General features: G+C 41.6%; 15 protein-coding genes across 26 annotated transcripts in view; 8 read left to right on the top strand and 7 right to left on the bottom strand.

Annotated features, from left to right (window-relative positions):
* LOC310962346 (nucleoredoxin-like protein 1) overlaps positions 1-1,367 on the bottom strand; it is a gene marked incomplete at its 3' end in the record, with an annotated part of 2,755 nt that extends 1,388 nt beyond the window's left edge. Inside the window, exon 1 of the mRNA XM_083934778.1 lies at positions 1,233-1,367. The remainder of the gene's footprint in view (positions 1-1,232) is intronic.
* Positions 1,368-3,615: 2,248 nt separating this feature from the next.
* Positions 3,616-18,331, bottom strand: LOC310957507 (procollagen galactosyltransferase 1-like). Its single transcript, XM_083928092.1, has 12 exons — positions 18,032-18,331; positions 14,298-14,408; positions 14,089-14,206; positions 12,025-12,159; positions 9,946-10,150; positions 9,733-9,852; positions 8,181-8,257; positions 7,990-8,096; positions 7,466-7,598; positions 6,519-6,646; positions 5,267-5,473; positions 3,616-5,142 (listed from the first exon to the last, which is right to left on the bottom strand). The coding sequence occupies exons 1-12, from the start codon at positions 18,247-18,249 to the stop codon at positions 4,872-4,874; spliced, it is 1,830 nt and encodes a 609-aa protein (XP_083784218.1). The 5' UTR covers positions 18,250-18,331; the 3' UTR covers positions 3,616-4,871.
* Positions 18,332-26,553: 8,222 nt separating this feature from the next.
* Positions 26,554-34,496, top strand: LOC310957269 (E3 ubiquitin-protein ligase TRIM35-like). Of its 2 annotated transcripts, none has more exons than XM_083927760.1 (7): positions 26,554-26,789; positions 30,382-30,477; positions 30,604-30,840; positions 30,923-30,945; positions 31,034-31,152; positions 31,238-31,452; positions 33,475-34,496. In XM_083927760.1, exons 1-7 carry the CDS (start codon positions 26,565-26,567, stop codon positions 34,177-34,179), a joined length of 1,620 nt encoding a protein of 539 aa, XP_083783886.1. In that variant the 5' UTR covers positions 26,554-26,564; the 3' UTR covers positions 34,180-34,496. The 2 variants fall into 2 exon arrangements, with proteins under 2 accessions (XP_083783886.1, XP_083783887.1); XM_083927761.1 differs by lacking the exon at positions 26,554-26,789 and adding an exon at positions 28,472-28,972.
* Positions 34,497-34,709: 213 nt separating this feature from the next.
* LOC310964400 (long-chain fatty acid transport protein 1-like) lies at positions 34,710-41,423 on the bottom strand. The gene is made up of 14 exons (XM_083937518.1): positions 41,289-41,423; positions 40,649-40,812; positions 40,383-40,521; positions 40,024-40,279; positions 39,736-39,903; positions 39,021-39,090; positions 38,534-38,625; positions 37,514-37,623; positions 37,175-37,384; positions 36,746-36,872; positions 36,456-36,593; positions 35,707-35,871; positions 35,223-35,369; positions 34,710-35,133 (listed from the first exon to the last, which is right to left on the bottom strand). The coding sequence occupies exons 2-14, from the start codon at positions 40,810-40,812 to the stop codon at positions 34,976-34,978; spliced, it is 1,944 nt and encodes a 647-aa protein (XP_083793644.1). The 5' UTR covers positions 41,289-41,423; the 3' UTR covers positions 34,710-34,975.
* Positions 41,424-45,142: 3,719 nt separating this feature from the next.
* On the bottom strand, positions 45,143-59,886 carry LOC310953014 (adhesion G protein-coupled receptor E5-like). The gene is made up of 17 exons (XM_083921906.1): positions 59,587-59,886; positions 56,095-56,169; positions 55,449-55,595; positions 55,122-55,253; positions 53,719-53,862; positions 53,385-53,428; positions 52,593-52,703; positions 52,341-52,494; positions 52,065-52,184; positions 51,779-51,978; positions 51,481-51,648; positions 51,128-51,322; positions 49,650-49,867; positions 49,338-49,496; positions 47,605-47,773; positions 47,151-47,252; positions 45,143-46,614 (listed from the first exon to the last, which is right to left on the bottom strand). The coding sequence occupies exons 1-17, from the start codon at positions 59,615-59,617 to the stop codon at positions 46,573-46,575; spliced, it is 2,211 nt and encodes a 736-aa protein (XP_083778032.1). The 5' UTR covers positions 59,618-59,886; the 3' UTR covers positions 45,143-46,572.
* A 17,517-nt stretch (positions 59,887-77,403) lies between these two features.
* Positions 77,404-91,797, bottom strand: LOC310957515 (pre-B-cell leukemia transcription factor 1-like). 5 transcript variants are annotated; one of them, XM_083928107.1, is made up of 10 exons: positions 91,697-91,797; positions 91,008-91,092; positions 90,806-90,919; positions 89,097-89,170; positions 81,148-81,392; positions 80,011-80,201; positions 79,782-79,917; positions 79,506-79,662; positions 79,258-79,327; positions 77,404-78,010 (listed from the first exon to the last, which is right to left on the bottom strand). In XM_083928107.1, the coding sequence occupies exons 3-9, from the start codon at positions 90,844-90,846 to the stop codon at positions 79,284-79,286; spliced, it is 888 nt and encodes a 295-aa protein (XP_083784233.1). In that variant the 5' UTR covers positions 90,847-90,919; positions 91,008-91,092; positions 91,697-91,797; the 3' UTR covers positions 77,404-78,010; positions 79,258-79,283. The 5 variants fall into 5 exon arrangements, with proteins under 5 accessions (XP_083784233.1, XP_083784230.1, XP_083784232.1 ...); XM_083928104.1 differs by having other exon boundaries at positions 90,806-91,092; XM_083928106.1 differs by having other exon boundaries at positions 91,008-91,786.
* Positions 91,798-95,380: 3,583 nt separating this feature from the next.
* Positions 95,381-101,669, top strand: mvb12a (multivesicular body subunit 12A). 2 transcript variants are annotated; one of them, XM_083928162.1, is made up of 10 exons: positions 95,381-95,482; positions 97,201-97,290; positions 98,643-98,726; positions 98,938-99,037; positions 99,233-99,362; positions 99,509-99,649; positions 100,009-100,118; positions 100,210-100,268; positions 100,366-100,431; positions 100,539-101,669. In XM_083928162.1, the coding sequence occupies exons 2-10, from the start codon at positions 97,201-97,203 to the stop codon at positions 100,623-100,625; spliced, it is 867 nt and encodes a 288-aa protein (XP_083784288.1). In that variant the 5' UTR covers positions 95,381-95,482; the 3' UTR covers positions 100,626-101,669. The 2 variants fall into 2 exon arrangements, with proteins under 2 accessions (XP_083784288.1, XP_083784289.1); XM_083928163.1 differs by having other exon boundaries at positions 95,414-95,486.
* A 2,010-nt stretch (positions 101,670-103,679) lies between these two features.
* LOC310957544 (transcription factor AP-4-like) lies at positions 103,680-111,049 on the top strand. The gene is made up of 7 exons (XM_083928156.1): positions 103,680-103,968; positions 106,186-106,351; positions 106,536-106,634; positions 107,702-107,872; positions 109,402-109,548; positions 110,447-110,617; positions 110,747-111,049. Exons 1-7 carry the CDS (start codon positions 103,880-103,882, stop codon positions 110,900-110,902), a joined length of 999 nt encoding a protein of 332 aa, XP_083784282.1. The 5' UTR covers positions 103,680-103,879; the 3' UTR covers positions 110,903-111,049.
* A 3,222-nt stretch (positions 111,050-114,271) lies between these two features.
* LOC310957492 (uncharacterized protein) lies at positions 114,272-135,935 on the top strand. Of its 2 annotated transcripts, XM_083928072.1 has the most exons (9): positions 114,272-114,392; positions 125,200-125,531; positions 125,571-126,669; positions 129,211-129,312; positions 130,131-130,226; positions 131,593-131,709; positions 133,223-133,456; positions 133,767-134,116; positions 134,389-135,935. In XM_083928072.1, exons 1-9 carry the CDS (start codon positions 114,308-114,310, stop codon positions 134,887-134,889), a joined length of 2,916 nt encoding a protein of 971 aa, XP_083784198.1. In that variant the 5' UTR covers positions 114,272-114,307; the 3' UTR covers positions 134,890-135,935. The 2 variants fall into 2 exon arrangements, with proteins under 2 accessions (XP_083784198.1, XP_083784197.1); XM_083928071.1 differs by having other exon boundaries at positions 125,200-126,669.
* A 5,489-nt stretch (positions 135,936-141,424) lies between these two features.
* On the top strand, positions 141,425-183,921 carry LOC310957476 (adenylate cyclase 9). Of its 2 annotated transcripts, none has more exons than XM_083928053.1 (11): positions 141,425-145,429; positions 166,724-166,911; positions 167,282-167,389; positions 167,593-167,867; positions 168,614-168,716; positions 169,666-169,883; positions 171,051-171,210; positions 173,953-174,092; positions 174,864-174,896; positions 176,977-177,262; positions 177,376-183,921. In XM_083928053.1, exons 1-11 carry the CDS (start codon positions 143,527-143,529, stop codon positions 178,417-178,419), a joined length of 4,458 nt encoding a protein of 1,485 aa, XP_083784179.1. In that variant the 5' UTR covers positions 141,425-143,526; the 3' UTR covers positions 178,420-183,921. The 2 variants fall into 2 exon arrangements, with proteins under 2 accessions (XP_083784179.1, XP_083784178.1); XM_083928052.1 differs by having other exon boundaries at positions 173,953-174,098.
* A 371-nt stretch (positions 183,922-184,292) lies between these two features.
* On the top strand, positions 184,293-234,569 carry crebbpa (CREB binding lysine acetyltransferase a). Of its 4 annotated transcripts, none has more exons than XM_083928013.1 (31): positions 184,293-185,177; positions 197,634-198,337; positions 207,888-208,067; positions 211,816-212,071; positions 215,438-215,551; positions 216,836-217,099; positions 217,643-217,739; positions 217,945-218,082; positions 218,222-218,339; positions 218,478-218,649; positions 219,266-219,328; positions 219,682-219,803; positions 220,578-220,790; positions 221,147-221,431; positions 221,741-221,920; positions 222,717-222,888; positions 223,565-223,683; positions 223,872-224,111; positions 224,348-224,436; positions 225,219-225,299; positions 226,068-226,124; positions 226,904-226,981; positions 227,073-227,140; positions 227,587-227,737; positions 228,757-228,903; positions 229,006-229,119; positions 229,238-229,403; positions 229,742-229,909; positions 230,289-230,450; positions 230,542-230,823; positions 231,052-234,569. In XM_083928013.1, the coding sequence occupies exons 1-31, from the start codon at positions 185,090-185,092 to the stop codon at positions 233,302-233,304; spliced, it is 7,341 nt and encodes a 2,446-aa protein (XP_083784139.1). In that variant the 5' UTR covers positions 184,293-185,089; the 3' UTR covers positions 233,305-234,569. The 4 variants fall into 4 exon arrangements, with proteins under 4 accessions (XP_083784139.1, XP_083784138.1, XP_083784140.1 ...); XM_083928012.1 differs by having other exon boundaries at positions 221,144-221,431; XM_083928014.1 differs by lacking the exon at positions 207,888-208,067 and having other exon boundaries at positions 221,144-221,431.
* Positions 234,570-238,601: 4,032 nt separating this feature from the next.
* Positions 238,602-253,525, top strand: slx4 (SLX4 structure-specific endonuclease subunit homolog). The gene is made up of 14 exons (XM_083926464.1): positions 238,602-238,651; positions 240,661-241,102; positions 241,759-241,966; positions 242,054-242,275; positions 242,489-242,727; positions 243,976-244,271; positions 245,219-245,465; positions 245,669-245,862; positions 247,299-247,445; positions 247,834-248,003; positions 248,220-250,489; positions 251,857-251,956; positions 252,114-252,437; positions 252,956-253,525. Exons 2-14 carry the CDS (start codon positions 240,724-240,726, stop codon positions 253,317-253,319), a joined length of 5,160 nt encoding a protein of 1,719 aa, XP_083782590.1. The 5' UTR covers positions 238,602-238,651; positions 240,661-240,723; the 3' UTR covers positions 253,320-253,525.
* A 276-nt stretch (positions 253,526-253,801) lies between these two features.
* On the bottom strand, positions 253,802-260,594 carry mcrip2 (MAPK regulated corepressor interacting protein 2). Its single transcript, XM_083924604.1, has 5 exons — positions 260,026-260,594; positions 259,798-259,867; positions 257,916-258,049; positions 256,025-256,132; positions 253,802-254,226 (listed from the first exon to the last, which is right to left on the bottom strand). The coding sequence occupies exons 1-5, from the start codon at positions 260,078-260,080 to the stop codon at positions 254,156-254,158; spliced, it is 438 nt and encodes a 145-aa protein (XP_083780730.1). The 5' UTR covers positions 260,081-260,594; the 3' UTR covers positions 253,802-254,155.
* A 3,780-nt stretch (positions 260,595-264,374) lies between these two features.
* Positions 264,375-270,675, bottom strand: gde1 (glycerophosphodiester phosphodiesterase 1). Its single transcript, XM_083925159.1, has 6 exons — positions 270,180-270,675; positions 268,646-268,821; positions 267,067-267,172; positions 266,504-266,596; positions 265,265-265,476; positions 264,375-265,166 (listed from the first exon to the last, which is right to left on the bottom strand). The coding sequence occupies exons 1-6, from the start codon at positions 270,447-270,449 to the stop codon at positions 265,019-265,021; spliced, it is 1,005 nt and encodes a 334-aa protein (XP_083781285.1). The 5' UTR covers positions 270,450-270,675; the 3' UTR covers positions 264,375-265,018.
* Positions 270,676-271,252: 577 nt separating this feature from the next.
* On the top strand, positions 271,253-272,724 carry tmem186 (transmembrane protein 186). The gene is made up of 2 exons (XM_083934751.1): positions 271,253-271,356; positions 271,963-272,724. The coding sequence occupies exons 1-2, from the start codon at positions 271,342-271,344 to the stop codon at positions 272,587-272,589; spliced, it is 642 nt and encodes a 213-aa protein (XP_083790877.1). The 5' UTR covers positions 271,253-271,341; the 3' UTR covers positions 272,590-272,724.
* Positions 272,725-288,358: the final 15,634 nt, after the last annotated feature.

The raw sequence follows: 288,358 nt of genomic DNA, 5'->3' as shown, positions 1-288,358 counted from the left end.
TATCACTTAAAGTTTGTAAGCACATAGCAATCAGAGTCGACCCCTCCTCTCCTCCCTGGCTTGCACTCAAAGCCCTTTCTGCTCTGATTGGTCAGCGTTTTAGGTTCTTCTGCATCTGCACTCACTGTGTGCATCATCATTGCAGCCGGGTAATGTCTGTAACGGCACTGAAGCATCACTTTCTACCTAGATATAGTATAGTTGTTACATCACAACTGTAAAGACGTCCTGCAGCTCATTTATAAAGACAGTTTCTGAATACATGCTTTGCTCAGTTCTTTGTGAATTGAGAGTTTTGCTACTTTCACAGTACTTATATAGCACCTCGACTTGCTTTATAACAACATAATACTGATGGTACTGATACTGAGTTGATAACCCAGGTGAAATAAATTAAATTGTTTGATAAGTTGAGTTATCTGTAGGAATAGAAAAAACACTGAAGCAAGTGGGGCAAATTTCTCTCTCTATCTTAATCAACAATAACATTACAGGTAAATGTTCCCTTAAAGTGACGCTGCTCATTTGAATGACTGATGTTACTTTTTCTGTTGCGACCTACAGAAGAACATCTATCAGAGACTATAGACTATGATCGCTCTATAAGCTACAATCGTTTTTGTAGAAAAAAAATGATCTAAACGCAACAACCGCGGCCAGGATCAGCTGACCAGAATGAATCAGCCATTTATGGGCTGTTGTTTTCTAAAAGCAGACATATAGCTCAGAACAAAAACAAACAAATAAGAAATAAATTTGCTATACAGAAATAAAGTTCAGGCCCAACATATCAGAAATGTGCTTTATCTGTCTCGGCCAGCCTGTATTTCAGTGCCGCAGCAGTCGCCGCAGGCTGTGAATTGACAGCGATAACCTCACAAATTAGATTTGGCTCTCTGGCTCTGAGCTGTGCCAGATCTATTTGAGACTACGACTCTGGACTGAAACTTTCAAGGCTGATGTAGGAGAAATATGTTTGAAAGTGAGCAGCATTGCACCTTACTGGCACAAAAAGGAGGATTTACGAGAAGACTCCGGAGCTCAGAGCTTAAATCCTACATTTAGAAAAGTTATTTCACAATAACCCGGTTCACCTTTTTTTTCAAGCTGATCGATCACACTTGATATATATACCAACAACACTGCCTTGATTTGTTGGCTGCAAATGTAATAGGACATCAATCTTTGTGCGTGCTGAAGCGACTGCATATACCACAAGTAATTTACCTCACCTTGAAACTCGACTCCTACAAGGAAAGAAATATATCCAGTTCTTCCATTGTATTCTCTCTTTGATTTGTTGTCTTTCTCCCGCTAAATCCTGCAAAGTTTGTTATATTAGTGACACCTATCACTGCCTCTTCACCCCACTCTCTGTAATTTCTTTACCCTGCACTCTGTGGTCTACAGAGGGAGATTACAGATAGCTTGTAGGTGTGGCAGCACTGTAATTCAGGGGCAGAGGTTGCTCCTGTGTGTGTGTGTGTGTGTGTGTGTGTGTGTGTGTGTGTGTGTGTGTGTGTGTGTGTGTGTGTGTGTGTGTGTGTGTGTGTGTGCTCTGTGGCCCTAAAACTCCAGCTCAACAGTAGCAATCTTATTACTTAAAGAGGAGAAGGGAGGGCGGAAAGGAAGGATGAAGTAACCGCACAAATTGGATTGCAAAGAGAGGACTGACATGGTGGAAAGAAAGACAGACAGGAGACAAAGATAACAAGACAGACATGTTTTGTTAGTATCATATGAAGCCTCCTAAACTGCTCGGACCTTTCCTTCGCAGCCAAACGATGCTGCGGCCTTACTTACTACTGTCACTCATTTACCCCTCCAGGCATTGTAATGATTCTTCTTGTTATCAAGGCGATTTGACAGCCGGGACACGGAGCTTCAAGGAAATGAACTGAGAACGTTGACAGCTCGAGTCAAGCCTGGTTCTAATAAACACAAGCAGGTCCTACTGTAGAAGAGTGGCTGCTGATCTGCAGAGGCACTTGCACAAACTTTCCTACCTGGGTTAATCTCAGAGAGGGGTGAGGTAAATATGGAGGTGGAGGGAGAAAGAAATCTAATAGGATTAGTCTGAGTCCCAGACATGTGCCAAAGACACACCATAAACCTACAGAGTGGACATGTGAGCGAACGCACATGCTAAAGCTCGTTAGCCATGACATTAAGCAGCATTGCTTTGTATGAGCGGCAATGCTGGTCCAGCTCTTCTGACAAGACCGGTATGTCACAACAGCTATTGGATGGATGGCTGTTCAGTTTGTTGAAGACCAGTGTAAAAGACAATAACTTTGGCAATTCTCTTCACAGGAGCGAATCTATGTTCCCGGGGTATGTTCCCCGCTTTGCACGTGACCGGGGATCATAGGACCTGCATTTAGGACCCGCCTTTCCCAAAAAAGGTCCTGTTCCCCAGTCTATTATTTTTTCCACAATCAGTGTCGAATTCCACGTCAAATAGGCCTATGTAGACCCTTACACTATCCCCTGACCCTGGCCGTAACCTCTAACCCTAACAAAATGCTGTTGTTTCCGAATAATGATGTGTGTCAAAAATGAGGTCCTCCATTGGGAATGAGCTTGACACTTTATTAACTTTAAATCTTGAAAAAAAAACACCTACAGAAAGCTGAGTGCCAACTGACTTAAACTGATCCCTTACAAAACCACTAATGGCTACTGTGATACAAAAACCCATTCAGCCATCAAACGCACACAGACACGGTTGAAAAACTCTGTGGCTTCCCTGATCACTTCTGAGCTGTGTCTCCCTCTTCTAACCTTGTGTGATTAAACACCCAGGTCTGCAGGTAACCCATAGCAACCATAGTGCCTCACCACTGACACCCACATTCATTCATACTCTCACACACACACACACACACACACACAAACACACAATGTACCTTCTCCTAACATCAGTATTTGACATTTTTAGATTTCTTGGACTTGTTCTATAGTTCTATATTTTTTTTCATTATCAACTTGTTTTTATAACTAGTATAATCATATTGTTCTCTCTTTAGGATTTTATTATTGTATTGTTTTTCACTTTTTGTTTTTAATGTACTATCGATTTGTTTTGGGTCTTTTTGTTAATACTTTAAGCTGCATTTCACATTAAGAAAGGTGCTTTATAAATAGAGTTTATCATTATTATCATTAAAGTATAATTTATCTAGCTCGTGCAATACTGTTTCTAATTGGTTGCAAATAACATGAAACTGCATAACTGTACAGCAGGGCCGTGTTTCACAGGTTAACAGTAAATAAGGGATTGTGTGTGTAAACAACAGTGAAGCAGGAAGAGTAATGGCAGTCTGCTGCAGTCCAAACTGACCATTATGCACTGGCAGGGCAGGCACACACCAGCAGGCACTACTTGAAAGGAATATCTCAACTCGGTTGTAGGATGTTCATGTCTGTGCTGAAATGCTGCTGTGCGCAAAAATAAAAAGAAGCAGTGCAGTTTTGATGTTTTAGCCAATTTAGCACTGGCTAAAAATCACCCACAATTTGTGCAGTGTCAGTACTTTGAACTGAGCTTTGAGGGACGGATGCTTGAGTATATCCCTTTATAGTTCAGATCAATTCAGTACAGAACACAACCAATCATTACAAAAGTTTTTATTCATTCTTTGGTTTAAAAAAAAAGACACACTTTGTAACCACAGGGGAAAGATAAAACAAAAAGTTCCTAAAAAATAATATTAAATGGATCTGTATTCATTTGTCTTTTTGATCTTCAACAAACAAAATGCAACAAAAGATGCGCATTAAAACGTGCGTAAAAACAGACACAACTGTGGGGGAAACACTGAACCATGCAAATAGCTTTGACAGCAAATAAGAGAAAAAACACTGATGCATTCAAAATATGTAAGATTATAAAGGTAACAACCTTATAAAACGTACTTAAATAACACACTGGCTAAACTAAAGAGCAAGTTGTTAGGCATCAGAAGAAGACAAACAAGAACGTGAAGACACAGCAGTGGTTCACAGTTCTTTGGCAGAAGTCATCACAGCCAAAAGACATTTATAGACCTTTTCAAAGAATTCCATTGCTAGGCAACAGTCTGGGTCCTTGTTAACTTCCTGCCAGCTGATGTCTTCCACATACACAGGAAATAAACTGGGACATCTTTAAAATGTCCTAATGTCTATAATAACGGGTGATCAGGGATTACAAGTTCCACATTGCTTCTTTTTAAGGGGTCAAAAGCCAAACAGGTTGGGAACCACTGAGAGTATAATACTGCATAGAAAAGGCAACATTTTAGTGATTGTGGTTTCTGCCTTGAGAGTTTAGAATTAAAAGAGATGTGACAAAATCGTTTAATATTTTAAGAGACTCTAACAAGCATACCCTCGCTTTCACATGTCATTAGGTGATGTGATGTGATGTGTTGTTGGGTGTGAAATGTGAGGGCTTAATAAAACATCTTCTTCCAAGTCGTTTCTTTTTCCTCTGGAAGACTTAATATATAATGTGTTATGAGATAAGTCTGGGTGAAATGTTACTTAAAACATGGAACTATTTTGCCAGGCTGTGGTCAAAGGATGTCTGTTGGATGCAATAAATAAAACAAAAGCTGCTAGCTGACTCTTCAAGAGTTAACTACACCTAACCTCATCTCTCAATAGAAAAATTAAAGATTGGAGAAAGAAATGATCAAGGAAAAGCCTTGTCCCTCACAAACCCTATGTCCATCTACTCTGTTTTCCCTCCCTCTTCTCCTGCTTTGTTATATTGTCTCCGTCTCATCCAATCCCCCCACTATCACAGCTTTGTTTTATCACCCTTGTCCTTATCTCTGTTAACCAGAGTTTTCTCTGTTTTTCCTCGTCACGTCCTCTCTTCTTCATCACAGCTCGTCCCGTGTGCTCCAGTTCTCCAGTTCAGACTGCAGTACGTCAGAATTCTGGGCCTCGAAGCTCAGCTCCCCCTGCTCCTGGGTTTTCCTCGACTTGGCTCGGTCCCAGTCGGTTTTGACGGTCTCGTTGTCCCAAACCACGGATGTTTCTGTATCACTGATGTAGCCCTCATCTCCTGTGTAATGGGTCGGATACACCAGAAGCGGCTCAGCAGAAAACGCATGCAGGTCCCGACTCTCAAAGTGTTCCATATACTCGGAACTGGTGAGTGAGAGGAGCGGGGGACGTGGTTAGATTAACAAGAGTGCTCACAGGACAGAATCAAAAAGAAGAGACAGATAAGAGGAACAGAGAGAAGATAAAGGGATTGATGGGTAACACTCACACTGGATGTTTGTCATACATGACAGGGAGGAACTCGTCGACAGGAAGCAGCTTGGTCAGAGGTTCAGCCCTGAGGAGCTTCTGGGCTCCTTGTAACGACAGCAGGTAGCCGAGTGTCCAGTAGGAGTAGTCTGCTTCCACCAGATTGTGGATGTTTGGTACAGACTTCTCTTGGTGGTCCACCTGCATCCGCTTCCGCCCGATATAACTGTATTCAGTATTTAAGGTAAGAGGGACAATCAATATCAAAAGCACTTAATTTGGAGCCCAGTTACGCCACCATTTATGACACACTGTAATCAATGCATTTAAACAGAATGAATGCATTCAGCACTATGGTTGCTGAATTCATCCAAGATTTACTTAAAATCCCAAACTGAAATGATTTAAACTGCTGAACATATTATAACAAATATTCATGTCGAGAATTCTAAGAAATTCTAAGGAATCTTGTGATTGGAGGTTTCTTATCAGGTTTTAGGTCAACAAAACTGACATTTTTTGAAGTTGCAGATTCAACTTCATCGTCATCTCCTCAATTCAAGCATGCCCCAAACAAAACAACAACGGCTGTGAAGATATATATTTCGAGAGGAGATAAGGTTAGGGTAAAGATATCAGGGTAAGCCAATCAGAGGCAGAGTATGGTGGCTCATGCCTTTGCCATCCTGGAAAAATGACTACCGTTAAGCGGAACGCCATGTTGCAACTCCACCTAGTCGTCAGCCCGAGTCACATTACAACAACATACAATCGCACCTTGGACATGATATGAAATAAATTGGTATTAAATATGTATAAATAAACAATCGGCTACTATTGTTTAACTTTTGTTTTATTTGTGAATTGGTCTACTGCCAAAGGAAAATAAGCTCATTATGCATGCTTAATATACATATATATATATATATATATATATATATATTTTTTTTTTTTTAATATATTCAATAAATATCCATATCTGTGTACAAAGGGTCTTAGACTTTGTATGAAAAATAAACAATGGATATTTTCTACTGGTACTTTTACTTTCGCAAAGCACTCCTCCTCATTTGCTATTCCATGACAGTCTCTGTGAATGTGAAAATGCTGTAGCAGCTCGGTCGTGTGATGAGAAGAGGCCCAATTCCCACAAGCGTTTTCAGCATGTGATCAGTGGTGTCTGAGATATCATGTGTGACAGATGGACAGATTTCACTGAAGGAGGACGATAATCCTCCATCATTTACTACATCTTGTTCTACATCACTCACATGAGATCCCAGTCCAGCTTGTGTGTCGTGACCTCCTGCAGCAGCAACTGGAGACGTCGCTTGAAGAACACCTCAAATCGAAGGTCGTCCTCGATGACAAGGGAGGTCTGCAGACCACGATCTACTATCTACACACAGATACACATGCACAGAAACACATACACGTCAATTGCAGTCAGTGCATTACAGCGCTGCTGAGATGATAGTGAGCTGGTTTAAACATTTGTATGATGGAAAAATAAATCCTTCATTGGTATCCAAACACATACTCTTACATTAAAATTAATATATACAATACAGTATGTATTATTATTTGACACCATTACTCACTGACTTTGGAAACATCTTGCATTCACTGAACTTGAAACCAAAAAGCTTGAGCATGAAATAAAACAAACAAAGAAAACTTGTCTTTTTAACAATTCAAATATAATTCTACTGAAAAACTAAAAAAGAGATAAATACATACACACACACATATATGTATATATATATCCCTGTACATAACAATAAAATATTTTTAAGAACAAATACAAAAAGGGTTAAAGTATAATATATTTTTTTAAAATAAAAATACATTTGATCAAAATAAATAAGATCAACTATGTTGTAGAGCACTGCCACCACCTACTTAAAAACTACCAAAAGTTTTCATAATTGTTGGAAGCCAAAATCTTAATTGAAAATATAATGTGTCTGATAAGCTGTTAAACTACACTGGACATGAAGAGTAACCAAGCTTCTTTTGGAAAAACCGTAAGTTGCTGGAAAACCTCCACAAAAAGCAGGACATTTATTGAACTAAAATAAAAACAAGCTCATTACTGTCACCAAGCTGCCTCTCCTCACACTGAGGAGCACACTGAGTTACTGTGTTTTTCAGTAGTAAACGTTATCTCCCATGCACAGGTAGACCCAGAGGCCAGAGGCCTGTCCAAGCCGCTCACCTCCTTCCAGATGTTGTAATGAGAGAGGAAACAACCCAGTTCGCCCTTGGTGAGAGGCCGACCATGATAAGGGTCTTTGTAACCCGGCAGCATCTTAATCCTCATAGACTCTATATCAGTCTTGTTCAGAGCTCTGAGGCAAAGAGAAGGGAGAAACAAAGAGCTTAGAGATGGAAACAATAAATGGGATGTGATTTGTGTGTGAAAATGGAAAGTGAGGGGTTAAAAACCCAATACAAATATAACACAAGTCATTCATGGTTTTCAATTTCTCATTTTTAGTTATGATGAAGGTGCAATTAAATGTGTAAAACATCCTACTGACTGGATAGCTTACATGGATATTCGATTATATTTTACTAAACTATGTGGTTGGATTAGTTTAATTGGCAGCATGCACCTGCTATTTTTCAACTGGTTGTTTGTCTCAGCTAAACCTCCTCACATCAATCTACACCGCATGTTGCAGAGGCACAAATCAGGGAGATGCAGGCAGTGGGGGAGGAAGAAGATGAGAAACGTACTTGCCATCCACAGCAGCAACAACCTTACAGCTGAGCTCCTGCTCATACAGACTTCTTAGCATTCGCTCACGACGGTCAGATCTCCGCACCAGATTTATCATAAACACCTGAGTGCACACAAATGCAAAACCTCACACGTATGCACGCTATTGTGTGTGTTTCTATGTGTGTATGCAATCGAGTGTGTGTACCTCATCAAAGCCCATCTTGTTAGGCTGCTTGGGCTGAAGAGACAGGATGCTGGAGGGCTCCAATGGAGGATTTTTCACTTTCAAAGAAAAAAAAGGGGGGGGACGTTGACAAAGAGAATGCCTAATGTGGTGGAACAGGGGTTCCCAAATTATGGTTCAAGGATGCTCAGGGGTCCTCAGGAGATTTCCAAAATTGATTTTACACATTGGATAATTGGTATTCATTATGTAGGTGTCACAGCCCAACCTACTGATGTTTTCTCAACTATGATGCACACAGTAATGCTGCACAATGGACTATGATGATGTGACAAAACAAAAGACAGCTTCAGTAGGACCCTTTCTTGACTCTGATTAAATGGAATATATTTATGGAGTTCTTGGTATGTACATTTTGGGAATCTATGAAATATAGATCTTCAGTCCCACGTAATCCATCATCATCGTATATACATCGTATATACTTTTAGTCCACAATCTGTGTCCTCTCCTGTTCTCTCCCAGATTGGATCCAGCACCTACTTTGTCACTTTCAAAAGCTGTAAATCAATTTTGTATAATATTCAATGTTATCTGCCCCGTCATTATTTTATTTTCCATTGAAGTTACTTTTAAATCGCTTGTTTGCCTATTTTGAATGCATTCATTCTTAAAGAAAGAGAGACAGACATCGATCACTCAGGTCACACAGTGGCACCTGAAGCCTGTGAGTTTTGTGCACTTGAGTTAACAATACTACGGATTGAATTAGGATAGCCTCAGCAACAAGTGGTAAAATGACAATCAGAAATGGTGAATTGAGTATGTAAGTCCCAACTTCTGCATGATATGTGTATGAATTATTTTCGGCACATTAGTACTGTAAGCCCCGTAACTAGTGGCCGTTTGTGCTGTGTGGTAAAATGATGATGGTCAATTATAATTCCTATCATGATCAGATGCGGCAATATTTTTCGGTGCGCTGCACATTGCATTGTTTTTTATGTCATTCTCATTTAGTTTCGGCAAAGCAGAAGGTGTTGTCTGTGTGTCAGGATCTGTGGTTTTGATGCATTCTGGGACTTTTTCTCTGTGTTCATGCACTTCCTCCTGTTGTTAATGTGAAGCACCGCTGTCAGTGTCTTAAACGGAAAAAAATGACTGTTAACATTTAGCAAGAGTAATTTTGTTGAGTAGCACAAGAAAAAGTTGTCTAATTGAGTATGTAGTTTTTAGGCAGGGGTACACAGTATATTGCATTGCTTTGGTAGAAGTTCATAATTCTATAACTCAATATAACTTTAGAACTTCAAGCTACTTAACGAAAACCTGCCTTGCTTTTTCATAATGTAAAGCAAAAAGCATTCAGCTCAGCTAAATGTAATTACAGAAAATCAAATAAATGCCAAAGCTGAAGAGCAGCACAACATGACATCAAGTTAAAGACATTGGAGTAGTCAAGTGTAATCACAGCCTAGTGTCTGTGTAAGTGCTACATCATCTTTTACAAAAAGTGTAGAATACAAAGGGATGATTGTGGTATTTGCCAGTGATCTTTGACCTCTTGACTCACCCATAATCTCAAGCTTAGTATGAACGAAGCTCTCCACCTCATCCTGCAGGGTACCATGGGAACGCGTCGGAACTGGGAAATACCCATAAGTCTCTTTGTTGCACACATACATTTGCACATCTGAGAAGAAAAACATTGTTACAAACACATACAAGGCATGCATACAACGACATTAAGCAGCTCAGATATCAAGTCTACCTCTGCTTGTCTTACCTGCCATGCGAGCTGAGTAGGCAAAGACGATGACATCATCCAGGGCCCAGCTGTACTCAGGGTGTGGTGGATAAAAAGCCAGCTGACGGGAGGCCTCTTTCTGTAGGTCGACTAGATAAGTGGAGTGGACCATCGGTACGGCAAAACAGCCACGACGCTCCTGCTTACGGATAGGCATGTAGGCTGGTGTACGCTTGTAGTAACCCTGTCGTGAGTGCACACAAACACTGTAATTTTACACACTACTTTCTTGTGTCCAACTTGTTTTCTAATTAGTTTTTCTAAATTACTTTGTCTCATTTTTCCAAAGAGTCTTAGCATTTCAATAGTATATTTAGCAGGAAAAATCAACACTGTACAATACTGTAATACACAGAAAAATGATATGTACATTTGTGTATTAATGTGTTATATGTACTGAAAGGAGATGTTGATAACTAAATGGATCATTTTGCATGTGATGACTTACAAGATGAATTAATGTTTAGAAGTTGTGTGTTTGACAGTTTCACTAAGAATGAAATCATCAGTTTTGATAAGCAAAAATGGTAATTGTGCAAATTGCAGACAGTTGTACTTTCTCTGTTGCATGCGTGAGCCAAAACGTGCAATTTGCATGATTGGGTGAGAAATTCAAATCTGTTGTGAACACCAAACTAATTGTTCAGAAATTTGAACTGTGAATACAAATCTGTGGGGCTACAAGGCTACATCTATGTCAGTTACAGGAAAAACCCATTTTGGACAAATGTACATGGATGGATGAGTATTACAAAACCTATTGTTCCCATATTTAGCCTAACAGATATCTCATCCGATATGGAAAATATTAACAATCACATATCTTCTGTAGTTAATACAGTAATTCTAATGGGAAAGCATCATATCCATATATGTCAGTGGAAAAACAGAAAGTCTCATTATATTGTGTTTATGAATGATGCTAAATGCTAAATATTATTTTCATACTTTTTAAAATTTTATTTTACATAGTTTAGATTAGTTACATTTGATTAGATATGTTATATGTGATGAAAGCGTTCTTGATTTGTAATATGAATGTTCTTGATTTAAATTCATTAAAACAATAACAAAATAAACAATTACAGGAAGAAGATCTACCTAAAACTCCATATATACATATATATATATTTGAGAAAGTCTTATCAGCAGCAAAAGCAGCAGTGGTATCTGGTAGACTGCAGTAAGGTGGAGCAAATTAAATATAATGTGCTGTGAGGCTGTCTGGGCGGCAGCCAAATAATATACTGATTTCACAAACCTTCTGCTTAATATTATGTTGTCTGAGCAGTAACGTTATGGTTCACCTTTGAGACAAATAATTTAATTTAATTCACAAAGTAGATTTACCAGGGCATTTGAAACCTGCCCAGTAATCTGACACAACACTTGAATACAATAAGAATATAAAAAACTAATCTCTACTAAGCCTTCAAATAGACTCATTCAGTGTTTCTAAAGTGACTTATTTGCACAAATGTGATTCCTTCATGCATAAGAAAAAATCATCAAGTGTAAAATTCCCTCTAGATCATATTGATGTGTTATGAAGGTGGCAGCTGATGCAATCTATTATTCAGCAGGACTGCATTGAAAGTGGCATTTTATTCACCATCAGTAACCCACAGAGTTAATACCAGGCTTTGTTGGATTTACATTATTTCTCCTAGATGTGAAAAATATGTTTTATAGAAACATTATGAGGGCTACACCTGATGAAAAACCTCTGTTGGCGCAGTTTATGTGTTAGACTAAAAGACAATGTGTTGTAATGTAACAATGTACATCAAAACGCTGTACTACAGTAATATGAAGCTCATAATTCCTAGTCCATCTGAATAATAGACTTTTAGGGACATGGACAGCATCTGATTGGATGTGGTGATTTTAAAGAGATCTTAACTATTTAGTGTTTTATCTGATTTCTCACAATTGTATTTCAAAATATTCTTATCCTAGAAGAATATTTATACCACACCCATATCAGACAGACAGACAGAGTTCAGCAGTTTAGAGCATTCAACTTGGTGGTTAACAGCATAAAAACCTGCGCAGTACCTGTGAAGTCATGCCGCACCAGAAGTTAGAGTACGCAGCTCTGGACTCCAGCATTGGCGCTACGATAGTCTTGTTCTCACTCATCAGTTTCCACAGCGTTTCCGTATTGGTGAGCAGGTTGTCACAGTCAGCCACCTGCAGACGTAAGAGAAGGGAACCATATTGAAAAGAATCCCGTACAAACATTCATGTGCGAGTGCAGACAATATGTCACCAATTCAATTTAGTCTTTAAATCTTATCTCTCTGAGATTTTCTCTGTGACTTGCATTTGTGCAGATTTAAAAACAAAATATTGCATAATGAGGTGTGTTGCTGTACTAAAGTAATGGAAGAGATTTGAAAGAGGGGTGGCGTTCAAATATAAGTTTAGTTGTATTTATATTAGTTATTAGTGAGTTTAACCAATTTAATTATTCTTTAGCAGTAAGAGTTAACTGAAGAATGAAGCCTTGTTACTATGGTTACTTGCATTTTCAACGACCAAGCCCCGACCACAGCGACTTCCTGGTTTATCCAATACTGAAGTGCCAAAAACTGCAGTTCTCAGAGTGTCCACTAGGAGTAGTTTGCGCAATAGAGCAGTTTCTCATTGACCCCCATGTTAAACAGGCCGTTTTCACACCATAATTAAACCTTTTTAGGGCCCGGTACAAAAAACCTTCTAGTCTGTATGTTTAGGTCATATCTCCATGGCAACACTGAGTGGGGTGGATTTTTTTGTACCAGGCTAGTTTTTATTTTATTGGAGGTTGACTTGAGTGACAGCTAGCCCTTGGCCCTCCCTTCTCCTCTGAGGCTAGTTGTCAGGATTAGCATGCTGACACCGTCATCTCGACCTGGACTGTGGTCATTCGTGTGGTGGTGTTCGATCAACTGTACCAACAGATGGTTTAAGAACACAACGTGTTAGCTCTGTTATGCTAATTAGATAGCCGCACCATGACTTGAACGCAGCCTACTATCAAGAATGGACCCCGACGGAGAGGCTAAGTCCATTTTTATACAGCCTATGATTTCTACAGAACATGCACTGATTAAGACATTGTTAAAATAGGAAGTACTGTATATTTTTTATTTTGTTACACCATTTGTCAAGGTCAATAATGAACTGTGAAGCATAAAATGTTTGTTTTTAAAAGTGTTGGGGTTGATTTTTATCACCACCTGTCAACCAGTCAGAAATTAGTTTTTCTATAGCCAAGAAAAAAAATATATGATCATATAGCGATGATTTTAGTTCTTTTTTTACAAAACTTTGTAAGGATTCCTTAAACTTGGTTATATAAGAACTGTGACCAAGATGTGTACTCAGCAGGATATTTTACAGCTGCAAGCAGCATGCACTGTTTTTAAAACGACCAACATGGCCAACATGGCCAACATGCAGGTCAGTACTGATGTATCTGGGAAAAGCTAATACAAACAAATATTGGTGGTTCAGGGGGTTGAGCGGGTGTTCGATCCCAGCTCCTCCAGTCCTCATGTAGAAGTGTCCTCCTTGCTCCCGAAATTGCTTTTGAAGGTTGTGTCTCGTATGTGAATGTGCTTCTGAATGATGAGATTAGACGCTGATGAGCAGATAACACCTTGAGTGGCAGCGTCTACCATCACTGTGTAATGTGTGCCACATTTACATAAACATTATACAGTGTGTGTGTTACAGTGTCAAAAACGCCTGGAGTGGTCTGAAGACTAAAAAATGACTCTATTAGTAGTTCATCATGTGTTTTGTAACCATTACATCAGGCCAGCCAGTTACAGTCAAAGTCTTGTACAAAAAGTAAAGTTTCAAATGTCAGTTTAAGAATGACCTCAGCAGTGACAGTATGTGGACAAATGCTATGGCTGAACAAAATGCACATTGACTGGATGCAGTCACACACAAGGGTTAAATGTTTAGGCATTGAAAAGTGTTCCCCTCCGAACATTGAACAGCAGTAGTTTGAAACACACCAGAGAACTGAACATCGTTCTGCAACCACAACTGCAGTTTGTCGACAATGCTTGTTTCAAATTCTGAGCTGTGAAAGTACATAATAAGAAGAAGCTTATTATAACGTACCAGCAGGTAATCAGCCCAGATCTCACGGGCGGTCTCCAGCGCTGCCTGACGGAGCTTCATTACATGTTCGTAACGTTGATTATTCCAGTGCTTAGGCCCCACCTCGTCTTCAAAGGCACTGAGACATGAACAGACAGACCCATTAGCTAATGTGCATCTCACACACACACAGACACACACACACAGACACACACACGCACACACAGTACCTGGGTTCATCTTGAGGTCTCCACTCCACATAGTGATAGTCATTCTGCACCTTCACCAGCCAGTCTCTCAGGACGGCTGTGGTGTTATCTATGTTGTGATCTGTCGCCACCCTATGGGAGAAGGAAAGAGAGCGACCGTGAGTGAATAGCACCCTGATCAGGAACACCAGCCGTCTAAGATATTCCTTTCAATGATTTGGCGTTAGGGCCGTTTCTGGGGATGAAATCTTGTGTCACTGTCTCAAATGTCCTATTCCAACAACGATATATAGTTTATTTTGTTTATATAAGCCATTATCAAAAATCAGCCTCCATGAGCTTATATAAGGGATGCACCGATGCAGCCATAAAATATTCCTTCCACTTAGTAGTAAGAAGTAATGTGAAGCTGCAACAATTAGGCAATTAGTTGTCTACAACTAAAATAATCGCAACCTAATTTGATAATTCATTTATTCGTTTTCAGTTTCATTTTTTTTTTAAGAAGAAATGTCCAAATTTTTTCTCACATTTTCCCGTCATTTTATAGGCCAAAACAACTAATCGATAAATCGAGAAAATAACCAACAGATTCATTGGTAATGGAAATATTGTTAGTTGCAGCCCTAGTCATACACTCATGTTACATTACACATAAAAGAAAGATCCCTAATCAGTTGCGTACATTGAGGGATACAGATTTTTAATTAGGGGGGGGGAAACACTAGTCAGTACTCAGCTCTTAGCAATAAAACCCACTCTGATCCTGATTCTGATTCTGATTAAGGTATTGCAATATGTGTTCTGATGAGTACTTCAGAAGAAGTCTGATCCAGTAATATGTATCCTGATATAGTGCATTATCTGGGATATTTAATTGGCAGGTTTACATATTAAATAACATAAAATGATAAACAGTTAGCAGTGGGTGATAGAAAATAATATGTTTTTCAAGGCCACATGTGATACGGACGGACCAGCTATCAAAATATACAACAGAGCAACTGGGATACAACACACACGGAGGGAAAGTGACTTCATTCTCTGCTCAGGATGCAATTACTCCAATAAATCTTTACATTGTATATCTGCTGCTGAATGAATGTTCTGAATGTTGAATACTGTCCCTTTAACATTGCATTAATTGCCGTCTCACTCCACAATTCATCATATCACCGGGAAAATAAGGGAGCATCCTAACGTTACACAACCATGTTTTCCAGTATAGCTGCAGAAGTAAAGTACATTATCTTCATCTGCTTCCTTTACAAATAAAATAAATCACCATGATGACAAATGGTTAAATTCATGGTAAAACTACAGAAAAAAAGCCAGATTTAGGAAAACTAACCGCTCAACCTACTATCGCCTTTGATCTACAGTGGACAGCAAGGAAGACTTGCTTCTCCTACGTAATATGGTGCGTTTGACGTGTGATGTTGAAAAATAGAGGTTTTTATAAGCGCTGCACAAAAGGGCCACTTCCGATTTCTGCCCATATGTTTTGTAAAACATAAAAAAAAACCTGCATTAACATTTCAAATGATCATTTTAGAGTAAGGTTAAATGTAAATGTAATAAAAAAAATGAACCTGCAAGTTGCACTTGTAATAATTAATGAAAAACATAATCAAGAGATTAATCAATAATGAAAATAATTGTTTATTGCAGCCCTATTTATAAAACAATTAGTTGATACATATGTGAAAATGTGGATTTTTGCAGCTTTAGGGCACCTTGAAAAAGAAATTTAAGATATAACTCGATATAACCAAATCCCAAAGGAAATTGCGTTTTTCTAATACTGACATTATCCGTCTCTACTATCGTCCTCTGAGGGTCTTGTTGTCATTAGAGCAGAGTTGCACAACACTAATGTCAGCCGTGGACAAAGAAGATCGCAGACAATAGAGGCTGACAAGGGGAGAGCCGGCATTCGTCTGCTGTCTGTGTTATCACAACAAATCTCAGTGTGTGTAAGGGAGGGGTAGACGAAACGAGGGAGAGAGAAGGAAAGAATGTGTAAATATGAGAGAAATGGATTCACTCCAAGCCCTGTCATGTACTGAGTGACAGTCGGCGTGCTGCAGGTGTTAGTTTCCCATCTGTCTGTGGCGTTTTAACACAGCCGTGCTGTCCCAGCAACTACATGTGACTCAGCAGTCCATCTTCTTCTTCTTCCTCCTCCTCTCCCTCTACCTTTCCCTCTCTGACTGCTGTGAAGTTTTCAATGAGCACAGATAAAGAATATAAAAAAAAAGCTTTCTGGAGAGGATTTATTTTGGATTGCTTGTTTGCAAGCAATAGAGCCGTGCCTAAAGGATAAGAGAGAGCTGGGAAAGCTGCAGAGAGGGATAAAAATGGAAGATTTATGGATTGATAATATCCATCCTGCGTGTCTCTGCAGAATACACACACTTCATTAGGCACTCTGAAAGCACATGTGTCTATATGTCGCTGCTTGCCAAGTGCTCCATCTTAACCTGTCGGGCTGATAACTGCAGGTATCGACAGGTGGCCAGCTAGCAGCTCAGTTTATGTCTCTCATGCTGCATTTCAAAACATTTTCTATCTGTTCTTCCACTGAGGGAAGAGATGTGCTGTAGATCAAAGCAACGGTGTGGAAAACTGAGCTCTGCTGCCACATGGGCATAGTTAGACGCAGGCACAGAGGCTGAGTTTGCTGGCTGGGATATGAAGGGAAAAACTAAACATCCAAGCGGGTCTGTTTAAACAGACACAGGGACACTTGTTTCCCTCATTCTAGCTCCCACTGAAAGAGTTTCCAACATTTACTCTTAGACCAGACACCACACAATCTATTCACACGGGCGAATGGTGTTTAATTATAATCTAAAATCAGTGGCAGAGTGGCATTAAACTCTGCTTGAGGCTGTTTCAAAGACATGTAATCTAACCAAGCAAGTCTGAATGCTGATGAAAAGATTAACTTAATCTTCAAAAACTGATCTACTGACAAGGGCTCCAAATGACAAGAGGAAGTAAGCATTGCTGGAGAAAAGAATCATCTGGAAGGGGGGCTGGGTGACGGAACAACAGGCTGCGAGGTTACAGAAGGTAAATCCCGAGGAGGCGTTCAATAAACAGCTTCACATACAGTTTGTATAACGTGCTTTTTCACGATTTTGACAGCAGAGGTGCCAATTTTAAAACATCTCTTCACAACAATACTGCTTTTGTTCCATGTCTGCAAAGACGAGATGTGGAAGGGGGAAGAGGAAGAGGGAGGGGGAAGAAAATGCGAGGGTGGGGTTGAGGAGAAGACGGAGGGGCGATGAGAGAGACGATCTGTGGCTGAATGGAACTTTTTCCACGGGCATGAGTGTGCTCGAGCAACCCGCCCTCCGTGCACCGCTGCCCGGGGCAAAGTCCCGACCGTACCCCGGCACGTGTACAGCCCATTTGTCATGTCACCGCTAATTATAATGTGTAATGCGCTCGTGCGTTACCCTACATTTTAATAACACAGCGGCCCCACCTGGTCAAAACTCCCAACCGCACGCGCAAACGCACGCACGCAGAGTTCCCCCTCTATGTGTTGTGTTCACGGGCTTGACGTGTCCCTGGCGCTACCGTCATTAATGGGCTCACGCCGACGATACATCCCTCTGTACTGCACTTTACCGCCAGTTCCATATTCTTAAAAAGTACTTTTGAAAGTTTTGACACGTTATATCCTAACACCCCGTGTATAACGGAAGCCTTTTTTAGGGTTTCACAGCGATGCCACTCACCACAGCGCAATTCGGTCCTTGGGGTAGTTGAGGCGCTCGATGGCTCCGAGAAACAGCGGTAGAGAGTGCGCCGAGTTGCGGCAGACCACCGTGACGACGACCCGGGGGGCGAGGAGCGGAGACTCGGGGCTCCAGCGCTCCTCGGGGAAATACCCCCGGCTCGGGCCCGGCAGGAGAACGAACAGCAGGGCAGACAGCAGTGAGGTGACCCGGGGCATGGCAGGGGGAGAGAAACACGCTGGTGACGCGGCGGACAGAGAAGGGCACGGAGCGGTGTGGAGGCTGAGGGTCCCGCTGTTGTGTTACGCCGACGGAGGAACTATGGCGGAGGAGCTGGCTGAATTAAAGGGCAGGTCTGAACTGGTTTGAGGGGAACTCGGTGTTCTCAAAAGTCAGTCGCAGGCCCTCATCTCTGTGCCTCGTGTAGATTGTTAAAATGAATCATATCAGGGAGTTTCTGTCCGGTGTGTGTTTGGGATTGTATTTTATATAAATAACGTAATTTATCCTATAAGACCAATAAGTCTTCCCAAGCTTGCCTCTGCGATATGAAGTCCTCCCCTTTAAGGACAGATCCAGCTGTCGGACTCAGATACAAGGCAACATGGGCGTGTCCGTGTGTGCAAAATACTGCGGGCCACAGGCTACTGTACATCAGGCTGGAGGATACGTTAACCCAGAAAGTGATGATACTTTACAGCAGTGAATCACAATCTTTTGTATGCAGGTTTTTTTTAGAAAAAAAATATCTGCAGGTTGGGAACCATTGCATTTATCGTCTTTGAGGGGAGATGGACGATTCACTCACATGGGTTGCATGCATGGGTGCAGATCCTGGGGCATATCCCCCCAATTCTCCCCAGTGAAATTACCCTAAATTATACAAAATTGAACAAATGTGTCTTCTGACTTCCTGTTCTCCACATCTAAAAGGAAATTATTAAAATGGTGGAACAAATAACGTTCAACAAATATATTTCTGACTCCATCTCTGCTCTCCTCCACTACAATGCAAAGGAATGAGTAGTTTCTTACACCAACCTGATGATCAGCAGGCTTAAAAAAAGGCTTCATATTTTGATATTCATCCATATCAATGAATCATGCAAAAAGTAGTCGCACACACTGGGACAAAAGGAAGATGATGAGAAGAACTGAGGTTAAGCAGAATTTGAAAATAACCCTTTAAGCCCTTAAAATTATGATTTACTAATAAAAACATTTAAGTAAGCAGTGATATACGCTGTTGGCTGTTTAGGACAAATACACAAGGAAGGTAAGCACAGTAAATGATTCAGTGTGCAGTGCTTTTTGAATGAAATGGTGAGTCTTTACAAAGTTTGATTCATGGGGGCATGGTATGAGTTGCAAACGGGCAAAAAAAAACTAACTTTTTTTCAGATTCAGTTAAAAGCAGAGCCAGGGCATGTTAATAAACATTTAAATATGCAAGATTATAGCCTGTAGCTAATTTCCCTCTTTAGTCCCTTTGACAGGTTGATGTTCATACACAAGGTAAACATATCACAACACAATCATCAATAAGAAAAAAAAAAAAGAAAAGTAAACACAAAAAATGCCGCGTATGATAGACCAGAATTTTTTTTTGGTGAGTGGCCATCAGCATATCCCAAATGTCACCCCATCAAATAAACCCACACAAACATATTTAAGCTATATATACACATATTTTGTGTGTGTATGTATGTATGTATGTATATATATATATATATATAGTGGAGATCAAAATAAGCCCTATTCTGTACCTGACTGGATGTAAATCGTCAGGTTGTCTCTCAGAATGGAGTGGAAGACAGTGTAAGGGCGGATAAGGAGGGCTTGCTCTGAGTTCACCATGGCATCTTAACAAGACAGATCCTAAAATCAGTGGGAATTATGATTACAATGAATACCAAAATAAAAGATGTTACACATAAACAGACGCAGCGGCCAGTGGCTGAGTGGTTAGAGCAGTCGCCAAAGAGGCTGAAGGTCCTCGAGGCAGCGGCCGCGGACTGGGTTTGAGCCTTACCTGCGGCCCTTTGCTCCATGTCTCCCCCCTCTCTCTCATCCCATTTCCTGTCTGGAAAACTGCCAAAAAAAATTTTTTATAAAAAAAACGTACACAGACGCAGAAATAAAGACACGTACCTGCTCACCCACACCGTGTGGAAATGCTGGCAGTTTTATCTGCAGGATCACCACCAGAATTAGTTGAGATCAAAGAGCACACAGTTTTGTATCCAGGTGCTGTGCTTGTTTATGGAGACAGAGACAGGGGCAGACAGAATAATGTGTGAGAGTGTGTGTGTGTGTGTGTGTGTGTGTGTGTGTGTGTGTGTGTGTGTGTGTGTGTGTGTGTGTGTGTGTGTGTGTGTGTGTGTGTGTGTGTGTGTGTGTGTGTTTTTGTGTGTGTGTGTGTGTGTGTGTGTGTGTGTGGTTTGAGTGATGTGCATTTGACCCTTTTCAAAGATGGAAACATAAACATTCCCAAACAGTCCTAGTTTATTTCTTGTTGCAGTGAATGTGAATGACATCAGCTGACAGTTACCAAGGACTAAGGCTGTTGCCTAGCAATGGAATTCCATTGAAAGGGTCTATAAAAAGTGTGTATTTTCCTCTCAAGCACCCTGCTACACACCTTGACCACTCTCTCTTTGATCCTACACTGCACCTGCTGTAAGCAAAGTAAGCTAAGTCAAAAAAGAAACATGAATACAGAGAGAGCAACCTGCAGGACATCATAGCACACGTATCAAGCACTTGGGAGATAAAGAAGAGTGGAGAGAAGTGAAAGACAACATGTTTTTTTATTCTCAACCTTAATTTACTAGATACACAGACATGTCCCTCCGAGCTCCACTCCAGCCGGTCCAGGCTCTGCCACAGCCTGGCATTGTCTGCTCCACAGCCACTCAGAGGCATGAGCCAAAAACATACAGCACCGCCAGAAAGAAATGGACCATGCTTGAATTTTTCAGCATAATGTATTGTTAATGCGTTGCTAAACAGTTCATATAATCCACACGGGTTTAATAGAAGACGGTTATCCACGTGTACTTTCACTAATTGATAATATGTTGAAGAAACATAACATGAGCTCCCATTAAAACATTTCATGCCTCAGGCCTCGGAAAACACTTCACATTCCATCACATGATTGCAAGATTGCATAGCTGCCAGTCATATGAAGAAGTAATCTAAAGAAACTATAAAAACACCTCTCCTGTCGCCTGAGGGACATTCTAATCAAAGATCCTCCTTCTGCTGTTGTGCAAGAAAACAAAATCGTCAGTCCAGATCAGTGATTCATACAAAATGAGACACCTAATCACAGATCATGGCCATAATGCTTTAGTGTGAACATGAGTTGTAGGAAACAAAGATTGACTTTTTTCCTTTTAATATTATCTGAAGGATTTAGGAAGCTTTAAGAGCTGTCAGGTACTTCAAAGTAACATGAACATGGATCCTGACGTCCATCAAAATTAGAGTCTTTAAGGTCCCATATTGTAAAAAAGTGAGAATTCCATGTCTTTTTTTATTATAAGGCAGGTCCAGGTGCTACATAAATACAAATACAAATACTTACTATATTTCTAAAACGCAACATACATCTGAATTGGTTAACCTATTCATATGTATGTGTATGCTTAAGCCAACATATTATATAGATATATTTGTCATTTTCACTCACTGATCCAGGCTGTCCTCCTCTGGCTGTGATGCACAATAATTCTGGGAAATACCTGGTCCTTGAGGTATGAAATCACTTCTTCCATCACCATGTTTACCATAAGGGCAAAAAAGAGACAGAAGAAGAAATAGAAAAATGAAAGACCATAACACAAAATAATGTGAGAATCATGTTCACATTGTAAAAGAAAATCCATCTTGACAGGCTCCAAGTAATCTTTTTCACACTAGAAGTCATCTGGCCAATCGGCATCCAGCATCCTGCTGCTGGCAGTTGATGGGGGAGCGAAAGGTTGACAATGACATGAGAGGTGACTGCTTGTTCAAAACTATAACGGTGGCTCCTGAGGTTAACTTAGATGCTACTAGCATCAGTTTTATCAGAACCGGAGAGTTTTTCATCATTGAAGGAAGAGAATGGTACTTAAGGCTTTTTTCGATGGAAAGTTTTCTCTCTGTCTCTGATTAACATGAGGTAAGAGTTTGATAGACAGACGGTTCATCCAATCACCTGCCAGGTATGTTTTGAAAGTGACTGCCCTTTTGCCAGTCAGTTTCTCAGATGGTTCTGTGCAACAAACCCATGGACGTGTCAGGTTTATTTCTAAAGCCTGAAAACAGAGCCAAGAGGAGGTGCAGAAGTCTAGTTTTCTCTCAGAACACTTGAATTATAATATAATGAAAGGTTATTTGGAGGTTTGGCCCAACATTGCCAAAAATAAACTGCCTACCCCTTAGAGATGATTGCTCGCCTCTTCCCTACCGCCCACCACATGTACCTCCGTTTGACAGTTTCCCCAGAGCTTCTTCGAGGATGACACAGCCTCTATGAAGGCCCTGGATTCTGGTGAATCGTCTCACCAGAGTGCTAAGGAAACGGATGGGAAAAGAATAACTTGAAAAGAAGACATTGAAGAAAAATATACCAGAGCTCTGATGTCGTGTTGCAGCTTGTTTTATGTTGGCCCACTGTGTCTGTTCCTGTAGGGATCCAGTGGCCAGACACACTGGGGCACTGTGAGGGTGCTGCATGAAGACAGGAAATGCTGTGGGGCAATCCCAACACACCAGTTGGCCACCTGATTTACCTGACGCGTGCAGATGTTAAGACATGTGTGTTTTTTGAAGAAAAAAAGAACGATTGCAATCATGTACGTATCCGCACTACAGACAGTAAACAGCAACTGTAGTCTAAAAGCATACCTTTGATGTGTTGGCGCATGTCATCCACTAAATGAAATGCTTTTGTATGGAGGTGCAGATATGACAGCCAGAAATCCCCAGCTCTGTCTTACACCCCCAACCACCTTCAAATACCTGGGGCATTCAAAGTCACATCCAAACACATGCACACACAAACACACAGATTGTGCAGTTCAGGCTACGCTGAGAGAAGCAGATGTAGATCAGGGAGCAGATGGCTCCTGGATTTCTGTCTGTTCCTGCTTGGAATCACGACTCTTGACTGTAAAACTGTTGGTGACCCGTACGTGGCAATGTGTCCAGATCCCATTCATGTATTGAGGCAAGGTACCCTCGCACACAAACCCGCTTACCTAGTTTACAGAGCTCAAAAAAATGATTGTATTGTATTTATCAGCTGTGTCATTTGGTATGGTTGTGGAATGTTTTGAAAATTAAGTTTGTGTTGATTGTGTTTTCAAAACCTTGCTGCGAGTTAATGCCAATAACTAAACACAGACTAAATAGAGACAATGCAGACAAAAACTCTTAAATAAGTATTCATTTAAGTTCAGTAGTTTTGTGTCTCATTTGTTATTATTGTTGTGTTTTATCTGATGTGAAAAACAAACAAACATGATATCGGCATTGCATATTGCCTCTCGTCCACCCTGCGTGTGTGTGTGTGTGTGTGTGTGTCATCGCAACATGTGTCAGTAACTGGCTTATGTGAGATTAGATTACATTTGGATATTCGAATAGTCATGACAAAAATATGTTTCTACAGGCTTACCTGAGATATACCTGTGTTCTTTGGAGCTTAGGTGACAGGTGAGCCATTCTCTTTGCTGTTGTCTTCGCCTGTGCTGTTATTCTTATCAGTTGCAATTGTTTGTCCTCACCCTTTTGCTCACTCTTTCTCCGCCTCTTTCCTTACATCACACATCGTTTCATTGTGGTTAGCTCAATAAAGCAGATATATGTTGAAAGTCAAAACTACAGTAATCTTACTGATTCTCTCATTTTCTGGTTTATGCGCAGCAATGTTAAACATTAGTATCAGGGCGATGAACTGTTGTCCAGTGAAGATTCAGAAATGAAATGAAATGATGATTTTTTTTCCATCACATGACAGACTGGATGTGAATTTACACTGTCTTGAGAAAAATGGAGGGACGGTAAAAGACGGGACAGGGGGATTCTAGTACATCACCATCTCAATACTTTGGACAGAACATGATGTGACCCATGTTAAGTGGCACAACTCACAATTGGGTGCTGTAATGGAGCAAACTGATGACAGGGCTGTGAAGGCGAGAGGGAGAAGAACCAGCTTTAAGAGCAATTACGGTGAAGCTTTTAACTCCACCAAACATCCCCATTGTCATCAACTTCACCATCTGTAAAACTCTTCATGTCATGGGAGAGACAAGTAAAACTCAGCTGTCAGGAGGATCGGAGCTGAGGAGGACAGCAGAGAAAGAGAGGAGACAGCAGACAGAGAGAAACATGGAGCAGAGAGATCAACACAACCATTAAGGAAAAATACATGCACACAAGTGCAGAGATAAGATAATCCTTTATTAGTCCCACATTGGAGAAACTTACAGTGTTACAGCAGCAAAAGAGGATAGGACAAATAACAAAAGCATCAATAACAGATGCAAAATACAAGATGTAATAATATGTACACAGTAAAAAAACAACTACTATTGTACTGTGTTTCATCTCTTCTGACGAGGTTTGCACATGCACGCATGCAAACCATGCATGTATAGTAGCACCCGTACAAACAGTGTTGACATGAATATGTTTAGATACAGTGTGATAACAGTTCAACCTGCATGAGACAGTGAAAACGTAGGTTTTGCCTGGTATCTTTTTGGCTGTGGCTGTGGCTCCAGGGTCAGAGCAGGTTGTCCATAAATTTGATATCGGCAGTTCGATCCCTGGTACCTCCAATCAGTATGTCAAAGTGTCCCTGGGTAAGACTCTGAGCCACTGTGATGGAAATTTATAATTATGACTTTGTGTAACTCAGAACACAGGACAAGTCACCCTTGTGCTCTGATATCCTGCTGTAAACGTCATGCCAGCTGGGCTGTTTGTGCTGTCTGTATTTAAACTCTACCGAAACTGACCTTGGGGGCATTTTTCCAGACGGGAGCCGTTTGTGCAGAGGTCTCGAAGATGGCCTTCCTTGCAATGACATGGAGAAAGCTGGTCTTATTGTCTCTTCATCTTTCTTCGTTGATCCTTATTGACTGATCTCCCATGACAGTCCAATGGGCCTTATGTGTATGAATGGTTCGATTAGATCTTGACAAGCAGATTGGCAACTTGCTTTGAAGCCTCTGACATCAGTGTGTGGGAATGTGGCAAGTAGTGTAGAGCGCTTTGAGTGTTTGGAAAACTGCAAAGGCGTCATATAAATGCATTTAACCCTTTAATTTTGCATCCCATAAAAAGAAACAATGTACTTGTGTGTTTGTGGGGGGGTTTTTTGCATTTCTGTAAAGTATCTACCAAGCGGTAGAGATGTCTTCACAGTAGAAGCTCCCGGAGCTTTGACTTCTTTAGACATCTTTCCCTTCTCACTTTACCTTGAAGGCGGGTCAAGCTTTGCCCCAAACCCCCACTTTATGTTGAAGTGCACTTTACAACAGAACTGGTTTTACAATTATTACAAAGTCATTAGACTATTGTAGGTTTTTAATTGCAATAATTCTGTTCAGTCAGACCTCTAAAATGCAACTGGAAGAGAAAGGTCTGGCTCTGGAAACCGCAGGGGAATTCTTTACTCTATAGAGTGCTAGCTATCCTTCAATAAAATATCACAGCTCAGAATGAAGCCATTAAAAGGGTTGCGTGGACATACTGTATATTATGGTCTTGCCTGTCTTACCATGTGCCACCTGAGCCCTTGCAAATTGAGAATAAATAGATGTCATTCATTTGACTTTAGAGAATATGATTCAATGAAATGCGATTCACCTGTCAAATCTTATCTGGACTACATGTTCCGTGGATCTGAGCAGCTCAAATTATTAAAGGCCAGTGAAACTGGATCTATTTAACATAGCTCAGGTCTGACATGCAGTACATGCAGTACTACTGTATGTCTCCAAAAATATACAATAACTTGATACTGCATGTGAAAGTAATAAAAAATACAAAACAGAAATTGTGTACACCACACAAGTCAATTAATTAATCAATCATTTTTGTGCTTTCAAAATATGCCATTAAATGAAAGAAGTGCTATTCCTCTGTGGGTAGAGGAATGGGTAAAGTAGTTCAAATAACAAGAAAAGGCACAGGAATGAATTTGGCCTTGGAATGTCAGTATGTACCATAAATTACAGGGCCATGAAAGTAAAACTGACACACTACAGAGTGATGCATGGCTACATGTGGTGTAGGCACGCTGGCGTAGCTTCAAGTTTGAGACGGAGCGTGTAAGCAGATCTACTGTAAGTAACTTCAGTGCCTCTCCATGAATCAAGACTGGTGTTTGGTAACCGCACATAAAACACTGATGCCAATACACATAAACACTGCTCCTCCTCTTTCTTATGCCCTCCCATGTTTCCCACTTTTCATCTGTTCCACGCAAACCCACTGCTTCAGTCTGACCACCACCACCGACCTCTCCATGAGCTGCCAACCGTTCCTCCCCGTTTCCCTTCACCGAGCAGAGGCAGAAGGCCTCGCCTCGACACCCTGGTCCGTTGACTCTCCAGAGTGGTGTGAGGAACACGAAGAGAGCCTGTCTCTGTTCTGTTTGGATGACTTGAAGCCTTTATGTGAACAATGTGCAGCTGTGAGCCACGCAGGACACAGGGTTTACCCTCTGACTGAGGCCGCAACTGACTGCAAGGTAGGAATCAGGTATCAGGCTCTGGGACTACAACATTTTTACTGCACTGAAAGCATCGATTCAACTGATTAGTTATTTGAGCCATTGAGGGAAGTATGACTTTACAGCAGAAAAGTAAAATAAGAGAATAATAAATTAATGTGAATGCATAACTGTTTATTTCCATCTTTAAATCTATTTTTTTATCTTTAAATATTTTTTTACTTTAACACTTATCCCTAAACTTTTTTCCTTGTGTCTCCATAAAACCAAGCAACTTCTTCAAGTGACCCACCGTCATAAGTTTATTGGTTCATGAGTCATTAGCAGTTCAAATGATATTCTCACCTCAAATTGACTAATTTGAAGGTCCTGTATTGTAAAGAGTGAGATTTCCACGTCTTTATTTATTATAAAGCATGTCGAGGTGCTATATAAGTACCGTGAAATAATCAAAACACTCAATCTACAGAGAAATGCACACAGCCTGTATTCAGAAACTGTGCTCTTTATCGAGCCTTCGGCACTATGGTTGTGATGTCACAACTATACTTTATATAGGTAAAGTGCAGCTACAGTGCTGTTACAGTTATTCCCCAGCTGCAATGACGGTGCAGGGACACTGCAGTTACAGAAACACTGACCAATCAGAGCAGGCTGGGCATTTTCAGGAGGGGGGCTTACAGAAACAAACGCTAAAATGGAAGATTTGAAGTTAGAGGGAATACAGCAGTGGTGATTGCTCTAAGACTGCAAGAGAAGCTCAGCTTCCCCTAAAATGTCACCAAAACAAAAAAAGAACTGGTGAAATATGTACTGCTGTGTGTACATTTCATTGACTAAATACGTGCTAGAAAGTCTTTATCTTTTGTTCAGAATCAGCTACTTATCACAGGTAACCGGGGCCACTTCCTTCTCATTCATCCCCACAGCGCCACGACGCTCGGCTTCTGCATGATGATTGGAGGAGCTGTCTGAGGCGGAATCCTTTTTTGATTGACAGCTAAATAAGCGACTCAGCGATCTTGAAGAATAAACATCCAGCAGAGCATTTTCCAAGTTTTTCATTTCGTTGTTCTGAAATGATCCGGAGAATTTACCAATCCCCAGCGACTTTGTCTTTGTTAAAAACGACTAGTGTTGTATTTGGCGACTTTGTTCTGTAACTCTGCGGTTTCTTTCCCCAAAAAGCAGCGGCAGCTGCGGAGCTTCTCCCCCCGTCACGATCACTCACACTCACAGGCGGTCACACATCACAGTAGCCTGGCGCAGCAGCTCCAGCTGGGCCAAGGCCGTTTAAGCAGCCTAGCTCTGTCGCCATTGAGAGGACACTGGTCAAGTCCCTGGAAAAGACACCTAGTTGGTACGACAAGGTCAAAGATCATGTTCTTGAACAGGACCAAAGGGTAGAATTTACATATAAATAAACAAACAATAAACAATAAACAACAATTTGTTTTTTAAGCACCAAAGCATGTCAACATGTTCTAGGAACAACCCAAAATATAAGGATGAACGTAGAAAGTTTCATATGTCCCCTTTTAATATGTTTAGAGGCCTCAATGTCTGTCATTTTCAAAGAAAGCTACATTATTGGAGAGGAGTCAGGGCAAATAAGAATATTTTTGTGTAGAGGAATATGTTTCTGATTCTCTCCTGTCACATGAATCATCTTCTGAACCCTGGGATTTATCTGCAGCCACTTTGATGGAGCCACTGAAGTGAAAAGCCTGAAAATGGCCTCCTTATTTCGCCGCTGAAAGCAAAACAGCCTCATGCTGAAGGATTGAATACAGAGCAGCTGGCAGGAATTCATTGTTTTCCTCAAGGACACTTCAGCAGGGCAGATGATTGCCAACAAGAGTGCTTGAATGCTGGTTTTCCAGTTACAGCTGCCCTGCTGCCACAAAGCCAAACAAAACAGTTGCACAAATAACAGCCAAGCGCTTAACGGCACAGATTTGAAACAGATTTTTTGCTGAGACTAAGGATGCCCCCTCATGACTGTTTTCATTACCGTATCTTCCTGTGGCCCCAGCAAGTGGATATTTCAACAAGGAGGCAGTCAGGCATTTTTTTTTTTTTATCTCCAGTAAATATTTATTTTCCTGTCCAAACAGATGCCGCCTGTGAATCCAAGATTAGTTTACACAGGCAGAATTTAGAGTGAGTTTTTAAGAGGCACAGCGCTGAAAACTAAGCTGGTAATTATTGTTGCTATCAGTGTGTCACAAATGCCTTTTTAGGTCTCATCAGACATGCAATTTTGACCTATGCACACACACACACACACACACACACACACACACACACACACACACACACACACACACACACACACACACACACACACACACACACACACACACACACACCACACACACATACACATACATATATTTATATATACACACCAAAATGCTAATAATAACCAGAGGAATTGCTGGGTTATGTTAAATTCCTGTTTAGTCAGTGTTAACAGGAATATACGTATATATATATATATATATATATAAATATATATATATATATATATATATATATATATATATATATATATATATATATTAGTGATAACTGATAATAAGCAGCATTTTAATGTTTTGGAGTAGATAAAGTCTTATCTACTTATTACACTGTTTGGTAGTTCGATCACTGAAATTTGAATGTGATCATATATTTGAATAATCATCATCAATTTTTTTTAGATCGCCCACAACAGTGTTGTCACTTATATTGCTTGATTTTTACCCCCCGGATGATATAGGCTACCCTGTTATCTGTTTAGTGGAGTTTGGTGACATCACATCATTTCTGAGGTGTTCAAGTTCAATTTAAGCCTTTTCAATACCACAGACAATAACATTTAATACATTTTGCATGGTCATACCGATATAAATATGATGGAAAACCAGCAGGGAACCAAAGCCTACAATTATTTATTAAGTACATGAATTTATTAACATTAATTTCTAATTTTTGTCAGTAAAAGTACTCATTGTACAGAATGGCAACGCATCAATATTCTGTGACCTGTTCATAATCATATGTTAGCAACATTTTAAAGGTCATTTTCATGTTCATATTTGTACTTGATTTGTTTTGGGTTTCTACTAGAACATGTTAACATGCTATAATGTTCAAGAAACACATAAGTTGTCTCATCCTGTCTGTCTGAAAATATACCTGTATTCACTCTCTGTCTGTAACGCTCTGATTGGTCAGTATTTCATTGCAGCTGGGGACTGACTAACTGCACTCTTTACAAATGTAGTTGTGTCATCAAAGCGGTACAGAAGTCTTGACATCTCGTTTAAAGGCACAGTTTCCGACGTTTCTCACTTTTTAAAATATGGGATCTTTAATGTTTTATTTTTGAAAGATGGAGTTAATTATATATACTGTTTAATCTATAAATGTCTTCTTTTATAAACTCATCATACATTTTGTGCATAAAACCTTAATCTGCAAAGTAACTAATAACTGTAGCCAAATAAGTGTACTTTACTCAAGTAATTGTACTCAAGTAAATGTACTTACTATCACCTCTGGCTTACCTGTGATAGTTGCAACAGATACTAATGGAGCATTGACTCTCCTTTTTGTCCACAAGGAGGAGCTCCGAACATCACAAAATGGACTGAAGAAGAAAATGATTAACTTTCAAAGAGTCACACAGATCTGTGAACATGTATCCAGACATAACCAGGTAGAACTGCGACTAAATAAAATAATAAGAAAGGTTGGGATGCATTGCTATATTTATGATTGGATCACTGTTTTAGGACCTCCACTTCTTTCGTCTCATGTTCCTTGCTTTTTCTATCCTTCCGAGGCTGAGGCCAAACTCGCAGAGGAGCACCTGAAAAAGGAATTTGAGGGTCTTCACCAGTTTTTGAGAGAGGAGGAAGCTTCCAGGCTACACATGCTCAATGTGGAACAGAAGGAGAACAAGAGAGAGGCAGAAGAACAGATAGTCACAATAAATCAGGTGATAAAATCTCTGGAAGACAAGATCCAACTGGTTGAAGAGGAGCTAGCTGCGGGTGGAGATGGGGTTGCATTTTTAGAGGTAACATCAATCAAATTTTACATAATTAGTCAATAAATGGGAACAGGTATAAACAGTAACCATACAAACTCATTTTTTACAGCACTACCAAGACACAATGAATAGGTATGTGGCATTTCTGGGTATTTTCATACACAAGTAAATGCAAATTAAACTGTATAACTGTCTGCATGTTTATGTTTATTTACTGCAGTACCAGGACCTGGCGCAGCGAGTCCCCAAAGGTTTGCAGGCCTCTTATAGATGTAGCCAAACACCTGGGTAACCTCCAATATGCCGTGTGGGAGAAGATGAAACACAACGCTCCATACAGTCCGTCTCTATGCGTGCACATACTTCCTGTCCCCTCCCTCCCTGCTCCCTCCTTCATTACTCTCTGACCCTTTGTATCTTTCAGCTCCAGTGACCCTGGACCCCAGAACAGCTGGCCAGTGTTTAAGAGTGTCTCCTGGGTTGAACAGCGTCCATATAATTCGTGGACCCTCACAGGGGCTGGAACAGAGTCTGGAAGATGCTGCCTCAGTCCCAGCAAACCCTGAACGTTTCCACCCTTATTCCTGCATACTGGCGAGAGAGGGCTTTGACTCAGGAGCGCACTGTTGGGATATAGAGGTATTTACTTTCAGAGCCTGAGCAGTATAACAATGAGCTATAATTATTGAATAATATAAGCTTAGCAAAATGATTTTGATGTATTGGTCACTTTCTTTGATTCAAGTTTGAAGGTCCCATATTATGCTCACTTGCACTCTTTACGTCATTGCAGCCAGGGAATGACAGTGATGCACTTTCTACTAGGGGTTTCATGACTACTGATTGTTACTAGTTTACCAGTTTTTCATAATAGTAGTCAACTAGTCACTATGTAACAAAGACGCAGAGATAGAGTAAAGTTCAAGCATTCTACTCTGACATGTCCCAATATGTAGGATTATAGCTTATAACTATGAAAAGAAAAGAAATAGTAATTTGGTTATTCCATTTAGAGAGCATTTTTTTCACAGAATCCTAACCTGCATAGACAGCTGTTTAAATCACACAAACATCTGTGTTTTGAACTTATTAACTCTATCTAGCCAACAGTGATTGATCAGCTTCCAGCCTGCTTGTGAGTGTGTCTGTGTCACAGCAGGCAGATTTCCCTCACTCGCTAGGATGGACTAGGAAAATCAGTGCATAACAACACTATTGATTTCTTGCCATGGAGCCGACATGAAACTATTTTGATTCAGTGCATTTCTGCTGTGAGTCACCCTATTGAAGTCAGGTAGCCAGCTGTTCACTCAGATCTCCAGGAGCTGGTGCTGACAGACGACTGAGACATAAATGTCTGTGTGGAGGTGTGGATTGGATGACACAACTCACGTCTCACTTCAAATTGGGATTATCAGTAAACAATAGAAGATGTTGGTGCTTCGGTTAATGTGTTAGGACTCTTATCATGCTACTGCAGAGGTTTGCTGTTATTTGAAACATAATTAGTGGTTAAAAAAGACGTTTTAATGCATCCAACTCGCCACCCCAAGCTTATCCGTGTTAGCCAAGTGTTAGCCAAGTGTTAGCGATCTACATTAATAGTTCATACACAAAAAGATTGTCTCGATGGCTTTCTTGATGACCCTGGGATGATTTTACACCAGAATTTCACTTAAAAGGAAGTTTCTGAATACGGGCTGTGTGCATTTCTCTGTTGATTGAGTGTTTTGATACTTTCACAGTATTTATAAATTTGTAGTATGTTTTTAGTTTGGAATAATGTATTCATTACACACTGTCAGCGATGAAAAGTAGAATTAAATGTCGAGTCTTATTTGTCACAGTTCAATAAAAACAGTTTAGTTAGGACGCACTCACACTGTCCATCCGTACCGTACCCAAGCACGTTTCACGGCTAAAGTCTAGTTCGTTTGACCAGTGTGAGTGCAACCGTACTGCGCCTAGGCACAACTCTCGCCACTTGGGAGAGGTGGCCTTTTGTAAAGCACGTTTGCAAATATACGAGCACGAGCGTGCACACGTGTACGAGCATGAGCACAAGCACGAGGCCTACGGCGGTTTTGACGCCATTTTATGTGCGCCTGGACATAGACAGAAAAAAGAAGGATGGACCATGCCCGGACATTTAAAACAATGGCGCCGAAAGGTTCACGTTGGTGTGATGCGGAGGTGGAGTGTTTACTGCAGATTTGGTCAGAAAAACCACAAAGCCAAAACCATGTTTTCTGCGCTGTTTTTCATTATGTGGCCAAAAGACAGCGCGCCTTTGTAAACAAAGCGACGCATTGCGATGACGTCAATCAATGCGTGTGACGTGTGACATGTTACGGCGTGATGACGTATAGGCAGGCAAGAAGCAGTCGCGCGAGGCCCAGGTAGTGGGAGTACAAACGGGCCTGGGCCGCGGATGGAGAGGGAGGGGGGGACAAGTAACCTAAAGCACGGGGCACGGTACGGATGGACAGTGTAAGTGCGCCCTTAGGCTATGTGTTTATCTGAACACAAATATCCTATATTCTGATTTCGTTTACACTCAAATATTGGGTGTCAGCCTCAAGAATCCAGTATACACAGACGTTGAGATGCAGTTTTCATCCACCCTGTTTGTCTAATATTTTTCATTATTGATTTCAACAGGTTGGCAGCACCAACAATTGGACAGTTGGTGTGGCTGCTCAGTCAGTGTCCAGAAAAGCAGAGTTTGAGGCCTGTCCGGAGGGAGGATTATGGTGTATCAGCCTGCGAGAAGGCGAGTACCAAGCTTTGACCACTCCCTCTCAGACCCTAAACTCACACCACCTCAGCAGGGTCCATGTGAGGCTGGACTGGGATGAAGGGACGTTGGATTTCATGGACGCTGATACTGAAACGCATCTTTTCACATTTAGACATCGCTTTACTGAAAAGGTGTACCCATACTTTGAGAGTGTATCTTTGTGTGGGCACTTGGCTGTGTTGGCACAGAGAGTAAAGATCAGTGTGGAGTCAGATTGTGTCCCTGGGGAGGACTCAACTATCACTGAGGAGAATCAGGTGATGAAAAGTGACATGAATGCTGCATTGACCAACAGTAACATAAAGATGCACAGACGTCTGACTGAAGATAAAAATGTGACAATTTGTTGTGAGAGAGAGGACAAGAAAACCAAACCTCAGAGATACACCTCAAACGACCATTTCATTGAAATAAAACCTGCTGGAAAAGAAACGACAAAAGACAACAAATCTGCTGCCAAAAAACAGCGCAGCAAGCCCAGGTTCAGTGTAACCTACCATGTTTCACTGAACAGAGCCCTAAACATCATCAGCAATGAATCTACAGTCACAAATATATCCAGATGAATCATGTTGAGCATATCATTCGCATGTTAAATAAAAACAGCCCACAGCCATAGTGAATTATAAATGTCATGGCCCTTAACACTCACACAAGTGTAATGCTTCGTTTTTAACAGCCTAGTGCTAGAAGCATGGCTCTATGGCAATATCAGTCAATTTGTACTGAAATAATTATGAGCTGGATTGCCATGAATTGCTTATGGACATTCATGGTCCCTAGAGGATAAATCCTGATCCTTTCTTTTTTAGCATGTTAGCATGATAGCGTTAGCATTTAGCGCAAAGCCCCACTGGGCCTAAATGCAGCTACTAGCATAGATGTAGACTCTTAGTTTGGTTTTAAATACTTAACATTAAGAATTAATGATGATTAAAGATTAAGATTGGATCTTATTTCTGAGGAATTTAATTCATATATATATATATATATATATAGGGCTATATATATATATATATATATATATATATATATATATATATATATATAATGAATGAGTTTTACTCTAAATTGAGGTGTTAGCTCCATTTGTCCATTTTTGCTGTTGTTTTTAGATGATTGATGTAAAACACCACATATTGACTTCTGTTCAAATGCAATGTAAGAAAAATTGTATTAAATTTTCTTTTTTTTTAAAAAAAGCATTAATTTAATTGCAAACAATAAAAACACAATCATAAAAAACAATCATATCTACTCATGTATCTGTCCCTAAAAATACATCCCTGTGTTTTCATTCTCTATTTCCCCTTTGAAGTAAACATACTTCATCAGTCTATACCTTCTCAACCTCCTCCTTTCTCATAGACGTACACTCCCCTCCATGATGGCATTATATAGTTCTTCAGTGACAGGCTCGTAACGCACAGCACAGCTGTTTAGAAAGTAAATCTTTTCTCTCGAGTCTTGTGGCTTGTATCCTTCCCTCTGCAGCCGTGTCTTCTGGATTTTGAATGTACCTGAGGACAAAAGAGGGTGACTTTTTGAATGTATGCGTGTGCGTGTGTGTGTGTGCGTGGGTTTGCATGCCCTTGCATCAATGTCTCACCTGTAGTGTCAACAGATGGCATGAGTCGCAGGAAGACGGGGCATGCGTAGGAAGGCAGGGCTTTCTTTACAGCGATCAAGAACGCATCAAGGTCAAACAGGCCTCCTGTGTGAGCTATTGCTGCCATACCAGCCTTCCCCTCCACACCTGCACACAGACAGACAAGTGAAGTGATGAACAGAAGACTACAGGATGTAACACCTACATTAAGCACTTAATCTTTTATCTTTCATTAATGTAACTGTGTGTGTGTGTGTGTGTGTGTGTGTGTGTGTGTGTGTGTGTGTGTGTGTGTGCATATCTATCTACAGTATGCACCTAAAAAGCTCTAATTCTTCTAACTATCTGATCTGGATACAATTTATTCCATTTTTTTATTTGATATGTCTTTGAGTGAAATTTTTCCATGGATGTGGGGGCTGAGACTTCAGGCCCCTGGACCTGTGCCCATTAGGCTCCTTTCAGTAATCACCCAAGTCCCTACCTGGTACATATACTCCATAGACAGCTACAACAGTGTGTCCAAGCAGGCGGCTGAGGACTCCCTCCACCTCTGTGGTGGAAACGTTCTCCCCTCGCCAACGAAAGGTGTCGCCGCTACGGTCTCTGAAATATATGTAGCCATATTCATCCATCACCAGCATGTCCCCTGAGAGACAGACAGACAAACAGAGGAAGACAGACAAATAATTACATCATTGTCATCATCAACATCCCTGGAGGGGATCGTACAGACAAAGGTAAAGTGATGGTGATGTTGACTCACCAGAAATATTTTTAAACTGATTTGATATGATGATGAGCCACTGTGATGTTTGTAAATGTGGCAGTGTCTGTGTGGACTGTAATGGCTTTAGTTTCCTATGACCATACTGTGTAAGACCCTCAGTGTGCCCTTTTATTGAACTTGCTATTTCTGCTTTGTGTTTGTGGGGTAGCCAGTTCATTTCAAGGGTTAATCAAAGTGCTGCATCTCTATTAATCATCATTTGTTGTTGTTTTTTTCGCTCATAGTGAGCTGGAACATATCCCAGCATGTACTGAGGGGAAGGTGGGAAGCACAACGGACAGGTTTCCAGGCGGTCATTACAGAAAGTGAATCACTCAGAATCACATTTCTATTTAAAGTATCCAATCCAGCTGTCTTATGTGTTTTCAGACTGTGGTGTATGAAAGCAGACAGTCCATCATCATTACTCTGACTGTATTCCAAAGAGGCACAATGAAACACACCTGAGACATACGCAGTGTCCCCCATCTTGAAGACATTGTGAGCTATTTTGTGATTGGTGGAATCTTTATCAGCGTAGCCGTCAAATCTCCTGAGTGGATCAGTGTGGTTGATGTGTCCCACTAACATGCCCAGCTCACCTGCAGAGACCGAGAGAGATGGAAGAAGAGAACTTTTTGATACAGTTGTAACATTCATACAGTTGTTGCTGTGTGTGTGTGTGTGTGTGTGTGTGTGTGTGTGTGTGTGTGTGTGTGTGTGTGTGTGTGTGTGTGTGTGTGTGTGTTCTCACCAGGCAGACATGGTACACAGAGTCCTTGTGAGTCCCTAAGCAACTCTCCGTTCTCTTCCTGCACTCTGACCAGCCTGATGGGGTAAAAGCTGGGCAGGATGCGACTGTTGAAACCACACGCTCCTACCTGGACATGTTAAGACATGAACATGAGACTTGGATGCAGTCTGGAAAATTGGTCACTCTGACCTGAGGTCATTTAAAGGTCCTCAAAATATAAGTTCATACTTTTTTTCATAGTATTTTGAGTTTCTACTACAACATGTTTACCTGCTTTAATATTCAAAAAACACATTATTTTTCTCATATTGTCTGCCTGAATATAACTGTATTCACCCTCTGTCTGAAACGCTCCATTTTAGCTCCTGTCTTTGTGACAGTCAGTGTTTATTTAGCATCGCATTATTGGACCTTGAAAACAACGCATACCTTTCCGTCAATGTTGAGCAGGCTACAGTTGCACTCTGTGGCGCCATAAAATTCCCCAACTCGTCGGATTCTGAATCTTTGGACAAACTCTTCCCACACGGAAGGACGGAGGCCGTTACCGATGGCAACACGCACCAGATGATGTGACTCAGATGGACGGACTGGCTGGGCCAACAGGTAACGACAAATCTCACCTATATATTGGATTACCTAGACAAAAAAAAGAGGTCAGTTAGTTTTAGATATATATAATTTATTGATCCCAAGATGGGAATTTACAGGGTAGGGAATCAGTTGGACAACTGGCCTGCAGCTGGACACTCCTCGTTGTCTACTCACAGTGCACTTGTGTTTGACACAGTCATCCCAGAAGCGACTGGCTGAGAATTTCCTTCTGACTACAACAGTCAGACCAAAGAGCAAACACTGGCCAACACCCATGATGGTACCTGTAAACATTCATATTTTCACATGCATGGACACATACAGACCATACACACAAAGAAAGACTTTTGTCTTCAAAGTGGCTCACAGGGTCCAAGCAGATCAGTTTTTCTAAGCAGGAACAACAAAGTTCTCAATTTACAAAATCCACCATATAAATAGCAATGCGCCCGCTGCAGGCATACGGTACGTGGCAATTAACAGGAATATGATTGGTTTAATTCATGTTACGCCCAAAACACACCTATTAAGAGACTACATACAACCCTGTTGCCCCTTGTATCATACTTTACCACCAGAATAAGGTAAAGGATATAAGAATATAACACCATACATTCACTTGTGCCACGCACTTTCGACCTATGTGCTATATATAGTTTAAATAGAGCCCTTAATATCACAAGTCAACTGTCTGTGTACTAGCCAGATGTAACATTAATCTCAGTCAATAGAAGCAAAATACATCACATAAGACATGGTTATTTCAAATCAATAATATCATAAACCAAACGACATAAATAAACAGTACAACAGCTTGAAAACTACAGTTCCTGGTATGATTCATTCAGAAATGAATAGTTAGAATTTGCTGGAGAATCAGACGGATACAAAAGTGTTAATGGTGATGTGTGTGATGATGTTTTCATTAACGGCAGCATTAGTACAGCATCTTCTGAACTGTAAAGTCATTATGAATATGATCATTAAAGCATTGTGGTATAATTAGAAGGTGTAATATTGTGATAATATAATACAATGAAACCTTTCCTGTGGGATGATGACACTTTCTTCTAGTATGATCTTCCTCCATGACAACATTCTTTAAATTTAGCATTTTAAAAAGACACAACAATATAATATAATTGTATTAAAAACATATTATGGCAGGGAGAGGGTAAATTGAGTGAGGCCTACCTGCAGAATGATAAAGGGGTAGGCAGCTGTAGACAATGTCGTCATGACACAATCCAAAGGAGTGAAAACCAAAGGCAGCAATGCGATAATACCTGATAAGAAAGATGGGATAAAGTGACTTGCATGCATCATCTCCAGACTTCAGCTCATCAGAAGACACTGAGCAGAAATACTTATGGTCCTTATTTCAATTGAAACATTGCAGACTGTTGATTCGGATGTCAAAATGTGATCCCATCTTCTTGTGATGGGATTTTAATGATCCTTCATAGGTTGCAACATTTTCCTGACCTCAGGGTGTATATGAGTTATGTTACGAATGAGATACGTTGTTGTAACAATTAGTCAAATGTCTGTGGGAACAGTTGTCCCGCAGCATTTCCTACAACTTGCTGGTGCAAGTGCCGTCTAAAAATTTTCTTTCAATTTTAGTTCCTTTTAAAAATGTAACATTATCAGTTCAGATGTTTATCACAGATAAACTAACCGACTGTGCACCACCACAGCTGCTTTCGGCATTCCTGTTGTACCAGAAGTGTAGATGTAGAAAAGTCTGCCTGTGTGGAGAGAGAGAGAGAGAGGGGGGGGGGGGGGGGGGGAGGGGGGGAGATGACACGAAAAGAGTAATGAGATGTTTTTTTCTCTTTGGGGGGGGAATGTTCAATACAAACTTTGTCTTTTATTTATGTGCCAGTTTTTCACGTGTGTGGTATGCACCCGGACTCCCCCCATCATTCCTTAACATGTTTGTGTCTCTCCTTCCATATCCTCTCCGTGTCTGACAGGCTGTACACGCAAAGACTTGAAGAGTATTAACTTAGGAATGTAATGTGATAACAAAGTTAAAAACAATACCCATAAGGAAATGCATGAGAGAAAAGTGAATGCACAAATACGTCACCTAATCACTCAAAAGTGAGAGAAATTCAAAAGTACTACACCAGTAAAAAACCAAACCATCCTTTAAAATGCACTCAAATGTTGTACGACCTTCAGTATTTCTGGAGTTGATGACTTTTTTGACAGTCGTGTGTATTTAAGTGAATTAAAGAAGAGCAGAGCGAGTAAAATCTGGCAGCGAGCAGTTCACTCTAGCAGGCAAAGACTTGCTAAGGAAAACAAGGTGTTGCAATCAACACTTTGTAATTTGTAACATAAGTTCAACCACAGTCATACAAGCACCCCCATGCACAAACACTCACTGTTGAAGTCCTTCCTGAGTGTGTAGCGTGGTGGGTGTTTAGGCGAGCGGTCCAGCAGGGCGTCCAGCCTCTGGACCTGGAGGCTACCGAGCTTCTCTTCATCGTCCTGCTCACCACTGCTGAAGAAAACCATGTGGGGCTGCAGAGAGCCGCTCACCTCTGACAGCGCTGGGACACCAAGAGATCAAAAGTCACTTGTTACAAATGTGGCTGTAAATCTTTGTCTGCTGTGTCTGCGAGCCAATACCTCTAGCGTCTCAGCTGTATCAACATACCCCATATTCTTACCTTTTCTCATCTCTGTCCCAAACACCATTGCCCGAGCACCAGACACGCCGACACAGTGCAGTAGCGAGTGCTGTCGAAGGTTGTGGTTGATGAGTGCAGCCTCCACACCAATCATAGCCAGACCCAACCACAGAGCCACCACTAAAGGCTGGCTTTCCATGTACAAGGCCACCACATCTCCCTCAGTCCATCCCTGTGCCAGTGCCCAGTGAGCCACAGCATGGCACCGCTCTTGCAGCTCCCTGAAGCTCCAAACCTGGAATAAAATGAATATGGAAATGCAGAACGTTTTGACAACAACATGAGTGACAGTATTCTGTTTGATATGAGAGGCACTGACACTGGTGAAGCTGCCTCACCTCTCCTGTAGCCTCGTAGATCAAAGCAGGTTTGTCTGGGTGCCGTGTCACCGTCTGGGAAAACAGCTCAGGGATGGTGCTTCTATTTCGCAGATTACGGTACATGGAAAACCTCACTCGCAGGATAACGGCCAGACACCTTTTTATATAGTAGGGAGCAGAAAAAAGGAGAGATGAGAGAAAGTAAGAGTAGACAGCATGAAAGATAACGTGTCAAATAATAAGAGAAACACATAAAACATGCACATTCCCACAAACTCACTTACATTAAGTCTCTTTTGATGGTGCGTAGAGCTACATGTATGAACTTCCAGGAGCCCCTCCAGACCATGCAGAGCCCTAGCCCTGCCAACAGGCTGCAGAGCCAGGGGAGGGAGAGCAGTCTGACAGTCCCAAACAAACCAAAGCACCATGTGGCACCACTCATCATCTGTCAGTAGTGAAAGCAGAACCAGATATTTTACTTAAGTCATTATTATTAGATATAAAAATACACTTAAAGTACCAAAAATAGAAGAAATAATTTTTTACAGAATGGGCCAATTCAGAACCATATATATTACATTATTGGATAATAATTAGTGTTGGTGTCACTAATGAATCATATTAATACTACATCATAATCTATTGTTTGTTTATATTTTGGATTAATAATCTGAATCTGAGAATCTAGAAACTAAAGCTATAAAAAAAAAATGCAGTGAAGTAAAAAGTACAATAGTTGCTCCCAAAATATAGTGGAGTAGTGTAGTATAAAGTATAAAGTATAAAGTAGCATAACATGTAAATAAGCCAACCTAAATAAAGTACAAGTATATGAGAATTATACTTGAATACTAGGGTAAATATACTTAGTTACATTCTACCACAATACATAACATTATGGTTTGGTGAGAGGAGGCTTACCTGTCTGAGAAATTCAGTCCTGCTCTGCAAAGAAATAATGACAGAAAGCAGCAGGGAAAAATGCTCCTACTCAGACGCAGGTCCAAAGTTGTACCAGTGGAGTGAACTTTTTTAGTCGAGCCGCAGCAGCTCAGATGAACTGTCACAAGTCAGAAGTCGCTACGTGATGCGCGGAAGCACGTACAGGACTGAAGCTGGAGCAGCGCAGGGTACGACTCATAAAGTGCTGCGTCACCGCGGCTCTGCTCCCTGCGCCGTGATTCAACAGCCCGGGGAGCAACAAGTCATGTCTGCGTGACTTCATTGTAAATGTCTGCTTATATGTGGAAAAAATCAATTGTTCGTCTCATGAGTAACATTCAGAATTCCACGTATCGTAGACTAAATGGCGGTGAATTCACAAGTAAAGCTGTGTAGGCTAGAATTGAGGAATACAAGTAAAACAACTGCATTCAAAACGACTTTTGACAGCACAGTGTATCAAAAATATGACAAAATGGCACCAGTTATGATATTGGATAATAACATACGAGCACACTTTTACAGCAGTTCGTTTGTAAATTGTTAGCATCATCACATTAAAACTAGCCTAGAGTATGTAGCCTACGTGATTTGTATGTAACATTTGAATATGTAAAGTTGTCTAATAATAGCATAGGCATAAACACAAGATTTCCCCATTGAACTAGAAGCAGAGGTGATTTTAGAGTCTGTTGGGGCCCTGGGCAAGAATTCACACGGGGCCCCTCATCAACATTATGTTATAAATAATCTGATACCAACAAAGACAATTGCAAGAAAAAAATGTATTTCAGAAGTGCAGATTTTAGTTTTTATTAAGTATGTATATGAGTTTTATCCACAACATCAACTTATGTGCAGGTAACATGAAAGAAAACACTCCACCGGAAAGATTTGAGGCGCTTTGAAAGTGTTTGTTGACACACAGGCTGTCGCCCAGCTGCAGTACGGTGTTGTGTGTGTGTGTGTGTGTGTGTGTGTGTGTGTGTGTGTGTGTGTGTGTGTGCAGCGCCGTCGTATAGGGGGGAAAGGTGATGACAATTCTGAGGGCCCACAGCCAGCCAGGGCCCACACACTGCTCCAGTAGCCTCTATGACAAAATGATTATGCACTGAACTAATATATATTCATACGAATGAATCCGAATTAAAACAAAGCCACAAGTTGTACAATACTCTATATATATGTTTATTCTATTCAATAACCCCCCTGGCCCCTTCTTAGAAAATGGTTTGGTCCACACCGCGGCTCTTTCTTCCCGGGGTTCTTCCTCATCGGAATTAAGTGCTAGCCGGTAGAGAAGCTAACTGCAGCAGAGTCAGTATGCCCCCCAAAAAACACAAGTCTGGACACCAGAAAAGAGTTGAGAAAGAGGTCAGGTGTAGGAACAGCAGAGCAGGGGCCCAAGACATCAAAACCTTTTTTTTTAAGAATGGTGAGAGTAAACTACCGAGGGCGGCTTAAACAATTAGCCTGCTTGTTCATTCATTTAATGTCTTTAATATTACCTTTGACGGGGCGCAGGCTGGAGCCTACGCTAGCTGTCATCGGGCCCCCCTCTGGACAGGTCGCCAGTTCATTAAAAAAAAATCGCCAGGTCATTGTAGAGCGACGGTTCCTAGAGTAGCTATAACTGAACGTTACTAATTTAGGGGCTACCACCGTGACTGTGTGTTTCGCACATAACACTGTCGGACAGTGCTCCAGTAAGCGCCCATTCAGAGGCTGCATTCAATTGTATTATGACCCATTCAATTTCTACTCAGTAATTATGAGCATCTGACGAAGGTCAGTTACGTTTTCATGATGTGTTCAATGTGGTCTTGTAAAATGTGTCATTAGTGGGACATTTGAATAGTCTAAATACAAAAAAAGTTAATTGTTCAAAGATTTGTCGTTGTTGTTCTGTTTTTTTGACAACAACAAAGTAAAAAAAAGACTATTTAGAATTTTGGACAGTTTACACTGACTTTTGAATGGTTTAAAATATTTTATCCATATCAGGACTTGAACCAATCACCTTCTGGTTCCCAAGCCAAGTCCCAACGGACTGAGCTAATGACGCCCACCATTGTTGTATACAATATATATAATTTAACAATAAACCTTTATCCTCTGCTGCTCCAGAATCAGCAGTGCCTGCTTCATCTGAGTTTGACCCCACAGCAGAAAACTGAAAAACAATACAATTGAAGGTGGCAAGGAATAGGGTAGAGGGGCCCACACCGATATTCTTTCAGGGGGCCCAGAATTCCTAGCAACTGCCCTGCGTGTGTGTGTGTGTGTGTGTGTGTGTGTGTGTGTGTGTGTGTGTGTGTGTGTGTGTGTGTGTGTGTGTGTGTGTGTGTGTGTGTGTGTGTGTGTGTGTGTGTGTGTGTGTGTGTGTGTGTGTGTGTAAATGGGAGAGAGAGAGAGAGAGAGAGAGAGAGGTATGGAGCATGCAGTAAAAGACCACAGGTTGGAAATTCAATCCATAATCCGTGCACAGATCCTTTTCTGCGCTGCGTTCTACTACACCGGTCGAAAAAAGTGTCTACTTCACCGTGTTGTGGTGGCGTCTGTTGTGCCACACATCACATCCCGCTGAGAGCTACATCCAATCAGCAACTGGGTTTATCTCAGGGGACAAAAGAGGCCCTGCTCCGACAAACAGTCACACGGCCTCCTGGGAAACTCATATGCAAATTAGGGGCGTTTTTGGCGTGATAGACCCGCCTCATTCGGGGTAGTCGACCACAGTGGAAACGCACCTAATGCAAACTTTGCACATTGTCACTGCTGTAGTTTAAAGGTTCTCCCCCCACTGCCTGCCTTGCCTCCTGGCCTGCCACCATGCTTCTGTAGAGTAGCCTAGCATAAAATGTCAACACTAAAAGTACAAGTAGCCTACCTCAAATGAGCACATCCAGTCCCTTACAAATGAAAAATGATTCAATAAAACACGCATGTCCAATTCAGTAGACGACATTAGAGGTTTTGCTGCTAGAGCCTGAGCTGCTATGTCCACTAGCTACTGTAATGTTAGAAAACGTGAAACTTTCCACCACAGAAATATTGAAGGGATTGTCATGAATCATCCTGGCAGTGATGTCTTGGTCATTCATCATCACTTCTGGTGCACTGTATAGGCCCATCTTGATGCAATCAGGCAAGTCCTTGCAACTTCTAAGCAATTTCACAATTGATGAACCTATTGACACATTTTAGACTTTTACTCTGGAGGTAGACTCAGTGTCACTCGTGGTGACCTCCGTCCGTTCAGGAAATGCTAATAAACCACACACTTTAGAGATTTTCAGATGAAGTAGAAGCTTTAATAAAACTTGTGGTGAATAATTTTTAATGGAAACAGTACCAAAACAACATACAAGAAAACAAAGTAGAAAAATAAGATTGTATACCTTCAAACTAGAACAACTATAGTATTTTCTAACAATAAGATCTTTACATTCAAATAATCTGCATAATGCACGTAGCTTCTTCACATAAAAATACATTTTTGCAATGCATGAATAAAAGGTGGTCACAAAAAAGTGCAGCCCACACAAGAACCCAAAAACAGTTTAGATGTTAAAATTAACATGGTCTTAATCAGGCTTATAGATGATAAGAGAGATGCAATTTAAATTCAAAAAACAAACAGTACACGACCCAACCAATAATATACCAAGATTGATTTGGACTCCCAAAGGTCTCTCTGTCTCTCTCTCTCTCTCTCTCTCTCTCTCTCTCTCTCTCTCTCTCTCTCTCTCTCTCTCTCTCTCTCTCTCTCTCTCTCTCTCTCTCTCTCTCTCTCTCTCTCTCCCCCCCCCTCTCTCTCTCTCTCTCTGGCCTCTCTCTTTATCTGCAGATCAATGTATTTGATCCAGTTCTATGAAACAGAAAATATAATAAATATATATATATTTGATAGCTTTATTACAACAAGTAAACTGTTCAGGTTCTGTAAGCGAGGCTGGTTCTCAAGTCTTCTTGATTATCACATGCACCATGTGAGTGAACATGTGCTGGATTATCATTTTTACAACAGAAAAGTGCAATAACGTAAAAAAAAAAAAAAAAAACCTCTCTCCCATTAAAACGGATGAAGTTCTCATTTCAGGGATGCGATACCTTACAGTCACTTACAATGTGTGGAGACATAGGCTAACAGCTACAAAGGAAAACAGGGCAACAAAATGGAATTTTATTCCATAAACACAGTTGGATTGCAGGAAGCTGCAGGCTTATCAGAAGGGTGGGTCTGTAATTGTGAGTGTCCCAAACAACTATCACGAACTGGATTTGTTCCCGAGATTGCTCATTTAAAAAAAAAAAGTACATCTTACATAGACCGGTGACAAAAGGCACAGCTCAATTGCACATTTCTGCAATTATTAAAACATAGCCACAAGTGATTAAAAACAAATCACTTATTTTGTTTAGCAGACAGAAAAGTTCTTGCAGGAGCCCACAGGGGATTTGCAGGAACATGAGGCACTTCATGGGTCATTTGCACCATCAGTCAGTTGTTTCTTTGCCATTACTGCATACTGTTAAATACAGTGCATGGAAACTTTTCTGTGAATATCCCATGAACAAAAAACACACCCACCCCTTATTTTTGCATAAAACATTATTATAAAATACAGCACAAACGGATTGCTCGTGTTTAGAAACATGAAGAGCATCATTCATATTTTCTTGTAGCCTACATAATGTAGACGTTATAGTCTGCATTTGAAAATAAATAGTGTATTTCAGTCTACAGTATGTATCACCTTTATTCCCTCAAAATGTAATTCAGCTTATATTATGATTGCGATATGTGTTTGAATGAAGCTGTGCTGAAATATCTTCACTTTCACTTAAAGAGTTCCTGAATAAACACAAGTTTGTTACTTCTTGCCTGCTATGACGTTTATGACACATTTATAGTATTACTTTCTGACCCATAATGCAATTGATCAGCAGATGATGCCACTCATATTAGCAGATTTGGGTTTATGGGTTTTGAGTTGTAAAAACTTTAGTACCTTTAACTTAATGTGGGTCTGAAAGGCCTGAAGACTTATCTTGTGACCTCTTGGAGGAACTCTGATTAGTAGTAATAGAAAACAACTGGTGTTGTGGTACAACAAAATAGAGCTTAAATTGTCATCAAGGTGAGTAAATATAGACTGCGTTTTTGTTTTAAGTGATCCAAACCTTTAAACTCAAGATGAACCTAGCCCAGATAAGGTGGGATAGTTTGTTTTTAGGGGACAATAATAGGTAGAACACCTCATATATGGGATTCTCCTGTGTTCTGCCCACTCCGAGAACCCTAAATGAACACAAAAAGCATAGTCAGAAACAAAATCGAGCTGATGTATTGTATCGTTATTGTTATTGTTATTGTTAGTTATTGTTATTGTTGTTGATGTAATTCATTATAATGTGTTGCCTTCCCTGTATGTAATGTAATGTGTATGCAGCAATGGAAGATGAAGGCCATATGATTTTATTCAGGTAGAAGTAGTATTCTTATATTATATTACTGAAATAAAATCCTGTTGTTGCATTATCGTTTTAATAGCATTTTCATGCCGTACTTGGTCAAGGTGGAGCTAAGCAGTGTATTTTAAATGATGAGCATATGTTTTGTATGTACAAGTTGAATCTGCACAGTAACAAGTTACTAAAATGTTAGAAAAATGTAATGAAACTAAAAGTAAACAAGTAAGAAATGTAATGTTTCCGCCTGAACTATTGTGGGGTTGAGGTAGGCTATGAATATAAAAAGGAATACTCAAAGTACAATAGTACATGGGTTTGTGACTTAGAGGGAGTGATAGTGCTTTATAGTGAGTTGATGCTTACTTGTGACTGACTACTGGAGGGATTGGTACTGCTGAAGTCTGAGTATCTCTTCTTCTGTGGTGTGCAGATACAAGAGAGGAAATGGGCGTACTCCTCTCTCACCTGCAGAGGGCAGCAGAACATCAGTGTAAAACTCCACTGCTCAAAACCTTAATATCTTTGCTGTTACACTTCCTCTTGTAGTTTAATTTTTAGAATTTAATTTTATTGTGTTGTGCTCATGGATACAGACCCAGTTACACACACACACACACACACACACACACACACACACACACACACACAAATTGTGCTCTCATTGACTTACCAAGAATAAGTAGCTCCTTCCCAGACCCCATGTTAGAGGTAAACCATTATCCAAACACATTTGATGACTTTATCAGAGCTATCATTTAAAAAATACTACACACACACACACACACACACACACACACACAGAGCTCCTGTATCTTACCTGTTTAGAGAGCAAGCAGTGCATGATGAAGACGAGCGCTCCCTGCAAGCTGTTGAGGATAGTAAAGATGTATGCAACCACTGTGGGACCCTCTTCAAACAGGAAGGCCCCAAACACCCACATCAGACCCAGTATGCACATCTGGGCGATAGCTGTCACTGTGAAAGCTCTGCAGAGGAAAACGGGAGGATGGGGGGAGGGGGATCAGAGAAAAGGCAACAGATGAATGACAATGAAAGGACAGATTAGCATGAGCCTGAACAAATGTATGACTCAATAACCATTGCAGTGTCTGGAAAACCCCTGAAGAGTGTAAAGGAAGACAAAAAGAGAATGGAGAGCCAGTGGAAGAAGAGAAGCCAAAGGCAACTGATGGATGTTAAAGATCAGCTCAACGGGAAAAACTCTTTGCAGAGAAATGCTATTTTTAAAAAACAGTTCCCAGCAATGTTTCCGCATGGGCCTCACAACATCATTCACACAGAGATACAGTGGACATTAATTGCATATAGAAGCAAGATTTCATTTCAGTCCCACTGAATCTGAGGAAGTACATCTGATCTGATACATTTTCCACTGCCAGAAACCATAGAAACCTTTTGATTAGAATCTAATGCTTTCTGAATTTTCATAAAAGGTCCCACATGATGCCCCTTTTCCGGTTCTTAGTTGTATTTTAGGTTTCTACTAGAACATGTTTACATGGTTTAATGTTGAGAAAATATGTATTTTTGTCCTACTGTCTGTCTTAATACACCTGTGTTTACTCTCTGTCTGGAACACTCGGTTTTAGCGCCTGTCTCTGTTAGCTGCACCTGCACTCTTGGCATCCCGAGAAACGACTGTAAAGGCACTGTAGCGACACTTTCTACCTATAGACCTTTTCAAAGATGTAAACATAAACATTCTAAATGTGTCCTAGTTTATTTCCTGTTGCAGTGTGTGTGAATGCCATCAACTGACAGGAAGTTTACAAGGACCAAGGCTGTTGCCTAGCGATGGAATTCTTTTGAAAAGGTCTATAAATAGAATAGATGTGACTTCACATTCGTACAGAGGTCCTGATGGCTCTGTTAAAGGCACAGTTTCTGAATACCCATTTCTCTGTGGATTGAGTGCTATGATACTTTCACAGTATTAGAATAGTATACTGTATATAGTGTATAGCACCTGAACCTGCTTTTAATATATCTTTTAAACATGGAAACATGGAAATCTACCTTGATTTTAGCACAAAAAGTTCCCATTTCCCTGGACTAATTTAAACTGATGAACCAGTTTATCCAAGGATGTTTTTTTTTTTATCAAAGCAGAGATATGTTGTGCGGATGTGCATGTTTACACAGGGTTGTCTACTAATGCACTAAGTAGAGTAAAAAAAAAAAACTGGGCATGCATAGTTATTGTTGGAGGGGGAGCCCCTCAGTAGCACGTCATTAGACAGCAGAGTTGGTAAAAAAATATTCACTACATTTTCCTCCCACAAAACCCCCACATTCTTTCCATCCATTTCATTATTTTCAGTTCTCAAAGCTGCTCCATTTAGCCAACATATGTGCTGACATGGACAGTGGACTAGGCAATACTTCACAAACACACACACACACACACACACACACACACACACACACACACACACACACACACACACACACACAAAGCCACACACAAAGCCACACACAAAGCCACACACAAAGCCACACTCTTAAGAGCAAACAACCACACGGACTGACTTAATTTTGTGCAGTTTGGAGAAGTCCGGGTTGAGGCTGGTGAACTTCTGGGCGAGCCTCCAGACGGTGACGATAAAAAAGAAGATGTTGAGGATGATGATGAAGCACACAGGACCAAAGAAACTCCAGATGAGGCCGTCTTCCAGAGACAGCCAGCAGCTAGTCAGAAAAAAGGAAAGGGTTTTCCTAACGTCACCATAATAAAAAAAAATTAAAAAAAAAAAAATAAAACAGCAGGGTATGTGTAATGCGTTGATGTATTTGCTATCACACATCAAGTATGCAAACAGACAAACATGCTGGGACACTTACTGCTGGTCAGTGCCGTATCCCTTTGGTCTAATGATGGCAGATATAATCACGATAACAAGGGGTGTCCCATAACCAGTGACGTATAAGTAGACGGGCCGAATGGTGGCATTAAACACCAGGACCACCATCCGGTACAGCTGCACCCCTTCTAACAGCATCCAAGAAAACACTCCCAAGAAGAAAAGATGGAGCATCGCTGCAACAAACCTGCAGCCGCCCTGTAAGGATGTAACAGGACAACATGGAGAAATATGAACTCAGAGAGGAAGGAGCAGAGGACTGAAATGACTCACAGTCGTAATCTGATCAAGACTTTGAATAAGAAATGTCCAAACCATTTCTGATGATCATGACCTCATGACCTACATTAGAGGCAACAGCTAAAAATGTTTTAGCCATCTAAAAAAAATAACTTCAGTTTAAGCGTACGCTATATTTGGAATACTTTGCTGTGAAGCAGCCCTGTTTAAGTTTACATGGGGGAGCTGACAAAAACAGTCATTTTACCTTGCAGAACATGGGAGTTGCTGGTCTACCACTGCCTTCATCAGCACGTTTGTTCGTGTTATTTTGTGAATTTGGTGTTTTAAAGGGTTACCCTCCAATAAAAACTAACTAACCGATTGAGGCAGCGGTAGACCAGCAGCTCCTTTGTTCTGTGAGGTAAAATTACTGTTTTTGTCAGAGTCTGGTGGCTTTGATGAGAGCATAGATAACAGCCTCAGTTCCCCCCTTATAAACTTAAACAGCACTGTCTGTTTAATCAGAACTATCCTTTAAAAAGGAAAATCTCTCTGTATAGTGTCACAAGTATAAAGGTATTGGTAAAATCTACATGTTTGATAGTTTACTCTAAACAGTTGTAGCATAAATTAGTCATGTTTTGTACGTAAAATCTGCTGAGTAATTGCTGAAATTAAACTATAGATGTCAAATACTCCATGTGCCTCTGAAATGTTTATTGAGTGCAATATAAAGTTTTAGAAAATGGGAAGTACACGTTTCCCAAAACTGTATTTACTTAGAGTTGCTTTCCACACCTGACTAAAACACAGGTTTTACAATGTTGAGTCATTTGGAAGTGCTCTCTACTAGTACAGCAAATACGAACAAACTTCCTGTTTGGTCGTTTTGTGATTTTCCGCTGCGCTGTCAGCTTTCTCAAGAGTACCGTCTGAGAAAAGTCTTACAGCACAGTTCCCCCCCCTTTTTTTGCCCCAAGATAACCACAGAGGTATTCAACTGGAAGGACTACGAGCTTGAGGTTTAATTTTGCAGGAATTCTCTGAGGTTAATGTGAAGAGTGCCTCTTCAGTTATTAACTGGGCTCTATGCTTTGTTGCATGTAAACAGGACGATGAGTGGAATAGTTCAATCCACTGTAAACATATTAATCAAATTACTTTCTTATTAAAGACAAGTGGTTAGTTATGAGACTAATAAGTGACTTAAGTCACTATTTGCTTGCATAAACATACCACAGGTTTAGTTTGTGAAATGCCAGCCAGAAAGATGAGGTCAGCCATGAAGAGGCAGATACAGAGGTGCAGATGGATGGTGGTGCGGGTCCCTTGAATGGAGCGGCAGAACTTGAACGTCAGGATGCACAGTATGAGGCACAGCAGGGAGATGGTCAGCCCTATCTTGGTCACCATTTGGAGTCCAAAAGTGTGCTAGTAAAGAAGACACGTTAGGTTCAGAAGTTGTCATTTATGTGTGTGTGTGTGTGTGTGTGTGTGTGTGTGTGTGTGTGTGTGTGCGTGTGTGTGTGTGTGTGTGTGTGTGTGTGTGTGTGTGTGTGTGTGTGTGTGTGGTTGAGCATGCTTCTTACCTCCATGTTGTAGCGTGCCATGAGTACAGCAAAGCTGCTCAGATGCCCACATGTACACACAGTATGTGTAGCATTGGAGTACTGTTGATAACACCCATGTGTGGACCAGGCCCCCGTCTCATTCCAGTACGCACAGATGTAGCTCACCTCAGCCGACTGCTCTTCGTCCTATATGCGTAAATCAATACCACCATGTCAAAAGTGGGCTTTATTTTCATATGACTGTAGTCCCGTTTGTGTTGACTATAATGAAAGTCGTAGGATCACACTGAGAAGACTGAGGTGACAGCGGAACTACCTGCAGATGCCTAAGTGTGATGTTGACGTGGCGGCTCAGGTTCTGAGTGGATGGGTTAGAGACCACAACCGACACAACTCTTGAGGAGATCTGAAAGGAGGGATTCACACCATCTTTGTCAAGTCCTGTCAGCTTGTCAAAGGACCGGTTGAGAGATAGCTCAAGCTTCTTGTAGCTCAACAACGCAGCCAGAGCAAAACCTGTAAAATACAATAAGAGATATGGTAGTATGCATTGATAAATGTTAAAATTGTGACTCTTTTGGCAGAAGAAGGGAGAACTTTACCAGGATATGATCCCGTCCCAGCAGCTGTTGTCCAGTCAGTGTCGAGTGTAGCATTCTCATTGGTCAGATGGATAGGTCCAGTGGGTCGAGTTTTCCCCCTCTGCACTGCAATCTCTGCATCTATTTGAGCAGATAACTCATTTCAAATGACACAGTTCACATTAGCTTTCCCACCTTCATTTCTTAAACTCTGCATACACCCTTGTCCATAGAAAAAACTTGTGAGCACATCATTTACAGTATGCAAAACACGGCTCAGCTTATGGATTCTGTTACCTGTCTCATTGGTCACCCTCTTGACGTGGTTGCCTTTGAGCTGTGGACCAATGAGCTTAATAGCATTCTCCACCGTAGCAAGAAATCCGCTTACATCTTCACTGCTGTCCAGTTGACCGGGGGACAGAATGACCTCGGTTGCTGTGAAAAGTTTCTGTCCAAGTTGCAGTAAACAAGAGAGGAAAATGAGAATACTGTTTGTGTTTGTGTGTAAGAAAGCATGTGTTTGAGATTTTTATCTGCTTCTCTGACCTCCAGTAGCGCCTCTCCATCAGTCTTCCCTTCGCCAGTGGTGCTTGGGTTAGACAGAGCCAAACAGCTGTTTCTCATCATGAGCAAAATGTCTGCTAGGCCTCCGAGTGACTGAGAGACGGAGAGAGAATAATAAGACCATTCAGTTTGCCCTAAGATAAAGTTAATGTACTAAACCCTACAGGGTAGCAGGGTGGTCTAGTAAATACAGGAAATCAGTTGAAATGCACTTTAGCAAGACAGCTGCAGGGACAAGTAGGAAAATAAACCCTCTATTAGACCTTAAAGGTCCCATATTGTAAAAAAAGTGAGATTTACATGTCTTTTTTGCTTATAAAGCTGGTCAAGGTGCTAAATAAACACTGTGAAGTATAAAAATGCTCAATCCACAGAGAAATGCACAGAGCCCGTATTCAACTGTGTCTTTAAATGAGTCATCAGGACTTTTGTATGAACCTACAACTATACAAATATTATGTATAGGTAGATAGCTGCTACAGTGCCATTACAGTGATTCTCAGCTGCAATGGTACAGAGACACCAAGAGCGCAGGTGGGGTAGACCTGAGAACACTGACTAAACAGAGTAGAAAAGAGACAGGCACTGAAACAGAGTGTTTCAGACAGAGGGTGAATACAGGTATTTTCAAACAGACAGTATGAGAATAAGAATGTGTTTGTTGGACATTAAAGCATATAAACATGTTCTAGTAGAAACTCAAAATACAACTATGCACCTGAAAATGATCAAATTAAGGATCCTTTTAATGCATTGTTACAGTATGCTTCTTACCGGTGCAGGCCTGCCGTCTTCATTGAAGCTTTCACAGCTGAGCTCTAGACGGCACAGAGCAAAGCACCAGATTATCACCTCATTGAGTTTGATATTTCACTACAGTATGCACTGAAACCAGGGGAGTATGATAAAATCTACACAGAAAGCAGCCGCACTGAACAGAAACTCATCCCCATTATCCTTTGAGACGTAAACCACAGGTTGTCTAGACTCAGATAAGTCAACACAGGAAATACACAAAGTTACGACAATGACATCTGTGTTGGGAAGCTTACACCAAGGAAATGAAAAGTAATGGTGATGAAGAGGGATCGTATATAAATACACTCACCTGAGCAAGGGGTCCTTTCGTTGCCATAATTGGTGTATCCTTCTGGACACCTGCACCAGTAACTTCCCATGCTGTTTTTACAACTCCCGTTTGCTCCACAGAGGCGTTCTCCTTTTTTCTCAGCATCGTTACATTCATTTATGTCTGTATAAGGAGAAGGGACGGGGCATAATTACTAACATTCCTCGATAGCATTTCAGTGAGACCAGTCTGAAACTAAAAGTATTGCAAAACGTCTTTGCAATGCAACCAGGGGCACGGTCGTGTGAGTCTTTTATTTTTGTTAAAAGGATCTCTGATCTTGTTAAAAAGTTCTGAACTTTCCCAGCAAGTAGTGTCGTCAGATGACAATTTAGCAGGGGGCAGGACAATACAATAGTTTAATGTAGATGAAACAAAACCATGTATGACCTTTTCGAGATCAGCTTAGGGCAGGCAGTGTTTAATAGTCAGAGTTTTATTTGAATGGGAAAAATGTGCCCATATCCCTATAAAATCACCAGGGGTTTCGTTCCTGTTCTTCACTGAGAAGCTCCAGCATTTAGCATAAAATAGTATTATCACTGCACTCTCTTTGCTCATGATGAAGTGACTTTTGAAAAAGAGCATAACATTTCCTCCACTCACAAATGAAAAGTTATATTTCAGTAAACCAACCTTACATGTACTTGTGCATCATTGTGTTTTAAACTCAACAACTAATTGGCCTGTTTTAAATACATGTCATTGGTATGTTTTAATTTACATAGCCATTCTTTGTCAATTTCTTACCTACTTTTCTCTTTTAAATGTGTATTTTGGAAATGATTACTTTAGTTCGCAGGACTTTTTGATTTTTTTTGTTCCCAAATCTGATGTTACAAGCAAAAAAAACAGTTTTCCCTCTCAATTCCAGACTGAACCTGATTTAAAAATCTTCACTCTGATAAGAGTTTTCCAATAGATCCATTCTCGGTGACTCATAATGCAGTTTGAGTGTGGACGAAAGGCCATAGAAAAATCAATGTTTTGAAAAATGACATTTAATCTCTAGCAGTTGTTAAACAAAGGGCAGCAAAGTAAAATAGCTGAGACACTTTGGTTAACTTTAATTTCACAATTTCACAGCTTTCAAGTATTGGCAGAGCAATTTTAATTTGGACCCTGTTTGTTTACAGTGCTGTCAAAATATGTGATATTTTGTGTAGGCTGCTTGTCACACAAGCCACTGATTCAAGTCTGCAAAACCAGCAGTGAGGCGGGTTTTGGTTTTAGAGTGCGATGGCTACACTTGAAGGCAGGGCGAAAAGGCCTGGTTACTTACTTTCACACCTCCACTCATCTGGCTCTTTTAAAAAGTTGTATTAAAAGTACAAATCAACTTTAGGCAAGTTTGGACACTGATTAGTAGACACATTACTCACCTATGCAGTTCCCAGGGCTTCTGGTGGCGTTGGCGTAACCAAAATGACAGGTGCACTTGTAGCTCCCAATCAGGTTAGTACAGTTGGCAGAGGGACCGCAGATATTGTCAAAATCGGTGCACTCGTTGATATCTGACAGAAGAACAAGTGCAGGTGGGTATGACTGAGAGAGAGAGAGTCAGAGAGAGGGAGAGAGAGAGAGAGAGAGAGAGAGAGAGAGAGAGAGAGAGAGAGAGAGAGACAGAGAGGGAGAGAGAGAGAGAGAGAGAGAGAGACACTTATCCCCCCCCCCCCCACACACACACACACACACTCACACACACTCACCTTTGCACTGTCCATCTAGCGTGAAGTTAACCTGTCCTCTGATGTTTCTGAAGCCTGGCAGGCACTGACAGTAGAAGCTGCCATTGGTGTTGAAGCACTTTGTGTCTTTCCCACATGGTTCTGGGTATTCATTGCACTCATCTACATCTGGATTTGGATAAAAGTGCATAAAGCAAAGAGAATACAATTATATTGAGTCCCACAGACCACTATACTGTATATTAAAACATCTTTTTACTGGGGCAGTGTGTTAGTTACTCATGTCAGTATTTTAAACAATCTTTCTTATTCTTATTAGTTCTTTTTCTTCAAGCTCCTCTGTCCACCAGTGTGAGGTTGCAGCACTCCTGTCAGGACACTTGAATTTATTTTTGCTAGTGGCTTGAAACTGTGGTCATCTAAGAATTTAAACTAATCTTCTGAAGTTGTTTTTATTGTAATCCACTCTGGATATGAGCGGTGCTTAAATGCCTAAAATGGAAAAACAAAGTGGAATGTCACCAAAAAAAGGCTAATTTTCCAGTCAACTCCAGTAAGAGGTATTACATACTGGAAATAAAACTTCTTTCTGAGAGTATTGAATAGAAGCCAGAATAAAAGCATCGGTGGACAGATGCAAAAATCAGAGGTTGAGGCAGATTATTACCAACACAGTCAAGGCCTTTTGCATTGAAGCCCTGGTCACATTCAGACAAACATCTCCTCAGCATACACAAAAAGCCTGTAGGGAAAGAAAGAGAGGACATTTTAGTTTAAATTCACAGTTCAGGCAAAAACACTTTTTTTTCATAACAAGGAAAACACAATAAAGCAAAGCAACCACAACATCCCATCTTTTCAAGCATAGTTCTTCCCAAAGATACCTGAACAGCCTATGTAACCCTCAAGATGGCTCCAAAAGCCACTTCACTGTTAATGATGCAACATTAGAGAAAAAATTGTAACCCTGTGCGTGGTGCCCCATTTGTATTTTTGGAGTGTCTGTGGCACTGATCAAACGTTCCTGGTCCCCACAGGATGAATCTTAACTATTTTTACAAGCCTCTGACTATTTATCTTGCACCACCAACAGGTCAAAGTTTTTTTTTTACTTATCCTGTGAAATATCTCAAACCCCTGATTTTTTGAGTGAACTGTCTTAACACGGATGGACGGATTGCAATGAAGATGGTATATTTTACACCTGCTGAACATCTGTTAATGTTGTCATTGTGACCATGTTAGCTTGATGTTAGAAGTTAGAGTTTAGCTAAAAACGCTGATCAAACTTTGTACAGTACCAGGAGCCACAGGAGCATACGTATGTTCTCTGGGTCCTATGTTCCCCACTTTGTATGGGACCGGGGAACATAGGACCCTTTGTTTAACAAACATAGGATCTGACTCTAACCCTAAACCATTAAGGAATTGCGGAGAACATAGGACCCGGGGAACAAAGGGATGACCCCGAGCGACTAGCAGTGCTGTAGGCTCTTGGTCTTGGTCTATACCATAGACTGTATAAAACATGGACATGGTCTCTGTGACCCCACCCAGAGGTTTCTGATTAGCTAAAATGAAGCTCAAAGTTGATGGCTCCCAGTGCCGTCCTGGCAATGGCTGACGCTGCCTGCTCCCAGCTAATCCAAAAACAGGCAGAGACGTGGAGGGTTGATGGAGATGAAGCGGGCCGGATTAAGTCTACAGTCTTTACTCGCTACCTGTGAGGGGAGGCCGTAATTATACACAACTTTAAGCCTTAATACAATTCAAACAGTTGAGTTACTGTATATATAGTAATCGTGAATGGGGAAATTGCCCTCAGAGAGCCAAACTGTTTTTAGTGCCAGGGTGTTTATTTCTGCTGTAGAGTTGGACATTTATGGGGATTGACTCACTTTTGGAGAAAGCCTCAAGTTGCCATTCGAGGGGCTGCGTTTTTTTTAGCCCCCAAGATTGACACTTGGATGATGCATGTGTCACCAATGGAAACCATTGTAGCCGCTGTGACTTAAAGCTGCTTACAAGTGCAAGTGCCATCCTTCAGTTTGTTTTCATTAATTGTTGTTTTTAAGTGAGCCTGTGTGTTTGCTGTACAGTATGCCACCTTTTGAAATATATATGTGTATGGTCCTCCACCCATGACTCCACTCCCTGCATGTCAGATTATCTATATACGACAGACAATTGCTGACTCGTGATTCACTGGTAAAGCTGAAATACAGTGCCCCCTTCACAAGATGTATATAAAAAAAATACACTCCTGTGTTTCCCTGGGTCGATCACAATGAGGCCTCTGATGAAGCTGGAGCTCCCACAGTAACACCACTTTAGGGAAACCGACAGTTGACGGTGACAGTGAGTGTGTGAAACTGTGGGACTGAGTTTAACTTTATGACTTAATACGAGAACAGAAACAAATCCAGAAAATATACAAAGAGTGACTTTGTGCTCAGCTCGCAGCTGACTTTCATTCACCAATAAGCGCAGTGGTGAATGAGAAGTCTGTAACATAAACTGTCCTCTCTGTGTGTCTCTCCATACCCCATATGTTGCATTTTCTGTCTGTCTCTCTTCCTGTTTCATGAACTTTAGGCCTGATAGAAAGTGGAAAGTTATAAACACAGTCGAAGCACCACCTCTGATTCTGAAAATCAGGCTGACTAATAAGCTGACTGTTTAATCACATTTTCAACACAGATTTCAAAATGAAGGAAATGTTTGCTATTTCGGACCTTTGAAAAGACAGTCCTAAAAAACTTTAGTTCTGTGTATCATTGTTCAAGTAAGGGCTCAACGATTTTTTGCGACCTCCTATAAGCCATTGGCGATTTTAGACTTGTTAAATCCAAAATATATTGTTTTATTATGTAATACATAATATAAGCCTGCATTTTTTTTTAGTGCAGAGCAAGAAATTGTAAACATTGAACTAGTATCTGCTTATAAAGATGTTATAGCTAACAAGTATTGTTTCAGGCAACTTGAAAAACTGCAAAATTCACTTTACTTATGGCTCTACTTTTTGGCTCTCTTTGGTCTCCACCAACTTCTGAGGCAAATATTTGCTGCAGGAAACAAGGTTTGAGTGGTGAAAACAAAAACCATAAACTTTTGGAACAGAAAACCAAAACACAGATTGGTAAGAAGATGAGATGTTCTTGGCCAGGGCAGCTTTAAGAACTAATGTTGTGATATAAAGTGCTTCTGCTTTTTTTTTGGCAAACATGAATTTACAGTGTGACAAGGAAACGTTTAGGGGGACCAAAGTGTGATAATACATAGTATGCATATGTATGTTAATAATAAGGTGAATAACATATAGTATAATGTATGGCATCTGTAAAAAGATGGAATTTGAAATCTCATTTCTTATTTCACAGGTGTAACTAATCTGTTCTAAATATGCTCTGACAAATATCGCCATATCATTTACCGTAGGTTTGTGGTTTACTCAAGGCTTATACTGTTGCAAGTCATTGTGCGTCATCAGACCTCTGTACACTGCCACAACTCGTTCAGGCTGCGGGTTTAGCTCTTAGGAGCTGCTGATAACTGACCTGGTCAGTCCTGCAGCGTCAGTCTAGTCACTACACAGCAGTCACTTAGGCCTCTGTTCATACATCACAGCAGCAAACACAGCTGCAGGGGCTGCACAGTGCTGTCACACTGTCTGACAGGGCTAACATTACCGATGTTGCCCATGTGACCTAGCATTAGGTTTCTAAAAATGTCACTAATTTTACTATCAAATTCACATGTTGTAACCACTGGTTGCCATATGGTTGAGCTTATTAAATAGCGAAAAAATCTGATATAGAGGCTAAAATCTATTAGATACAAAGTACATGTTTCTATAGCTACCGCTGACTGAAACAAAAGTAGAAGTATATCAACTGAACAGTGTTACAACATTTCTAAACTTCCTTGCATTTGTTTCTTCTTTTCTTTTCTTTTTTCAATCTTCACACATCCACCCAGTGTCCCACACACAAAGCCACACACACACACACACACACACACACACACACACACACACACACACACACACACACACACACACACACACACACACACACACACACACACACACACACACACACACACACACACACACACACACACACACACACACACAATTGTGCTCTCATTGACTTACCAAGAATAAGTAGCTCCTTCCCAGACCCCATGTTAGAGGTAAACCAATATCCAAACACAGTTGGTGACTTTATCAGAGCTACAAATAAAAAAATACTGATAAAATAAAATTTGTAGGTCTGGTTGTCCTGTAATAAAAGTTGAGATCCTGTCACAATGTTAAAGAAAGATTTGAGTCTTTTTCAGACTTCTCTGTAGTCTGAGATCCAAAGAAATCCAGTATGAAAATCAAAAAAACGAAAAGATAAATCCTTTCTGTAGAGGATAATTGTATGGCACAGAAAATAACAGTGAACCTTCACCAGCTCTCTTCCTCTCTGATTCAGAGTCTCGCTGTGAGCATGCCTTGCTCTCCCGATTCCACACCCTCCCTCCCTCTCTCTCTTTCTCTCTCTCTCTCTCTCTCTCTCTCTCTCTCTCTCACACACACACACACACACACACACACACTCTCTCTCTCCCTTTCACTTATCTGTGTGGCCTTGTCTCTTTCAGTGTTTCTTGCTCTTTTCTTTTACCCCATATCTTTCCATGTGAACACATTTCTCACACTGGCACTGTATCACATTGCTTGCACAAACCCCTCTCTGTCTACTTCGTCTTTCACATTTCCCTTTACGCTTCAGCGGGCTCTATTTCAGGAGCTATTCACAACACTCTCATGAGAGACGGAGAAATAGAGGAGTGGGGAACAGAGACTGGAGAGGGGGCGATGACTAACACTCAATATAAACAGCTGCTGCCGTACTTGAGTTTTGCCAGTAAGTAATCGTATATCTGTTCCCATTCTCCCCAACTCCTACTCTCAATCTCCTCCCACTTTTTTTCCTTTCCCCCTAAATGTTTAGCCCTTCACCCAATTCCAGTGACAAACCTTGTGCGTGGTTTCAACCCCCAGACAGCAAGAAAATATACTGGAGACGGATGCAAGATGACCTCTATCACAGTGAAATCCTCCACAAGACCATAATGATGTGGTTCAGAGAAAAACAGGGTGGTATAACTCTATCATCAAATGACAATCTACACACATTAAAGTATATTTTATCACTAAATCAAGATAATGCTTCATAATGGCTCAAATAGTACAAACCATTCAAGGACAAATATGTAAAGACACTTTGACTCTTTGGTTACTTTGTGATGGCTGGGTGAGTCTTAACTACATGGAAACAAAATGTCATTACAGCAGCTTCAACTTTAACCATTACGCCCCAACCCCTCAGTTATTGTTGCTGCATCTGACACCAATAGACCCTTTGACGATTTCTAAACAGCGGAGTGCAAGCTGGTCAAGATATGCAAATATATTAACCCCCACAGATCACAAATCCTACCAAAACAAAATGACTTTGAAAAATGGTGGCCGACTTCAAGACTTCTGTTTGCTATAAGTGGGTAGAAGATATTGATATAGATGTATAGTGCGTACACCAGCAAGAAAGTACATAAAATTCACTAGATGCTTATGACATAGACACAGAGTTTTGTGTTTATTGAATTTTAAAATGGACGCTAACACAACCATTTCTTGAATCAGTGTAGTGGTAGTCAATAGCTCGCAGCCTGATGCCACCTTTTTCTTTTAAATAGTCGTTATCCTGTCGCACTTCTGCAGAACTCGAGTCTGCAGTTGGAAAATGTATTCTACCAACCAAACACAGAACAAACAGGCCTTTTGTTGCTGGTTGCTAATTCAGTGTTTAAAGCTTGCTAACTAGATAGCTAGGACGATTAGCATTTCTGTTGTCAGTGAACGTGCGCATATTTTCAGTGACGTTAGCTGTAAAAGGGTCTATTTACTGTTGCTTGTTTACCACATGAAATTCTTAATAATTACATAAACAATAAGAAAAAAAACAGGCTTAATTTCTAGGAAGCAATTTCTTTGGCTTAATCTGTAACTGGCAGATTCTATTAGCTGTAACTAACTAGCTAGCTGATTTAGCCAGAATAAGTTGAAACATTTGTATCTAGCTAACTTGTTTTAAAACCCAAATCTTGAAGAATGATGACATTATGAGCACATACAACACTGAGGCAAAGTCCAAGACAAAAGTCAAGTCTATGTTGTTTTATTTTACTCACCTGCCTGGCTACAGTGACTGTGTAGTGGGGTTCTGAGCGCTGCCAAAACAGCAGGAGAGGCAGGCAACTGCTTCATATTAATGTTGGAATTACAAGGTTTTTAATGCTTATATTTTATGTTCATATTTTGAAAATAATTAACTTTGAAAATAACTAAAATGTGCATTTTTTTAAAGGCTCACACTATCCCTCCTGTGTAGACACGGTGTTATTTTATCCAATAAAGAGCAGGACAGAGCCAATGTTGTCACTGAGCATCCAGGACCGCCTTCTCCATAAGGTCGAGAAATATCAAATATCTTTGATGTTTGACAAGGCTTTGTTACGTCCTTGAAAGACTAAAAATTAGACACTGATGTCCAAACTCTTTAACTTTGGAATATTGCTTTAACTACAGCCCTATGCACAATGCTTCTGTTTAGAGAAATTAAGCTTCACAGGCCAACATGCAGCATTTTGGGTTACTAAGCTATGATTGGACATTGCTGTTTGGCAGAGGGGTTTAGCAAAAAGTCAGTTAAATTTTGCACTACTTCTGATGAAAACACAAAAAGCAAAGATGTGAAACAGCAGCTGTGAAGGAGAGGACATAAATCCAGGTGGGGGGGTTGAGAAAAAGTATTTGAGCATATTAGGTAACTAAGAGTGAGTGGGGAATGGATTAAGAACTAAATGTACTATACTGAATGCGTACGTGTAGGAGATTAATAGTTTTTTAAGAAATGTGAGATGATAGTCATGGTTACCATGCAGCATACAACCACAACACCTTCCACATATATTCAATTTATGTTAAGTATATGCTCTTAAGCGTATGCACTCGACAGGAAGCCAGTGGTCAACAACTCTCTTCTGTCAGTGAGCAAAACATATGCAATTGTTGCACAACACACTGTAATGTCAGCAATTTCTACAACAAGCCGGTTGTGAATCCTCAGCCTGTTCACAGGCATGAAGCTAGTTGATATGACCTCTTTTCCTCCCTTCAGTCTCTCATTGTCGATCTCTGTCTCGGTTTTCTTAAGCATCCTCTTGACTCTCTGTCGTCGCTTTTCAGCAGTTTCATACAGACAGAAGACCAGACATACAGAGACAAATGAGCAGACGCATGGAGACAGACAAATCACCCACACATGTAGGCAGGAAGAGGATGAGAGAGAGCAAGTTCATGTTCCCTCAGCATCTCTAGTAAACAAAAGGGTGAATAAAAGCAGATGCATCTTGCGAACATTATGTGCGTGTGTTGTTTGTGTAGGTGGAGAGCATAATCAACATTCAAGATTCCTTTATTGTAACATCTCAATTATTCTTGTATAACAGAGTAAAATTCTTTGGTTCTTGGGGCCTCGACAATGCAGCAATAACTGTAATAAAAACTAATATCTGTTCTTGTCTGTTTATCTGCATCTCAGAAAGTGTCAGGCTGTGAAAATGAACGGCAACTTTATCTGTGACTGAACGATGTACGCTTAAGTGTTTCCATATGGAAAGATCCAGTCAGAGAGCGAGAGAGAGAGTGTGTGTGTGTGTGTGTGTGTGTGTGTGTGTGTGTGTGTGTGTGTGTGTGTGTGTGTGTGTGTGTGTGTGTGTGTGTGCTCATGTTGGCGGAGAGTGATCATTAATCCCACAAGCAGAAAATGCATCTGGCCATTGTGACTATCAGTCATCCAAAAGGAGAACCAGTATGGGAAAAATGTGATCTGTCAGAGGGAGAATGTTATTTATAAGACTACCAAGTAAGAATAATCATAAGACAGTGATAATAATGTGCGGTTTAGCCCTCGGTTAGTTATCAACTGCATGTGTGCATGAATGTGTGACATGGCATATTTTCACATGATTAAAATAGCTGAACCGAAACCCTTTTGTGACCACCTTTTCACACTTAAACTGTGCTATCTATGTAAGAACACAAAATGGCGTATGGTGTACTAATTCAAACATGTCCATCTGTAGGCTGCAACACCACAAATATGTAACACGTGTTGTGCAGGTTTGTCTTTAAGAAACATTATGTAACTGAAGGTCTTTTCCCCTCTTCCTGTGACATGACCTAAACTGTAAAAGCACCTGTATGTTGAGTGTGAGCCCATAAGTCCAGTCAATATGTGCAGGCTTTATGATTACGCTTTAGGAACCCTAAGTAATTGCTATGAATATAATATATTAAACAAACTAAACTTGAATTGTCACGTCTGTTCTTACATTCATTATCACTCAGATCAAAATGGGTTACACTGTAGTGTTTATAAGTGTTGTATCACAAGATATGGGTGAAGTTACATTGACGAGACAGCGCTGGAATCACTCAATAATACTTTAAAAGAGGAACAAAAACAGCCCAGGGCTTCTTGATAAGGGAAAGTCCATGTCACGAATTGGAATGCAGGACACAAACACAGATGCATATGAGGAGGCAGCAGGTTGAGTTCACTGATTTAATGACCAAACACAAAGCAGTCAGAGTCCAAATGCAGGTTAACAAAGACTTGAAGTAACGATAACGAAAGAACTAAAGAGCTTGGCTGGTATAAGTGAGTGACTAATGGGGAAGTGGGAACAGGTGAGCAGGAGGTCTGGTGACTGCAGGGCTAACGAGGGACAGGTGGAACTAATCAGGGCGTGGCAGGCCATCAGAGCTGGTGGGGGAAAACACAAAGGCAGGAAGTGATGTGAAATGAGCAGAAAGGTGAGTAACAAAATAAATCAGGACACACTAAACAGGAATAAATCAAAATGAAATAAAGGACAAACACAACTTAGGAGCTGGGCAGAATATGACTCCACCGATTTTAAACAGGATTCAACTAAAAATATATACCTCACGTAGCTCTGGAGAGTTTGGGCTTGACACTTAAAAATCTTAGCAGAAAGTCTGCGTTACGAAGTGGAGGTGTGGGGTTAAAAAGAAGTGAGTAGGTACGTATACCTGTAGGAAGTAGGGGGTCTTAACATTATGGGGATTGTGCATAGACTATATTAAAAATGGACGTAGCATACCCTTCGGGGTCCGTTCACTCAACATGATCCATCGTACTCGCCTACTGGAGTCGCCACCTTGTCAGACTTTGACGCCGCTCCCCTAATTTTTCATAAACTATTACCTTCAATAAATCAAAAACTAGGGATTGTGCTTGACCCAAACTAGGAACTAAAAGTCAGTGAAGTATGGCTAAATTAACTAAACTAAAAACCCGGATGCTGCATTGAAAACGTTCAAGAGTTGAGTTTGGAAGACTGGACAAAACTCACCCCCCAACAGTCACCATCTTTGCTTCGTAGGAACAGGACTAACAACATATTTTCATTTTGATCATCATTCTTGATCGCAGCGATTGTGATTGTAATGGCGCACAGCAAACTATACAAATGTAAGTTATTCATTTGTTTTTTATTCACAAAGTAAAGGTCTCATAGTGAAAAAACAAGCCAGTTTCAATTCATCATTAAGAAGAAGAAGAAGAAGAAGAAGTAAAATGCTGTGATCGACATTTCTATTAAGTGCATAACGGCCATGTGACTTGAGGCAACACTACCCTCCACACTTAGGTTAGAAGCCTATTTGTACACAGTGTACAGTACTACATGTATGTGTACTAACAGTAGTAGAGATGCATGGTCTTCATTGTGTCAACTAAGCTAGCATGTCAACAGATCTATTGTCATGACAACTCGACCATCCACTGATGTAGAAGGTGTGCATTAAGCTATTGAGTGAGTTGGGATTGTCTTGTCAAAACATTATTTCAAATGCTTTCATGCTTACCAATAATATCCCCTTGATAAAGAGGAGAGCAGTCATGATGATCACAGTGATGGGTTTGATACAGTACCTCAAAGTCTAATTTATTTTTAACAACGATGAGTGTGAGGGCAAGGGCACAATTTGGGCCTTTTTGTTTTATTTACTCACACCGCATCTCCTTCTGGAACTATAAGTAGATGTAGCAACATGTGGATTTCCAGGATCATCATATTTAACCACACATGTTCACAAAATAGCCCTCTAGGTGAAACAACCACGTTTACAAATTCAACACATACAGCGTATTTAAAGACGAGCCCCCCCCCCCCTCCCCCCCTGGTTTCCCTCGACTCCTCGATAGCTCTAGATATTTTGCCCGCTATACCTGTAATGCATCTGCGAGGCACCAGCGAGCATCTTTAAACACTTAACACGCTTGAGTGCCAATTTGCAAGCAGGGAGTCAACGCTAGTTGATCTGCCTCTGATCCCGGGGGTTTATAAAGAGAAGGAATAAACTAAATCAGCACCAGAGAAGCAGAGAAGGTCCTGCAGAATATAATTCAAAATCATAAGCAAATATGTTACGAAATTAATGTCATAATTGTATTCATTTGGTGCTTAAATTCCAATGAAACCTGACAGATAAGAAAGAGAAGTGTGAAAGATACATAAACATGTATAATTGATCACCAAAGAGAACAGTATTTCAAATCATTGTTTCAAGAGTCATTGCAACCCAGCTATGGGTCATGGGAACATCTGAATGGATCCCCAAAGGGGCTGTCAATAAATTAAATAAATCTTCCACTAAGATATCATTCTTGCAATACACCAGATGCTCACAAATCTAATTTGACTTTGAAGTCATTGCCAGCCATGGAATTTAGTTTATTATACAACTGTATTTAAAAGTTGCTTCATGTTGCATTTCTGTGTAATATAGTAATAAATATGGAATAAAACTTTATAATACTGACATATTACTAAATGTCAGCGTCCTGAGCTGCTGGTACACACACACACACACACACACACACACACACACACACACACACACACGCAAACAGGATATTTCCATATGGAAACAGAGGAGGGTAAACGGATCATAATCACACAGTTGCAGTTGTTGTGTACATCCTGAGACTCAGAAAGACGGACAAACACAAGCTTTGGAAAAGAGCTTTTCACATTGCACCAACATCACATTATGTTATTTCCAAGAGTCCAGGAGGACATTTGAAGCTGCAGATGACTAAAGACATTAACTTTCTCTGTTGCCCTTCACTTAGTTGCCACATCCTCTTCCCTCCCCCTCTGACATCCTTTTTTGAATCCTTCTTTTCTTTGTTCACTTTGTTCTTGAGTGTCATCACTCCTCCTTGTTGATCTCATGTTCAACTCTATATTATATTCATCAACTCCTAGCTTACAATACTAAAACATCAGGAAACAAACTACAACTTTGTGAAAACAAGTGTAACCAAAAATAGTAGATTACAGGTTAGGGGGTAGCAGATTGCGCGGGGCAGTGAAAAGTACAGAGTTGACTCAGCATCAGTCATTTTTCTTTTTCTACTTTAATTACTGTTAATGGTCTGTTACGGTATGACCACTTGTGTTTTCATATGTCATTATTATTAATGGTTGGTCACTGTAAAAACAGTTTATATCCCAATAACAGCAAGGGCAATAATTGCAAAGAAAATAAGCAATTTTTTTCAGTTCTCATTTACGTTTTTGTCTACTGTTGTTTTACCAACACAATTACAGAATTAATGAACTTTGTAAAACTTAACCTTTATGCTGTTGGGTTTAACAAATAGAAGTATTAAAACGTGATGTGCTGTACATGTTGTACCAAACTGTGTCTGTGACGCCTAACTCGTTCTGCTTTTATACCACATATTTTAACCAAAAGTGCTGCTCGTACTTTTTCCGAACCTCAAGTGGTTTCGTTCTGACGCCACCAACACTCATGGCCTACTGTCAAGAGGCAAGGTATAGACACACACACACACACACACACACACACACACACACACACACACACACACACACACACACACACACACACACACACACACACACACACACACACACACACACACACACACACACACACACACACACACACACACACACACGCACACACCCACCGAACACACACACACACACTCAGATTCTAAAAAAAATCAATTGTGGCCTCAAAAGACGCAGAAGAAGAGCGGGGTAGTGAAAGCGTTTGTGCACCAAGTGTTATCTGGTCGGCCTATTATGTGGTTTGAGTTTCAAGCTAAGAGGAAGAAGCCGTGATCACAGGACGTACCAACACTGGTTTGTATTTATGGTGCTCGGCAACAAGCGGCAGTGTCTTTAGAGCCAGGCGGAGCTGGCTGTGTTTTTAATGTCAACCTCTGCTGGATGTTACTGACAGCAGGGCTGTTATTATGTGCTATCCCCACCTACAGCCACCCTACCATTAAATCTGCTAAACAAATATCATCAGGAAGAAAAAAAGAAAATCACACTTTATTTACAGAACACATCAAACTAACATGAACATCTGTTTTTTTTATCGTGTCTGCTGAAGTCAATCTGCGGTGTGGCCCTACTCTTCGGTCTAAACCTCAAATGACTTTATTCTGAAAGATTTTCACAGAATTTGTTCCAGGATAGTGCAAGGCCATACAGCTTACTGTATACAGGATTATTTGTAGATGACTGAATTATAGAGAATCGGAAATATTCTCCAGTTTGTTCTGAATATCCTGGAACCACGTCACGGCCCTTGGATTCCACAAACCCCCAGCTGAATACTTTAACAAGGTCTTTTTGCCATTTGCTTCACTGTTAAAATGATTCCAACACGACTCAGATGCAGAGGCCAGTAGCTCTGGCTGGTGCTGTGTCAAGCAATGTTGCATCTCTGAGATGAAAAAGGTGTGAAAATGTGCACTTTTACAGCCGAGAACAGAAACAGCAGAAGTAGCACAGATGCTTTAAGTTCACACTCAAGCTCTGATGCAAACTACAGTTAAAACCAAAGTCTCACAACACGTGCTGCTATCAGCCTTCATCTGGATGTCTATATATCTGTTTAGCTTTATACAACAATTACAGTTTCCCCCTGGGATTATTAAAGTATTTGTGTTTCTTCTGTCCATAACGCTTCCTCTGGAGAAGATCACTTATTGTCACTCTTTGAAAACATTTGGAGTCCTTTTATACAATATCTAGAGTATTTGGAGCTAAGTGATGTGATGAATGTGGCAGAATAAGTAAGTGGTCCTCTGCAGTTGCCTATTCATGCTCATTTTAATACGTATTCTGTTCCATGTGAACTACATCTTTGAGCTTGACACTGCAAATAATGAATATTATAATATAATATATATTATAAGTATGACATGAATATAACAACACAGGAACCCTTTTTTTAAAGCAGACAACGTATATTACATTTCTTTTCTATTTGTTGATGTGCAACTAATTTCATTCTGTCTGTGTTGTTGGCAAAACAATACTATTTGAAAATTATTAATAAATATAGTGATGTTAAAAAAAGAGTTATCTCTTATAGCGGTGGTTTCCAACTCCCTAAAGGACGGTTTTCCTGTTTTTTTTTTCATTTAATTTTCAGCGAAACAAGCTTTAAAGACATCATTGACATATAATCATCTTATAGAACGGATACGGCACAAAGCATTTGAAAGCAGTTTCTTATACACACATCTAGCGCCTGGACCTGAATAGCATTCATTTGCTGTGTTTCTTAGTCACGGACTCCTGAGCTTTTCTTTAGCTCCTAAAAGCTCCACTTTATGTTCACAAGCTAGTCATTATCTTTGTTTGTCCCTTATTTGGTGTTTTTTTCCCCTGAAAACATCTGCCTGCCACAGTGAGAGTAAACCAAAACAAAAAACACAAACCAGTTGGGAGGAAATTCATTTGAGTGGGAATCATTGGTGGGCAACTCCTTTCACTCATAGTCAGTCTTTCCCTTGTTAATATAAAAATATTGATTCATGCAACTTAAAGTGTAATTCTGGCGCAAAATCATCCCAGGGTCTTTTTCGGCACTTACATACATCAAATAAGCCATCAAGACAGTTTTTTTCATGTATGAACTATTATCAGAGAAATCCGAGGGACTTGCTAACAGCCAGACGTGGCTAACACTGATTAGCTTGGAGCAGTACGGTGAAGGCATTAGCAGTAGAAGTAGGCATCTGCAGTAGCATGATAAGTGTCCCTACACATAAAACAAAGCACCAATGGGCTCCTTCCTTTTGAATTGCACTTGGTAATTGACTTGAATGGACTTTACTATGAGAGGAACTGGTACAGGGGCCAGTAGGTAAGTCTTTCAAAACACTCTTTTAATAAACTCAAGGCTGTTAGCGTCTCTCCCGGATTTCTCGTTAAATAGTTGTTTCACGAAAAAAAACTGTCTCAATGGCTTATGATGTATGAAAGTGCCGAAAAAGACCATGGGAGGATTTTGATTTTTACAGTAATTTTCAGATATTAAGAGGGGAAAGAAAAAAACAAAAAAGAGAATAGCCAGAAAAACGTGAATTTCCTAAGATCATTTTTCTTTCTTTCTAACCCTAACCCTAACCCTAAATGATCTTGGGACCGCCTGAGGGGGTCTCAACGCCCTGTTTGAGGACCACTATCTTAGGCATTAGCATTAACACTGACTGCCTGATTGCTGTGGGGATGACATATGTCAAGGCTGGGCTTTCAAGCGTCTTCATTTATTACTCATTTGGATCATAATTCTCCCGCAGTGACCCGTGGGGCATGGCCCTTCCAGTCAGAGGTTAAACTCTATTTCCACAAAGAGATTACTGAACCTTCCTCTTTCTGTGCATGACAACATCTCAGCTGATTGATATGAAATGAGTTGTTAAGCTTGGTGTCATGAGCGATTTGTTGTGGTTTCCTGTTGCGCTGGTTTGAAACAGGAACATTTCACAGACACAGTGTGAGATCAGATTAAAGGTGTGTGTGTGTAGTCAACTTGGCTCTGCAGCCGACACAGTACAGGAACTCCGCTCCGTATCACCCCCATCGGCTTCCTACGTCCTGAAGAAACTGTTGTTTCTATAAACCGCTGCCCTGCCACATCTTATCCGAGGTCACCAGGTGGAAACCATAGCAACAGACTTGACAGGCGCCCTCCCTTCCACCTATCACTTCCTGAGGAAGCTCTCCCCTCATTGGTTCCTTCCTGAATGACCTGGTTTTCCCCATGTTATTACTGCAGGGGCATCACGGTGGTCTTTATCCAAAAACAGCGTTTAATTATTATTGGAATATATGGCGTAGAGGAAAATTAATATTTCACTCTCCTCGTGCGCCGATACATGCACAAGACTGATTGCCTGTTATTTTCTTTTCTCCTCGCCTCTCAAGGCTAACGTAAGCAATGTGCGGACTAGAGTAAATGTAACACTGCTGTTTACTCCTTCTGTAATATAAACTAATGCAATGCTTCTGAAGCTGTGGCGAACTGTCTGTGCGAGTGTGTGCGCTCATCTTTTTTTTCTGGGATGTCGTCTGAACCTCGCTGTTTATATCCGACTCCATTAGAGGCCATATGTCCATGTCTAGTTATATGTATACAAAGGCATTCAAGCAGAGAGAGGGGGATCAGGTTTAATGAATTAGTTTCCCCTTTGACTCTGATACATTTTCCCCTCTGTTCTAGCTCAATAGCTCTTTATCATTCTTAATTAAAACTGTATGTAGATTTCCCTCTAATATCCTCTGTAGAGTGTTCATGTTGTCTCCTTCATCTTCCCTCCCTCCCTCAGTCTGTCAGTGAATCAAGGGGGTGGAGAGAGGTGACAGAGGGCAGATGTTTCCTCCCCAGCTTTGATGATGCTTGTAAAAGATGCAGGGGAGGAAAAGTGGAAAAGGGTAAAGCCCTGTTTCTCCGTTGAGGTTGGGCGTTTCACAAGGGAGGCCGCGATCACAAAACTGCAGATACACAGGCTCTCCGTCCTGGCAGCAACTCTGGAAATGGTAGCTCTCTCTGGCAACCTTTGGCCGCAGCCACGAAACCCTAAATGTCTAACGAGCGCCTCATTTAGTCAGAAGCTGCTTTAAATTTTCTCTGTCAACACGGCCGCCAGTGTGTCATTTTTGCAACACGTTTGTCTGATCAAACTGAACTTTGCCTGTTCAAGAGGAGTTTACAGTCCATATTTACACAGAAAGCTGCAATGGTCGGCCACGTGGTTTTGCTTCTTTCTTTTTTTTTAAACTTAGGGATGACATGTAGTTATTTGGGAAACAATAGCCTGACTGTGCACTGCATATGTCCCTCCAGTTGTTCAAGGCTCAAATTGCTCTTGGCTTGAAGGCAAACGGGTGTGTGCTGTAAAGCTACATATTGCCACCATGTGGTTAAAGTAATTAATTTGTGAAGCAATGCTCAAATTAGACACCAGTAATGTAGTCTTTCATATATAAAGGCATTTAAGTGGCAAAATGACAACACATTTTAAACATGAAAGGACTGTATGGAGATGATTGGAGTGGGGAGGCGGACTGAACCCTTTCTGTCTCTAATGGCTAAGAATAATAAATAATGTCGATACAACGCACTTTAACCCTTAATACTTTAAAGAAAAAGGTTAGTAGGGGAACTCCACATCAGAGTCTGTGTACAGGTCTCGGGGAGAAGTGCTGCATATGTGACGACACTTGTATAAATCTTTTTTCGGCCCCGCAGGGAACTGTGTGAAGTCAGCCTCAGACAGGTCTGAAGAGAGAAGTCTGAAAATGAAAAGAATCTGGGGGTGTGTAGTTGGAAAGAGGGCAGCTTGCCAGATCCCTTGAGGACCCACTTCATCTCTGCTTGAGGCTAGTTTGAGGCTACATCAGTCACCACCAGCATAATACACCCGAATCTCCTACCAAACATTTAGCGGTTGTGTTGCATTGTGGGTGATGCAGACGCCAGGTTTTCACATTTAAAAAAGGGGAAGAGTTGAATGTAAAAGGCAGTATCTTTTATATATATATATATATACTATATTCTTTAAATGATGTTGATAAGGCTTACCTTCATGAACCGTAGCACACAAGACAGCTGTATAACAATTACTTTCATTTAACTATTTCTAAAGCTAATTTTGGATACACATCAGAAAACAATTTTTTAAAAACATTTTCCATCGAAATGAATGAAACTTTTTCTATTTGGTCTTTATTGTTTTGATGTTTAATAGTATAATAAGAGTTTACTATTGAATCAAGTTTTTCTTTCTTTGGAATTTTGCAGCCTTGCAGAAGAAGAGCAGCAGACAGGGTGCAGAGGCATTCCAGCGGAGGAAACTCCCACGCACAGTCAGTCCACAGTGTTCCAGAGAAAAGATTTCCAAAGGGAGATACGAGACAGGAGCAACAATGGCAACTGTATCAGTTTTCTATAAAAGTACAAACTTAACCCCACGTGCACAAAAAAGTTCAAAGATCCCATACTTATACTTACTGATATCTTTCACTTTCATGCTTCAAAATATATGAATCTATTACATATCATTTTCTCTGTTTAGCCAGTATCAGCCGGTTGACCATCTTGATGGCAACAATCTGGGTTTGCTGAAGTTGTAGGGGCTGCATATATGGTGTGTCAATCAGACACATCGTGACCACACTGGATTACGCTGTGAAAATAAGAAGAGACGGAAAAGGAACAAGATTAGAAAATAAAAGATCAGAAAGTCAGATTGGTTATTTTGATGGACTTTGAATTGCCTCAACCCAAACACCAGCTCACCTTTCACGATGACTCTGGCCTGTGCCTCACTGGATCCGATGTGGTTGGTGGCCACACATTTGTACGTTCCACTGTCGCTCAGTTTAACATGAGCTATGAGCAGCTTTCCATCCTTTGTGCTCTCTGCTCCCGGAGGCAGGCTCGCCCGGCCCCCCCGGCTCCACTCAAACTGAATGGGATGAGAGCCGTGGGCAAGGCACTGCACAAGCAGGGCATCTCCGGGCTGGAGCCTCACCTGGTCGGGCAGGGAGGTGGCGTGCGGAGGACCTGCATGAAGGAGAAGACAAATCCTGTTATCATGAGCAGTGACTATCAGGATGTACGGAAACTGTGTTTATCGCCCACGCTGTCGACTCACTCTCCACCTCCATCTGCGTGTACGCCTCACTGTAGCCATGTATGTTGGTCGCATTACAGATGTATTGTCCAGAATCTTGGCGCCCCACACTGGTCAATGTCAAGACTCCACCAGCCACTGTGTGTTTCCACGGCAACGGTGCTCGCAGCTTGGACCAGTTGAGGACAGGGGGAGGGGAACCTAGAAGGAGGAAGAGAAAGGGAGGACAAAGTGAAAAAGGAGAAGTGAGAGAAGCACTGAGAGATACTGACACAAGCGCAAGGAAATCTTACCACTGGCCTGACATGACATTGTGATCGTATGTCCCTCTACCACTGTCATTTCTGTAGCGCTCACTGAAGCCACCGGCGCTCCCAGCCGCCCCTCAACAATGAGCTCAACTTTGACCTCTGACACCCCCTCATTGTTTTCAGCCTGGCAAATATAAACTCCTGAGTCCTCCGGGTGCACTGCGGGCCACTGAGAAAAGAGATGATAGTTTTTATTTGTTATCTTCAATTGTGTGTGTGTGTGTGTGTGTGTGTGTGTGTGTGTGTGTGTGTGTGTGTGTGTGTGTGTGTGTGTGTGTGTGTGTGTGTGTGTGTGTGTGTGTGTGTGTGTGTGTGTGTGTGTGTGTGTGTGTGTGTGTGTGTGTGTGTGTGTGCATTATGTTCATAGTTCACCTGTATGGTGTTGACATCATTTATCTCCTTGGTAGCCAGCTGCAGGGTGGAGCCTTGGCGTTTCCAGGTCAGCTTCGGGCGCGGTCTGCCTGTGGCACGACACTCCACTGACACAGGGTTACCTATATTGACTCGCAGGGGCCCGGTGGGTGTCAGGTGCACCTTAGGAGCATCTGAAAGAGAGGACAATGACACTTTAAACCTGCAATGACAAATTTTGTGTTTTTTGTGAACACAATACTGAAATAGCATCACCTTTAAAGTGGTATCACAAACTTTTTAAGCAATTTTATTATCTTATTTGCAGTCATGTTTCTTTCCAAACGGTTGATTTTGGTGCCCAAAAAACTCCTGAAGTTCCACTACATTCACCAGCTATAGTCTCTAACTGTGTCTGTGTGCTGTTTGGTGCTGAGCAGTTAGTGTGCGAAGCGTTTTTCTCTGAAGTCAATGGAGTCAGGATTGTGCCAGTGTGAACTGTAATGCCTTAACCAAATAGTGAACACAAGCTCACGTTTGACGTTCAGCACAGCCATGGCAGTGTTACGGCCTGCAGAGTTGGTCGCCACGCAGCGGTACTGGCCCTGGTTTTCAGGTCGGGCATTAGGAACTGTCAGCACAGAGCCATCGGGACCAGTCTTTGCATTGTCTAAGAAGGAAAATGTTGAATTAACTGACACTTCACATATTATAGTTATATGTATGAACAATGCTCACATGTTATTTCTTACTGCTGACCTGGTAATGCTTGGTTGTTGCCTCTCTTCCACTCTAGTCGGATTGGCTGTGCACCGCTCCCCACCTGGCATCTGAAGCTGGCAGACGCCCCTTGGCGCACAGTAGCAGCACGGGGCTCTACTGAGATGACAGGAGCCTGACCAGCCACTGCACAGAAAGAGATAACTGATGGTACCACACACACACAGACAGACAGACACACACACACACACACACACACACACACACACACACATGCAAAACACACAAGCATACACTCTGTTAACCTTTAGACGAGTTTTGGTAAAATACAGTGTAAACACATACCGCCCCAAGGCAAACATGCTGAGCAAATACACAGATTGAACAGACTGATGTCAAAGCAAAAATTGAAAAGCAGTTAGTTGGCAGTTAAATTAAAGACAGTGTCAAATATTTGTCAGATATTTTACTAAAAACTTTTATGATACTATATGGAAGGGTTGGATTATTACAAAAACGGTAACCACACAAGTTGTTTTGGTTTGTTTTTCCCAGATGTTGTTCATTTCTATCTTGTTTGTGGTGCTCACAGCATTGAAAAATTACATTTAAAAAAAATCAACAGCAGTGTGTCTTTCCAGGAATGTCCCCTTTAATCTGGAAAATCAACATAACATGCTTTCAACAGTTTCCATAGGGACTATTTCTCGAGTAGAACGTAACTCCAATGAAAACCGTTGACACTGATGTTTGTGGATTATCCAGAGTAATCCGCTTCGAAAACGACACTGCTGTTTACTTTTATACATGTGGTATATGTTTTTTATGCTGTGTGAGCAACGTAATTTGCATAATGGAAATGCAAGACATTTTAAAACAAATTTAAATGAATAAATTTGGCGGGAAAAAATAGGAGGGGAAAATGCAAAATACACAGTCATTTAAAAATTAATACATAGAAAAAAGTAAATTAAATTAAATGGGAAATTAAATAAATAGGGGAATTAATACAAAGGCAAATAAATGAAATTAATTAAAAAAGTTGAATTTATGTCACATTGTATGGATTAATTAATTAATGCCTACATATATTTTAAATATTATTTTTCATACATTTAATGGCATATTTATTTATTCATCTAGCTAATTATTAATGTTTTAGTTATGGCAACTTCAGCCTCCATATCCAACACTCTGTGGGACCTTTTTAAAAGGAATATATAAATGTGAATGAATATGCAAATCAGAGTCCTTACCTGAACACAACAGAGAACACAGGATCAAAACCCCAGGTGAGAAATCCATGATGAACAGAGAACAGTCCCACTTTCTCTCCTGTGAACAATCTCTCTTTCACTGCGTCTCTCTCTTTTTCATGAAATCCATTTCAACCTTTAACCCCCACCTTACCATTTACCCCTTCTCCTATTCAAACACTGTCCACAAGAGCTAGTCACGTACGAAACGTTTCACTGTCCTATTGTTATTTCACAGTCTTCATTTTAATTTAATTCCAAAATTGTCTGGTGTGCCTGAATATCAGGTGACATTTTAATTGGCATGCTGGTAAGTGCTGACAAGCAGCTCATGTCACTGATATTACACGGACAGAAGTTTATAGGACACAGACTGGGGAAAAAGTACAAAAGCTGGACTTTGCAATAATCTTTAAGTGTATCAAACTACAGTACATGGAGACACTGATCTCATCACTTTAATCAGAGTATTATTCTGCTTTCCAAGAGAATGATTTCTCTTCCGTCAAACTCCATGTGCCTGTGTTGTATCGACCAGTGAGCAAACTGCAATAAATGGCTGATGAAACAGATTTCAAAGACCTTTTAACTAGTTTTAATTCAGTGATAGGCCGCCAAGATTCAGGATAATAAGTAACTATTGTCATTACATCATCACTCTATATGTTCATTGCGTCCTCTCAATTCATAACCCCAATTTATTCTAATCACATTTGCAATAATTATTCATCATCCTATAAATTCTTACATTGTGTAGCACTCACTACACTGTGTAACTGTTCATCTCAGCAGCTCCTCCAGCACATAAATGACCAATACACTTAGATATAAAGCCTTTCTCTGTGTATCGGGTCTCAAGGTTTGTTGACATTCACCATTAAAGATTAACTAGAGAAAGAAAGAGAGTAAGAGTAAAAGAAGTAAAACAGGGGAAAACAAGTCTGGTCTGGCAGGAAAACCAGTTGTTCAAATATCCAGGAGGCAATAAGATGCAGTGGCACTGCTCAACACTAGAGGGCACAGATGAATGAAAACTATACTGATGCAGTATGATCTGAAACTGAAAACTATACCTGATCTCTTGCATTAAAGCCTATTTGGTCAGTTTCAAAAGCCTTTAAGAAACAAAGAAATATTGTACTGACATTCCTATAAATAGAAACAAACTCAAACCAGTTCTTGTCTGAAGCAAAGAAAATTTTAATAAGTGACAATGTTTTATTCATTTTTGGTAATTTCTTAAACTTAAAAAGAAAAAAGACATAATAAAATCGTAGTTCAACATCTAAAAATGACTAACATGCTTTATTTTTGTCATTTTCTTATTTTGATACTTTGAAATAAAATGATAAATCTGGTTTAAGGCCACATACAGGCCATAAACCTTCATACAGTGTACGATTCACTGTAGGTGAAGCAGTACATTAAAAAAAGTTATTTTCATTATTTATTTGTTTTCTTTTTTAAAAATGGTGTGAGTAATAGTCAAAAGAAACAGGAAAAAATAGAGGTTGTCAACACATTCCTAAAGTGGCGGGCTTAAAAAAAACCATGTGTTGGAGAGATGTTAGAAAGAAAGCAAAACCGAGACAAAACAAAACAGGAAAAAAAAAATGCTGCAGAGTTTTGGTAATGCTCTGTTTGTGGCTTGTCTGGAGGTCGGCCTACAGTCTGGGTTGTATTAGTCTGAGGAGCAGGATGGAGAATGGGGAGGGAGAGATGGAGCATCAGCTGGAGGTGACGTAGAGTTTGCTCTCTGGTGCTTTGGGTGTAGGGAGATGAGAGGAGGAATCACTACTGTCCTGCCAGCCGCCATCACCCTACAGAAACACACGTGGGAAAGGACAGATATAACTTCAGATCCACCAACCAGATTAATACTTCAATTTGTGCAATTTATGTTTGCTAAGATATTCTTATTATTCACAACACTACAGTATCCCAATTTCTGAATCATCATGTATTTCAGAAAAATCCTTCATGTCTTATAACAGGGAAAAAAACACCTTTCAGTAATGTATACATTTTTAAACTATGATCTACCAGCATGTTTAAGTCCACTATTCATCGTCTTTTTAAAATCTCTGTTCGTACGTCTGTCTGTCCTTCGATTTTCTCGACAACCGTTTATCCGATCGACTTAACACTTGGTTGGTGTGTTGCTGAGGACCCGAGGAAGTGCAGCATTTAGTGTTAGCTCTCACGATCTACGGGACATATTTATTACCAGTGCGTTATGTACACACTGTGAAGGGGACACCTACTAACTGTTACAATGCCGAATGGCATGCTGGATACAGCTCGCTTTCCGTCACTCGCTACAGGACATTCAAGACGGGCTTAACAAGGAGAGGCTGGAGACTGTGAATTGAAGCAAACTCAAACATTTCAAGCATCAGTGATGTAACTGAATGAGTGCTTTTGTTCCCAGATAGCCTGGTCCCAAATAGCTAGCTGATAACACACGACACGTATACTCTAGCACTGCTAGGAGACGTAACTGTGTCGTGGAAGGTGAATTGCTCAGGACCAGGAAGCGCAGTGCAGAGTGTGAAGTTGTTTGGATTAATGTTGCTTGAAAAAGCTGCAAACAGCATTACTGGAGGCCAAGCAATCGGCCCTTTTCAAAAAGTTAGTTTTCAACGGGCACCGCACAAGCTTTGGCAATTAAGTCTTTTAATGAACACTTTGGTTCTTGTCCCTTTCTTACAGTTCTAGATGTATAACACATGCTATTAAACACCTCAGCCGCTGTCCATGAAATGTGTTTTTAACAGTTTCGATGATTTTCTCATTTTGGCCACTTCTGCTCAACAATAAGTAAGGAAGGCGCACAGTCAATACCTTTCTTCCTTATGGCAGAATAAAATGTTGGTTAAAATTTCATCTAATGCTCAACAACACTTCAAGTGTCCAGTAGTGCTGCATATGTAAAGGAACTTCGTCAAATGGCTCTACAAAAGGTGTCACGCCATACCACATGCTAACACAGGGAAAGGCTGTTACCATGACTACTCATTTGGAGAGTGTGTAACTATAGCAACAGTGTGTAACCATAGTTACTCACATGGACACAGAGAGGCAGCCGGGTCCTCATAACCTCCCGTCAGGAGTGTAACACGGGGCTGGGTATCCTCCTATTGGCATACACATATTTTAATACTTTGACCAACACACTGTTCTTCCAGACAAGACTGACTGCTTTTAGGGATATCATGAGCTAGTTGGTCAACTAGGGCACGGCCAGCTCAAGTGGCACCAAAGTCACATGACTGAAAATCTGGGGGAAAAAACAGAGGTTTACTTGTGGTTTACCTGAGTTTGGTGTGGCTGGGGAGTTGGCTTGGCTTGCCTGTGAAGAAACACTGGCAGCGTCCACAGCTGTCTTCACAGCGTACCGGTTTGCTTCCTCCTGCAACTTTGCAACATTCCTCTTATACCGAATCCTCTTGTTTCCAAACCAGTTGGCCACCTGAGAGTCAGAGAGGTAAAAACAAGTCAAGCCAAGAAATGCAGCTAGCTTCATTACACTACACCGTGTCCGAGTACAGCATGTGTGCTTCATCAATTTCTTAACGTTGACATCCTGACCTGAGAAACGGTGATGGAACACTTCCTGGCCAGGTCCTCCTTGGCCTCCTCACTTGGGTAGGGGTTTGCCAGATGGGAGTAAAAATATGTGTTCAAAATCTCTGCCGCCTGCTTGCTGAAGTTTCTTCGTTTCCGCCTGACAGAAAAGAGCGATGTCGTAAGTACACTGTCATACACTGGAAGACGCGAGTTAAGAGGAGGCAGGAAAATAAACAAGTCCAAAACCCACCTGGCATCCAAGAACCTGGAGCGTAGGATCATGACAGCTTCACATGTGCTCTGCTTTAACTGCATCTGGATAGTGCTGAACTTGCGGTGAATGATTCCCACCATTCGCTCAATCTCTTTGGGTGAGATGGGCCGCGTACGTGACTGCTCCCTTAGCAGGTTCATCACGTGGTCGGTGAATTCATTGCATGCCTGTATGGGAGGAGGGGGTGAGTAGGTCAGGTATCAAGGTATTAAGGGAACAGAGGGATAAAGAAACTAACGCAAACATCAATCATGTTTTTTAAATGCAGAAAAAACTTGGTAAATTAGGCAATGGGCTCCTTTTCCATTGCCAGTAGATAAGTACGCCTTTTTTGTTTCAGTTTTTTTTTTTGGTTTCCTGTTCGATGTCACAAATGCGCCAGAAACAGTAGAAAGCAGCATGGAGGCCAGTGAAAATGTTCATTTTATATCTGTTATTTATGCAGTCTCTCTTTAAAACTCTATGACTGATTTAGAACTATGTCCGAGCACTGCTTGAGCAGAGATGGACAGAATTTCTGGCTGAGATGACAGAGAGACTAAAGTGTAGCAGAAGTTACAGACGGAGGCGATGTGTGCGATAGCAAATTAAGGGAACACTGGCAAAAATAAGCTTTATTTGGATAATGACTGTAACCTTTCGCACCGAAGACGACAGCCAGAGGTTAGTGGGTGTTAGTGGCTCTTTTTGTCCAGTGAGAAAGCAAGATGTTCTTCATCAAAACCACTTAAGCCTAAATATAACCCACTGGTTTTACAAGCCAATCACTGCACTTGTGCCCAAAACCCTGATGGTATCCATAACTTTGCTTCTCTGGTATCCCAAAACCAAATTATTACATTCAGAAAATACTTCTGGTACTCCGTTCTGAGTGGCTCAGTGACAGTGAGTAAAAAAACGTTATAAAATAATAAATCTATGAGATGACAGCGGATTACTTAATCAATTACTAAATTGATAAATTAATTTCTAATTTCAGTATGTCATTATTTTGCAATTATTACAATAAAAAACATATGTATTATGTATTATGATGTGTCACAGTAGAGCCGTGGAGAATTGTCCAGCTTCTCCAGTTGTAAAATCACTGAAAAACCTGTTAAAATATCACACCTGTTGGTATTTCTCCAGTTCAGCGTGGTACATCCGTCGTATCTGAGCGAGCTTCTCCTTGTACTCGCTGTGTTCTACATTCGCTTCTTCAGGTGACCCTCCGGCTGCCGCGGCAACCACCGCCGCCGCTGCAGAGGCGCCGCCCCTCTCCGGACCTGCAACCCCCTCTGCTAACAGCATGTTGTCCAGTCGCATGAACTGAGGGTCTGGACTGTCATCTTCTTGGACGCCTCGGATGCTCAGAGCTGTGGAAATGGATAGAAACAGTCACGAACACATCAGATGTGATCTTTTTTATTTATGGCTGTTCTTAATTCATGTTGGGGTGGGGTTTTTTTTTTCTTGGAGTAAAATTACTTCTATTTAAATGAATTCAGCGTTCAATGCTTTATATGTTCAAAATGTGGAGCATCTTTTAATCAGTGGCTTTGAGATTAGAATGAACTGAAACATTAAGGGGAAGCTGAATAATAACTTCCCTTATATTCTGCTTATGCAACACTGAAATGTTCATTCACAATTTCTCCCTCAGCTCTGTAGAACTAGAAAAACAGGATGCATCACATAAGCAAGAACGACTACACGACATGAGTAGACATTAGGCAACCGGCTGTTATTTAGTCAATCCTTTAAGCTGCTTCCAAACATTGTAAATGCTTCTGATCAGTTGTCTGTTTTAGTATGTCAAATTTAAATTTTTAAATAAATATTTTACATAATTAGCAGCTTCTTTGCAGATTTCATCTTATTCAAAGTATCTAATTTCTTTAAATATAAAGTTGAACAGAGTTGAACCACTCAACCACCGGGCGTCCCAGATTTCATTTTTCACGCAGTATACAACTAAATTAGTAACATCCAATTGTGTACAACTTGATGGAGTTGTGTGAGTTTTTGAGCACAACTAGTGTTCCTTTCACAGCCAGCAGAGAGCACTCTCTCACAATACAGAGCCACAACAAACGATTTCCTCTATCAGATTCCTTCATTCTGCTCCTTCTGATTTGTCCTATCAGAATGCCCTCAAAAACAAAGTTGAAAAACTATCTGGTAGGCACTCGGGAAACAAGTCCCAGTTTTTAATCTCACATGTCCAAGATACTTTAGCTTGTCTCTTCCTAGACAACAGCCGGCTAATGGCCTATGGTATCATAAATACCACATCAAATGAAATAAACAGTCCAAACAGCACAGCTAATCTTGATCAAACATGAGAGAAACCACTATTTAATAGACAGGGAACAGCTAGCAATATAAAAACTGAGTGACAGAAAAAACATAGCAGTTTGTTGGAGGCAGGGGGATCAAGTCTTAAGTGGTATCTTCATACTGGGGCAACTGCAGTCGATATATATCGATTCTATATTTTTCTATACCTTTTCTATCGCAATGTTGGCGAACCAGCTGCTGATCAGCGTCACAGCAATATTGATATAATTTTGTCCCTTTCTGATCCTTTCACATTATGTTCCAATGAGTTCTTAAAAATTTTAAAAAATGCTTTACATTTGTCATTTAATTCACACAGGAGTATATAGAAATATGCTTTATGTGGCTATTTAGACAATTTATTTATTGAATTACCAGAAAACTTGTTATATCATACACCTCATTATATTATGAAATGACCTACTGACATATATTGGGATAGAAGATTTTGGCCATATCGCCAAGCCCTTCCAGGAGGGATGTTTACATAAGGAAAAACTGTAGCTGTTGCTATAGTAATGATGCCAGCTTTCCTTGGCATCCCCATGCCCAAACAAAAAACAGCCACATATACACAAGCATCCTTGCACACACACACAGCTGTTAATTAACGCCAGCTCTTAAGGAGAGACTAAAGACCCAGTGAAAAATTAAGGCTCATTTGAGAGGTCGTTAATTTGCACAGCTATGCAAATTAGGTGGCAATTACAAGGTAGTTCCAGAGATCACATTCATAATCCCACAACGAGGGCAATGACAGCCTCTGCATCTGGCTAACAGCATCCATGCAGACACACACAAACACACACACGCATATAAACACATATCAGAAGCACTAGTGATTTCGTTAACCACATTACAGTACGGTAATATGGTTAATATGTGAAATATGGATGTAATCTTACATCCAAATATGAGTATACTGCACCTGATGTACCATATTAACCGCATTATAATATATTCCAACAACTCTCAAAGTAATACATGCTTATGTAGCCTGACTGGCAGGGGCACCTGTGTGAGCCTGCCATGCCTACAGATCACAGACTGTAAAGAAGATCCACCAGTTTCTCAGAGGTTTGGACAAAGAGGAATAATAAGCAGTTCACCGGAAAGGGCTTCTCCACATTTGCATCCCCTTTTCCATTCTTCCTTCATTTAGATGCATTTTCCTGTCTCATTATTCCTTAACTTCAATTTCTCTTTCATTCCTTTCAAAGGCACCTGGTTTCGTCCTAATATTTTCTTTTTTTTTTAAGACAGATTATTTTTTGGGCAGTTTTCAAGCCTTTTATTAGATAGGACACACAGGAAATGGGGTGAGAGGGAGAGGGGGAGACATGCAGCAAAGGGCTGCAGGTCGGAGTCGAATCTGCGAGGCCCATCAGCCTCTTTACATGGGGCGGCTGCTCTAACCACTCAGCCACCAAATGCCCCTCGTTTTTATTTTCTGAGACAAGTGGAAAATCAGAGAGAAAAACATTTACTGTAACCATAAAATATACATTTGGTTTATTATATGTAGGGAGTGGAGTTTCTTTTGTCCTGTCCATTTATACCAAGGTAAAGGGAATATTGGAAGCATCCCTCAGTTAAATACAATAAAATTCAAGAGCACCAAACTACAGTCAACAAAATGGCAATTTAGTTGAATCAACACCTCTCATAAACGGTTTCAACAAAAAAAAATTATTATTATACTTTCATGAAAGTAGGATTTCTTGCAGTATTGTTATATTAGATTGCAATAGTTTTGGCTAGGTGTACCTAATAAACTGGCAACTGAGTGTCTAAGAAAAGTGTAAAAGCGGCAGAGTGGATAAGAGAAAAGCAAAGACAAGTATATTCAAAGGTGGCATGGCTCCATTACTGTTAATTACTTAATAATTAGTCCAGAGTTCGGGCCAGCCTTCCAGATTGTGCATTCAACAGACTCACTGGGCAAACACTCACACCCACTCACACACAGGAGTGCACCGGATAAAGAGATGATCTGTGGTCCATGACGCTTCGTGGAACAGAGCGAGTAAATCCAGCTTTGTGAACCCAGTTGGGGGCCGTGGGTGGCAAACCGCCCCCTACTGAGAATCTGTTTGTAGTTAAGGCTGACAGTACGCCGGGGTCTGGAGATTATCAGCTGTCTGCCAATCCATGAAACACAACCATTACTGCCTCCCTCCAACTCATCCATCAATCTGTCCCTCCCTCGTTCTTGTCATTTCTTCTGTTTTCTTACTTTGCCTTTGTCCTATTTTGTAGGCCGTAGCACTCTCAAAAATTCCCAGAAAAGGGATGATAAAAATAGAGAGCTGTATCGGGAATAGCAAGATGAAGGAGTCAGGAAGGAGGGAGAAGAGCAGTTTTTTGGACTTTCGCTGTCATGTGAGTTATTTTAATGGTTCTAACTTGGGAAAGAGAGGAAGAGAACGAGACACAGAGAGCAGAGAAAGAGAGGCAGCACAAGCTTGGTCAAGACAAAGAGGAGTAATGTCTTCTTCCGTATCTAGATAACTTCTACAGTAATCTAGATAAGGAAACTGACTGGAAGCCTAGAAAACCACAGAGTGATAAAATGTGTTTAGAGCAATGTTTCTGGAAGCAGAAACTTTTCTGCTTTTGATGGAATTGGTCAGAGTAGTGGGAAGGAGCAACAGCACACTAGGGCTGCATAATAAAGTTACAACTTGAGCGATAAACACATTGTGAAAGACAACGACACATCGCAAAAGAGGAATTTTTCAGTTAGTTGAATGAGAGTATCAGTAGAAAACTGCAATTTAAAATGTAATTCATTCCTTTTTTCAACGGTGCCCTTTCAGTTCAATGTTCAATTGATGAAATAAAATTATCCTTTCAGTTTTTAAATTCAAAAACCAGTTTGTATTATTTTGCAGTATACTGGAAATAGCAGAAAGGCGAAGTACATTTTAATATCCATTTATTTATAGCAAAGTAATACCGTACAATACAACATTCAACAACGTAATCGCACATTTTCCTCATATCGCCAGCCCTACAACACACCAATGGAAAAAAGGATGAAACAACAAATGGCTTTTCAAATACAAATGCTATGTGTGAATTAGGATACAGACCATGGGTTCAAAACACATTTGGCCATTATATCCTGGGTTCCTGACCAATAAAAGGACTAATTTCACTACCAGAATAGGATCCATTCAGTCCGATAACATTTTGAAAGTCTAGAAGATAGAAGATAGAAGATTTAATCCCTGTTTAATTTAGCCGAGGGTTAAACCGGAAGTAGGTGGAAGTCGCGACTGTGTCTGCTCTATGGGCCCAAAAGTGCGGAAGCATTGCCGATCATCCAGTAATTTACCAATGGCCGTGGAACTTTTTGGGCTTCATGCGCCACAGAGCAACTCTCATAGGAATGACCGACGACACTCCTCCAACAATGTTTCCAGTTCACTTTATACATCCATCGGTAGTCAACAAGCAAAAACAACTGAAGCAGAGGTTAATGGATGGTTTGGTGAACTTTTCATGGCTGTCCCCCTTTCTAAGCATGATGTGGGGAGGGTTTTTTAAGCGTTTAAATACCAAGAAAGCAGCAGGACCAGACGCTATCAGTGGCCGAGTCCTCAAACTATGTGCTGACCAACTAGCGCCAGGGTTCACAATGATATTCAACCTGTCCCAACCTGTCAGTCTGCCATACCCACTTGCTTCATCAAGTACACCATCATTCCTGTGGCCAAGAAACCAAGACCAATCTGCCTGAATGGCTAGCGCCCAGTGGCACTTACCTCTGTGGCGATGAAATGCTTTGAACGGCTGGTCAAGGATTACATCTGCTCCCCACTACCCAGCACAGTGGACCCACTACATTTTGCCTACCATCCCAACGGATGTGCACATCCTCCACACCATCTTATCTCACCTGGAAAAGAAAGGAAGCTATGTGAGATTGCTGTGCATTGACTACAGTTCAGCGTTTAACACCATAGTTCCCTCCAGGCTTGACCCAAAGCTCAAGGACCAGGGATTAAACACCTCACTGTGCATGTGGATCCTTGACTTCCTGACAACCAGACCTCAGGCGGTGAGGGTGCAGAAACACTCCTCATCCACCCTCATCCTTAACACCGGAGCACCCCAGGGCTGTGTTTAGAGCCCACTGCTGTACTTTCTGTACGCACACGACTGTGTAGCCACTTTCAACTCCAACACCATCAAGTTTGCTGGTGACACAGCTGTGGTGGGCCTGATCACAAATAACAATGAAAAGGCGTACCTGAAAGAAGTAGAGGGCAAAACGAAAACCTACTCAGGAACATCAGCCATTCTAAGGAGATGATAGTGCTCTTTCGGAAGAAGCAGGGAAGGAACTACGCCCCCTTAATATCAACAGGTCCTCAGTGGAGAAGTTGGACAGCTTCAAGAACCTTTGGTATCCTCATCTCCGGGGGCCTGATCTGGGCACTGCATTCTGACTCAGTGGTGAGAAAGGAAAGGTATAGACTGTTTCACCTCAGACCGCTGCAAGAATAAAGGTTAGGAGAATCATCAAAGATCCCAACCACCCAGACAACAGCCCTTTCTTCCTGCTGAGGTCAGGAAGAAGGTATTGGATACACCAGGCCAGCACTGAAAGGCTCAGGAAGAGCTTCTACCCTTAGGCTATGAGGATCCTAAATGAGGATCTCCCCTCAAAATGTATATTAATCCGCCACTGAAAATAGTGCCCAATAAATGCACTATTTACTTCTGTTTGAATAACTTGGGGCAAAAACTAAAGTGCCAAACTGTTTAGAGCCCCACTTCAGACACGTGTCAAACTATGCCGATGTGATTGATAATTAGTTTAACATGGATTTCCCACATAAAAGTACTGGAAGCATATCCACCGTTTCTCCCTCCCTGAGGAATTCTGCATTTGGACTCTTCCTGCCCTTTGTTGCTCGTGCCCACGTGAACTCTCGATAGACTCTTGGGTAATTATGCTCTAGGTCCTACCCTGAGGTTGACAAGCAGGCCCGGGGTACGCGAACAGCTCATCAAGATGAGGCATTGGAGAGAATCAGCCATAGGCTTTCATGCTTGAGCCGGCCTCAGACAGGATGCGGAGCCCCTTGGGCGGCTCAGTGACTCGCGCTATGGCACAAGGTGCAACTTGTGGAGCCCCACAGGTGAATGGACAGACACGGAGCCCAAGCTGCCTGCCCATGGAGCTAACGTTAGCGATCTGCAAGTAAGTTATAGATTGTGCGTCCTGAACCCGGCATCAGTCAGACCCAGACTCAACTTAAATCTGCAACTAGCAAACGTATCAGAATGGAGTAGATAGTTTCTAGATTAGATTCTGTTGTTTGTTAGCTTGTTAGCTTGTTAGCTTGTAACTGTCTGTGGCTGATAGCTATATGATGGCAGTGTGTTTTCTCTCTGTTCTGACAGTCTGCTCTGAGCTGGAAGTTTCATTTTATTATGCCGGTGATGCATCGAATAGTGTTTCACATATCAGACAGCAATTGGTTTACGTATTAGTGACGTACCAACTAAAGCTTGCCCGGAATACGTTTGAATTTCAAATTGCAATTCAGGAGAGGAATGTGAAAACAACTCTCAACTGACAAATTTTCTCTCAGATACAAGTCACTATAGTCAGTGTCAAACATTTTTCAGGACAGAAACAGACGAAAAAAGCATTTTTGGAATGGAAGAGGACTTCAAGAAAATTACTTTTACCTTTTTAAAACTATAAATCTGTGACTTGGTCTTTAGTAGGGAAAGATCAGCTTGGAGCTGAGTGTCACAGACAAAGTAGTGAATCACAAAGTACTGATGAAATTTCTGTTTTTTAAGTTGTTAAAAAGATAATAATACAAGCCATATAATTTTATCATCTTCACAATTAAGAAGAGCTGGCTGAGATAATCTGACTCACAAGATGTAGACTGTTGGGATAAAGCCTGCCATTGGCCACCTGTTTCAGCTGGAATTCTCCTCCCCTTCCGCTCTCTATTTTGCAAGGGCATCATCGTTCCATCCAGAGCTTAGTGCCGCCCAAGGCCATTGTGACTGGTTTAAAAATACAAACAAGCCAGATCGTTTTTCCCCTCTCCCCTATCTCCAGCGTTGACACGGTGCTGTGGAGATAGGTCTGGCAATGCGAGAATAGGGCTGAGAGGGGTTGCAGTCAACGTTCCCACTTCCATAACAAAGCTACATACGCTGTGACTAAAACGCAATGAGTTTCCAAGCCAAGTAAATGAAATGAGGTAATGAAGAGTGCTGCTGTGTCGTTCAGATTGTCTCTGCTTTGTGTGTGGAAGGGGTTCTCTGCTCAAAAGCCAAGTAAAGGAATTGAATGTTAGGATCTAATATTTAGATATACAATCGTTGTAACGACCATACCTGCTACTATACAGTTCATGCTGCTGGCACACACTCCTAATGTCGACAACCAAGATTCAATGATCCTGTTGCTCCCATGCATTTCTCGCAGCAGTAGATGCAGGACGCCTAGGAAAATGTAGCCAGCCTAATAAACAATATGCTTATATTGTTCTCTTTCTGTCAGATGTGAGATGTGTCATCATAGTTTCTCCTTAAATGCCTTTTCCTTATATTCTCAATTTGACCTAAAATGATGGAAGTGCTATAAGCCAAGCTCTACTGTATGTGAACTGTGGTGATAACTTAAACTACAATCACAGATGCACTGAAAGAGTAAAAACGCTTATCCTTATCAGCATGGACACAAACAGGCAACTTACCTGTCCTTTCCTTGATCTCACACAGGACACTGAAGAGGGCGGGCTTCATTCTGTGGCAGTTTAAAGCATGTTTCCTTTTATAGAAAATGGAAGAAAGGGGGACAGAGATTGTGAATTACAACTGGTTATGAGCACTGAACAACAGATCATGTAGACACATTCCAAGTCAGCGCTGAACAGACTGGATTGAGATGATTGAGTGTGCAACCAGACCTGTTCAAGCCTTTGACTGAAAACAGGCCTGAGCACATACTGTAGGTAGCTGCCTAACTTTTTCACCTTAGTGAAGGAAGACAACCAAAGATTGACTGCACAATCATGCAGAAACTTTGAAAACTTGAAAAATTAAACATATTCAACATATTATCAATACTGCAATATGTCATACTGTTTTCTAATATGCAATATTGATTCTCTGATACCAGTATTCTGCCACTCACTGAGGCATGGTCATAGTTTTTTCCCCACAGTTTAAGACTATTTGAAACTGTAGATCCTGCCACACATCAAAATTGCTTTTGAAAAGTGGTTTGTTTGGCAAGTTTTTTCGCAACTTGTTATAAAAACTGTGAAATATTCATGTAATAGAGATGTTCCAATGCTATTTTTTTTCCCTTTCTGATACCAATTTTGATACCTGAACTTCCTGTCGGTCAGTAGGGTTAAACCCTTTTTAAAACATGAACAATATATGATCAAATCTTTTAGTATCCAGCCTAGTCAGTAGTAATGGAAAATGAGTATTAATGAACTACTTTAAAGCACTATTTTTTCAGGGGGGTAAATGACATGGTATCGAATCGTGCATAGACTTGCATGCACGGTTCACGGTTACCAATACCAGGATTTTAGGCAGTTTTGTTGGCATTTTCATTACTGGTATCGATATCTGAACACATCTAGCTATTTTAATGTGAGAAGAACATCAGGAGAGGGAGAACGCACCACAGTGATTATAGTATCATTAGCTGAATGAAGGACAAACAAATGTGGCTTGACTGATATAAACTATGCTTCCATGTCTCTTTTAAGTGGTATACCTACATTTTTAGTTACACAGATAATTTGATGCCTCAGATTAATTGATTTTACTGTGTAAATGTGTAGCGCAGTATCGTCTTTGTTGAGATACTATTTTGAGAAAACCACTCTAGTTTTGTATTGTTCGTTACAAGAGTTGGCTGATGTGATTGAAATTCTCACAATATCAATGAGAATACTTTCCCCAGTGTGAATAACAATAAAGCGAATGAAATAAAAATCACATATATAATAATTCAAGTTAAACTAAAACATGTAAACTGCATTCTGCTGTTGAACTTTACATGGAACCAAAGTCTTCACACGTACAATTTAGTTTCTTTTTCAAATTAGTGGGAAGCTATCATTAGAAGACATTGAATAATACTGAATGATTAATTATCCCTATGAGTTTAGCGTGTGATTTTAAGGCCTTTAATGCAGTGTTATGGAGCCAGTAGTGCCTTGATGCTGGTGATAAGGCCTGTTGTGATGCAAAGCTGAAGAGGGGGCAAAAAAAGAAATAAAAATACAGCAGTAATGTGAACGTAGGGGGCGTTATTACACTGTGTGATGTGTTTAAGACTGAGTTGAGGGGATACAGCGATGATTTCCCCCTGTGCAGACTCAAATCCAACTGTTAAACATGTTTTTGCCTTCTATCAGGCCTTATCTGGTCATGTTATTACCTGGCCTGGGCCTCATCCAGACTCTCATCTGTGATGACCATGATCTGCTGGAGGATGTCTCCAATGTCCTGCTGCTGTGGCTGCTGCTGCTGCTGAGCGAGGTTGTGATGTTTCCTTATGTTGTCAGGATCACCCACATCATCATGAGACAGTCCAGAAAGTCCAATATGACCCAACATCATGCAGGCCTGGTCATCCATACCTACAATGTGCCTCTTATTGTGGAGGGAGGGAGATGAGAGGAGGAGGGACGCTACCAAAGGGGTTTCCTTCTCCAACTTTCAGCACTTAAAAAACGAGAAAAGTTTCCCATAAAAAAACATACAGGGCTCAAAACTGAGACAAGTGTTAACCTCGACTGGAGCTGTGTGCTTGTCTCGGTCTGAGTAACAAAGGGTAAGAGACAGAAGTGCAGCAGCCTTAGTATTTACTGGAGAAAACGCTACAAAACAAGGGCTCTAGAAACAGTGGTTCTTCTTTGGCATGGGAGGGCACGGCTCACAAATTTAGCTTTTAGTCAGATACGGTTGTTTTTGTGAGTAGCCTGACGCGTGTACGTAACGTCTTTTCTTCCCCCCGAAAAGACGACCGGGAGGCTCCAGAAAAAAAATTACCAAAACCGGCTTGTTACAAAGCTCGTTGGTGTTTCGAGAGGCTGCTCTGCTCTTGCGTGTTGAATAATGGTGTGAACATAGCTCTATCTAATGACCCGGGAGCCCCCTCGATGTCGTCGTCTCCGCCTGCTCTCCTTTTATCCATGAGTCCCGTCTACTGCTCGGTAATTAAAAGTGAGAACCGACGCGGTCACCCAAAAGACGGTCTAGGAAAGGTCTTCTCGAGGAGTTTCATCTATTTCGGTCCGTCCAAGTCCCGCACAAACAAGGTTTGTACCCTTTAGTTGTTGCTTATTGCCTTTTTTTTCTTTCCCTGAACGGCTGCTGTCCCACTCCTCCCAGAAAAACACCATGGAGCAATGCCGTCCTCTTGTCAAAATACACAGGATGAGAAAACACTACTTCCGCTCAAACATTTCACACTAATGCACCTTCACGCAGATAACCCAATTGTGTTTAATGACGACGAGACTGAGAAAACTCAGTGGGCAAGCCGTGTTCATGTTCATGCAAAGTTTTTTTTCAGCTCGTAAATCAGTGCAAAATGCCAGAACACACACAAATGCTCAAGATGTGTTTTTGGAGCAGACTAGATTGTACCATATTCAGGGGAGCCTATTTTGTGAATAGGCACAGTTCTGTCCTTCTGTATCACCATTTTGTTTACATTAGTTTCCAGTCTACCTCTGGATTTCTGACCTTTGTTTCTGCTGGTCGGCCCATGACAATGGCAGAATTACTATGTCGTAATATCCAATAATCTATTTGGACTGCATATATTATGTAGAGTAATCTAATTAATCTGGACATATTTAGCGTATATGTGCTCTAATTCAAAACCCTTCTCATCTGCATGTGTGAACATGTACTTAAAAAATGCTGTTAGAGTCTGCAGGTAAACGGCAAAATGATAAATTATAGAGAAACTACGGACGATAGAAACTGACACAGAAAAAGCTGCAGGGCATTCACAGAATAATGTTTGCTGTTGCTACTTTGCAAAATCAGTTAACCTACACAGAAATGAAACTATGGTTTAATTGCAGCGTTTTAGTACTTTTATTTTGAAAGTAAGCGTGATTAAATTCCGGCCTCTTTCTGGCTTTTTCTGGTTCCCTTGACGCAGCTCTCCATCAGTATGTCGGCGGGCTCCGGGGAATGCTGCAGTTTGACTTGAAACCGCGAGGAGGCCATCATTTCACCATGGAAACAATGTTGTTGTTGATGTGTTGATGGTGACGATGATGCTGCCAATAATACAATATCGTGTGTGTGTGTGTGTGTGTGTGTGTGTGTGTGTGTGTGTGTGTGTGTGTGTGTGTGTGTGTGTGTGTGTGTGTGTGTGTGTGTGTGTGTGTGTGTGTGTGTGTGTGTGTGTGTGTGTGTGTGTGTGTGTGTGTGTGTGTGTGTGTGTGTGTGTGCCTAAAAGGTGCCCTGCTCCTACAGAGACCGCATCTAATGATGACCTCATCTTTGGGCAACATATATACTGTATTTTATATCGGAATTGTGGTATGAAATTAATGCCATTGATGTTGGATATCATATAATAACACATGCTTGGTGTATTTTCCTGGTTTTAACGGCTGCATTACGGTAAAGTTATTTACAACAGACTATAGCCACTTAGCCATTATATCCACTTCACTGATGATTATCAAAAATGTTATGTGTAGACTAAATATTTTCCGTGAGAGCACAGAACAGAACAGAACAGTCAACCCTACGATATGGTCCAAAATATTGTGATATTTGATTTTCTTTATGTCGCACAGCCCAACCTCATCGTATAGTAGGCTATTATAATTAAATACACTTAGGTTACTGCCTTCTTCTCACGTCTGTAGTGGGAAAACCCTGTGTGAGGTGGTGGTCTCCAGGATATATGGTGTTTCTGCACTCACTTCAGTGTGACTGAGACTGCAGTGTGTGTTTCTTTTGCACATAAGCTTTGATGCATGTGTGTCTACTGCTGTCACTCTAGACAGGAGGCTGACTTAATAGAAAAGATGAATGAATCCCCCAGCATAGTAAGAAGTACCAGAGCGTCTGAACCTGCTCTCTCATTCAGTCTATATCACTCTCATATTTACTACCACTCGCACACACGCAGGCAGCTGCATGCACCCCCAACAAGCAGACACACAGATGTGTGGGGCGTTCAGACACGCACAGACGCACTCACCAGCAATTTGCCTCTTCTCCCTTTTGTTTCAGTCCCAGTAGATTACAGCTGGCTCATTCTCATTAATTGGCCAATCAGCCAATAAAGCTTTATGCTCAGAATAAACATTGATTTCTATTTTCACCAAAATGGAACAGTCCACCTGCTCCAGCCCTCCCTCCCCCCACCCCTCCAACAATCACCCGTGGTCTGCTCTGCATGTTGCCATGCCAACAGGGACCTGAGCACCTCTGGATGCTCCAATCGAGTGTCTTTTTCTCAATTTCACACATGTACACACAACATTAGAGTTGATTAAGAGGGGCGTCTGTGTCTGTTACAAGGTATTGGGTGTTGTATGTAGCTACCATCGGGCCTCCATGCTGCACGGTGGAAAATTGGAAACAAAGGTTCAGAGTGACCTTTTTTTCTAGGTATTTGTTCACAGCTCATTCACATTCATTGGGCTCGTAGACTACTAAAAACAGAAACCGATGAGAAACACAAACGTGCATCAATCATTCCCCTTTAGAAAATTAGAGGGGGATTTGACCCCACTGCTGCTGGCTGCTGTGGAGAATATTATTTTGTATGTGTTTACATTAAAACTGCATCTTCATCTGAATTATTGTCATCATTATAAAAAGATGAAAAGATTGTGTCAGTCCTTACTGCTCTCTGTTCCCCCCTTCCTAACTGGGGTACTCAGCTCCACATCTCTTAAGAAGGGTCCCAATAATTGGATTTAAAGGAGTACTTCACCCTCAAAATGATCATTTGTATATCAGTTTGGCTACTCAGCCTGTGTTACATATAGTTTTGCCTCCACGGAAAACAAAGAATTCAAAGAAGGAGAAAATCCTTTGTTCCATGGCATGAGGCAAAACAAACATTTCTTAAAGAATACAAGGTGACACGTGGTGTAATTGACATACAAATGATCATTATGAGGGTGAAGTATTCCTTTAATTTATACAGCCAAAACAATTAAATCAGGAGTAAATAAGGAATTTGTTTGGGACTACCTTCAACACATTTACTTTAGTGCAGGGTACTTATGCAGCAGGACTATGTATGTGGTGTTTTTATCTTGGGAACATTCAGCCAGTGTAATGTTGTGGCTCATGTGTTTTTAATAGCTTTTAGACAACAATGGACCACATCAGGCTCTGGCTTCACGTGTGACACTGTAGCCTAGCCTAGCTTATTAGACGGATCTATCGTCGGTTGGTCTTTTCATGGGATTTATTGTCATAGCCAAAGCAACAAAAAGATGTTATCCTTTAGACCAGAAGTGTGTGCGTGCGTAGTTCTCATCGCCAGCCTTGCCTCACATCTTCTCCTTGTCCGTTTAAAACCCACAGTTCCCTAATTTATCCCTTCTTTATCTCTCATTCCCTGTTAACCCGCCTCCTGTCACCCGTTTTCATTATCCCCCACCTCTCACCCTCATTTTCATGTAAATGAGAATCGATCCTTCTCTCAGCACCCGTCTGTCCACACCTCCTTATATTCGCAGTAGCTAAATGTTCATCTCCTCCTCCTTATTTGAGTACACCAACGATACAAACCGCTGCCAAATATAACATATAACTGTTATTATACAGCTTAAGCTATGGAAAAAGCATTTTAATGTAATCTATGGTGTTTATTTGGACAACAGACCGTTTCTCTTGCTGTTGTTATGCTGCCATCTTGCGTTCAGACTGGAGAGAGCGTTTAATGCTGACGTAATGCCCCGTGGTTTGATGGGAGTTGTAGTCACAGTGGATTTAGCACTTCCTGCTTTGACGAAAGGAAGACCAACCGAGACATTTCGGCGACTTCACTAAAAAAAAAGTTGCTTGCCTGCCAAACCGTTTCACCTGGAAGAGGCAGAAGTGGACACGGAGACAGAGAGTAAGTATGTTCTTTGATAGTTGTTTCAGTCGAGTCACGAAACAAAATGAATTCAGCTCATTTTGAACAAAAAACAGCAAAGTTTTGTGAATGGAACAGTCGCTACTATTGTAAGGTTAGCTCGGTTTGTCATGTAACCCACTAGTACTTGGAAAATTACTACAAACCGGTCTTTTTCAATCATTTACTGTTGTTTTATTATGGATAACTGTATAATAATACACGTGAATTTGTTAAGTGAGATTGAAGTGTGACAACGCGAATGTCAAGCCGATGGTGGAGCAGTTAAACTGTCAAGGCTCAGCCGGGATTGATTTAACTTGTTATCTAACTACTAGGCTATTGATTTCACACCCTGATAGCAAAATAGAGTTCTCACAATACCAACAAGTATTACATAAGTAGCCTTAGTATAGGAAAGTAAATGAATAAATACTCCAAACGTATGTTCCCACATTACATTTCACACATATTCAGAGGTTTCTGGCGCTTGAAAATGTTGTTTACCACTCATACCTTCTGAGTTTGCTTTACTTGAGTTCTTCTGAAAACTGAAGACAATTGTCAGTTTGTGGTCATTGACTGTAACATTTTATAAATATACATTTTAAACACCTTTTAAAGCAATTTGTGTACATTTTGACACTATTTGCCAACTGCTGCCTACTCACTATGTCTTGTCTACTTGAATGTATTTATAGATTTGATGTGTGTAGGGAAGAAAGCCACAGAAATGTGATTTTACTAGGTATAATGACAACAAATATGATTCTGATTGGATGATAATCAAGTCAAATCAAACAGTGATGTCCAACATGCAATACAAAGGGTCAAGAGTAGAGATATCTTTTTATATCTATTTATACAAGCTAAACCCACTGCTACAGCCACCTACCTATAGGTATGATGGTATATTAAAAGACTACATTATTTTGTCTACCATCAGAGATTTTGCCATATACTGTAAATGCTGTGGTAGCTCTCCCTTTAATATCCCTGGATGTGTTAGACCACTGTGCCACCAATTTATTGTAGTACTTTGATTTGTCAGGTAATTTTCTGGATTTGCCAACCATTGCCTGTTTATTCACAGAAATCAATACTATTTATCAATTTTTTGATATATATATATATACATATGCATGACTGATAGGGGATATTATCCATATCAGTCACCTGTTTCCTATGAGAATATGGGCACCTGTTAAAAGAACATTTGAATCTAATACATCTCATAAAAAGTGAAATGGGAAAACTTCTCATGATGAACTGCCACTTCCGAGCTGTAATCAGGGATGAATTATTGCACTGAATAGTTTCTTTCTGTCCTTGAATATAGAGACAACATGACTGTTTAGACTCAATGGGAGCTTTCTGTCCTAGACAATCTAACTTAGGGATAACTTGAATTCTTAGACTGAATGTCGGACACTTGGGACATGTTCACCTTTTGAGTCTTCACTTTCTGTCACATGGGGACAGCAAATTGGTTCACAATGCCCATTATTCATAGAGTAAGCACATTCTTACACACTCAAGAAATGATAGATTATAACAATCTCTGCTACCACCGTAGTGTAATTTCTATAAAAACCTCCTCTGTTAAATGAGAAGACTGACAAGATTGTATACATATGTTTGCCTCCACCATTAAAACATACATTTGTACACACTCTGTTTCCCTGTGTGCTGTACTCGATTCTTTTTCTCTTCCTCAGATGTCTTTGATGGCGCATGGGGTAGTCCGGCCAGTTACAGCAGTGGCGTGGACCTCCAACAGCGGCACCTGCCCCAAAGATTTCACTCTGGTAAATATATATATATATATATATATATATACTTATGATACTAGATATAGATTTAATGTTTATATAATTGTACACATACAGTAGTACATTGTTGCCATTGGAGTAACTATGTTAAATTATTTAGTAACCTACCAAATAAATAGGAAGCAGGTATTTCCATGTTGCACTCAACAGCGGCCAGTTTGCTTGAGTGTTGTTAGAATTACAGTAAATCTGCCCTTCCTTTCTTTAGTAACTGACAGCCTGAAAGACCCACTTAGCAATGTACTGATGTGGACAGGACTGCACATAGAGGAACTTTAGCAACCTAATTAAAAAAAGAATATTTCCTACTTTACCATGCCATCAGACAGCCCCGTTCAAGTTTGTGCTAGGGGAACTGAAGCCGGTATTTATTCTCTCGTCAACCAGACTCCATTGGCAAAACCAGTCATTTTACCTCAAAGAACACAAGACTTGCTGTTCCATGGCTGTCTTTATTGGTCCGTTGCTTTGTGTTATTCTGTGACTTTTTATTTAAGGGTTTACGAACTAACAAAATATACTGTTTAATAATGTCCTCCTTTTCAAGCACAAGATGGGCAATATATCTAAGCTGTTCCTGCATCCAGTTTGGTTTTCGTTAGCACCTCACTATATAATTATGTTTATTGCAGTTTGATAATTACGAGGCTTCTTACATGAATACCCACTTACTGTTAACAAGCTGCCAGACATGTAAGAGGCTGACAGTTAAGTGCATTATACCCGACAAGTCAGTAGCCTGTATTACTCTTTGTTTAATGTTAAATCAGTGACGGTTAGTCAACTTTATATTTTATAATCTTTATTTGGATATGGAAACATACCTCCTACAGTATTTCTATCAACAATTCACTGACAGTAAGACCTAAAACAGCCCAAGACCCAAGACAGCCAATTTCAGTTTCACGAAATATGACATCATCCATACAGTAGCAACGGGGTCAACTCCGCCCTTTCTCTTAGCTTAAGACTTCTCCAGATTCCTTAGTAAAAGCTGGTTTCAACAGCTTTGTGAAGAGGGTAGAGTGGTAAGATGAAATGTTCTGTGCATACGGGCCCTGACGTCAGCTGACTGTAAAATACCTTCTGGACAAAAAAAGGATGTTCCTGAATTTTTAAATGTCTGCTGTATGTGTGTGTGTCTTGAACACTATAATGAACAGCATCATTACCTGCTATTTAATGACAATTATAGTCAGAATTGTCATTTAATAGTTCTGAATTTAAACTCAATGTTTGACCCTGCTAACACTTACTTTTGTCATCTTGTCTTCAAATGGCCCAAACTCAAGTATTTTATCACGTCTCAAATCTCTGACCCTCTGCAGATCAGCATCACAGAAGACGGAGCAGCAGCCAACTTTACACGCAGCTTTGCGATGAAGTCTGGATATTACCTCTGTTACAGCAAGGTAACTGGAAACATCAGATCAGAGATACACTTCCATACTCTTAATAATGATGTAATAACCATATTACTTTAGTATACACATTACCACAATACATCATATACAGCCTCTCTCTCTCTCTCTCTCTCTCTCTCTCTCTCTCTCTCTCTCTCTCTCTCTCTCTCTCTTCTCTTTCTCTTTCTCTCTCTCTCTCTCTCTTTCTCTCTCTCTCTAGAACTTGACAGGTGGTATGGTAGTGTCAGACATCCAGCTGATTTCAGAGAAGGACTCTATTCCTCATGGTTATTGCTTTATAACAGAGCATCTCGAAGCAAGTGAGTACATACACACGGGACATGCTTGACCTGCATTCTCTAGCCCCTAACCTCAACCATCACAACTAAATGTCTTACCCCATCCCTAACCCTGACCTAAACTTGATTCTAACCTAAACCTCAAAAGCAAGCTGTAACCTGTAAACATCCCTAGAATGGTTAAAAGCTAAAGTGTGTGTCTGTGTGTGTGTGCAGAGGCCTCTGTTTCGAAGAAGAAACGGGTGTGTGTACGCGTCGTCCCAGTGGGCAGTGTGGACACAGCTGTGTTGGATATCAAAGTGACGGCCAAAAGCAAAATGATGCTGCAGCACTACACATATGTGGGGTTGGTAGCATTCAAATTTTCAAACATTTGACTTGCACCTGTTTTATCAAAGCAGACAGTGGTCTGTATTCAGAGATGGGTTATTCAAAGCCCATTTGCTTTCAATTTCAACTTTTAATGTGTCACAAAATGTGCCCTTTCCCCAGAGACGTCCATGGTTACGTGCTGTGGTGCAGAAAGGGACATTTTTCCAGCCCCATGCCCCAAGCCAAGCCCCGCAGTGTCAGCCTGGACCTCCGCAGACTCTCATTGGATCAGCCGTCTGCTCCTCTGCCCCTCAGACCCAGGTACAGGACTTATTTAATTTCTAACATAGAGAATAATTCACACTACTCGTCATTGTCTGGTACATACGTAGCTATTTAAATACAATCAATTCAAATGGCATTAACTAAAAATTACATTGGTCACCAATGAGATAGACATCATAATTTTAATGCTACTCTTCAAATACAGTTATCTCCAACAGTACTGCACAGTTTGAATACTGGAGATGTTTTACTCTTGGCGTAAATATCTATATGAACATCAACTACACGACTTCTGTCGCAGACTAAAACTTGTCCGTTGAATATACTTATAAGTCACTTTGGACAAAAGCGTCAGCTAAATTAATCTACTGATATTTATCCATTTGTCTCCATAGCAACCCCCCTCCTCCACTGCCATATGGTAAACTGAGTCAGAGACGCCACAGCCTCCAAATCAAGGAGAACTTGGACAAACCAGCTGACAGCAGTATCCAGGGAATCACAGGTAGGTCTCTCGTCACACAGGAAACTTCTGACTTTTTCTAACTGCAGGCAACTCACTCAACGATAACCTACTGTACCTTCACTCCCTTCAGCTCTAGATGGTGTTCCCTTTAGCCTTCACCCAAAGTTTGATATGCAGGCAAATGGCCCGGTACGTTTGACATTTTTCCGTTTTTTGCCTGACTTTATCTCTCATATGTTTTTTCATGTGTTGACGTTTCTTTGTCTTTGCCATATCTCTCTCTAAGGCTCTTCAACTGAACTCTCAGTTAAACAACATTCGTATAAAGTCTCTCCAAGACATTGAAAATGAGGTAGGGTCACATCTCAACTCTATTTCAGCTCCGTAATTCTTAAATTGAGAACATAACATTTTTCCTAACAGAACATACTCGCTTCGTTTCTTTGTTTTGTTTTTCAGTATAACTACACCTTTGCCGTGGAGGAATCTGCTGCCAAGAGAACCAGACCATCAGTGCCTACAGTAGGCGCCCCATCAGCTCAGTGATCTTTGAAGTTTAACAAAGCAACACTATCAGACTTGTGCGTTTTACTCTGTCCAAATACGTTTAGCATGACATCTCGCACCATGGTACAGATGAAGGATGATCACGCCTCCATGTACACCATAGGCTTATAATAATAGGCTTCAAGTGGGAACAATTTATCATTAGTTAATTAATTAAAAGGTCAACTATGGGCACTTCCCTTCTACGTGAAACCGACAATCATACTTCAGAGAGTTTGGCTGTTTCGTTGCAATGCCACACTTTCCATTCCTTTTGATTTGTTTTTCATGTCAAATCTATACTCCATTTTCATCTTAAAGCATTCCTAGTTTCTATTTGCCAAAGGAAAGACCTGTTTGAATGGAATCCTACTTGTGTATAGCGTTGTCTTAACATGTCTTTAGTCTGCCTGTTCGGATGTCGTAAATATGTCTGTTACAGGGTTAACGATGAATCTACAGAACTGTAGCGTATCTGCTGTTTGGGGCTACTCATCTGCAGCATTAGGCCCTACTGCTACTTCATGCATAACTTTAAAATTTACACTATTTGTATGCCAAAAAAATGCTTTATTATATCACAAAGAAGCACTTGCCATTGAGGATATGTGCTACTTGTTCTGGTGTATGTTACCTGATACATTTTGTTTGAAACATGAAGATTGTTTTAGTAGACCTGTAATATTATGCATTAGTGGAAGATATTTGCTGCAAAATTTGAACTGATATCACTACACTAATATATCTAAATGTAGGATATATTGTATTTCTTGTATGAAGAGTAGCCTACTACAACTACAGGTTTTTGTTATTCCAAAAAATAATATATCCTAGTGTAAGGTGAATGGATGGTTGAATGGTTGTACATTTAGCTCTGTGTGTTAGTCATACAAGTTATATGGGGAAAAGGGGAGATAATCTGTTGTTTTTAACTTTCAGGCAAAATAAGGACCACATATTTATCTTTTTAATTGTACAATATATAACGTTATGTTTTGTTGTTTTTATGATCTGTATAGCAAACTTTTATTGCATGAGAAAAATAAAAGCCAAAGAAAAACTACTTGAGGTGGGTTGTTTAGATGCAGTCCCTTTTTATAGAACAAACCACTAATCATTTAAGGCAATTTGAGAAATTAAGACCATGAAAAAATCAATAATATAAATTGTGTAAAGTTACTGCATGCACATTACCACCTGGTTCTGTCTAACTTTACTACATAATTGGTCGTGTTGCTTCGTTTGCAAAAAAAACAGGTTTGGACCGGGTTTAACTTTATGTTTTGTCAATTCTGGATCCATTCTCTTAATTTCCATTATATCGAAAAATGTATCATTTCATTCCAATCTTAAGTTATTATGCATCTATTCATAAATAACTTTACTCTTAAAGTTAAACATGTTTACAGCTCTTTACTATTGTGACTACTATTTTACATGTCAATGCAGCATCCTGCTTTTCTATTCAATGGTAGTCGGAAACAAACATGGTGCATTACTGCCACCTGCTGTGTTATGTTGGAGTGTTTACACTGGATATGGAGATGTTACGTCATTGTCTCCCTGCTATAAACTGTTATGCAAGCTGTCAGGTAAAATCTTTCATGTTTATGGATGAATGATTTTTTTGTTTTGTTTAGATTTGTAGTTTTTTTTAATCCAATGTGATGCCTTTAATCTGCTTTGACCAACACTCAAACAATCAATAATGAAAAGGGATTTAATTTGTATGGATATTTAAAAAAAAAAAGAGAGAGAGAGAGACTCAACGTAATGCTGCTGTATCCACAAACTCATTTTGCATGATAAATAACCTTAATGGATAGCTTAATTCATAATTCTCATGGCCTGTGACCATTTAACCAAGTTATTAATGTACTAAGTATTTCAGCACTACTGTGAATTCAGATTAACTCTTTATTAATGTGCAAAGCTGTGAGTAACCTAAAACAGCACTTTTTCGATTTTGAATGGTGGTGCTTCGTATTTCATTATTCTACTTACAGAAAGATGTTGTATTTGTTTGCTGTCTTGATGCTTTTGCCTGACATGTCAGTTTTAAATTCTGGGGCAAAAAAAACAACAGTTTTGACTATTTCTTGAAATGACAAATAAACTTAGATTTTCAAAAATGACAAAAGTCATCATTTCAAATCTCAATTCATCTCAATGGTACAATAATATTAATAATAATAGCAATAATAATAATAAACAGCATTAAGGAGACAGTAGGACACTGGGGTGGCCTGAAGGCAAAAATAAGCTGTGGGGGGGCAGCTGGTGGTTAGAGTGGTCGCCCCCATGTAAAGAGACTGAAGGCTCTCGAGGCGGCGTCGGCGGCCACGGGTTGGACTCTGACTTACGGCCCTTCGCTGTATGTCTCCCCCTCTCTCACCCCATTTCCTGTCTGTCCTGTATAATAAAGGCTCTGAAAGCTGCCAAATTAAATCTTTAGAAAAAAAAGAGCTGTAGGGGCCTCTAGTGATGGGGTCTCAAGATTAGGTAGTGGTATAGTAGTTGCCTTGAGAACACTTCATTTTCATTTTTTAATATTTTATAGTGATGCATAAAGTATTAACAAACAAATGACATATGTTTATATTTATTTAGATCGATTTAAAAAGATCCCACGTGGCCCCTTCCGTCCCCTGGGGCTAGGCCTAATTGACACATTATCCAACAAACAGGCGAATGGTAACTAATCTACTGATGTTTGTTTGAGTCTCTTCCTCTTGCAGATAGTATGCAATTACGCAGTTATTAGTATTTGTGTTCAGTGCTAGCTTTCGTTTTCTCTGTGACGGTTTGTGCTGCAGCAGTGCAGTTACACGGTTATACTGGTCTGTTTGCTCTGCTTTCCGGAAAAAAAGGCTCTGATTCCAACCAGCTGTTTCCCGCCTCACACAGATCAGCTGCACACACACACACACACACACAGTAGGCGGAGGCAGCAGACACACACACACACACACACGTAGTAGGCGGAGGCAAGAAGCCACACACACACACACACACATTGGAGGGAACCCCATCAGCTGTGGGAAGCAACACAGCTTGAACTTACTTTTATTTTTCTGAGACTATTATTGTTCAGATTGCCACATTTTGAAGCGATTTTTTTTTTAGATATGTGCCACTGAGGAGTACAGTGAGAGCTCTGCGCTATACACGTACCTCATTATATTTTAACAAGGACAGCAGAGGAAGGAAGAAAAAAACAGAAGACACGGACTACAGAAGGAGGCTTTGAAAGCATGGAATATTTCATGATGCCGACAGAGAAGCTACCGTCCTTACAGCACTTCAAGAAGACGGAGAAGGATGTTATCGGAGGTCTCTGCAGGTGTGTGGCTATCTATATTTTGTTGATACGAAACTAGTCTGCAGAAATCCTCCCTCGTGTCGCTGTGGTGTGTGTGCGCGTGTGATGCAGCCTGACTCCAGTTAGCATGTTAGCATGTGTTAGCTCCGCTGCTGTGTCTTGGCAGCAGCAGCAGCATGGTGGTTGTAGACATTAGCAGCTTGTTGTTCCAGCTGCAGCCGTTAGCTTCAGAGGATATAGGAGATATTTTAACGGGTGTTGTTACATTGGCCGGCCCTAATTACATGCGATGATATTCAGGGAAACGTTTGCAGCTATTCAGCTCAGAAATATGTAAATTTGGCGACATGAAATCGATACATTTGCTTCCAGTTGACCACAACCACGTGGTAGTGAACGTGTTCCCCCGCCGCTGCGTCCCTACACACCAAAACACGTTTGTTACACACAATTTCCACATAATTACGTGTGTTTATCTATTTGTATGTGTGTTGGCTATGGGTATGATAGTTTGTGGTTCGAGTGCGTGGTTAAATAAAGCTCAGCGCAGCAGCCGTGGTTGTGTCGTGTGTTACAATTAGCTTAGCTGGCTAGTTAGCTGGTCACAACGCACTCGCTTTCAAAACATGTTGTGTAACTTATGGACGGACTCGTTCTCACTCCTATCTGCTTGCTTGGTTAACCGACAATTGTCGTGTAACGGAGGCCAGACCTCTGCATCCTGTAGCAGCAGACCAAGGTAGCTGCTAGCCCAGTGCTAACGGTAAAGGCATTGTTCTCCGTGATGCCAGGGGGCCTGCTGCAGCTGCTGCAGGCGGAGTCACATTTCACTGCTGCTGCCACAGACATATGGCTGCTGCCGACCGATCGACGCGCCCTCCGGCGGACATGTTGGAGGTCCGCAGCTACCGGACAACAGCTGATTTCATCCCTAAACTTTAACACCGACACGTTTCAACTGTGTGTTGTATTCAGAGCTGTTTCGGGGAGAACACGAGAGATTTGTGTCGAAAAACAATAGTAAATATTCCTGTGGAAGCCAACTTCTGCCGATGTAATGCCAACAAAAAGATGCTGTATGTCATTGAGTAACTTGAAAGTACCTAAAAAAGTGAATCAGTATCTCAAAGAGAAACTTTATGAAAATGACGTATCTATAAAAATGACTTAATATCTCACAATGAGAAACAAATTTTCTCATTTTGAGAAAATGTCATTGACATAATGACAAAGATCATGTAATCTTTTTTCATCACATTGGCAGAAATTGGACTCCATATATTTACCTACTTAAAGGTTATATCCACGATGTGATTTTCTTTAATGACCGCTACTTATTTATTTTCTTTTTCACATGCATAGACCATATATTATGTTACAGGGGTATCCAATTGTGCTCCTGGAGAGCTGCTGCCCTGCATGTTTTAGGTTTCTCTCTGCTCCAACACACCTGAGTCTAATCATGTGCTCCTTATCAAGCAGCTGAAGCTTGTCAGGTTTGATAGTCATTAGACTCAGGTGTGTTGGAGCAGGGAGAAACCTGAAACATGCAGGACAGTAGCTCTCCACCTCTGTTATACAAGGTTTAAACTTTTGATTATGACGTATTTAAGAGAGTTTTAAAAAAAGGTAATACTAAGGCAGGTATTTAAGAAATGTATCAACCCTGAATTTATTTTTTACGGGTGTGCAATGCATCATGAGATAATAAAGGTGCTCTATTTAAAGTAGGTTTTGCAGCTTTTTTCCCCACACAAACATCGTTTGTAGAGAATTAGAGCCATGTGCGCTGTCCTCTGCCTGACCTCTTCCCACATCTTAGATCTGACTCTTTGGGTTTGTTGTCTTCTTGGCACCCGGTCGTCTTTAAGCTTAATGGTTCACTTATCCCACCCACCCCCCATTTTACCACCAAAACAGCCAACCTCGTGGGTTGATGGTGTGTGAGGGGGCACTGAGTTCAGACAAACTCAAAGATCAGACTGAGGAATGTAGTGAGGTCAAGACTAAAGTCGGGTCAGGGTTCCAGGATAAAAGTTAAGGCAGTCAATGTCAGAGATCAGTTCAGTGCAATTGTATTGTTGCGGTCTATTTCTATTTGGCCAATAAGAGCATATTTGTGTCAGAGGTGTATCTTACATCATTCGCACCCTAGAGGAGCTTGAACCTTTTCATTGGACACAAAGCTTGTATGGACAGAATAATGATCATCTCTTTCCTTTGACTTTGCTCCCTCAGCCTGGCCAACATCCCCCTCAGTCCGGAGACAGCCCAGGACCAGGAGAGACGAATCCGTCGCGAGATTGCCAACAGCAACGAACGCCGGCGCATGCAGAGCATCAACGCAGGCTTCCAGTCCCTCAAAACACTACTGCCCCACACAGACGGAGAGAAACTCAGCAAGGTGCAGAAAACATGCAAACACTAACACAAGTGACCACGTAGATCATGATAGTATTATGGCGCTTTGAATTGTATGTCAGAAACGGCCAGTGTAGACATCTCTGTGTGTAATCGCTTTATGAGAAAGTTAAGTCATCTGCTCATGCACTGCTCTTGTATTTACTTTTTGGGTTCGTCCCTGCCAGGCGGCCATCTTGCAGCAGACAGCGGACTACATCTTTGCCTTGGAGCAGGAAAAGACACAGCTCCTGGCACAGAACAACCAGCTCAAACGCTTCATCCAGGTAACATCATCGCTGTTGTTTTTTCATGGTAATGAAAATTACGCCTGTCAGAGTTCAAGTTGGCAAAATGTCAGTAAAAATTTACTCCGGTAAATCCCACCTGTAAAACAACAATTGTACAGTATACAAGGCTTCAGTTTCGAAGTGTGGCAATATTGTTGCCAATTTCAGTTGCTGTTGCTCTACTGTTTTATTCTGTAACTATACTATTTAAATGTCTTTTCTTTTGCTAAATCGTGGCTGCACTTTGTTTCTAAACGATGTTATTAATTCCTAAGTTTATTCACTATTTTTGACTGACTGTCAAACTGGACAATAAAATAAAGTTGCCTGGCATCTGTTCTCTCCTTACTTTACCACTAATAGTCCACTTTATCAAAGCTGTATGGTAGCCGACAAAGACTGAAATGTCATCACACGGAAGGTTGTGCGTTTAGTACCATTATTAGGTATCTGGTAAATGTATTCTTTCACATGGATTACCGCCTAACAATGGTGTTTGTTGTTGGCTCTGTCACAAGTATTATTTAGAGATACATAGAGCTGCAGCTTCCTTGTGAAAAGGTTCGTCTTCTGTTGGCTGTGCGTCACGGTATGTTATGTAGAGTAAGGTCTACATGTGGTGCTGGTGGGAGGTATGATGTTGCATCTCTGTCAGCAGATGATCAAACGGCATCAGGCTTCTCGTTGAGGCTGAGTTCTTACGGTCTACCTTAATTACATTCATATATTGTTGCATTAGTTAAATATCTGTGAATACTGCAACATTTGAAAGTGTCATTCAGCCAAACTTCAATTTCATATTTGAACAGCTTGCAAGTGTTGGCAAAGACAGCACAGCTCTTTCTCAATCAGTATGCAGCCATGTGAAAAAAATATGTACTGACCAGTTTCATTTGTTTACCATGCTGTTGGTTCACCTGGCGTTTTGTTTCATTGCCACCCCAGCAGTTTGTTCAGCTCGGCCGTCTGTGCCGAATGACAATGTGTGGGTTTGCATATGTTTGAATATGTAATATTTAATATAATGTCTGTTTTTACATTACGCTGCCTCCCTGTCATTCCAGGAGTTCAGCGGCTCATCGCCCAAGAGGAGGCGAGCAGAAGAGAAGGATGAAGGTATCGGGTCTCCAGACACGCTGGAGGAGGAGAAGGTCGAGGAGGTGCGGAGGGAGATGTTAGAGCTGCGAAACCAACTGGACAAGGAACGCTCAGCTCGTATGCAGCTGGAGGAACAGGTGAGACAAGGAGGACGGCCGGTCACAGGTTCTTAGTGACTCATGTCCTTTTACCTAATACTCAGTTTAATTTCTCTCAAAAGGTTTATTGCAGGAGCCATGAGAATTAACAGTTTGATTCTCAGACCGTTAACTCATTCTGTGCTTGTGATATTTCACCATTAGTTGACTGTGGAGCTGTTTCTGTGTCAACTGAAACTAAATGCCACACAGACGTACATAGTGATAGAAGTACAACGACTTTATTTTTTTCCGCACTTAGAGACCCTAGCCAACAATAACACAAGCAATTACGAACGGTTCCTGCTAAAGAACTCAGTGGCTTAAAAGAAAATTTCTATTGATAAAGCAAGATTGTTTTCAATCACACAGCCTTTTGACGTCCGACGGCCTAACATTTACTGACCTTCAGGTGTGTCAGAACCGAATCAGCATTAGGTGGTGATCGTTTGAAAACCTCACCAATATTGCAAATATTAGGCACAATTCACACAGACTGGTAGATCCGGCAAGTTGCCGCAGGGTTGTCCGGCAGCGCGAGTGTCACTGGCCCATTTGTGACACTCAGTTGTGTTCTTTAACCTCCTAATTAATGTTGCAAAAGTAGACTTTGTTTCAGTAATCATTTTTTTCCATCAGATAGTTATGAATTTGAAATTTGGATGTTTACTCTTGACTGATTACTGGGCATGTCTGATAAGTCTGATAGTATTGGCCTGAGTCTGTTTCAACATTTCACCGCTGCACATTTTTCCTGCACAACCCAGAGGCTTCCACCGCCACAGCCTAAACAAACGACCCCCGTTCAAAATGAATGTGAGGACCTGCATTTTTCCCTGACTATCTGAACTAGTCTGAATGTGGCCTTAAGCATCAGAGTAATTAATTTAAACTAAAATATAAAAGTCAAAGTGGACATGACCAATTATTCAGTTTTTCCAGCCATTTCAACTTATCAGTATCTGGGTCATCTACATGATCCACGTGGCTGGTCGTGTTGACAGTTTCCCCCGTTCATTAGACAATTGCTGATAAGCTCATATCCTGGATCTACCGGAACAGCAAGTTATGACAAAGAGGAGTGAAGAGGTGGTGAAGACAAACAGAAAGCTAAACAGGTAGTGAAAGAGAAAAGTAAACAGCAGGGGAGAAGCGGTCAAGTTATTTCCAAAGAGTCTAAATTTAGCTTGGCAGCATTGCAGTGTTTTTGTTTAATGGCGTTTACTAGAACACAATACTGCATACAATATCAAAGTACTACTTTTATCATGAGTTAATATTATTTATCAAGGTACCAATTGCATTGTTTGTTTTAATATGTTGATGTGAATTTTACACATGATTCGTTGCGGGGTGACACGGTTGAAGATGAATGAATGATTCATTGCTATCATTTCCGTAGAAATAACTCTTGTGATGTTGATGCTATATTTGCGTAATAATTTAGAGGCGTTAGATATGTTTTGAGTTTCCCTTAAGTTGGTGCTGAAATTGTTCTTAATGTAATGAACCTGTGTGTTTGTGTGCAGGTGCGATCTCTGGACACCCAGCTGCAGCCCGAGCGCCTGAAAGTGATCACTCAGCAGGTGGAGGAGGAACAGGCGCTCATCCAGAGCCAGACGCTGTTACGGCTGCAGCAGATCCACGCAGCTGACAGACAACCACACAGTCCACAGGTCAGAGACACACACACACACACACACACACACACACACACACACACACACACACACACACACACACTAGACCTATGATACTCATTTACATTCTACTGGAATGTGTTTACGTGCTTCAATGTTCAAAAAACACATTGTCTTTTCTCATACTGCCTGTGGCTGCGGCACCTGTTTTCACCCTCTGTCTCTTTAAGCCCTCCTCCTGAAAAAGGCCCAGTCTGCTTTGATTGGTCAGTGTTACTTGAGTTTTCTGCATCTTCGCTCTCGCCATCTCTGTCATTACAGCTGGGGAGTGGCTGTAAGACTATAGCTGCACTTTCTACTGTAAAAAAAATCATCAAAGGCTTTTAAACTGGACATGTTTCAGCAGGAATGTGATCTAAATTTGGCTGATGACCTTATAGACCTTATCAATGGAATTCCATTGCTAGGCAACAGCCTTGGCCCTTGTTAACTTCCTGTCAGTTTGTGTCCTTCACATGAACTGCAACAGGAAATAAACTAGGTTACATTTAGAATGTTTTATATCTTTGAAAAGGTCTCTAAAGAAATACGGTGGGCGTTGATGTAAACTTGAGCTGAGAGTAGAAAAAACTGTCGAATAGATTGGGTCAGGGTCTGAAATCTGAGGTTTTCGGTCACAGTTTTACCTGGCCAGGTGTAAACATTTTAACATTATATATATGACTTAAAATAAGCAACAGCATGACAGGTCCCCTTTAAAATGTACTAGATATCTTTGTTGCAATTTCCAAAACCTTAGGAGACTGCCGTTCACATTAAGGGCTTCAGGAGTGAGGTATTCTGGCCTTTTTAAATCATGACACACACTGCTCAACAATAACCACAAACACACACAGGTAGTAATATTTTATTCATATTTTTGTCTGTCCTCCAGGTGCTGGCTCCTCCCACTCCCCCCGCCCCTACCCACCACCCCACAGTCATCGTTCCAGCCCCAGCACTAACCCAGCACCCCCACCATCACATCACCGTGGTGACCATGAGCCCGTCAAGCCACACCAGCACTGTGTCCACATCCAGACAGAACCTGGACACGATTGTGCAGGTAGGAGTTTGTTTTAATATGTCGAGAAACGTAGTTTAAGACTAGAGTATAGAGTATTTGCCTGCACCCGTATGTGATTTTTTTTATTTTTTATTATTATTATAATTTTTTTTTACTCTGTGCTTTCAGGCCATCCAGCACATTGAACGCGCTCAGGAGAGGAGAGCGAGCGCAGAGGAGGAGCAGAGACGAGCCGTCATCGTCAGCCCGGCCCACGTAGCCATGGACACCGCCTGCTCGGACACAGACACCGACACAGAGGGCGAGGACTGCTCAATGAACTGATACACCCCATGAATTCACACACACACAAACACTTAAAATACCTACTCACTGTAAGATTCCCTCCAGGAGCACGACTACTTTTTTTTTTTAAAGAGAAATCTTTTTTTGGCATTATCCAAACTCCTAAATCCAGTGGTTAAGCTCTGTGTCGGTCTTGTACTGTAAAATCTCTGAAGATTGAAAACCTAGGATGGTCAGCGTGCAGAGGAGGCCCCCTCGGGGTTTTTCAAGGTCAGAGCCGGTCTGTGGCTACTTGAAAACTTGATGGTCTCCTCGTGTAAAAAAAAGCTATCATCAGTCCGTCCTTCACGTGTTTATGTGCTTACATACAGTCGCAGTCACAGGTAACTGTCGTAGATGGCGCGCTGACAGTATTATTTGTGCTACAAATTGATGGAGCCAGTACAGTGGAGAGTTGAATGTAACGACACAATAAGCAAAGCAGCTCTTGTTTCTGAAAGGGAATATGGAGTTGCAGTTATTTCTTTCCCCGGCTTAATTGGTTTGTTTGTTTGTTTGTTTTTTTAATTCCTGGTTGGCTCGGTAATATTCTAGCGCCCATGGCCACAAAACCCAACTTAAACTACAACAGAAGGCATTTTCTAAATTAAAAAGACAAATTCAAACTGACTTGCAAAGCTAATTTGAGGATAGATGTCTGATTTACTTGAAAAAATGTTGTTGTTTTTCATATCAAAATAAGCCCTTACAAAATAAGCTGTTGAACAATTTACATTGATCGTCTTATTTCTCATGTTTTTGTTGACATTTTCTTTTCTTTTTTTTTGTTCTGTCAGGGTTACTGAATATCGAAGGTGAACATGTTGTTGTATTGAGATTAACAACTTAAAACTGGAGGTTTGTCAGGTTTTCACAGAGAGCCGGAGGCCTTGAGATGAATTCTGAAAGTCTGATTCAAATTTTGAGCAGCTGCCTCGTTTCTTGTCAACTTGCACCCCTTACACCCTTATTTAAAAGAAAAGGGTTATTAAAAAAAAACCAAATGTTGGTTCATTGCCGGAACACAACCAGCACTTTGGTTGCTGGTGTTTAATTTTCAATCCAAGTCAAACTATTTGACTGATTCAAGCATTGCATATGAAAATATAGAGGGTCTAGCTGGTGTGAAAATCTAAAACAGATCGCCATAATTCTCATGCTCCGTTTGCATTAAGGCTTCTGGTTTCCCCCCAAAGACTTAGTCTTTCTTCTGCTCTTGGTTCGTTGGTTTCAGTGACTATGCACTAGTTTTTTGGTATTTATGCAATTCCATCTTCAGTACATCTGTCTGTGTCACTCATACATAAGGTGAAGTTATCTATGCACCGTTAATAGTTGTGTACATTACACCTACAGTATATGTATGAAACTTAACACGCTGGTGAAAAGAATGTAGTCTCTTACTCGCAAGGTGCTCTGTCACCTGGACCTCTGCTGACCAGCGGCAAGCCGAGGGCCCAAACCCTTCATGTAACTTCACACTTAATCACGTTTGTTATGTGTCTGGATTTTTCCTGCGAAATTATGTCACGTCATTTCCACATCTTGGAATTGCTTATCGCTTATGCTTATTGAGTAGGGGAGCAGGGAGGAGTTGTCTGGTTACAAATGACAGCTGATATTTGCTCACATAAATGGAGGTAAAACAAAGATATAAGCAGGTTACATATTTCTGAACTCCGACCCAAAAGGCATCATTTTGGAAGAGGTTTAAAGAAGGGAAACTCAAAGTCATCAGCTTCAGTTGGAGAACTAAGCACGTATTGTATTGTACAAAGTGCAAAACTCTAATGAAAAGTCAACTGAATTGGAGATCTCTCCGCCCAAATCCCAATTTCTCTGTCCACCTCTTGTTACGTTGCTTATATTTCTCGGGAATTTGACTGGAAATCCCTTCGAGCCCCCCTCCCGTCACACTCGATTTGATACGCTGACTTGATGCTGTAAACATTCCTTTTATTTGGATTTGTATCCGTCTTATGATCTCTTATATGTTCTGTTGCCAATTGAATGCATGTAACTAATTGCTGTTTTCTGTTGTTGAAAGCAGACTTGTTTTCTCTTTTTTTTGTTTTTTTAACTGTTTTTTTTTTCCCATGAACGCGTGACTGATGTGCTCATTGTGAAACTGTCCCTCACTGACATCAGTTTTATATCTGGTTAGAGTAGCTAGTATTTCTCATGCCAAACATGGTGCGAAATTCTCATTCTGTTTGTGAAACTTTTAGGGTTTGTTTTTTTTTGCTGACAAATGATAAGCCCCAGGCTGAGTCTAAGTTGAGGTTTGTGATAAGTCGGCAAAACACTTTTACCCAAATGTTTCTGTACATTGTGTTGCAGCACTGCTGTCTTTTGGTGGAGTTTAAGATATTTGATATGAAGCACTTGCTGTTCTGTACTGCCTGAATAATTGATGGGGAAGACTTTTTTTTCCATTTATTTTTTTGTAAACTCTTTTCTGTGACACAAGTTAACAGCTGTTTATTGTGTTCTGCTTTTCTGTCTTCATCTGTCTTTCTTGTCCGGTTTTCCATTTTTGGTGACAAGCATTTTTTATATTTTTGTGTTTTTGTTTTTTTTCCATCAGTCCATGTCGATGAGAAGCTGTTATATTTTGTTTATAAAAACTTGGGTAAACAGGCCTTTGTAAAGATGAAAAAAAATAAAATTTGTACCTTTTTTATTACAACCCTCTGCTTCCTCTGCATTACTTCAAATATGCGTGATATGAACTGTTGTCCACCAGGCGGTGACATTGAGTGATCCATTTGGCAGCAGCAGAGAGAAGGTGCTCTGCAGCCTTGAGTTCACATTTCTGATATAAACAGGAGGCCTCATTTTAATCACCTCACATGTTCTTTTTCACATTTATACTTGGGTTTTTACTAGAACATGAAAAAAATGCATTAATTTTGTTTCAGTGCCTGTCTCTTTAAGCCACCCTCCAGAAAAGCCCAGTTTGCTGAGATTGGTCAGCTTTTCCAGGTATTCAACATCTGCATTTATGCACGGTCATTGCAGCCAGGTTTTTTTTAAATATATATAGTTGTGACATCACAACTGTTCAGAAGTCCTGACGGCTCGTTTAAAGGCACAGTTTCTGCATTTCTGTTGATTGAGTGCAACTAAGTATTTAATAAAGCACCTCTACCTGCTTTATACTGAAACATATATATATAAAATTTTATATTTCACAGTATGGCTCCTTTTACACACTTAGGGATAAAACTACAAGACTACAGCAGCGTCATCGTGTCTTCCTGTTTCCCTCTGCTCTCTACGTTCCTGATGGGGCCAGGCAGCTGCTCTGACACACAATGGCTGATAGGGGTGCAGTTTCTGAGCACCACCTCCACTGCCATGCCCTCTGACCTTCAGCCAGAGCAGTATATATAGCTGCGGGAGATGAGGGAAAGGCCCCTGGCAGCCAAAATGAAGTCTCTGCTGTCTGTGTGCTGCTTGTTGTCTCTGCTGGCCCTGTCTGCTGCAGGTATGGTGGAGGGCACGAGTTTATACTATGTTATATTATATTAATGTTCTGGAGGTTTAATGCTGTTGGGTGAAATTTAAGGCGTTATTTAAGGTGTTGTGTGTGAAATGGAAATGCTGATCCACGGCAGTTGGATAATCTACATATATGTTTTGTGTGTATCTGTGAACATATCAGAGCTTTGTATGTCTTGCTGAAAGCTGACCGTGTACGATGACTTTAGAGGTCATTAATGAAGAAAAGGTTAAAAGACACTACTTATAGAGCTGTTTGATTCAATCTTTAGAAATATTCAACCAAATAAGTTCCATTCATTATCTATGGATTGATCATTTTGCTTCCTGCCAGCTGTCCAGAGTTGGGGATGAAATTCTATTGTTGACAGACATCTTTATACCGCCAGCTCACATCCACTCAGCTGATTGGGCAAGGGAAAAGTGTACCGTATGTAATCGCAGTGCAGAGCTTTGTGGTAGTAGGAGTGAAAAAAAGTCACACCAGCAGTTGGAAACAGTCATGTCTGCTTATTCTCTCAGCTCTGGAGAGAAACACAGTGACGGCACAGACGGAGTGGACTTGGACTTAGTACAAAGAGACACTCACTGCTGCAGCCAAAGCAAAAGCTGGCAGAAAGTATTCGTTTTTCCGCTGGATCTATTTCAGTTTGACTGTCTTCTCACAGAAGTTGCATACATGTGTGCAACTCTGTCGGTGCTCAAGTGAGGATTTTGAAATTTTACAGTCACTTGACTGGCTTAGCTTTCATTCTGTGTCAAATGAATGAAAACATATTTAAAAAGAGCAAATGAAGTTACAGCTATGACACTAATGATTCATAATTCAACTATAGAGGTTTATACTACCAAGCAAAAGTGCAGCAACTACAATATAGTTTAAACACTAAAAAATGAAAATATAAAGTTTCCTTGCTGCCCTAACAAGTTAATAGTATGCACATCTATGATAGATTATGCTTAGCTGGTTTGCCATGGTGTAATATTTATCCAAATCATCCATAACTTCCATACTTTTAGGCTCAAAACTGTGCATTACTTGCGTTATTAGTGATTTCATAGTTACTGCACTTAGCCTTTATAGAGAGGTTTACATCACAACGGTTGCTCTGCTTGTTTCCACATGTTTTAGAGATGTGACTTGTCATGCTTGGTTAAAGCTGAGGCAGAGAATACCCTTGTCTGTCCTCCACTGGTTCCTTTTGGCCCCCGCAAGCTGCCGTAGTCAGGTGTCAGGCGTCAGTCAGACAAAGTCACCAGATACTGTGGTCACCACACTGATACACATCTCTTAAAAGACTCAGGAATACACACACATCTACATCACGACTTACTGAGGTACATCGTGCATTAAATGTCCCGTCCTTCATTCCTGCTCTGCTCCGTCTGCAGAGCTGCTAATCTGTCATTACAGTCAGCAGGGTCCATGTCCAGGGGGATGTCCCAGCTAAAAGAGGCATGAGAGAGCACAGCAGAGGGCATGTAGGACCAGAGTTCAGTGGCCCAACAGTTGGACTGTTTAAAGTTAGATAATCAAGTACTACTAAGTAAATGGAAATAAATTGAAGAAGTGACAGAGCTGAAATGGTAACACCCCCTTCACACAATGCATTTAGATTTGTGTGAGTGTGGAATAGCATACACGATGATGAAATAAATAGGTGAGCGTTATAGGTTTATTCGAGTTATGAATGCTATGGAAGCCACACCATATATGCCATATATGTGATATAAGCAAATCCTGTAAGTCATTATAATGAGAACAATTCGCAAAATATTGAGTCATTATTTTGAGATAGTAAGTCTATATTTTTGAAATACTAACTTGTTATTTTGAGATAGTAAGTCATTATTTTGAGAAAATGTCTCATTATTTTGAGATTATTAGTTACTCTTGTGGGATAGATAGTCATTCAATTTTGAGAAAAGTTCTCAATGTTTTCGAGACACGAGATAAGTATTTAATCATAACGACTTACAGGATCCTCTTTTCCATCACACTGGCTGAAATTGGCCTCCAAAGAATGCTTCGACGGATGCTGATTTTTGTTCTTGTTGTTGTTTTTAATGAGCCAGAAATGCAAAACCATTGCCGGCTGCGTGTTTGCCTTCTTGTTTATTCTTGCTCTGATGTCTAAAAAGGAGGATTTTGCATGTGTTCAAGCATATTAACTCATCATTCATTAAGGCTACACTCAAGTTACAAAGAAAGCAGCGTGCATGTCGTCAGTAATGGTGCTTTCTTGTTCTTTAAAGAGATACTGAGTCACACGCTGTTGCAGGGAATGTGAGCAATAGTGCAGCAGAGGTGCAGGACACCTCATGACAATCAGACGGAGGAAAGAGCAGAACACTCCCTGAAAATAGAAGTGGAATTATCCCTCCTTCTTTTCACCCTCTGACTCATTGTGGGACTATTTCTGTCTCAACGATGTACCATCCAGCACCCAGGCACCTGTCTCGCTCTATCCCCACGGCACTGTGTTCTGCCTGCAGGCCTCACTGCAGCAACAGCCGAGTGAGGAACCACCAGAGGCGAACTTTGATGGCGGTAGAAGCAAATATAGATATCTAAATATCTAATAACTCAATAAATAATGTGCTGTTTTATGGATGTACATGCTCTGTAATAATTACAGAATGTAAACCATATGTATGCTTAAGGCAACTTAAATTATAAAGATGAATACTGTCAAAGATCAAATTTTAAAGCTGCAGCTATCAATATTGTTATACTTACAATGAATTAAATTACTACTGTATGTATAATTATCACCGAACTCTGCAGTTTCCCTCGGCCCAGGCATGCATCTCAGTGTCTTTTAGCTTAACAGTTGCAGCGTGCAGCTAATTTCAGCAAAAAAAAGAACTTCACACTATCACCCAGCACTAAACAGCAAAGAGATAAAGTTGGAGCCTAGCTGGTGAATGTAGTCGAGCATTTAGCAGCTGCAGAGCCAGACATCAGTTTAGCCATTTTATCTCAACGAATAAAGTTGGCTTAAAGGAATACTTTACCGAAAAAAGTCAAATGTGTTATTACACACTCCACATTCCTTCAAAATGTGTAAGTTAAAAAAAATCTCTAGGGTACATATCTGGTTCTCCAAATACATCTAATTGTTTACAATTATGCTAAATAAACAGTAACAAAAAAAACAGTAGCCTGATGCTTGAATGAATGTGCATCCAGGATTATGTAACTGTGGCATCCCATCTGGTTTACATGAGTGACAGGACCACGGTTGTATTGCGATGCAGGCCCATGGGGAAAACATTTATATGCAAGCTAACAATACAAAGAATATACAGCTATGGTAGCAGCTCTGTGATGCAAACGCCACATGCTAATATGCTATCAATGACAATACTAACATGCTGATGTTTAACAGGTTTTATGTTTACCATGTTCTGTTCACCATCTTAGTTTAGCCTGTTAACACTAACAAATTAGCACCTAACACAAAGTATAGCTGAGGCTGATGGGAATGTAATAAACTCTGTGTGTAAAGTGTTGGACACATTGAAATGACCTGACTGGCGTGTGCTCATTCGGGGTGGGCTCCTGGCAGCATTCTCAAGAACCGTTCATCTGATCAACTTCACATCCAACACTGCTCTCCCTCGGATCCTCAGTAATACCAGTGTCATGTGTGAAGATGACTGGATGAATAGTTCTCGAGATATGCAGAGGACAGTCATACATACACAACACAGACGGATTCCTTCCTTTAGTCAGATGGTGCTGCTAAAGCGCCATCTATTGGCCAAATGGCGTCAAATTTGTCATGAACACTCAGACATCGTATCTACACATGTCCACCAAATGTGGTTGTAATAGCACAATGTTTTAAGGCTATATGTTTGGGTTTTTTTGTGGTAATATAAGCCCATTTGAGGGACAGCTATAGTAAAATTGTATGTAACATCAAAAATCTGAAAAGACTATTTCTGGGCTGATCCACAGACCAAATTTTCCAATGATTGTTCCAAACTTATATTCAGAGTAGCGGGGAAAAAACAAAACAGATTTGGACACCATTCAAAATGATGGAAAATCAAGATACGAATTGGAAGTGACTTATATGGACAAATACGTCTGGACCCACAGAGTCCAAGAAAAAGGACTTATGGTTTAAAAGTTACAGCCCAAGAGTTTCAGTTCACAGTCAAAGTTCATTGTTATAGTAACACCATCTGGCCAAATTGCACCACATTCAACATTTCACTCCCTTGGGTCTCCAGCAATAAAGCAAGTATCAGATGAACAGATAGACACACACACACACACACACACACACACACACACATTCCTTGCTTTATTTTTAAATGTACATTTATTTATTTGTTCCTTTCATGAAAATGCCTGTTCATTACATTGTACACACCATGATAAATCCAATTCACAATTACATTTACGTACATCTAAACATTTACATGAATGGAAAGGAGCAGATAAGAAGAATACAATTCTTATATTTGTCTGCCCCTTTTCAACATAACACAAACGTGATGACCTCCTGATTTCCCCACCCTCGCACAGTTATCACCAAATTAAATACTAAACCTATAGAACAGTTTATACAATACGTGCATCAAGCTAGTCCTCAAGTTTAAATGATTCAATATGTTTAGTTAAGCACAATCTCTTAAATTGAAAAATATTCAGACAACTTTTTAATTCATCCTCCTGGGAATTCCACAGTTTTACACCTTTAACAGATAAGCAAAACTTCCTCCTATGATTTGCATTCTCTGATGTGAAAAAAACAACTTTTGTATGTCTTCTGGTAGAATTCTGTTTCTGGCTTTAAACATTACCAATAACGTCTGCAATTCTATGATGTTTTTGAGTTTCAACAATCCTGATTTAATGAACAGTGTATTTGTATGATCTCTAAATGCAGCTCTGTGTATTACTCGGACTGCTCTTTTCTGTAATAATATAATGGCTTTATGTTAGTTTCAAAGGTGTGACCCCACACTTCAGTACAATAATTGAAATAAGGCAGTATCATTGAGCAATATAGCATTCGCAATATGTGGCCAGGTAAAATATATTTGGATTTGTTCAAAATGAATAAGTTCTTTGTGTGATTTATAGTCAGAGGCTAGCACTAGATAAAAAGTTAAGGGATTACCAAAGGTATCATAATTCACCCTAATGAATTTTGTCCTTCCAGTGGATGTTGAGATATTCCATAAATATGAACCTCATGGTGTCACTAAAGGAAAAGTCAGGGGATCACAAACTTTTCAGGATTAACAGTCATCCTCTGAGTAGTTGTAAAGATGTTTTAGTGTAGACCAGAGCCATGCACCGACCAACCAAGTCACATTGCTATTGTGATTGAAATCAGAAAACCTACTTGCTTGGGATACTTCTTTTGTGGTTTTCCCAAATAATTCAGTAATGTAGGTTTTGTGCATTTCTCGCCTAAAAAAACGTTCCTTTTTTATAATGTTGATCTTAACAAACCTGTCTCAGAGATCCCACTATTTTATTTTCACGTCTGCCTTTCATATTTTCCTCCCCCAGTCTTCCTAACTTTGTTAACTTTAATCTAATTTGGCTGTTATTGGCCGCTAGCACACAGCAGAAACTGATCTCTTCACTTTATCTTAATACTTATCTCAAGGCATGCAGTGTGGAGAAAAGCCAGCACACTAAATCTATCTTGTATGATTACAGAGGCCTGACGGTTACACTATTTATCAGTAAATCATCTCAGCAAGGTGCACACACATCTGCTTCCTACATGAACTATACAGTTCATGAATCAAAATCACAGAACCTTTAGCAAATTTACCTTATTCAATGTAATGAAACAAATAAGTTAATGGCCATTAGACACTGACAATGTTGTGTAATGTCACCCAGCTTCAGCGGTGCAATTAAGGATTTTTGTCAGCTGTTGTTCATCTAACAAGCATCGACGCTGTAGCACTATGTCTTTGGACCGCATTCAAATCAACGACCGGACAGGCTCACCCCTCCAGCTCCGTCAGCAACAGTGAAGCCTTGAATTTTATTTCAAACATGTTAAAAAAGAAAACCTATAATGTCATACAGAATATAACAATATTACACAACTAGAAAACATAGTGATACATGAATAACTAGAACTTGATGTTTTCCTTTTCTTTCTTTTTTTGACGTATACACTTATTTAAACCCACCCCTTCTCCATAAATTATTGTTATTAGTTAGCAGCTTCCTCTGTGATCGATTGATTTGATTTGATTTTTTATCTTTATTATTATTATGATCATGAATGAATGAATGAATTTATTTATTTTGGTATATATCAAGCTTATATAACCGAATGGGTGTAGGTTGAAGCCAATGCTTATATACCCCTACCCCCTTTTACCTTAAAAATAATACAAAATACAAAAGGATACATAAATAATAAATAATATTAATATTAATAATGTAATATTAAATAATTTCCCCCTGGGATTATTAGAGTATTTCTGAATCTGATTCTGATTCTGATCAGATCACAGACATTTCAAACTAATCAGTACACTTTCATTTCTAAACACAACAAAATCAGAATAGAGCACAGTGCATAACCCAAAATAGTACAAAAACATTAAACATCATATTCCACACTGTAATGAGAAACGATGTCGTTCTTATAAAGTATTTTAAAGCCGAGTAGAGTACAGCATAATTTAATATTTTAAGGACAATTATTCCAGATGTTAACCCCCCCTTTTTTACAGTAGTTCGAGTCTTTGGTTTCTCAAATAATAGTGGTCTTCTCAGGTTATAACTGGAAGCCCTCATTGTAAATAGATTCTGGATATGTTTATCATTTAACTTTACTCAACAAGTATCTTAGAAAATACAATTAAGTTCTCATGTATTCCTATTCCTAAATATATATTATAATTTCTTGCATATTTATTTAATTTTAAATTAAAAATATATATAGACTTATATTTTAGCATCCAAAGTATAAATTCATTCAGATTTTTAAATAAATAAAATAAATAACAAATAATAAGTAAATAAACGACCTTTACACCCCACATGTCTGTAGAGCTGAGTCGTTTCAGATGATTTTAATTTGCAACTTGAACTGAATTAGCCAATTATAATGCATTACCACTGTGATCAGTGATGGCCCAGCCACGCCCTGGAAATCCATTGGTTCACTTGTAGGGTTTGACTTGGGCACATCTTAAAAGTTTGCATGCAGCGTCGATGGAAACATAAACTTGATGTTCTCTGGTCACTAATGCCGACAATCCCCTCAGGAGTCCATAAGCTAACAAAGCTTCCAGATACAAGAAGCGACAAGCGACATGATGAGACCAAATGGTTTGATGTGTGATTCAAGGCCCTAAAATAGAGCAGAAAAAAGCTGTCGCGGAGGATGGTGCGAAGAGGAGAGTACACAAAGTTCTGTGAGCATCATGAGGATAGCTAGATGAGCGTTAAGCCTGCCACGTAGCCTAATTTATCTTAAATCAGAAATAGCCGATCATGGTTTGGTGGAGTCAGCCTCAAGGCTTTACACTAGTACTTTCACATCCCCTTTAAAAACATAAAGCAGATAGCCATGCTACTGATATTTAGCAATTTAACTATTTAGTCAGGTAAATCAGATTTCAACCTTCATCCAAAGTCTTTGAGGAATTGATAAACTATGGAGCCAATCCCAGCCGACAGGATGCCAGTCTATCGCAGGGCACATAGAGACAAACAGCCATTTACACTCACATTCACACCTACGGGCCATTTACATCCATCTCATCTCATCTCTTCTCATCTTCAACCGCTTATCCGGGGTCAGGTCGCGGGGGCAGCAGCTCTAGCAGGGGACCCCAAACTTCCCTTTCCCGGTACACATTAACCAGCTCTAACTGGGGGATCCCGAGGCGTTCCCAGGCCAGTGTGGAGATATAATCTCTCCACCTAGTCCTGGGTCTTCCCCGAGGCCTCCTCCCAGCTGGACAATTTACAGTCATCAATTAACCTAACCGTGAACCTACTTGCTGTGAGGCGACATTGCTAACCACCACACCACTGTGCCGCCCTTACTCGTGAATGCTGGGTATCACTGGCAGTGATGATCTGCAGATAATTATCCCAGAAATTCGCAGCACCTCTTAGCTTTCGAGTTTCAGCTTGTTGTTAAACTGTCCGGCTGAGACTTTACTCTTTGATTTCGCTCTCACTGCTTTCATAGCGTTGTTTTTGGCTTCAGCAGGCAGCTGTTTTCAGTGAAAAAGCTGTAAAAACTGTAAAAACTCCACTTTCCACTCTGTGCTCAGCATCAAACAGCAAAACAGATGTTCCCAGGGTCCTGTGTTCCCCAGCTCAATGTCCTCTTAATATGACTCATTAAAGAGACCTTTCAAAGGGATTTATGTTCTCAGCAATGATTTCCCTTAGTAGGATGTTCAATGTGTGTTACCTTGGGTCAATATTTTAAAATCACCTACCTAAAGATTAAAGCCTACTGAAGTTATACTCCTTATAATCCTTTCCCTAAACTTGTGGGTAAGACAGACCCCGGGAACATAGGGATGACCTTGTTAGCAGCTAGCTGGTGAACAAAGTAGCATTTAGCAGCTACAAAGCCAGATATTTCCCTCAGGAATTAGTTAGTTATTAGACAGTAGATATTGGACTTCAATTCATCAGGTGACCTGAAACACAACTCCAAATAATAATGTTGCTCTGTTACCGCTGCTGAATGTGCAAATGATCAACTCTTGTTGCTAACACGTGTTAGTTTCTTCCTTAGCATCAGCCTGTTTGCTTATGACGGGCTTGATCCAGCAGCCTTTACGTGTAAAACCTGTGACAGGTGCCTACAGCCAGAGTATTAGTCTTCATCCAACACGCTGAACACATCTTGTAACATGAACTGTAGACATACATTTAGCTGCCTCGTGTCACACTGTGCACCACTATACGTTCCTCAGCCTTAAGACTGGCAGGCAGTTATAATCAAATAAAGGTCACTGTGGTTGTGAAGAGTCTCTAGTGTATGTATGTGGTGTAATAGAGAGGGAGTCCCCTGTTTTAGCTGTGATTGTTTTGATGCCATAGTTACTGTAATCTACTGTACGAGGCTGAAGGTCTATTCACCTGGATGTGATCTGGACTGTGTGCGCGAGCAGCTTGTAAATGTCTTGTTCTGTACTTTTACTGATCTGAGAGACACAAGGAGCCATTCTTCTTGTAAATACAGTAAACATGCATAAAGTCCTGTATGCATTAGAAAGACTGCTTGTAAGATTTTGTAGCAGCTTGAAATAACTTTAAGAGACATACATTAAATGAGACTAAGCTTGAATTGAGCCCCAATTCATCCATTCACCAGTGTTTTGGTGTCAGTAAAAAAGGACAAGTGTGATCTGTTTATGTTGTAAAAACCCAGAAATTTTACTTTTTGCAGACATTTATCATGGAAATTCCTATTTTTATTTATTTTACCTTAATGTATAGATAATCTCATTAAGACATGGGGTCTCATTCTCATGAGAGACCTGATTGACACACAACAGCAAAACAACACAAAGTTACATAGAACAATATATTCATACAAAGACAAAGTAGAACAAAAGTTATAAAAGTGATCAGTGCAAAGTGTCTATGAATTAGATTAAAACAGGACAACAATAATACATGCATATATTATTCTATTCCAAGCCACAGTGTCCACTCAGCTGTCTTCTTTTAGATGCTCTACACAACTGTCTACTGCAACTGTCCACTGTACGTCTGCTTCAAATAGTCCACGCTTTAGTGTCACCATTCAAGGAGCTGAAATGTGAGACTTAAATCGGGGAGGTGCTGAACATCCGATCAGCTCTGTTCTTGCACAGGGAGCACAGGTCAAGCACTGATGCGACAGACAAAGGTGACTGGTCAGCAGAGGTCCAGCTAGTGTGCACCGTGCAGTCTGATTGGTCAGTTGAGCTCAAGCCCAGTTGCCAGATTTTTTAAGTAAGTTTCTGCAGACCACAGAAAACCCTGAGATTCCAATGTTTTTCCTGGTTACATGGTTGTTATTACTGAACATTTTCCTTCAGAGGTGTCGTATTGTTAAAAAGTGACATTTGCATGTCTTATTATTATTATTATTATTATTGTTATTATTATTATTGTTATAAAGCAGGCCGAGGTGTTATAAAAAATACTGTGAAAGTATGAAAACACCTTAATCCACAGAGAAAAGCACACAACCTGTATTCAGAAACTGTGTCCTTAAACGAGCCGTCAGGACTTTTGTAAGTTTGTGATGGCACAACTATACTATATATAGGTAGAAAGTGCTGCTGCAGTGTCAGTGTTACAGTTATTCCCGAATGCAAAGACTGTGCAGAGATGCCGAGAGCAAACATGCGAAAGACCCAGGAAACACTGACCAATCAGAGCAGACTGGTTTTTGGGAGGGGTCTTAAAGGCGCAGGCGCTAAAACGAAGCGTTTTAGACAGAGGAGAAATAAAGGTGTATACGGACAGATAGAATGAGTACAATAATGTATTTTTTTTAACATGTAAACATGTTCTAGTAGAAACCCAAAAAACAAGTATGAACCTGAAAATGCTTCTTCTATGTGTGCTATCCACTTTGCTGCTGTAAATAAGACATTTCCCATTTGTGGGACGAATAAAGGAATATCTTAATGTTCATAATAAGTGTTCTGATTAGGGATGAATTCTACAATTTTACTCTAAGATCTAATTTGGTGTTGATCAAAGACTCTCATACATAAATGTTTTTGAACGGTATCTTATCTGATCACATATTGCCTCTTCTTAGATCTCCTGGCAGGGTCCTCCATCCATGATGACGAGCATCTGGTGCCTCTGCAGCTCCAGCAGCCTGAGGGAGACCTCTTCTCCTGTGGATGTGACACAACAGAGGAGCATGCCAGCTCCTCCAATGACACCCCGGCCCCGGAAAGGGCCATGTGTCAGCCCTGCAAACCCCCATCAGCTCTAGATACTGAAGAAGAGCCAGCTTCCAACTCAGAGCACAAAGAGGAGGAGGAAGAGGAGGAGGAGGTAGCTCCCGTGGAGGAGGATGCTTCCACTGAGGAGGTAACAAGTGATGGAGAAGAAGAGCAGGAGGAGGCAGCCGCACGGGAAGAGGTAGAAGAGGAGCAGGAGGAGGCAGCCGCAAGGGAAGAGGTAGAAGAAGAGGAGGTGACATCTGAGGAGGAGGCCATAGCGGAGGCTGAGGATGACAGCGCGGAGAAGGAGGAAGTAACTGAGGAGATTTCATCATTTCAAGAGGAGGAGGTAGCTGGGGTTGAGGAAGAGAAAATAGAAGGCGGTAAGGAGGAAGCAGAGGAGGAATTACCCCACGAGGAAGTGAGTGAACCTCAGGAAGAAGTTGCAGAAGAGAAGGAAGCTGCTGAGGAAGAAGCAGTTGAGGAACCAGAAGCTAAAGAAACACAGGAGGATACAGGGGCAACAGCTGAGGAGGAAACTGCAGAAACTTTCACACATGAGGCTGTAGAGGAGGGAGCTGCTGAGGAAGAGGTTGCAGGGGATGAGTCCGAACCAGAAGCAGAACCAGTTGAGCTTCCTCAAACAGACTCTGAATTAGAACCAGAAGCAATAGCAGAATCTGAACCAGAACCAGAGGTGACTCCAGAGCCTGAACCAGAACCAGAGGTGACTCCAGAGCCTGAGATCGAAGTTGTTGTAGAGCCTGAAGTCATTTCAGAACCAGAGGTGACTCCAGAGCCTGAGATCGAACTTGTTGTAGAGTCTGAAGTCATTTCAGAGCCAGAGGTGATTCCAGAGCCTGAACCAGAACCAGAGGCCGTTCCTGAGGTGGAGCCAGAGCTTGTTGTGGAGGAGGTCACACAAGAATCTGTAGAAGATGTGGCTGGGGAAGAAGAACCAGTGGAAGAAGCCCCCGTTGATGTCGAAGAGGAGGCTCCTGTTGTGGAGGAGGCATCTGTTGATGTCGAGGAGGAGGCTCCTGTTGTGGAGGAGGCATCTGTTGATGTCGAGGAGGAGGCTCCTGTTGTGGAGGAGGCACCCGTCGATGTCGAGGAGGAGGCTCCTGTTGTGGAGGAGGCACCCGTCGATGTCGAGGAGGAGGCTCCTGTTGTGGAGGAGGCACCCGTCGATGTCGAGGAGGAGGCTCCTGTTGTGGAGGAGGCACCCGTCGATGTCGAGGAGGAGGCTCCTGTTGTGGAGGAAGCATCCGTTGATGTCGAGGAGGTGACAGTGGAAGAGGTTACTGCAGAGGAGCCTGTGCAATCTCAAACCAAAGGTACAATCTGGGTTGATGTCTTAAGTCTAACTTTAAGTTCATCTGCTGTCATCTCAAAAGAGATGTTGTAGCAGAAGGAAGCTTAAATGTTTCCACTGACACCAGAGGCCAACGTCTTGTCTTCATTCTGTCGGACAGTTGGAGCAGCGACACGTAGAGCAGCACGGGTTCTTTTACAGTAAATCTTTCCCCATTCAGGCGCTGCTGTTGTAACTAAGGAAGCATGTAATTATCTGACGTCTAGGTGTTGACACGTGCTTTAAAAGGTTATAGCTGAGTCTTAGAAGAGTTCCCCATCTCTCACTCTGATCCCACTTCATCACTTCATTCATTACACTTTTGCGAGTGTCGTTTGAGGTTGTTTTATGTAATAAGTGTTGTCTTATTTGAACAGGTCGTTGAATTGCTCTATCCTCTGAGTTTCAGTTCAGGATGATAAAACTGGGAAACAGTAGGGAAAAACAACAAGAAAACAATCTTAGACAACAAGAGTTCAGAATCATTTGAAAACGTTATCAAAACATGCCTGTGTTTTAACATTTGTAACTGGGGCACACTTTATAATTTGTTTTAATAACTTCATTAATGGTTGATTAATTCCTCATAACTGTTTTTTATAGAGCAATAAAAGGCCATTAATGAGAACACGTTTTTGTTCGCCAAATTGTGCGAACCATTTGTGGCTGGTGTTTATCCTCATCTAGCATAACATTGCTTTGTCCTTTAAGCTAGCACCTTAGTTCACCTTGAGGAGAGACCTCTAATGACCACTTCCCTCCTGGAAATAAGCTGCGGGACATCAGGACGGAAATTAATTAATAAATAACTAATTCAGAGGAGGATAAACACCAGCCAAAGAGACTTTTCACAACCTGTCAACACAACAGTTGTTCTTACAAATGGCTAATTGCTGACCAGACATTGTTCATACATAACCATGTATAAAGTTATTATAAAGTAGTATTAAATTATGATGTTTGTTTGACTGGGCATTTAACTGAGATGGGCCATGAAATGACAGTAAAGGTCTCTATCTTCCTCTCTCAGGCATGCAGAGCCCCCTGAATATGACACTGAGTAGTTGAAGGGGAATTAGCAACAACCTCTGGTACAGAAATAAACAAACCAAAATAGCAAAGAGGAAAGGAATAGAAAGTCAGATGGACAATGATATAACAGTTGGGCCTGTACTTAGCCCAGATGGCCTGGTCACTCACAACTTAGTCGGACTCACCAGATGTAGACCGTTAGGGTTAAGCCTGATGGCTTTCTCCTCCCCTTTTGCTATCTCAACTATCTATTTTGCAAGGGCACCATTGGCGATTATAATTGGTTAAAGCAACTCTTACCTCTCTGGCATGTTGCACAGCACTCAGTAAAAATTTGAACATGAACAACTCCACCTCCTTCCCGCCCTCTTCTCCTCTGACGCTCCCTCTCCCCCCCGACGCGTGCGGTGAGAAAGTGAGCAGAGCACACTCCCGGTGTGTACTGGCTAATCTTCCGGCTAATCTTCCGTGCACAAATAACATAGTATTACAGAACTATACTAACTGATAACTGATAGAGTAATGTTGCGTTCTAGGATTAGGCAAACTAAAAGTACCTGTCCAGCAGAAACTCTGCAACAATCTCATCTCTTTTTAGCTCCAGATGAAGCTGCATTAGCCGATGTAGACTCACGTCTTGCCGCTTGAGGCATCAGTTCCTCACCGTTCCGTACTATCTCTCACAGACCTCAGACCAACTCTGCAGAGAGGAGCACGACTCGCAAGCGGTGACAGCAGTAGGCCACCGGGAGGGGCGCTGCGACAGATGACAGGCAGGAAGCTCAAATTATTTTATTCGGACAGAACAAAATGATTGGTCAGACTTTATCAGAAATATACGAGAATTGAATATTAATGAGTTTCAACATATGATGGATTTCTTTTAGGTTTTAGTGTTCATACGCTCATTAGCATTAGCATTTTAGGATTACAAAACAAAAGTGTAAAAATGCCAGAAAGGGGACAGGCAGTGCCTGAGTGGTTAGAGCAGTTACCCTATGTAAAGAGGCTGAAGGTCCTCGAGGCAGCGGCTGCTGGTTTGACTCCAACCTGTGGCCCTTTGCTGCATGTCTCACCCCATTTCCTGTCTGTCCTGTATAATAAAGGCTTGAAAAAATGCCAAAAAAAAGACCAGAAAGGAAGTAATTGCTTGAAAAGAAACACACAAACAAGCCAGAATATTTTTCGCACTATCCCTGAATATTAGCTCATGCAGCCAGACTGTTCTCAGGAGATGAGTCTGACAAGACACCATTTACCCGGGGGAGCACTTGTATTATGTGCCATGTCAGCTGAGTGTTTACTAATTGGATAAGGGAATGATGCATTTCACAGATACAACATTGTCATGAATTGTGTGTGCCATAGAAAACTGTGTGTTCCAGGTCTTCATTGTCAGATTAAGCATTAATCACTTCCCTGCAGTCACAGGTCAATGCATATCAGGGCTTGTGACTTTAACAGTTGACCGTCAGTCTGCTCCTCCAATCAGAACGTAAGAAAGATGAGGCAGCAGGCCCGACACTGAGGGACCGCTCCCACATTGAGGACACCCTGAGACTGGGTACTGCTGAACCCTCTGCAGAGTTCTCAGGTAAGAAATAGTGACATCTCAAAATTATTGACATGAGACAATATGTGGTACAGAATTTCAATGAACGGACATAAAGCACCTCTCTCCTACCAGCACACTGTATATATTATACAGCCAAACACTCTTACATACATACACATACTGTATATACACACAGTGGAGCCCACATCCTACTGATCAAAAATAGGATGTTCAATGATAACATTGCGGTGCTGTCCACCGTTTCAAATATCTTTCAGACTTTTGCTAAAGAAATATTCTGTATTGAAACAAAGAATGTTTACAGCGACTTGGTCAATGGAAAAGAAGAACAGATGTGTTTGCATGTGAGTGAACGGAAGTTTGAGACAATTTTGGGGGAATTTTGTTACTGCAGAAACTATTCCGAAAATTGCTTCATGATGTCTAAGTCCTGGGGCTGTCGTGTGTATGTGTGTGTGTGTGTGTGTGTGTGTGTGTGTGTGTGTGTGTGTGTGTGTGTGTGTGTGTATATGCGTGTGAGCAGACGTGTCTTAAAGGCAGGTGATTAATCAGCACAAATGAGTAACTCTGTCCTCGTCCATGAAAGCCTCTCTGTTCTCTTAAACCAGATTGGTTCATTTCAGAGAGGCCAAAGTGCCGCAACGGAGCCGTTCTTCTAATCACCTTAGCTCGATTCAATAAACTTTATGAGGGCAATTCATCATGCACTGCCAAAGGAACTGTTGTAATCAGTAATGGTAGAAAGAGCATAAATAATACTCTTGTCCAAAATGTCTTCTTGCCACTACATTCCAATTATTACATCACACGTTTTCTCTCTCTCTCTCTGTCTTTAGCTGCTATGAAGAAGCTGTTGAACATCTACCACACTGCCATCAAACCAATGGAGCAAGCCTACAAGTACAACGAGCTTAGGCAGCATGAAGTCACAGGTAACTTAGCTTCCCGTTAGAGATCACACCTAAAACAGCATTTACAGAAGCATTAAAGGTCCCATATCATGCTCATTTTCAGGTTCATATTTGTATTTTCGTTTTTTACTAGAAAATGTTTACATGTTTTAATGTTAAAAAACACATGATTTTTCTCATCCTGTCTGTCTGAATATACCTGTATTCACCCTCTGTCTGACACGCTCTGTTTTAGCGCCACTCTGTCCACTCTGATTGGTCAGGGTTTCTGGGTCTTCCACATCTGCTCTCTCTGCACTGTCATTCTAGCTGGGGAATGGCCGTAACGGCACTGTAGCGGCACTTTCTACCTATATATAGTATAGTTGTGACATCACAACCGTATAGAAGTCCCGAAGGTTCGTTTATAGGCACAGTTACTGAAAACAAGCTGAATGCATTCCTCTGTGGATTGAGTGTTTCGATACTTTCACAGTATTTATATAGCACCTTGACCTGCTTTATCACAAAAAAGACATAATAATCTCAGCTTCAACAGTAGTTTGTTTGTAAAGGGATGACCCATGTCTCAATGGGCTTTACAAGCCCACATAAGTAACACTTACATTTTGAATCCTTCCCAGAGACATTTTGTTGTTTTGAAGATATTATTCTGCATAATGGTACATATGTAAGTTTATTCACAATTTTCATTTTCCAACAATTAACTGTCATGAAAACGCATAGTGTAACCAACATTACTATCCACCTCACAGCTCCTTTATCAGTTCACTGCACTGCAGCACACATGGTTTAATAAATTGAACAGAAACAGTGAAGCACAAATACAGTCATTAAGAAGAAATAGAGCCAGGATCTGACATTATTCAAACCAGGCGCACAGAGAAGCACAATAAGGACTCTGTCTGCTTAAAATTAAAGGGAACGTTGTGTGGGCCAGACTCCCTACAACTTTGTTCCATTGCACTTGAGGGCAGGAAGGATTATTTATGCTCAGGAGCAGGATGAAAACTTCAGACTGTGGCATGTGACTCTGGTACTCCTTGTGGTGCAGAATGGAAAGACATGCACATAAATAGGAGTTTGAGGGGAGCGTGTATGTGTTCAGGAAATGTCATTTCAGTCTGCCCGTTTGATTTGGTTATTTCTTTTTTGTTATCTTAACTTAACCCCAAGGTGACACAAGAAAAAAACTATTCAGGAGAGATTACAAATACTTTTGTGTTTGAGGACCACGAATATCCATGCAAAATAATATTCTGGCCAGTCCTGCTGTAGCTGAATTAGGAACCTTTTATTCAACATTATGATACACGGTATAGAGGGGGATTGTCTATGTCTATCCTTTCTCTCTCAACCCATTTCTTTTCTGTCACAAACTATGCAGATGGTGAAATCACCTCTAAGCCCATGGTTTTGTTTCTGGGTCCATGGAGTGTCGGCAAGTCCTCCATGATCAACTACCTGCTGGGTCTTCACGGCACCGCACAGGAACTCTACACAGGTTCATACTGAACACTTCACAGAACATGTTTCAGTCGGCTCCCCAAAGCAATTTCAGTCAAAAGTCGGCTGCATTTTCCAGCTTCATCGCTATGCCACCAAATCATACACACTAAACCTTGAGGTTATTCAGTATTTTTCACCCCCCGACCCACTATCGGCTGGTTGTTAGCATCTCGTTCTACTTTTAAAACATGCGTCTATTCTTAAATGTTGTGTCACGGTAACTCACCAGAGAAGAGTATTAATGTTAGCAATATCTATAGTTAGCTAACATTAGCTGACATCAGAGATGCTCAAGAGTTGTTTGTTTTGCAAGTCCAAGTCAAGTCTCTTATGGTTGTAATGAATGCTCTATCATCTGCTGCATGCCATCCAGTCTGCTTAAAACACTAGCTATATCTAAGGAATTCGGAAGTCCAAGCCCAGTCTCAAGTCAACTCTCAAGTCACTGTGTGTGTGCGACTGGCTAGCATTAGCTACTGCCTACTGGACATGCCAGAAGGATCGCGTCTAGATGGTATACCATATATACAAGACTTGCTGCCCGACGACCTATATCCTAACCTTAACCGTTCGATCTCAACCATCTCACAAGAGTTTCGCCATCTAGACACGACCCCAGACAAGGCTGTAGCAAAAGAGTCACTTTAAGACTTATTGGACTGTTGATGCCGGAGGGGATGGGTTCCAACTGTCTGTAAAATGTCCTGAGATAACTTTTGTTATGATTTGGCACTATAAATAAAATTGAATTGAATTGAATTTAATGTAATTAAAATGAATTCATTTTGTAATAAACATGGTTCTTAACTAGAGCCTCTGAAATTGGTATAAGCCTTAAAAATCCTACAACTGCCGGGCCCTAATTACAAATAATGACCTATAACATCTATATGTGTGAATTATACCCGTATCTACCTGTAAAAACACATTCTGCACATGCAAACAGTTAAAGGTTGAATATGGAGAATGAGCAGAACACCGCCATTTAGTATCTCAAGATTGTAGTGGCAACAACGAAAAATAATTCCAGCAGTTCATCAGACCCGGCCCAGTAGCCTACAGGGGACCGGAGTCTGTTTGAGTCTGTTTGCCCCTCCGGCAAATCGCACCATAAAAAGAAGTATTGCAGAGGAGTTTGACTGACAGTTACCAATGGCAGTTATCGTTAAGCTAAGTAAACATGAAAGTGAGCTTAACAATCAAGGAGAAATGTGTGTTTTAATGCTGTTGAACTCCTTTATCTTAGTCCATCGAGTGAATGCTTGGCCTAAACGGCCTTTAACTATAAGCTGAATTGATATATTAATAGTGATTAAATATTAGTTAAACATGTTAGCACTAAGGAAATGTGAAGGTGGTATTGTGTTTTTCCAAAAATGACTAGTTTAATAGCATTATCTCACAAAAGTGAAGTTTAAAGTATTACCTTACTTAAACTAACATGTAAACCAACCATCGCATTAAGTTAACCTACTGTTACAAATTGTGTTAAATTATCCCTCCATCAGGTGCTGAGCCCACCACCTCAGAGTACACAGTCATAATGCACGGAGAGAAGTTTCGCTCCATAGAGGGCATCGTCATGGCAGCAGACAGCTCACGTTCCTTCTCGCCTCTGGAGAAGTTCGGCCAGGGCTTCCTGGAGCGGCTGGTGGGCATCGAGATGCCACACAAGCTGCTGGAGAGGGTCACTTTCGTCGACACACCCGGCATCATCGAAAACCGCAAGCAGCAGGAGAGAGGTGGAATGCAAATGATGTTCATTCACTTTTGTTTGTGTCATTGTTGTGATAAAAAGTGTTCTCTACCAGAATAGAACAGCTTCTGATAAGTCTGGTAAGCCTGCAGTCTCCTGTAAACACACACACACACACACAAAGACACACATACTGGAGCCACAGTCAGTGATGTATCAGATATTAAGGTTGTACTGTTTATTAGGCTTTACAATTACCACTGTGCATCAATTGCGCTGCGCTGGGACACTTCACACGGCTAAAACAATTCTCTTTTTCGTTTAACCTATTGTGTCTCCTCTCGCCTTTTCCTAAGGTTACCCCTACAATGATGTGTGCCAGTGGTTCATCGATCGGGCTGATCTGATCTTCCAGGTGTTCGACCCCACCAAGCTGGACGTGGGTGGAGAGCTGGAGATGCTCTTCAGGCAGATGAAGGGCCGCGAGTCCCAGATTCGCCTCATCCTCAACAAGGCGGACAGTCTTTCCACCCAGAACCTGATGAGGGTCTACGGGGCCCTGTTCTGGAGCATGGCACCCCTGATCAATGTCACTGAGCCTCCTCGGGTGTACGTAAGCTCCTTCTGGCCTCAGGATTATGCTGCAGACACCAGCCGAGAGCTCTTCATGAAAGAGGAGACCTCTCTGCTGGAGGACCTCAACCAAGTATGCTTTGACTTTTTTGGCTTGTTTTTGTTGACAATATAATTCTGAGTTTAGATACATGGTAATAGATTTGGCATTGCTTCATTATATTTATTCTAACCCAATTTTAAAGAGTTCAGAACCCTCATGAGGCCTCTAAGATAGATTGCTAAAAAAGTTTTCTTATATTTTCAGTAAAAAGAAGCCTAATTTTGGGTAAAACTCACAGAACACTAGCAGTACGTCTGTGCTATATCTTTTCTCTCTGCCTTCCTCTCTCTCCTCTCCTTCAGGTGATTGAGAATCAGATGGAGAACAAGATCGCTTTCATCCGCCAGCATGGCATCCGTGTGCGCATCCACGCCCTGCTGGTGGACCGCTACCTCCAGACCTACTACGACAAGCTGGGCTGGTTTAGCGACCCATACGAGGTGTTCCAAGACATTGTCAACGATCCGGATAAGTACTACATCTTCAAATCCATCCTGGCAAAAACCAACGTCAGTAAGTTCGACCTGCCCGACAAAGAGGCCTACCAGGACTTCTTCGGCGTGAACCCAGTTTCCGGCTTCAAGCAGCTCTCGTCCCACTGCAGCTGGACCGGCGGATGTCTGCTGGACAAGATAGAGAGGGCCATCTCGCATGAGCTGCCGGCTCTGCTCAGCAGCGTCAGCAAGGCCGCAGACACGCCTGTCCCAACAAAGGCTGCACCCACACCTCCGCCTCCACTCCCTGGCACCTGTGAGGGTCCCGGGTGTGAGGAAAAACCCAAGAATCGCTGGAGGAAGCATTGAGATGGGAGGAGAGGGGTGCGGGAGGAGGAACAGAGGAGGCAGATGGCAGCAGCAGCCAGAGGGTTTCCTGAAATAATCCTCACTGCTGTGATTTTCAGAACTGGCTATGGAGAGACTGAATAGAAAATGTGCAAAGATGTAGCAGACCTGGGTCAGCTACATCTTTACAACCCCCTCCTCGTATTTAGGTAGGTCCAAACTAACAATAAAAAGTTGCATTTCGACTACGGTTTGGTAGGGAAAGCATGCAGAAACAGAGTCCGGATGTCAACTTTTCCATTTGAAGCCACTGCCATCCGCAAAATGTGACAAGTGTCCGCAGGAGAAACAAACTTCCAAAACATGACAAGAAAAAGAAAATCCAGACATTCATTTATATAACCTTCCATGTTAATGAAACCTAAGAAAAAATGTTTTATTGTTTCTTGTACATTATTTATTCAAGTTTTCTCCTTCAGATAAAGATGCTGGCAGCGATTGTAATACTCCTCTGGTGATAGAGTAAATGATGCCACTCTTTTGTCTTCTGTGTTGTTTGCAAATCTGATGATTGCGATTCAAACTGCTGTCCTGTGTTTTTACTGTACAGTTAACCCAGTTGTAGGTCATTATTGTGCCAGAAAGCTTATTTTCAGTTAAATAGAATGAAGGGTGCTCCATAGTATTGAGCAGGGATGGAACAATGTTTAGTCACTGTACTGTACTGCACTAACTGTATACTGTCACATTTGTTTCTCTGTTGTACTACGTTCATTTTAGAAACAGGTTTTATTTTAACATTTCTAAGTGCTGCACTGGAACTGATCCAACCATAGTGTTCTCCACAAAACAACATCATTTAATCCTAGATTTCTGTTCAGGGAAGCTTGGATTTGATGCCACCGCAGCCTTTTCAGCCCTCTGAACTGTTGCTAGTTTCACCTCAACACGGCTGCATACCACATGGGCATTTCCTTAAAAAATGTAATCTTTTCCTTGTTCCCTTAGGTCTGTTTGTAATTGTCATTCTTTTGTGTGATTTCTTTTGAATAAAACAACAACAACTACACAAATCTGCAGGCTCGGTTTGCTTTTTTTAAGGATACATAGACATGACAGGTGAAATCTATTCCACATAATTCAGAAACTGCACCTTCTGAATAAAAGACTGCATGCTAATTTGGTCATACATAACGATACTGCATGAATTAGAAACCTGATTAAATGTGTAACAGCTGGATGGACACACATCAGCCCCAACCCCTATTCACAATCAAATAAAAGTGCTGCTTTCTGATAGCTGTAATCAATTATCTCTTGCAGTGACTAAAACCAGCCACCAGGAGGCGCCTCGATTCAATGTGTTGTCAGACTGACTACACAGCAGTCATACAGTCTACGAGCAGAGTCCACGGTAGAAAGAACCTTTATGTTTTTAATGCAAGGAAAATGAGAAAACAGGAGAAAATTCCTTGCTAGAAAAAAGACAGTTCTGTCTTTAATAACTCCACAAAAATTGTTGACAAACTACAACATTAAATAGCTCTTCCATGTATTTAGTGATAAAAAACTGAATGATGTAATATTCTGTAACAATACAGCACTGTCAAAAAAGCCATTCTGCATAATAAGTACTTTTACTTTTGATACTTTTGACAATAGTTCTGTATTTTTACTCAAGTAACATTTAGAATTCATGAATTATACTTGTAATGAAGTAGCCTGTTGTTGGTCTATGGAATTTTGTATATACGCAGTATATATACTGTACACACACACACACACACATATATATATATATATATATATATATATATATATATATATATATATACTATAAACTTTATTTCTATAGCACTTTTCTTAACGAGGTTACAAAGTGCTTTCCAGAAAAACAGAAGATAACGCTTTACTATAAAATAAAGTTTAAGAAGGGATATATATATATATATATATATATATATAAAGTATACAGTATATAGTATACACTTGAGATCTAAATTAGAGAACAAAGTATTAATTCTTGATTTATTCTGAAATACTGTTTTATTTTCTATTGTTCAGAATTTGATAGAATATCTACTGTGGCTATACCACTGTTGTCCTCGAATGTTTGTTTTTTAAAATAACCAAAGCACCCCAACAAAAACCTTTATTTGTGAAAAGAAAGTGAGGGAAAAAAATGGACGTGTAGAGGTTCTTGCTTTGAATGACTTCAGCACATCTGCACCCACAGGACATCACTAGTTTCTCACACTGCTCTGGTTTGATCTTGGTCCATTCTTCTTCAGTCTCTTCCACAGTTCAGTAACTGTAGTGGGTTTCTTAGGCATTACTTTATTGCTGAGGATTTTTCAGAGATTATTTATGGGGTTTAGATCCAGTTCTAAGTGTACAATGAAATAAACATGAACATAAATAAAATCATAAATATTCTGTGTGATATTTGATTGGGCACTTAGAGGCTACAATATGGAGTAAGCCTGTGTAAACAAGACAATCTGGAATTTTTTTACTGATACTAGATTCTGAGGAATGAGTGACTTAATGCTAGCTGCGGCAGCGACTCGTATTGTTTTTAGCTTGTAAGTCTGTGTGTGTGTGTGTGTGTGTGTGTGTGTGTGTGTGTGTGTGTGTGTGTGTGTGTGTCATCACGGCCAAATGTGGTCCTAGAAACACCTACTGTAGCGGGAACTACCACAGAAGAAGACTTGAGTGTTTTACTTGGAGTTTATATGTCTGATAGAGAAGATATTCTCACTGTGATAGCGTCACAACCGTTGTTGATACAGTCACAAACATTACAGGTGCATAGTTGAGATCAAAATGATCAAAAAAGGCCAAGTTTGAGGAGAGGTGCGGTCTGAGCAAGGTCAACGTAAATAGTTTATTAATATCAGATGAAATCAAATATAATAATGCTATCAACCCAAGTCATGTATACAATTAGCCTGTTGTTGTATATAATTTAAGATTGAAATAGCACTTTTCTCCAAAATGTTACAAAATGCCAAACAAAAGAAAAGGGTTTTAAAAATGAGACTAAGACTAAGGAAGCACAGAGGAAGTAAAGACAATAAAATTGACAGGAACCAATAAATAGGAATAAAAACAGGATAAATAAGAACAAATCAAACATTTTCAAAAGCTTTCACAAAGAGAAAAGTTTTGAGAAGAGATTTAAAAGAACCTAGTGGCACGTAGCCACCTCATGGTGGCACTTAAGCAAAGTCAGCAGATCACCATTGTGTTCATCCTCCGGGCACATCGAAGACCAAAGTGCATGGTAAAGAAAACAATATTATATATATATATATATATATATATATATACTACTGGTAGGGTTAATAGTGTACATGGGCATTCCAAAAGTGTGACACAGTGGAGATAATCCTATTTGTCATCATATTCTTTGGCAGCTTATCTCCTCACTGGTGCTTCTCTTGAATATACTTGGAAGAAAATCTGCAGCTGTCCTGCAGCGGACCCTTAGCCCTGTGACGAGGGGTTAATTTCCCAACAGCGGCCAATAAAATATCACATCAACCACACCAAGATGACCCAAACAGAGCATGAACACACCTGTGCATATGTAATAAATGCTCTACGTGTAAATATGGAGCTCATATCATGCGTACAATCTGTATTTGCTGAGCACAGTGTTAACACAGACTTATCAGTGCAGCTTTATCAACTCTTCAAAGAGGTCTCAAGTAAGCTCTCCAACCTAGGCACGCACACGTGCACATGCCACCCACACACTCTCTCACACACACACACACACACACACACACACACGCACGCACGATATAGTGCATAGAGGTTTAATTGCTTTATTGGATTCAAAGTTTAAACATTATGGCTTCTTCAAAGAAGGACACACACACACACACACATAATCTGAACTTTACTAACCATAAATATGTTTTATATCTCTGACTGTAACTCTGTTACCTTGTTTATCTTCTTTTTATTAACCTGCTGTTCACAATCTCATCACTTATATTCAGCTGAAAGCACGGTGTGGCCCATAGAAACGCCAGTATAGTGTTAATTCATGCTGATAAGGCACCTTATAACACCTTTTATATTTGATAGCCAATATGCATTAGACATAAATAACAATTACTCTTATTGTGTAATACGCCACTGTACAGTAAACCACCCTCGTTTCTTCCTCATAGTATTTCCTTCTTCAATATACTTAGCCTTGGAGATGAACCTGTTGTCTCTTTGAGTTTCTACAATATTCGATCTGTCTGCACTGTGGAAATGTCTGTGTAATTTTGAGCCCCCTCAAAAACTAAAACACCCCCCAGAAAATATGAAAAGTGCTACAAAAGGAACACGTCTTTGTAACATGAACTAATATATTATAATAAAATAATATAGGAAATGAAAGAATGGTAAAACTATCTCTTATTTAATTTTACATCAGCTTTCTTTTGTCTCCCTTCATTTAATTGTTATTAAAGTCATACAATAATTTAATATAAGATTAATAAATTATACATTTCTTTATTTTTCTTTTTTCTTATTATAAAGACCCTGTTTCCCAGGAAACGTTTTCGACAAAATCATGATTATTTCTTGTGTTGTGGGTTTCAAAGTTTAGGTTAGTGCTGGTGGATGGATGGATCCATGGAAGCGACAGTACGACGGTGTGAAGGTAGGATGGTCTGAGTAGCATCTTCAAAAGCTAGCGTCACGATTTCCCTGCACCTGCTGCACTGTGGCAGTGACATGTTGATCACACACAGCATTACCACACGCCCATCAGCTATCTCGTAAATAAAACCCAGCCCAAAAAGAAAAAGAAAGAAAGAAAAAACAGAAAAACTCTTACTCCCTACACTTGGTATTTGTTCCTTTTTGGGAGTGTCCCATCAACCACAATGCCAAATTGGACCAGGGACGTAAAGTGGCGGGGCAATTGCTCCTTTCCTACTTTGTAGCCCCCTTTTTTCAGACCAACAACTCAACTATCTTTGAACTCAGCATTCATTTTGATCTCAACTACAAACCTGTAAAGTCTCATGACTGCATCTTGCAGAGTTATCGAGCCAGGGCCTTAAAGTGTGTGTGCTTGGGTGGCCTTCCTACTTCCAGCCCCCTTGCTTGGATCACACCTATTTTTGAAGTCGGCCTTCTTCTGAGCTCAACTACACACAGTTTTGTGACTGTATCTTGCAAGGCTGCGATGCTATCACAGTGACAAGATCTACCTGCAGACTTTTTGCAAAGTACTAAAAACCACCTCTGTGTTAGTTCCCACTTTCACATTTTGCCATGAGGACACAGATAAACACAAACCCTGCGTTCCTTCAACAATTGTTCTCTCAGATTAAAAATAAACTCAGATTAATAATTAAAATTAAGAAGTTCACCTGCTTTTCAAGTGTTTTATATATGAAAAAAACTTTTTTTTCCACATATGAAAAAAGAAAAAGAAAACTCAAGGAAGAAAGAAACGTGGGCTAAGGGAACATATGGCTGAATTTTTGATTTTGGGGGAAATCCTTGGGCCCTGAACCCCTCTTGGCAGTGGTGTGGTGTGATTTGAGCATAGCTCCACTCTGGACATCCATCTACACACCAACGACCGTCAAGTCAGAAAGAAACAACCAGGGAGATACCGGAGGTCACAGTCTGCCTTCAAAATAAAGGCGTTATAATGTTTGTGTTTCACTTAGGTACAACTTTGTTAAATTGCTTAGTTTAGTTCACATCTAGGGTCAGGGTTACCGTTAGCTTGTAAAAGAATTGTTGCTACGTCTCGTTACTATGGTAACTGGTAACTAGGCTGCGCCGACCGTTTGCTAACGTTATTCTAGCTTGTTTAAATGATTCCTGGTGTAATGTTAGACATCTGTCTTCAGTAAAAACACATGTAAGTAAGTAAGTATGTATGCACTTTAATCATATTAGTCCAGCGAACAAGTTACGGGTATGCCTTCTCAATGAGGTTCATCAATATTTCCAATATCTCTAACGTTAGTCAGTCATTAGCATTGACGTTAGCATTTTGTGAGTATTGTTAATAATTGATGAACGTTGCTAATTGAACTGTCAAGACTGTCTGAATCATTTCGAGAGCTCCAATGTTGGCTAACTTCAACAGTAACTCCCTGAAATGACATGTAGAACTTTTAACAAAAGAAAGAACAATTAATAAATAGAAAATAGACAAAATATAATAATACGTTTATTTGATATAGTACATTCTAGAGACACAGTCTTCACATGATACAATTGTTAAAATAAGGTCTCTCTCCTTTCTAAGCTTCCCGGCCACCGTCCTGTTTAAGCTTCACGACCACCGTCCTGTTTAGGCACATGTCAAATACATTATTTAACTAACGTAGCCTGCCTTATTGGTCTGCTTAAAAGGCAAGACCGGAAACCGTGATTTTTTAAACTGTGGTTTGCTTGACAGGCTGGTCCCACCAACCCGCTCCGCCACAACAGCTGGGGGAGGATTTCCGACCCACTCACAGCGAAGATGGTGGCGTTTACAGGAATGGGGATATTACGTTTACCCGGATAGAGACGGAAAAGCAACCGCAAAACTCCCGCTAAAGGACTGTTTTTATTTAGCCCTCAACTCCAACAGAGAGCTATATCAGGGGGGAAAAGGGAGGCAACCAGCGGCGGACGGAAGAGGACGCACCACAGCCAGAGCGCACAGTGTTGTGTTTGTTGGACACATGCATGCCAGCGAAAACTAGTGCTATCCAGACCTAAGGAATTGGTTGAGATAAGGAGATAGTGCCGTTTGTGGGCGTTCTTTTTTTAAGTAATCATACGGAGGAGATATCCAAGGGTTTCCTTCATTGCTCTGGGGATTTTCGTCTTTGCTCCGCGGGGAATGCGAGGGGAGGAAATCCAGCCTCAGCTCCAAATAACCAGACTTCTTACTGGGTCTCCTCTCCAAACGCAGGAAATACGGCCTGGGAAAAAAAAGTTTGGGAGCCTTTGGAACAGGAGAGGGCCTATTGCTGACGTTTTGCACGCGTTTTACGATGTGATTTTTAAGTAGTCTAACCTACCACTTTTTTTGTTTGAAGCGTTTCTGTTTTTCCACAGAAAAAGTTGATGAAGAGCATTCAAATGTTACACGCCGTTGGTGTTGTTACTGCAAGAGTTTTGATCATCACTATTTATAGACCAGCCTGTTCCGACCGAGGCTGTTCCTCGTAGCTTATTTTGCCAACTGCGCGCAACAAGTTGCAGACACTCCCAGCAGAGGCAAATTTACACTAATTTGGGACAGTGAATGCTGTTTTTCTGCGCTTCTCTTTTCGGATTACGCGTCTTTGAAAAGCGCACCTCTCCCCGACCCCCTCTTTGGAAAGCAGAGGGGGAATAAACGGTGGAGATCCGGAGAGGGAGTTCAGGAAAGGACGGGGCTGGATCCGTGGGAATAGGCCTGCCTGTCAGGCCTCTTATGATCTGGATCTTGGGCTGGACAGGGCTCCCATATAACTCAGTCTGGACTATTTTCAATGGGCCAACCGGAATAAAGATGTAAGGAGAATGTATGGGAATAAGACATGCAAATCACATACACACCGAGCCATGCATGCGAAGGGGTGTAGTGGAAGGTAAAGCCGTCTATACCCTCTTTTTTGAATTAAGGGAATTAACAATTTGCCCACCCTTTTTAAGATTTAGCATATAAAGTAAACCCTGAACCAAGAAAAGTCTTTTAAGTGAAGACTGATTATTATTTTTGAATAATACAGTTTTAATGCTTTATGGTGGAAAATGCATACTTTCCACACGTTTTTAATCTAGCACATCCAGAGGTTCATAACGCAGATATTTGGTAGGGTGTTTTTAAGAGGGGTGTGGGGAGAGGAGGTGTGAATGGACCATTTGTCGCGCATGTTGTGGAGATAAGCGGGACAGTGTAACTTCTGTAGCCACTTGCTGTGCACAAAGCCAACTGCTGACAGTCTGTATCTGTATGTGCTCATACAATGAAGCCCTGGACCTGAACGCTGTTTTCCACGCAAAAAAGAGACTCAGCGTTACTTCGGAATGAAGATAAATCTGGGCTTTTTTTCCTGACGCTGTCTGACTTTGTAATGTCATCAGCATCGAAATATTGCGCACATCCAGAGGAGGTCATTTCCAGTCATTTAACGCCAGGACCGACTTGATGAAGGCATAAAACATTTAAAAAAAAACAGTTTCATCACCAACCAGTCCTTTCCGAGAAGGATGTTCAATTCAGGAGTCAGAAAGAGTGATGACAGTATTTTTACCGCAACTGGAGAGAAAGCCGGGCTCAAACCCAGAGCCTCTTTGGAGAAGGATACATGTTATGTGAGTACTGACGCAAACCCGGGGTCGGATGATGAACTGCTCAAGACACTGGAAAGGCTGCTGTGTGCGTAGAAAAGACGTCTGTGCCGTGCTCACCATTCATGCACTGTGATTATTCCAACAAACACCTTTGCTCTCTCCCTCTCCCCCTCTCTGTCTGTCTGCCTGTCACTCACTCTCACCGCCGCCGCCGCCTCCCTCCTCCTCTCCGTGCCACATGTGCACACACGGTACCCACGCAACGCGTCTCCCGAATGCCTTCAGAAGATATTATTAATATTTAATCCCTCTCCCGCAACAACCTCGTTTCTCGTCACACCAGTCAATATGGCCACTCTGCAACATCACCGGCAGCTTCTCATGCATGGCACGGAAGTGAGCTGCGACTCCAGCGGGGATGGCGCCGTGACCGTGCGGATTACCAACAGCGCGCCACACGTGCAGCAACATGAGCCACTGAGGGCTGCCAGCAGTGGAGCAGGAGGAGGAGGAGGAGCTGGAAGCTATGGAGCTGTGAGTAAAATGAACCCTAACCTCCACAAATGCAGTATCTCCTCCAGCTGCAGCTCAGCAGACTCCAGACCTGCTGGGACCTCCATCTCCAGGGTGCACAGGAAGGCGCCCCCACTGTTCGAACGTTCTGCTGCTCAGTGCTGGGACCCCAAGTTTGACTCCCCCATCCTGGAAGATGCGTGCCAAGAGCGGTGCTTTCCTCAGACGCAGCGGCGCTTCCGATATGTCCTGTTCTACCTAGCAGTGTCAGCTGTACTCTGGGGGGTCTACTTTGGGGTCAATAGTGACCGCTGCAACCCCATGACCTTCTTAGTCCCCACAGCCATCTTTTTAGTCCTCCTAGCGCTCCTGTTTTTGTTCACCTTAACCCAGCCCTACACGTGGCTGTATAACCAAACCTCCTTGCTCCTGATTGCGCTTACCTTTGCCATCACCTTAGCTCCGCAGATACAGACTGCTGGCTTCACTGAGCTGGAGTGGGCCGGCGGTGGGAACGCCTCATATCCCTCAGCAGACAAAGTAGCACCACTTCCGACCCCATGCATCTCCCCTGTTGGCACCTTTTCCCTGTGCATGGAGGTTCTGTTGTTGTTATACAGCGTACTACATGTTCGTCTGTATGCCTCGGTGATGCTGGGGCTCCTGTATTCAATATTATTTGAGGCATTGGAATGGTTGCCACTGCTTCAAAAGAGTTATGACACTACTGGATGGGGGACAGGGTTAGTGGGTTCTGGTTCCGATTGGGAAGAAGACACCCTCCGCTGGCTGGGCCCGGCCAAAGCTCTGCTCCACCTGTGCGCCCATGTCATCGGCATCCACCTGTTTATCATGTCGGAAGTGCGTTCCCGCAGCACCTTCCTCAAAGTGGGCCAGGCTATCATGCACGGCAAAGACTTGGAGGTGGAGAAGGCCTTGAAGGAGCGAATGATCCACTCTGTCATGCCGCGGCGAGTGGCAGATGAGTTGATGAAGCAAGGTGATGATGAGGGTGGTGGTGAGAATTCTGGAAAGCGGTATTCCTCGGGTGCCTGCTCTGCCTCCGCCGTCTCAGTGGGTGGTGGAGGAAGCGGGGGAGCCTCACAAGTCCAAAGTGCCACGAGCGCCAAGAATTACCCATACAACAATCACAAACGCAAGAAGACCTCAATTCCCCGTGGACAGATAATCTTCCGGCCTTTCAATATGAAACGCATGGAGCCTGTCAGCATCCTCTTTGCAGACATTGTTGGTTTCACTAAAATGTCTGCTAATAAGTCAGCACCAGCCTTGGTGGGCCTCCTAAATGATCTGTTTGGACGTTTCGACCGGCTCTGCGAACTAACCTGTTGCGAGAAAATCAGCACTTTGGGAGATTGCTACTACTGTGTAGCTGGCTGCCCTGAGCCTAGGCCGGACCACGCTTATTGCTGCGTAGAGATGGGCTTGGGCATGATCCAGGCCATCGAGCAGTTCTGCCAGGAGACATGTGAGACTGTCAGCATGCGTGTCGGCGTCCATACAGGGACTGTCTTGTGCGGGATCCTGGGAATGAAGCGCTTCAAGTTTGACGTATGGTCAAATGACGTCAATCTGGCTAACTTGATGGAGCAGCTGGGCGTGGCGGGCATGGTCCATCTGTCAGAAGCTACTGCCCGATTCCTGGATGACCATTACCAGAGGGAGGACGGGCGGGTGGCGGAGAGAGCCGGGCAGACTGTGGTGGAGAAACTGAAGGGTAAGTGTCTGTTCACGTCTAACTAGGCAGTTTTCTACACAAACTTAGTCAATGTGCAAAAGTTAAATAGTTAAGTTATAGAAAATTTCAAGGCAATCATAAAGAGAGAATCACAGGTTTTGAACAAGTTCTACTGATTAATAGTTTCCACTGTTAAAGATATATTTGTAATTTAAAAAATACTTATAAATCCAGTCCATTGAGCTTGTGATAAAATGCTCAGCACAGAACTTGTGCTACATAGCCGAACAGCGCAGCACAAGGTACAAATCTATAATAATTAGAGCATAACATTGCATTTAAATACAGTCAGACATATAGGGTAAAGGTTGAAAGCCTACATTGTCTAAACATGTACACCTTAGCATTTGGTCATCAGGGTTGAGTGAGGTCACTGTGTGCCTAGATAGCAGTAAAATATGTTATCTGACCAGTTAGTCCTGTTGAAACGATGTACCAACAGAAGCAGGAGATCGGACTACGAGATCAAGAGATTAGAGCTCCAGGAAGAGAGAAATGTTTTGGTTTATATCAAGCGGATATTATTCAGCATTCAAACAGCAGCTTATATCAAATGCCAAATGTTTTCAGAAATCAGTAAACCAATTTAAATGATATAAAACTGAAATAACGAGCAATCGTTGGATGCCCCCTGGGCGCCTCCCTAGGGAGGTGTTCCAGGCATGTCCAGCTGGGAGGAGGCCTCGGGGAAGACCCAGGACTAGGTGGAGAGATTATATCTCCACACTGGACTGGGAACGCCTCGGGATCCCCCAGTTAGAGCTGGTTAATGTGGGGAAGTAAGTAAGGGAAGTTTGGGGTCCCCTGCTAAAGCTGCTGCCCCCACGACCCGACCCCGGATAAGCGGTTGAAGATGAGATGAGATAACGAGCAACCGGCACATATAATGTCATTTTGAGCAGCACTCTATAGATTTATTTTGTCCTGTATTTGAATGATAGAGAGATCTGTCATTGAAATTAGAAACAGTAACCTAAAAATACACCAAATGAATTTAAAATCCTTGCTACGGACAAATGTTAACAACTTGCATAGTAACACTATTAATGGACACGTGGCACAAGAATGATAGGATGAGTAGTATTTGTCATACACAGCAATGGTGGCTTTCACATAAGACATGTTAAATTTGATAATTTAGATGAAGTTAAAGGGCATCAGTTGTACTACACAGATTTGGCCTTCTCTAGGATTAAATACAGATTCGAACCATACAAAAAAACTGTTAAGTCCAGATCAAAGTGTCTAACCTCCATTTGGCAGTTTTTCCTCTGAGCGATCAGTCAGTGCAAGGTTTGGTTTCATATCTCTGACTGTGTTTGAGGCTTGTTGTTGTGGCAGGCCAGAATGTTTGAGCTGAGATTTGCAGTTGATAACAGAAGGGCTGACCGGCTTTACTGTTCTGAGGCAGATGTACAGAATTTCAGTGGAATTAAACAGGTGTTTATCATATCTTGTCCACCACTTGTGGGATGGGAATGTTGGTGCAAGGGGGGCATCAACTAGACATACTACACTGGACATACACCACAAAGGCGGAAAGATATGGAAATACATTTGACTTGGCTATCTGAAACTTGTGAGAAATCCCACTACTCACTCACTCACTCACTCACTCACTCACTCACTCACTCACTCACTCACTCACTCACTCACTCACTCACTCACTCACTCACTCACTCACTCACTCACTCACACACTCTGTGGAAGACAGCATCAATGGAGCTAATCTCTCCAGTAGGGGATTCCTCTTGGGCAGTCTAATCTTAGGTCTCTCGCAAACAGAGACTATCTGTTCTATTGTCAGGCCTTGTGTCAGAGTGTATTCAAACTTGGCTCTAAACGGTGCCATCACTCTCTATTTCCAGACTGGCGAACAGTGACAGAGTGAGATATTGACATGCAGCTTTTGTCTGGGAGTGAAAAGGGGAGAAGAATGGCATCTAGTTTCCTGCCAAAAACAGGGACGCACAGTTTCCTGCTCAGAAGAAAGAGATGACCTTAACAGTTTGCTTTTCTTGCAGTTTTTTTTGTAGAGAAATGGCCATAGAGAGAAATTGACATAGCACTGACATAGAGGACTAAATCGTCAGAATCACATACTGCTGCTTTGTGTGGGAGATGGAGAGACTGGAGAAATTTTTTGAAGCGAGTTACGGCGAATGGTCGAAAGATCAGATACATTTTTTGTAGGTGTTCATGATTTTAGTTTGATCATCTTAAATTTGCCATTTACCAGATATGTGTCACACAGTCGGAATACCTTGACTTTTCGCTATGTTAAAAGACTTATTATTAAATTTAGATGTCAGAAATGACGGTGTCTCTGTCCCATGGCTGACGCCTTCAGTATCCTTCTACATATTTCATTCCGTACAGCGTCTTTCATGTTGAAGTGTTAGCATGACTGATGAATGGAATAAGTAGGTTTTTCTGTCTGTTAGCTCTTCTGACTTACTGCCATTTGCTTCCCTCTATTTCTGTCTCCTTTTCTTTCCACACTCTGCATCTCTCCCTCTGCTTTTCCTCATCCTGTTGTGATATCACATCCATTGCCTCAGACTTTCACCTGTCACCCAGGCCTGTGCATGTGGTCTGTTGTGTATAGCTTGGCTATTCCAGCAGGCCAAATGATTCGCCTCAGATAACGTGCTTCCAACCATTCTCTTTCTGTTAGTATCTAAATATCCATCAGCCCACTCTCCTTTTAAACAACAACAACAGCAGCTGAGCCAGGTTGGTAAGATACTGTAGTTTGTAGCACAACAATTTATCGGTTTTATTAAAGTGCAATATTCAAATTGCAGGATCTCAGCATTTGTATATACCGTAATTTCCGGACTATAAAGCGCACCTGACTATAAGCCGCACCAGCTAAATTTAGGGTAAAATACAGATTGCTCCATATAAAAGCCGCACCCAACTATAAACCGCAGGCGTTTTGATGTGTAATTACCGTAGTATATAGGGGTTCCTGCTACCACGGAGGGGATTGTCGGGACAGAGATGACTGTTTGGGAACGCAAAGCGTCCCATTTATTAACAATAAATCTTTCAATCATTCAATCAAACTTTCACATCTTTGACATGGCGAACAGCATTCGTGCAGAGTACAAATAATACAACGGTGCAAAGTAATACAAAGTGCTCGCCTGTAACACGGCAGTAAAAGTGCAGTCCCGCGGCCGTTTACGTTTTCAAAATAACCAGCCATTCATTGATGTCAAGGGTACGTGCAGCAGCTCTATTTCCTTCTTTGACAGCCAGATCGATTGCCTTTAACTTAAAAGCAGCATCATATGCACTTCTCCGTTTGTTTTCCATGTTGAGGGTGTTTGCATGAACACTTCCTTCGCGCAAACTGTCGCTGAAGCTCTCCTACTCTTTGTTTTGCTCTCGTTACCTGGCGCCAGATGTCTGCCTCGGTCTCGCGCATCCTCGGTAGTGCGCGCCCCTGGTTACCGTAAGCCGTAGAAAAGCCGCACCGTTGTATAAGCCTCAGGGACCAGAACGAGGGAAAAAAGTAGCGGCTTATAGTCCGGAAATTACGGTAGACTAAATATCTGTCAAAATACAGCTTGGAATTAAGTATTGTATTCTACAGACTTTCTTTCTTTCTCAGGTACTGAGCCTCACAAAAAAACACACACTACTGATGCAATCACCATTCCCTCCAAAATCGTGAATCATATGGCAATTGCAATATCAGTCAAAAATAAGCACAATGAGATATTTTTTTCCCAAATCGTTCAGCCCTTATCAGTAGTTGTATCAGAAATGTAATGGATTGTAAGAGATGACGCAGCAACAATCCAGTCACATCACAGTGCAGTATATGGAACGTAGACTTTGTCAAGACTAAAGTAAAGCTGAAGTTGGTCATATTTGCTGAAACTCTCATTATTTCCTAACAGCACATTGAGACAGATGGTCTGTGAAAAGATAATAATGCCCTACCTCCGTCTTCTGTTCCTGTCTGCTTCCAGAGCTCTCTCTGTGTATGCTCCTAATGGTATATGCTAGTTTTAAAAAAAACAAAGATAAAACACTAAACACACAAATCGATTGACACCAATTGGCAAAATTGGGTTGTCTTTAAAATGTTCCCCATGGAGTCACTGGGTTCCCTGTGTTGAGTGTTGTAGCATGTGGAAACGCAGTTTAAAATCCATGACACTATATCAGCATGGTGTATATCTTGCAGACTCAAGGTTTGGACCTTGAAGTGTTGTTATGTTATCATAGGGTTGCACTGGCACCTTGTCAGTTTCAGTCTGTGTGAGTCTGGAGGTACTGCCTGTGTGTGCGCATATTTGTATGTTTGCATGTGTCTTTTTTTGTGTGTCTCTGTGCACATATTATCCCGCAATGTGTACAAACCAAGCCCCAACCACAGCTATTTCCTGGTTGATGTAATACAGAAGTGCTAAAAATTTCAGTTCACCGAGTGTCCACACGGGGCAGGTTTCATAATAGAGCAATTTCTCATTGACCCCCATGTTAAACAGGCCGTTTTTACAGCGTATTTAAACCTATTTAAGACCTGGAACAAAAAAACATTCTAGTCTCTATGCTTAGGTCATATCTCCATTACAACACTGAGGGGAGTGAATTTTTTTGTACTTGGAGGTTAAAGGTTATGAATAATTAGGGGCGTGGTCTCTTGAGTGACAGCTAGTCACTGGCCCTCACTTCTCCTCGGAGGTATACATTAGCCAGAAGGACGTATCTCCCTCCCCCCCAACGTCACATCAATGCCCTTTTTTGGTAAGGGGAAATAAGGCAAAGTCAGAATCCGGCAACCTCCCTAGGCGAGTACAATTGAATCAAGTTGAGAGAACAGAACTCGTCGTAGAGGCTACGTCCATTTTTCATACAGTCTATGGTACAAACCAAGCCTATTCTTCCAGTGCAGTGTGTTGCAGTGGGAAGTCCATTCCCTCAGGGCTGGTTAGTCTGTGCTAAATCAAACATGTCACCTAAACATGCAGCAGCAAAGGGCAGATCCTTAACCATAACCAGGCCAGCCCCAGTGGGTCATGTGCTTTGCTATTCTACTACTTTTGTATCCACTGTGTTCTGGTAAAGTGCCATTTCAACTGTCTCATACTGTAGGGAACTGCCATACCACCATTACTACCACTTCCATACCACCTCCATCAAAATTTGTGTTGCTCTGCAGCTAGTTGAATGATTTTGTTGTGAAAGATGTTCTTTATAAGAGGCCATAATGCTTTGTCATGGATTTGTCAATAGTTCTCTCAATTAGCAAATCCTACTCTGCAGATTAAGATTGGTTAAAATCCCCCCTTTCATCTTGTCTTCTCCTATGGAGTCATGTAAGTTCCACATCTAGATCACCATAATACACTATCAGTTGTCCATTGACCCAAGGCCAGTCTTAGTGCCAAATTTTATGGAAATACAGTTTGTTTGAAATTTGGCTGAGACTGGAACTTTAAAACTAATAGGTCAAGACAAACAGTAACTTCTCTGATGGTGAGGTTCCCCTGGATCATTGATGTTATGTAACGTTTAGAATTTGTATTCAGGGTGTCTAGCAACGGTTGTCTGTGCAGTTTATCACCAGCTCTGCCCCACTTTATATTGTTCATAGCAGACCTTTTTCCCAGAATGCAAGGCACCTTTCCACAACAAGGCAATTAAGACAAGATATAAAAGACAATATAAAAGAAGAGATTTTGACATGCCACAGTAAAACAAACACAGGTGTGTAAATAATAAAATGAATGATGGCTGAATTACATTTATCTGTTTCAGTTTCATGGACCTATCGTGCATGCTGGCTCATCGTCACACTGTCACAGTATGTGTATGTATAAATGATAAATAAAGAAAATAAAAAAATTAAATTGTCAAATTTGGATAATTTGACAGACTTTTTTTTTTTTTTAACTTATAAAAAGACGCATTTTGAAACCAGCCCCTGCAGAAGAGCCCCATGAAAGCAGGACAGGAAAAAGCGCAATGTATTTCATGTTTATTTTCTGCAGCCAAACTTTCTCAGGTGTTTTCAGTCGATTTTAATACTATTATAGAACATGGGAAGGACAGGTGAGCAGTAAACAGTTACAGCAGATACGTTTGCTCTCTCTGTTGCATTATAATTGTCTCTCCTCTTCATTTTCACCTTTCAATGAGAGCTACAGCGCTGCATTTGCCGGTCAAACACAGTGTGTGTGTGTCTTTGTGCCTTAGGGCATACTCACACTGTCCTTCTGTACCGCGACCCGGACTTTAGGCCAGGGCCGGCCAATGCTTCTTGCTGTCCATACGCCATCACGCCGTAACACGTCACACGCATTGATCGCGTGTGTGTGGCTTTGTTTACAAATCTTTCCACAGACCTCGGAGTTTTTGTGCGTCTTGTCGACTGTTTTTGAATATTTTCATCCGACCAAATCTGCAGTAAACACTCCACCTCCGCATCACACCAACGTGAACCTTTCACCGCCATTGTTGTTGTTGTTAAATGTCTGCGCATGGTCCGTCCTTCTATATGCATGTCCGAACAGGCGGACATAACGCTAATGCCGTAGGGCTCGTGCTCGTGCTCGTGCTCGTACACGTGCGCACGCTCGTGCTCGTACATGTGCAAACGGCTCCGCTAAAGCCCACCTCTTTCTTTGGCCGCAGTTGTGCGCGGAGCGGGTGCACTCACACTGCTTAAAGGTACTAGGCTTTAGCTGAAAAAACGGTTTTGGCCCCGGCCAGAAGGACAGTGTGAGTAGGCCCTTAGATACACAGACGGACATAGATGCACACAGATATTTATCACTGAGAGGTGAGCAAAGACAGCAGAAATTAATTTAAAGGCCTTTGTAGAGTAAACTTCCTGTGTGTTCATGTTTCTGTTTGTCTTTTTCTTTTTTCTCTCTCTTCCGGTTTTCAATGTTCTTCTCCTGCACTTTCACACACGCCATCTTCAGTATTCAGTCCTCACTTTCTTCGAATGCTAGTACATACCTCTTCCTCAGCATGTCTGTGTTATAAGTGCACTTGTGTGACCCAACATGGCGTTGTTTCGGCCTTGATACCTCGTACCTCATTTGTTTTCATCAACGCTACCACTCCAAGGTTCAAAGGTCAACTGTAATCGCTTGACTAGGTGGTCTCACAAAAGTGTCTGTGTGTCTGCGTCTGGCTGTCGTTGTGTATGATAACAGACTAAAAAGAAAAATGCAGTAACAGTATTTACAAGAGTTTAGGTTTTAAAAAAACTGGACTTCATGTGACTTGATGGTGGTAACATCCTGGTAAAAAACTCCAGTGTTTTACTACACGTCTGCCACTTTGTTAAGTGATATGAATAAATGTATTTGAATTCTTCTTTTCTTTTCCTTTTTTTGTATTTAGGATTCTTTGATGCCCAAGATAAAGTTGTGGCACACAAGTTTGAATTCCAGGAAGAGTATTTTGCATTCAAAATGTATTGAAAATGACCTTGTTCTACATTTAAGAGCGCACACACCAACTGACAAAGATAACTTGTAACACAGGCATTTTGTGAATAAAAAATATAATTTATCTGAAAAAAAAAGAGGTTCAACAAAGTTAAAAGATATTCAAAGATGAAAAGTCATACAGTGCTAGGGGCTGTACTGATTTGTTTATTTGTACAGAACTGTCATGGCACAGGAGTTACAGTTGTGTACCGTTACACACACTGTACCGTACAGGGTATGTAAATGCATCAATTTGAAACAAAAAGTTTACAAGTGTGTGTTCTGCCCGTAGAGGTTTAGCTATAGGCTGTTAGCAACATATGCTGAGGTTTACAACACAAGGGAATTGTATGCAAGTCAATCACACTATGGTGATAGCAAATAAAACGCCGGATCTGGAAGACCCAGGTTCCCCGTCAGCTACAATGGCAACACAGAGAGAGCTGTTTACAAGAGAAGGATGGTGTGTCTGCATTACTCCACTTATATGAATGGAAACACATTGAACATGCTATATTCAGCTTCATCACCGAGGTGTGCCGATTATGCTAAATGTTTGCGTGCTTTAAATGTTTAAATATATAGCTACGATGGAACAAACTGAAACACTTCTTCTGATGCACCAATAAAATTTTTATCATTCTGTGTATTTTAGTATTTTCAATTTAATAGCACAAGCAACGCTTTTCAGTGTGATGGCTTGCTGAGACCTTTTACCTTTTGGTAAAGTGTTCCTACATTGTAATAAAGAAGTGTTTGGAATGTTCCTTATTTTTTTATAATGAAAATACTTTAACAAAGTTGCCACTGAGCAAAAATTTACCTCAGTCCTCAGCAAGAAGATTTTGTCTGTCTATAATAAATGAAAAATAAACATTTACTCATGCATTTTTTTTTGCTAATGCTGTGCGTGCGTGCGTGCGTGCGTGCGTGCATGTTCCAGAAAGACAAAGGACGGTGTATATCTGACGCTAAGTCATAATTACACAGTGACAGCCAGAAGCCAAAGAACCAGCCGAGTACACGGGGAGGCTAGAAGCACAGATAGCAAGAGCTTTCTGCAGATAGTCTTCTTTTTTCTCTCTCTCTCCTCATCCACATCTCTCACCCTCCATCACTAATAGACCTTTAATAACGCTTTATGTCATCCTCTGAGTCTCTCCCTCTTAGAGGATCTGTTGTGTCAAACGCTCATTTGCTCTCCCACACAGCAGCCTAATCAGCTTTCTTTTATTCACCCAGCCCACGTATTTTTTACGAGGAGCTTGACATTCCTATTGCTCAAGAATGTGTTGAGTCGTGTGTGTGTCTGTGTGTGTCTGTGTGTGTGTGTGTGTGTGTTCAGTGTTGATAAGCGTGCACAACCCTGTCCTAGCCTGATTGCATGTGCAGTGCACACACACACAATACATGCACTTAATCTTTAACTAGTCTTTGAAGGCAGTTTGCTGTCCATGTAATACAGTTTTCTATTTTTAGTTCTGAGCTAATTTCAGTGATCAACTTAATCCCAAACAGATGAGTCACCTGCTTGTATTGTATTTAATTTTTTAGGGAAATCAGCAGGTCTGTCCAGTCTTTCCAGCATGTGTGTATTTGTGTGCACTTCTTGTTGCACATGTTGGTTTGTGAGTTGTCAGTCAAGCAATGAAGTATTGCGACAAATTACCTTGTCTGTACACGTGTGTCTGTTTGCCTCTATTCAACAGTAGGAATGTGTTATGGCAGGAATCTGGTGATATGATATGTACCATGATACAGGGTTATGATCAAATATCCAAACCCTATATAAGGATATTGCTACATACAATTACATTGTCTAATAAACAAGGTACTTTATTTTTGTGAAAAAAAGTGAGCAAGATTAGAGAACACTTTCAGATACTTGCGGTTACCTCCCAGTTATTGGTGTCAATCTGGCACCTGGTGACACTTTACTTAATTGTCGGACACACCCTATTTATCTGGCAGCTCTCCTGGTTACTTTGCAAGATGGTGACTGAAACCCTGAGACAGCAGGTTGGCCAAAGATGAAGGCCAAAGGAATGACCCTCTCAGCCATCAGAGAGAGGATAGGCGCTCCAAGAAATAATAAAAAGGCTAGACTTGCCTTTGCTGAGAAGCATGTTGTATGGACAGAGAAGAGAACTGGTCCAGAGTGCACTACAGGACTGGGGAAAGACTGAACCCAAAGTGTGTAAAGAAATCAGTTAAATTTGGAGGAGGAAGTGTCATGGTTTGGGGGATGTTTTTTGCAGCAGGAGTTGGGCCTGTAATACAGGTCCATGGCAGGGTGAATGCAAATGTTTATGTGAACCTCCTTCGGCAACATGCAATACCTCCACTGCAATTGTTTCCCAAATACCTCAAGGTAAAACTGACAATGAGCCATCCACCCATTATCTAGACCCATGAAGGGAAAATGAATGGAAAGAGACAGGATGTCAGAAAATGTATATTATGTTCATGTTTATTTCAGTATACACTTATAAACAGTTATAAACCCCATAGAGAATATCTGGAAAATCCTTGGCAACAAAGTAATGTCTAAGAAACCCACTACAGTTACCAAACTGTTGAAGAGACTGAAGAAGAATGAACCAAGATCAAACCAGAGCAGTGTGAGAAACTAGTGATGTCCTGTGGGCGCAGATGTGCTGAAGTCATTCAAAGCTGTGGCCTCTACACTTCCTATTCATTTTTGAATCCTATAGCCCGAAGAAAACATTGTTTATATCTTTTTCTCACCGTGTTTTTCACAAAATAATGATTTTTGTTGAAGTGCCTTGGTTACTTAAAAAAAACATGCTAGTACAGCAGTGGTATAGCCACAGTGGAAATACTATTAAATTCTGATCGATAAAAATAAACTAATTCAGAATAAATCAAGTATTTATAATTTGTTCCATAATTCTGATCTCCAGAGTAGACCATTATAATTGACTTGCCAGAAAACATGTGGAAATTATCATCCAGATATGAAATGACCTATATCGGGATTAAAGATTTTGGACATATCCCCCAGCCCTAATATAAACAAAACAATACTTGGTACTTCTTTCGATACCACTGCAAAAGGGAAAAAAAGTCCATGGCACTCAAAATTCCCAGCGTCCCAGCCCTATAAAAAATGTGAAAGGAGAGAGAGAGAGGTAACGTTCAACAAAGGTCTTTGGCCAGATTAGAACAACAAACGTGGTTGTGTGGTAAACAGCAGCTCATACCATCAGGCCACCATGAGTGGGGTTGTTAAAACTTTCGCAATGCTGTTACTTTGGGAGAGTGTTTCCTCTGCCTTGTCATGCACATCGCAGGTCATCGAATGCCGGATAGCCCTGATAATGTACTTCCTGTGCACCAAGGCCTACCTGACACTCCTGTCATACTGTTATAATGACCGGCTCATACAGAATGTATGAGTGTCAGAGAAGCAGGGGTCAAGACTCAAATGTGTGTGTCTGTGTGTTTGTGTGTCAAACTTCATTTTGGGTTTCCACTCATGGGGCCACATTAATATCTTCCATTTACCTGATAGTTCTGTATTTGTGTGCATGTGTGTATTGTAATATGTCAACAGTTTTAAATTCCACTGTTGCGACAGCTGTGGGTGCCAGTGTGGCAATAGCAGCTGGATGTCTCTACTTGTGTGTGTGTGTGTGTGTGTGTGTGTGTGTGTGTGTGTGTGTGTGTGTGTGTGTGTGTGTGTGTGTGTGTGTGTGTGTGTGTGTGTGTGTGTGTGTGTGTGTGTGTGTGTGTGTGTGTGTGTGTGTGCGTGTGCGTGTGCGTGCGTCCACCATTTCAAGTATGCTGGAGTGGTGCTGTGTTAAACGGCTGTTCTGAATAATAGATAAAGAGTGCGGCCTCAGGCCTGTTAAAAATCCATGAGCTTCCTGTGCACTGGTTTATAAAGCTAAAGAGCTTGTCAGAGAGAGAAAACGAGTTAATAGCCAATGTGGGGAAAATTAAGGATGGGATTTGGGCAATCAAAAACCCAATATGTCAAAGCACAAGCAAAGAAAGCAAGACAATCACATTAGGTCCTCCTTATAGTGGAAGGTAGTAGTACCAGTTTAACGTTCATTCATACCTTCCTCCATAATGTGTGTGTGACTTCATTGGAACCCTTTCCCTTAACCAGCCTACTTCAGTCAATTATTTCCTCTGTTTCTGAGCATGCCCTTTGGTCTCAAAGAAGCCGTATGAAGTTGTTTGGTTCAGTATATGTAGGTGGAGAACAACTATGGGGCAAGAGTCAAAGCTACGGAGTAAGTATCTCCAATCAAGGAGGACTGTGGGATGTACACCTAACTTTTATTACTGCTTACTATAAGTTTTTGGTCTCATTGCATGCTGGTCAATTAAGGCTTTTTTTAGTGGAGTCAGCATGCCTCTGAGTCTTGGCTTTGATTTTATTTTTATAATTTGATTACAACACAGTGACGACTGCTGTTACTAAAAAGTAACCTTGGTGGAAGTTTAAGTTCAGAAATGCTGTGTCAATTGTTATTATTGTCATTATTCTTAAATAGTTCTATTTTATCAGGTGAAGAAAAATATATCAGTAAAAAAAAGTCCTTCAAAATTAGAAGTCTAAAACATCCTGCCATGTCAACCACAGGACCAACCTAATGTCAGAATACATTTCAATGGAAGAAACTGCAGCATGCAAAAAGAAAAATATCCGGGATCCTTTTATAACTTTTCTACAAATTCAACAGTAAACACACCCAACATACCTGGAACCCACTCATAACCCTTCAACAAACTTCACCGTAAATATATATAAGCCACATCCATCACCCTCTTTTCACCCTTTTCTACCTCCCTTTCCTCCCTAACAGCACCTCATAATGGCACAATGGAGCACCAGTACTATAGACTGTGATCTCCAATATTCTAAATGTTTCTCTGTCCGTCGTAATCTCACTCCATATATCTCTGTCTTCCCTAAATGTTTTTTTTTTGTCCTTATCCGTCTGCCTGTATGTCTCTGTCCGTCTGTTTGTTCCAGTGTGTCAAACCTGTTTTTGTCTTGGGTTTTTTGCAAACTCTTTCTCGTAGTTGTACAATGAAAATAAAGACATTCTATTCCATTCATAGATAACTCCTTCAGTACCTATGTGTTTAATATTGATGACCTGAAGCTCTTTATGTGTTGTAGTTTGTGTTTTTTGAAAAAAAAAAAGAAACCACTAACCAACAAAATGGCAACTGCATTTTTATGAACACCGTGATTGTCCAATAAAACACTACGATTAGTGATTCATGAAAATGCTTGCATTTTCTTTTCTAAATGCAGCATTTGGAACAAAACATCTGAGATGTCTATCTAAAAATGTAAGTACTGACCTTCAAAAACCTGTTTCAGTCCAATCCTATCATAAGCATGTAAAGCACTGTTTCCTGGTGGTCTGTGGAAAGAGAGAGTTGTGTGACATTAGAGGGAAGAATAGAAGAGGGAGGAAAGGAAGAAGAAGGCAGAAGAAGGAGCATGTTTTGTGGTCATGACCCTTTCCCAAGGATTTCCCACAGTCTAGCTCAGGGCAGCCGAGGAGGTATGTGCCTGTGTGTGAGTGGGCGACAAATCCATGGCATACAGCAAAGTGAATCACAGCATGACTGTGGGACTCAAATGAGACCATACAATTGCATTTGTGCACCTCTAGAAATATGTTCTAGTATAATGTGTTCGAGTATTACAAAACCCTGCTGCATGTGTGTATTTTGATACAATGCACTGTTTACCTACCAGTGTGCTTCAAGTTAAAATGTGGTCAGATGTGTGCTCATGCGTGAAACAAAGTGACATGTCGGTCGTCATCGGCTTCCCCTTTGCAGAGGGTCCAAGGTTGGTAATTTTTTGATCAAGGACTGTCCTCCGCTGAGCGACAGCCTCCCCTAGAGAAACTCTGTGAAGTGAGACACTAAAATGCATTTTAACAGCTGTGTGTGTGTGTTTGTGTGTATGTGTATGCGTGTGCGTGCTTGCGTGCGTGCATGCATGCGTGTGTGTGTGTGTGTCACAGTGACGCAGTGACAGTCTGAGTGCGTCAGTGTTCCTGTCAACCCGCTGAACTACATGTCACATACACACTTGTAGGATCTTTTGACAAACAGATGGTGAATGATGAAAAAGGATGTATGCATTCTTTAAGCATTTTGCCTTTATAAGTCAGATGTAATGTTAGTGGAAAACAACAGGAAGAGAGAGAGAGAGAGGGAGATTTTTGGAAGCCATCAATCTGAAAGCAGAATTGTTGTCCAGACTCTTAGTCTTTTGTAAGTGGTTCCACTTAGAACAAGTTCTGGATACCCTATTGTACCCCAGGGATGATGTGCTCCAACCCTAGGGAGTTTCATCCACTCGGCTTCCAATAGAGGCTTTATTATATCCCCAGAGTATGATTTAAAAAAAAAAAAAAGATTAAGGAGGTGGAGAGAAAAAAAAAAGGGAGGAAAAAGAGTGAGGAACTCCCTGGACTAAAATGATGGCACAGAAGAGGAAAGGGAGGAGGGATGGATGGATGGGAGGGAGGAATGGGAGCGTATTTGAAGGAGGATCGTGTGAGAGCCTCATCCCTTGGTTCCATCAGCGTGTCCAAATATGGAGGCATCTGCAGTTGCATGCGGCCTGTTCTCAAGACCTGCCACTGACCAGGGAGAAGACTGGAGGGTAGGAAAGGGGGGGTAAGATGGCGGAAAAATGAGAGAACATGACAGCAGAGAAAAGAAGAGAAGAGTAGCTAGGTATAAAGATAGGTAGAACACATAAAGGAAACAGGGAAAAAAGAAAACGTCGAAGGGAAAGGTTAGAGCAATAGTTAAGTAGAAGTTTGACAGTGGGGAGGTCAACATTGTAGACAAGTTGAAGTCTATTTTTAGTGTTGGATTTGTTTATTTTCTGACTGTTCCGAGCAGAAAGATGAAAGTGAAGAATGAGAGAAAAGGTTAGATGAAGCTCAAAGAGAGAAGGGGAAGTTAAAGCCACCGCTCTCCTTAATTTGTCTTTTTTCTGATTCAGTTTTGAGGTCGACTAAAGTTACTTTGACGATTAATAAGTCCAAGTTAATGCTGCATGTTAGGATTCCCTCTTGGTCTAACTCACATTCACGCACATTTCCGCCTTTCGTGTGTGTGCGTGTGCGTGCGTGCGTGCGCGTGCGTGTGTGTGCGTGCGCGTGCGTGCGTGCGTGCGTGTGCCCGTGTGTGTGCCCGTGTGTGTGTGCGCGCCCGCGTGTGTGCGTGTCTGCGACCACAGGTCAGCTGGCGACCTTTGGGTCACTAAAGCTATGGTTTTGATCATGCACTTGGAAGCCGCCATACGGTTAAAAGGTCATTTGTCAGGAAGTGCAGGATCCAGAATGGGACGGCCTCGTGGGGATTGTCTGAAATGTCTGCTTTAGACTAAAACCTTCACCCAGACACTCTCACAGGGAGACTGCTGAGAAGGGCCTGTGTGTGTGTGTGTGTGTGTGTGTGTGTGTGTGTGTGTGAGAGAGAGTGTGAGTGAGTGAGTGAGTGAGTGAAGCTAATCAATCACTCACCAGAATTTGAGTGAGTGAGAAACTATGATGGCAACAGCAGGTTTGTAGGCCTGCAACTAACAATGGTTTCCATAATCAAGTCATCAGTGTTCCCCACATTTGTCTGGTTAATTAATGAATTCTGTTTAATGTCAGCAAATTGCTAAAAAGACCCATCATAATTTAAAGACTCTTGAGATAGATTAATGTGCTTCTTACAACTATGTGATCTAGAGAGAAGCAGCAAATCTTTAAAATGTTTGCAAAAACATTGTTTGAAATTGTTTAAATGTTTATGGTAATTATCAACAATGTTTAAGGGTAGTTTTCTGTGAGATGATGAATTCACCAGGTGTTTCAGTGTGTTTGAATCTATGGTTAGAATCTGTATGCACGGCTGTGTTAGTGAGTAAGGAGTGTGTCCGTAGGAGAGTGTTTTTCTGATGTGTGTGTCTATGGTCTTCGGGTGTACATGTGGAATGTGACGATTCGGCTACGCTTCCTCTCCATTCATCCTTCTGTTCATTCATTTATTAATTCATGCATTCACAACCTGTGCGTGTGTGCGTGCGTGCGTGCGTGCGTGCGTGCGTGCGTGCGTGAGTTTGCACGCTGTTGGTCATTTCTAATAAATGAGGATATTTCAGGCAAAGGCGATCACACTGCAGTCCACTGCCTTGGATGACTCATGTGTGTGTTTGTGTGTGTGTGTGCGCACACACGCACGCGCATTTGGATACATCCAGAATGTCTGAGACAGGCAGATGCTTGAGGGTGGTTTGTGCGCTCTACATTGCTACACACAGGACCACATCACGGTACAGTTGTTTTTATTTTTTTATATTACTGCAGTTGTAGTGTTGCTAATGCACTTATCAACAGGTGACAAACAAGGTAGATCAATTGAATTAACACAATAACTGAGTGATGAAGCAACAAATGCTGACTTGAATGCAGATGCTTTTACTCGAGGCTCACTGAATTGTCTCGTTGATGTGTATCATTTACCGAGGCCTTCAGGGTCACCAGTTATCAAGCCAATAAACACCTGTGGGCGATTCTGAACTGAGCTTGTTGTACTGATTAGCACAGATGGCATCAGCCTCGCCATTTGGACCTATAGCTGCACAGATCTGCCGTATGAAAGGGGTATAATTGTTAGCACTCACTTCTTGTTTGTCGGGGTACACCTACAGCTGTTTCTCTTTGTGTTTCAGAAATGTGTGATAGAGGGTCTCACAAGCTTGAAAATTTCCATCTCACAAATAACCGGATATGAGCTCCAACAAACCCTCCAGAAATTAAGAAATTATCTGAAACCAACGCTGCCTTTGCCTGGTTCCTCGTGAATAAACAAAGCCAGCGTTGCAGCGTTACAGCGTACCTTCGTTGCGGTTCTGTTACGGATTCTCTAGCCCCTCTCACACATGAACTGCAGACCTGAAAATATCTAGACATTAACCGACGTTCATACGTGAAAAACGGCTTCTGTGTGAAAGGGGCTTTTGTCTGGGTGTGTGTTTGTATGTCCGTGTGTATTCCAGTTGTTGTAGTGGCTGTCCTCGGTTGAACCCTCTCTGCTCCAGCCAGCTGGTCTGAATACATCAATAAAAACCATTGAGTTGCATTGAGACTTTAGAGTGCTGCTGTCAGTTTCTTTCTCAAAGTGCTGCCTTCACAGAGCCCGGAGAAGATCAATACACAAACACACACGTAAAATTTACACACACACACAAGCACACACACACACCCAAGAGACCATTGTGTTTCAATGCCTTTAGCTGCACAAACTCCGTAGTAAGGTTTAGCTCCGTTATGCCATATAGCTTTAAAAAACACACAGAAGATACAGTGGCACTTCATTTTCTACAAAGCAGTTGACACTCAAACACACACACACACACACACACAGAGACACACACACACACACGCATGACAGAAAACAAAATCTTTTCAGTGTCTATTATGTCAAGCCTTCAAACGCCCTCACAATTCAAGGCCTGTTATAGAGTTAAGAGCTAGCTGTTGATAAAGTTAGAAAGCTGAAATGGAAGTAGACAAGGAATGTGGGTTATGCGAGGCATGCTAAACTCAGTGACCTTCAAAGTGCTCTCAGTCTCTTCCTCCCCTTCACCATCTCTTAGCTGTTTGCCACTCTGCTTTCACTATCTCCCCGTGCCTGTGTCTCTAACTTGTCCGCATTTGCCTCTGATGCATAAGAAGGAACATCTCAAGATCTCTGGTCATTCTACACAAAATAAAATAATTTGGGGTTACACGACTTTTGCCTCTGAGCTAATGGACTTCAGAGAACAGCATTGTGTGTGTGTGTGTGTGTGTGTGTGTGTGTGTGTGTGTGTGTGTGTGTGTGTGTGTGTGTGTGTGAGAGAGAGAGAGAGGGTCAAGACTTCATGAATGGCCTTTGTGGCACGCTTGGCAGAGGACTCAAACCCTAAGTCACGGCTGTTGTTGGCCTACAGGCTGAGGACACCTGCCAAGACAACACTGTCCCAGGGCACGGAACAAGAGACACAGTGCTTCCAGACTTTCCGATATAAGTTCATTGTTAGTTACACATTCATAAATAATTTTATTTATGCAGACAGGGAAGCGGAACAGAGAGCTGTGGTGAAACTCTGCCCATTGGTTCCACAGTGGCAAACTTAACCTCTGGTTTATCTTTTTATATTTGCATTTTACGGCTAATTAGCCATGAATCTGTAAAATCATCCTACACGAAAACATAGAAACCGGCTTTAGTTCTTGCAATAATGGTTTATGTTTATGTTTATTTTTATTAATGTGATCAATTTGACTTCATGGCAAGTTCTTATTCCACGTTGTTACATCTTAAAATTGCAAATACTTCAACAGTTTCCAAGGTTCACTCTGCAAGCCTTATTGTTCAATTCAGATCTATTGCTCAGCTCTGATTATGTTTTTTTTTGGCTGCCAACATCAGATTACAGTGTGAATTGATCACAGCCCTGAACAGACCTGCATACGCAAAAGAACAACAACGATGTCACACGCAGCACACTGTCATACAGAAGTAAACATGGAGGCCATTGAAGTCAGCGTTTATGGTTTCATTTTTAAGTTGGTGTGCAGCCAGTGGAAGCCAGCACATTCATGAGAATATGATAACAAGTATGAGGAGAAAGAAAGACAATTTTAAGCATGCATGTGTTTTTATGGTGGAGGTGTGTGAGGATGAGGTATTGGATTCAGGAGTGGTGGGACTGAAGTGAGCGAATTAGAATTGGGACGAAGGCTGACCTTGAGTGACATAAAAGTGGCCTGAAAAGATCATTTTCTATGTGATTTGTGTTGTTGACAGTGTAATGAAGAAAAAAAACAGACCTGCTTCACTTGGGGGGGAATAAGATCAAGCCACTTTTTGTGACGTAGCCTTGCCTTAGTTATTTTGAGTAGGAGGCTGGAAAAGCTGAGAGCCTTTACTGAAAATGAAACACACGGAGTTGAAGCAGTACTTCCAACACAGCTGCTGCTCTAAAAAAAAAGCCCCATTTATTGTTGTTTTATAGAAGTTGTGAGTCGATTACTCTATTATTACATTCAATTTTTGTAACACAGACTCTCTAAAAAATTGTAGAAAAAAAACAAGAGAGAGAGTTAAAGAAAAGGAGTACCTTGTACAGAGAGTGAGGATCAAATGAGATGGAGAGATCTTTATACTGGAGAAACATCCAGTGAGAGGAGAAACTGACAAGAGGGGGAGTGAAGTGTGTGTGTGTGTGTGTGTGTGTGTGTGTGTGTGTGTGTGTGTGTGTGTGTGTGTGTGTGTGTGTGTGTGTGTGTGTGTGTGTGTGTGTGTGTGTGTGTGTGTGTGTGTGTGTGTGTGTGTGTGTGTGAGCGGCTGTTAGATACACAAAAAAGTGTTGCAAATATTCTGTGCTACACAAACCAACTTATGAACACACCCACTCAAACTGACGCACATGCTTTCACATATGGGTCAGCGGATCATAAGTCACACTTACACAGGTTGACACATCATTGCATCTCTTTCAATTTTTCTACTGAATAAGTACAACATGTTAGTTAACCTGACATGTAGTCGGGTCGTGAGGAGTTTCATTGGATGGATCTTTCTCGTTCTTTACTCCTAAAGCAAAGTTTTCACACCATGCATCAACGGAAACAGAGTTCAACATTTAAAGAGATGTTTTGTTGATTTTAAAGCACATAGCAATGTAGGCAGATTGTTCTGCAGACATTGTCCATGATACAGAGCTGGTTTAAAATGGGCAAAGTATTCCTTGAAATGCTCTTGTGTTGTGAGGTAGCATCAACTATTTTAAAGAATGATTCTGAAAAAATGTGTTTAAGTTTTTCTTCTCTTTTTTTTGTATTTGTATATATTTTCAAATGAGTTGTTTCCCAGCCACCTAGGCTCATTCACTCCAGATAATTTCCAAAATGAATATAAAACATCTGCAGAGTAAATGCAAAATATAGAAAGTGGAATTCACTTAAAGCTTAATTTTACACAGTAAGGGCTTCAGTTGCAGCTTTCTTATACTATGAGTACCATATAATATTAAGAGACAATACGAAAAATTGAATGCAAAATAACAATGCAAACATATAATATTTGTTTGTTATTTTTAAATGATCTACAATTATAATCCTTTCAAAACAATTCCTACAAAATGTAGAGCTGGGCATGCATTGGTACAGTAAAAGTAACTCTCAAGCCCCTGTCTCACATACTTAAAAGCTCACTGATGCAGGAATGGGCAGCAGTAAGGTTGCTACAAAAATACGGAAGTAGTGTTGAATTGGCTTCAGTAGGTGCTGTAGGGACGACTTATGTCCGTGGAGTAGGAATGCCAAATGAGGGCTTCCCTTTTAAACTAAATAGTTTACATGACAATGAAATATAACACCAGCAATCAGAGGCATAGAAGTTAGAGGCAGGAAGCTCATAAAGAGTACTGGACCAGCTTCCTTTATGGCCTACAGTTGCTCCTCCAGTCATCACTGTGTGCTAACAAGGTTAGCACCTTTAGCTGTTTGAACACAGAGGTTACTGTGTGTTTGGACAGTCTGATAGCGGCTGGCTACGGGCCACGACTCTAATCCACTGTTTGTATATTTCCTTGTTGGCCCTACGCTAGTGTGAACATGGCCAGATCCCCGGCCTTATGTGCAAACATAGTTGGTGAAACACCCAGTATTGCATTACCACCTGCTTGTCAGTGTGTGTGCATCAACAAAGAGTGGCTGCCGAGGGCATGTCTGCTACTAGCCACTATTTTCACAAGTGGAAAATCTTTTCACAAAAGCTAAAAAATCCTGAATGCCCATCCTTCAGAAGTTACGAGTGTTTTTGAGACTTCAAGTCAGATTTAGTCTCATCAACATCCAGCAGTGTTTGTTTCCTAATGATATAAAACAAAGAAGATACAACCAGTACATAAGGTATTAGTACTCGATAATTTAATTAAAGCAATTCTTACCTTTCTTGCATGTGTCAGTTAGAGCACGCAGCGCTTCTCTCCCCCCTCCGTGACTACTGACGCTACCTCCTTCCCTGAAGTGTGCGGTGAGAGCGAAATACTGCGTTAAAGTGCATTAGAAAGTCAAAGTGGAATCTCCTACTAGAAAATTTGGGGGGGATCGACCTACCCCGAATTTGCTAGTAGGAGGTTCCACTTTTTCAGGCATTCCAGTGCACTTCGCGTAGTTGGAGGTCTGAAACTTCAGACTTCCCATTGCAGTTTAATGCAGCATGAGCAGCACAAGTGAAACAGAGTGACAGATGATGAGCAGGAAGCACGTCAAATAACTTTACTCAGACCAAATAAAATGATTGTTCAGACTTTTTTCAGAAATATATGATAATTGAATATTGTTGAGTTTTAACACCTGGTGGATTTCTTTTACATTTTAGTGTGATATGTACGCTTATTAGGAGCATTTTAAGATTACACAAGAAAGTGTTAAATCACTGACCGTGCTGTAAATTGACTTTCAGCATCAGATTAGAGTTTGCAACTGTAACTTTCAGCAGTCCTCACGTCAGAGGAATTGTTGCCCAGTGAATGTTTGCCATAGACACATTGCTCATAACTTTGCGGTGGTCCAGCCTGTTGTGTTGTTGTGGTCGCAGTGTCACCATCAATGATGATGCTTTTTTAGGAACACCTGACATCTGATCTCTTGTGTGTACTGCAGATCTTTTTTTTTCCCCCTGACGCTTAAAAGTCAAACCAAGAAAATCTTTTGTTTATAGTTTTTTTGTGCTTCTCCTTTAGGGCTGAAAACCTACCTGATCTCAGGGAGGAAGTTGGAGCTTGACGTGCAGTGCGGCTGTTCTCAGGTGGGACTGTCAGGTGGGGTCAGCCTGTCCTCCTGTCCTCAGCCCCGCACACCGGACCTCATCCCTGGGGGAGCGCAGGCCACTGAGCCCCTGCTACTCCACCAACCTGAGGACAGGATCAGGGTAAGTCAGGAGAAACTAAAAGTTAAGGGATGGAACACATTAATTCTGTGATGGTTTCTATTATTTTCTGTTTTTCTATCTCCTATTTCTAAGTGCATTATCTCACGCTTTGTGGCTGAAAAACCAAGCTATATAACTCAAATTGACATCCACTTTTCTTCTGTTTGCACCTTTTGCATGACTACAGAATGTAACCTACACCCTAGGTATTTTGGCGGAAAACCAGATTAATGATTATTTAGAGTGAATGAGTCAATCAGTATTACTTATGAGAAAACAATATCACAGTGTCAACACAGTAGTGTTATATCTCAAACGGCTTATTTTTCAATATATCCCCTCCCCCCCAACTGTCCTTTTGTCTCTCTAGCCTCCCTGTGTGTCCCGTAGCGTGGCCTTGTCTTCGGGGGCAGAGCAGGGTGATGATGTAGCTGTGCTGAACGGCTGCCAAGAGGAGCACAAGACAGGCAGTGCCAAGGTACAACACACACATACACACAGGCATGAACAGTAACAGCACCAGCGCACTTGTCAAGCACCCCTTTCAAACATTTGTCACAATCATGCCTCTGTGTCTCTCCCTCTTTGTGACCGTCTGCTTCGTCTTCTTCATCTCCTTCATCTTCTGAACTTGTCCCTCTCTTCTCCTTTATCGACTTCACCTTCCCTTCCCCGATCCAGTTCATTCCAGGTCATAGCCCCAGAGCGGCCAACGGTCTCCTCAGTCCGCCACTGGAGGACCCGGTGCGTGCTAGCCAGAGCTCCCTGTGCGACATTCTCCAGGAGAAAGAGAAGAAGACTAGCACTAGCACGGGGACTGGTACTAGTTTAGGCATGGCCGGCGGCACAGCGGCGTCGGGCACGGGAATGGACCACTCCGCCCTGATCCAGCTGCGTGCCAAGAACTTCAGAGAAAAGAGCGACGTCCACTTTGTGGATGTTATCAGGGAGGACAGGTGAGCAAAGACGCTTGAAGGTAGAATTTGTGAACTGATAATACCACGCAAGGGTGACTTATTTTGTTGTGGTGATGGAGTGAGTGGTGGTGAAGGGATCTATGTGGTCATGAATAAGATCTCATATTTATATATTTTATCTTTCTAAATAATTAAGCATGACATACTGTATATGAATGATATAAACCTCTCTACATAACTTTCACCCTTTCAAGGTATCTATCTGTCCACACCAGTTGCCAGTCTATCACAAGGATAATATACAGTATAGCACTGGACAGATACATTCACGCTCACATTTTACATGTCTTCAGAGTATGTCAGGAAACACACATGAACACAAAGACAACATGCAAACGTTTGCCACACTTATTGCCATATGATAGCTTGATAACTTTACATGCAGAGGCCATAGAATTGGCTGCAACAGTGTACGATTGCCGTTGTTCAGATCTGCCCAAACATATTGTATGAAGGTTGCAAATTAAACCAGAGTATGTTTTAACGGCAATAAACAATGTGGGGTTAAAAACACCCTCAAAAAGGTCACCAGACAGAAAAGGTGGAAAAATCCCTGATGGAGGCGATCCAATCTGCCAAATGTAGTGTAGTATAAAGGTAGATTCAAAAGCAGATTGGACATTTTGGTGCATTTTGTCAGCAAAGGTTTATTTTCTTAGAAATATTTGATTTCCAAAAGAAAAACACATTACCTTATATTTGTTTTATTTCTCTGGGGTTCACAGTTTGATGAAGGACTATTTTTTCAAGCCACCCATCAACAAGATCAGCCTCAATTTCCTAGAGAGACCTCTGGAAAAGGCCTATCGCAGCAGCTACAAGGAGGAGGTACACACACATACACACACACACACACACACACACACACACACACACACACACACACACACACACACACACACACACACACACACACACACACACACACACACACACACACACACACACACACACGTACGTGTGTTCAAGTTCATGGACTTTCCTGATTTTCCTATCCTAGTGAGGATTTATGTGGATGTGAAAAAACACACTTTAAAAACATGTAAAAAAAAAATCATATGTACGCCACATATTATATTATATATTATATATTGCCACATTAGTGCGACACACACTGTCACACACAGGACCAGTTCGACTTGGCCTGCATTGACATCACAGCCTTGCATCCCCCTGCTGTTAAACCAGTGTTACTACAGAGCTAAAAAAAACACTGACATTTAACATTTAAAGTTAATTTCATGAAGATCTACAGGGATACTCACTGATGATGAGTCTTTGTACTTGGCTGTGACTTCCTGGCTAAGCTGTGAAATTGAAACTCCTGATAAATAGTCTAATTTTGCATTAGTCATTTTTTTAAATGTGTGTTTAAGGTTATATTTGGTAAATTGTTTGTTTTATCTATGTTTATTAAATTAGTTCAGTTCTGCTTGTAGTAGTTTTGCTGAAATGCATGTTTAAAAGTTGAAATAAAGGGGTAATCTGTTTCGGCTTTGATTTTTTTTATCTGCAGATACGATATTATCAGATTGGGCTATTTTCTACACACTAAAATTACACTTGTTTCCTACAGCCACTATATCATGGTAGTTCTTTTCTATAATAACATTATAACTACACATAGTTAGATTTAGTTAGTTAGTTTTTTACGCTGTCAAAAGCATCAACACTACTGAATAATTAAAAAAACATGAATTTAATTTTGTTTTGGAGGTTTGTTGTGAATGCACTGGACGTTCATTATATTTAGTCACACATCCCTCTTTCCCTCCAGGTGAAGAACCAGGTGCAGGTGCAGACATTCGCAAGCTCCACCTTCAGCTCCTTCCTGGATGTTCTCCTCAGCTGTTTTGTCTTCCTGGCCCTGACTCTGGCGTGTTTCCTTCCACCTTTGGTGAGCCCGGCCACCGTAGGCCCTCCAGTTCCTGCTGCCCTGGCCGTGGCTCCCCTGGCTGGCCTGTTGGAGCTGGCCTCTCTGGTGCTGTCCATACGGTGAGGAAGCTGACTTTGTCAAAAAACTTTTCTTTGTGGAGTGTGCACACATATTTTGTATCAAACACAGTCTGACCAATATGTTTTTTAAGTATATGTACAATTAAAACATATTTATATATTTGATGGTCTCAAACTTTGACCACATTGTAAGACAATTTGACAAGGACTTCCTGGCAGGATGGTAAAGCCTCTGAAATGTGATTTAGGCTGCATTCACACCATATCACTTGTTGAAAATCCCACTGAGTTTAATTTGAATGTGGGTAGTGCGTTTAAGCTGCAGTAGTGGGGACCGCACGGGATACTGGAAAAAACGCATTGGCCTACGGCGAAAAACAGATTTGGAGAGACACGACACAATGTCATGCTACTGTGGCCAATCACATTACGGATTAGTGATTTTAAAAAAACAACACAATGGAGTGGGAATAAAATGGAGACACAAATGGGCCATTTAAGTGACACTCCCACACCGCCGCACAACCCTGCGCTAATCGCCGCAAAGCCTCATCAGGTGTGAATGCAGCCTCAGGCTGTTGTTGCCAGTGTTGTGCCATCCGGGTTCAATAATATCTGAGTGTTTGTTTGCAAATTAACTTGGATTGAAATGGATTGGATTAAAAGCCTGTATCTCTTGGGCCTCAGTAGCACAGGATAGAAAACCATCAATAGACCACTCTATAGCACCACAACTATCTACTGTAAGCAAAACAAATCATTTTATGTGGTGGTTGGCTGCCACACCACAATGGGTTTTTCAGTATTAGTTCAGAAATTGCCACGATGACGTCCTGGTCCCAGGTAGAATTCCAAACCAAAACAAACGTGTCTACTTGGAGTTTCCATTATCTGTAATGAGTAAGTACCTAAGTGTGTTTTATGTGTTCGTGGTGGGTTTTATGGGTGTTGATGCATTACAATGCAATTCATTTCCACATATTGTCATGCAAAAAACTGGGCAATAAATCTTCATCAATCATCTTTCAGCCAGGACTTAGACACTATGTATGTGTTTTAATAATGTGTCTTAATTAAGGACTGCTGAGAGCCTGATGCAGTTTTTCCCTGACTGAGCAGATAGAGGACTGGGTGTGGAGTTACAGTAATACGGGGAGAGATAATATGTTTTCCTTTACTCTGTGCTGCTGGAATCTCATCCTGCAGCATGGCCTTCTACCTGGAGGAGGTGATGAACTGTACCCGCTCCCTGCTTCTGGTGGTCTCTGGATGGGTCCCTCGTCACGTGATTGGGGCTGTGTTAGTCTCCCTCCCTGCCATATCTGTGCTGTCCCACCTCACCTGCAGCAACCACTTGCCCCTCCAGGTAAACAAGCCTGCGGATGGTAGAATAACAACAGAAAAAGACTCTGTGTGTGAACGAGTCTTGTAAGTGGGCACTGTTTGTCTAGTAGGGGTGTGCATCCCTCCCTTATAAAACGATCCAATACGTATCTAGATACATGGGCTACGATACGATTCAGGGAACAATACATTTAAATATAGTAAACGATTCGATGCCATTCGATTCTGTGCGGTTTCCATGAAACACGATGCACTCTGATAAAGTTCTTAACATTTGTTTAAGACGTTCATTTTCCATAAAAGATTTTAAAAAAGCTAATTCTATAAAAGTGGCTCTGCTGCTTACCTTCAAATAGATATATTCATAAAATTATGGCATGGAAGAAAATGGAAGACAAATGTCTCATTTCAGAATAAAATTTTGTTGTGTTTATGACTTCCAAAAGACACAGGTAGAGAAAAAAGCCATGAACAAAGAAACTCACATATTTGCCAGGTTATGTCACCAAGGACATGACTTTAACTCCACTGTAAGGTTTTAGGTCCTGAGCAATAAGATGGGCTATAGATTCCGTAATGACCTTAGACCTCGCCCAGGTGTGTCAGGAAACACTTTTTAAGATCCCTGTCTTTGCCTTGCGTGTTCTTGCTTGTGCTAGCTGTAACGTTACTAGCATCCACATAATCCTCTCATACTGCAGCTGGTTTAAGTACTGCTTCTACTCTCAATGCAACTATGCTGCCTTTGCTGTTACAAGGGCTGCTACTAATTGCGTTAGCGAGTGATTTACAAGCTACAATGGTTTGCCCTCACTGATATCTCTTGCCAGAATAAGGGAGAGTAGTTGGGTGGTTGGAAACCATGCCCATGGTGGTCTGAAGCCTAAGATTCTCGGAGACCAGCAGGGCTGTTAGCTGGCATTAGCCCTGATAGTAACTGTAGAAGGAAAAAAGCTACGAGGCTTCGCCTGTGGACCTTGGCACCAGAAAATGTTGACATTTCTTCTTCTCCGAGTCCTGCATGTGAGAAGATTGAGAGCAGCCCTACTTTGCAGCGTTTCTGCGCCGTTTCGAGTCAAGGCCATATTCAGCTCTGTACATGTTTGATCCTCTCTTTTTTTTTTAGCTTTGAGTCGACGGCTGCTCGCAAGATGTGTAGTGTTTTGATATGTTGTTTTTCAAGGATTTTCAACACCCCATTTCTCCATCCATTTCTCTCCCACCGTGCTCCGTCTCTCCCCTCCACTCTCTCCATCTCTTCGGGGCTTGCAGATCAAAGCGGTAGTCTCAGGCAGGGTTGTTAATTAGACATGCGGTTTTTCTGGACTTGAATGCCTTTGAAGATATAAAACACAATAACAGTCTTGGGGGGTAGGGGGCAAATGTAAGGATGAGAGGGGAAAATATGTTATCCTGTCAATATGATCATTAACAACCTGTGAATGTCATCAAGTTACTACTGCTGTGTCCATGTGTGTTTGCAAGGGCTACATCAGATGTATCATAGAATATAGATACTTCCTCCTCTCTCTGACCTTGAAAAATCTTTACTTGCATTTGATGTATGAAGATCATGGTCTCCCACAAATTGGGTATTATCTTACTTGTAACTAGTTGTGATAAATGTTATTAATTCAAATGAATATAAAGTAAACCTAGTGGTCAACAACACATTTAACAATCAAATCAAAATGAGAGTTTGATAGAAGTGGTTAACCCTTGAACACAATAAGTTCAGACATCTTACGGAGAACACCCAAAGGTATATTTCAATCAAATGAAAGGATACAGTCCTCAACTGTTGTAAATTACATTGAATTATGTGTTGTGACTGTAAAACATCTATCCATCATGTGCCCTGACTGTATTTGCATTTTAACTATTACATATTCTCAATATTAATTACTCTGCAGTGTTTTAAATAGTACTTTTCTGTGTTTTAGTTGGTTACCTCTTTACTTTGACGGTATTGCCTTAATGGAGTGTCGCCGCATTCAGTTTAATGTCTCAGGTTTTCTCAAGTCTGGATAGTTAATGTCGAAGTAAGGAAAAATTAATTATTTTCATCTGCTGTTTAACTTTTCATGGTTAAGCAACTAGCTCCTAGTAACTAGTTACTGTGTGCAGGAATTGAAGTGAATAAAAAAAAACAGCAGTGAAACACGTTTTCACCTTTTTTTTAAAAAAAATCTGACCTAAGAAAGTCCTGTGATACAAATAAAAGTACATCTCAAATTAAAATTAAACAAAGTGAACTAAAACCTGTTCTACTATTTATAAAAAATAAAATTGAAAAGAAAATGCACCTTCAAATCTAAAAGAAAATCCTAGTTTGCGGTGGCTTGAAAGCGGTGATTTTAAATATGTATCAAGTATTTATCTCGCACGTTAGCGTAAGCAATAATAGTTTTTTAGACAGAGATGCTTGTTTTACACATGTAATGCCAGTTTTAACAATGTACCAATATTATTTTATTTTACAGATGCAATATTGTGATTTGACTCCCCACAGTTGGATAATGAACACATGAAGTTTTCTTTAATTCAGGTGAAACAGCAGTGGTAGCCAGCAGGGACTAATATACAGAAGTGAGGAGAACCTTTAATTTATTTAGTTTACTTTATATATTACCTCTCCTACTCAACACACATAACGGCCTCACAAGCTGAGTTGTATTCTGTTGTTTCTGGAGAATGTTGTTTAACACTGTAGTCCTTAGTTGCTTTCTTTAGTAACTTTAATGACTCGCCTCTTTTCTCCCAGGTGACCATGTTCTTGTGCTGTGCCACCATCCTGGCCATCATCCAGTACTGTAACTTCTGTCAGCTTAGTTTTTGGATGCGCTCAGTCCTGGCCACTGCTACTGGGGTCGCCCAGCTGCTGTTGCTGTACAGCCCCTACAGGTACAGGTGAGCACATCTCTGACATCTCTCTGTTAAGTGCTTCTTCTTTGTCTTCTTCATCTTCTCATACATAGTTATGCTATCCATGGTATGCAATTAGTGTGGCATCTCACATTTCATTCTATTGAAAGACTTGTTATCTGCTCTAAGGTCAATTGATTTCATAAAAGTGGAATATGCAAGCACTGATCATAGCGCAGTAATACCAAATTCAAAATTCTAATTCTAAGTGTCTAAGAAATAAATGTAGGCCGAAGTAGTAATTTACAGTATAAGCAGCATGTAAATGAAAGCTAGGAATTAAGACCACAATCTGCAAACACAAATTTACTGCTTTATTTATATATATATATATATATATATATACTGTAAAAAATCCTAATCCACCTCTTTTGTTGATAGCCACATGTTTTATTCATACATTAATTCATTATTCTCATTCTCACATTATTTTCACGTTATTTAAGTACTACATACCTCTATACACATTTTCTTCAGTCTGTCAAGATGATTAAATATGCTGTGTGTGCGTGTGTGTGTGTGTGTGTGTGTGTGTGTGTGTGTGTGTGTGTGTGTGTGTGTGTGTGTGTGTGTGTGTGTGTGTGTGTGTGTGTGTGTGTGTGTGTGTGTGTGTGTGTGTGTGTGTGTGTGTGTGTGTGTGTGTGTGTGTGTGTGTGTGTGTGTGTGTGTGTGTGTGTGTTCGTGTGTTCGTGTGTGTGTGTGTGTGACACCAATCCTTTCTCCTGACTGACACCGCTCTTTTCGTTTCAGCTCTGGTTCAGCAAATAGCTTGCCAGTTCATGGGTGAGTGTCTCCGTGGAAACAGAGGGGTTTGATGGATGAGTGATATTTGAAGGGTCAACATGGACAACGGCTCTCATTTATACTCTCCAAAGCTACAGCTCTCTCTGCAATCTCATGCTTTCCTGCTCTTTATTCACCTTTCCCCTCTCTCACTCGCTTCATCTGTACACTCGAAGTAATGGCTGCTAAAATGTCACTAGTGGTGGAAGTGACTCATATAGCCCATGCTGGCTTGAATTTTTTATTAGAGCCTCAAGTTAGCTGACTTCACTACTGGAGAGAGGACTGGAAAAGACTTGTTTTTTCTTTATCAGCATTTTGATCGGCAGCCTCTTCTCAAAGCATAAGTGATGCAAACTCTGCTTGAATCATCCTTGGGCACGCTCATGTCCTGGTATTTATCGTTTTTATTAATCTGTGGACCAGCAGGGAGCATTCGATTGTTTTAGGTGGGATTTTTTTCTTCTTTTAAGATTATGTTTTTTTTTGCAGTTTTCAAGCCTTCATTATATAGGACAGACAGGAAATGGGGTGAGAGAGAGGGGGGGGGGCATGTAGCAAAGAGGCCGCTGCCTCGAGGACCTTCAGCATCTTTACATGGGGCGACTGCTATAACCACTGTGCCATTGGCCGCCCCGAGGTGGGATTTGTAAGGACAAATAACCCTTCAAACTTTTTTTTAGACTCAATGGGCCTCATTTATCATTCTTGCGTGGAATCTGAGCGCATAATTGGTCGTACAACAGGACCCACGTGTGATTTATGAAACATTCGTATCTGACCAATCTCAGCGTACGAATGAGCGGGCCTTGATAAATGCGGCGGCTGAATTCGATCGTCATTAACATGTTACGCCCTTAAATATTCGTGGTTCGGAGGCCTCGCCCACTGAGGTCTAACATGGAGACAAGGAAGACTGGGAAGAAGAGAAACTTTTCCGACACACAGATCGGCATCCTGACATCCGAGATGGAGCAAAATAGACGTGCTTTTTGGCAGTCTTAAGAGTGGAATAAAAGGGGCCCATAAAAACGCTGTATGGAAAAGAATAACGGAGGTAGTCAACCCGAAGCAGCGCTCCACTGTGACCCGGGTGCGCACTGCTGATCGTGCGCTCCTTCTCTGTAGCGGGGTTTGCCAGCCGGGTTATTAGGTATACCGTTAGAGGATAACCTTTGTCCCCTAGAAGAACCATACCAACATGTTAATCATCTGATACCTTGTTTGATTTAATGCATTTATCGAGGGTAGCCACTTACCGAATAGATGACTTTGGCTCTGCAGTGCGCTTTCCTGTAGCCGTGCGCTAACAGGTTCATTCATTCACTTATTTATCTTCAACCGCTTGTCCCTGTCGGGGTCACGGGGGGCTGGAGCCGAGCTGTTTTGAAATATAAAAGAATTGTGTGATCCCCCTGGCCACCAAGTTTAAAAGCGATAGCTTGGCATCACAAATCACCTGTACATTTATCGAGTGGTAGTTTTTGCGATTGATGAATGCGTAATCATTCATGGATGGTGCCTTCAGACGCACATGAGTACAATTAATTGCTCCAACCACAATTTTTATTTTTTTTAATTCGTTTTAAGAATCCGTTTTGATCTGTTCTTAATATGTGACTGCTTATGCTTAATGACAGCTGAGGTTTGTTCATTATTTTCAGCCAGATTTTGCTGTGCTGCACCGCAAATGCACAGGCTCAAATGTGCGTACACGATCTCAGACCTGACGTGAGATTTGATTGTAGCTCACGTCCAAACTGATAAATGCCGAAGTTTGCCAGGAAATGGTCGTACGCACGTTTTTCTGCCGTACGTTCGTTTGATAAATGAGGGCCAGTATGTGTATATGTACTATGTGTATATGTACTTGTGCTAATTACTTCTGCCTGGAATTGCAAGAATTAGCTCTTAGCTCTTAGCTTTTTTTAAGTCGCGGAATATCGGGGATTCTCCTGCCTCCATTTCACCTCTCCTCTTAATCCTGTCAATTATTTTCTTCTGTGCCTTTGCTTGCTATTCCTATGTTCAACTTGAATCACTCTTACTTTTCTTCTGTTCTCCTCGTTTTCTCCCTCAGACTGAACATCTCCATATCCAGTGACGACAGTTCAGCATTAGTCACTCCTGGCCCTGAACCACCCCCACAACCTCTTGACCTTCTGATCCAAGAGGCTGTCCTGGCCTTCTTCCTGCTTCTTCTCCTGGTCTGGTTTCTCAACCGTGAGTTCGAGGTCAGCTACCGTCTCCATTACCACGGCAATGTAGAAGCTGACAAACACCGTTTCAAGATCCAGACGATGCGAGACCAGGCTGAGTGGTTACTGGGCAACATCATCCCCATCCATGTCGCTGACCAGCTGAAGGTTTTTGAGGCTGTTGAAATACAAATATATAAAAAAATCCTAATAAAAAAACCCCAGTATTCTTAGTATTTCATAATGTAATAACATTTCAACACATTTCATTGTTTCCTCAGGTGACCCAAAGCTACTCCAAGAATCATGACAGCGTGGGCGTGATCTTTGCCAGTATCGTAAACTTCAGTGAGTTCTACGAAGAGAGCTATGAGGGGGGAAAAGAGTGCTACCGTGTTCTCAACGAGCTAATTGGAGACTTTGACGAACTCCTTCGCAAACCGGAATTCAAAAGCGTGGAGAAGATCAAGACAATTGGTGCCACCTACATGGCAGCATCCGGACTGAACGTCAAGCAGTTGGCTGAGAACGACGATGACTCTCTACACGCTCACCTGAGAGCGCTTTTCAGCTTTGCCCTGGAGATGATGGGCGTTCTGGACGACTTCAACAAGAACATGCTGGGTTTTGGTTTCAAGCTCCGTATTGGATTTAACCACGGGCCACTGACGGCGGGGGTGATCGGCACCACTAAGCTGCTCTATGACATCTGGGGAGACACGGTCAACATCGCCAGCCGCATGGACTCCACCGGGGTGGAGTGTCGGGTGCAAGTGAGCGAGGAGAGCCATGCCGTGCTCAGTGCCATGGGCTTAGAGCTTGACTACAGAGGTACAGTAAATGTTAAGGGCAAAGGTCAAATGAGGACCTTTCTGTACCCCAAAAGTGGGGAAAGTATACATCAAGATCGAACGGAGCTGGGTGCAAGTGTTGGACCCTCGCCTGTGGCATCAGCGGCCAATAAGACTTCAGGATCTGTTGCCCAGGCAGCAGCTCTTCCTTCCTCTTCTCCCCCTCCTCTTTCTACACTCCCTCCTCAACCACAAAGCGCTGTAAGGCCTTCAAGAGCAGGGCCTGAGCCTGTTCGAGCTGAGTCCACAGAGGTGAGGGAGGAGGGATATAGGGACCCTTCACACCTCCCTGGGCAGTCAACTGCCACAGACCTTCACCTCCCTCCCCACTCTGAACTGGACAGAGAGCCCAGTGCCGCACAAGCGCCCTCCCAGATGCAGCCTGCTCCTCTCGCACTTCAAGAGGAGGAGGATGAAGAGGCGGAGGCCAACGAGCTAACAAAAATGAACGAGGAGTTTTACGCTCGTCTCTGATCCCTCCTCTTCTCCTCTCCTGTCTTCTGGCCCCCTGCTGCCCCGCAGCCGCTGACTCTCCAGGACCGATTGCAGGTGCGGGCAGGATGTCACTTCCTTAAGACTCGGGTGAAGTGTCTTTGGCACGGAGGAAGAAGAGGGATTTTGTGACTCCAACACAAACAGTGGCTGCAGTGGTTATAAAAATGGCTACTATCGTCTTTGATGGAGTGCTGGGGTGGGTTAGACCTGTGTTGAGCACAGCAGTGTATAGAGGAGGCTGAAAGGAGTTCAAAGGGAAGGAAGTTTTGTTGGTGTACTTGATGATTTTTTTTTTCTTATTCTTTTTTGTTATTAAGTGCCTTCAGGACTAGAAACAGTGAACAAACAAATATGAATACTGAACAAAGTTTGAACAATCTTAGACTACGGAAGATGCTGTGGTTTCTTACTCCATGCTTTTATTTTCAAGGCAAGTGTTTCTTTAAAAAAAAATCATTATTGTTGTGCCATATTATTTGCTTTAACTTGATCAAAGTCTTGACCTTACTTAAGGGACAATTATTTTAGATTCTATATAAGTGCCAGTGCAGCATTACGGGCTGAGCAGGGAACTATGGGAAGAATGAGGGAATCACATGAAGCAGTGTTAATTTGTAATTCTGCTTCGACATGAGGGCTTAATACAGTATTCCTTTGTGCTAGAGTCTCTGTAAAAGGGGACATGCTACAAAGCAGGCTGCATAGATTTTAGTTTGTGTAGCAGCTAAATGCACATTTTAAGCACAGGTCTTGCACAGTGTTTTGTCGACCACTTGTATTTGGTAGTTATTACCATGAAATCGCTTTTACGAATGTTTAAACAGAGTTCTTGTCTGTCACGAGTACAATCAAAAGCACAAAATCAAATCAGATAAGGGAATATAGATTTGGAGGGAAAGGTGGTTTTAAACAGTGAGATCATCACAAATGCAAGAAGGCACTTTAAATATACTTAAAGTAACACCCACAATGTGTCTTTTCAGAATGAAATCACCCCCGCCCTCTCAAAAAAAAAAACACCTCCCGCCCCCTGAAAGATGGGTGTAAAAAACGATGTAGTTTGGTCCTAAATGGCAGATATATATTCAGATTGAAGTGACGTTGGCTTTCGCAGAAACTTCTCTGTCCTGCAGCATAATCCCTTTCTCCGATGTCCATCTGTGTGTATGTTCAGTGGGTTCCAGTCATTACGTCATGGTTAAATAGTCTCCTTCAGCCTTGCTTTTTCGTTAGTCAGAACCACTTCCTTATAGCTCACTGAAAGCTGCTGAGCAAATTTGTTGCACCTACCTTTAATCTAGAGATATTCTAGACAAGAAAGACAAATTAAAAGACCAAATCCCAATAGCTGGGTGCTGTAGTATTTTATTTATATGTTTTGGGTTTTTGTTTTTTCAGTATAGCAGACAGTAACAGGCAGACACAATAGGAGAGAGGGTTAGGTTGGGGTTCATGGTCGGACCCTAAGGTTAGCACGGTGCCAATGGGTACTACAGTTTTGAGCAAATGTTTCAACAGGAGGAACTGGTGCATTTGTTTGGGATTGTACTCAGTGGCTGATGTGGTGTGTTAGTTGGTATTTATAGCAGCAGGACAGTGTATGTGGGATTGACTCAAAATGAACATGTCATCCAGTGCAACAACGTGGCTCTTGATGTGTTTAGAATAGAACAGCTTCATTGCCATTGTACATGTTCAACAGATTAAGTGCAACCCCCATATAGATGCTTTAAAAAAAATATAAAATAGTAAAAGTAAAAATAGCAGTTATAACATAAACAGTATCCGGCAGTATTGTATTAAGTAGTGCAAATATTAATAAAGTCAGTGAATGCTAATAAAGTGGCAGTTAAGTTATAACATTGTAAACTGTATATGGTAGTATTGAAATAGTGCATATAGCTTGGATGGGCAATGCAGCATTACAACCAAGACAGTACGGATAAATGTAGCATTTGTCCATGCATGTTTTATTAGTTTTTGGACAACTATGGAGCTCTAAAGGGACGGAGGAATGAGATATATCAGACTTTTGACTACACAGACAATCGGCGTACTTGTAAGTAAGATCAATTCAAAGTTGGCTTTTGGTCTTTTTGTAAAATTTGGTAACAGTAAGTAAAATACACCAGTCTTATCCTTTAAAGCCTACAGTGGGGTGAGAGGAATGCTCATAAGATTAAAAGTGGAGTATCACTTGAAGTGGGACTACGAGGGTTAATCACAGTGCAGTGCTTGATGATAGGAGGGTCAAAGCACAGATGAACTACGGTTTCTACGGTGTCGTGTTTAAAGCCTCACACTCAAATTTAGTTCCCTTTGTTGCCTCCATTGCCAGAAGAACAAAACATCGGTCAGTCCTTCACTATAGAACTAATTATTCAATAGTTAAGTATTATCTGCCTTAAGCTGTGTCATTTGCTTTTGAAGGGGTGGGACTTTTAACTTTATCCTGTCACAGCCTTTATATTGAGGGGGGGCTCTAATGTATCATACTTAAATTGTGCCACTTTAATTGAGTGATCTATAGGTGCAGTGCAACCTAAACTAGCTGATTGTGTTGTGGTGCCTGAAAAAGGATGACTGTATTTTTTTGGAGTATTTTGGTTTTCAGGACTTTTTTTTTTCATAACCGTTGTGCAGGTTTTGCTGCAATTCTTTCTTTTACAAATTCCATCTATTTTTTCCTCTCTTTTCCAGTTCTTTCATTCTGTCATTAACCGGTCGCCTGAAATGGTGGTGGTGGTGATGGTGGCGGTGGTGTTCTCATCTAATATCTTGCACCTCAGTATTTCTCTTGGCTTTTTACTCACTGTCTATACTCCTTAAAGCACTTGTTTCCTCCCTGTACTTTGCTTGTATGTGTGTAAGAAAGATATTTAATTTCTACTCCAAGTCGATAACACGGAAAAGATCACTTTTATGTGATGCAAAAGGAAATCAGTCAACTACATGGCCGCTGTTTAACTCTTATGTTGCTGTTGCCGCCTTATCTAGGAATTACACGCACAAAACCACATTATATAAAACTGGAGAAAGGGAAGCCGTGAAGTTTGAAATATGTGTAATGATCCTGATCCTTCAAACGCATATCACTGCCACATCTTCTAGAGACAGGTCAACATTTTGGGCTAAAGAGCCTTGCATTGAGAAGCTATGGTTACACACATAGATGAAGGGAGGAACCATCTCTTATTTATGTAGCTGTCTCCGAACCTGACTCTCACCAAATGAATTTCGTTCCGCCATGACTCCGCCTAGCTCCATTCAGTCGGAACTAAATTCATCTGGCGAGAGTCAGGTTAGCTGTCTCCCTGTGTAGCTTAAAATCATTGTTTACCTCTGCCATTCTGCTCTCTTAACATGAACAACCAGTGCCTTTTGAATTAGGAATATGTTCAATCATTGTGTGTGAGCTAAGATTATTTGTATCAAATAACCCTAGTAGCATAAATGCCCTGAAAAGCCAAGAAGTTACTCTAGATTAAGATAGCCGTCAGGCCTTCTGTACGGTTGTGATGTCACAACTATATACGGTATATATAGGTATAAAGACAGTAATTTCCGTCTGCAATGACAGTGCAGAGACGACAAGAGTGCAGATGTGGAAGACCAGACATGACCAAGCAGGACGGAGCAGAACGGGCTTTTTCTGGCGGGGGCCTTAAAGAGACAGGTGCTAAAATAAAGCAATTCAGAGGGTGAAAACAGTTTTTTCAGACAGACAGTATGAGAAAAATAATGTGTTTTATGAACATTAAATCATGTAAACATCTTCAACCCAAAGTACCAGTAAGAACCTGAAAATGAGCATGATATGTGACTTTAAAAATACTTTTTAACAGGCACATCTCCCACTCTTGTAATACATATTCTCAACACCGAAGTTAGCTAAACTTAATAAACAATGCCACACAAAATTTTGAAAAGACAGCTCAGAATATCAGGCGTCAGTTTTGAGGGAAAGGTATTGTTTTTTCCCCTCTACATTTTTCCGATTACCCTTCTGCCTCACGTTGTTAGATAATCCTCCCCGTCGCTGTAGCCCCAGCATGCACAGCGGTGACAGAAACTAGCCATAGTAGATTTGAGCTGTGGGGCTCCACAGGTTTGTGGGCACACCACCTCCAGCAGCGCACATCTGTACACGTATAAATAAAATATTATAGTGAATACCGCTGGCTCTGTGATCTGTGATGCAATGGGGGGCAGAAGTGTGTGCGATCTTGTTTGCTTGAAAATTAATGAGCAGTTTTCTTTTTTGTCAGACCCCCTGAATTTTTAGTTTGATTCTGCACCATGCTGTCATCCTTTTTGTTGAATTGCATTTCAATTTTATTCTTTCTACAATTATGTTGAACATTAAGCATGCATTGCCAGCACGCAAGGTTGTTCAAATCACTAAGCTTTGCTTATTTAAGGTTACTTGGATTGTATCCTTCTCTGACAGTATATTGATAGATGATGTGTGTATGACAAGATTTGTTTTAGTTTTGGCGGGGGGAAGTTTCCTTTAGAGGTTGCAAAAAAAATTAAAAAATGCAAGCAAGAAAACAGCCGAGTGCATTGAAGAGAAGTTGAAGAAGTGTGAGTCTGCTTTGTGACAGAAAAGAGTGTTTTATTAGCACTTGTTAAAATCACCACATGCAAAATAGCATTGCCTAATCACTCATTTAAATAGTGACAGCTCCACATCGTTTCATTCGACCGGTATGTGTTTTTAATTACACTGGGACAAAGTTAGACAGAACTGTTTGATTTAAAAATCTTTGTGTATTTGTTTTATGTTCATGAATGAGGTGTATTATGTATGTTTTGTGCACATTACCCATGTATCATTTATCAACACATGATCGTAATCTGTACACATTTGCACAAAGCACTAAGTGTTTGTACATATGCAATTATTTTATGTCACATATGATTTTTTTTATACATGTGCATGTGTCAGAGTTTGCCAGAAAACAATGAAAAAGCTACGCGTATTATCAAATTGATTCAATGTGTGTCTGTTTGAGTGTGACTGTTATGATTTTATTACTCTATTGTTTTCAGTATGAGATAAATAAATCTCCAAGCTGAAAACCGTTAAGTGTAAGGGGAAGATGAGTGCATGTCAAACCATACACATTAGCCTGATAATCAGACTGAATTGCCATTTTGTTTGGTTTTTAAAATTGCTGAGTAAATCAAAGATGTGGACAGTCATGCTAAAATCACATTGCAGGTTGACCAAGTTATATTGTCAGTATATTTTACTAAATAACATATGAGCCATGAAGTGGGAAAAGTTAAACAGAAGAAATTATTAAAATGTGATCATCTGCAGGGACGACTAATATGCACAAACATGTGCTTTACTTTTTACTTTTGATGCAGATAATCACATAATTATAAAAAAAACATGTGAAATGTTAATTAAAGGATATATGCAATTTTAAATCATGTCTCCTTTTAAATTAAAACGACAAGTTACCCTGACTTAACTGTATTGAATTTAATACTGCATGTTATAATTGACAGGATTTTTGTAGTTTAATTCATGCAACACAGAACTACAGTTAATGTGCTCAATTATTTTTTTATTGTAAGTCAACATTAAATATATATATATGGGTATTCGTTTTATATTAATATATATTATTGAAGCTGTGGCCTACGTGTAAAAATGATTCATAAATGTATAATTGTAAAGAGCTTGAGTATCTGTGGTGCTGTAGCGCCCCCAGCGGTGGACGGCCGCGGTGCTTTCACGTAGGGCGTGATAGCGCGGCCCCTCCCCCTCCACAGACGATCTGGAAAAGAAAAAAAAACTTTTTTTGTATCGAAGGAATCAACAGCCGCCATCTTGTCGTGGCTCGGAATTAGGATTTCTGTTCAACACTGGTTTTTTACGTAGAAAATTGAGCATCCTCGCCGCGATATGACAGCGTCCTTCTCCCGAAAACGAAACCTTAACGTCGCCTCGGAGACATTTTGTGCGAAAAAACGGGAATTGGACCAGCGGTCGTCGGGCAAAAAAGCTCCGTATATCTGACTCCCCCCTTCGGCGATAATTCAGCCCGTGTCGCCGTTCAGGAGCAGTGTTGTTTACCGTGGAGCAAGGGGACACCTGGCCGTGACTTTCGAGGTGATTTGCAAAAACACAGGAATTTTTTGCAATTGCGTATATTTTGTGGAGCTTCGCGCGATTTGTGCATGAAGAAATTTGACGTCACGCAAAATGGGTTCTTGGAGCATGTAGAAAATACGACCTCTTCCTCTGAACACAACAGTCCTCCGGATTTCACTGGATTGTCATTTTGAAGTTCGTTTTTTTTACATGGGGGATATTTTATTTCGGGGTATTTAACGATAATAATGTGGGTGTTGGGTGTTGGATTATCATGGGGTGAATGGCGGTGGCGGAGCGGGGCGCTGTTGCATCTTTTTTGAAACACACCGAGTCTCACAGCGAGGAGCAGCTAACAGTTAACTTAGCTGCCAATTAGCTCGCTATTAGCCAGTTAGCTAACGTTAGCATGCTTCCAGCTTGCTAATGTGTTAACCGGGAAAGGTTCTTGGGTTGACAAAACAACCTGCCCTTCCATAAGGTATTCTTAATTATCAACGCATATCAACCAGCCGGTGAAGAAGACAAAAAACAACCATGGCTGAAAACCTGCTGGACGTCGGACCTCCCAACTCAAAACGGCCGAAGCTGAGTTCACCTGCCCTGTCAGCGTCAGATGGACCAGGTAAAGGCCTCAACACCGTCTGCACGTAAACACCAATATCACGCTTCCAGTCTGATCTTGTCTCATTCTTGACTACCCGTGCAGCGATCCTGTCAGCCCGGTTTGCTGAGGTGTTTGTCGGTGGTGGTTACTGTGTTTTTTTGTTGTTGCTGCATTTACTGCAGTGTTGTGCTTTGGTGAGGACCTACCCTGTTGAACACGAGAATACCAGTGTATTCGGTACACTTGCCTTGTGCTAGTGCAGTCCTGATAATACTTCTGCAATAAAGCCTTACCTCCATGAGGCATAACTCCAATACAATTCAACAGCACTGACATTACTCTAGTCTTCAAAAATGACTTCACGGTTAAAGCAACGCCCCTAAAACCGTTAAAGCAGAAGCCGAAGATTGTAAAGTTTGATGTCGTTTCATTACACTGCACTAGTTTCAACTGGATGTATGACACTGACAACTGAACTGTATGTTAACTAACAGCATTTCTTTCTCTTTTAAATATGCTTGACTCTTACTCAAATCTAATGTCCACGCTTTATTCTAAGATGCAACTCTATGGCATGCTGTTTATCTATAGTCCATGTCTAATACAACTAATCAAAATGCCATGCTTTATATTCTAAAGCAGTTATGCTGCATTTATTTCAAGGGAGGTTTCATTTTATTTATTGCATGTTAAAAGTGTTCAGATTTGTGTAGTGTGGCGAGCAGGCCTTAGAGAAGAAACAGGCAGACTAACAGTGTTTGATACTGGGGCTCAATTCAGCCACCAAGTATAAAAACAGGAGTTAGCAGAGACAAAAACACAGTCAACCCTTTGACCTCAGCACCCCTTAGCAAGCATATGAAGCCCCAGACCGATCTTGATGGACTGGACAGTAAATATTGTATTCGCGGAAGTTCTTGCTGATTTCGTTACACTTCACGCAAGGTTCTTATGGCATTCCTCTCTCGCACTGTTGAAATGGGTTGGAACACATATAAAAAACCTACATGTATGCTCTGTGAAATTAACTGGGATTTTTATCGGTGTCTTGACTATGTTAGTTTTAGTGTGAAGGGCCTCTAAGATATGGGAGTTAAGAATTACTGTCTTGGCCAAAAAAATATTTTGGCCTGATTTCAAGACAAAGCACCCTTTTTAGAACACCTGTCCATGCATAAATACAGTTTGAAGAAAGACTATAGCAAGGTCCGCTGTCATTCTGTATTGAATACCCATTACATGTATTGCTCAAATAAACAGACTAAATGAAGAAAAATAACTAAAAGAGGCAGTCACTGGTGTAGTAAACACTAGAAACGTGTAAGGTGGTCGGTGGCCCAGTGGTTAGAGCAGCTGCCCCATGTAAAGAGGCTGAAGGTCTTTGAGGCAGTGGCTCTTTGCTGCATGTCTCCCCCTCTTTTTCTCACCCCTTTTCCTATCTGTTTAATCTAATAAAGGTTTGAAAATGGCCAAAAAAATCTTTCAAAAAACACAAGAAACTTTTTCAACACTTATTAGTATGTCCAAGCGTGTCATTTTCGTGTCATGATTTTCTGATTTTAGATTTTAAAGTCACATCTCGATCCAGTTTTGAATCAAACATTTTTTCAGCACTGATGGCTGTATGCAGCAATAAGAGTGAGAGAGTTTACGGGAGATGCACCTTAAGTCCCACTGGAGCCCACATGCATTACCGTTGTTTACATAATTCACGGGGAAGGCAAAATGTTGCCACTCCAGTGACTTCAGGTAAGCAGGAGGACCTTCCAGTTATGTTGATCCTCCATCAGCTCCAACTTTTACAGTGGCCACGGTGTCTGGAGAAGTGCATGCTGTGTTTTAGCTGCAGGCTACTGGCCAGTAAGCTACGCTGTGTCGTCTTTTTGGAAATTTGTTTTCTTTGTATGCATGCAAGTAAGTGGAGTCAAGTGTGGAGTTAAAACCATGGATGCATAAAGACAGCTGGATGTAGCGTTTGAGGCCGAGCCTAGTTGATTCCTATGAAAGTTGCTCAGTGGTGCATGAAGCCACAAAAGTTCCACTACTGCGTCAAAAAAAACAACCCAGATGATCGTTACTACTTCTGCATTAAGGTGCCCATAATGAGCAGACGCACTAGAGAGTTCTTTCAGTGGGACTGGAAACTTTTCTGCTCCGCTAACTTAAATAGGGATTGAATGATTTAATCACGCAGCTCTTTTAGATCTTCTAAATGTTATTGTACCAAATGGATTAAACTCTGACATTAACACAAGTCATTTTGCAGGGAATGTGACACTTGAAAAATTTGATTTACAGACGTCCTTTTCCATGTAAGTCAATGGGAAAAATACTTTTTTGGGCCCTGTGGCATTATGTGACTGACCTTTTAGTTTCAATTCCCTTGTTTGGCCATATACAACCCATGGTACAACAGGCTGCATCAATCAATGTTTTTTTTATGTAAAAATGGATTGTAAATCACAGAGACTACAGGCACTTAACTCTAAGTCTTGCGTAGCTCAGTGTTTCGTTTTACTGCCTGCACATGTACTGTATGGTTGAGGGTGAGCTTGTCTCACCAGACCCGTAGGCAACTGTTACCACCACAAAACCTCTGAAAACTAAAGAGTGCTAAAAGGCCAATGTGAATCCAAATAAATAATAATGTTGCTTTGTGTTTGCTGGACTAAATTATTTTCTAACACATTAACCATAAAATTGTAATATGTCAGTAGTATGAGATGGCTGTCTATTGGTCAGCTTGTTTTTCTGTACCTTAGAGCTCAGATACACCAAACCGGCCTCAAAGAACGAGTGCCAACGGAGGCTGAGTTTAATCTATGTACTATTTTACAGATTAGTCAATTCAATTATTCTCCTTCAAGAAATATAAATATGTTCATTTTATTATCGCAAACTGTATGTTTTTGTGTAATGCGACCCAAAACAAAATGTAAACAAAGGCTTACACATTAAAGTGCAACACTGGATGTTTAAAACGGCAACTCCCAACATCAGTGTTGGGACTAAAAATGAAGTGAGCCTAAGCCTGACTCCAATCGCTTTACTCCGTTGTTTAATGGGGATGAAAAGAGAGAAACAGTCTATGGCCGTCTGCTACCGTTAAATCATCAGCATCATTTAACATTGTTATGCCCATTTGTTACCACATTTTGTCTTATCATGGATGAAATACACCTACATATTATAAATGCTTATTATAGAAGCTCAATCTGACAGTCTGACACAGCACCGTGAAAGTGAAACTTCAGTTTCAAATGAACCGTCAGCTATTGTTAAAGAAAGATATAAACAAAACACATTTATGTTACAACAACATTCAGCTTATGGTAAGCATAATGTTAGCTTACCTGTAGCATGTAACCGTAAAATACCCTTCACTACAAAATTACGATGCGTTTAAAGTTTGTTTCTTTAACATTGAATTACAATTTCTTCATCAATGTAAGTGTTATTCTTCAGCTTCAGAATCCAAATAATGCGCGTGTGGGGATTGAGGAAGTGACTTCGCCCAGACGCAAGACTGGGAGAAAACTACAAAATAATAATAATAATAATAACGTGACTAAACGAGACGAAACAATGTTATTTCGTCTCGTTTTCGTCAACGAAAATGAAGAGACATTTCTTCTCGTTTTTATTCGTCAACGAAATCGCATTATATATTTAGTCTTAGTCATTGTCACATGCCCAGCATTTTCGTCTCGTCTAGTTCTCGTCACGTGAAAGAGGTTCGATGACAAAGATATTTCGTCATAATTTTTGTTGACGAAAGCAACACTAGTGTAACGGTACACTAAAGTCACGGTTCGGTATGTACCGCAGGTTTAAAGTCAGGGTATGGTTAATAAAACCAAAAAACTGCTTGGTTGTCAGAACTAACATAAGCTTAATTAGTAAACAATTAGACACAGCAGTTAAAACAGTTTTAGATGTCAGTACATACAAACATACAAATAAAATGTATAACTAATATAAGAAATACTGATGCAGTTCTTCAATAAATAAAATACTGTTTTTTCACAGCAGCGGTCATAGTAACACCTGGATGGTGCCTTTTTTAAAATGTGTGTGCATTTCATAATTAACCTAGAATCTGAAGTTATCTTACACCTGGGATTTGAATGACAGGGGGACGTCTACAAGCTCCAGTTTCATGCTTTTGTTGGCACGCAGTTCGCTCTCTGTTCGCTAGTCTTCCATCCACACAGCCATGCTCGCTGCTGCCTGCTTGGCTACTCTCACTCACTGGCTGCGACTGCGTACCCATGATGCACAAAGTTCCGCACCTCAAAACAAAACTGTACATTCGCCAGAGTGGCTCGTCCTCCATTCGAGAAATCGAAAGTTCGATCCCCAGCTTTTCCGGTCCGCATGTCGAAGTGTCCTTGAGCAAGACACTGAACCCCCGAATTGCTCCCCGTGTTGTGCATGGGTGTGTAACTGTGGTGTGACTGGTTAGGTTAGATGGTATGTAGAAGTCCACTGCCATCAGTGTGAATGTCTGGGTGAATGTGACAAGTAGTGTGAAAGCGCCTTGAGTCGTCAAAAGACTAGAAAGGCGCTATATAAGTACAAGTACATTTACCATTTACCATATTAACGCTATATATGACATATTTACCACTGTCCAGCTCTGTACCTGCCCAAAAGTGGCAGTACGAATATGTGTATCGTTACACCCCCAATATACACACACACACCTGCTAAACGTCAGGTACACTGGTGCGACCAGTTAAAATGTTAAGCCGCACTTGATATTTGGTCGTATGTAGGGATGTCATGAGAACCGATACTTGCGATACCTTTCGATTCTAAAATAAAAAAAACAAACTATGCCTATTTTTTCAGGCACTGGATGCACAGTGGCACCGTGAGTTTTGGGGCTGTGACTCTTCCAGAACTAATAGAGGCACTATAGACCTTTTTAAACGGCATTCCATTGCTAGGCAACGGCCTGGGTCCTTAGTAACTTCCTGTCAGCTGATGTCATTCACGTAATAACAGGGCCTGTTTTGGAATGTTTATGCTTACATCTTTCAAAGGGTTCATTGCGAGTTCCAGTCATACTTGCATTCAGAAGTAGGAGGTCACAAAGCGGTGGAACTCACATAGCAACACTGTCATCAGCCGTAAATTACTGCGGATAAAGAGCGGCCTGTCTTTCTTTGATGACTGCTGTGCCTGGAGCTTTGTGAGCAGCACCCTTCTTCCCTGACATTTGGCTTTTGCCTTTTGCAGTAGTGCCTGCAGTCATTGCACGTCCCATTTTGGGGTGTAATGTAACTTGTGCTTATGGGGAGTGTTTGCATAATTAGATGTGTAGTAAAGCACATGCTTGCAGTGTGTGAATACTTTGTGTGTGTTTTCTATGATAGTGACAGAAAGAAAACACGTACCTCCGGTCTCTATTCAGGCCATGTTTCACGCTACAAAGTCCCTGGGCTCCCCCAGATCCTCTACAAAAATCCAGTGGTAGTCAGGAGAGGTTTTATTAAGATGTTTTCACAAATGTTGTGATCATGTCAGTTGTTGGTGTCTCTTTCTACGGCAAAGTTAGGGTGTGTAAGGGTACAGAAAGTCTCTATCTGGGGGTGGGAATCACAGTAACTCATGATACTGTATGTTACAATTCTGCAGTAATTATACATTGCAAAGGAATCATTGACAATACATGACATCATATTATCGGTGTTGCTGAAGAAAAAGGCATAAAGCAGAAATTATGTATTTATTCACTGCATTGTTGAGTCAGCTTCACAGAATTTGACAAATGAGATGAAAGGTGCAAATGTATAACAAACTGCATATACTTTTGGCTCAATGCCTCTTTAACACACTGACACTGTCATAAATAAACTTGGAAAGAAAGCGTTTGGGTTTGCTGCTCCCTCTGCCTTGAACATGTTACAGAAAACCTTTGAAACAAAATGAGTTGGTCTCATTGAACACAATGGGATGACCTGGAGGCAGAAACATCTGGCTGTAGATGTTTTGCCCGAGGCTTTTATTATTGTAGCTGACCTTGAAATGTTTGCTGTTTGTGTCCACCATGTGTTTGTGTGTATGTATCACTATGCTGCTGCCTGTCTTGGCCAGGACACTCTTCAGGGTTCGTGCCTGAAGAGTCTTCAGGGACAGGTGCTTAAATTCCTTGAAAATGTTTGAATTTTAATGTTGTGTTCAAGGTTCCACAAGTGCTTGAATTTTGGATAAAGTGCTTAAAAATCGTATCTGTATTGCATTTCTTTCACAACGAATAGCTAGACATTTGATTTAATTTCTTTTCCTTCTGGTATTACAAAACACAATTTTAGTTGTTTATAACACAATACCATCTCTATTAATGAGATGAAAAAAAGGTGAAAATCATTTTTAATATGTTTTCGTAGAAAAATGTAATTTTTCACAGCCCTAAGGTGCTGGAAATGCTTGAAAATTGACCTTAAAAGTAAAGATGCACCTATCCGTATATTGACTTATTAGCTGGATCGGATATCGGCTAAATGAGGCCGATCCAGTCATTTATTTTTTACTAATATCATTCACAGCAATACAGTTACAGCAATCTAGTCACTTCAGTTCTGTTTGCAACACTGGTTAGGGTTTTATATTACATTTTAAAATATCTGTTTGCAGTGCACTTTACATTTATGTTATTTATCCCTTTTTGCTGCTAATATACAATTTGTTATTTAATAAACAATATTAAGTACATTTATAACGGTCTTTTTTTATATAACAAGGCTTAATATTTATGTCAAGCCTGATGCCTTCACTCACATGGCAAGGTATATGGTTCATTCATTTGACAGTGGTATAGGATCGGGTATCAGCCAATACGCTTAGCACAGGTATCGGTATTGGATTGGATCGGAAAAAAATGGATTGGTGCATCTCTACCTAAAAGTGCTTGAATTTGACCTTGGAAAAGGTGTACGAACCCTAACTCTTGTAATCCAAGTGAGTCTTAAAAAAGTCTTAAAATAAAAAACCAAAACACTGCAACTTGTCCATCTCCCCGTGTACCATCATCTCAATGTAATGTAAAGGACTTCTCGTAAGAGAAAGTCATTGCATCTAATATTTTTTTCCCATCACTTTTGATGATGTTTTAGTATTCTGCCGTGGTATCGCTTCAGTATCGGTGTTGGAGCTGAAATAATTAATGGAGTAACTCAAGTTACTTGATTACAAAAATAGAATCATCGAGACAAAATCTCTGCCTCGATACCACAACAGAACGTCATCAATGATCCGGCGTCTGAGCCGAAAGCAGCCCTTTCTCAACACCACTTCACCGAGCGCTGCTGTTGCAGTTTAAGGAGGGCGGTTTCAGTAGTGACAGAGAAACAGGAGGAGAAGGGGTAACGTTAGCTGTCCCTGTGAATGCCTCTATTTTAGTTTTTTTCTCGAGTGTTAACGTAACCTACCTGATCAGTCTTTATAGTTTTGTTTAAAGAAATGTCAGTCGCGTTTTGTACGTTGCTTGTTGTTACAGTAAACTGGAAGAGAGCGACACGCTCTTCCTGTGATATCTATCCCTAACTAATTTTCTAAATAAATGTTTTTATCTTTGAAACTGTTATCTGTTTCATGCGTCAGGTAGAATTTTATGCAATACCACCCCCACCCCCCACCCCCACGCACACAAACAAACGCCCACACCCACCAAAAGGCCTACCCCAGACATAATGTATAAATAAATAATAAATAAGAACGCAAATTATAATACATTTTTCCGCAAAATTATATAGATCAGGGCTCCAGACTGCGACAAAATGGTTGCATTTTAAGACCAAAATTTGAGTGTGCGACTGAATTTTACATCTGGTCACGCATGTGTTACCAGATATTGTATATCCCCATTTCAATATGTAAGTGGCTAAACAGCAACAGAGTGACAGATAAGACAGGAACAATATGTAAGCACTGTAAGAAGATAGTGCCGTCAGCACAGTAACACTAACATGTGAGCCCTGCAGCTTTCATTAACGTCAGGCTACAAGTTATAGGCTCAGTGTCCGCTCCTGACAGCTCCCCAGGCGAGTGACCGCAGGAATTTACTAAACCAAAATACTTTTCTCAGGTCTTGTTCTCGTGGACTCAATATCGTGTATCGCCTTGTGAGCTGAGGGTCTCGTCACACCCTTTATTCTGAATGTATGGTATATTTTTTTTTATATTATACTGTCATGACAGCGATGTGTTGCATCTTCAAAAGTGCACAATAAAAATGTGACACTGAATTTGCAGCACATTGAAATTTCTGCATCTATTATTGATTTACCGTGTGTGCCCCTAAAATTTCTGGTTGCGCCCCTACAATTTTCAATATGGGGCCACAGTGCTCCTAGTGGAAAAAAGTTAGTCTGGAACCCTTTATATTTTTTTTTATTGGATTAATCGTTGGAATACTTGATTTCAAAAAGATTCGATAGCTGCAGCCCTGATCGGTATAGAGATATTTTAGGCAGGTACCGTACCGAAGTCATAATTTTGGTATCGTGACAACACTACTCCTCAGCAAATTAGCCACTGATGGTTTCATAAACTTTATGCTAGGATAATATTTGCAAGAATACTATAATAACTATGATGTAATGTTGATTAAACAATTTGCTTTTGGATTTGTTTTGGAACATGAGACAACAGTGTAGATTTTGCTAAAATGGACCTACTTATGATGTAGTTAACACTCCGAGTGCCAAAGCGCACTCTGGCACAAACTGCACCCTTCATTAATTTGGATATTTTCCCTCCTTATGACTTAAGGTATTATGGCCCTCTCCAAGGACCCTTAAATTATTGCTGAAAAAGCAGAAGATAGGATACACTCCCAGCTCTTAGCGGCTGTCTTGCTCTAGCTTCCTAGTGAGATACTAAACAACAAGGAAAAAGGCTGGGCGGCCATGTTGCACCTGTTCCTCTAAAGCCTTAGGCCAACATGACAGACATCCCCAGTCTGGACCCCTGCTGGGGCTGCTTTTGCAGGTATTTATAGCCACAAACTCCCAGACAGGAATCACAACCAAAAAAAAAACTAGAGAGCGTTGTGACGCTAAGTCAGTTGAGGAAGGACAGGGGGTTAATTGGGCGAAAGAGCATCGGATGGAAGATGTAATGGGAAACAAATGGAAGTGAGAATTGGGGGGGGAGCAAGGAAAGAAGAGTAGTACTCCACTTCTGTCTCCCCTCCCCCTCCTCCTATGGCTGGGGCTCCCCTCACTCCATGTAGATCTACCTAAGCAAAACATTGCTTTGCATTTTTGGTCTCCAGCCAAGGAGCTTGGGGGCATGGTCGCACAGAATGTGTGTGTCCATTCAAAAATGAATCCAGTGCCAGGCCTGAGCGCATGTGTTTGAACTGAATGCTGCTGCTCTAAGAGCATCCATGTGGCTGTATGTTAGAGAGGAGGGGCTGAGAGGAGCTAGGGAGGAAAAGACGGATGGTCCCTTCAGCCTTAAACAAGCTTCCTCCACATGGAGCACCTGCTTGCCTGATGCCAGGGACAGCATGGCAGACCTTGAAGGCTCTGTTTACTCAGGGAAGTTGTAGGCCAAGTGCCCTCATTAAAGGCTGTATTCTGACTGAATCTCAATGAAGACATCCAGCAGCAGCAGATCAGAGGGTGACTGCTTGATCTACTTTGTTTTAGGGGTGTACAGTATTGATGGTATAGACGTAAGGGCGGTAGGAGTTTTCGCTACGGTGTGGATTTTGACTCTACCGTGTAACCAGCAGACACAATGTGTGCAGGCAAAACTAAAATTGATCCGGCCTGTGAGGGAATATCTACTGGATGTGAAAAAGTAATTCCTGGCCATAGTGGACTATGTTGACTCCTGTCCTGTCTAGCATCTCCACGCAACAAAAAGTTATCAGATAAATGTAGTACCGAATTTAATTGGAGTATAAGTATAATGTAGCTTGAAAAGAAAATAGTCAACATCAAGCAAGAGCATCAAACTTGTACTTTAGTAGAGTAACCGTAAAGTAATTCAGAAGCATTGATATCACATTTTTTAGCAAAATTAATCCTAAATTAGTCCCTAAATTAGAGACATTTGAAAATGCTGCTAAGCCCATTTAAGTTGGAAAAATCTGGGTTTGCGTTATAGTCTGGATGGGCAGAGATGAATACCTTTTTGAAACAATGACACAAACACCCATGTCTTAGTCTTATCATATAGCAGGGCTCCAGACTAACTTTTTTCACTAGGATCACTGTGGCCCCCAACTGAAAATTTTAGGGGCGCAACCTGAATTTTTACTTTCATTAACAGTTTCATTTTGTCGTCAGTCTTACTATTACCAATCTGCTTCCGGTTTACACCGGCATATGCATGCCCAGTATATGCGACTGGTTACGTGATATGCGTTTCTGATACGTAGCTAAAACACTTGTATGGGTGGAGATGGTTTGGTTTTGAAATGCCACTTTAAAATGGAAACGTGGTATGGATGTAGCCTTAAATGTGTTTCATGTCTCTTGCCGTCAGCACAAAGCTCAGGTCAAAGCTGTGTGGGAGTTTGTATTTTGCAATTGCAGCCTGGGCAATTAAGCGTGGAGGGTCTGAACACCAAGCCGCGCACGTGCAAGATTGTGGAACACTGCAGACAGTCCCACAGTTTGCGTTACAATCATTGCCAAAGGACCCAGAAATTCTATTGGCTGAGAGTGTACATCCATGGCTGAGAGGTCCTTTCTTGGAGCCGCTCTGACCGCATTTGATTTAAAAAAACACACGTAGACTGGGAGCATGCTGACTGTCTACACCGTGCAGACTTCAAGAGGCATGGAACAGACATTGGTCACTTCCACTCAAATAAATTATGGCTCCCCAGGCTCTCAGCATTGTGTTCACAACTCCTGTGTGACATAAATATTCCTCCTCCACCCTGCTGCTTTCTCTTGTCACACTTTGTTTGTCAGCCAGTAGCCGTTCTGCTATTATTGCACTGCATCTTGTTTCTGTGTCTTATGCTTCAGGGACAAGGCCACAGTGCAGCACCAGTTACCATGTTGGCTCATTCATATACCATAATTCGGAACATTTGTGATCATTTGGACTGAGAAGGGGCATCAGCTAAGAAGTTAACCTAGGTTTATGCTTGTCTTCGTGTCCCCAGCACTAGGGCACTCGACAAAAATGGTGTCAAGTATGTAACGGAAAGGGTCCACAAGTTGTAGCAGGGCTTGGTTGTGCATCTCCATGACTGAAAGACATGCTGCTAAAATCCAATAACTTGAATTAAGAACATATTTTTACTTTTAATGTCTCAGGATCTTAGAAAGACAATTAATTTGTAAATGCTTTAAAAATAGATCTTCAAAAATCTTGATAAATTTGTTAGATGTTTTATTCCATGAAATATCAGAAAATGGTGATAAATGTCTATCACTGTTTCCCAAAGCCCATGATGACATCGTCTAATGTCTTGTTTTGTCGACAACTCAAATATATAGCCACTTCACGCAGAAAAGGAACTAGAACATATTTCCATTTAAGAAGCTGGAATCAGAGTTTTTTTTCCTCAAAAAAATGCCATAAAACAATGAATTGAGTATCAAAATAGTTGATTAATTTAATAGATGACTTTGAACAAACAATGTTTCAAACGCTTGTTGAAAAATAGCAAAAAACCCTGATTCAATTTGTCGCGCTCAATGTTGTTTGAGTGGCGCAGCGCCACAAATGGGTCTATGTATGGGAAACACTGTAATGTGTTGCACATAATAGCTTTTGTACGTGCTCCTAGCTGGCGCCATCTGTGGAGGCCCATGCCATAGTGTCTTGTGTCTAGAAGTTATCAATTACTTTTTAATGACCAATGACAAACTGACAAACTACACCCGCCTACAGCTGGCGAAATGACGGTCCTAGTGGTCTTGTTCCTGATTTCATTGATTTGACACATGGTCATGTGTGGTGAATTCAGTTCAGTTGAGTTGGTACATGGAGAAATATTATTGTTTTGTCTAGGCAATTTTTCAGCAGGGGGGCAGGAGTCAGGGTTAACAGAAAGTTTTCTCATCCCAAACCAGCCCAACTCCCAGCTGGATCGCAAACTTTCTGTTGCTGCCGTTGCACAAGTTAGACCCAGTGCTGACATTTGTATAGAGACCAAAACCATTTTAACATGGGGCTCTATGGGGATTGACTGGCTTTTGGAGCCAGCCTTAAATGTCCATTCGAATATGTGGAGTTGGCTTCTTGATACTGAATTCCAAAATTTGTAAAATTACACTTGGCACGTAATGCTTCTGGCACAAGGTAAAGATTGGACGACAAAGGTGGTGTGGCTTAGGAGAGTAAATGTTCCTTACAGGCACACATTGGTGAAATGCTTATATGTAACATTTTCAGCGGGACCCACCCTACGGCACACTTGAAACTGTCAAACATCTCTAAAATCTGATCCAATCAAATTCTTCTTCTTTTTCATTCCTGTTCCTTCTCTCCTAGATTTGGGGTCTTTATCCTGGGATGATTTGGAGAATGACCTTCCAGACGAGTTGATCCCTAATGGAGGAGATCTGAGCCTGATGGGTGGGATGCCTTCAAATGTTGGAGCAGCACCTGGAGCTGTTGGGCCAGGTGGTGCCCCTGTTGTACCGGATGCAGCTGTCAAGCACAAGCAGCTCTCCGAGCTCCTTCGAGCGGGTAACACCTCCAGTATCACCGGTGCAGGGCTGAACTCAGCCAGCCCTCAACCAGGCGGTATGGGACCTCAGCTGGGCACACCACTGAGAAAGAGCCCCCTTGGCCAGGGTTCCCCCAACAATCACCCGTCCCCCCAGGCCCAAAAAGCAGGAACACCAACTGGAGTAGCAGGACAGAACAACAATAATTCTGCAACAATGGGCTTGAACACAACTGGCTTCAACCAGGCCATGATTAACAATAAGCAGGGCCATGCTGGACTCCTGGCCCAGGGAGGGCAGTCCCAATCTGGGCAGGTGATGAACGGTGGTCTCGTACCTGAAGGTGGAAGAGCACGGGGTGCAGGAGTAGCCGGCATGCAGTACCAGGGACCAACAATGCAGGGAGCTGCTCCAGGACCAGGAGGAGCAGCGAGTGCGTTGGCAGAAACCCTCACCCAGGGAGGACAGCAGATTGGGGCTCACTCCACCCTCACTGCAGCCCAACAGGCAAGCAACATGAACAAGGTGAGTCTCAAACTATTTTTCCACCATTCTTTTAAGTATAGTCTTTGTGGTTTTTGCATTTTGAGGCAAGAATGTGTGGACTGTCTGGATATTTGTTGCCAGTTCTGTGGGAGGGGGGGCCTTTACACACACCAGGCGGCTCTGTTCTAACACAACTGTGACAGAAGTGTCTCTGACAGAAGTGTCTCTGACCCGCGGCTTATTAGTGGTAATTGCTCCAAACACCATGGAGAATTTCAGACTGCATGCGTGTCTTTTAAGCCTACATTGTAGCAACTTAGCAACAACAACTTAGCGACTGTCCTACAGCTGCTCTTTGTTTCCACACAGCAACAGAGCGTGAGAGGAAAAGAGAGAAGCCACCATAAATTACAGCAAAATACAGTAAAAGACTGAGCTGAAATGTAAACCTGTGTCTTTTCCGTTTTTTGAGGAATGTGTAAAATAAAACACCAAAAAAAAGAAAACAAATACCAAAATTGAAAACCGAATACCTACTCAACAAATGTATATTCGACTATTAGGGTCCAGCCCTATGAGGCATACATGCAACATGTTGCTGGTCGATTCATTATTCACACTGAACTATTAATCTATGTAACTTAAAGAGTGCGTGGGTCAAAACTAGGGATAGGTACTGAAACACCCTGGGCTCTGAAGTTACTGTTTCTGCTTAACAGTTCTCGCTTTCGATCTGAACACACGCGGTCAGACTAGCGGTCCAAAGTGAGGCTTTATTTTACCAAAATGAACGCAAATAGTAATGCTGGTTGCAATAAGTGTAACAAAATGTTTTCATGTAAAGTGGGTAACACAAGCAACCTCTCCAAACATCCATCTCATCTCATCTCATCTCCAACCGCTTATCCGGGGTCGGGTCACAGGGGCAGCAGCTTTAGCAGGGGACCCCAAACTTCCCTTTCCCAGGCCACATTAACCAGCTCTAACTGGGGTATCCCGAGGCGTTCCCAGGCCAGTGTGGAGATCTAATCTCTCCACCTGGTCCTGGGTCTTCCCCGAGGCCTCCTCCCAGCTGGACGTGCCTGGAACACCTCCCTATGGAGGCGCCCAGGGGGTATCCTTACTAGATGCCCAAACCACCTCAACTGGCTCCTTTCAATGCAAAGGAGCAGCGGCTCTACTCCGAGTTCCTCACGGATGGCTGAACTTCTCACCCTATCTCTAAGGGAGACTCCAGCCGTCCTCCTGAGAAAACCCATTTCAGCCACTTGTACCCGCGACCTCGTTCTTTCGGTCATGACCCAGCTTTCATGACCATAGGTGAGGGTAGGAACGAAGATTGACCGGTAGATCGAGAGCTTTGCCTTCCGGCTTAGCTCTCTTTTCGTCGGTGCGGTAAAGCGACGGCAACACCGCCCCCGCTGCTCCGATTCTCCGGCCAAACTCACGCTCCATCGTCCCCTCACTCGTGAACATGATCCCGAGGTACTTGAACTCCTTCACTTGGGGTAAGGACTCATTCCCTACAAGCAGAGTTAATTAAATTATAAAGTCATAGGACTAATAATGTGGTGCCCATGTTGCCACTTTATTCTTATTTTGCTGGGAGTAATTATATAGTGAATTGTTAAACATGGCTATTAAAACATTTTAACAAATTCTTTTTGATTTATGTCATACTTTTATTTCTTCAAAACTGTGCTGCTGATTAGGCTTTGTGTTAATGTTTATCACAGTACAAAAATACAGCAGTGGTTCATTCAATCTCAACAATACCCATCCCTTGTTGAAACCATTTTAACATAGGACACAAATTAATGCAATCCATTTGGAAGGGACCAGACTCCTGACAGACATCGATGTTTTGGTGTGCTAGTGGTGCAGTGAGTCTTGTTTCTTTCTTTGATGATAAATCAAGACTCACATGTTAGTCAAATTGGTCCTGTTCGTTCTAACCGAGCAAATTTGAGCTATGTATATTCTTCATATTACAAACTAACAGAATTCTTTAAAGCAAGTCATTTTGTGCCTTTAACGTGCAGATATTAATTTAAAGCTATGGTCGACATTCTGAAAGTCAGTTGAGCCTCTGAGACAGATTAAAAAAAGCATCCTATCCGTCCCCTCAGGAGGTGTCGTCAGCACCACGACACAATCTTCTTACACTGCTTACATATTGCTCCTGTCTTATCCGCCACTCTGTTGCTGTTTAGCCACTTACATATTGCTATGACAGTGTGTGCGACTGAATTTGACATCTTCAGAATCAGAATCAGAATACTTTATTGATCCCCGGGGGGAAATTCTTTTGTTCCAATGCTCCGTGCACAGTAGAAACAAGCCATAAAGATGAATAAGTAGAAATAAAATAAAGTAAAGACTCAAATAAAATACAATTAAAATAAATCTAAGTAGCTAATAGATAGCCAATAAAATACAGTACAAATAAATAATAAACAATCAAGTAAACAATCTGAAGTGGGTGTGAAAATACAATCTGAGATATATACACTGTACAATTAGGTTGTTATGGCAAATGAAATGAAGTGAGAACAGATATTTATATTTGTTTTGTTTTGTTTTTAAGTAGTCAAGAGTCCGATAATTAAAGAGATGAGTTGTACAGTTTAATGGCCACAGGTAAGAATGACCTCCTGTGGCGCTCAGTGGTGCATTTAGGAGCAATCAGTCTCTGGCTGAAGGTGCTCCTCAGTTCAGCCAGAGTGTTGTGGAGAGGGTGAGAGCCATGCTGCAGTATCGCCCGCACCTTCGACAGCATCCTCCTGTCTGACACTGCAGCCAAGGTGTCCAGCTCCACCCCCACAATGTCACTGGCCTTTCTGATCAGTTTATTGAGTCTGTTGGCATCTGCAACCTTCAGTCTGCTGCCCCAGCACACTACAGCAAACATAAAAGCACTAGCCACCACAGACTCATAAAACATCCTCAGCATGGTCCGACAGATGTTGAAGGAGCGGAGCCTCCTCAGAAAATAGAGGCGGCTCTGTCCCTTCTTGTAAAGGACTTCAGTATTCTTAGTCCAGTCCAGTTTATTGTCAATGAACACCCCCAGATATTTGTAGTGTTCTACAATGTCCACGTTATGCCCCCGGATGGAAACTGGGGTCACTGGTGTCTTTGTCCTCCTCAGATCCACCACCAGCTCTTTGGTTTTTGCTGTGTTGAGCTGCAGGTGGTTCAGCTCACACCATGTGACAAAGTTGTCAACCACAGCCCTGTATTCAGCCTCCTCACCCTTACTGATACATCCCACTACAGCAGAGTCATCAGAAAACTTCTGAAGATGGCAAGACTCTGTCTGGTAGCTGAAGTCCGTGGTGTAAAGGGTGAAGAGGAAAGGAGAGAGAACAGTCCCTTGTGGTGCGCCAGTGCTGCTAACCACTGTATCTGACACACAGTGACGCAGGCGCACATACTGTGGTCGACCAGTGAGGTAGTCCACAATCCAGGATCAAGGGGGGGATCCACCAGCATCGCCGTCATCTTGTCACCCAGTAGAGCAGGCCTGATGGTGTTGAATGCGCTGGAGAAGTCAAAGAAAGTGACCCTCACAGTGCTCCTCGGCTTGTCCAGGTGGGTGTAGGCACGGTTTAGCAGGTAGATGATGGCATCCTCAACTCCAATCCGGGGCTGATAGGCGAACTGCAGGGGGTCCAGGTGTGGCCTGACCATAGGCCTGAGCTGCTCCAGGACGAGTCTCTCCAGGGTCTTCATGATATGAGACGTCAGTGCCACCGGTCGGTAGTCTGAGAGACCGCTGGGCTGCGGCGTCTTTGGCACAGGAACGAGGCAGGACGTCTTCCATATCACAGGGACCCTCTGGAGGCTCAGGCTCATCTCGAAGACGCGGTGTAGAACTCCACATAGCTGTTCGGCGCAGGCTCTGAGAACCCGTGGACAGACACCATCAGGGCCTGCAGCCTTACCGGCGTGGAGTTTGCTCAGTTGTCTCCGTACCTGAAGCGGTGTAAACTGTGCAGGTTGAGCAGGGGGAGGTTTGAAGTCCAGAGTGAGAGGAGGGCAGGTAGCAGGGGAGCCAGGAGAGGTGTGAAGAGAGGGGGATGGGTGTGAGGGTCTCATGGCGTTGAATGAGGTGCTAACAGGAGGAGGAGGGGGGGTCAGAAGCAGTGATGGCTGTAGACAGTCAGCAGGAGAGACAGCAGGGGCCTGGGCTGCAGTGTCAAACCTGTTGAAGAACAGATTCAACTCATTAGCCCCAGCCACACTGCCATCAGATCCACCGCTAGCTGGTCTGAAGCCTGTGATGGTCTTCATGCCACTCCAGACCTCCCTCATGTTGTTTTGCTGGAGTTTCATCTCCAGCTTCCTCCTGTAGCTGTCCTTAGCCTCTCTGATCTTGTTGTTAAGCTCCCTCTGAACGTCCCGAAGCTCCTCCCTGTTGCCACCTCTGAAGGCCCTCTTCTTCTGGTTCAGAGTGGCTTCGATGTCTTTGGTTACCCAGGGCTTGTTGTTTGGGTAACAACGCACAGACCGAGCTGGGACAATGCCGTCCACACAGAAATTTATGAAGTCTGTGATGCATTCAGTAAGCCCATCAATGTCCTCTCCATGCGGCTCACAGAGTGCATTCCAGTCTGTCACCTCAAAACAGCCCTGCAGTGCCTCACAGCAGTCCTCTGACCATGTCCTCACTGTCTTTGTGGTCACAGGCAGCCTCTTCACTAGAGGCACATAGCAGGGGGTGAGAAGCACCAGGTTGTGATCTGATCTCCCCAGGGGGGGAAGGGACGTGGAGGTGTATGCGTCCTTCACATTAGCATACAACAGGTCCAGGGTCCTTTCCTCTCTTGTTGTACAGGTCACATACTGGGTGAATTTCGGCAGTGTCTTTTTAATGCAGACATGGTTGAAGTCACCCGAGATTATAATCAGAGCAGTCGGGTGTGCGGTCTGTAGTCTGGCTATTGTGGAGTGGATGACGTCACATGCCGACGTTGGGTTAGCGGACGGGGGAATGTAAACAGCCACAACGATAGCATGTGAGAATTCACGGGGTAAATAGTACGGACGGAGGCCCACAGATAACAGTTCAATATCCGGACTGCAGATGCGGTCTTTGATGGTAACGTGACCAGGATTGCACCACCTGTTGTTCACGTAAACAGCAAGCCCCCCTCCTTTACGCTTGCCGCTCGTAGTGCAGTCCCTGTCAGCCCGGACAGTGTGGAAGCCCTCGGTGGAAATATTGTGGTCAGGAACATCCGCGTGTAGCCATGACTCCGAGAAAATCATCAGGCTACACTCCCGGTATTCCTGACGACTCCGGGTTAGCGCTGTTAGCTCGTCCATCTTATTCCCCAGTGATCTCACGTTGCCCATGATGAGAGATGGGAGACACGGCTTGAATGTCTTCCTCTCCATAAGTCTCCGGTGTTTCGCTCCTTTTCTCCGCCGTAGCGATCCTTTCCCTCTGCCTCCACGGTGTGTTTTCCTCCATAGTTCAGCAGGGATGTCCGCCTTCACCGTAGCCGAGCCGGCCGGCTTCAGCTCTATCAGCTGATCCCTGGAGTAAACAATGCGGAGTTGCTGAGCAACCGTCGTGTGGCGGAGTAAAAGCAGCGATTCAACCAAAAACGCCACAACAAAAACTCTCCACACAAGCATGTTTAAAGAGAGAGGCTAATAAACAACTATGTTAAAAGAAAAAGAAAAAAGTAAGATAAAGTAAAAAGGAGAAAAGTTGAAAACAAAGTAAAAGTAAGCAGGAGCGACTAGAACAGGCTGCATACACCGCGGCGCATGCGCACTATCTTGTTCGCACATGGGCGACCAGATGTCAAATTTAGTCGCAAACTCTCCAATTTTTGGTCGCAGTCTGGAGCCCTGGTTCCATTTTGTACTTTTAAAGTTATTTCAAGAGCGTTGCGGGGAGCGAGCGGAGAGGAGCAACACAGTCTCTCACAGTGCGTCGGTGCATGGAGATGAGAGATAGGACTCTGTCTGTCTCTATGGCCATGAATTAAGCTACTGTTTTTTGCTGCCGTTAAGTTTTGTCGAAGGCGAAGGCTCCAGCGAGCAAATTCATTTTATCGAGGGCTGAGTACAAGCCACCGTCACGGTAAACAATGGAAACAAGGCTGGAGAAAATGTATTATGACAGAGCGGCAACATTGAGGACAACAGCAGCATGTGTGAATGAATTCAGATGCTTGATCATTTTAATCAACTTTAACCCCTTCATCAGACTTCTCCCTTTCTACTACAGTCACCCACTTTAATAAATTACACCAAAGCACGGTACAGGCTCTCAGGATTCCTTTTTTATTACTTGACTATTTTGGTACAAACATTTACCTGCCATTGTGGTGGATAGTATCTCAAGATAGCCCACCTTGCCGTATCCGTATTATGCCCTTGGCGGGTGTTATTTTGGACTTTTGCTAGGTCACTTGAAATTTTCTGGTGACTTTAAATTGTGTGTGTGTGTGAGTTCATAGTGTCATTAGCTTTTTTTGAAAGCTTGCCACCAATATGGTTTCACAGGAAATCAGTAGGAAACCATCTATTTTACTGACCGTGTCAGAGCCAAGACACTGAATCAGCACATAACCACAACACATACACAGATGCTGCAAGCTTCTGAGAAAAGACTTGAAGAGACAGTGAAGGTGCGTGTTGAAATTCATTCTCAAATAGACTATGTGAAAATGCTTTAACCACAAGTAAGATTAAAAGCTGATGTTGAAACATGACTGTCAGCATTTGTAAGTTAAGGTCTATGTGTGTCTTTGTGTGTGTTGTAGGATTAGTCAGTCTCCTGTGATTATCATGTTACCAACAGCTCTAGAGATGAAAACCACTAGACCAAGGCTTTTTGTGTGGCTTCCTCTGTTGTGCTTTAATCACAGGTTGTAAATCTCTTTCTGGGCATTTGTGTTTGTGAGAGGCTGCTGCCTCCTTCCCGCCCCATGCTCTTTTGTTATTGTATATGCATGAACACTCCCCTCTCTTTCTCCAGCTTATTGGATGGCTGCTTGCCCTGTCAGTCACGTAGGGTATTGTAAACCACTTAATCAGTTAGAATGACAGAGGGCAAGCGCAGGGAGGAAGAGGGAGGGAGGGCAGCTCAGCTGAATAGTCTGGTCTGGCAGCAGAGCACTGAGATGATAGTTGGCAACTGTCCTGCCTACCGATGTAAGGAGTGTGTCAGAGAGCGGGGGACTGAATGGGAAGAGCAAAGCAGAGGGGGTGTGCGTTTGTGTGTGTGCAACTGTGTGTGTCCGCCTGCTCAGCTGTGTTGAAAGGCTGCCAGTGTCTGGTCGACTCAGCTGGGTCTTTTTTATCTGGTCTGTTGGAGCTGTATCAACAGCCTGAGGGGATACAGCCTGGCCTGGCAGAGTCTGGCCTGGTCTCCCAGCAGCTCACTGGGTGAGCAAGTGGCAGCATCTTGATAAGTGTGTAAGTAAAGCATGGCACTAACAAGGACCCCCCCCCCCCCCCCCCCCCCCCCCCCCCGGCGATATGGGTAAACTCATATATACAGTGATGGTACATTTTCTTGAAGTACAGCTGAGAAACCAAACATGTAGGCTGAATAAAATAACTAGGGATGCACCAATTTATCAACAAAACATTGTTATTGGCCAACAGCAATTTTATTTTATTTTCTATGCACCTTTTGTGAATTCTTCGCATCCAGAGACGTTTACTTTGAAATTGTTTGTTGTGAAGTTGCGCTGTATTTCTGTTCACTGGGTTAAGTCTGTTCATTGTGTTTCTGTAAGACACACGTTTCAGTAATTAGTCTGATCCCAAACTAGTTGCACTAAGTGATAAGCTAACTGGCTAGCTCCTATAGCTGCTTTGTATTCCTGTAAATGTTCAGGTAACATGGTTCAATGTGATTTTACAACATAAGAGGGGACATTATTAGCGTTTGTGTTTAATACTGATGCAGAGAAGATGCCGATTTAAGTTACAGTCCTTAAATGCTTATATAATGCTGGATATAAGAAATAACTCGTATACTCATGCACTTGTGTTTTATTTCAGAAACTGTATGTGCAAGGACAACCTTATCCTCTGTACTGCTTGTATTACTCTGGGAGTTAAAGACCTAGATCAACTAACGACCCTCTGACCCTGTAGGGGCCACAATCACATCTCACTTACTAGTGTAAGGGGGCCCCAACAGCGCCAGATCACAACAGAAGTCATTTAAGGAGGATAAAGGAGGATCTATAAAGGATAGCTTTCCTATAGAACAGGTCTATATCTTAAACAAACTAAATAGCCTCTTATTTACATGACGGCATGTCCTTTCTGTCTCTATATTGTTACACATTTACACATTTTCTCCTCTGCTCTCTATATCGTGCATGGCGGTTCCGTCCCGATGCGGACAAACATTTCTGTGGTTTTGAAAAAAAAAAGCTGCAAACCTATGGGAAACACTGGTCATCATCCATCGCCATGCCTGACAGTCATCGACGACTGAACCCAAGATTGGGATTTAAAAGCCCCCAACCCCTGGCCACGACAGCACACACCAGAGTGAGAGAGAGAGCGAGCAGTGACTTTGTCACTTTTTGACCCACCTGCAGGTCGACTGCCCCAGTCTGAGTGAGAGTAGAAGCCACTGGTACAGTTGTAAAAGCACTTATTATTATAGTCAATGGAATGCACTAATGTCTGGCCAAACGAACGTCACGATTGATAAGATCAGACATCCTTTTATTCGTAATGATGGATCTCCTGTAGCGGGTTTTGTGCCCATATTAGTTCAGCTTCAGTTTGAATGACTCGTGCTGCCCCAACAGCGGCAGAGCGGAGAGACAAATGAGTGAAGAAGCAAGCTGGAATTTTAGGCCTAATTAGTTATCACATTTTAACACATCATTCACAGTAGTATATTATTTATTATTTACCACAATATTCTAAAAATAAAATAAAATAGAGAAGCTCTCAAGGAAAATATTGTCTGTCCCGAATGTAGGAAGTTGCCAATAAGAAATACTTTGCCAAGAAACAACACCATTTATCTGTTGTCTCCATAACCTACCTACTGCAATTTTAGCAATGTTTTTAATTGTTGTTTCTTTGGTTCCACTGGTTGCAAACTCACTGCTGATTAGCTTGAGAAGAGAAGGGAGGTGGCAGAGGAGCAGCAGAAAAGGTTGGAAATGTTTTAAGTGGTTGAGGGCTGCAGACGTCCCTCCTGCCAGTTGCATGTTTCATGCTGAGCTATCAATGTGCCAGAGCATGGGCTGGTATAGACCAAGCACAGTCATCCTGGCAGAGCTGTGATAGAGGCTGCATCTGCAAAGGGGGTCTTGTAGTGACAAATTGGCATTGAAATAAAGGTGGAACCTTTGTTGGCACATTTTTGCCATTTTGACGAATACTGAGGAATAATACCCACAACTAAAACATAATCTGTCATAATATCCAGACTTTAAAAATTAGGTAAACTGTGCCTGTTTGCTGTTAAAAATACAGTGCAGAGTCTGATTCACTTGTGTTAATGGTGCTACATTATTTAGTAGTCTATGAAACTAAAGCTGCTAATTTTTAATTAACTTTATTTATCATATGTCTGTCTTTCCAGATGGGCCTGGGCAGCAATGGGGGTCCTTTTGGGGCCCAGCCCTATGGTCAGGGTGCCACAGGGCCCAGCCAACAGCTAAACCCTCAGCAGCAGCTTCAGAGCAAGGCTGCCCTTGCCAACAGCCTGTCACCCTTCCCCAGTGAGCTCAAAGGGGCTGCTGTCACTAGCGTGCCAAACATGGTTAGTACTTGGTACACATATTGATCCATATACCATAAGCATATAATAACAACAAATGTTCAGACGGGAATTTCACTCAATGCTGCATTACCACCCATGGAGGTGTGAACAGTACACTAATATTTGAGTATCATATTTCAAAGTTACCAGTCTATTATTAGATAATTACAATGATAATATAAACTTTAGTGATGACTAAACATGCCTAGCTCTTGATGATTTGTAAATCTGTGTCCAACCCCAACAATGGACAAGCTAATGTCCATTTTTAATCAGTGAATTAGTTAACTGATAACTATTGAAGCTGAAATTGCTGTATTATCATTTTCTGTTAATGTTACCAGAGCTAGTTGAATGTTTTAAATCTTGCTTTGATTGGTGTGAATTGATTCAAGATAAATGCTAGTTGACGGACTATAATTGGGGGACTTATTTGCTCTTTGAGATGCAACTTTGTTGGAATGCCAAGAACTGAAAACAAACAAACAAAAAGTTTGAATTTTTTTTGTGAGCTACAGTACATTACATACCTGCGCTGTCAATCACTTGCACAGTGTTCTCCTGGTCATCCCCTAATTTGGCATTAATTGGATAGAATACCTTTACTGTATTCATCTACGTAGATTGTGACTTTATTTTGATACAGCCAATCGAATCTTGCATAAAGCAGTTCTATCATAAACAGAGCAGATGGTCACATTGAACCAGACGGCAGCCTGCTACACAACACAAGAGCCACTCTGAACAACTAGGGAATGAGGTAGCCCTTTTCCCACTTCTGTATTACACTGTCCCAAAAGGCAACAGGTCAGAAAACGTGTAAAACTGAAGAGTATCTCTAAAGGCCTTTAAACACTGGGGTGGCATTTTTCTTTATCGTGAATATGTTGGCGGAAAAACACCATTATTTTTTTCCTGCCTCAAGGTAGATTTTTCACCGCGAAGAAAGACATCAACCAATCGCGTTGTCTTGTTTACTTATGAGTATTATAAGACAACAACACAGAGGTCTGCTTCTAGACCTCATTCATCTACGGATCAGACAGAAAAGTTATTTTATCCTTCAACCTTGACAAAGGCAGCTTAGATAGCTCCGCTTCTTCCGTTCTTACTTAATTCACAATAAAAGCTCTAGACACACACTACATTGTTAACTGTTTGCCAGAGGGAACTTAAATTCAGTCAGAGAACTTAACTAAAAGGAAACTCAATAATGTATCTTACAGATTTATATCTACACTATAGACCACTGCCCTGAACTGGCTGTAGATGAGATGGTGCGAACATTCAAACCTTTTATGTCCCAAGTTCGCACCGCTGCTGGTGTGAATAGTTTTGATACAAAATATTTTGAATAATTTTCTTCAATCAATCTACATATCTCTTAGGGCGCACTCACACTGTCCTTCCGCACCGCGACCCAGGCTTTAGGGTACTTGTCCCCCCTCCCTCTCCCCCGCGCCCCAGCCCCGTTTGTACTCACACTGCCTGGGCCTCGGCCAATGCTTCTTGCTATTCATATGTCATCACGCTGTAACACGTCACACGCATTTATCGCGCGTGTGTGGCTTTGTTTACAAATCTTTCCGTAGACCTCGGGAGTTTTTGTGCGTCTTGTCGACTGTTTTTGAATATTTTCATCCGACCATCTGCAGTAAACACTCCACCTCCGCATCACACCAACGTGAACCTTTCACCGCCATTGTTGTTGTTAAATGTCCGCGCATGGTCTGTCCTTCTATTTTCTATGTCCGAACAGGCGCACATACTGCTACCGCCGTAGGGCTCGTGCTCGTACATGTGCAAACGGCTCTGCTAAAGCTCACCTCTTTCAAGCGGGCCGTGGACGTGGCATTGTTTACACCCGCGACCAGCTGAACGCCCTGGGGCCCAAAACCCCCTTCGTCAGGGAGAGACCTACAGTACCGAAGGAGCTAAGGAGGAGATGGCGAGGCTGCAGAGCAGGAGCTAAACGGAGGAGGAAGTTTAAACCCTGCATCCCGGCAGTTATTACTGGAAACGTAAGGTCCTTGGCAAATAAGATGGACGAACTGGAAGTGCTCGTCAGGATGCAGCGGGAATACAGAGAGTCCAGTATCATGTGTTTCACGGAAACGTGGCTACACGACCAGATACCGGACTCAAACGCCACCATTCCCGGCTTCCATACGGTCCAAGCCGACATAGACACCACCGCGGGCCCCAACACTGCTGTCCGCGTCATGTTCTTCGACTTCTCCAGCGCCTTCAACACCATCCAGCCCAAGCTGCTGAAGGCCAAACTGGAGAAAATGCAGGTGGATTCTCCTCTCGTCACATGGGTAAATGACTATCTGACGGGCAGGCCGCAGTATGTGAGATTACGGAACTGTGTGTCTGACCGCCTGATCAGTAACATCGGCACCCCCCAGGGAACTGTGCTGTCGCCCTTCCTCTTCACCACCTACACTGCAGATTTTAAGTACCGCACTGAGTCGTGTCATCTGCAGAAATTCTCTGATGACACGGCCATTGTGGGGCGTGTAGAGGGTGGAAGGGAGGATGAGTAAAGGGACCTGGTCGGCAATTTTGTCAAGTGGTGTGAGGAGAACCACCTGCAGCTGAACGTGACAAAGACGAAAGAGATTGTGGTGGACTTCAGGAGGAACAAGCCCCCCCCCTCTCCAGTCTGCATTGGTGGGACGGACATAAACATTGTGGACTCCTACAAGTACCTGGGTGTGGTGCTGGACAATGAGTGGACCGCAAACACACATGCAGTCTACAAGAAGGGCCTGAGCCGGCTTTACTTCCTGAGGAGGCTCAGGTCCTTCAATGTCTGCAACCGGATGCTTCAGATGTTTTATCAGTCTGTTGTCATGAGCACCATCTTCTTGGCTATGGTGTCCTGGGGTGCGGGCATCAAAGCAAAAGACGAGAACACACTGAACAAACTCATAAAGAAGGCAGGGTATATTGTCGGCTCTAAGCTTGTCACCCTGGAGGAGGTTGTGGAGCACAGGATGCTGGCAAAACTTCTGGTGATCATGGACAATGTCCCAATCCCCTCCATGAAACCCTGGACAAGCTTCAGAGCAGCTTCAGCAGCAGACTCATCCAACCTCGCTGCCTTAAAGAACGGCACAGGAAATCATAAGGGAAGGCATTAACAGGAGGAATAATCCAAGAGGGGGATGGAGGCATGTATTGAAAGGTTGCTGTAATGATTTATCTTTTTGTTTATGTATACCTCGTAAGAGGTACCATTGAATGGTATGGTTGCTATTGTCACATGCTTTCTATTGATTATTGGCACAAGAGAGATGTTAGGCAGCTCATAATACAGTTGTTTGTACAATGGAAACAAATAATGACCTGACAAGAAGCAAGAATGCAGGTTTAAGGCACTTCTGCATTGCTTCACTTTTTAGACCTGGAAGCTACATCCATGTCTTTTATACAGTCTTTGGCTACAACACAAGTTTGTCTTTTTTGTCTCTTCTCCCGATGATGTAACACCGGCATTCTGGCAGATTGCCAGCTGCTGTCAATTAAACACAGATACGCCCCTCGCTCCAGCTAGGACACAAAGGAGCATTTTTGATATTTCTCTTTTCTTTTTTTCTTCCTTGTGATAATGATAAAACATTATTACATTTAAAAAAAGAATCTGCCTGTCTACAAGCGTGGTATTAACAACCCTGGCAGCAAAAATGATTTTAACCCATTACAACATGAACATTTGTCTTTTTCTTTGTCAACCATGCAGCAGCCTCAGCAGCAGGCAGCGATGCTCCCACTGGCCAGTGGCGGAGGTGTGGCAGTGCCTGCGGCAGGCCCCACCGCTGACCCAGAGAAACGCAAGCTGATCCAACAGCAGCTGGTCCTGCTGCTTCACGCACACAAGTGCCAGCGGCGGGAGCAGGCCAACGGCGAGGTGAGGGCCTGCGCCCTGCCTCACTGCCGCACCATGAAAAACGTCCTCAACCACATGACCCACTGCCAGGCCGGCAAGTCCTGCCAGGGTGAGTTGGAGCATTTTAAAACAGATAACGAAATGTTATTGCTAATTTCCTGGGGTTGAAAAGTTTGTAGAAGTCAACACCCCTTTTTACTGATTGAGACTTTGCTGCTGTGTGCTCACGTTTAGGTTTAAGACAACATAAACACAGTTCTTTCTAACTGTTAGTCATTGCTCATAAAAATCTTGACAGAGTAATCAAATACATTCTGGTTATTAACCATAACTCTGGATCCTGAGTAAAATTATCAGCATTGTTTGATAAGAACTAGTTGTTGAAGAGACATCTGAATAGATAACTGAATGTTACTTACAAGGAATACAATAATAATGTATCTATGGACATCGACAATATTACCAGTAGATGGGGAAAATGGTTTCTTGATGAAACTGCACAACGAAAAGTTGCACAATAATGTGTCCAAGAAGTGGTATAAATCATCTCACATTTTGCCTTTTTAAGGATAGCATTTCTTGGTTGCGGGCAACAGTTTTTTTTAAGGTTTTGACTTCACATCATGCTTTTTGACACATTTTGGACCATTCTTATAAATATCAGAATCAGAAATACTTACTTTAGAAATTATTGTTGTTACAAAACTCCATATATACAAACGACAGATAACAAATATTATACAGATAACACCCCAAAAGATGAAATGTGCTCTACTTAAAAAAGTGGGTTGGGATTGCTTCCACACAGCTCTCACCTCAGTACGTGAAATACCAATGTTTTTTTGCGGCCACATGCATGAGCAGCCAGACTGTCTATCAAAAAAAGCAACAGAGTGACACACAGAGGGAGAGTCACTTCATTTTCTGCTCATGTCGCCATTACTCTGCTATATCTTTACATAGAAAATAGTTTTTTGCTGCTATATGAATGTTCTGCATGTTGAGTACTGTCTCCTTTCAAAAGGCAAAACTTGCTATAGTTAAATTATTAATTTATTACACATGCTGCTATTCTGGACCCGGTCTCCCTTGTAAAAGAGATCATCGATTTCAATGTGACTAACCTTGGATAAATAAAGGCTAAATACATACAAATATGTATAACAATTGTTTCATTAATTATATATATTCATAAAATAAAAAACGTATGATGAACAGTTGACTTATTAAAGGCGTTTCCCCTATAATTGTATAAAAAATAAAATATGTAAAAATATATTTATTTTCAACATTGTTTTTTTCTTTATGTGGCTTAAGTACGGCGCAAAAATGCAATGGCATGGAAAACCCTGAAAATGAATTAGTTTAGAAACTTTATTATCCACAATCCTTGTTTTCAATACATAGCATTAAAAACAAGAATGACAGGCTGACATAAATAAAGTGATAAAAAAAATCATAATAATACAGAGAGGGCTTGCATACAGGATTTAGTTAAGGCGTATGCAGTTATGCCTCTCTCTCTATGCCTATCTATGTAGCCAACTAATTTTATATCACCCCTCCTGGTCTCCATGGGGAGGACAGTTTCCCAACCATGACCAGGCACATGTTTCCCTTGACTCCTTGTTGGTCATACCATGCGTTTCTGCCTAATGTAAACTCAGCACATGGGGTTTCCATCCATTAAAAATACACAACACTCACCTCCTACCTGCTCCACCAATTTCCTCCAGTTAGCAATATGGTGTTTGTCTGCTGTTGAACCACTGCCCCCTGCGCCTGTCCTTCCTGTGTCAGCACCATCATGGCTTCAGTGAAAGTTTAATTTATTTTATTTAAATTTGGCTCCTTAATGCTTAATTCAAATTTCAAGCCAAACATAGAGGCCAAGGTGTGTTAAGTGTGAAGGAGGCTTGTCTATGCTCGCCGCGTGCCAGGTCATTTCGTCTTGCTCAGGATCTCTTTTTCTCTGTGCCACTCAAATAACTGGAGAAAGATTTTGTTCCATAACACTCAGTTATCATCTCTAAGATATTATATTTATCTGATAGCTGTTCGCTAAGTTCATTTTCCCCAGAGGGACCTTGGAGTCTGCAGTATGACAACTGCTTGAATTGGCTTTGGATCTCAATCTGAGCTCTTTTCTTTGTTCATCCATGCACACTGAATCTACAAAAAGTCACCAACATGATAGTCCTGCTGTGTTTGGGTCTTTGCCAGTATTACTGGCGTTCTTACAAAGATAATAAAGTTTGTGTTTATTGTGCATTGCCCTTTCAAAGTAAGGTAGTTGTATGTTTAGAAGTCCCAAGCAAGGCTGATTTTAGCCTGCTGGTGATTTCCTGTTAGATTAGCTGCTACAACAACAGCCTCTTCAGTCATGCACCAGGACATACAGTTTATTTCCCTTTTCACTGGGCCAAACATCTTTCCAAGAGTGAAAATTAGTGCAGTGAGCTGAACCTGAGTTCTTTGAGACTTAGGCAGGAATACTTACTTTCTGTAGTTTCTCTTGTTAGATCCAGCTGTCCATCTGTCTCACTTCCTATACATTTTTTCTAAAGTCTTTATGTCCCTTTTCTTCCTTTTTCTCACAGCTCTAACCATTAATCATGTTTAACACAAATTCACTTTTTGAATATTTGTTAATGGCATAACCAGTTTTCAGACAGGTTAAGAAAAAAACATATATCTCATATCTCAATCAGTAACAAGTCACTGCCTGTCAGTGTCTGCCTATCTTCTTTTTGTGAGTTTGTTATCAGAGAAAGTCCAGCCTAAATTGGTTAACAAAGTAATGAAATTTACAAGGTGTACCAAGTCTTAGATGCACAATGTTACTCAAATGTTGGGGAGACTGCTGCTGGGGTTGCAGGTGGACATAAAACCCTACAGAAAAAAGATGGCATTTGTTGGTCATGTGGGCACACTTGATCTCAAAGACTTAAGTCACAATCTGTTGCTGAATGAGGAACACAATAAGGGTGCAAAATGGACTTTTTTGTCAAAAATTTACCAGCCATTCAATAAATTACCTTTTTTTGACCTTTGAGAATCTACCTGCTACATGAGTCATATTACCAGCATTTGGCCTGGTGGTGCTAATTTTGTTCCCTGAACACAATGGTGATTGTGCCTATGGCCCACTGATGATATCCTTTGCATTTAAAGTATTACTGGGTGTCAGTGGCGACATTCCCAGGAACGACTATAGTGGAGAGGGTAGGCGATTAGTCCATTGATTAATCGGATTTAAAAAATCCATTATAATTTTGCGTAAAAATGTATTATAATTTGCCTTATTTTGCAATCATTTTTGTTTCATTTATCAACTTCGGGATAAATGTGACCCTTTTGCTGTGTTGATTTTACTTGGTGGTGACCAAATACAGCCAAATGTCAGCATCAAGACTCTAAACCCTGTTGCTCTCTCTCTCTCTCTCTCTCTCTTTCCGTTTCTTTTCCTCTGCAGTGGCTCACTGTGCGTCGTCGAGACAGATCATCTCCCACTGGAAAAACTGCACACGACAGGACTGTCCCGTCTGTCTGCCGCTGAAGAACGCCAGTGACAAGCGCACTCAGCAGCGTACGTACAATTAGCAGACTCTAGCCCACTGTCACTTGACCACTGTCAAGTCGCTCTACGTCACCACCGACACCAAACACAAGGCTGAATTACTTCTATTGACTGTGTTGAATAAGCAGGACATCAAGCTCTGTGTTCGTCTTACAAAGCCCCCAGTCTTTATCTCCGTCATTACGGGTGATTATGTTGGTATATTGAGCTCTAGAAGTCCATAGTGACCGAGAGAATTAGACCCGCTTCCAGCTTGCCTGAAACTGCCAGAAGATGTTTGTGTGTAGACTGTTTGTATATTTTACCATTCAGGCAATTTATTTCCAGGTTTGTGCTTCTCCACAATGACTAAAAGCACTCAGTGAGTAAGTATGTGGTCCTGCTGGGCTTGTAATCTGACACACAAGAGGGTTAAGAGTGTGATGGAGGGAGAGAGGGAGGAAACGGAGAGCGTGTGCTGGAGGCGTCCCGCTGAGCCATTGGCTGCCGGGCTGTTTACTGCTACTCCCCACTAGAACAGAGCCTAGTTTGACACCCTCTCTGCCTCATACTCAAACTGTTTTTCTTTCTGTTTTGTTTTTCACTCTTTCCTTGTAACTGTTGTCAGGGGTTCCCAGTCTGTTTGCCATCTTTTTGATTCTTCTTTGGATTTCTTACATAGTTTTATTTTTTTACTTTCTCAACCATTTTTGTCCCCCCTCTGTTTTATCTTTACCTCATGACTCTGCTCAGCATCTTTCATCACTTAAAGCATTCCAGCGTTGGTCTGTCCCTGTTTGGCCTGCATGTTAAAGAACATGACGCTGAGGCGTGTGTCTCTCCTGCCAACACAAGCAGAGCGCAGCATTTCTTTGTTCTGCCTCCTCCGATTTTTGTTTTTGCACAAACTAAGAGCTTTTTCAGCTCGACCAAAGCCTCAACCCCGAAACATATGCTCTGTCCCCTGAAGGGATTTATGCATTTATTGAAATCACAGCTTTTTAAAACGTTTAGCCTTACATTCTGTTCTCACTGTATCATGTTGCCATGTTACTCTGTCTTGCCAGAGGTCAATGTGTGTACACATTTGGTTCTACCTCTTTAAAGTTTTCGCTGTGCCATGTTTTCACTAAAGGAGATTTTTTTTCATGTTTATTGGGCCTGGCACACAGTATCAACATTTGCATTTAGTTTGCATGCTCTAGCTGTTGCTGGTGCAGCAGTGGAGAAAGCAACATTTCACACTGCTGACAGTATATTTCATTATGACTGTATTTAAGTGTTTTGGACTGAAGGCTCCGTCTCTCTCCCCAGCCATGCTGAGCTCCCCCAATACGGGCCTCCAGAACCCCATGTCCTCAGTTGGTGTGGGCCAGCCTAGTGCTCCCACTATCAATACCTCAGCCCCCATAGATCCCAGCTCCATGCAGAGAGCCTACGAGGCACTTGGGCTGCCTTACAGCAGCCAGGCCACTGGGCAAGCCCGGGGGGCCCCAGGACAGACGGCAGGCGCACAAAACGCACAGGCCCAGCAACAACCGCAGCTTCCGCAGCAGATGAGATCTATCAATGCACTTGGTAAAGCCAAACAGCCTGATTTTATACCTATTTTGTCTATGAGCACTTATAAAAACATAACAATATTTGGTCCTCTCAAATGTATGCTTGATGTATTGATCGACTTGTAACTGCACAGCACACCCAACTGTAAGGCTCCTTATTGGGTCGAAGCCAGGGGTGCCCAATCCTGCTCCTGGAGAGCTACTGCCCTTTTAGGTTTTAGGTTTCTCCCTGCTCCAACACACCTGACTCTAATGATTATTAAACCTGTGACAAGCTTCAGCTGCTTGATAACAAGCACATCATTAGACTCAGGTGTGTTAGAGCAGAGAGAAACCTAAAACCTGCAGGGCAGCAGCTCTCCAGGAGCATTGGGGACCCCTGGTTTAAACAAATCTGCCAATATGCAGCAAAGAATTGTTTTGGAAAAAACAAAAAACAAAACAAAAACATTGTTCATTTAAGTGTTAAGAGTAAAGAATAGTTCTCAGTTGTAGACCTGGTAGCCATATTGTATACTCTTACTTCGTGCTCTTTGCTTACAGCGTTCTGTATTTACAGGTAACCAGATGGCTCTTGGAGGTGCTACACTGGGCGTAACCACTTCAGAACAGACAAACCTGCACACAGACCTTCCCAACACACTCAACACTAACAAGTCAGTCCCACACAATAACTATGTTGCATTTGTTGACCCTAAACATGTTTAACCAGGATACTAAAAGTAGCTACTTAATATTAAATATACAGCTTTACAAGATCTGATGCTTTTGTTGATGCAGTTGCCTGAAATAATTACGCTATATTTAAAAACACAGAATTAAAAGGAGTAACTTCTAACTTTGATCCTGTTCCACCTCCAGTCAGCTGCTGTCAGACGGGTCAGCTGTTGGCTCACTTGGCAACTTACCCACAGCAGCACCCATCTCTGCCACAGGCACCAGGAAAGCGTGGCATGAGCATGTCACTCAGGACCTGCGCAATCACCTCGTACACAAACTGTAAGTGCATACCCCTGCAGGAGAACTGTAACCCTCTATTGACTGTTGTTTCAAACCTGGATATTTAAGGCAATGTTTTCAAATATAGTAGTAGAAATTAGAGATATTCATTGCTGCAAATTCTGTTCTTACGTGGCAGAGTACAAGCCATATTCCCTACCCCTGACCCGGCAGCTCTGAAGGACAGACGAATGGAGAACCTGGTGGCCTACGCCAGAAAAGTGGAGGGGGACATGTACGAGTCAGCTAACAGCCGGGTGGGTTTTCTGAAATAGGCCTTAACTAGGAAGGCCTACACACAAAGCATTTTTAGCGTAGCCACAAAATACACAGTATACTTATTTAACTTTATCAACTTTATTGTCGCCTTGTATTTTCCAATTTTCGCCCCTCAGGATGAGTACTATCACTTCCTGGCTGAGAAAATCTATAAAATCCAAAAGGAACTGGAGGAGAAGAGGCGCTCAAGGCTACAGAAGCAGATCATCAACCAGGCACCTCTAGCCGCCCAGGGGACCCAGCAACCTGGCCTTCCCCAGCCCAATGCCTTTGGCCCCAGGCCACAGAGTGAGTACAGAGTTACAAGACTTTTAGGTATAAGCTCAAATAATTTCAGATAAAAGTTCCTTCGAGCATTTTTGGAAAAGGACAATTTTGGAAGCCTTGAACATTTCTTTGCATCCTTGATGTACCTCGTTTTTTATGCAGTTTTATATATTAAAATACAGTTACAGCTACAGTTGTGTCATACTGATACCTATAAATACTGTGAGACAGTTTTGGGAATTTCAACCTAAACAGATCTTGCTATTCACTTTATATTAAGGTAGTCATACCTTTTAATGTCTTTGGTTTTATGAGGCCACAGCATGAAATGTTGCTTATTGTAATAGGGTGTCTTGATTTGTCAGGTACTTAATTCACTGACAAAAAACAAACACTCCCATGTGGTTATTTTATCTGTAGAGGATTCACAAGTTTCTTAATTAAATTTCCAGACAATTGCCCTATATCCAGCCATTTATCATGTTAGATGTTTTGTATAAAGTAGAGAATATTTAACCCTTAACTAGAAAACCAAGCAGTGGAGATGTTAAGTGATTATTTGGCTTTTTTGTTACAGCTGGTTAAGTCATTCTTCAAGCTCTCTTTTGGTTCAATGTGTTTTCTTTTTGCTTTATAGATGGACCTGTTCCTCTGCCCAACATGCCAAATCAGATCATCAATCGCATACAGGTTTCACAAGGTATGTCTTAGATGTTGCACGCTGCACATGGGTTTTTCAGATACCGATACAAAGAAAACAATATGTGGAAGAAGAGGAAAAGGTGATTAAGATAAAGGAGAAATACAGAGCTACATTACCTTGAAGTCTGAATAAAGAAATGTATCAGTGAAGCAGAATACTTTCACAGAAGATGGTATCAAAGCATAGGGGAAGGGACATTGTTAAAAGAGCAGTAACAGTCGAGCTTGAACGGAAAATGTACGTATGGACCAAAAGAAAAAAAGTATAAAATTTCATCACTTTCTTTGATTGTGTAGTACTTCTGAACTCTTTATTGAGTTGTTTGTCTATTGTGGTCCACTCATGTACAGGAATCAACCAGTTCAACCACATGGCTCTGCCCAACGCACAGATATCCCAGACACCAATGGGAGCCCGAGCTGCTTCACCCATGAACCACCCACAGCAAATGAACATGAGCTCCGTCCCGGCGGTGAGGAGGGCAGGGGGGGGGCACGCAAATCACAGTTCACACACACAGATATATAAGAAACATTAGCAACACCCAGTTCCTGGTAAATTCACACTCTGTCTGCACAAGCTACCTCAGTCTTATTAAAAATGTGGCTGACTGGACATGTAACAAAAAAAAAAGGCTGCCTTCAGTAGAAGCAGGTAACTTATAAATAACAGAGCAAACTGTGTCCTGCTCAGGAGTGTTGCAATTAGTCAGTGTGCAAAATCAAGTAGAGCTTTTGGAAACCCAGAAGTGGCCTAGAAGCATTGACCTTTCAGTAGAATAGTGTGCTGTCTTGTTAACAAATTGGACCCCAGTGAATACAAGGTGTGCATCAGTCGTTTTTGTTGATTTAGATTCTTTGTAAAAGTGGGTACAACATAATAAAGTGTGCAAAAAAGTGAAGGGGCCTAAGTTAGATTTGGCCAAATACGCAGTGCACTTAAAAGAAAGCACTACCCTTTTTTTCTTATATAACAAAAACAAGAATTGAATACTCTAGTAATTATTTCACTACTACACACAATATATCCATCAGCTAGAAGACTGAAAGAGAAGGACATCCAGACAACTGATGCACACAAAAACACTGCTCCAGGCACACTTGTATGGCTCTATTGTAGATAAAAGAAATTCATTGTACACCATCACTGCATTATTATGGAGCTGGTAATGTGATTGATCTTTGCCACGGTAAGTGGAAACTCCTGTCACTCTGCTCCTAGTAACATCATTTTTTCTGCCCTGTAGATGGGCATGTCTCCCTCCAGGATGCCCCAGGCCCAGGGCATGATGGCTGGACATGGTGGGGGTAACATGGTAGGCCAGACTGCCAGCCAGGGGCAGTTTCTGGCTCAGACCCAGTTCCCTCCAGGATCAACTGCAGTCGCTGCAACGGGTGCCATGAATGTCACCGTTGGGCCTGGCATGGGCCAGCCACCTGCACAGGCTGCCGTCACCCAGGTGAGAAATGAAGAGAGACGAGGATTGTGCAGCTGAAATAAACCAAGTGGGATATGTTCTGGCTGTTTTTCAGTAATGCTATTCATTTTAGAGTTGCTTCAAAGGTGAGCTAATTCCAACCAGCTGCTGGGGAAGTAAAACTCAAACTACTTTCACAATCAAACTATACACTAATTGCTCCTAGATGATTCTCATACCAATCACAAGGTGTTCTCTAAACCTCAAATTGTGTGGTGGTGTTGTCTGGCTGACCTTATGACTAAATGTTTGTCTGCTAATCTTGTGTGTGTGTGTGTGTGTGTGTGTATATGTATGTCCGTCCACCTGCCCTTTGTGTGTGTCCTTCTCTCCAGCAGCAGCAGCAGAGTGCTAACCTCCCCATGAATGCACTTGGCCCCTCGCTTGGCCCTCAGCTAGCCTCCTCCCAAACCCCTTTGCACACCACGCCTCCACCTGCTGCCTCCACAGCTGGGGGGGCCACTAACCTGCCGCACCCCCAGCCCTCCAGCCGCAGCTCCACCCCCACCCTCCCTGCCCCAGCCCCGGGTGCCACCCCACCCCGCCCCACACAGCCCCAACCCCAGGCGGAGCTCCCTGCAGCAGCACAGACGCAGCCCCCACCCCAGCCCCCCACCACGCCGGTGAGACTGAGACCCTCAGCATGCCCTCCACTCTGACATGGCAGTCACCCTGCAAACTCCCATCCCTCTGACTGCCATGTACCAACCCGTCCCATCCACATCCACCTTTTCTTTCTGATAACTGCATCTTCACCAGTTTGTAGCATCCATCACAATGGGAATGGTACATCTTTCAACTTAAGGGAGCAATGAAATCAATATAGGAGGTGTTCAGCTGTGACGTGGTTTCAGCCCTGCATGCAAAAAAGCAATTGAGCTGTTACCAATACATCATATTTGTCTTTTCTGTCTCCCTCCCTTGTGTTTCAGCTGTCTCAACCAGGGGCCAGTCTGGATAACCGGGTACCCACTCCGGCCTCAGCTGCCAGTGCTGACCTCAACTCGCAGCACGTCGCAGCAGACCTGCCTATCCAGGAGGTCAAAGCAGAGGCACACCATAACCAACAAGAGTTTGAGGCCGCTGGCGGCAAAACTGAGCCCAAGATGGAGGTTGGTTGAAGCGATGTGTTCTAATACACATCAAATAATTCATGTTTGTTGATTCATGCTGCTTTTAACTCCATTTAAAGTCATCAGTCGTGTCGCCGTCAAACAAAATAATTTCTCACCAAATAAACAATCAGTAGACTGGAACCTAAACTAGACAAAAACATTAGGGAGCAAAGTATCTTTTCGTCCGTGGATAAGCATTTGCCAGCTTTTGTTACAGTGGGAAAAGAAAAGCAGAAAGTTGAGTTTAAAGGCATTTCATGATTTTGCAATGGGTACTGTCCCCGATGCAGACCTTATTATGCAAATCAGGCATCACCCATGGAGTGATTGATCCACTTTAAATACATCTTCTTTTTCAATGTGAAAGTATTTACGCTATCAAAATGATTGCAATGAGTTATACACAGTGAGGTATACAGATTTTATATTTGGGGGAAAAGAGAGCACTGTTATCAGATCAGTTCTTATCATACCCTGAGTTGAAGAACTGGAAGCTGAAATAACCTTGCACCGGTGCTATAAGTATAATTACCCTCTTTTCCTTCTTACGTTTGAGAACACTGAGAACTTTAGATTATCAAGAGAATGAGGATTCTATTGAATGCCCATGTAAATTTCTTACGATGTCACACAAGCGCGCACTTCAAGTGAGCACAAAGAAGACGTATTTCCCCCCCAGATCATCAAAGTTTCACATATAAGAGACAAACGCTGTCAGTCATCCACCTCTTTGCAATGCTGAGTTTAAAAATGTGACTTTGGTATAATGAGTGATTTGCCTTTTTGTCTGTAGACTGAGGAAGACTCTGCTTCAACGGTGGTGAAGAAGGAGGAGCCGGAGGAAAAGCCAGAGCCAATGGAGGTGGAGGAGAAAAAGCCAGAAATGAAGACAGAACCCAAAGAAGAGGAAGAGGGCGGAGCCAACGGTACCACCTCTTCATCCCCCACTCAGTCGCGGAGGAAAAGTGAGTCTGATGCCAAGGGATGAATAAAATCTGTATCGAGTCTATGATCGATCCACTCGGTAAACACTAACAGAGAGGGTCTCTCTCATTGCCAGTAATGTTAATCCGCCCACTGTGCCAACTGTGAGACAGTCATGGCTTATTATGAGTTTCATGTAGACTTATGTCAACATTATTAGCCTGACACTGACTCAGAACAGTGTCCAGACTATTGTAAACCTTCTTTGATCTTAAAAAAAAAAAAAAAAATGCAATTAGGCCAGGATTTAAAGAAATACTTCAAAATGTGTATATCAATTACTCGACTCGAGTCTTGTAAAAAGTAAGGTTTTAATAACAAATGAATCATGGATTATACCTCAGGAGTTTTGTGAGAGTTTGTAAACGGATGTATTTTTAAAATTTTGCTTTTCTATGTTTTTTCATTATCTGTTCACTGTGGAGGCACGCAACAATAACATTTCTTCAAAAAAATGAAGGCAACTTTCTGAGAGTAATTGCTATACAATTGGTCATTTTAAGGGTGAAGTAATCCTTTAATGTTGCTGTTGCTTATGAACAAGTTAGTTAGGGTTTCTCTGTAGTGTTCTGTTGTCTTTGTAAAGGTCAAGCTTAGAAAAAAAGTGAAGAAGTACGTTTTTTCCTGTACAGTAAACCCTGCTTTCCCCCTTTTCAGTCTTTAAGCCCGAGGAGTTGCGCCAAGCTCTGATGCCGACTCTGGAGTCTCTCTACAGGCAGGACCCCGAGTCTCTGCCCTTCAGACAGCCAGTAGACCCCATGCTCCTGGGTATCCCTGTACGTAGCACACATTCACTCGCCACCTAATTTTTTTACTTCAAACTAAACCTTTGAAACGATGAAAAGTGTGGAAGTTGTTAAATGTTGTAGTTCTGGCAGACGCACATAATTCAGCTGCACTATTTTAGCTCTTTGGTAACACTTGGCGTAACACTGAAACGTTTTATTTATCCTTTCCTCTCCAGGACTACTTTGATATTGTTAAGAACCCAATAGACCTTTCTACAATAAAGCGTAAGCTAGACACTGGCCAATACCAAGAGCCCTGGCAATACGTTGACGATGTCTGGCTGATGTTCAACAACGCTTGGCTCTACAACCGCAAGACATCTCGTGTCTACAAGTACTGCTCCAAGCTGGCCGAGGTGTTTGAGTCAGAGATCGATCCTGTCATGCGGGGCCTGGGATACTGCTGCGGGAGGAAGGTGAGATAAAGGGGGTGTGAAAGATACAGTGCATGGAGTAGGTATATGGTTGGTCTGTTAGCCACAAATGGCTTTTGGAAAAATAATTTTTGTAACATGGCTGCCAAATAACTAAACTTTAACAAATTACTCTCTAACTGATTTATTTTCCTGGGCTTGATGCAAAGGATGAATTGAATAAATAAATCTTGTTTTACTGTTTTTCACCTACTTTGTCATTTTGCTTGTGTCTGCAGTACGAGTTCTCCCCTCAAACCCTCTGTTGCTATGGCAAGCAGCTCTGCACCATACCTACTGGAGGCACATACTACAGTTACCAGAACAGGTACGTGTGTGTGTAAAATAATATTGCCCTAGCCGGAATTTTAATGTCACAGAGTCTTGTGTCATCACGTGTCGCACATTTGCATGCACAGTTGTTCATTAAGTGTTTTGATGGGCAATAAATGCAGCTATTTGTCGTGCACTAGCCATCCCCTGCAGCATGGGTTCTGTTCCTGTGTAGCTGTAGAGGGACCACTGTGATCCAGGCAGTAGTGTCATCCTGACAGCTTCCAATTTAAGAGCTTTGCCAGGCACCACATGGGACTACAAAATGGTTTTGCTCACAACGACATTTCTCAGCAGCCAGGTTCTAGTGTTGCACACACAGGGAAACACTGAAGACACGGAGCAACAAAGCAGTGGGCAGATTGTGTTTTGCTCAGCATCTGTCAAGGGACTGAGTGAATTCCGTGTTGATGCTCCCTCTTTTGTAAGAGATGAAAATATAACACTTTGGCCACGAACAGCATTGCCCATCAATGCCTTTTCCTCTCAGTTGAGAGCCATCAGACGACTGTGTGCACCATGTTCCCTTGCCCCCCCTGCTGTATAAACGGGGTAACTACAACCCTTTTTTCACTCTTAAACCAGGCACAGTGTAAGACAACATGAGGTTCATTCAGTCCATTTACACTTTCAATGGGAGCCCAGGGATTCCCTTCTCTATGTGCTAAAACATAAAAGTCAAGTGTTATTTTGTCCATAATTGTATTTGTCACACAGTAGCCGAATACTAGCTGTTGAGTATTGACTGTGCTGACTGTAAAATATGCATTTTTGCAGGTATCATTTCTGTGAAAAGTGCTTCAATGAGATCCAGGGGGAGAGTGTGACGTTAGGAGATGATCCTGCACAGCCACAGACGTAAGTAAACTGGCCATCATTTCTGAAGAGCAGAGGGAAAAGATAATTTTACTTAACAGCAACCATGCAGATAATGGATGTTAAAAGTCTTGCTTTCACTTCAGCACAGTTCCTAATGAAAGAACAAGAATTTCTCCAGCTGTTGCTTGCATGATCTTAATCCAAAATTTGTGTTTGTGTCACTTGATATTCATTATTTAGATTACTTATTGTATTTTAATTTCAGATTTATCAACAAATGTATTACTTAAAAAGGGTCTCAGTGGGGCGGCCGGCGAAACAGTGGTTAGAGCAGTCGCCCCATGTAAAGAGGCTGAAGGTCCTTGAGGAAGCGGCCGCGGTTCGACTCCAACCTGCGGCCCTTTGCTGCATGTCTCACCCCGTTTCCTGTCCGTCCTATTTAATAAAGGCTTGAAAAACTGCCGAAATAGAATCTTAATAAAAGGGCCTCAGTGCATTTCATTTTTCTTTAACATCTGCAGTTTGGTAGAATAGTTTTCAGTTTGAATGAGCTTTCAGACCACCCAGAACCAACCAGACTATCTGACTTAATGTTTAGGTGTGATTGCACCCCGCATAGTACTGTATGTATGGTCTATTGAAGGAGCACTGGACAAATTGTTAATGTTGCACCCACACAGACTCGACCAGCGATGTTCTCGCGATGTGCCTAGGACTTAAGATAGAAAAATACAAGAGTGTTTTTCTGTCTCTTGTGTTTCTAACTTCATCTCCTCTTTCTTTTGTCCTTCTTTTCTCTCACTTCAGGATGATATCAAAAGACCAGTTTGAACGGAAGAAGAACGATATACTCGACCCTGAACCGTAAGTGGACAAATACTCCCTCACACTCTCAGTGAGAAGGACTGATGCTGACGGAGAAGCATTTTCTGTCTTTGTTAACTTTCAGAACTTCTTCTTACATGTTGAGTGATCCTTTTCCTGCTTTTCCCCACTTAAGTTTTCCTGTTCATATCTTGAAGAGTTATTTTCTACCACCCACATCTGGCTTTGTGTTTGTGCTTTTGGTGCTCATACTGCACATTTTCTCTCTTGATCTCTACGATCAATCACTTATGTTTCAGTGAGGCCTCAACTCTGCTACCCCAACTGCTGAGTGGAACTCTGTGTCAAAACTCTGTCCAGTGACAGTTTTTCAATCACAGAACACAGTCTTCAATATGCAGCGATTTACTTTCACATTGTCATTGTAGTGTTAAATAAGATGTCTTCCCACAGAGGAAAATTCATCAGTTGGTGCCTTAGCAGTTACGATATCAACATTTGTATAAATGATGGCCATCAGGTACATGATTCAGACAGTTGAGAATTTTCATACACATAAAAAATAACAATGAATTTGTCATCCATGTCAGAGCAAATGTGGAAGTGCTACGTCAACAGCGACTCGAAAGTGCTATTGACATCAAACTGCTAGATTATTTTTCATTTTTACCATTTGACCAACACTTAATACAGTAAAGACTGAGTCAGCTTCAATATCATATTCAGTGAGACATGCAACAAAAAGATCTTTGCGGAGATCTGTGAACTTTTAGCTGATTTTAAATGCAGAAATGTCTGATATACTTTGTTTTCTTTAGGTTTGTTGAATGTAAAGATTGCGGACGGAAGATGCACCAGATATGTGTCTTACACTACGAGGTCATTTGGCCATCTGGGTGAGATGTCAACTCCTACTTTGTGTAGACTTGTTTTTGCATATTTTGTGTGTTAATCTTAACAATAAGTCCAACTTTATTCTCTTTCTAGATTCATCTGTGACAATTGTTTAAAGAAGAGCGCAAAAACCCGGAAGGATAACAAGTTTTCTGCAAAACGTGAGTTCAAATCTCTACAATTAGGTTGGAATTTTCAGCTTTCCTTTTAATGTTTCGTGCAGTGTTCAAAATGTCAACAGATTATTGCGTTGTGTCTCACAAGCACTGACGACAATCAAATAAACCGCCTCCACATGCACATGGGCTGCATATGTGTCTCTGTGGCTTTCCTGCACTGGCAGCTTTTGGTTTTTGATGTCAGCCTTGTGGCCTAACTGGTATTTCTCTTTTTTTAACCCTTCAGAACAATTCTGACCTTTATGGCATATGGTGCTAACAGATTCAAGCTCTCGTGGTCTCACATAAATCTGTGCTAGTGCTTTTCTTATTTCCTTTAATTGAAGGCTTCCGGATGTTCTTTAACTACCCAATGTTTAATTATGTTTAGTCTGAAAAGTTAATTGCCATTTTAAAAATAAGTTCTCCTGTGTTTTTGTGCACTGTAGGGCTGCAATCAACACGATTGGGAATGTACATAGAGGACCGTGTGAATAAATACTTGAAGAGACAAAACCACCCAGAGGCCGGAGAGGTGTTTGTGCGAGTTGTAGCGAGCTCAGACAAAACAGTGGAAGTAAAACCAGGCATGAAAACCAGGTGAGAGCATCACTGAACGGGAGACATGAAAACTGATTGTATGTAATAAATGATATTGTGTGTTAATGCACTTTTTAAATATTATGTATACCTAAAATCCCTGGGTCATTGTTTACCAATAAAATGGACTTGGTCAAATAAAGGAACAATAAAAATAGCCAACAGTCAAGCTGAGGGAGGCCATGAAGTTGTAGACAACCAAATACCTGTCTCGCCCTCTCTGATTTGTCCTGAGATAATTTTTTATTGTCCCTGCGATGCAAAGCTAAAAGCCACCCCTCTATAAAGCGCTTATACCCCCACAGAGTGATTGCATAACCTGCATGTTTGGCAAAATGGTGTGCACACCCTCCGTCAGTCCCGGAGAGGGCTATTCGCTGTTTGATCACACACGATCAAAGTCTGGGATCCTCGTCCTATCTTCACAGGGAGAAGGCCCTAGTCCAAGAACCTGTTATCTTCCGGTTGACTAACGTAAGGCTGGTTGCTTTTTATTGACTCAAGCCCACTTGGCTTGAATTGTCACATTATGCTCCTGAGTGGCGCTAAAAAGAAGACACACAAGTGAACTTCTCAGGCAGCGTTTGACTCTTGTTTCCTAGAAGCCTTTATACACACATCTTTACACAAAATAAGATATAACAAAAAGCTTTTTATGCTGTTATTATAAAACATTTATATTATTATATTACATTTTTCATTATTCACCTGTGGAACTGAATACTGTTTTTAAAGGTCTCTTATTTCAGGTATTTGTATTTTGGGTTTCTACTAGAACAGGTTTACATGATTAAATTTTCATAAAACGCTTTTTTTTTTCTCATACTGTTTGTCTGAATATATTTGTAGTCACCCTTTGTCTGAAACACGGTTTTAGCGCCTGTCTCTGTAAGCCCCCCTCCTGAAAAAGCCCAGTCTGCTCTTATTGGTCAATGTTTCTGTGTTCTTGTTTCACCATCTAACTAGAACTTACATGCTGTTCTCACATTTTAATACAAGATTTTTCTGCCTTACACCAGGTTTGTGGACACGGGTGAAATGCCTGAGACCTTTCCCTACAGAACCAAAGCACTTTTCGCCTTTGAGGAGATTGACGGCGTGGATGTGTGCTTCTTTGGCATGCACGTGCAGGAGTATGGCTCTGAGTGCCCATTTCCCAACACTAGGTCTGTAGAGCCTTGTATGCAGTAACATGACAATAAACGACCTGCACTTCAGATGTTTTTCATGAGTGAAATTTACAATGTTCCCGCTCTCTTACTCTGCAGACGGGTCTACATATCATACCTTGACAGTATTCACTTCTTCAGACCTCGGATTCTACGAACAGCAGTGTACCACGAGATCCTCATCGGCTATTTAGAATATGTCAAGAAACTGGGGTAAGCCTTGCTCTAATATTCTTTTTCTGCCTCACCTCCTGAAAGATGCAACATGGGGAAGAGTCTCCGGATTGAACGTCACTGTTTGTTTTAATTTTTTGTGTGTGTACGCCCACAGGTATGCCCAGGGTCACATCTGGGCGTGTCCACCCAGTGAAGGAGATGACTACATCTTCCACTGCCACCCTCCTGACCAAAAGATCCCCAAGCCGAAACGGTTGCAGGAGTGGTACAGGAAGATGCTAGACAAGGCCTTTGCAGAGAGGATTCTACATGACTACAAGGTAAGGAAGAGAGTTTTTTTGTTTAAATACTGACACAAGGCTTACTGCTGAATATATACATGTTTGTAAAATTTAGCAACAAAGGACAGATTTACGGACAAATTTACATGTGCATGCAAAACTTCATTTTGGTTAGTGTTATTTGAAAAGTGTTATTTTGTTACATTTTATTTAAATGCGTTCCTGATCACTTTTCCTGGTAGATTTCTGTGTGTATAGCTGGTAATCTAAATGCATTTGCTACTTTGTCTGTATTAACAGGCAAACACATTAAACGTTCCGGAAAACGTATAGATCTTGAATAGCTTGAATCATCCATGTTTTTGTCTTCCTCTCAGGATATCTGCAAACAGGCGACAGAGGACCGTCTGACCAGCGCTAATGAGCTGCCTTACTTCGAAGGAGACTTCTGGCCCAACGTGCTGGAGGAGAGCATCAAGGAGTTGGAGCAGGAGGAGGAGGAGAGGAAGAAGGAGGAGAACACAGCTGCCTCTGAAACACCTGAGGTGCGTACATTGTCTCATAGTTTGATGATGATATAATAGCAGAGGTATGCATTTACTGCTCCACTTGTTGTGTTTTATTGTCTTTGAAAGACATTTTGCTCTGTTAAGCTTCTATAGATTAAACATTGTTTCATATGCAACTCCTTTTTTTAAACTTGGAAAGAAGAAGAATCTTGGAGTGGAAAATACGTCTTTTTCACTGTTGTTTTACATATAACACACATGCAAACAGGACCTATACATGTGTATCAAATGGAGAGATGTTAGATTGGGGCTGCCTGTTCCTTGCTATCGCTGGGATCAATAGAGTTTGATATATTTTAATGATCTCTAATGAGAAATTATTGAAAAGATATATTTCGTTATATATCTTCCTCAGGGTACACCAGGTGACAGCAAAAACGCTAAAAAGAAGAACAACAAGAAGACCAATAAAAACAAGAGCAGCGTGAGCCGAGCCAATAAGAAGAAGCCTGGGATGCCGAATGTAGCCAATGATCTGTCACAGAAGCTATACGCCACAATGGAGAAGCACAAAGAGGTCAGACTTGTTTATTTTTTTCTAACAGATATTAGAGATGTTTGCTTGTGCTTCTCTAACTCTCATTTTTGTGTGTTTTTCCCTGCCAAAGGTGTTCTTTGTGATCCACCTCCACTCCAGTCCCATGGCCAACACCCTGCCGCCCATCGTTGACCCCGACCCCATGCTCTCTTGTGACCTGATGGATGGCCGCGATGCCTTCTTGACTCTGGCTAGGGACAAACACTGGGAGTTCAGCTCCCTCAGGAGGTGCAAGTGGAGCACCATGTGCATGCTGGTTGAGCTGCACAACCAGGGGCAGGACCGCTTTGTCTACACTTGCAACGAGTGCAAGCACCATGTGGAGACACGCTGGCATTGCACTGTGTGCGAGGTGAGTACTGCTATTACTACTTTAAGAATGCTGTGTTGTGTCTTTACATATAAATTACTCTTGTGTCTGAAACAGTGTAATAAAGCATAATGATAATTGGAAGTCTGTCCGTTAATTAAAGACGGATATAAATACTAATATAACAGCAAGAGATCACTTGAGACTTTTGACAAAACTATTCATCAGACTCTGTTAAACTCCTGTTAATTACTGTGTCGCCGTCTGCAGGACTTTGATCTGTGCATCAATTGTTACAACGTGAAGGGCCATGAGCACCAGATGGTGAAATGGGGCCTTGGCCTGGACGACGACAGCAACGGCCAGAGTGGAGAGGCCTCCAAGAGCCCACAGGAGAGCCGGCGCTTGAGTATCCAACGCTGCATCCAGTCCCTGGTCCACGCTTGTCAGTGTCGCAATGCCAACTGCTCTCTGCCGTCCTGCCAGAAGATGAAGCGAGTGGTGCAGCACACCAAGGGCTGCAAGCGCAAAACCAATGGTGGCTGCCCTGTATGCAAGCAGCTTATTGCTTTATGCTGTTACCATGCAAAGCACTGTCAGGAGAACAAGTGTCCTGTCCCTTTCTGCCTGAACATCAAGCACAAGCTTCGCCAGCAGCAGCTGCAGCACAGGCTCCAGCAGGCCCAGCTGATGCGAAGAAGAATGGCCACCATGCAAGGCAGAACCATGCCACTACCGTCCCCGCCGGCCTCAGCTGCCCCCAGCACTCCCACTTCCCATGCCCAGTCCAACACTCCTCAGACGCCCCAGCAGCCACTCTCCAACCAGCCGCAGACCCCCAACTCAGCAGGCGTCATGTCCCCCTCTTTCCCCAACGCACCCCGCAATGGCCAGCCTCAAACTCCGGTGTCCCAGGGCAAGCCCGGGCCCCAGGCTTCCCCTCTACACCAGCAGCAGTCCCCTCTCCCCCAGCCACCCCAGCAGCTACAGCAACAGCCTCCACTTGCTGCAGTCAAGATGGCACGGCACATCGAGATGATGGCGCAGGCCCAGCAGAACCAGCAGAACTACCGGAACATGAACGGCTTATCCATGAACCCCCAGCAGGCGCAGCAGCGCCTGACCGGACCAATGCAGCCACCCATGCAGATGGTTCCAGGGCCCCGGGGGCCACAAGTCATGCAACCGGGTATGCCCCCAGGGCAGTGGCCTGGAGCTGCAGGGCCGATGCAGGCAGCTCAGACTCAGCAACCAGGCCTTGTCCCAGGTCAGACGCCACAGCAGGCCATGACCATGCAGCGAGCCATGATGGCCCCAGGGCAGCAGCCTCAGCAGGGCCAGAGGATGCTGATTCCACAGCAGCCTGGTGTCCGGCCACAGACACCCCAGAGACCTGGTGCTATTGCACCCAACGCTCTGCAGGACCTTCTCCGCACCCTCAAATCTCCCAGCTCTCCCCAGCAGCAGCAACAAGTTCTCAACATCCTCAAATCAAACCCTCAGTTAATGGCTGCTTTCATCAAACAGCGAACAGCCAAATACCATGCCAACCAGCCACAGCAGCAAGCCGGTCAGCAACAGCAGCCCGGCATGCCAACAATGCAGGCCATGGCCATGCCAGGTGGGGCAGTGCAGAGGCCGGGGATGCCCCCACAGCAGCCTCAGCAGCCTCCTGCACAGGGCATGGCTACATTAGGGGCTCAAGGGCTGATAAACGCAGCACACAACACCAACCCCCAGATCCAGGAGCTCTACCGCCGGCAGCTCTTAAGACAGCAGCAACAGCAACAGGGAGTGATGGCTCAGGGCCATCCTGGCCAGTTCCCTGCTCAGACGCAGGGTACAGCAGCTACATACTCTCAGCTCCGCATGCAGCAGCAGCAGATAGCCATGCAGGCAGGTTCGGGAGCCACTGGGGGACCCATGGGACAGCTCCCACCCATGGCTCAGATGGCCCAGCCCAGCATGGGGATGGATTCCACCAAGAACTTATTGCATCAGCGAATGCTCCAGCAGCAGCAGCAGCAGCAGCAGCTTCCCCAGCAGCAGCAGCAGGCCGTCCTCAAGCAGCAGATGGGCTCTCCTTCCCAGCCCAGCCCCATGAGCCCCCAGGCCCACCTGCTGGGTGGCCAGCCCCAGGGTGGAGCTCACCTCCCCGGCCAGCCCACACTAGCCAATGCCCTCAACAACCAGGTCCGCTCCCCCGCGCCAGTCCAGTCCCCCTGTCTGCCTTCGCAACAGCAGCCCCAGCAGCAGCGGCCACATTCCAGTCCCTCACCGCAGGTCCAGAACCAGCCCCAGCCCTCGCCGCAGCACCCACATCCACCGCACTCGGGTTCTCCCCACCCAGGACTCGGGGGCTCGCTGTCAGGGTCCATGGAGCAGGGACACTTGGGGGCAACAGAACAAAGCGCCATGCTACCGCAGCTTAACACGCCCAACAGAGGGGGGCTGAACAGTGACTTGGGGATGGTGGGGGATGCTACAGGGGACACTCTGGAGAAGTTTGTGGAGGGATTGTAGCATTTCTGCGTGGAACTAAAGAATACGGTCTCTCTCCCAGGGACCCATCCTCCCAGCCCTCTCAGACTCTTTCTCCTGTTAGAGGGCTTTGTTTGTTCTTTATAAGGTTGAGAACGTTTTTTTTTTTTCGTACTGACGTGTAAAAAGTTTCAATTGTTGTAAAAAGAAAAAAAGGAAATCTGGTTGAGGAAAAAAACGTTCAAAAAAGTCAACACTTGTAGGGAATATAATTGTTTCCTAAAAGTTGCTTCTTAAATGAAATTTAAATCACAAAGAATATATTTTTTGGTTGAGACCAAATGTGTTCAATACTCAATTTATTTTTGGTTTGTGTTTGGTATGTTTTCATGCCTTTCTCGTTTCTTTGTCTTTTTTTTTCAAAGAAAATGTACAATTGCATTATATTATTCATATCTTTTTATTTTGTACCTTTTTGGAAAAGAAACTTAAAGCATTTTTGTGTTGAAACTGTAAAATAATTTGTCTGGAAATTGGGCCAGGTTTTTTTTCGTTTTCTTCTAAAGCTGTCATTCCTGGCAATTGTAATCTAGTGTTGTACCATTACTCCAAGAAGATGCGTTCAGGGACCGCTCCCCTCCTCTTTGTGTGTATGAAGAGCACTCAGTTGTACTGAAATAGGAAATGGACTGCGGCAGTTGTGTATACACAGGCATGTATACAGACGCACATGAAGACACTGACACAAATCCTCACAGTCACTAAAATAACTACAGCTCCGACTGGTTTCACAAACAAGGACCGCAATCTACATCTCAGTGGCCTGGAATCTGGAAAATCTGTCTTGCAGGTGTAGAACATTGTTGCTTTGACATTAAAAAGAATTTGTCATACGTTTTTGTCATACAAATGTTGTAAAGTGTAAAGAGAGTGTAAGAAAGAGACCAGCCCCCTAAGCTGAGGTGGAATAATCACCGCTTGTTTGTAAGCCACATCTCTGATGGCGCCCTGTCCTTTAAATGTTACACTAAGCTGTGTGGTATCTAGGGATGAAGGGCACATTTGAGATTCACCCTGAGGAAAAAATAAATGTTATCAACTCATTCCTCTCCCACAAAAACTTGAATTAGGGGGATTTACGTTTTCTCCTATTGTACATCAAGTTATTAAGCAAAATACTATAAATATAAGGAAGAGAGAATGAAATCACTGTATAAACTGGTTAAAAGACTCATTTCTTACTTATATACCATATTGTTAAATAAACTGTGTGCAGCAGAAGAACTCCAGTACTCTGTTGACTCAATAATGAGGCGTCACTCCTGTGTACCACTGTTTTCATTTGTTTTCATTTGTTTCAGCTCAGCAGCGTTTTGTTTTCCAGTCACCGTTAACGTCGGGTTAAATAATAAGTGATAGTGGTCAGAGAAGTTTCCCTCAACCATTTGACTCTGGTGGTTGAAGCCCTGTGTTTCCACTTTTCTGCTCTAAAATAACATTTCATTTTATACTAAACTACTCTAACTTCATTCTGAATCAACATTTGGAAAACCCAGTCAGAACAATGGCTCGGGAATCAATACAAAAACGAATTAAACATTGTGAACCTTTTGATATATAATATTTCTAATCAATTAAAATTCATATCTGATTCTTTCCCAATCTCTAATTCAAGGCATACGGTTTTCAAGGGTGTTTTAAGTGGGTTAAAAGCACAACCTTTCGATTAAAGTACTGTTTTTAGAAGATATTTGAATTGTTTTGAAATCCTGTCTGTATTCCAGGCTCATAAATACTTCTAGACACACAATAGTTAAAGTTAGGGTCAAAGTAAGGTTGAAGTTTGTGGGTGTGTGTCCCCTAGTAATTCTGACAGTATCTATGTCAGACATTGCCATTACCACTAAAATGAAGAAATGTTAGAAATGCATTTAAAGTTAGTGGATAAACGTTCAGGTCATACATGTCTTGTGACGGTGTGACCCACTCAAAGAAGTTAGGCCAGTATTTTATTCCTCAGAATAATAACAGCTTGTCTTTTCTTAGAGAAACAAATATTTACAACCTTGCAGATCATACTTTTTCTGCTACTTTCTACTTTGGAAGCAAAGCTTTGCAAGCTGCCAATTGCTTTACACTGAAAGAAGTTAAACTGGTGTAAAGTTAGCCCATGTAGAGATTGAGTTTGGTTAAATAAAACTACTTAGAAAAAGTAGTTTAAACTACTTTGCCATAAGAAAAAGATCAAATTGACAACTTACATTTCTAATGCATATATACAATAGTCCCATGCCAGCACACAAAATGCTACTCAATTGAGTAATTGATTGTTAATTAAGTTTATTGCAAAAAAGAGCCCACTGGTTCACAGGTCACTCATAACCCTCCCCAAAAAATAAAAAAACAACACTATTGATGGGAAAGCACAAGGAATGTAAGCTTTGTTTTTTTTCAACGTCGATCAGTCTGTCCACCCTCCTGAGCTTCCAGAAACTAGAGTCCAGGTGGATGTATTGCACCAAGCAGGATTACTCAGTTACTCAGGTAACTTGTAAAATAGCAACTTCTTTGAACATGTATTATTAGATCCCCGGGAGGTTTGCACACTGAGCAACGCTCACTCTTGCACATGCACTACACAAGGGTGAAAGGTCAAGTGTGTGGTGGTGGCTGCCTGACGAATGCATTGTCTTCTTGATCATCTCCTTTTATGTTTGTAGTTCCAGTAGTTAACTAAACAATATATATATATATTTTTTTTTTTAATTTTTTTTTTTTTTTTACTAGTTCAATCACGATACATTCCTATTTCTAATGCAATTGAACTTCAAAGGAGCTTCTGCAAAAATGCAGTTAAACTATCCATGTTCACTACTCCCCAACACTGTTATGTGTCAGTCTCAAATATTTCCCACAGGTGCTAAAATATACATTTGGTGTTTTGCTGGAAGTAGTTTCATGATGCAGTGACACGTCCGAGCTTCTATAAAGGCAGTATTATTCAAATGATTTATTTTTTCTTTTTCAAACTGTTTTTGAAACACATGTAAAGTTATCGCTCAAGTAATATAAACTAATACATTTATCCTGAATGTAAAATACAATAGAAACGAGAGAGAAGAGTTAAAAATAATAATAATAATATATAATTTCAATTACATTACATTTATTGAATTCATCCATGCGTAGCAGTCACGTGACGTAGAGGGCAGTCATTCGTCCGTGCACCGTCATGTGACCGGAAGCGGTTGAGTGAGTGCTTTTGAAATGAAAACAAACCCCGCAGACCATAGACATAAAGAGTAGACGCCTCATCGAACGTTGGGCCTATTGGCGCTGACGAGCGGTGGAGCCGCCATCTTGGCCCGGTCGCCCGCTCCACTCAGTGTAAGGACAGGACACGGTTCAGCGTATTTTAATATTCACAGTGGGATTAACAGTAATAGAATATTCTGATATATGATTTATGTGATGTATGATAGGTGTTTTGCAAACACTATAAATATAAACACAACAAGAGAAATCATTTATAGAGTATTAATAGGCTGTATTTCATACATGAATACATAAATCTCTCTCTCACTCACTCACTCTCTCTCTTTCTCTCTCTCTCTCACACACACACACACACACACACACGCAAGCACACACACACACACACACACACACACACACTCAGAGAAAATTAAAATACATATAAATCAAGAGTATCAATACAATTAGGTCAGAGAGAGAGATGACATTTTGGACACATCTAAATACAAGTCAAACAGACACACTTTCATTTAAAGCACTAAAAAAACCAAGAGCCGAACCCTTTATGTTTATAAATATTCAGAAATGATCCATGCTCTGCCAGTCGCATAGTCGTGGTAGTGGAGAGGAGAGGGAGCGAGTGTGTGTGGTATAAAAATATATATAACATTTTGTTAAATCGATCATTTTCACACTGTTTTGTTCTTGCACAGTTACCAATGAGAGTGTAGCTCTAATTGGTAAAGAAAGTGATGTTGGAGGAGAACTTTGTATAGTATCTAAAATGACTGTGTCTTTGTTTTTAGGCAAGGTCTAATTATGTGAATGTCTTCTTTATTACATATTTTAATGATGTAGTAATTGTATTTAATGTGCAAACAAAAACACGGGGCATAGTTCAGTAATATCCATTTTAAATTATACAAACCATTTAAGATTTTTCCTTAGTTAAATAAATGTATGATTTTTTCTTTTCAGACTGTTTCAACTTCTCTGGTACAACTGAACTAAAAAAGCCTGGACTCATCAGCTCTGCTTTACAAACATGTGACGTTGGTCCTGCTTTAAGTGGAGATGTGGAGAACCAAGTAAAAATGTATGGGACATTTAGTTCAGCTGTGAGAATATCGGGCACAGAGTGGAAACACATGTTAAATCTCTGATTCATTCTTTATAATAAACCCCACATCATGTTGCTCCTGTTTGATGAAACAGTTTAACAGCAAAGGATATTGATCAGATTCTGTCACTTCTCCTTTGATAGTCTAAACTTAAAAAAAAAGTGACATGACATGAAAAATTATCTCATAATTCATCTCAATGTCATGTTCAATATTTAAAAAAACAAAACTGAGAATATCTGAGGTGACCTGAGATGAACTGTCTCTGAAGTGTCTTCCTCTCATGAAACCACAGCACGTCCTCCGCTGACCTACTGCTGGAAATGTGCAATCCATTTACACTAGACCACATGTACGACAACCCCTCTCCTCCCTGCTTCTCCTTTCATATCTACACAGGCACACACACACACACACATACACAGGCTTGCACACACACATCTGGCCGGGGGTAAATTAACTAACATTCCCACAGAGGCTAATCTCCACGCCTCTACTGTGACAAGATAATAATAATATAATAAGGGACAGCAGCTCCTCTGGCAGCTAAATATGTATCTACCTGCCACAGCCTGAGGGACTCACTATAACATTTAAAAACGCATGGATTTATTTATAATTGTTTAAAACTGTACTGTACCGTACTGATTATGAATTGTAATATTGTAATATTAGATTAGAGCAGGAATACGCTGCACAGTGCTCTGGCATCTTGTTCCTTCTGCTGCTCAACTCAGAGGCTCAACGAGTCACTCATAGAACTGATCTGGGAGAAGGACCGATCCAAGATGGCGGCCGCATTTCTCGCGGCCCAACGTTCGATGCGGCATCTACTCTTTATATGTCTATGCCGCAGACGGTTTCCGCTTTTATCCATGATTTTATAAGCGTTTTAATGAATATACAGGGCTGCGTATAAAAAAAAAACCGAGACTCGGCATTTCGACAGAATCGGGAATGAACAGCGATGAGGCGGAAAGCTAAAAGCTGAAGAGCAAATTCATCAAATTTGGGTAAGAAAAGCTAAAAGCTAGCCAACTACTCTCTGTCTAACTGATATTACCACTACAAATATACGCTGTCACACACTATTTATCACGGAATTGAGAGTAATGCTGGCTCTGCAATGTTGCTAACATGTATTGTGAGCAACATGTAAACTGAAGTGTTGCTCTGGACTCTTGTTAGCAGTGTTGGAGCAGTGAGCTACAGCTACATGTAATTACACTTTATACTTCAGTAGCTGGCTGTTAGTTCAGCCACATTCATATTTGCATAGTCATGCCACTAGTTTATTTTTTCAGCCATGTTTTGTGTAGTTAACTACTGAAACAAGTCACGATTTTTGGTTGTATTTGACCTTTTCTTCTCTGCTGTTATGAGCAGCCCTGTGAAGGCATGCCCAGGCAATGCATTCACCAGGCAGCCTCAGGGACTGGGCTCAGACAGGGGCTTGAAATCATTGAAACGCTTGAATTTTAATAGTGTTTTCAAGGTTTGAGAAGTGCTTGAATTTTGGATAAAGTGCTTGTAAATGGGTTAAATTGTATGTGTATTTCTTTCACAACAAATAGCTGTAGAGTATAATTTTAATTTCATTTCTTATCCTTCTGGTGTTGCGGGACACAATTTTAGTTGTCAAAAATGAGTTTTCAACATGTCTATATTCTTGGAAATATGTAATTTAACACAGCTGTAAGGTGCTGGAAAACCTTGAAAAGGGCTTGAATTTGACCCGGGAAAAGGTGCACAACCCTTGCAGGGAATGTCAGCTCACCTGTGAAAAACATCTGGCTATAGTTTTTCATGTTTTGAATTTGTAAACCTATACTTGAATATTATATTACAACCCCGGATCCCCAAAAATGGGATGCTGTGTAAAATATAAATAAAACCAGGATGCAGTCTTTTGCAAATCACTGAAACTTCATATGAAATAGAAAATAGCTAGCCAAATCAAATCTGATCCCAGCAACACATTTGTAATGTTAGGACCAGGGTGATGTTAACCTCTTCTTTTAACAACACCCTGTGAGCGTTTGGGAACTCTCCTTTTGAAAGTGGAAAGTTTTCCCAATCTTGCTTTATTTAAGAGTTCAGCTGCTCACCAGTTCAGGGTCTCGTTTGTCTTGGTTTGCATTTCATATTGTTCCAAACATTTTCAGTGACTGAAGTCAAGACAGTCAGGCATTGTCTTGCTGAAATAAGCAAGGCCTTCCCTGAAAAAGACATCAGCAACATATGTTTCTCCAAAACCACTCAGCATTAATGGCACCTTCACACATGTGGAGCTTACCCATGCCATGTGCACTAATGCGGCCCCATACCATCAAAGATGCTGGGTTTTGAACTAAAAACAAGCCAGGTGGTCCTCTTCCTCTTTAGCCTGGAGGATGTGGCATCCATGATTTCCAAAAAGAATCAGATCAGAGGACAGTTTCCACTTTGCCTCAGTCCATATTATATGAGCTTGGTCCCAGAGAAGGCGTTGGCGTTTCCGGACATGGTTTATATGCTTTTTCCTTTTTGCATGGTAAAGTTTCAACTGTCATTTGCGGATGCAGCAACAAACTTTGTTCACTGATAATGCTTTGGAAGTATTGCTGAGTAACTGTGTAATCCTGCTTGGTGCAGTACATCCACCTGGACTCTAGTTTCTGGAAGACATTTGTCTGACTGATTGATGGACGTTATAAACAAACCCAAAGAAACAGTTTATTTGTTGTATTTATTTGATTTATGAACAAGTGGGCACTTTTTGCAATAAACTGAATTGATTGACATTTATTTGCTGCAATGTGACTTTTAATAATTTTGTATCACATGTACATGGTTTTACAAAGTAATGTGAACTACGTTTTCTCGTAGCTTTAGCTAAGCAAACTTGGTAGCTTTGCTCTAGTTCAACTTCTTTTTGTGTGAAGTAATTGGTAGCTTGCTTTTGCAGCTTCCCCAACACAACACTGCATGTTGGTCCATAGATCCACCTCTGAAAACCAACATGCTCCGTCTCTCTTTGCAGGCTGATCGTTACAGCTGGGGGCATGCTGGCATGGCCTTTTAATGTGAGATTAAGTGCACCATGATGGACGACTCGGACCAGGATTTCGTAGATCCCAGCTCTAAGCTGCTAAAACGAGTCCGCAAGAAAGCGGGTGAGCCCAGACAGCCACTGAAAGCAGAGCGCCATCCTTCCAGTCAGGCAAGCGATGGAGACAGGAGACATAACAAAAGAGACGGTGACATGACTGGACATGATTCGGGGGATGGTGAGTCATCAGTTGTGCCTTCAACAGCAGCAGGACCAAGAGCGGAGAGAGGTTTGGCGGCAAAAGACAAAGTGCTCCACAGAATGCAACAGTTCAAGAGAGCCAGTCCGCAGAGGATGGTGCACAGGGATAAAAGCCAGCCAACAAACCATGACAACGACTGTGCTTCTCTTCAACCCCTGATACAAAGACAAGGTGAGGTGACGTGATGCTCTTTGCTCACTTGGCAACAGTGCTGCATACTAACAATCTGTGCAGAGGGAATACAGATGTGGTTTCATCTCCCTGCTTTTTCTAGATTTTTAAAATATGGTATGTCATCATCATCCCTAATTTTAAGGTCATAGTATAAATAACCCACCACTAAATGCATACGATGTTAAGTTGGAGTGGAAGCGTCAAATGGCAGAACATACATTACAACACCGCTATCTAGTTTTTGAGAATCAATACAGTATCACAATTCAAAACATAATATTCTGATAGTCAGGCGTATCCATATTTTCTTACACCCTTATGTGCAGAGCAGATAAAACACTAAATATTAGATTTATTCAGATAGAATAGTGTAATAATTTCAGAATGTATTGCAGCTCTTAAGGCTAAGCAGAAGCCACCGCACAGCTGTAGGACACAATTATATATTAATATAATATTGTGACTTTAAGGTACTAATTTGTCCTTTCTTAGCCTTAAGAGCTGCAATACATTCTTTGGTCTATATCGTGATATTAGTACCTTAAAGTCACAATATTATATTAATATATAATGTAGTTCTAATATCCAGTATAACTGTAACTTTAGCACCCCCTTTACTTGTATCTGTATGTGCCACCTCCACTCTACACCAGAAACTCCAGATACTTTCAGCTCAGGTCTCCACCTGGAGCCCCAGGACAGCGACGAGGCTCTGGCCCTGCGTCTGCAGCAGGAGCTGGACAGGGAGGCAGCAGAGGCCCAGACGGAGGACCTGGAGGACGGAGGCCTCTTCTTCTGTCAGATCTGCCACAGAGATCTGTCACATATGACACCTGAGGGGCGAACACAGCATCTCAACAGGTTTGGACATTTATATTGTAAAGCGTTTTGACTGATGCTCTTATCCACAATGGAGTGGACACACTGACACTGAGACACTTCTTGCAGGTGTTTAGATGAGAGTGAAGAGAGCGCCCCAGCCCCTCCTCATCCGCCGCCTCCCAGTGTCCCCGATTGTCCCATCTGTGGTAAAAAGTTCAAGTCCCAGAAGAGTCGCTCCTCCCACCTGAAACGCTGCTCCTCAGACATGGGCGTCGCTCCGGCTGTACTGCTGCAGGTGCTGCAGCGACAGACTGAGGAGACCCAGAATATCCCTGCTGTTAACACATTGTGAGTTGGCCCGGGTACTTCAATCCAGCCACGAACAAAGTACCATAATACACCTCTGAGCCTACCGTCAGTGGCAACAACTGATGCACCTGCACTACAAGCATTTTTGAGATATTCAAAATGTGGCTGTTGTTGATGATCAGACTGATTCACAGAGAGATAGTGTTGAACTTTTCCTGTGATACCAATAGCTTGCCTTTTTTTTCTCTTCAGCTTACAGACTGGTGGCACTAAGAGAAAAGGCCCATCGAAACCAGGCCTACCAGCAAAGAAGAAGCCCAGAAAGAAGACTGCCCCCCTGGACGAAGACACCATGGTGGCCCTGGCTCTGTCCTCCTCCCTGCTGGAACAGGAGCAGCCGAGCGAGAGGGAGTCAGAGAGGCAGTTACAAACTAGGACTGCAGCCTCTCTCGTCGCCATGACTCCAGTGTTGAAGTGGAGGCCAGACACGGGTATAGTAACATCACTATATCATCTGTGTTTGTCAATACAAATTTCTTTTTTATGAAGCGCTAACATACAGCAGTGTACCACAAACTCATGTGTGTTAATGCTTTGATGCAATGTGTATTATTGACTGGAATCAAGAACAGGTTCCAGTTGACAACGAGTAACAAACTGGAACTGGAATCGTATGATTCTGAGCTTATAAACTCCTTTTGATCAATGCCGGCATGTTTTTCTGAAAGTTGCACATTACAAAAAAAGTACATCAAAATTAAGTAAGGTTGTAAACAGACTTTTTTCCGCACAGAAAACTGTGAGGAATCAATAAAGGATCCAACCAATATGCAGAATCGCTAACAGCTTTGGTATCATTAAAATCTCATCAATTCCCATCCCGAAATGTCTTGTAATTGTTATAAATATAAATAACTATCAATTAGTTACGGAAAGGCAAATGCTTCAGTTTGTTCTAATTCAATTACTTTTTGTCATTTACGACCAGATGTCGATTTATGATCCCAAACGATATCTGATGCCACTGCATTTCACATATTCATTCATAGTCATGATCAAATAAATAAAACACAGGAATTTGGTGTGTTAAATATACACAGAGCAAACGTATGCTGATTTTAAACCATGGACACAGAGCTGCTCGATTCTGATTGGTTTCATTCTCCTACTGTGCGAGGCTGTGAGCTCCAGCTGTGCGGTGGCTTCTGCTACTTGTTGCAATGCAGCACCCCGAAAGGCTCGTTCCAAGGCTGCCAAAAGTAGTATAACAAATATCCACTGTGGTCGCTTGTAGGTGCCTGTGGTAGGAACCTGCAGAGATTTAGAGGTTGTTGAGGAAGAAGCAGCTCATCCAATGTGCTCTAAAACTCTTAAGAAGCCTGTTACTGTTACTGTAACAAATACGTTGTATTTAATTTGAGAAACTCCCTAGGAGCAGTTTTCCTGTTTTTTTTGCGTCCAGGAACATGTCTTTTTGAATACAGTCTGTGTTTTTTGTATCTGCATGCCTTTGGCGAGGCCTGAAACAGTGTGCACACCACAACACAAATGCAAAGCACCAACTGTATACAAAATAACAAATAACTGGTTTTAAATCAGAATGGTTTTATTTTCACTATTACCGTAAACTCATATATATTTAGTAGACAAAGTATTTAAAGATTATATATTTGACCTGTGTGCAGGTCTTCTGCATTATCTGACCCTCTCCCTCTCTCTCCTGTGCTCCTCTCGTGTAGGTAAGGGGCGTGGAAAGAGGAAAAAGGCCGCCATCCCTCGTCCTCCTCCGCTCCTCCTCGTCCAGGATGCCGAGGCGTCTCTGACGAGGCTACAGGAACGCGTGTCTGCTCTCCTCCTACGCAGCCGGGCCCCCTCTCCCCCAACCCCGACCCGCTGTCCCAGCAGCCTGCCCGGCCGAAGCGACGCTGCCCCCCTCTGGGAGAAGAGTGCACTACTGGACGGAGACTCGGCATGTCTGTCTGATTTTTACACTCCAGAGCTCAGAGAGTTCATCGCGCCCTGGGGATCAGCAATGGTAAGAGTGACCAAATACGTATTTGCGTATTTTTGTCGTTTGTTCTAAATGGGGAATTTAAATCAGACGGAATGCTAAGCTTCAGGTCTTTTTTTTTTTTTTGTATCAAATGGCAACGGAGATAGAGAACCACACTGTCTGTTAGTTCTGTTCTATCCTAGACATTAAAATCGACAGGTGTCTGAAACCGTGATTATGAATATTGCGTTTTTCATCATTTAAGCTGAAACTTTCAAGAAAAATGCTTTTTTTTTTCATATTTGCTAAAACTGTCACTATCCTGACAGCACAATGAGACAGACGATCTGTGAAAAAGTCATGAATCTCTACCTCCACCTTGTGTTCCTGTCTGCTCCCAAAGCCCTCTCTGTGTGCTCCCAAAGGCATCTGCTAGTTTCCACCGCCTCCGACCTACAACGACCAATCAGAACCGGTCTCTGACGCATTGGCTGATCAAACTGTGAAACTGCAGCACTGATCAATTAAAATTCCATGTACTGTTACTTTATTGCCTATTTAAAGTTGAGCCAAACCCAAGCCCCGCCCACCAGCTGACCGGACAAACTTTCTAATTTTACCCCCAAACGGTACACAAAAATATGTTTCTGAAAACATGATGCTGGAAACAAGCAATTCAGGAACAGATGCTTGATTCATATTTGATCAGCGCTGCCGAGTTTCACAGTTTGATCGGAGCTCATGAGTGGTCATTGACACTGCGTCAGACTTCTCTTCTCTGATTGGTTGTCGGTCAGGCGCAGTGGAATCTAGCAGATGCCATTTGCAGCAGACAGAGAGAGGTAGCGTTACGTTGCTTCTCCATAGATCGTCTGTCTCACCGTGCTGTTGCAATATAGTGACTGTTTCAGTAAATATGAAAAAAAAAAAGTTACAGCTTCTACAGCTGCCGGCTGAGTTAAATTGATACTGTTCTCTTCCACATCCAGACTGATGCAGCCAGCTCCAGCACCATAAACAACCCTGAGTCTTCTGTCCAACCTGTGAATGAAGGAGCTGCTCTCACTGCGACCACAGTCTCCATCCTTCCATCCTCCTCCCAGACGATTCCCTCCACCTCGGGGACAGGGCAGCTTTCAGTGGGCAGCAGGGCGCTCCTGATGGACCTGATGGAGCTGGCTGAAGACGGCGTGACCCTCACCCAGTGTGGTCACACTGCTTCAGACTCCTACAAAGGTTAAATCATTTTGTGTACTTATTTAAACGCACAGGTTGAGAAACCTGACTTATTAATTCCTTCTAAAATAATGTATTTCTTTCATTGGTTTCAACTTTTACATTAAAATATACTGCTGCACTGTTGTAACCCATCGGATAAATTGTTAAGCAGTGACTTTATTGGTCATCATTTCCGGTCGTGATCATCTTTGTTCCCACAGACAAGAGCGGCAGTCAGGTCACGAACCTTCGTCTGAGCGGCTTCATCCCGGAGGAGCCTGAGGAGCAGGCTGACCTCTGTGTGAGCGGCTTCCTACCAGAAACAACACACACACGTTCAGAGGACGGCCACAGCAAAGCGAGAAGGACGACTGATCGTCCAGGGGCAGAGAGTGAGCGAGGCAGCCACCAATCAGTAAGACAGTTTTTAATCCTGGATCCATAATACTTTGTATCATCATTTGTATCTGTTTTATTCTTGTCAGTTGCATTTCAGTTTTTTCTGTTACTCTTGTCTTTCTTAAATGCATCTCTGCATTCAGGCCTTCTATCTGTTGTTGGACTTTTTTCGCAGCAAAGAGATTTTCCAAACTGAGATGATACATGCACTATAGCCGGCCTATACAATTGACGACTCGCAGACAGAGAGAGACTAGGAGACACACACACACACACACACACACACACACACACACACACACACACACACACACACACACACACACACACACACACACACACACACACACACACACACACACACACACACACACACACACACACACACACACACACACACACACACACACACACACACACACAAACTCGGGTGTGACTAACATATACATCATTGCACAGGCAATCTCGTACCTCTCAGACCTTTTAAAACCACTTATTTTATCCAGGACACTCAGATCATCTGACCAGCTTTTTCTGACGGCCCCGAGGTCTAGACTGAAGCTCAGGGAGGACGAGGCCTTTTCAGTTGCAGCTCCAAAGCTCTGAAACCCTCTGCTGCCACATGTTCGGCTGTCCCCAACACTGCCTGTTCAAAATCAAACCTCAAAACGCACTTTTATTCCTTGGCTTTTGGCTCGGCATTAGAGTTGCCTATTTTAATCCTTTTTTCCTTTCATATTGGTCGTAACGCTTTTGTCATTTTAATGTCGTGTTGGTTTTAGGTTGGTCTTAGAGTTTTCTGGTTTTGTTTTTTTGTCTGACAGTACAGCACTTTGGTCAACTTTGTTGTTTTTAAATGTGCTTTATAAATAAATTTGGATTGGATTGGAACAGTTCTGAGACCAAGACAGAAACCAAGACCAGTATTAAACGAAAGCCTGGCTAAATTATTATTATTAAGACCATAGTATTGATAAGCTCAGATACTACCAGTTCCTCATTTGTACTTTTTTAACGTCTTGGTGTAATTAATTATCCCGCAGAAGCATCTCCTCTGTCTGTCAGGACTGAGCTGCTCTTTCTAAGCTTCATTTTACTGTTGCTGCTTTAGAAACAACATTTAGTTATATTTAGACTAAAATATAAATAAATAAATAGTAATCCTGCTCTGAATTTATTTTTCTTTTAAATAATAAAAATAATGTCTTTTTTAAAAGCAATTTTTTGGTAATGAAAAAGAACCGATAAGAGTATCAATAAGAGTAGTAGTATCAATAAAATACCTATAGTGTTTTTTAGTGTTGTTGGTGTTCTCATAGTTGATTTAATAAAACCCAGAAAAGTTTCCCTGCAGTATAGTATGTCTCATCTGGTGTGCCCAATTTGTGCCTTTTACGTATTTATTCGGGAGTGTACTGACCCCAGTGTTTCTCACTGGCTTTTCCTCTGTAGGTGGCGCTCTCCAGACTGGCATCAGACCTGAGCAGCATGGTGAACAACCCTCAGCTCAGTGACCTGCAGCTCCAGGTGGACAGTGGAGAGGTCTACTTTGCTCATTCCTTCATGGTGTATGCTCGATGCCCCCTGCTGGCAGAAATGGTACAATTCGTGTGTGTGTGTTGCCAGGCACATATGTGCCATTATAATTCTGTACAAAACTATTTTTATAGTTGACTTTGAAATAATCCGTGTGGTAATACCGGCCAGAAGTTTCAGGTCCGCTAATTAAGTCGAGCAGAGGCTTTCCAGTTTAGTTGAAACGATCTTAGAACTGATTTGTGGAACTGCTTGTCCAAAACTTTATTCAAAAAAGTGTTTTACTGGAAGGAATGTGTACGTTTTTTTTCTTTTAAAAAAAATATTTTTTTACCCAAGAGCTTTGTAAACTTAAACACTGTTTTAACTTATCACTCAGTCAGTCTAGGCAACATTTTACAAGGTCTACATTTAAACATCTTTTCTACTTCTTCCTCTGTTCCTCTCAAAGGTACATGAAAGTGGTTTTGGGGTGCAGGAGGTCGGCCTGCCCGCAGCCCAGAGGGTGCTGATGAATGACATCCCGGGACAGGCGGTGTTCGTGCTGCTGCAGTATCTCTACACTGCCCGCTGCGTCATCCCTGCATCACTTCGACCTCACGTGCTGGAGCTTGCGTCCAGGTTTGTATATGCGGTATATGAGCCAGAACGTTTTCACACAATTTTTGTCTTACAATTTAAAGAAAATGCGTAAAATGTTTGTGGCTCTTTCATTCCCATAATTGCAGAAAAGAAAGCCTGCTCAGGTTCAAGAGATGAACATTCTTAAAAGTCTAAATTGTTCATTAACGAGAAAGATTGAATGCAGTGTTGTCTCCTATCTGTTTGTGTTTTAAGGTTTGACTTGAAGGAGCTACAGCGGCTTTGCGAGCTCCATGGAGACGATGCATCGACTCTGGGAGATGAGGAAGACTATGTGAACAAGGACGAGAATAACCAAACACACCAGGCCCTCACCGAGCTGCTCCGCTCCATGTGGGACGAAGACGACGAAGACGCTGAGGGAACAGATACGGATGGAGGAAGGGACGAAGGCAGAGAATTAGAAGAAGATCATCGAGCCGATGACCTCGCATCAGGTGACAGAGAGATCCGTGAGGAGAAAGTGAACGAGGACGAGCTGGAGGAGATCTACGAGTTTGTCGCAACGCAGAGAAAGAGGGAAGAGGAAAAAGACAGCATTGAGGAGGAGGAGGAGAACGTAGATGAGGAAGGAGATGCAAAAGAATTGCTTGCAAAACTGATAGAGACCAAAAGAAGCTCAATAGGCTTTAGCGTAAAAGAATTGCAGACGGACCCCAGCCTGGATCGCAGCTACAGCCGCCTCTTCTCAGACTCCTGGGGGGTCTACGAGGAAGAAGGTCCGTCCTCTTTAGCCTCCACCTCCGGCCCAGCTAAAACACACAACCCCAAATCCCCAAAACACCAGTCCCCTCATAAATCCCCATCCGAGCTGTCTGCCAGAACTTTGCTTCAGTCTTCAGACGATCTTACCCTCAGCCCTCCACCCAGTACATCTGACCTGCCTATCCCGGGTCAGTCCCCAGGTCAAGCCGGTGACGAGGGAACACATGATCTGACTTTGAAAAGAGAAAGCCAAGGACCTCGTAGTATCTGTGTCCCTCTTTCTCCTGATTCGCCTCAGGAAAAGAAGGAACCTGAGCTCATAGTTTTGTCTGACTCGAGTGAGGAGATGGAGGTGGTTCCTCTTTCCCACAGTCCTTCGTCGCATTCCTCTTGCACAGTCCAGAAACTGCACAGCTACACCCAGATTAAACCTCAGCTTATCCTGAAACCTAACGATACCGCACTGGAGAATAAACAGTCAAGCAGCTTAGAGTTTAGTCCCGATGATCCATCTGCAGCGGCAGTTCAAAGTCCTCCCAGTCCCTGGTGTGAACAGAATCCAAGTGACTGTTCTCCGGAAGTGTCCTGGCTGATCCCATCCACGCCGCTCCAGCCCCGAAGAAGCACCACAAGCAGCTCCACCCAGACTAAAAGCAGCATGTGCAGGATGCAGCTGTTCCCTAAAGGTCACATATCCTCACCCTCACCCTCTGTTTACTCTTCTCCTGCTTTACCTTTTCACAACAGACTTCAGACCTCCAACAGTCCAACCCGACTTTCTGCCCACGCTGGCCCAACAGAGGGCAACGTTCCCAAGTTAGAACTTAATGAGACATGTAACTCAAGCCCGGATCTCAACTCTTGTTCTAAAAGAACCAGTAGCTGTGATGTGAGTAACGATAGAGGCGTGTTTGCAGTTCCCCCGTTCCAACCTAGCCTGTCGAAGCAGGATACCCCCCTCCACATTCAGCCCCAGCCTTACAGCAGCACTCCACTGCACACAGAGCTCCAAAAGGCCCCCATTCTTCTTGCTACCTCGCCGCTCCATAGCAACCTCGATAAGCGGTCGCCATCTGAAAGCCTGGAGAAGACGGAATTAGGGAGCTTTCACATCTCGACCCTGTCTGACTCTTCAGATTCACCCTCTAAGGCCCAAAAATCACAGAGGCACAGCGAGACCTCCAGTCAAAGTGGACACACTGTTGAGTCCAGCGGTCACAGCGACACAGGGCCTGAGCTCAAGAGGAGAAATGAAAATGAAGACACCGGTGATGAAAGAGAGCAGGGAGGAGCAGAAGCTGCTGAATCCAGCTTCCAGCAGAGCTTCATGGCCACGGACGAGCCTCCAATAGCCTTCAACGACTCCTGGGGTTTCGACGACGTAGCCTTGGAGGAAAACCCAGGCTGCTTCAGTCTGAAGCTGGAGGACAGCGAAGCGTCCAGCCATAGAGGCGAACACAGCCTGGAACATGGAGATACAGCTAGGTCTTTCTCCTCTACTGGCCGTCAACCTTCACCGTCCAGCCTGACTGCCTCCTCTCCGTCCAAAGCCCAAAGAACACAACAACCCGACAGTGTACAGGCGCATACAGGCCTTCCCGTCACCCCTTCACCACCTGACCCCATCACTCGCACCATACCAGAGATCGGCAACAGCCTCCAGGACTCCAAAATATGGGACAGTTGGGAGGAGGAGGACGAGGAGGAGGTTCCACCTCTCTGTCGGAGGTTGAACCCTTCCGCCCAGCTCAAAACACCAAGTAAGGAGTCTGACGTTGTGTGAAACTACATCCTACCAAGACCTGTTATTTCACGATAATTAATCAACATGCCTTCACAAAAGACTGGTAATGATCTTACATCATTACAGAGTGAAATCAAAACATTACTGAGTGAAACTTTTCTCGATTAATATGCATATTTCTGCTGAAATGTGTTCCAAAATCTAATCGGATGATGTGCTCTACAGGGAAACCTGTGGTGTGAGTATAAGTTTACTTGTATTTACAAATGTAGAAACAAACTGGTCATTCACCTTGAAAACAAAGTACCAGTGCATCAAGAAGGAAGGAAACCGAGCAATTCAAAACAATATGAGCAAAAACAAATACAGACATTATTGTTTTAGTCAGTTAACAACTCCAGAAGGCCTCGAACTGCAGCTACACTTCAATTACTGCAACTTAATTACCTTCAGTTTGTCCTGGTTATTTATTTATTTCTGGGCCTTATTTCATCATGATTTCCCAAAGCCTGAGTTAATGTCTCAAAACATCTTCTTTGGTCCAATCAACAATCCACTAACAAGATATTCAACCTGCTGTCGTAGAAGAATAAGAAAATAAATATTCATATTTTAAAAGTCAAAATCCTGGAATTTTTGCCATTTCTGCTGAAAAACTATTCAATAGATTATCAATATATCAGCTAATCATTCCATCTAATCTAAGCTAATCATCGTGTCTGCTCTAAATAACTGTCTTAAGTCACGTGTCAAATAAAAACATTAAACGTTCTCTGGTTCATCGATGTAAGGATCTGCTGTTATTCTGTTGATATTGTCAATTAATGAAGTCTGGAACATGCTCTTCGGAATATGCTTCAATTCAAATAGATACTTCTTATAAAATGCTTGACTTTAAACCTAATTATTTAATTTATACAGTGACTTATGTAAACTAAATATAACAATATTTGAATTGAAACAATTGAATTGTGATGATAAAGGCTTCGGGAGTCTGGAAGTTTTGGGTTGAGGTATCTTGAAAGGTCTTAAATAGTGCTTGGATTTCACTCTTAAACAGCTCAACTGTTTGATAAAACAAGACCATTGAAGAACACCAGCTTCGACTCCAGGGAGACTGTGAGGGGCAATTGTTACTTTCTAACATTTTATAGACGAAACCATTACAATATTGTTTTGAGTAAGTAGGGCTTTTGCATTCGTAGCCATTGTGCATTCCGTTCACACACCACTAGTATATTTACAGTGTGTCTGTTATCTAAAGAAGTATCTACCCTTGAACATTTGAATTGGTTTCATTCAGCTATCTCTGATCGATAAAGTTCTGGTGCTGAAATCAGACTGCCCTCTTAAATCTTTTCTTCCCTGTTTGTGTCTCCTCAGCATCATCACACAATAAAAGGCGTCGCACCGTGGTGCCCATCACCCCCCTGCCCCACTACTCTGACATGGACACACCAGATCTCAAGAACAAACTCAACAGGTCAGTCGCTTTACTCTGTAAACAAAAGGTGAAGAAAGGCTGCGTTGTTTTTCTTTCTAAGTAAGGTTATTAAGTGAGGAGCCCATCCGATTACCTCCCACCTCCTGTCGATCTGTTTGTCCATCTGGCCCTTTTTCTTACTTTCTCCTCTGTGCAGGTTTGGCGTTCGGCCCTTACCGAAGCGCCAGATGATCCTTAAACTGAAGGAGATCCACCACTACACTCACCAGCTGGTCAGCTCTGACTCTGATGATAATGCACCCTCGGCAGGCAGCATAGCTCAGCTCAGGCACTCACCTACCGGTTCGGAGGCTCCTGGCAACAGGCCAGCCGCCTCCTGCACCCAGAGAGTGAAGTTTAAAGAGCCTAGAGCGCCCACTGTCGTCTCCCCTCTGAGACCCGGCAGAGAGGAGGCGGAGCTGCTGTCTGCCTCACAGGGCTCCAACACCTCCTCAACTGCTGCCAGTGAAGAATCTGAAAGGTATTGTGTCTCTTCAAGTGCGTGGATCATCTCAGGTGTTGCGTAACTAGGCGCTCCAGGCATCAAACATTTGTTTTGTCGACACCATCAATAGAAATCTCGTCGCACAGCTGCACAGGGTGTGTGCAGGCTAACAGCCTAGGTACCAAACATTTTCTGGCACCACATCTGTTACGTACACAATTATAAATTCAATATCTTTGAGTTTTGGACTGTTGTTAAAAACAAGACATGTATGTTTCACATTGTACTGTAGAAAATGTGATGGTCTTTTTTTTTTTAATTCATGTTTATACATAAAATATAACTTGTTTCCAAATATTTGGAACAAAGTTTTAAATAGTCTCTTCTTGTCAAGTGTTTCTAGTCGACACCACAGTAATTTTAAAAGATGAATAAGAAAAACCTTTCCCAGCTTCTTTTAATTAGTGTCATAAGACCGTGTATTGTCACATAAATAAGGTACTTTGTCAATAAGTACAGTATGCGCGTCTGACCCATTCCCTCTCTCTCAGCAGGTCCAACCCTGAGCTGTGCCTCTCCTCTGACTCGGACAGCGATGACACCACCTCTGCGTCCCAGTCAGCAAACCGCCTTCAGGATCGCCTCCGTGCGGTGCGCTCCTTCATCCTGTCTGACTCTGGACTGTACAGCCAGATCCTCCAGTACCAGCCTCTGGTCTTGTCCGAGTTCCAAGAGCGACTCAAAGCGGCAGGGATCCGCCTGGGTGCCGCCAAGCTGGTGGACTACCTGGACTCCCAGTGCATCACCTTCACCACCGCCAAGCCGGGCCACTCCGCACCCAGCCACAGACGGGCCAAGAGGCCAGGCAAGGGGGCAAGAGGAGTGGGAAGGAAAAGAGCTGTTACAGCTATGATTTAAAACTTTAGGACTGCTAGAAAGGTTTAAGTAGAAACTGTGAGAGGTGGCAGGTTTGAAGTGTTTTGAATGCCAAAAGAACATTTGTGGGTGTTCATGGACAGCTGGCACAAGGGTACCAAGATAGACTACAGGTTTTACAATGTTTAAAACTATGTAAATGTTCAGGTTTTATAATTTAAGTGTTTAGTGTAATTGTTGCATTATGAACCCACTGTGAAAATTAAAAAATGGTGAATGTTGCTGTGGTCCACTATTACAGCCCAAATGGTTCTCTCTGGTCTTGATATGTAAAATAGATTCTCATCATCTTATGCATGTGAGGGTACAAAAAAATAACCCTGCCATGTGCTGTTATTACTGACCAAATATGTTTCAATCAAGTCAGGTTACTTGGAAAAAAATGTGAGTAAAATATGCCCTAATTGATAAAAAAATTCCATCACACAAGATATTTTTTGAAAAACATTTTACTTTTTGCTCTTCGACAGATTCATATCCAAAGGTCAGCCAGGACGTACATACAGCCGGGAACACGTGTCACAGCTTCTATCCATTACGTCAATCGCGTAGAGAGAGACGGGTCTATCGCAGCACAACCTCAAGTCAGCGCTGTCAGAGTTCAGTTGGGTCGGGGGAGAGGGGGTTTATGTTGTGAACCCAGTTTTCTCTACAGCAGCGTGAAGCACAGGGCATCAAATCAGATTCCAAATTACACACGACCGCTTCGCACCGCAGACCCCAGAGACTCACTCGCCTCCTCTTCGCCCTTGTGACACCCTCGCGATGGAGCATCGGCACGGTGCTTCCTGTCCCGCCTCAAAGCCTCGACCCGCTCATCATGACAGGTTGGCAATGTTGGCAAGGAAGCGCTGAGCCCACCACTCCTCCAGGTCTATGGGCACAAAGTCTGCACGTGGGACAACAGAGGGGACAGAATTAAAGCATAATCCATCTTCTGTGATTGATTCATTTAGTTAATTATTCTTTTTGTGAAATGGGTAAGTCAGATTAATTTTTAGAAAGAACCATGGGATGACCTGTGCAGATGAACAGACCTGAGGGGCTGAGAAAATGTCAACAGAGTATGAAAGTGTATTCCTACACTGAGTTACTGATTATTAACTGCATAACAGTTACTATTGATTTTATTCCGTGTTGTGTCTCATCTTGTCCAAAGAGATTTGACGTTTATACGTAAAAAGGTCCCATATTGTCAAAAGTGAGACTTATATATATATATATACATACATATTTATATATTATTATAAAGCAGGACTTGTGTACTGTTGCGATGTCACAACCGGCTGCAATGCCGAGAGAGCAGATGCAGGAGACCCAGAAACGCTGACTAGTCGGAGTATTCTGGGCTTTTTCAGGACAGGGAGTTAAAGAGACAGGTGCTAAAATGGAGCGTTTCAGACAGAGTGAATACAGGTCTATCAGAGAGACAGGATGAGAAAAATCATGTGGTTTTTTTACATTGCAAAATGTAAAAATGTTCTGGTGGAAACCCAAAATAAAAGTATGAACCTGAAAATGAGTCCAAAATGGGTCCTTTAAACGAGATTTAGAGTCTACAGCCATGCTAGCAGCGCTGTGCTTAAGCTAAATGCTAACATCAGCATACTAGCATGCTCACAATGATGATGCTAACATTTCCTAATTAGCACTCAACACAAAGTACAGCCGAAGCTGATGCAAAGTACAGGGACATTTTTGGTTCAGAGGTGTAAAAAGCTCCAAAGCATGACCATGTCAGTTTGATAATTAACATATTCCTCATGTATCACATGGCTTGTTTTTGAATAATCTATTTTTTTATGAATTTTTGCAAAAATGAAATCTATTATGCCTCCGTTTCTTTTCACCTGGAGATGTCAAACCACTTTGGCTTTGGCCTGTGAGTAGTAGCATGCACAACTATAGGTTTTGTTTCGTCAACATTTACGTTTTGTCATTTTTTCCCTGTATTCCATTTTCGAATCCTTCAGCCACAGTGAAAACCGGGGGCAGTAGTAGCCAGAGACAGGCCACTGAAAACAGGAACTGTCCCGGGACAAAGATGAGTTTACGGTTTGGGGGGGGGGGGGGGGGGGGGGGAAGACTCATTTGAGCTGAAAGACACGTTTTAGAGGTTTCATTACTCATATAGTCACTTCTGTTCAGAGTCAAGTGTCTCAAAGCCTCAAACTATACGATAAAAAAAATGGCATTTTATTCCAAAGTGAATCTGTTGCAACCTTTGAGGGCAGTGAGCCACAGAAGGAACCAGAGCAGACAGGTTTATGTGAGATGAGACGCGTTACAATCAGTCAGCTTGGGTTTATCTGGAACAGCCAGGCTCTCATGGACCAATTAAACACGAGTTAAAAATTAAAGCAGACTATTGCAGTTAACCTCTGGTTAGGGATAAAGCAGACACCCTGCACATGATTTGTGTGGAGAGAAGAGAACAGCCAATCACTCGTCCTTTGGTGTTTAAATAACCAGGAATTATAAAAACATGGCAGGACCATTGGTCCAAGGTTCAGGGGGTTAAAAGCAGGAAGGAGATTATCTGTTCTGATGCCATAAAACTAAGTAGTGAGATTAGATTTAATGAGGGCGGATTTTCTTTGTTGTTGTATTCTGAAGACTTTTAGCAGGTGCATGAATGGGAACTGTATGCTATGCCCCTGTGTGAAAGTGGTGATGCAGGTACTTACTCTTCATCGCAGCACTGGGAGTCTTCTCAGTGTACTGAATGGGCCCCTGGCTGTCAGTTGACTCTGCACCATCGCCGTCCCCCAGCTTCTGCTCCACCTCCTGCCATGCTGAGAGCAAACAAACACAAATAAATGCCAAATTAATTCATTTAAATGCATTTTTAGTCAACAGGAGTTGGATTTTAATGGCAAACTGTACGCAGCCTTTTATTTACAATACAACTTAATGTAAACAGTTGTGAGAAGGCTAATCTGGTCCGTGGTGTGTGTTTTATTTGCTGTGTGTGCAGGTTTTCAAGCTTCAGCCTCCTGATAAAGCCTCATGGTTTTGGCTCTGTGGAACATTTCTCAGCTTGCCTTGGGCGCAAATGTTCAGCAACACATTATTATGTTACAGTTGGTTCCACTTATATATCCCAAAGGAATGTTTGGGCGACAAATATTAAGAACACATACCATCAAACCAGTTATACTGCATGTGTACGTGGGAGTGTAGAGTTCTATCTAAATGTGTTAATAGGTGACGTTTGTCTTTTTTTTTTTTCTTTAGATGTGAGCGGCACAAAAAGGTCAGGAAAGGACGCAGCGAGCAGTCTCTAATGGCAGCGATCCAAGCGTAACACAGATAACTGCTTCATGCTGATTCAGCTCTGCAAGTCATTCATTTCCACCAGGGCTTGAAATACTGGCCAGCAGAGAGGCATGCTGGGTAAACTTCAAGATGGGCCGAGTTGTGCACAGCCGTGATTTTTTAATCAATGTTAGGTCTTAACGACTATAGCTCTCTTCTGGAGTTCACTCTGTTTTCTGATTCTTGCAGCCGTGCCTATGGATGCACTGATCCAACTTCTGATACCGATATCATAGCTGGGCATCGGCTAATATAGAGTAACGATCCGACGCCAGCGTTTATTACACAGCTTTGTTGAAAACTTTGTTCTGATGGGTCAATAGTGGCATTCTACGGTCTGTTATTTCTGTACAGCAGACTGATGCCATATATAACAGACTTGAGGGCGACTTCACATCGGGGTCCTGCATCGACCTGCTGGGGTTTCATTCACAATAATGACCAGCTCACTCTTTTATGTGGAAGGCAACTTCAGGCTTGACTTAACTATTGCTTTCCTAACTTTTTCAAACAAAGATGTCACAAATAAATACATATATTAACTTACTGAATTGTTGTTATTATTAAAACAAGAAATTGGGAACAGCAGCCTGGTTATAATACATAAATCACATAATCAAAATTAACCAGATTTACAATTCAAGTGTAAACATTTTAAATGCAGCAACAACAAGACAGGAATCAAATGTCAGTATATAATTTGTATGAAGAGAACTGCATTGAATAGATCGGCCCCATTGTCACTGACACTGGATCCAGATATGTGAGTCAGTACCGGTGACCTGATATCAGTGCATCCCTGATCGTGGTCACATTCAATTTCCCTCACGAGGTTGAAGGTGTGTCTGTATATTCAGCCTCTTTTGTAACTGCTGGGGAGCTGTGACTCTGTTACCCTTAAGTTAGTATATGCCAGTAAATAAACTGTACACTTGCACTGAACTGTGTTTATTTTGAGTCACTAACACGTCAGACTTCTGAGTAGTTACCAAAGACCAACAAGTAACTGCTAAGTGATAATGTTTTTAAAGCATCGCTTCTGTTTTATATCGTACAGAAATTTAAAATTGATAATAAACTGAAATACAGCTGAAAAGAAAAAATACTTTACTAATCTGCTGACCACAACGCCCCAGTTTTGACCCTCACAACCTCCGACCTTGTAAGCTCGAGAGAAAGACTTCTACAGGATTGGACCTGGAGGGTCTGACCTTGCTCTGTAACCCACATCCACTCATCCACTGATCCTGCGACCCTCACCTTCATACACGAATCTGACATTCTCTTCATGTGCAGGAGTGAATCCCTCTGCTGGGCTGGCGGTCTTCTGTGTGGCTGCACCGTGGTAGCGCTTCCCGTTCAGGCGATTGAACACAATCTTTGGGGGCGGAGAGCTGCAGAGATCGGATGGAGTTGATTAAAAGAATGTCAGCTTGGGGATTGGGGCAGCCCGCATCAAAACAAAAACACAACTGTTCAATGTCAGAGTGATGAGAGAAAAAAAAAAGATTCTGGTTGCCAGTTGAATTAAAACCCCACGGTCTTTGAGTAGTGATGCTTGTAGTCCTCGGGTTATGGGATTTAGGTTTTAGAAGAACAGCATGAAGGTTCGTTCTTAACTCTGGACATAGTAAACTGACAAAACAATCAATTACTCAAAGCTTTCTTCAGACCTTTCAAACCGTTTCTAACCAATTTGCATACAGAAAGACATTGTCAACAACATTGACAAGATAAATGATCCTTGCCTTCGCTGTTTCTAGAATTACTTCACCCTAAAAGGGCACATATTAAATATCGATGCAGATATAAAGTCTACAAAGAACTCTCATCGACCCACTGACACTAGAACGTGCCATTTCATTTTACTGCTTCTGTTGATAATGTTTCTGCTGCCGAACTCACCTGACATACTGTATTGGAAATAAGAGAAGTTGCCGGTTTATACAAGTACATATATAGGAAAAACTGAGGCATCACGTGCCACTTTCGTTAATAGTTATCATGTTTGTTGTCTTTATGTTCATTTTGAATGGTGTAGTTTGTGGTGCTGTCGAATTTGTATTGCATTACAAAGAAGTGTTTTTAATATTTTGTCCACCCCTTTGAGTGAGTGGGGTAGTATGGAGGACTAAACATGACTTAAGTCACAATAAATAAATAAATAAATGCATAAACACATAAATCAATGTATAAATAAATAAATACATACAGGAATAAATAAATGCATAAATTTAATGCATGAATAAATGTGTTACTAAAATAAAGAATAAATAAATGTATACGTAAATACATACAGGAATAAATAAATGCAGAAATAAATGCGTGAATAAATAAAAGAATGAATAAATAATTAAATGCATAAAGAAATAAATGCTTAAACACAGAAATAAATAAATGCACAAATGAATGCATGAATAAATGTATGACTAAAATAAAGGTTAACTAAATAAATGCGTAAATAAATAAAATATTGAATAAATAAATGCTTTATATTTTGTTCACTTACATTTATTTATTCATTTCTTTTGTTCTGTGTCCATATGTTAATGAGGAAGGAGGTCCCATTTATTCATTCATTCATTCATTCATTCATCTTCAACCGCTTGTCCTCATTCATTTCAGCATTAATTTAATTCTGTATTTGTTCATGAATTCACTTCATTTATTTATTAGTGCATTTATTCATTGAGACTTAAGTCACGTTTAGTCCTCCACAGGGTAGAGCTGCGGTGATCGACTGCATTCGTTTTGGAGAAGTTACTGGCCAGGGAGCGTATCTTTAAGTGATATTGATATTTCCGAGCAGCACGTGAAGGAAGCACGAGTGGTTTTTAAAAAAAGCCACAGGGCTGCAGGTGAGATCCAAAGCGGCCGCTCACACAGACCGTGAACATGCGGTCACAGGTGGACGAGCCGCCGGTCATCTCGCGGTAACGGACGGCACCGGCACCGACACCGGGCTGAGAAACTGCGGAGGAAGTTATGTGAATGTCCGATAATGGATGCAGAGCCGTTTCCAAAGTGACCGATGTCGATGCGTTACATGATCGCGCAGCCGGGGCGCACGTGTTGAATATCCTTGGGCCTCGAAGTAGCTCAAACAACCCCCCCAAAAAACAAAACAAGAGCAGATACTTACTTTGATAAGAGCCAAGATGTCGGCTTGAGCTTCAAGTCGCTGAATTTGCTCTCGATTTGTTGTGTGGGACCTTTAAGACGAAAAAATACAATAGTTTTACAGTTACTGCACAGGTGAACTGCAAACGCCCTGCATGTTAACACTAAACTATTTTAACTGTTGCTCACAAACCTCCCCCTTCATGTAAACCAAGCTCATCTCCCATTGCATCATGCTCCATTCACTCACCTGTCCTCCGTTGTGTAACGAGTTTGCTGGGACCTCTGGTGATTGTGTACATCATGTGGGCGCCGAGTTATTCTGTCGTGTCTGTGTTTAAAGTCTGTCTGAATGATCAGGTGAGCACATTGACTCTCAACTCTGTGACTCCCGGTCCTCCGGCGGCGGCTCCTCCTGACGCAGCCACGACGGGCAAAAGGAATTTGGTAACGTGCCTTACTTCTGTTTCCCCCGGTCAGCTGCTCCAGAGTCGGCCTGACGCCTGCGGGAGACTCGCTTTAATGGACTCGTCGCCCGCTGTGTATTAAAACGCACCCCGCTTCACCTCCTAACCAGCAGGTGTTCACGGCTGTAATGAACCGACTGTCCCGCTGCTGCTCCGAGAGGTTGCGTGTAGGTCATCCAAGGAGAAAGCGAGGCACCGCGAGCCGGGGGTCGGTCGAGTCAGAGGCGGGACCTTGTGGTTCCTGACGTCCGTGTGCAGTGACACTCCAGGCCGGACGCTCCACCCGCTCTGCTCCGCTGTTGCTCCGGGGGTGACCGCTCTGTGACAGAAGGACACTGCACACTTTGATATTTTCATCAGGACGGAAAGCTACAATGATTGTCAGGCGTCAAGCCAGCCAGAATGAAGAGTGGGACTTCCGGTCGGAATTTTCAAAATAAAATATTGTTGACAAATCCTTTTGAAAATATGAATGGTTAATTTAATACGCCCAGACTTTAGAGGACTTATCTGATGGAGAAGAGTTAATCTGACCTTTTATACAGTCACTGGTTTTCAAACTGTGTTACTTGTACCACTGGTGGTACCTGGGAAGGGATGAAAGGGCTGCATTGTAAATTGGAGATAAGTGGTGTCTCAGACCTTCTCCTCTGTTTAACAATACTTTCTCTACTTTTGCATAGATGGCTTCTTTTACTCTTTCAAACCATCTGTCCTCTCTGTCCAGGATTTGGACATTGTTGTCATCAAAGGGGTGGGCTTTCTCCTTGAGATGTATGTGGACAGCAGAGTCCAGGCCTGAGGAGTTAGCTCTCCTAAAAGAAGCCATCTATGCAAAAGTAGAGAAACCATCGCTAAACAGAGGAGGAGGTCTGAGACATCACTTATCTCCAATTTACAATGCTGCCCTTTCAACCCTTCCCAGGAGATTCAACAATCTAACCTCAAAGAACAACTGTTCACAAATGGCCCCATGTGACTCCAACGACTGTCGTTTAGACTCAGTAGAGCACTAACGAAGTCAAAACCAACTTCGCACCAACGACTGTCACTCTAACGATGGTCGCTGGCACTTGGAGCACAAAGGGTTCCTGTGACATCACCGGCCTTGTGAGAGATTAGATACCTGGATCTCCACACCAGTTAGTTGGACCCAGGCTGGGACTGGTCCTGGTCCTAGACAAATAACCAAGTCCAGTTGCTTTTGACTGAAATTGCTTTGGGAATATAATACTAAGAAAATACTTAGGTCCTTGAAATGTTATTTTTAAAGTAAGTTTAGCATTTCCTGTCATATTGTTGTTTGAGTATCAGCCTGTTACGTAGCCATGGTCATGAATTACGAGCTAAACTGTGATGAAAGAGAGTGAGCAGAGGTAAAATGATTGTTTTAAAACCCTGACATGTCAGTTCTGATGCTGCCGCTTCCTGCAGCGTGGCTGTGGCTGAAGATAGTCAACCATAAATAATCATCTAATTAGGAATAAACCTTCCTCTTCGTAGCTGAATAGTGTCGGCCTACGCTGCTGTATTTTAACATTGGTCTTAGTGGTGGTACCTGAGAGAGCCTGATATTTTCTGAGGTGGTACGTCATGTACAAAGTTTGAGAACCACTGGTCTACGGTAAAACGCATGTTACGATTTTACATCACAATCTTGTTATGCAATATAAGAAATCATCAATACAGTGGGATTAAATCATGAGCCATTGACATCCTGTAAATGCAAGAGTGTACACAACGTGAAAAAGTTGTGATATTCTTTAAACTAGGTAGGGAGTGAGGGAGGGAGTTTCAGTTGTTATTGTTTGCTATTCAATATGAAAATATTGCATTGTTTCAGCCTTCGCTATGGAAGTTTGGGTTGGTATATTTGACATTTTAATAAATTAGTTATTTTACTAGTTCAACGGGCACTAATTACAATATAACCATTAGGTTATCTAGTGTGAATGTGACATTGTTTTCTGAAAGGGAAAAACAGTGATTTTAGCATCACAATCACGATCCCACTCATCTTCATGATGTTCCAAAACCTGGGCAAATAAAAAACAATGCTATCTGTATGGCGAGATACAATAGAATACACCCGACGAGTGACAAGATACAGTCTATTTTTATTGTGTGTGTGTGTGTTTTGGGTAAAAGTGTAATGTGACCATTGCCTATAATAAAACTGCATCAAATCTACTTATTTATATAAAAAAAAGTGCAATTATTATTTAACCATACAAGACCACAATATTTCACGAGTATGTTTTTGATTCATCCAAATTGACTACTTTTGTGACTTTTACTCTGAAGTGCGAATCTCTTCGTTTCCGCTCTCGCTGTTTCTGTTTAGCTCTGGTCGGACTGCTTTACGGAGCGGGGCAACCCCCCTCAGTGACGGCTCTTCACGCCCCTCGTGCGGGAGTGATCACCTTTCACCTATTAAACCAAACGCGCAGATAGAAAGACACACGTGTTTACAGCAATGTAGAAAAGTAAAATAAACCTGTCCTTGATTTTAAAATGATTCAATAATAGCCTACCAGAGAGAGCCTGACGAAGATGTACCATGAACTAGTATTTCTAAGGACTGACAGCATTCATGGCGTGATACAAGAGCTTATAGTAAACATATTATTTGCATTTGTTTCCCTTTCTTTTAGCTTGTAGCTCCACTGTAAGATCTTGGATATGTTTCTCTACACAGTGTGAGCTAACAGTCAGTGTTTAGTAAGTGAAGATCAGCCGGGACAAGAAGCAGCGGCTCAGACAGGCTTATCTAGGGTGATATCCAACACTACAGCTCCCACCCATCCCCAATTCTTCTCTACTATCTGGGTCAATCACCTGAGAGCCAGGAGGCTAATCATCAGCAGTGCACACTACACACAGGCTTAACAGCAAAGGATCAAACGAACGTTGGTCACTTTGCATTGTTGATAATATAATCATCAGCTGTCACACTGTTCATGTACTCTTCTAGAGCATTTATTAAAAAAAAAACAACAACATTGGGATCACAACAGGTATTTTTGTGAGACAACAAGGTTTCCTCGAACCACATTAGTTTCAGTCCTGCTGTCTGGCTGCAGATCGTCAGCTGAAACAACTTTATTTTAATGGAGCCATTAGGTGTCCCCAGCATTTTAAACACATTTCCACTCTGCATCACCCCACATGATTTTATCATGTAAGTGACAGCCAACAAATCAAAGTTGAGCTGGTGTCAACTATCAAAAGCAACTCGGCGACAGTGTAGTCCTGTTTGGCTTTTTTTAACTTTTGTTGCTCGTAGTGTGGACAGGGAACGCTCTCTCATTCTTTCCTTTTAAAACCTTTTGGAATGATTTTTAAATTGTCATGTCTTCTTAGATTAAAATGAAGTATAGATTGAATGTGGATGCGGTTAATAATTTGGTCAAAGAGCTTATAAACAGAAGCAGTCTAGCTGTCTTATCCAGTTATCCAGAGCACAGTCTGTCAAGTCTGAAAACTAGGGATGCACGATAATATTGGCAAGCCATGGGTATCGGCTGATATTGACTTTAAAATGAACTATCGGATAACACAAGACTGCTGCTTCCTTGATTAAATCTGATTAAACGCCTGGCGGCAACGTGACATATTTTAAGTAGGATGTATCTGACTGGTTTTGTTTAAAAGCAATTGTCATAAATAAATATTTAATGTTTTACATAGTTTCAATATTTTTCTTATTTTGAATAAGGAATTAATATTTCATAACTTTAGGCTTTGTATTTTATGTATGCATTTGCCCGCGGGCCAACGCGATAAGAGTATGCATAATACTATGTTAATTCCACTACAGAAGAGACCTGATGATCCCTGCAATCAGGTGTGGGGAAAAAAATAATATTTATATGTCTCAGTACAGATATCGGTTAAATGACCTGTAAAATATGGACATTTAGGATACCTGCAAAAAAATTCCAACATCGTGCCTCTCTACTGAAAACCTCTCTAATGGTGAAATGAACTTGTTAGACGCAGATGTTAGTAACATAAATAATATCTGCATTAATTATTACACACCTGCTTTAAGAACAGTCTTTTTAATGTATTAAACTTTCTTTATTGTCACATTCAAGTATACAAAGCACATCTAATCCTTCCTAAGCCTTAGAAGCAATGACCGGAGATCTACTGTCCGTCATGTCTTGTGTGCTACACCTTTGCATTGTACGTGAGGTGCTGCTGGGTACAAATAACCCAGACCAAATCAATTAGCACCACATAGAGAATTGATTCAAGTTCGAAACCCCGCTATACGTATACCAGTCTTGTTCAATTCTATGTGCATTTGTCAGAGACATAAAATGTTTATGATGGATGAAAACGCTTCTAGGTAGTCCACGTCAGAATAAATGGCCTTTACTGAGTAAAAGGCACAGACAGTGTATGATACAATGCTTTAGATCTTGAAAGACAGTAAGTAAGACAGACCCAATTATCAAAAAAAAGAAAATCCTTCCTGAGTTGATGAATACAGTACGTTTGATTAAAGTCTAGTTTTGACCACTTATTGCCAAAATGTCTATAAAAGTACGCTATGTGTCTATTTATTACGTGTGACAGTTTGATTGGCTAAAATAAACACACACACACACACACCTACAAAAACGACAGTGTACATGGGAATTAGAGTGGCATATGTTCTCTTACCTGACGCCGCATTATGGGTGACAAGTAGACAGTGAAATATGGATTTTTATCTTTTTAATGAGTATGTTTGCGAACACGTCCTGTGCTGGGTTCATGTGTTTCTCAGTAATGGGGGTCACAGTCTTCCACAAGGCTGTCTGTGATGTAGGTGACTTGCAGCAGCTCCTGATAGTAATCTTTCTCCACTTTTGTGTTGACTGTCCAAGCTACCACTTCCACTCCTCTCTCGGCCCAGTACTGGACATAGTCCCTGCAGACGGCACACAGAGACACAGTCATTCACAGTCACTCTTATTCTAGCCATTAGTGATGTTCTTACGACTGACGGTGTCAACTGCGGAAACTCACGATGACACAAAGTTCTTCTGAATGACGAAGGCTGAGATGCCACAGAGCTTCCACAGCAAGTGATGGTGCGCCCAGTCCAACGCAATGTCCATTAGTGTCATCCAGTGGTGTTTCCAGAACGATGAGAAACGCGGGACACCATCTCCCAACCGACTAAGGCTCCATGGCCGGTGGGTCAGTGCTGTGACCACTTTTGGGTCGCTCTGCCTCATCTGGTCCAGAGAGGAACAGAGACAGCAATTTAATGAAAGTGAAGGTTAGCAATGAAATACACGGCAGGAACGTGAGCTAATATTTTTGTTTATTTAATCAGTATCAGTATGTTAACCATGTGAGACTGGGTAGAGAAAAGGGAGACAAAAAGCCACCCTGTTCTCTTTCAAATAGCTTTTCTCTTTTTTCCAATGCGGTTGTAACAATATACACACGCGTTTGGACAAGACTGTCAAAATGACCTTTGAAACTGTGATTACAATGTTGCTACCACTTCCTCTGAAGACCTCATCTATAGTGCATTATGTGGGCATTTTATTTTTTTGGCAGTTTTCAAGTTTGTTATTAGTTAGGACAGACTGGAAATGGGGTGAGAGAGAAAGGGGGAGACATGCAGCAAAGGGCCACAGGTCGGATTCGAACCCCCGGCCACGTGGACCTTCAGCCTCTTTACATGGGTGTGAATGCCTTTGTAATGCACTATAGATTCCCTGATTCCAACTTGTTAAATGTGAATATTTTCGGGGGTTTTTCCTCCGGTATGACAGTAATCTGAATATCTTTGAGTTGTGGACAAAACCAAGACATTTTCAGACGTCGTCTTGGGCTTTAGGAAACACTGATCAACATGTTTCACCGTTTTCCGACACATTATAGACCAAACAACTAATCCATAAAACAAGAAAATAATCAAACAGATTAATGACAGTGAAAATAATCGTAAATTGCAGCCTTACTTCAAAGTCAGTATTGTTAATGTCATCCAGAAAGCTTTTCATTTATTGACTGTTATGTAATACGTACTGGTCAAGTTATCCCAGCTTGTATAGCTAGCATTGTTGGTGTGCGGGTAGTCTGGTTTACTACATGTACAGTGCTGGGATCATTCTGTTCACAGTGATGTGTGCAGGCTGATTACCCAATCACAATGTTCACAGTCTCGGTGATTAACGGTCAAACTTTGTTCAGGTACACTATACTACTGTCAAACACTCTCTTCCAACAAACTTCAAAGAGCCCTCTTACCCTGTAGATGACTTTGGGCTCGAAGGAGCACACAATGCTGCTGTTGTAGAGGACTGGATGTTTTTTATACAATTCTTTAAGGGCTGCGGCAGCCTGGGAGGGGAAACACATGGTTATTGTAGGACAGTCAACTGTTTTGATTTGTGTGTGTGTGAAGCTTTAATCACTGTGTGTGTTCTTGTCCAACCATTTGGTGGTGACCACCAGCTGTGTATGTTTAGATGCACAGCTGTGGAACTCGAGAATTCCTTAAAATGTGCAGAGTAAGTAAAGTACACTAATGCAATATTTAATTTAGCTTTTAAATATGCAGAATCAAATGGCACAAACACTGAAGCTTCGGTGTCTTTCAGCTTTGAGTTGCAGCCCTGTGTGGTTTCTCTGGTTCAGTTTGTTAAGATCATTCTGTACTAGCACACAGGAAAAGCTTGCTCTGTACTAAAATAATCACCATAAAATCATGTTCTCTGCTGACTGGGTACAAATCAATTAAATAAACAAGTATGACAGACCGATTGCATATACTACACTCCTGTTTTGTTTGTTAGTTTTGTTGGCTGCACCTCATCTGGATGACCTTTGACGTCAAAATAGATGGTGAGCTGCAGTTTGATGCATTCCTCCACCGCCTCCTCCAGAGTTGGGATCTTCTCTCCGGCGAACTTGTCCCTGGTGATGAAGGACAAAGATGTCCTCAGTGGGGGATGTCGGGCTCAAATGGACTATCACGCTGTTCAAATTAATTTACCTTTAACGTGGTAAACATTACACTTGACTTTGATCAGAGATACACCTGACTTCTATCAGGGTTATAATGAAATGCATATGATAATGTTCATGTGTCTGTGTGAAAAGGCTCTAAGCATCTGATACTTTTTTTTTAGACAGGACTCATTTTCACAGGAAGGGTGGGGGAATATAACTACCAGCCGGGGCCCTATTTGACTGTTCAAAGTGTGAAGGTAATGAAAGAAGTATTTGCTCCTGTAATTATCATCCCAAATATTGGCACACCTTTACATTATGAAGAATCAATAGAATCAAGATAATTTTAGTTCACAACCTGCTATTTATGCTACTTTCATGACTCGTGAGACCGTGGCTTCTCAGGTTAACAACATCTCCTCTCTATTCTGTCAAATTTGAGACAAATTACAAAAATTTCTCAATCATGTAAATTGTTGGGAACGATGGAGATGTCCTGTGATATCGATAGATAATAGATACCGTGTAATGCTGGTGATTCTGTTTCACTCACTGTATGATTTTCTAGTTGAAATCTTGTTGTGGCAAGGTCCTGGGTGGTGTTTACATTGTGTCTTTACTGAATTTATCCTAAATCCATTGAGGGGCTGTTTTGCATTTTTCTTGTGTTTGTTCTGAGCTGCGCTTAGAAGCCTGGTGGTTATTTGTCTAATTATGTATTAATAAAAACTTGCCCCTCTTGTTTCTGGTTTGATTATAGCAATGTGTTAAACATATTTTCAACATCTCGATTCAGTGTTTTCTTACAAATGTCTCGGAGGCCTCCAGTATCCATGCGCACAGATTATCACCATCAAACATCTCCATGTGTAACTGTAAAATGATCAATTCCACCCCCAGCTGTACATGAACAATATATTCTGTTCGAGGCAATTCTGCTGCAGAAAGCAGATTTGAGACAAGCCTCTCGGTGGAAAGACAATACCCTGACCTGCTCCTGAAAGCAACATTAGCTAGTTGCCACCAAACATAAGTCACAACGCACTACAATATAACTTTTTGGCCCACAGTATTCAACACTTTAAACTTCCAGTTAGCTGAGAAAACATGATTGCGTTATCTGCTACTACACCTTCATGTTACTTTTGGGACATTTAGCAAAAAGACTGCTTCGCAATGGTCCCTTCTTTTTATCTTTTTTGCCCCAAATAATGTACCAATCATCTTATATTTCTCTACCCACAACTGTCTTTACACACAAGGATTAATGGGTTGCATACAGCCTCTTTTCGATCAATGTTAAATGTGCATGTAGCCTACAAAAACCTGTAACATCCAAAATCTAAAGCATCAGCTGCAAAAATTGCCTAAAAAAAGGGAATGCCCATCTGTCTGCATGTTTATATATGCATTCTAAGCTACATCCCTTTTCCTTACCTGAGTCGATGTTTAGCAGCTGCGTCTAGTTTGACCAACTCAGACAGTCTCATCTGGCTGAGTGGTCCCGACCCATTGGTGGTCCGGTCCACAGTCTCATCGTGCATCAGTATTGGAACGCCGTCTGCTGAGAACTCCAGGTCCAACTCCACGCCTGTCGCCCCATTCTTACTGGCCTAGAGTAGGAAAGATAAAGAAGAGGTGGGAAGCCAAGTATTCCAGGAGGGTTTGCTTCTGGTCATGACCAGAAATCTGTGAAAATCTTCACTTAAAAAGTGGAAAATCCATCTGAACCCTAGCTTTAACCTCACTGACTTAGGCCTTATTTAAAAAAAAAAAAAAAAAAAATATATATATATATATATATATATATATATATATGAAGTTGTCAACTGGAGAGCATTGAAATACACACCTTGTTCAGGGCACATTGTTTTACACATATATTTTAAAGGCCTTAAAAATAAAGTGTCTGTCAGACTAGGGGTGGGACAAAATATTGATACCGCAATTTATTGCATACTTCCTCTTGCAATACATTATCGATACACTGGCACCAAATATCATTTTTTAGAGAGAGAAACACATTAAATTATTGTTTTTTTATTTTTGCTTTCTTTAAATTATATATAACTTATTTTACATTGGAATGATGGCAATTGGACATGGAGAAGTTGCAGTCAGAGCGTGTGAGTGTGTGTGTGTGTGTGTGTGTGTGTGTGTGTGTTTGTGTGTGTTAAAGTGGGATTAAATAGAGACTGCATTGTGTTGTACATTGTTCCATCTCAGTTGTCAAATTCTGTGAAACTGACACCACAATGCAATGAATACATACATTCCTATTTGTTGCCTTTTTATTTCAGAATCACTCTAACGTGATACCATTGTTATTGTGCAAACGTACCATGATGATACAAGAGTTACTCTGCGATTCCCACCCCTAGGTCAGACAATAGAGATGGTGTATATGTGTCTCACAAACAATCACAAGGTGGCTGACCTGCTATGGAAACTGCAGTTCAAAGAATAGCAGTTTGATTAATGTGTAGTGCTTCATGTTCACAATGTTGAGCAACAGTTGTTAAAAAGGGACATGATGCCCTGATTCCCTTCCCCATTCATAGTAGGGATTTTACATCCCGTCACCTTAAAGAACTATGGCAATATTTTATCAATGTACACAGGGATGAAGATATGACATAAAAGATACTTCAGCCTCTAGTGGGGCACAACACCACTAGAGGCTGAAGTATCTTCTATGTCATATCTTCATCCCTTGTCACCACTGGTAACACGATGTGGCTGTGAGTGAGAACCATCAGTAGTGCTGCATGCCAGCAGGCAAGGCAAGAGTCTGCCTGGGGTCCTAGGTCACTCCAACAACTCCTTAACCTGCAATGGTGATGAACGCTGATTCGAGGCCCCCTTTGAATTTTTGCCCAGGGCCCCACCAGACTCTAGAATCGCCACTGAGAATCATTCCAGGGTATGTGAAAGGGGAGTAACACCTAAACTCCCTCTACCATCCTCTCACCTCCCGTATGGCGACTATCGTATTCTCCGGTGCGTCGTGCCCACCGCCCCGGTGAGCAACCACCGACACCTTGCCGGAACCCACTGCGCCCTTGTCTGGGTGCAGCACTTGCCGGGCCCGGCTGGCCGGTACCTGAGGGAACCGGAACATGGCTAGGAAGAGGTAGAGCGAGGCGGTGAGGGCGGTTGTCCACATCGGGCTCCGGGTCCCGAGCAGGACCACCACGAAAACGACCGAGTACAGGGTGACTTCATCTCCCAGCTGCAGCATTGCTGTGCTCTTTCTGACCGGGGGAGTCAGAGAGAAGTCAAGTATCTGCCTGTCAGTGTAGGGTTAGCTGACGTTAGCTGACGTTAGCTCCACGTCCCGCTGACTTCACGTTCCTCGGACGCTCTGTCTGAGATAGGCTCATGCTCCGCCTAGCTAAGTGTTAACATTAGCCACTCAAGTCGATCAAGAAAACACCGAATAACCGGGAGAAACCCTGCAACTGCTCTGACAGTGAACACGAGAAACCGGAACAGCGACACTGTGCAGCGGATATGACGACAGCTCCGTTTTGCTATCGTAAATTACGTTTCGTAAACCCACCCAAAAAACAATATTAATTAATAATAATAATAATAATAATAATAATAATAATAATAATAATAATAATAATACATTCTTTGATTAACTATTTCCTGTGGTCCCCGTTTGACTATTGTTGTCATTGTTTAGTCATGTTTTAATTTTTATATCATTTTAGATATATTCTTTAGCTATATTTTTATATGGATTATTTGCACACTGGACTTATTTGTATGAATATCTTTTTTTTGCTGATTGTTTGCTTGTTCTTAATTTGAAATAAAGATTTCTAAATAAAATAAAAGATTAGATTTGGGTAAGGTTTTAATAAAATCTTAATTAAATTAATCTACAGTAATAACTAACAATTTTCCCGCAATGGGGCCCACGAACAAACAAACCATTAAAAATGTCTATCTTAAATAAAATATATGTACATATGTATTAAAAATGTCCATTGAGTACTTCCGGGTCAGAGTGTGTACGTCACCTTAGCTAACAGACGTCACAGCCCTTGAAGTGTTGACTTTGGTATGTCTCTTATTTCTAAAAAGAAGACTCGTGTTTCTATATTTTCCTTCTTCTATTCAACATGTCGTCGGTCATGGTGAGCCTCTTTCTTTCTCAAACTCTTTCGCTGCTTTCATTGTTGCCATACATCATAAAAAAGTGTGAAAGTTTAATTATTAACGTTAGCCATATAAGCTAACTGCTCACTTACCCGAATGAATGAAAACTCAGTCAGAAGTTTTGTTTCTCTAATATGTCCAGCTCCGGTTAATATATAATTACACCGTAGTTGTTATGCGTTTACTGTTTGTTTTGTCTACTTCACTTCTTATTAAAACAAAACAGAAGCATACTGACTGTAAACAGGCTGCAAGGGGATTTCTTCTTGGGGACTGACCTGAACTGAAAAACTGTTAATTAAAGACAACACACTTAGTGCCACTGCAGCCATGATGATGCTTAATATACGTAGGATGGCCAAAATAACAGGAACACCTGAATAATACAATGCACAACGATCGATTATTTATGTAAGCATTTTGTTGCAAACGAGAGATGTATTGCATATTTACTTAAAAATGACAACAATTAATCAGTTATCAAAGTTTTTGCAGACATATTTTATGCTGATCGGCTCATAAATTTACCTGCAAATTATTTTAGCTCTAGTTAAGTGTCAGATGTGTCTGTTATTTTTCTACAGATGAGGTCAGTGGTGCTGCGCCGGTTAACCTCCCACATCCTGTTCTGTACCAGAGGATCATGTCTACTCACAAGTCAAATTAATTTTCAGGGAGCAGCCTCATTCACCCCCCTTATACCTAAAACCACAGCCCTGGTCAGGTACTCTGACTTGTCCACTCAGAAGTACACCATGATTTACAAACTGCAGCACATTAAGCTCCTCGGAGCTGTGTCTCGGCTCAAACTGCTCCAAACGGCCATCACCCTGATCATCTTGCCCCCAGTGTACTTCTTCTACTTCCAAGGAGACGTCCCGTTCTTTCTTGTCAGCTACTCAACAGGGATAGCGCTGTTCGCTGGTGCCATGCTCTACACTGCCAGTCACTTCTTCAGGAGGGTAGTCGGGATGATGTACCTGGATCAGTCCCAGACCACGCTCAAAGTGTCCCACCTCACCTTCTGGGGCAGGCGCTGTGATATCTACCTGCCTGTGTCAGATGTTATGACCATTGCGGATACAGGGGACCCCGTAAATGAGACGATAGTGAAGCTAAAGAGATACAGCAGTCCCCAGACGATGTATTTCTCCACTCATTTTGGACGTGTGCTGGACAAACAGGGTTTTGAGAAGGTCTTCGGGTCATAAAAAGAGGATAATTTGTTCAGAATGGGATGGTAATAGTCCACAGTGAATTCTCCTAATTATTATGTTCAAAATATAATGTATTTTTATGAGAAGGATTTGTTTTCTGTGGGAAAAAAACATTATAGAGTGGAAGACAGATGTGGGTACAATCTGTGACTTGAGAGATGTCGGCTGTTATTGGTCTGATGTGTCCAACCTGAATAATGAGCTACTTCAATATTTAGTGACACTTTAGTGATTGGAACATAAGGATGCATATCTACAGACTTCAGCAGGACTGTGACCTTCAGAGTGGAACAGATGCCAGTGACCAGTGTGTAATATTTTAAGAGTATTGAGATCTCTTTGATCTGGTAACCAGTATCTTAAAAGGTGTGAAGCAGAAAAAAGCCAAATAAAATCGAAAACTCTTGGTACAAGTGAGGTTGTCCTGATATTTTTTTTATTCATGTTGCATCTCAAAAACCATGACCAACAAAAGTACAATTTAAAAAAATCCTTTACTAAAAGCTACTATCAAGGTAAATAATGAAGCAGAGTACATTTTTTTAAACATCGTTAGTGATTTGTGGTTGAACAGTGATTTCAGTCATGTTACCTGAGATACTGAGAGAAAGTCGCTGGCACTCTGAGGAGAAGTTATGCGCGAAAACGTAGACGTTATAAACACACCTGTAGTCCCCTTGGTGGCTATGGTCTGCAGCAGGAAACAGAAAGTGGGCAGTGTGATTGACCGCTTTCTGGGTGTAGCTGTGTGTTGTTTTGGAGACATGGAAGGTGAGCTGGAAAGAGCCTCCTGTGAACTGTGGTTTAATGGAGCAGCTGATGGTGATGTCAGAGGACTCGCGGACCCCATTGATGGAGGGAGAGATGGAGATCACAGATCTGTAAAGACAGTTGGAGATGTTTGATGGAGCAGATCTCGCCTATCTGTTCGAAAAAGACATTGGAACACTGGTCACTTGTCTAGTTTCATGCAATCATGACCATTGCTCTGGATAACAGTAAAGTTGAGTACACCTCTGTGGTTGATGTCTCTGAAGGTATTACCTGAGCAGCTGATCTCCAGGCTGTTTGAGGAGTGCCAGGGCCTTGTTGATACAAGCTCTCTCAGTGCAGATCCAGACTGAACTCTGGAGGAACTGATCCCCCACACATCTGTTGCTGCATAAGGCTTTATTTCAGCTGAAACAGCAAAGCCACATTTCACCCTTCTATACACGAAAGATGCTGACTCCAGATCCCCTCTCAAGCCAGCCACTGGTTTCCAGTCACCCTGGAGATTCATTTCCAGTCTACCAGCGCAACCACTGCCTCCTTTCACCAACCTGACATTATTAGGCTCTGAGCAGACACAAGAAAATGATTGAGGTTCAAAATGAATTCTTTACATTGGAAACAGTTGTAAAAACAATCTTATCTGCCTTTATTTTTTCATTACATCACATGGCTTTGAATCAGCAGATAGATAGATAGTTTGCCCAGTAGTCATGGAATTTTAGATGTTTTGAGTTTTCATTATTATAAAGAGTGGCATACATTGAAATATCGAAATAACTATTAAAGGGATTATTCATGGCGCCCAGATAAACCCTTATGACGAACATACTAAACTGATAGAGTGAACATATTATTATAATGATATTAGCATTGTTGTGAGCAAATTGTGATGTTTTCCTTTACCCGAGCAGGTGAGTCCTATAGGTGAGCAGGTGTTTCTAGCTGACCCATCGCTTTCACACTCCAGGGGAGTAGACTCTTGCATCTGCACTGAAACTCTTGGGGTCTCGTATTTTCATAGAGTGCCCTCTGGAGGTTAAAAGGATCCCCACAGCCAAGCTCTCTACATACCACATCTGCATCCTGCCGGTCGAAATCACCTTTACAGCCTGAGGACCATGACTGGTTTTCAGAAAGGGTGTGTGAGAGAGTAAGCGCAATAAAATAAGTGTTGCAGGCAGTAAACAGAACTTTGATGGAGGAATGTAAAATGCAACAAACAAACCAACAGTGAAGAAAAACAAAATATATCATGCAAAGCTAATGGAAGAAATACAATAAAGCCACACCACTTCATATGCACCTCCTGTCTATTTTCTATGTCTTGATTTTGAGAGATAACCCTCACTGATGGTGTTACCTGAGCAGGTGATCTCAAAGCTGGAAGAGGAATACCTGGGCTTCATTGACAAATCGTCTCTTGGTGCAGATCCAGACTGACAACTGGTAGTACTTATTTTCCATGCAAGTCTTGCTGAGTACCTGTGTTTGATTTTTGCTGAATGAGCAGAGTCATAGTTAAACTGTCTGCACACCACAGCTGCTGCTCTCAGGTTCCAGTCAAAAAGAGGGTCATACACTGGTTTCCACTCATTGTGGAGTTTCATTTTCAGTGTGTGGCTCCTCCCACCAACCTGATATTAGCAGGTTCTGAAAGGAAACACACACTCACTTGAATGGGTGAGAGGAGATTAAAACATGACCGCTGTTTCTCTTGTCTTTCATTTACCTGGTGAATCATGTTCTATAACCTGAAGAGCTGAGGAGGAAAAAAAGTTGAAAAATGGAAAGTATAACATGATCAGAACAGAGCAAACACTCACAAGCTGCTTTATGGAGCGCTGTTGACATCATGGAGATTAGTGGCTAGTTGTACAAAATGTTAGACTCTGCGAAAATAATATGAAAAGACTCAGACTGTTTGTAAATTATCTTACATTTAAATAGGATGATACGTTCATTGAGAGTGTTTTAAAAAGGCATATTGGTGTAGAAAACTATTTTATTGAAGCATATGATGTGCTATGAATCCATACTGTTTGGTCAACATCAAGCGGCAAATTGGAATTAGTAGGTTAGAAGTTGTTTATACAGCGTGATGGGGCCAACACAGACAGCCAAGAGAACATTGAAGAGGGGATATAAGGGAATCTCCACATTTGACATATTTCTTATAACTTCTTATGCCTCCTTTATTTCCACACAAGTGTTCTGTAAACTGCTGGAAATCCAATTTCCCTGTGGGAGTCATCCCAAAGAGATCAATAAAGAGAAGTCTAAGTCTCTAAGTCTAAGTCTTTTAGTGGATTTACTCCACAGATTCAGCATTACATTCCTATAAACGCCAAAATCAAAAGTGTGCTTAGTGTGCTGCAGTGAGATAACGTCTTTGTTATTCCACATGTCCTGTAACCGACATTACCCTCAATGCAACTCCACCACCACCTACAGTTGATTTAGTAGCCTGGAGCTGCTGGCCTCAAACAGGAGCAGGCTACAGAGGTTCATGCAGCTCTCTCTGGATCCAAAGAAGTCTTTATACAACATGTTTCACTTTGCAGTTGTACCCCCAAGACTTGTGAACAGACTAAAACGTGTAAAACCTATGTTTATGTTTATTATTAAGATCCCCATTAGATTCTGTCTTAGACAGTTGCTACTCTACCTGGGGGTCTCTACAATTTCACAACACTCTTACATTAGCTGGTTTACAAACATACCTAACATTTATAAGGATCACAACAAGAGTACAACAAGACAAACAACAAAATACATTACACAACAGTCAGCTAAACTCAAAACGTGTAATACATACGGTCGCTCTATAATAACGTATCTTTTCAAAAGCTGATAAGGAAAAAGAAAGGAAATTGGCATATTGCTGAGTCACTTTTCAGGATTAAGGCAGAAACTTTCTACAGTGTTTTCTTGTGTAAACAAGTACAATCTTTTTGTTAGAACTTTTTTTTTTTTATCACTTTCACAAATCAAAATGCCTGGTAGTCAATTCCATGCCACTATCGCTCGGTAATGCACTGTCCTTCTTATTAAATTACTTCTACATGGAGGCGACAGAAAACGGCCTTCCAAAGCCTGTCCAGTAGAGTACTGATGTGTGCCAGAAAAAAAAGACAGTTTAAAATACAGTATTTCAGGGACTTTGGTTCTAACCATATTTCTAATAAAACTAAGTAAAGGAAAGATGGTAGGAGTTCCCATTTAAGATTAAATTGCCACAGGACGTACTACTCAGTCTATTATAACGTGCGTCGTTAGCTCTGGGGAAGCTGTCAAAGTCTGTGAAAACAAAATAACCCAAGCAAAGGAATTCCATTGAAAAGGTCTATACTAATGCTTTTAAGAAAATGTTTTAGAACATACAGTAATTCTTGCCTAAAAAACACAATGAGCACCTTTTGTTTAATCAGCAAACAGGGAATTATCCATATTAATACAATAAATTCTCTTATTTACCTTATTGGTAATCTAAATCCTCTACAGTTAAAGTTGTGTTCAGTGAAATAAAGTGATGAAAACTGCTAAAAAAAACTATGTATTGTCCATACCTGCCTGCATTTACTGATCTGCATGGAGCTTATTTTTTTCTCCACTCATGTAGTATGTTAGTTTGACCGGCAGAGGTCACTAGACTCCATGTAACACTCGTACAATTTTATTTAGCAGCTGAGCAGAGTGTCAGTAACCCAGGTCATCCATGCAGATGGAGTGGTATCTTAATTTCATAAGCTGCACTGATGATTATTACCTAGTCACTACCTGCTGTATTCCTCACTTTGGCAGGTATATGAATATTATGTGGTGTAACAATACATAACTTCACCAAACTCTGCAGCAAATACCCCTGTCTGTAATTGTACCCCCTCATAATTGTTTGCTACTTTAAGTTATATCACCACATTCTTTGCCAGTCAGTCCCTCATCTGCACGATGACAAGGATGAAAAGACATAAACACACGTCTTGCTCTGGCACCAACTGACAATGCATGGGAACAGTGTGGTTTACATGTCATATGTTGAATGGTTTGTCTTCCTACGGCTCGCTGTTTACATTAGTGTGTTCTGTTAATCTATACAGCTACTCAGTCTGAAACGTCCAGCAGATAGGGATTGAACTGGATGTTATTGTGTGGTTGCAGTCACACCCTGGATAAAGAACACCCTCAGTTCACCTATGGATTCCCAAAAGAACACTTGAGAACATGAACAAAGGAACAAAGGTCCTGGATTGGAGTTTTTTCCTCTGCAAAACCTCCGTGTATTGAAAGGGATTCTGGCAGCCCAGAGGGCTTCTTTCATGTCTTGAAGGGCCCTGGAGAGCCCTGCTCCACTGTAGGAAAACCCCACTTCTACTTGTTGCTGTCCTGCTCCAAAACGTCCAACTACAGACCCACCTCTGTTTGTTTTTGTCATTGTTAATAACCGAGACGAGCTTCCTATGATCAACAATATTGCATTGACCTCAACTCCTTTCTCGCCTGAGTGATTTTGCTTTTATATTCAATACAATTTCCTGTGTTTATGAAGAGTTTGGCTGCTTTTCTCTGACTCATTAGTCAATAACAATATATAGGAAGGTAAATGCAGTCTTTTAGAACAGATGTGTAATACTCTTAAGTATGTCTGACCGCTTTTGTTTTCCCAAAGAGGCATTCATCACAGCGCAACCTGGATGCCATCGTGTTTGCATCACTCCCTATAAGTGCTAAACTAAGGCCATTGCTCCCTGGGGCTTACATGACGCTGCTATGATCAACTGTCCAGCCATGCCAGATCCTGGTAATCACACATCTATCATGCGGGCACTTTGTTCCCTTACATTGTTTACCACATTCAAGATTGCTTTTGGCACAATATTTCGGATCTTTATTACACAAAAGGGAAACCTTCCTGTCTGTTAGGATTTCCTCTTGTTTTCAATAATCAAAAGGCTCAGGCTAAAATAATCCAGAGTTGGATTTATTTTGGCTCGAGTCAAGTTTTAGATCAGTATGTTTTTTTTTATTAAAACATGATGTTGTGATAGTACAAACAGTGTGGCCCTTTGATATTTTTTGTTATTTTATTTGTGTTTCGCGACATTTTCTGGTCTTTGACCTTGACTAATTATATAAAATTGCACTTTAGTCCTTGGTATTCTTGAGGTTTCATTATCAAAATATATGGTTAATTGCCTCATCATTTGAACTAACACGATGTATTATTTTAATGGAAACATATGCATACAGTCATTAAGACTTGTTTTATCTACATCTCTGCTTAGTTTGACCATGTGATATCAAAACAATACACTATATATTAACAACATTTTTCTCAAGGAGTTAGGGCTGGTTAGACATTTTGGAAAATATGCTTTATTGCAAAGAGTTAGATGAGAAGATTGATACTACTATCATATCTGTGTGTTAAGAGTGGAGCTGGAGGGGATTAGCTAGCCTAGCTTAGTTTAGCATAAAGGATACAACCAGGAAACAGCTAGCCTGGCTCTGTCGAGATGCTGAAAAATATGCCTACCAACAACTCTAAAGTTGACTAATACACATGTTGTATCTTGTTTGTTTAACCTCTACACAAACAGAAATAGTCATTACCAACAAATAGTTAGCAACTATGTTAAACCACCACATTATTGTTCTGAAGGAGTATAAGATAAAATATGTTGGCAAAATTTAGATGCTTGTAGGCCTATTTCTGGGAGAGAGCCAGGTTAGCTATTTCCCGTTGCCTCTAGCCTTATGCTAAGCTAAGCTAATTGTCGCCTCCGTTTTTAGCTTCTTATAGCGCACAGACACAAGAATGGTATTGATCTTCTCATCTTACATCTGCGTGTATCACCCAGATTTTGTACTATACTTTACTTTCCTAAGGTGATTGGATGGAGGGATGTGCTGACACTGACATACACTGCAAATTGTGTGTGGGTTGTTTGGAAAACTGTAAATTTATCAAACACTGATAGGGCTCATGTGCATCTGCTCAAAACAAGTAATTGATTATTTGTTTTGTCTCATCAATTTGTGGCATAAAGGAAACTGTACTTGATTTACAGCTGACAAAATCCATCTTTTAAGCATATTCTAGTTGATCACATTAACCTGTAACCATTAACCTTGTAATTTGTGTCTTGTAAACAGTTGTTTGCAGAATATTTTGTTGTGCACTTTGCTATTGCTCTTTGTTCTGGCACTTTGTTGTTGTTGCTGTTGCTGATTTCCATAATTCTTTTTACTATTTTTTATTACTATGTCCCCACTTTTATTATATTATCACAGTTATTGTTGTATCATAGTGAATAAAGTAATCTGCTCCTGTTGGAGACAAATGTAGTCCTTTTGTAGGGTTTCTGTGTGTGAGTGTGTGTGTGTGTGTGTGTCTGTGTGTGTGTGGGGGGGGGGGGGGGTCCTAATTATTTACTTATCTATTTTTTTCTTCAAAAACTGTTTTCTCTTAGACCCAAAATGACCTTTAAATGAAATGAAATGAATTTTACAACTTGGTACTTAAGAAATCTCAAATGGCACTAATGATGCCAAATTGTGCCAAATTGTGCCAGATTGTGCCAAACTTGAGGACGCCTATATATTTTGTTACAAACACCTCTATAATTTTTCCTCTGCTTTATTTTAGCAGCATCAAACTTCTCACAAGTGATGTCCAGATGTAGTTCCATGGCTTTATTGAGTTTTTTGGCTACTGTGGCATTATTTTCAAAGGGATATTTATATAAAATTTAAAAACATTTTGGAAGAAATTCTTCCATTTATGCTGTGTTCCATCTGCATTTACTCTGACACAGTTGCATCAATATTGCGTCTTACACTTCTGATGGAATCACACAAGTGTTACCTTTATTTTAATACCAAGATAATGCACATAAAGCTTGTAATTACAGAGAAATACCCTATTTATTCTGAGCATGTCATTCTCGAGCAGGAACCTCAAAAAGGGACTAACTGCCCGTAGCAGATCAGCTGATCATGGATCATATATACAAAGGACTCTCTGCGCTTGCTGATTGAAATACTCATTCTCTTTGCTCTCTCAGGACTTTTGGCATGGTATGGACAGGAGTAGCCACAAGTATTATTATATGAGATGAATTACTCATGATAAAGTTTAATATATAAAAAGCCCACAGGAACAAAGACATTCAAGTGCCACATGTATCTAACAAGAGTGCAAGGAGCAGTTTTGTTTTCTCACCTCCTGCAGGGTACAGCGCTATCGCTTTGCAATAGAGTGGCAGCTACCGGCCATACTTTTCTGATTTATAGCCGTAGAAAGTGAACAGCTTTTGCGTCTCTGGTGGGTTTGAGGGTTTGGGAGCCTGGCCCTTGGTACCATAAATCCTGATGGCTGTGGTGGCCTGCAGAGAGTGTGCTTAACCCTGCATCAGGCTTATAATTAGAAACACACCTCCCTGCGTTTGCCTGCAGGAAACAGCCTGGGCCTCCATGTGTGTGCGAGGCTGCAGGCTAACAAAGAGAGGAAAGTGGACACATGGGGCAGGCATGCAATGTGATCACAGTCTGGTATTTGAGCGCTGCGATCACCTCGTTAGAATGTACAGGTGGACGGGAGGGCAGGATGGAGAGAACCTATCATATACTATAGAGACAAGGTAATGAGAAGGGAAATGAATAGTCATACTTTTACTGTATGTTTCAATTAGACGTCACTGAACTGTGGGGTTATACTACAGACAAAGCTCTGCAGGTTGACTCATATGAAGCAATGGGATTCTACTGTTGGCACACAACTCTTTTGAGTGTGTTGTTGTTTTGGACAACATTGTTTTCCAATGTATATTTGTGCTGGGCATTGCAGCAGGCTTCTTATTGCTGAACAGTTTTTTGTAAGTTATAAGGAAGATACTCTTCTGAACTTAAATAGCATATTTTTTTCCTCCCCCAGCCAATCACTGATCATCTTAATATCTGTTATCCTCTATAAGTCTCTAAGGAATCTAAACCACATGGAGATGTTGCAAACCATATGTCTGATTAGAAACCTTATATATTAGTGATGGGAAATCTTATTTTGTGAAGGGAAAAAAGTTACATGTGGTTTAAAGCCACAAAAGACAGGAAATCCAACTGATCCCTGCAAACACAAAATACACCAGCCCTTTTTTTTATAGGGTGCTTGGATAAGTGCAGCTCTCTTACAGTTACTCACAAATGACTTAGATTCGATTTGCACAAATTAGACTACGTAAAACACAGTCTGTTTCTTTGGAATTGGACTGAGGTAAAAAAAAAATTTAACAAGTATTTGCAAGGTAGATGCAAGAATTCTATTGAATAGCTGTGATATAAATCTATAAAAGTGCCAACATTTGAAGACCATCCCAAAACTAAAAGCATACAGCAGTAAACATATATTTTTAAATAGGTATATCTACACATATTCCCATGACATTATGGACATTTGGATATTTGATCTGAAATATAACAGACAAGTTCAATTAACTTAAATCTAAAACTTACTACCTAAAAATGTGATTTTGTGCACAAGCAGATCAAGCATAATGAATTGTATCTAATTTATTTTGAACATTAATAAACATCAATCAGTTTGCAGAGCTCATGAAAAGTGATAAGAAAGAAGCTTTTCTATTCTTTTAAAGCAAATGGAAAAGGAGTACTGGGAGACATGCTCTGTAAGCCCCCACTTGATTGGGAAGCCGTGTTCTTAGACACGCTTCACACCATCTTCTGTTTCATCAATTGTTTTTACGGAGCATCGAGTCCCACCGCCCTGGCAACGCAGGCCAAAGCCAGACAAAGATCTCACTAGTGGGATCTTTTTGTAAAAATCATTGGTTCACTCTATGTTTTCTTCCCAGTAATAATGGAGGGGATGTGTTGTGGGGTAACACAGGGCGAGTCTGGCGGAATCTGACAATAGACAATGGATAATCCGCACCAAAACATCCATTGTGTTCGGGGGTAAAATGTCTCCTAGCTTGATTCGTGGAGTCCAATTATTCCCTCCTTTTAAACCAAAACCAGCATTTCTTTGCCTTTTTTGTTTTAACAACACAGCATTCTTTCACAAGGGAATTCACAACAAAAATGTGCTATTTTTGTGTCTGGCTATCTGGAAGGCACTGAGGGGACATGTAGAAATTGATTAAGGAAAATGTACACTCAGCAGTCTTCCCTATTTGGTATTTAGTATTCCCAAATACACACTGGATTGGAAATATTCTCCATTTGTCCTTTTATGGCTAATTATGGGCTCTACATACAAAGATAGTGGATCTGTATGTGACACATGGTATAACCACCCACACAGGGAGCCCAGCAAAGTTCATGGGTTAATATGTACAACGTTTGCACCCATTTGACACACTGGGTCTGTACTTCCCCCAGGTGGACTGAATATTTGTCAAAATTATTCCCTCCCTAAAAGAACAAATTGAAGCCAGCATGCAAGATCGGTTCTCACACTCGACCTATAGAGAAAAGCCTTGTGGGCCACGCTGTACATTTTAATTCTTTGAAAGCGATGCCTCACCCAGTGGGGGGTTCCTGCTGAAAAGAGGAACGCGACTCAGCCTCAGTCTCAGAGGCTAATACAGGATGGAGGGAGCAAGACTGCGCTGTTTCCAACATTATGCCCCCAGTGTTCCCAGTGCCATTCCAGTTTCACATTCCTTATTACAGATTGGTGAGAACAGCCTGGTTCCTCTTTAGACAGGTGTTAAGACTGATTGGCTGTATTTTCCTTGGCAGTGATTGCCAGACTGACAGTCTCCACTTGAGAGCTGCTGTGGGATTTCCTCAAGGTCAATCTCATCAATACTGAACAATGCCATACTAGATGAGGGAGGTAGGTAGGGAGGTAGCTGGAGGGTTTGAGTGAGGGGTGAGGCGGTGTCGTAGGTGCCCTCTGGGTGCTGCGTGATGTAATCTGGCCAGTTATTATAACATTGCCCCTTGAGGCTTCGAGTACTTTCCTTATAATGATAATAATAATAATACAGCACAATGAGCAAGACAGGAAGTCAGTGTTGTGGTGTATATCAATGGTTGGCAGGTTTATAGCTCAATCGTATCATTATCAGCAGCTCCATTGTGTAAACTACAGTGTATGTATGTACAGTAAGAATAGATGGTGAGCTGTTCTGGATGTAGAGTAGGCAATGAAATATGGTGTGAATGCAAACAATGTAATACACCATGGAAGCAAATTAACATAGGGCCTCAGTCAGTGTTGACAGGTCTGCGGTTTTCTCGCAGAATTTGGCTACATTTGGCTACATTTGAAGTGTGTTTTTTTTTTAGCTGGTTGGGTAGGGCTGTTTTGCATTTAAATGAAAGGAATATTATATAAAAATCCTAGCCTGGAAACCAGACGAATCCGCCAGACCCATGTTTCACTTGCTCTGACAGATAGATCTGGCCCCTCTCACATACAGACTGATTTCCAACCGACCTGGCTCTGGGCAGATTATAACAACCGTATATCTCATGTGGAGCGGGTTAAGATGACTGACAACATCACTGTCCAGTATGCAGGTCCGTTCAGTGCAGTTTTTGAAGGGTCATGAAGCTAATATCAAACTGTCAAACTGTACTGATCAAATATGACCTCATACTACTGTTACTGTATTACCTATTTCTCACATAAAATCTTGTATGCTTCAGATATGCCTTTCTACCACTTCAACTTAACCCTGACTATATAAACCGGTCTGAATGTCAGTGTATATTAGTGCATGTGGCCATTACCAGAAAAAGGCTGTTATTTCGCATATTGAGGTGAGAGCCATGTGGAGGCAGTCCCACCTCACTTTTTTTTCAAGTAGAGTCTTTAAACAGCAGTGGTTCTCTTCGTCAGAGAGATGCAAATAGAACTCCAAATTAAGGATAATGTTGCTCCGTAACTGCTGGATGTGTAAATAAGAAACTGTTTGCTAACTTATTCAACCTAACAGGTGATGATATGTCAATGTTGTGTTCACAACTTGTTTCTGCTGCCCCAAGTGGCCAAAAACCCGCAAACAGTTATTGGAGGTTTAATGCTGGTTTGTCCCCCTGAGCATGCTGACACCAGCAATTTACTGCAGTACATGTAAAGCCCTCATTTGGTTTTGCCCAGTTCAATGTGACTGGGTAAAGTTTCACTGCAGACATTATTTTCCACTCTGCTTACTGTTGATGATCTGACATCCTCAGAGAGAAATAAAAATCTCTGCCGGAAAACATTTCCCCAAAAGCATGTCGGCTTTCCCACAGCCACACTGTTAATGAGATGGTGCAGCTGATTGCTGAAAAGACTGAATGGAAAAATCTAATGCTTCATTTACAAATGAATACCTATTATTGCCTTAAGACAACGCCTAAACTGCAAAAACTTCTTTCTTTTAGTTCCTCTTCCCATTAAACTGAGAAAACACTGTTGAAAAATGAGCTCAGCTCTCAGCATCATCGACCCTAAATAATCGTGGCTCTGGGGAAGAAGAACATCAAGTTAACATAGAGACTGTACAGAAATGATTAATGCATGTATTTAATACCTCTTCATAAAGCTGTGCATGAGAGGAATTCATATAGCTCATTTAAAGTAGATGTGTGCGCACGTGGTCAAAGCGAGCAGGCCATCAATAATCTTCAAATCAACAATCCAGTTTTAAAAAAAAAATCTTTTCTGAGAACAAAAAGCGACTGCACTAACGCTTTATGTATGTGCAGTACGTGTTGAAAACATTGTTGTAGGAAATATATTTTATTATATTCCAAAATCATGGATGATGTGATAACTTCACATTAGTACACACTGAGTTAATGACTTCAGCATTTACAATCTTGTCATGGTACACCAATAATGATTATCAGCACTACATCTTGAACAAAAAATGTGTTGCTTCCTTAAAAAAGTCAAAATTACCATCTGGGGTTTTATGTTCACCTTTAAGTGCTGAACGTTTTCCTTTGTTCAGGTCAACAGAAACTAGGGAGTTGATTTCCACAACCTCACGTATTTTCAAGGAATCAGATACAATCTTGGTATTTTGGTCCAAACCTGAGGCTCATTTGTTCAGCACAGACTACACCCTGCTTTAACTAGGATCTGGAGCCTGCCATTTACTATTTCTGCTACGAACTGGCGGGATATTGCCTGGTATTTCCATCTACGTCCACATACACACAGGCCAGCATGTATACTGCATGAGTATAGGGCATGCACTTATTCTTCCCCCTTTTTTTGTGTGTTATCCATAAGAACATCTGAAAGACTAACCTGTTTTTGTAAAGCTCTAGAGCCTTGAATTCAATATTAATTTGTATATCTATTCACCTAAAGTTCATTATTCACAGTGATAAATCAGATGAAGTATGCCATGGAAGTTACTGTCTTACTGTACTTAAAAATATGGCTCAGTTCCACTCCAACAGTGAAACTGAAATAGCTCAACAACTGTTCGATGGATCGAGATGGAATTTTCTACTGACATTCATGGTCGTCGGAGGATGAATCCCAATGACTTCAGTGGTCCCCTGACTTTGATCGATTGCCACCATCAAGTCAAAATTTAAATTTGTCCAATATTTTGGTTTATGACTGAATACCTGCAAAAGTCTCAGGTATAGAGCTGAACATACATACTGTCAAAGCCTTAAGCCTCGTTTCCACTGCATGGCATGGCACTGCTCGACTTGATTCAACTCTTTTGGAACTGTTCCTTTTTGGTTTTCCATCAGCGAAAGTTATGAATAGAACCTGGTGTTTTTTTTTAGGTACCACCTCCGTCGAAGCTTCAAGCGAGCTTAGTCTCTACTATAAGATGGATTGATCAGAGAGGTGGTCACTGAAATTGTCACTAGCTCGGCACAGGACATCCTGCACACCATTGTTTAAACAGCCAGCTTACTGTGAAAGGCAATTTGATTTATCTACTTGACTCGGATTTAAAAAAAATGTCAGCCTTCAAAATCATGCCATGGTCAATTGACAAAGTAAAGACGTTCCTCTGTTGCTGATGAAAGGATCCAGGTGGATGGAGCGAGACGTGTTGTGTGGTAATGTCATGGCAGTTTGATGCAGTGTTACGAAAGTGATAGCTTAAGAATCCTGTGTAACATGACAGCGTACTACCTGCAGTGGGAAACAAAATCATCAGAAAGCTCTGATAACAAAAGTGAGTTGAGCAGAGTTGAGTTAAGCTGAAGCATGCAGTTGAAATTAGCTATTGTTCAAAGAGCTGCTAGCATGGCTGGAGACTCTTGTGAACAAGTTATTTTGGAATGAAGCTTCTGAATTCTTGTGCAAGGTATATGTGCTGAAAGAAACCATCATTGTATCCTAAAATACCCCTGTGTCGTTCCCTACGACTCTGTGGCGCTCAGAGCCTCTCCCTTTGGGACCCCTGGCTAATAAAAGCCTACAATCAAGTGTATCACTTTTTTTTGTCTTATTAGGGCATATCGAAAAAGGGAGAGAGAGCAATGAAGCAAGAGAGAGAGAGACAGTCCCTCCTCCAGATTCTCAGGCCTCTGCAGGTCTGTCTCAGTGGCAGAATGGACAGTTCCTGTGTTTGTGCCTTTTCCTGTCTCCCGCTGTCACCCCAAGGCGCGTCGCCATTGTTTCCGCATTGAGCGCCGGAGGTCAGGGCTGCTCCCTCTCTCGCTCTCCCTCTCTCGCTGCCCAGCAGAGGGAGGGGAGCTGGGAGAGAGCAGGAGGCCAGGCTCCAAACAGAGCCGGTCACACCTAAATTCATCGGAGATGCAGTCAGACAACAGGCTGCTGAGTTCTAACACACACACACACACACACACACACACACACACACACACACACACACACACACACACACACACACACACACACACACACACACACACACACACTTGGACACGTCCACCTTTTGTTGTTCAGCAGGGGGATTCCAGGTTTCTTATAAACACCGTGCAGGTAAACAGACTCCCTGTCTGCCACACTAAGATTAGTTTAGTTCTCTGCTGAACTCAGATGTACCCCGCTTGATTCAGTATTCACTATGATCAATAACATCACTGCTGCTTTATTTAACTCCTTTCCAGCAATCACTCTCACTCTGACGTGCACTAATACAGTAGAAGCCTGCACCAAGTAAAATTGAAACTATGTAAATAAAGTAAAGGTTACAATCACATCTCGTCATTACTGTAGCGTTTGCCGATACTGTCTGCACAGATGTTACTCAGGACAGTGTCTTTGGTTACGTCATCATATGTTAGATAAAATGTGTCTGGTTAAATTCCAACTCTGACTTTTCAATAAATACAGATTTTCTATAAGCCACTGTGCCTTGGCAGCTCTTTAAGATTCAGGATGTTTAAACGGTCTTCTCACTTCACAGAGGGCGTAAATTGGGGTAATTTAAATGTCAAATTACCACGATATTTGTTCTGGCATATGCATTCGATGCTCTCCTCATCCTCTTAAAATAAATTTAGTGTGGTGGTACGATGGAACGCTGGTAAAGAAATCATCACAGTAACTGTGTCAATTTATTAAGGGCCCATTCTTGCAAGATTAATCTATGCTCTGCTCTAGATCAACTTGACAGCAGAAACCTGTGGGTATATACGTATATGTATATATATATACTGCATGTGTTTGTGTGTGTGTGCCTTTTATCCAAGGAAGGTGCACCGACCACATTTGTTCTTCCCTGCTTTGTGTTCAGACTCTATAGTTTATGGGTGGCCTGGGGGCAGGAAGTGTCAATGTATTTGTTGTATTGATCAAGAGTACTTATGATTATTGCAGAGAAACGGTACTGAGTGCACACGTTAGAACTTTAGATTGCAATATTCTAAAGATTTAGATGCGGATTGCAAACAAAACCTGGCTCGCTGAATAATGGCCTCTTCAATCAAAGCAAAAATATTCCATTTAGGATATTGATAGTGATCACCTCTGTTTATGTCAGGCTGTAAAATGATTTGCTTAGTTTTCTTTACACGTGCACTGTGT

The sequence above is a fragment of the Echiichthys vipera genome (genome assembly GCF_963691815.1).
Source record: "Echiichthys vipera genome assembly, chromosome: 2".
NCBI lineage: Eukaryota > Metazoa > Chordata > Actinopteri > Perciformes > Trachinidae > Echiichthys > Echiichthys vipera.
Note: the sequence above shows the minus strand (reverse complement) of the source record. Positions and strands in the feature narration are given on the sequence as shown.

Bases quoted from the DNA above. Each gene is read 5' to 3' on its own strand.
- LOC310957507 (XM_083928092.1), bottom strand. From the start codon at position 18,249: ATGCCCCGGGTCACCTCACTGCTGTCTGCCCTGCTGTTCGTTCTCCTG. The intron at 8,258-9,732 runs GTGAGTCAAGAG...TTTCTTTGAAAG, and splicing joins TACTAAGCTTGAGATTATGG to TGAAAAATCCTCCATTGGAG. The intron at 8,097-8,180 runs GTACACACACTC...GTGTGCACTCAG, and splicing joins ACAAGATGGGCTTTGATGAG to GTGTTTATGATAAATCTGGT.
- LOC310957269 (XM_083927760.1), top strand. From the start codon at position 26,565: ATGAGCTGCCAACCGTTCCTCCCCGTTTCCCTTCACCGAGCAGAGGCA. The intron at 26,790-30,381 runs GTAGGAATCAGG...TTTGTCCACAAG, and splicing joins AGGCCGCAACTGACTGCAAG to GAGGAGCTCCGAACATCACA. The intron at 30,946-31,033 runs GTATGTGGCATT...TATTTACTGCAG, and splicing joins TACCAAGACACAATGAATAG to TACCAGGACCTGGCGCAGCG.
- LOC310964400 (XM_083937518.1), bottom strand. From the start codon at position 40,812: ATGATGAGTGGTGCCACATGGTGCTTTGGTTTGTTTGGGACTGTCAGA. The intron at 37,624-38,533 runs GTAGGCCTCACT...GAATGTTTACAG, and splicing joins ACCCCTTTATCATTCTGCAG to GTACCATCATGGGTGTTGGC. The intron at 36,873-37,174 runs GTATGCGTTGTT...TAACATGTCCAG, and splicing joins TGCTCAACATTGACGGAAAG to GTAGGAGCGTGTGGTTTCAA.
- LOC310953014 (XM_083921906.1), bottom strand. From the start codon at position 59,617: ATGGGGTCTGGGAAGGAGCTACTTATTCTTG. The intron at 52,495-52,592 runs GTCAGAGAAGCA...CAACTTGGACAG, and splicing joins ATGGAGAGGCGCTACTGGAG to AAACTTTTCACAGCAACCGA. The intron at 52,185-52,340 runs GTAACAGAATCC...CTGCTCAAATAG, and splicing joins GAGGGTGACCAATGAGACAG to ATGCAGAGATTGCAGTGCAG.
- LOC310957515 (XM_083928104.1), bottom strand. From the start codon at position 91,005: ATGGATGACCAGGCCTGCATGATGTTGGGTCATATTGGACTTTCTGGA. The intron at 80,202-81,147 runs GTGTGATATTTT...CCTCCCATACAG, and splicing joins AACTGGAGAAATACCAACAG to GCATGCAATGAATTCACCGA. The intron at 79,328-79,505 runs GTAAACCACAAG...GTATGCCAATAG, and splicing joins CCCAGCCACACCAAACTCAG to GAGGATACCCAGCCCCGTGT.
- mvb12a (XM_083928162.1), top strand. From the start codon at position 97,201: ATGTCTTTGATGGCGCATGGGGTAGTCCGGCCAGTTACAGCAGTGGCG. The intron at 100,119-100,209 runs GTAGGTCTCTCG...CACTCCCTTCAG, and splicing joins CAGTATCCAGGGAATCACAG to CTCTAGATGGTGTTCCCTTT. The intron at 100,269-100,365 runs GTACGTTTGACA...TCTCTCTCTAAG, and splicing joins ATATGCAGGCAAATGGCCCG to GCTCTTCAACTGAACTCTCA.
- LOC310957544 (XM_083928156.1), top strand. From the start codon at position 103,880: ATGGAATATTTCATGATGCCGACAGAGAAGCTACCGTCCTTACAGCAC. The intron at 103,969-106,185 runs GTGTGTGGCTAT...TTGCTCCCTCAG, and splicing joins GTTATCGGAGGTCTCTGCAG to CCTGGCCAACATCCCCCTCA. The intron at 107,873-109,401 runs GTGAGACAAGGA...GTTTGTGTGCAG, and splicing joins GTATGCAGCTGGAGGAACAG to GTGCGATCTCTGGACACCCA.
- LOC310957492 (XM_083928071.1), top strand. From the start codon at position 114,308: ATGAGGGAAAGGCCCCTGGCAGCCAAAATGAAGTCTCTGCTGTCTGTG. The intron at 130,227-131,592 runs GTAACTTAGCTT...CAAACTATGCAG, and splicing joins TAGGCAGCATGAAGTCACAG to ATGGTGAAATCACCTCTAAG. The intron at 134,117-134,388 runs GTATGCTTTGAC...CCTCTCCTTCAG, and splicing joins TGCTGGAGGACCTCAACCAA to GTGATTGAGAATCAGATGGA.
- LOC310957476 (XM_083928052.1), top strand. From the start codon at position 143,527: ATGGCCACTCTGCAACATCACCGGCAGCTTCTCATGCATGGCACGGAA. The intron at 166,912-167,281 runs GTAAGTCAGGAG...TTGTCTCTCTAG, and splicing joins AACCTGAGGACAGGATCAGG to CCTCCCTGTGTGTCCCGTAG. The intron at 171,211-173,952 runs GTAAACAAGCCT...CTTTTCTCCCAG, and splicing joins GCAACCACTTGCCCCTCCAG to GTGACCATGTTCTTGTGCTG.
- crebbpa (XM_083928012.1), top strand. From the start codon at position 185,090: ATGGCTGAAAACCTGCTGGACGTCGGACCTCCCAACTCAAAACGGCCG. The intron at 185,178-197,633 runs GTAAAGGCCTCA...CTTCTCTCCTAG, and splicing joins GTCAGCGTCAGATGGACCAG to ATTTGGGGTCTTTATCCTGG. The intron at 208,068-211,815 runs GTTAGTACTTGG...TCAACCATGCAG, and splicing joins TCACTAGCGTGCCAAACATG to CAGCCTCAGCAGCAGGCAGC.
- slx4 (XM_083926464.1), top strand. From the start codon at position 240,724: ATGGACGACTCGGACCAGGATTTCGTAGATCCCAGCTCTAAGCTGCTA. The intron at 241,103-241,758 runs GTGAGGTGACGT...ACTCTACACCAG, and splicing joins ACCCCTGATACAAAGACAAG to AAACTCCAGATACTTTCAGC. The intron at 242,276-242,488 runs GTGAGTTGGCCC...TTTTCTCTTCAG, and splicing joins ATCCCTGCTGTTAACACATT to CTTACAGACTGGTGGCACTA.
- mcrip2 (XM_083924604.1), bottom strand. From the start codon at position 260,080: ATGATGTACACAATCACCAGAGGTCCCAGCAAACTCGTTACACAACGG. The intron at 259,868-260,025 runs GTGAGTGAATGG...TTCGTCTTAAAG, and splicing joins CGTTACACAACGGAGGACAG to GTCCCACACAACAAATCGAG. The intron at 254,227-256,024 runs GTAAGTACCTGC...TCCCACGTGCAG, and splicing joins TCCCAGTGCTGCGATGAAGA to ACTTTGTGCCCATAGACCTG.
- gde1 (XM_083925159.1), bottom strand. From the start codon at position 270,449: ATGCTGCAGCTGGGAGATGAAGTCACCCTGTACTCGGTCGTTTTCGTG. The intron at 268,822-270,179 runs GTGAGAGGATGG...TTCCTACTCTAG, and splicing joins CGATAGTCGCCATACGGGAG to GCCAGTAAGAATGGGGCGAC. The intron at 265,167-265,264 runs GTGAGTTTCCGC...TGCCGTCTGCAG, and splicing joins CAGAAGAACTTTGTGTCATC to GGACTATGTCCAGTACTGGG.